The sequence below is a fragment of the Sturnus vulgaris genome, chromosome 14, assembly GCF_052056855.1.
Source record: "Sturnus vulgaris isolate bStuVul1 chromosome 14, bStuVul1.hap1, whole genome shotgun sequence".
NCBI classification, from domain to species: Eukaryota; Metazoa; Chordata; class Aves; order Passeriformes; family Sturnidae; genus Sturnus; species Sturnus vulgaris.
The window spans coordinates 17,584,534-17,872,891 of NC_142256.1; the positions used below are offsets into that span (position 1 = coordinate 17,584,534).

Consider the following 288,358-nt stretch of genomic DNA (forward strand, 5'->3'; position numbering starts at 1 on the left):
CCTTTTAGGGTAGGAGGCAGGAGGCAAGAATCCAGCACAATCTCTCTTTGAGACTCTTTCCTTTACGACAGCACTGTCTGTTCCCACCCCAAAGGCACACAGAGTGAAATATTGCCTAGAAGGGGGGGGGGGTAGCAAGCAGTAGATGTCCTATTTCTCTGTTTCCAGAAGGGCTCTGGGGAAGCGCTTTGCACGTATGTGCCAGTGTCTATGTACGTGTGTGCCAGTGTGTGTCTGCACATGCAGTGCCTGTATGTGTTGGTGTGCACAGCTTTGTGTGCACACAGAAGTGCTAAGGTGTGCATGTGTTGTGTGCAGTGCTATGTGCATGTGTTAAATTACCCCTTCTCAGGTATGAGTAAGTGTTTGTACAGTTCTCTGTTTGTGAGTGTGTACAGACTCAGCAAGTGTGAGCATGGCCCTGCGTAAGATATGCGTGTGGATGTGTATGACACTGCACATATTAGTGTGCACATGTTAATGTACGCAAGTCCCGTGCTTGTGGGTACGTGTGCATTGGTAGAGACTGCACATAAATCACTATGGCACACGTGTGCTAGCGTACACAGATTGAACGTGCACAGTTCCGTGTGTGTGTGTGCAGGTGTGTGCTGCTGAGAGGTACCACCGTACACCAGGGCTCTGTGTTGGTAGGCAAGTAACTGTGTGTGTGTACTGGCTCTGCACATATCCCTGGGTGCACACACGGGCTGAGCACTCCCAGAAACACAGCTCTGGATGCACAGCTTCATACATCCAACTGCTGTCCCACCCGAGAAAACAGATGAGTGTCTGTTTGTGTGTGTCTATGTGTGTGTGTCACTACTGAATTCTATTGGCTGGAGGGGCCCCTAGCTCTCTGTGTACACTCTGTTATGGTATGTAGAGTTCAACTTGGTTTATGACAGAGATACAAAGTTTGGCCTCTTGGCACTAGGATCAAGAATCGAAAGCATTCTTATGTCTCTACCACTGACTGCAAGGTAGGAGTACACGTACAACGCCCCAGAGAGCTCCAAAGAAGCAGAAATTCTAGAGGTTCTGTGAAACCCCAAAGACTGCGTGCACTGACACAGATCATGAAGAAGATGGATTGCTTCCACTGAACCATTCTGAGAGGAATGCCTGCAAACCAGCCCGTTCAGACTGCTGTTGTGTGGTGTTTCAGTGTGTCTATTTATATTCTTACCTTGTACCTTAATTTTGCTGTAGACTTGTTAGAACTTGCAAATGTGTGAATTCATTATTTTAGATTGATGGGCTAATTTTGTTCCCCTGTAGTGCCTTGTGAAAGACAGGTGAAGGCCTTACAGGGCTACTCCACATGCTTTAGATGACTGCTTAAGTAACATTTTGGACAGAGAATTTAAATTGCATTTGTCATTGATGTAATTGTCCTATTTTAAATGGATGGAGATTACCAGTGTCTGTTAAAGAAAAGAACAGTGAAAAGTTGAGGTGATTTGCTTGGGAACTGACTAGTACTCTGGGAGCTAGAGGGCAAGACCAGGTTGGCCCCTGTGCTCACCGCTGAGAAGATTATTACTCTGCGGCGGGCACCAACTCTGTAGGCATGGTAGGTGGGGGTAGAAGCCGTACTAGACCTCTATTACTCCCGTTTGTCTGCTCAGACCAATTCATGTCACAAACCTCACAAATCATTTTGCTTAGAGAAAACCCGAGGTTTCTTTTCCTTTTTCCACTGTCCTTACTCACAACAACAGATTCTATTCTGACTCATCCAAAAATCAAATTTTGTGACAGTGTATATTGCAGCTTTTCTAAAATACGCAATTTGAAAACCAGCCAGCATGTTAAGCAGGCAGGTACCTGCAGATGTATCATTGGCTGAGGAAATGAGTGACTGAAATCGTAACCAATTACCTGTGTATGCCCGGGAAAATTCAATCACCCTATTTAAGCGTGCTCACAAAGAATAAAGTGCTTAAGTCTTGTTACATGGATCATAGAGCGCCGTGTCTTTGTCTCGGACCCAGCACCCCCCTCCCCAGCCGCTCAAGCAATGAAACAATTGTCATAAGGGCGACCCTGACCGACCTGATTTGACTTGGCCAAAACGTGCGAAAAGCAGGAGAGACAAAATTCGTGCAGAAAGAGAGCGGGAAGGGAAATTCTGGACAAAAGTCAGGGTAAAATGGACGGAAAGAGAGTCAGGAAAAATTGGCCATGAGCCAGAGACGTCTGGAAAAAGAGATGGGAAGAAAATTGTCGTCCAGAAAAACAGACAAAGAAAACTTTAGCCGAGAGCTAGGAAAAACTTGGGAGGAAACATCTCCACAGAAAAACATCCAATCATCCAGATATGGATTGAATTTTTAAAAGAATGAGAGATAGATTATGAAGAAAAAGAGTTTTTTGATTTAATATCACGGATAAAACGCCAAGGGATAGAACTGTGAGAAACACGGTTCACTGTCTTGGTAAAATTTAAAAGGTTTAATAAAAATACAATAGGAGACAAACATAAAGGAAAGGGTTAAAATGGCAGGGTGCTTGGCATGCTGCCAAGAGCACTCGGCTGCTTCAGCGATGCCCCTTTAAATGCCTTTTACAATACATCAAATTATTGCATATTCATAGTCTTTCATGCATAGTCAAACTTTTTCTGGGAACCGTTTAGCATGGCCACTCCTTGAGTCCGTCTTTGTAGAGCATGCGTGTTTCTTGGCTTGTGGTTTTAATCTTTTTTTAATCGCCTTTTAATTTGGGTGGTGGTCCCGGCCTTTGCAGCCGGTGAGTGTTGATAATTGTTGTGTCAGCTGCAGGGTTCCCATCACACGTTCACGGGCTGTTATCTCAACTAAGCGGGTAGTTTTAGCATACTAGCTCAAAAAAACTTATGTCTAACTTTTGCTATTGGAAGAGAAAGAAGAAAGAAAAAAAAACCTATATTCGTAGAGAAAAGCTATTTTAACATTATACATACAGCATTTATCCCAATATTTGCAAAAAGCGAACAGCACGTCATGTACGTATAACAGAACTAACTAAAGAAACTGCATTTAATATAAATAATTGAACTAAAATTGGAGAACAAATATTAAATGCTGGTTTAAAATATGATAAAAATGCAATTAAAGATTTAAAACCTTGGAAACTTATCTTAAAATTGCTAAAAGATATAAAAGCCAATTTGTCTAGCAGCAGCATGGAAGAAAACATACCTTCTCCATGCAGAGAGACTCTACTGACCAGCAAACCCCCGGTAGCTGTCTCAAAGCCCCCTACTCCATCCCAAACTGCTCTGGGGGGCGGGGGGGGGGGGGGGGGGCGAGGAAAAAACCCGGAAAAACAAACAAAAATCCCAAGATTGCGGTGACCGCATGGCCAACGGCAGGAAAAAAGAAACTCAGCCTCCCTTGTGGGGCGTGGCTCTGCCCCTGGACCAGCCCTGGTGGGGCGTGACTCCGCCCGAAGCCCAGCCCTGGAAGATCGTCCTTCCCACTTCAGTCCAGCCTCCGAAGGGCGGGGTCTCAACCTCAGATCCAGACTTTGGAGGGTGTGTCTTCGCCCTGACAAGAAGGCGTGCCTCTGCCCTGAGTTGCCATCGAAACCCCCGCCGAGAAAGAGTGACCGTCAGTGGCGACACACCTAGAAGCCCACCGGAACGAGGAAGCAAAACCACCAAAGCCGTGATCTCAACTCCTGCTTCAAGCAACAGCTCCAATCCTGCTACAATCTCCAAAGCCAAGCCTGCAAACACGCATCCAAACCTTTCTACACCTCCAACCGAAAACTGTAAGTTTATAAGTTTAAGAGGGAGAAGATCTTCAAGTCCCCAATCCAGTAAAAATACAGCCCCATAACAAACAGCGTCAGTGGGAACAGAGAAATCTCTATCCGACAAATAATTACCTTTCAACTAACCTTCCATAAAACTGGGGGAAGGAAAACCACGTAAATATAGAAGGGGAATGTCTGCAACCATGTAGCATTCTAAAACAGCCTCGATCACACAAAAAGCCACTGTCTTGGATAGGGGGTGAGACCCAAAAAACATACACTAGCACCAAAATAAAAAAATCAAAGCGTGGGAAAAGCCTCTACAAAATACCCACGAAGCGAAAGGTAGTAAGAAAAGAATTACCAAAATAAAGCTTCATAGAGACAATAACAAACAAGCCAACCTGAAAAGATACCACCAGACACACAGAAAAGCTAGAACACAGCAACAGAAAACAAGCTATGTCTCGACAAAATCACCAAGATACTAGTTGCCGCCTGTTTTAGAACAGTGAAAATGCAAATTAGAGAACTTAACACCACCACCCAAAACGATACAAATAGCAAAATTCGTCTCCAACAGAGTTCAACAGCTGTTTCACCCATGTCTAATTTAACTTTGTGAAAGCCTGTATATTTTGCAAACTTTTCTAAGCTAGTATTAACTTTGTTAACCTGTTTTTTACAGCTGCAGTGAAAATACCATACCAATACTGCAAATATAGGTTGCAGTTTACTAAATATGTCCTAAGTTTGTAGTACAATATTTACTGTTGTTGTTCACAGGTACTGAAACTAAAATTTCAGAAATCAATTCTTTTAGTTGCTGAAAAGGGATTTTATCAATGTTGCAAATATAGTCTGCAGTTTTTTAAGTGTATGTTGAAGTTCACAGTAGAATGCTTGTTAACTTTATTCATATACATTTCACTCGCATCATACTCAATCAGCCATCCTTAAAAATGCGAAGATCTTGCTTATTCAAATATTATATGTCCAACAAAACAAATCCATGTAGATTAGTTTTAAAAAGACATTTAATTAAAAGATATTTAATTAACAAATTACAGTTGCACAGTTTTTAAAAATACCAACCTCTAATCACTTCTGTTTACAATGCTTTAAATTAATTAAAAGTTTGTTTTTAAAATATAATAGAAAATTTTGCCTAGTCTAAAGTCTCAACTCTGGCCACGTTGAGATTCTGACTAAGCAAAAGGAAATGTTTACTATCAAAGCCTTCTCAGTCTATTTCAGTTATGGCCAGATGGAAATTTGACTGACAAGGAGAAAAAATAAAATCCAGATATTTCTGAGCTAAAAATAAAAGCAAGTAATTTTGACTTGCTGATTTAGCCTTGCAAAAGCTAAAACCTTTTTCCTTTGAGATAAACATGAATAATCTTATCTGGAGAAGATTCTCCTAAGGTATCATATAAAGGAAAACTCCTCAACAGTATTAAACACTAAAATTGGTAAAACATATGAGCAATTATAATTATCACCACATTGAGGTAATTCAAAACTGCATGTGTTGTTCCTGTTATAATTTCTAAAACAAAGGAGGAGAAAGGAGAGATGGAAACGTGTGTTCTTAATTGAAAGTTTTAAGTTAGATGGTTTATTGTTTTTTAAATAAAACAAAGAAAAGGGAGTAAGGAAAATAGGAAATATGTATGTTCTTAATTGAAATGGTTTGAAGTAAGTTAAATACTTTATTGTTTTTTAAAATGTTAATGGTTTTGAACTAAATGATTTTTGTTTAATGTTGGATTGTATCGTTATAGTTTCTAAGCATTGAGCCTGTAACATGTTAAGTTAAAAAATTATAATGTCAACAGTTTTTCTAAATAAAAACACCACAATTTCAAAGATACATCAAGCACATCACTAACTGTGGAACACTAAGCTTATTAAATTCAATAACAAATTTAAATTTTTTAAGTTTAACTGAAAAAGGGTGAATTGTGGCAGTGTATATTGCAGTTTTTCTAAAAGATGCAATTTGAAACCCAGACAGCTTGTTAAGCAGGCGGGTACCTAAGTGAGAATCCTAGCTCATCTATTGGACCCTAAGTATGTATCATTGGCTGAGGAAACGAGGGACTGAAATTGTAACCAATTACCTGTGTGTGCCCGGAAAATCTCAATCACCCTATTTAAGGGCGCTGACAAAGAATAAAGTTGCTTAAGTCTTGTTACATGAATCAGGAGTGCTGGCGCCTTTGTCTTTGTGACAATTGATAAAAGATTCGTGTTAATCACAAAAGCATTAGGGTTTGTATAAACCAGAATACTAAGCTCTAAAGTGAAGCATGGACACTAGATAAAGGAAATTATATGATTAAATAATTCTGTTTAAAACCACCTTGTTATGTTATATTATGTTGTATTATGTTACATTATAATATGTTATGTTATGTTTTTCAAATAAGTTGTATCGGCTACCAGCTTGCAAAATCGGACTTCCCAAAAAGCCCTTCCTACCTTTGTCTAATCAATACCGCCTATCCCCAAAACCAGACTCCCAGAACTTCTCTGGTGGTTATCTACAAAGACCAGACCTCCAGAACTTCCCTGGTGGTCATCTACAAGGACCGGATGGCTATCTGTGACTGATTATCACCCAAAGGCTTTGTGAATTTGTGTACAACGAGAAACCACAGTGTAAGAAGAGGCTGCAAACCGAGGTTCGGTGGAGCGTGGAGTGGGCGGTGACCCCTCGCGTTCCCCAGCGCGCTGCTTGCTCTTTCTATATCAAATAAAGCAATCTAAATTTTGCTGAATATCGAGACTTTTGTCTCTCATTCATAACAATTTGGTGCCGAAACCCGGGACGTCCTTGGAGCCCTGAGAAGCACTGCGATTTCGGGGAGGCGCCCCACTGCTGTGGCTCCGGTTCGTCAGTGATTCTCGGGACCCATCGACGTCCCGCACCATATAGACTGAGCAAGGAAAATCTCCCTGGAAGACCGCGGCAATATCACCTGTAATTCTCGTGCACGAAGACCCAGACAGGAGCATCGGACTGTGAGTATCTGTGTGGTTTGGTGGGGATGACTGTGTGTTTGTCTGAATGAGAAGTGGCCTTTGCTGCGAAGCGAGAGCGGAGTCCTTCTATCCGCGTTTCCAGCATCCCGCGAGGGACCTGGCCGGTGACCGGACGAAGCGAGTGAGCACAAAGGGAGAGACTGATTTTCTTGTCCTAGCCCAGGTAGAGGCTGGGTCCTTCCCATCCTAGTCCAGGTAGAGGCTAGGTCCTTCCCATCCTAGTCCAGGCAAAGGCAGGACCCGGGAAGGGGTGGGGGGAAGGGGGAGGAAAAGAAAAGCAGATTGCAACACACCAGTCACGGAGGGAGAAGGGAAAAGCTGCTTTTCCCATCCCAGCCCAGGTAGAGGCGGGTTCCAGTCCATCCTGACCCAAGGAGAGGCAGGGGTTCTGGCGGAACACATCGGGGAGTACAAACACCTCAAGACAGTCCCTTGAGGTCAAAATGGAAGTAAGATTCTGAGTCCCAGGGACCCACAAAGAGGTTCAAGTTCATTTGGTCCACAAGGAGACTGGGAAAATAAAGACAAGACAAGTAGGTTGCCAGAAATACCAGCAGGCAGCCCTTTGGGAGTAATACTAAGATGTTGGGACACAGGGGCGGTATACAGAGGAAAAAGTAAAGAAAAATTTATTCAATATTGCATGGTGGAATGGACCAGAGAAATGATCCGTAAAGATAACCTATACTGGCCCATTTCGGATCATTTGAGGGTTGGATTTGTCGGGCATTAAACACATATGTGGCTCGTAAAGAACCATTGAACAAAGAGGAATGTGAGTATGCTGCCCTGTGGGCAGCATAGTCCAAGCCATCCTTGATATATACTTTAAAAGAAAAAGAGGATGAAGATAAAAGGTTACCTGGAAATCCCTCGATAATCTCCCACCTCTGTATAATACAGAAAATACAGGAGACCCCCTCCACGCACCCACTTCTCCTCCTGGCACTCCCATAGCTCTAAGAACTTGCACCAGTCAAAGAAATACCAGGAGAGATAGTATCACCAGAGAGGAGGGAAACCACGAAAACCCCCACCAAAACAAGGAAATGAAGCAGGAAATAATTCACCAAGGCGAACCTGCTTTTACTGTAACAAGAAAGGTCATATAAAGAAAAATTATAAAAAACAGATACGGGATGAAAAAATGTTCCAGGAGGATGAATAGGGGTGTCAGAGGCTGTATGTATTAGAGACCATACTATCCAAAGAGCCCTTGATAAAATTAAGGATTGGTCCCCACGGAAAAGAGGTGGAATTTTTAGTAAATACAGGAGCTGAAAAATCCACAATTAAACACCTACCAAAAGGGTGTAAACCTAGTAGAAAAAGAGCACTCGTGGTTGGAGCAAAAGGCGAACCATTTCGGGTCTCTATTATTAAAAATATGCAAATTGAGACCCAAACCAAAATTGAATTAAAAAATCTGCTGTTACTGCCAGAGGCAGAAAATAATTCATTGGGGAGGGATTTAATAATAGCATTGGATTTGAAAATTGAAGTATCCCAAGGGCAGCTTAAAATTTTACTTTAACCCAAAAGGACGAGGAGCAAATATGTCCTGAGGTGTGGTACACCCCTGGAGAAATAGAGAATTTAAAAATGAAACCTATCAAAGTGAAAATCACTGATCCCAATTTGCCTATCCAAGTTCATCAATATCCAATATCACTGTAAGGGAGACGGGGCCTTAAGCCTGTCATAGAAAACCTTTTGCAACAAGGGGCTTTAGAACCATGTATGTCCCCACATAATACTCCTACTCTGCCTGTCAAAAAGACAGATGGGAATTACAGATTGGTACAGGATTTGAGGGCTAAAAATCAACGAACTGTTACCAAATTTCCCGTAGTAGCAAACCCTTACACTCTCTTAAACCAGTTGTCCCCTGACTACACTTGGTATAGTGTAATAGATCTAAAAGATGCCTTCTGGGCATGCCCATTAGAGGAAAGTAGTAGAGATTACTTTGCCTTTGAATGGGAAGATCCTGATAAGGGCAGGAAACAACAACTGCGTTGGACAGTATTGCCTCAGGGCTTTACAGAATCCCCTAATCTCTTTGGACAAGCCCTAGAAGAATTAATGCAATCTTTTGAGTCACCAGACTGGGTGAAATTGTTACAATATGTAGATGATCTATTAATGGCAGGAAAAGACGAGAAATCTACTAGAAATGGGACTATAAAACTTTTAAACTTTTTGGGACAACAGGGATTGAAGGTATCCAAAGCCAAATTACAGTTCACAGAACCAGAAGTAAAATATTTAGGACATTGGCTAAGTAAAGGGAAAAAGAAATTGGATCCTAATAGAGTCTCTGGCATATTAAGCCTGGGACCTCCAAAAACCAAAAAAGAAGTGAGGAAAATTTTGGGATTGCTGGGATATTGTCGTCAATGGATAGAGGGATTTAGTGAGAAAGTAAAATTTTTATATGAAAAACTTACCACTAATCGCCTAAAATGTACAGAGGAGGATGATAAAAGTTTTGAAAATGTCAAACATGCTTTAATTCAAGCCCCTGTACTCAGTCTCCCAGATTTGGAGAGACCATTTCAGTTATTTGTAAACACCTCTGATCAAACAGCATATGGGTTACTCACCCAGGAATGGGCAGGCAGTCGAAAGCCAGTGGGATTTTATTCTAAACTGCTCGACCCTGTCAGTCGGGGTTGGCCCACATGCCTCCAGGCCCTAGTGGCCACAGCACTTTTAATTGAAAAAGCCTGAAAAATTACCTTGGGGGCACCCCTAGTGGTCCACACCCCTCATAACGTAAGGGGAATTCTGAATCAAAAAGCTGACAAATGGTTAACCGATGCCCGAATATTAAAATATGGAACTATTCTAATCACTTCCCCAGATTTGGAGCTAAAAGCAACAAATGCTCAAAGTCCTGCACAATTCCTATATGGGGAACCGGGAGAAAATTTAGAACATGATTGTGTAGACGTTATAGAATTACAAACAAAAATTAGGCCTGACTTGGGAGAAGTTGAACTTAAGGATGGAGTAAAATTGTTTATAGATGGATCTTCTCAAGTGGTGGAAGGAAAACGAAAATCGGGATATGCCATAGTGGGGGGAGAAGAATTGAAATTAGTAGAATCCAGACCCTTAAATGCAGCATGGTCCCCTCAGGCTTCTGAACTATTTGCTCTTCATAGGGCATTATCTTATTTAGAAGATAAAAAAGGAATGATATATACGGATTCTAAGTGTGACTGTGGCATAGTCCACACATTTGGTAAAATTGGGGAAGAAAGGGGGTTAATTAACACTCAAGGACGGGGGTTGATACATCAAGAATTAATTGTTAGAATACTAGAGGCTCTCAGGGGCCCCACTGAAATTGCTGTGGTCCATTGTCCTAGGGTACAATGCAAAAATGTGTATTCTATCACCATCTGTTGAAATGTGGGAGGGGTGGTGATCCTTATCTCTGTGGGAGATATCCTCTGCTGATGTGCCATCTGATAAAATCAGGGCGATGATCATCGTTATCTTTTCACAACCCATCCTTCCTCCAGAAGATATATTCTGTTAATGGGCCATTAAGTCCTATTGTGTGACTGATAAGATTACATCATCCCATTGGGAGATGCTCCAACCAGGGGGAGGAGCCAAGCCTTTCCTACTCAGATAAAAAACTGGGGTTTGGGACGCGAAGGCAGCCCTTTCCACTGGATCCCAGAGGAAAGTCGGACCTTTTCCACATCATCGCTGGATCTTCGGAGGAAAACTGCACCTTCTACAGGAGCACTGCTTCAACGGAACCCCATCTGTCATCCAGGAGGACTGCAGCCACCATTTATACGGACTGCTACCAACACCCTGACTGACAGGGTGTCAGGTTGTATTTCTGACTTTGTCGGCGGTTTTTCTTTTATATTATTGCATGTATTTTATTTTTTCTCTTTTCTCCTATTAAATTGTATTACTGACTTGGAGTCTCGCACTGGTTTTACTTTCAAACTAACACATCCATATAAGAGGGTACCAAAAAGGAACAAGCTACCATACAAGAGGGAATAATCTGGCTGACAAAGAAGCAAAAAAAGCAACACTGGAGCAAAAGCCAGTTTCTGTATTAAGTACTACAGTTAAAGATCTCAGCCCCAACCAGGAATTACAGAAGCTATTTACTCCTCAAGAAAAAGAAGCAATAAAAAAATTTAAAAGAGCAGTTGTTACAGTGGAATCAAATGGAAATATCGAGGGGAGTCAATAGACCTGAAGGGTGGGTTCTAAGTCATGAGGTAGTAGGAGAGGTATGTATAACACGTCAGGGAACTAATTTTACCCAATATGTGGGGGCACACCCCCTGTAAGACTATCCTGATTACAAATGCAAGCAATCAGTCTTGGTGGCCCAAAGCTCCAGAAGGATATTGGGGAAAGTTAAGTAAGGGTAATTGTATAAAGAACATTTTTACAGGACTATGCTGGTATAACAAAAATAGAGCCAACCCATATGAAGAAGTAAAAAGTGTAAGGAACTATTGGCAACAACCTGAATCAGTTAAACTAAGCTGGAAAGCCCCAGACGGAATATTTGGATCTGTGGGAAAAGAGCTTATAATACCCTACCAAAAAGATGGAGAGGGACATGCACTCTAGGGATTATCCAGCCTGCATTTTTTACATTACCAAAGGAAAAGGGTAATAGAGTGTTAGGAGTTCCCTTGTATGAAAATTTGTATCGAAATAAAAGAAGCCCAGTCATAGGGGGAACACAAATATGGAAGAATGATGAATGGCACCCAGAACGAATTATTAAATATTATGGACCAGCTACCTGGGCTCAAGATGGGAGCTGGGGCTATCGCACTCCAATTTATATGCTAAATAGAATTATCAGGCTACAAACCGTAGTAGAAATTACTTCCAACTGGAGAGCCCGAGCAATGGAATTGATAGCTAAACAACTTACCCAAACTAGAGCAGCAGTATATCAAAATTGACTGGCTCTGGACTATCTATTAGCTGAACAAGGGGGAGTGTGTGGGAAGTTTAATAATTTTGAATGCTGTGTAGAAATTGATGATAATGGTGAAGTAATTACTAAAATTGCAGAAGAAATAAAACGAATAGCCCATGTACCTGTACAAACCTGGAACTCTATGCTTAATGATAATTGGTGGAATAACCTGTTGCAGGGAGCTTGGTGGAAGAAGAAATTAGGGTTTATGTTAACATGTGCATTATTAGGACTACTGTTCATCCTTTGTCTTGTTCCATGCTTCATTCGACTAATCCAGTCGGTGGTTCGAGGAATGCAAGTTGCTACAATACCAGTAGACCCTGAGAAGGCAACAAAATTAATGGCAGTAAATGAATTAAATCTAGGACAAGAGGTACTGACAAAATTTGAAGCCAGAATACGAATCAATGGGATAAAAAAAAAAAGTGGGGAAATTGTGATAATTGATAAAAGATTCGTGTTAATCACAAAAGCATATCTGAATATCGAGACTTTTGTCTCTCATTTATAACATTGATATTCATCAAAATTTAGATTGCTTTATTTGATATAGACAGAGCAAGCAGCGCACTGGGGAACGTGAGGGGTCACTGCCCACACTATGCTCCACTGAACTTGGTTTGCAGCTCCTTTTTATAGTATGGTTTTCCTTGTAGTAATCAATAGTTGTTATTTTTTTGTTGTCATAATTCTGCTAAGGAAGCAGTGGTGGTCAAAGAAACATCCATGGGACCGCTCTCTGGACGGTTTGTCAAGTAACCATCTGGTCTTGGTAGATAAAGAACAGCAGAAGTGGGAAGTCTGGTCTTAGCAGATAGGTTGCAATTGATTACACAAAGGCAGGAAATCTGATATAGCAAAATCTTTCAAGCCGTGGAAAACCTTGTTTTACAAAATGGTATCAAATACAATTTATTTAGAAAACACTATTCATAACAGGTGGATTTAAACAGATTGGTTCTAATAATATATTTCCGTTTATCTAGGTCCATGTTTTTATCTAAGTACTCTGGTTTATACAAACTCCAAAACTTATATGATTAACACAAACCTTTTATCAATTATCACAAAATTTTAAAAGCAAGTGTAGTTACTCACGTTTCAACACACCAGCACAGAGGGTAGCCCTGCCTTTTTGCTCAAGATTAGACTGATGCCTTTCCTGTGCAGATGTAAATGGGGCTCCTCTACTGCAGGGGTGTAATGTTTGCGGTTTGGAGGAGATCAAAGAAAATCTACTGGCCTCAGCAATTAATTTTGGTTTCAAGAGAATATTGAAATAAAATTGCAGCATTCATGCTGTGTGAACTAAAAATTATGTAATACTCCCAAAGCAACTCTGCACTGGTTGTTCACCTGTTGCTTATACAGAGTAAAGCCAACATTTATTTATATAGCTATTTATTTATGTAATCGTGACATGGTTATTTGAGGGAAGTAATTTACAATTTCTAGCATAAGTCTTGAATGTGAAAGAAAAATTCTGCAGCATTAAATGGATCTGTGTTGCTGTAGAATGCATTGATTACAATGTGACATAATTGTGCACTGATTAAGAAAGTTTCCAAGTAGCCATAAATAAATTCCTCCATGCCCATATGTGGATATGGGTAATGCAAATAAGACTGATAGTTCTGCAGATTCAATCAGCATATGCAGCCTGATAATGAGGATGCCATGGCAAAAGCAAACAGAGCTCTGACTGCAAGAAGATTGAATCAAGTCTGGGTTACGGGAAATAAGATTCTACTAAGTCGAAGTATAAAGTTTGTCTATGTGATGGGTAACTAGATTATTGTAGCAAAATATTACATGCCTTCCTCTAAATGGTATATAAGCACATGTAGTGCTCAGTAAAAATCCGATTCTGATCACCATTCAGTGTCCCCCCTGTCTCTCTCATCATTGATACCGACAGAGGAGCTCTCTTTGCATCTGAATAGCATTTGATTAGGAATCCAGTGCCTGAGGGAACTGGAAAAGAGACAGACGTTCAAGGCCTTGAAACATGGAAATACAAAACAGGTATTTTCTAAGCAGTAGCATTTTACTGTTAAATACTTATCCAATTAACAAAGTTTGAATGTTACATAAGCAAGTAACACAGTCATAACATGTCCAGTGTATTGTGTTAGTCATCAAAAGGCAAGCTCTGGGTAGGAAATGCCAAGGGCATCTCTCCTTAAAATTAGCATCAGAATTAGAAGATCTGTGTTAGGTCCTTAATTTCCTGTATCCAGGGGCTTGTCTAATTGGGGAAAATTAAATGGTAAACACTCTCTCTGGGAATGCTCTTAGAGGAGCAGGATCCATGCAGGAACTACTCAATCAGTTCAGCTCATACATCCCCAGCAATATCTGTTACTCGTGACTTCAGGTGGGGGATTGAAGATGCTGCCTCTTCATCAGGGACTCTCAATGTTTGGTCTGTGTTAGTTACCACGTGCTGGCTAATGACTTTATTTTTCCTTTTTAGTAAAGGTAGACCACCAGAAATGTGTTGCTTCCTCTTCTGTTAAAAAAAACAAGTGAAAGAATTGTATTAGGTAAATTTATATTCAGTCCCCAAAGCACAGCTCTTCAATTCTACAGCTTTTATTGCTGTTGCAATGAGTGACTAAAAGAATAGGAAGAAAAGCCTTATGCCAGTGCAATTCACCCAGTTTTGAAGCTTCCAGTGAGTTAAATGTGATTGCACGCTTGGGTCAGCTTTCACACTGGTCCTTTGGGTAGGTGGTTGCTTATGCAGCTGAAAGTGGATGGGCATTGCCAATTTCTGTGACTGCTTGGCAAAACCTCACTGTGCCTGTGCTCACAAATAGAGCAGTGCTAGCAGCAGCATTTTTGGGAGTGAAGTACTATTGAAAAGCATGAAAGAAGGCAGGATAAAGAAAAGTGCTAAAGTTCCAATGTACAGTTAGTGCATAATGTGCATAATTTTTTTTAGAAAGAACTCAAAGTAGAGGCTGAGTTTAAACAACTGCCTGCTGAATGTTTTGTATGACACACAATCAATAAAGCATTATCCTTGAAAATCTTAGGAAGGTTAATTATGCTGGAAATAGAGTGCTAAGTGTGAAAAACAAAGTTCATAATTTAGAATTTTAAAAGTTTAATAAGGGATAAAACAAGGGAGAAAAAATAGCCAGCACTGGGATGTTTTTGGCGATTAGCGATAGAACACACAGTCAATGTAAAACGGGGTAGGGGGGTACTTGCATATTCTTGAGTTTATACATTATTCAAGCATTCCTTTGAGTTTTTGACATTCTAGGAACTCCCTTGTTTGGTTTTAACCTCTGACTTGTCTGCAGGACATTCTGTAGATTAGGTCAATATATTTTATTTCTTCCTGTGTTTCCATCTTGTTGTTTTACACTCCCTGATAGTGAGTAGTTGATAAATACCTCCTGGATGCTTAGGCTTTGGTTTCTGTCATTTTATCACTTGGAGAGTACACAGTACACAGATGTAAGAAAAGTAATTGTTTTACACCAGTCTCTAAATTGATTACAGAGATATTTTAGTCTCTATTTTAACATTTTGCTAAAGCCTACGATATATTTATCACACTACTATTCATATAAACTATACAGTGTATACATAGACTGATATTATACTCTACAAAAGCAGTTAAAAGTAAGTAAATTGTACTGTATTGTTATAAATGAGAGACAAAAGTCTCGATACTCAGCAGAATTTTGGATTGCTTTATTTGATATAGAAAGAACAAGCAGCGCGCTGGGGAACGCGAGGGGTCGCCGTCCACTCCACGCTCCACTGAACCCTGGTTTGCAGCCTCTTCTTATACTGTGGTTTCTCGTTGTAATCAATAATTTTTGGGTTTTTTGGCTGTCATAATTTTGCCAGGTAAGCAGTGGTGGTTGAATAAACATCCTTACCTAAATTCACAAATCCTTTGGGTGATAATCAGTCACAGATAGCCATCTGGTCCTTGTAGATAACCACTAAAGAAGTTCTGGAAGTCTGGTCCTTGAGATAGGCAGCATTGATCAGACAAAGGCAGGAAGGGCTATTGGGAAGTCTGATTTTGCAAGCTGGTAGCCGATACAACTTATTTGGAAAACATAACATAATGTAACATAATACAACATAACATAACAAGGTGATTTTAAACAGAATGAATTTATCATATAATTTCCTTTATCTAGTGTCCATGCTTCACTTCAGAGCTTAGTATTCTGGTTTATACAAATCCCAATGCTTTTGTGATTAACACGAATCTTTTATCAATTATCACAGTATCAAAATACTTGTGATGCAAAAAGCTAATCTATGAATGTGAAAGCCAATATTATGTTGTCGTCTGTAACATAGGAAAGTGCACAGAAGTTCCTGGGAAACAGCAAGACCTACTCACTCCATTTGTACTGAATGACAGATTGTGTTAGGGACAGGAGCGAATCTTGCACGGAGGTGGGAAAAGACAGTAACTCTGGGAAGTCCTCGGCACCAGAGACTGGAACAGAATAGGCAGTGGGGCGTCCAGCCCTCTGAAGCTTTGTTCGTGTTTTTTGTCAGTCTCTCTCTGCGCCCCCAAATCCCACCTGCAGTGCCAGGTCCAGCGCTGACTAGAAAACACACCCTGGGTGCCAAACACCGTCTTCAGTGACATTTGTCTGTCCTGTGGGCTGAAAATGGAGTCAGGTTTAGCTGGAACTGAAAAGGAGACTTGTGCGATGGGCAGAACGGCCACAGCACCTTCTGCCCCGCCTGGGGCAAGGAAGGTGCAGTGCTGTGTGCAGGAACGGCAGAAGAGCCGCTCCCCGGGGCACACGAAGCCGAGACTCGGAACTCCCGATTCCCGCGCCGGGGCACAGCTAAGCTGGGAATTCGGCACCCCACTCCCGGCCAGGCCGCCGGGCTTGCGGCCGCCACGCAGTCTGGGGCGCGCAGGGCCCGACGGGAGCTGTAGTCCTAGTATAGCAGCGCAGCGCGGCTTCTTGCGGCAAGGACTACAGCTCCCAGCATGCCTTGGGAGCCCCGCCCTCTCCTGCCTTGCACCGCAACTGCGAGAGCGGAGCGGGCACGGCGGTGGGAGTGCTGTGCTGTGAAGGGCCTCGCGATGTGGCTGAAACCCGAGGAAGTGCTGCTGAAAAATGCTCTGAAGCTGTGGGTACAGGAGCGCTCCAACCAGTACTTCGTGCTGCAGAGGCGGCGGGGCTATGGCGAGGAGGGCGGAGGCGGGTTGGCAGGTACTGCCCCCGTGGGGCCGGGGCTGGGCTGAAGCGGGAGGACGGAGGTCTGTTGGCCACGGAACCCCCAGCCAGAGGGGCAGGAGGGGACCTGCTCGAGTTTTAGAGCCCTGGGCCTTCCTGGGTTTCTCGTGGGGCTTTTCTTGTCTTCCTTTCCCTGGATAGCGCTGCCTTAGGGGCAGCAGAGTACGGCGGGGACGGGCACCCGGCAGGGTTGGGGGCGGCTGGATCCCCGGGTTATCGGAGAACTGTGGGCAGCACAGCCCAGCCTCGGCACGGGCTGAAGAGCCTCTGCTCCAGCGGAGTCCGGCAGAGCTCCACGGGCAGCTTGGTGGAAGTGGACGCATCTGGAGAAGGACTGATCTGTCTTCCTTTGACAAGATGCTAATTTCCAAATTCCTTTTTCTCCGTGCATCTGGGGCTGCTTGAGATAAACTCCTGCTCAGGCATTTCTGATTGCTTGTTTTAAAAGCAAGCATATGATTTGACGGAGCTTGTCAGCAGTGGTGAGTCAGGAAAGTGACCATTTCAAAAAAATTCAATGGAATAAACTTTATTCCATGAGAACTTCAAGGTATGGAGCTGAGTTTCTATTTATAATTCTTGCCTGTTTGTATCATCAGGCACTCCAGGGGCCCCAGCTACTCTTGAGACCTCTGTGATGGTGGCAGCTATGCTGACTAGAACTGATTCCTTTATAGGCTGGTGGTGTCTGTCATTGACCCTGTAAAGGAGAAATGCTACAGGGAATCAGCATAGTCATTCCTCAGTGGGATGTGGTTCTTGAGTGTTTTGCATTTTTGTAGGTTTTCTAGGCTCTCTCTAATTTGTGTCATCCTAAAGGAAGCTATGTTAAACATGAGGTATAATTGTCTTGTGGAAACATTTATTAATTTTACTGGACAAAACCACAAGGCTCAAACTGATGAATTTCAGCTATAGAAATGGCCCTTGCAGCTCTAGGTGGGACATTCTTCATTGGCATCTAAATGAACCCTGGCAGGGTACATGAAAAGTGTAAAACAAAGCATCCCAAAATCTCAGGATACTATGCATATCATAGTATTATAAGCAATAGGTAATGTCAGGCTTTGGCTTAGAACCAAAGGTGATATATTGCAAGCTTAGAAGTCTTGTGGGATCAGGCTTGATGGCCTGTTCTCTACCTTGATATATTTGAAATATAATTGATATATTTGGAAGCCAAGGGAACTAAGTTGCTATGTAGGTTGATTTTCTGCATGATAAAATGAAAAAAGGACTGTGATTAAAGTGGAACAATGAGAAGTGGAATAAGTTGTTCTTCTGGAAACCTCCTGATACGCTTACAGCAAGTGCCCTTTGGGTTTTGGTGAAGATAAGGCTTCTGTAACTGCTCTTCTATCCTTGGTAGCTGTTGACAGTGTGAGAAAAACACTTGGATGGGATAGTTGCTGTAGTATGCGTTTTTTGATGTGGCATTGCACATTTTATTTCTGTAACTTTTCTTGTAAATTCTTACAGATTTTTCTGTACAAGTTTTGTTTTTCCCCGGACAAAAACAAAAGGAGTGAGATGTTATTGAAATAAAATTGTGATTAAGAAAGATTAACAAGACAGTTGCATTAAAATGCAATTACATTTGTGTTTGCAGGTTTGGAAATATTCAAACCTCCTAGGTATAAGCCAACATGATTTGCTGTGCTCGGGCTTAATTTGATATTGCTGCATGTCACTTGAGAAAATTATCACTTCCTTTAGGAAAAAGCAAAGCACAGCTGTTGTGTTATGAAATCATCCCAAATGTCTCAGTACAATCTTGTTCTCCTGAAGAGCATTTTACAACTGGTGAGATGAGGTTGGAGGTGTCTGGCAGCACTGACGGCCTGGGAGTTAGGAGTGAAAGAGGGACAGGAGTGGAAACAAAAATGGGTGGTGCTGCAGGGTTTGAATAGCCCTAATGGAGACCTGACAAAGGATTCCCAAAAATACAGTACAGTTGGTAAGACAGGCTTTACGGAGGGAAGTTTTGAGGAAGCAGCTAGTACTTGCAGAAAGGTACAGACGAAGGAGCAAAAGATGGATGTCAACAGAGGTACTTACCTGAAGGAAGGCTGGGAATTCTGGTGCTGTCCTAGGAATAGAGTGAAATTTGCAGTTGGATTTGTTTGTATGATCCCTCTGGACTGACCGTGGCAGGACCAGTTTGTAGTCTATAGATGACACAGGGAAGTGTTATGGCTTGTTTGCACACACACACCAGACTTCTGAGTTTGGTTGTGTGGATAACTTGTAAGCAGGTCCAGAAATACCTTGTGCTGGATGTGCTCAGCCTTGCCTCCTTCCCTGCAGATGTCTACCTGCTTAGCTTTATACTTCATTCTCCTTGTTTTAGAGCTCCCCTAAGGACACAGATGCTGTAACCTGTCTGAGTGGTGCTCCACTGGGTAATTCATCATACAGTGGGCTGTCCTAAAGTATGTTGTCTGACAGTACAACCATGTGACCATGTCCTCTGGTTATTCTGTCTCCTGTAGAGCCACTCTGCGTGAGCTGGTCAGGTTTTCCAGAATGGATGGATAAGAATATAGTTATGAATACATGTGCTGTAACTAAAGTCTAGTGAGATTAAGCATGCTAGTCGCAGAGCTCTACCTTTGGTTCTAATTTAGGCAGGACCTTGATTAGGAGATAGGTATGCTGGGAGTAGTGATACAAATGAGTATTTGGTGTCATAATATACCAACCTTTCACTGAAATTTGAACAAACAGATTGTTTATTTTCTGCTTCTGCTGTTTCAATTTGCCTCTTTCTGCTTGAGAAAGGTAAGTAAAATGCAACTGTGAGAGGAGAAAAACATATCAGTGAAATAAATATATGGTTGTAACTAGTCTTCCCTGTGCCATGCTTGGAAAGGTGGGGAAAACCTGTGACTCTTCCAAGTCCTGGATCTCCTGTGGTAATTGTTGCCATCCCAAATCTGTCAAAGGCTCTTGCTGGTATTTCCCCTGTTTAAAAGCTGTGGCTTGTTGGGTGGGCCATTGCTGGTTTGCTTGCATGCATAGGGGGTTGGGAGAAGGGGATACCCAGCTGGGCAGGGACGTGGGCTGTGGGGAAATTTTCCTTCTCTGACATCTGACAGAAGGAACAATGTTCAAGTACTAGTTGTGGATGTCAATAGCAAGAACCGTGTCTCTTATAAAATTTCATGGTGGACCAGTTAAAAAAGTACTTGGTGATCTATGTATAAACTTAAAAGAAATTTATTTTGGTAGGAACTGCAGAATGAGAGGAACCTTGTGATCTAGCTTGACCCAGTCTGCAGCACAAAGGTGCCTGCTTTTCCAAACTTCCTGATCTGGGCAGAAATCATTTATCCATGCTGGTGTTTTAGCACACAGAGCTTTTGGTGTGGCTTCCTTGCTGTGGGTCCTCAGCCTTGAATCAAATAGGAAATTTGCTAATTAATGAAGTTCTGAAATTATGTCAGCTACATAGTTTTTTCAGCAGCTGTAGCAGAGATTATTTTGCAGTGCCTATATTGGTGAGACAAATAACATCCGTTAAGATGCATGTTTACATTTGGGGATGACTGGTGGAAAAAATTACCAGCATGTGCTTCCCAGTTCCTGTCAGACAGCTTTTTAGAAACAAAAACAAAGAGGAACTGTGATCTGCAGTACTTTTTTCTGTTCTTACCAAGTACACCAGTGCTTACTTTTTTCAGAGTTGCACTTGTAATTTTCCCTATTTCTAAGGATATCTTTCTTGCTGCATAGAGGCAAGATTAGACACACACCTTAGTTTAATGAGTTACTGTTTTCTTACCTGAGTCATAACCACTGACCATAATGCACTTGAAATACTGTAAATGGAAATTAAATCTTTCGGCTCTGAAGGCTTAAACTGATGTATTTTTTGTCTAAACTGTCTTAGAACATCCCCATCTCAGCCCATGCTCAGTTTTTCCTTAAGCTGGAATTTCTTAGTCGTGAAATCAAGTTCACTTACAAAATTAAATTTAGCCAGAAAATAGTTATGTGCTTAATTTGAGGATGTTGGAAAAGGAGTATTATTCACAAGTTTGCATTCCTGTATTTTAAATCAAATACACAGAGATGATGTCTTTTCATGGTTTATATCATTGAAATCTGGGGCTTCAGTCCTTTTTGTTTTTTAAAAACAGAACCAAAATGCGCTATAAAAGTAGTTGCTTATAGAAAGAAGCTTTATCCTGTCACTGTAAATAAATATTTGCTGTTATGTTTCTTCCCTGATACTGCATCCTGTACCAGAGAAGCCTTAGTGGAAGTTACAGAGCATCTGCTAAGTTTTGATTCCAATGGATCTGCGTTTCTGGGCTTTTGATGCATTTTTCCTCCCTCTGTCCCACTGGGGAGGGGGATGATAGAGCATCTTGGTGGGCACATGACATCCAGCCAGGGCCAACCCACTACAGCTCTCTATTGCAAACTTGACTGTTTTACATTGTTTTTTTCTCTTTGGTTCTGCTCTCATTAGGCTGTGAATTCTTTAGATTATGGAAGGGGAGCAGTTTTTGCTGGAATGAAACTGGGTGCAGAATGTCACTTTCTGTAGTTGTTGCCACTCATGCAGAGCTTTTACAGTATTTTCCAGAAACTATTTTTATGATGATGTAAATAAACTAAAGGTGAGAACTCAATTGTATACCAGCTTATCTGCTCTTCAAAATCCTTGCTGCAATAGGGTGCTCAGTGTGGTGCTAATAGAACATTTCTGTTTGTAAGGAACATTTACATTCTTAAATATTTTATGTTCCTTAACACCTTGAATGTAGCAAAACAGGCTGTTTGATCCAGTTTTTATATAATTAATTGTTGACCTCAAAGGCATTGTTCTGCATTAGAGGAGTGACCAGACCTGTGTGGACTTTGCTTCAGAAGAATAGTGCTCTTTGAAAAAGAAGACAGAAGCATGTTTTCTTTGCTTCTGATTTTTCATCAGTAAAAGGAAACTGATACTGTTTGCGTTACACTAGCACCACAAAGGATAGGAAGTTGTCAAATTGTTATAAATAAAGTAGATCCATAGAAATAAAAAAGCTGTAACTGATGCTATTCCAGGAGAAGAAAATAAAAATCTTTGAAATTGTGGTTTCAAAAGGACTGAAATAAAGCACCAATATTAGTATTCTCTTGGTGTACTTGGTCAAATAAATATAAGACAAAGTGGTGTTGACCCCAAATGGCAAAATGCTGTGCAGTTATTAACATGTACTGTCAATTGATACGTGCCCTATATTGGTACAACTGAGATCAAAATTCAAGGCTGATGTTTTGTGGTATTCTTTGAGCTAATGTTGGTATTTTCCTAACCAAGTCTTTTGGAGACATATTGGGAATTACATATCTGTATTTCAAAGCTATTATGGATCATTGCCATTTACTTTGGTTTCTAGAGTATTTTACCCTATTTACTGAAGCATCTAGGGTATTTCCCAGTAGCTGTTCTCAGGCAGCTATGAAACTGAAAATGTTTCCTAAAAGCAGAGCCTTTTTTTCGTATAAATGTGTATCACTTTCCATAGATATAGCTGAAATCATTCTGTGAGCAAAGCAAGAGGATGATTAGGTGGAATGCCCAGGAGAAACTTTAGTTTTAAGCAGAGATGAAAGTAGGAGACCCTCTGTAGTTGTCTCTTGGTTCCCATTGGGAAATAGCAATCCAAGGGAGTGCTTGGGGAGAAACACACAAGAACTTGAAGGTATAGCAACCCCGACCAGTAATGCAGTATTCCAAACATTGTCAGCTCCTGGAGGACTTTCAGGACTAGGATGCAAATATGAGTGAGCCTTTGCTGTAACTCACAGTTATGCCAGTGTCCATAGCCATGGAAGTAGTTTGTACTGTATTGACAGGCTATTTATTGCCTTAGGCTCAAACCTGTAGTCTAGATCCCATTCATGACTTCTGGCAATGCTGAGGTGATGGATACTTACCTGGTACAGTTAATTGTTTCTAAAATCTGATGACCTTATGTCTCGGTTTGAAAGACAGGTGCCTGCTAAGGAAGGCAGAAACCTCCCCTGGACTGGAGAATGTAAACTCCCTCCCTCCAATTATTATGATTTTGAAATTAAGGGGCTCTCAGGCAAACATATGAGGATAGGAATAACAGTTCTTTACTAGTATGTATAATAAGGCAAACAAAACAACAAAAACTATGGAATTAACAACAAACAGAACAGGCACCCAGTAACACTCCCCTTGGCTGCAGGTACTTTCCCTTTGGTACAGTTCCAGTCACAGCCAGCAGGGGCGCTGGTGGCTCCCGGTGGGCAGGGCAGGTGCCATGATCTCTGCGTGGCTGCAGGGGGCGCTGTGGTGCGAGCTTGGGGAGCATGCGTGTCTTAGTTTGCAATACAGGATGTGACCAAAAGTATGTATTCTATCACCATCTATTGAAAACGAGTGGGGCAGTAATCCTTATCTCTGTGGGAGATATTCTCTACTAATGGGCTCTCTGTTAAAATCTGGTGGGGCAATCATTCTTATCTTTTCCACAATGCATCCTTCCTCCAGGAAGATATCATCTGTTAATGGACTATTAAGTCCCATGAAATGATTGATAAAATTACATCATCCCATTAGGTCTCACTGTGTGACTGATAAAATTACATCATCCCATTAGGAAATGTTCCAGCCAGGGAAAGGAGCCAAGCCTTTCCTACTTAGATAAAAACTGAAATCTGGAACACCAAGACAGCCTTTTCCCACCAGATTCCAGAAAAAAACCTGAACCTTTCCACGTCATCACTGGACCTTCGGAAAAAAACTGCACCCTTCTACAGAACCACTGCTTCAACTGAACCACATCTGTCATCCAAGAGGACTGCAGCCACCATTTAATCAGGCTACTGCCAACACCCTGACTGACGGGGTGTCAGGTTGTATTCTGACTCTGTCAGTGTTTTTAGGTTTGTTCTTTGTAATACTGTATTTCTCTTTTCATTTTCCTAGTAAAGAACTGTTATTCCTATTCCCATATCTTCACCTGAGAGCCCCTTAATTTCAAAATTATAATAAGCTCCTGCCTTTCTTGGCAAACACCTGTCTTTGAAACCAAGACAATGCGGTAATGGCAGCATGGCCAAGACGGAAAGGGATGGAAGAGAGGCTTTGCTTCAGGAATCCTGGGGCAGTGTCAGTACCGGTGCTGCAGCAGGACTCTCACAAACAGCACACTAGCAGGGCAGGGGTGTGGGGTCCAGCAACAGAAGAAGAGGCAGCTCCCGACTGGGTTATGGCGGTGGAGTGGCACCTCCTCCTCCAAAGGCAAGAGCCAGCAGTAGAGCAGCTGACTCCCACTCTCCTTTTACCTGCTTCTAACCTCTAGGTGTCCCTCCCAGAGAAACGCCCAAAACCCAGAGGGTTTCCCTCTCCTCTGCCTCAAGTACCCAGCCATCAGTGCTTCTTTAACAACTCAATGGGAAAAATTCCACAGGTAACAAGTATTAGAAAACCCAGCCCTCAACACCTTCCAAGCATACAGGAGCTGTGATGGCGTTTTGAGGAGTGCTGCTTTCTAGTGCACTGTGGTAACCATTGGCTCAAGCTGAGATGCATTAGCCTTATAAATGGTGAATAATATCCTTTTAATGTATAATAGAAAATGTTATTTGGAGATTTGTGAACTAAATAATGCAATGTTTGCTGAAGCAAAGCCATCTTTGACATCAGCTCAGTGTCATGGCTCGTTCAGTAAACAAAAGCTGCTTAAAGGGACATAAATGTTACTTATTCAATGTCCATCTTCAGTCAGGAATTACAAAATAATCTTTCCAACAGCACCTTAGAAACTGTTAATTGCAGACAAGACCAGAGATGTAATGTACTGCTCTAGTTGTGTTTCCCGCCCCCCCCCCCACCCCCCCCCCGTTGTTGGTTTTGGGGGTTTTTTCATGCTTTTTCATAATTTCGAGGAGAAGCAAATACATTTGAAATTTGAATAGCCACAATGAGATAATCCCACAGGCTCTATGCTGAAAGTGTATCCTCAGGATGCTCTACAGATGAGTGTCTAGACTTAGCAATTCTGCCTTATTTTGTTTCCTTGTATTCTTTCACAATTTCTGTTTTTCAGAATTTGAGAGAGAGTTGATGGAAAAAGTAAAACCCAAAGTACCAAAGCAGCCAACCTGAAAATTCCAAAGTAACTTTTGAGGGATGCATTTGAAGTAGTGTAAATCTAGTACTTCTGCAGAATATTAAAAACCAAAATCAAAGGATCATTTTCCGTTAAAGCAGGAAGGGTATTTAAAGATACAAAGGTTCTGTAAGGGCTATGTTCGTTTGATTCCAGCTCTCTACTCTTAAAAGCATTTTTTGGGAATGCTTGGCATCCATGATCTCAACAAGTTTCTGGAACAGAAACTTTACAGCAGCTTTTTGAGTAATTGTGTAATGATTTTTTTGGGTAATCTTGTCTCTTGTTTTGCTTTTCTTCTGTAGGAGACTAAGAGCCTGATGTGATTGCTTTGGTAGCTTTGCTTCTGTTATAAATTACTCACCACAATCGGGCAGGTCAATCAATAAGGCAATTTATTAATTCGTTGATAAGGAACGGGCAAACAGCGCTGGGGACCCGGGGAGTTTGTGCTCCACCAACACGTCCATCCTATCCCTCGTCACTGCCCTTTTTATAGGCAGTTTCTGGTGGAGCTGTGTCATGCCTACTGTGCTGGGGTACAAGTCCGAGCAAGCCCGCACATGTTTCTATGACACGAATCACTATGTAACATCTCACACTTCAATTGACTTTTCTCTTTCTGTGGCCATGCTAGAAGGGTGCAAACATAGGAAATACAGGAAAGAAGCATATGATCCTGTTGATTGTATTTTTGTTTCTGTTGTAACACGAAAAAGTTTTATGGTGCATCAGGAAACAAAAGTTTCAATTGTTTCTTCAGTATTGATTTTTCTTCTTTTAGAGTTTCCTGACTTTTAGGTTTTAAAGGATCAATTAAGATATCTGGGCTAATATCTTTATTACTGCACAGTGAGAGAGAATTATTTTGAATCATTATAAAATACATCCTCATTTTCCCAGACAGTGTTTTTGTCCTGGTTCTGGAGGGATGAAATTTGGCTTTTTAGTGAAAGTAGTGTATTTTCATCTGAACTCTGTTTAACGGGAGGTAATTCATTACTTAGTGGCAGGGAGGTGACAGACAATTATGGTCTTCAAGGACTCTTTCCTTTGCTTGGAAAACAGAACAATAGTAGATGACTAATTAAGAGGTAGTTCAATTGCTCCTTGTGCTCATTCAAGGCTGGGACTGCCCTGTTACGTTTCTGTTGTGCTCTGGTTTCACATACCACATAGCTATCACTTCCACAGGGGTCATCTGAAGAAACTTCTTCACCCTCATTTGTGCCTCGTGGCTTTTAGTGGATCAAAATATTACATCCCAAAGACGTTCCTCTGGGAATACTTTGTGCTCTCCTCGATTGTGTTCCTATTTTCTCAGAGTTCATTAGTCCTTACCTGCAGCATTCCTGTTCCCCAAGAAACGAATCAGAGGGGATTGTGCATTTCAAAACTTGAGTTTCACTGTGCTCTCTATGTTTTCTTGGACACAACAGGTCTCCTTGTGGGAACATTAGATGCAGTGTTGGACTCAACGTCGAAGGTTGCTCCATTCCGCATTCTGCATCAGACCCCAGACTCCCAAGTCTACTGGTCCATTGCGTGTGGTACGTACTGTGCTCTGTGAATCAGCCAAGTCCAGAAGGTGGAAAAAGAAGGTGCGAAGTATGGGATCCATTTTTGGCTTAATCCTTTCATATCATTATTCATTCTTGTGATCTCTAAATGGTTTTAAAACATTTGCAAGTGTGAGCTTGACAGCAGAGTGTGGTTCCAGTTTTTCAGAATAGCTCTATGGACTTATTACACCTTCTCATTGCCTACTTTCCGCAAGAGTCCTTCAGGTACCAAAACCTTTGGGCACTGTTACAGTGACAGAGGCACAATCTTTCTTTTGTAAGATTCAAGGATAACTTGACACAGTTCAGGATGCACTCCCAGGGTCAGCTTATTCCAAAGTGCGCTGAGGTAGGAATAACAGTAGATGCTTATCCTAATATTTTTATTCACTTTGTCTTCGCATGTTAAAACATGGAGGTTCACAGTAATGGTCAGAGCTGAATTCTTCCTCATATCTGTTGTTCTTGTAATGTAAGTTCTATCTCTTTCTCGTGTTATTAATCAGCAGGGAATGGAAAAGTAAATACAGATTTGTTCTTGCAGCTTTAATTTAATGTAATTGCATATCACTTTGAAAGGGCAGCCTTAAAGAATTTGAACAGTTTGTGAATTGACTATAAATAACATTTCAGGCCCACTTCTGAAGAAGTCAGACCTGGTAACAGGCTATCAAAAAAGTATAATATATATCTTGGAAGTGTACTCTGGGGAGTTCTACTGCCATCAGGTCAGCCCTTGGGAAAATACAAAGGGTAATAATTTTAGGAGTGAATTTATATAGATTTTGTGCTGCATAGATATGCTTTACAATAGAAAGCTACTTAATGTAATTGTCCTAATTGTGTTAGATTGTTTCTTCTGTGAAGAAATGGAAGGATGACACTTCGCTCCTGCTAGTACATATTTAGGGTCTGAAACAGGGCTCCTAAACCATTTAAACACTTGCAAAAAAGTTTCATTATTCCTGGGTCACCTCTGGGCCTCTGATTCACATTGTGACTTAAATAATTGGTCTACATGTGTAGTCTGGAAAAGAAAAAGAGAGAAAAATAATTACTTTTGCAATGTAATTGCTATGTTAATTACTCTTCATATAATTTGTTAAGTGTTGTTGCAAATCCAGTGTAATGCAGTCTGAGTATTTAACTATATTTAGAGCCATTTCTGTTCATTCACAGGGCCACTTTAATTCTGTGGAGTCCATTGAAAGTTGGTTAATTACTCTTTACAAAGTAAGCTGAGGAAAAAGCAATTGTTCAAGACGTGTTCTTGCTTGAGGGTATCAATAGTATGTGATCACACTGACTGCTTTGATTGGTGAGCATTCTTGTGGAGGATGAAGCTGCCAATTAATTTATATTCTAGAATGCCTTTATTCAAACCTATGTAAGTTCTTTCACACTCCCTGTCCCCCGGCATTTGATGGGGAGTCATTGTCTTTAAAGTACAGACTCTGTATTGAATTTACTGAAAAACTGCAGTTTCACTCGTGGCATCTCAGTCCTTGCTTCCTCCCTGGTTCCAGTGGTGTTTGCTTTTACATCCTCACACGTGTTAGGGATTTTGCACAGCAGGCCCTAGTCTTGAAATTCTGCTCTGTAAACTGTTGTGGACTGGAGATCAAAGCTGAGGATATCAAAGGCACAGATTTAATTTCCTTCTGAGCTTCATGGGTTTGGTCTCACATTTCCCATTCTGGTCTATTAAACTGTGGGTGTTGCAATGGTGCTGTGCTGTCTGTGTTGGGGAGGTGCTGCTGAGAGGAACTGTCAGTCCAATTCAGGCTTCAGCACTGAGCCACATAATGTTGACAAAACTGAGACTCTTTTGTATTTAAAGGCCAGAAATAGACCAGCATAAAGGACCTAAAAGAGAAAAACACAGCAGTGCTCATATTTCGTGTACACTGAAACACGTTTTCAGTGTTCACAAGAGGTATTAAGAAATTTAAGACTTGTGATTTTCACTTGTGTATCTAAATTACTCTGTCACTCGGGAATTTGCTAAGTATTCTCATGATTAATAGTTCTGGTGAAATGATTGAATCTGTCCTAATTTAAAGTAATACGTTCTTTTTCAATAGGATCCAGCAGAGAAGAAATAACAGAACATTGGGAATGGTTAGAACACAATGTTATGAAGACTTTATCAGTATTTGATTCAAATGAAGACATTACGAGCTTTGTCCAGGGAAAGATAAGAGTGAGTAACAGGCATAATTGGAAAAGGCTATGTTTTTTTTTTCTTTGACTCTACACAAATTATATGTCCTCTGTAGAATATTCAAGGACAGCATTGAAATGCTGCCTATTCTGGTTAAGTAGTATGTGACTGTTAACTTTAATATGTGCCATTGTTCTTATTTCTCTGCCCCACAGCTAAGTAAGGTTGTTTGACATAAACTCCACTTGGTAAATGATACATCAAATGCCTTTAGATAGTGGTCTAAAACTCTTGATAAATTATTTCACAATAATTTTAACAGTGCCTGGGAAGCATATAGTCTATTTCTGTTCACTCTATACATAGTAAATATTTAGCCCAGGAACCCTTGGGATTAAGTGAGTAAAATATGTCTGTTTTAGAAGAGAAGACGCAGGAATGTGTGTCTTGCCTAAGCTGTGTGGGAGACTTGGTGGATGAGTCTGAAATAGCACATTTTATTTGTGACCTATGATTTGATCCTCAGACTCTTCTTCGTGTTCTAAAGCTTACTCTCCTGTTGGGAGAACGCTGTGCTGTATGCATGCAGGTGCATATATGACAACCACCCACATGGACACATGCATAAAGTAATGTGATTTTTTGATGTAGGGTTTGATTGCTGAAGAGGGAAAAGATTCTTTTGTAAAAGAAGATGATCCTGAGAAGTTTCGTGAAGGTCTTATGAAGTTTGAGAAGTGTTTTGGATTACCAGAGCAAGAGAAGTTGATTACCTACTACTCGTGCAGTTACTGGAAGGGCAGAGTCCCCTGTCAAGGATGGCTGTATCTTAGTACCAACTTCCTTAGCTTCTACTCATTTTTGCTTGGAGCAGAAAGTAAGTAAGCCTTGATGCTAAGCTGTGTCCCTTCATGCTTCACTGCTCATCTTTCAGAATAGGAGGAATTCTTCTTATGTGCTAAGGGAGCTATTTTGCACTGTGAGCAGATGTCAACAGATGAGCAGAAACTGCCAACATAATTTATGGAAAGGCATCTGTTTGTGTAACATACTACACAATATCCATTATTATGCTTCCTTAATTCAAGCTTCAGAGAGAAGGCAGACTTCCAGAAGTTGACTATAGCTAAAAGTTGTCCATCATCTTTAGTTCATGCTGTATTATTAACTCTACGAGGATTACAGTTATTTCTTCACACAGGCTTACTATTTCACATGGGTGCACTACACACTGGTGATAATTGCACGTAAGTCTTTTTTTCCCTGTGTAACATTAGTTTGAAATGCCCAAACAAGTGCCTCTAATAGTGTGTACTGTAACTGTATTTATGTGAAAAATGGAAAACATACAGAAAATAGGATCCTTTCAAAGCTGTTTTTGATCTGTATTGAGAAATGCCATAGCTAAAGGGCACGGTTCCTCTACATGACAATACATGATGGATTTAATTTAAGAAGTCCTATTGGTGAGCTGTTGAAAGGGGTTGGCTTGTATCATGGTGTTTGTTTACTGTTTGCAGTTTCACATAAGAGCAAGGAGAAGGTGGTGTAAACTTGTGTTGTCATACATAGTGTGTGTTTTAATGTTTTTCTATAAAATTCTTTCTAATGTAATAATTTTTTAGGAAATATGAAGAGAATGCATTTTGTGATTTTTAGTTTGTAGTCCTTTCCAAGTGTGTTATCATTTGACAATGTTTTTTAATTGTATTTTATTAGAGCTGCTACTACTGCATTTCTTTAATGCAGGCAGATATTGAGGACTGACTCACATGTCCTTACATTTTTATTTTCAGTAAAACTTATTATCTCCTGGGATGAAATATCAAAACTTGAGAAAACTTCCAATGTGATTCTGACAGAGAGCATTCATGTGTGCTCCCATGGGGAAGATCATTATTTTTCCATGTTTTTGCACATTAGTGAAACATTCCTTCTCATGGAGCAGCTGGCAAATTATGCAGTTAGAAGACTTTTTGACAAGGAGACATTTGAGAATGATCCAGTCCTTCATGACCCTCTGCAAATCACCAAGAGGTAATGCATTACTTATAGTTTATCTGTTCTGGGCCCAGTGTTTGTTTATGTAAAGAGGAAGAGACTCTTTGTCTCAAGGAGATATTAAATATCAGCAAAGCTGATATTTTCTTAACCAATTGTCTCATTAAAATGTTGGACTGAAGCCATGTGACGCGTTGTAATTTGTTGTTACTTGGCAGGATCCAAAGTCTGTAGGAAAGCAGGAGGTGATCAAATCTTCAGTGCTGGTCTTCCAACTAAAAGGTTTATATTAGTTTGAATTTTGAAAAGGTGTTCTTGCAGCATTTAGGATTAGAAAATTCAGATTAGAGCTACAGTGTCTCCAGAGATACTTGATGAGGAAGGATAAGGTGAGGAAGAAATAATTTAATAGACGTGTAAATGATAACTGCATGGCTTTCCTGAAAGCCCCTGGAGGTGAGTGATAAAACCAGTGAGTTGCAGATGGGTGCATGGCTTTCCTGATGTACAGTGTTATTTTGAGTGGTGGAAAGACATGAATATCAGTAACTTAATGGTTAAGGTCGTTCCTTTTCCTTTGATTCCTCAGTTTGGTAGCAATGCTGGAGAGGGATACTACTCTACAACCAAAATATTGTTTCTGGTTGTAGTTGTCTATGAAAAATTACCCCATGGCAGATGGTTATGACATGTGCTACATTTCTAGCTAATTAACTCTCCATCAAGCTAAAACTTGTTCTAGATTTAAATGGATTATTCTGATGTGTGGGGAAACAGAGCAATATTATGCTATTAGCACTACCTGTAGGCTCTGTAGTGCTCTACTGTGTAGGAACATTATTGAATCTGGTCTTGTTTAGTGACATATTTCAATATTTTTTTGAGTAGATGTACAGGTAGGTGTGATCCTGTCCTTTGTTGCCTCTTCAGGAAAAACATTGAACCCTCCAGATTGACTCCATAGATTTTGGGAGAGGAAAGCATGATGTATTACTGTCTTTTCCCAATATATTTTTTACTTTTGTATTGGTAAAGACATTTAAAACTTATTTAATTTTTTATTTTCTCTTTCCTACCAATGTGTTTTGTTTTTAATCCAGAGGTCTGGAGAGCCATGCCCACAGTGAGCAGTTTAGTGCATTCTTCAGGCTACCTAAAGAAGAGTCCTTGAAGGAAGTTCATGAATGCTTCTTATGGGTTCCTTTCAGTCATTTTAACACCCATGGGAAAATGTGCATTTCAGAAAACTATATCTGCTTTGCTAGCCAGGATGGCAGCCTGTGCAGTGTAATCATTCCATTGAGAGAGGTAATGCAAACTACAAATCAGAGTCAGTTATACCAGCAGTTTTGCACTTGTGTACTTCAATGCCAGTTTAGCAGATTTTAATTAGAATCTCCTTATTTTATGTGATGTCATGGATTTCCCCCTATCCTGGATACTACATGTAGGAATTCCATTTGTAGGTTTCTGGAGCTGCTTTCATTTTTCAGATTTGTTTCTCAATTTTCTTTCCCTTTTCTATTTACTCTTATTTCTGTAGCTCGGTACAGAATCCAAATTTTTTAATACTTCCTTTTATTAAATGAAAAATATTTTGCTTAGTACTTGTAGGTGAGTTAATGAGACATTCTCAAGTTAAGAAGTAAAGAATTGTAGTGGGTAGAGGATTTTGAAGATTAGTAATCACACTCCTGTGTTTTTTAGCTCAGTAGAGCAATTTTTTGCAGCAGTTGAGCAGTGCTGGCTGTTAAAAAGTCGGTAGGAAAATCCAATTGTCAAGTGAGCAAGTAGCAATGCCATTACAGTTGATAATCTCAACAGACTATAAGGATAAAATAAAGACCATATAGCAAAGGACACAGCTTTGGCATTTCTACGGAATACTATAGTAGACTGCAGAATAACTTCTGGGAAGAAACAGCCAGCTCTCTTATTTCCTGTCTTGACTTCACCTGATCTGGGACATTGACGCATTTCAGTCTTCCAGTGTTAAAAGCTTTTTATCAGACACATTTTACAATAGTCTACTAATAAACCAGATTCTATAACTGCTCTGTAATTGCTTTACGTGCTCTGTGTACACACTGCCTAACATAAGACGCCTGGCATAGGGGGTGAGTTGTACTAATTTCAGCAATGCACTTGGTGTTCCCCACCTACATAAAACAATTTATTTGATTATCTCTAAATAGTGCTGCAAGCAATAGAGACTTCCATTGCATAAGAGGCTGTGTTAAAGGATCTGGCTCCAAATTTATTCTTATGGACTGTCAATCCTCACTCTTCGTTCTACAGGACTGCAGTTACCTCATTTCAGTGGTCTTTCCTTCTTTACCTATAACAATGTACTTGGTGATTTTCCATTCTTTACCTTTAACAACATGAATACATCAGCAATGCCAATCAGTCTAAATTCTCATTATTGTCACACTTGAACTTGTGGGATTAAACTGTTTGAACTGCTCTAATCTGTATCATGGCATTTAAAGTCAGCTCTAGCTGTCATGTGTTATGACAGCTGTTTTGACAGGGTATTCTCAGTGGAAATTCAATCTTGTAAAACTTATTTCATTTGATTACTTACAAAAGTCATGTTTTCTCTGCTTTTGGATGGTAAGGAAAAAAAGCAGCTGCTTCAGCAGGTAGAAGGAGACAAGGTTTTCAAATAAGCTGAACACTCACAACTGGGAACACCTTTTTGAAGATTTCTGGTACTCCGTCAAAAATCCGTTGCATAATACTTAGTGCCTTTTGCTAAAATAGCTACAGGCAATTGAGCTTTCAACTTGTAACTTATGTTACCTAGTCTGCTTGTATGCTTCATATACTGTTTCATTTACACGTTTTCTTAACAGGTTTTCTCTTTTATAAGTAAGCAGGTAAATTCCTTGCTTAATTTATATGTCCTTGGTTCCATAGGTCACAGGGGTGGATAAAGCAGATCCAGCCAACAGAGGAGTCATCATTAGTACCAAAGGGAAAACAGCTTTTCGTTTCATAGAGGTGAGAGATTTTGGACTGCTTGTGGCAAAGCTCAGAATGAAATGCAATGCAGCTGCAAGTCCACAGCACATCGTAAGTACTGAGGTAACTGCTCTGGCAATTCTAATTTCTTAGTATTGGTTCATAGGAATAAGTCACGTACATCTTAAGGCTTTAAGGTTTGGAAAAATAAATAGAAAGAGAAATGAGTTGGACAGTGGTGCTACTGTGAATGCATTCTGGTTTGGGTTCTTTTACCTTGTTTTTCATCGGGTTTTGAAAAGCAACTCCAGCTGTAATGCTGGTTTTAAGAGCTCTCAGGTTTTCTATATAGTTCACTGTATGAATGGGGTTTTTTTGGTGGTGATGGATGGTCGGGCCTCCCTATCCTCATATTCTTAGTTCTCATTATGAATATTTGTCCTTTCATAATTTTGTTTTTTGAGAGATGGCTTTTTTTCCCAAGTGCAGCCTCCTGAAAGCCCAGCTGTGCAGAGCAGGAACTCCTTTTTATCATTTATTTTAGAAGTCTGTATCTGGTACCTGGTCTGGTATCAGTGCTACTTCTTGGAGGATTGTTTCCTATTTATGAGTACTGCTGTTAAATTTATTTCAAGGTTGCAACTGGTTCTGCCACTGACAGTCCAAAGGATTTTGGTGCAGGACAGTCAAAGATGGGCCAGAGAGATAACAGCAAAACTGTCAGTACAGAAGCACTGATGACTGTCTACCATCCTCAGGATGCTGAGAACCTTGACTCTAAAATGGTACGGGATAAAATGGTCAACACTTCTTGGAATTGCACTGGAAAGGGGTGAAGTATATCAAAATTAATTCCAGCCAGGCTGCTGATTTCCTCCGGGGTTTTGCCAGTCTTCTTTCATCTGCATTTTCTGTATTTGGAGTCCACAGAGTGCTTCTTCATAGCTCCATTCAATTTTCTGCTTATCTTGTTTGATAATGATATGCCTTATCTTCATGGAGTTCATTTCTCCTGCTCTTCCACCCCTCAGGGAAGAGTTGGCTGTTTGTTTTATGATAGTGAATATGTTGCATTTCTATCTGAATTTTCAAGATACAAAGTCACTACAAACACTCTGGGAGCCAGGAGAATGTTCTAAGAAATTGACTAAACTTCTTCCATGTTTCCTTCTTCTGCACCACTGTCTAACAAAGTTATGCTCTGGAGAATATTTATGTAGTTGTTTTTGCAGCAGAATATCCAATTTTTGCTTCTCCATACTATGTGCAAGAAGACAGGTTTTATTTCAAAATAAGTCTTTGAGCAGAACTGAGTAAATTAAGATATGAAATTTTTTATATTAGAAATACCCTAAAATAAATACTCTTAGGGCAGGACAAAAGGGAGTCCAGATTTTTAAATCCTGCTTTTTATAGTATGTTGAAGAAAAGTGAACAAAATCTACTTTTCCTTTCAGCACCTTTAACTGCTTTAACAGTGTTAAATCTTAGTGCTTCATGCACAGAAATTGTAGTAGTGACATTCACCCTGTCTCAGCCCTGGAGCCTCATGGAGCTGGAGTACCCGATCAACAATTGCTTTGCTTCAGGGAAATGTCTGTTTGACCTTCCTGTGCTGTGGTAGTTGTTGGTTTCTGTCAGATAGGATACTGGATTAGATCTACCTTCTGTCTCATCTTCTATAAACATAATTTAAAGAATAGTAGGTCATGTATAAGATGGCATTTCATGCTAAATTTGTGATCTACATAGGATTTTGCTCTGATCTGCTTCAGCACTCATTTCACACATCAATATGGATGCCAGTGCTGCAGTTTCCAGTATATATAACTGGGAGCAAAATTTACTTTTTTTCTCTGTAGCCTGAGGAGAATCTACCAGTATACTTAATGCTTGTTATCTTCTGCTTTTTGTAGTTGAAAGAAAAAATGAAGGAACAGTCGTGGAACATCCTGTTTGCAGAACGGGGCCGCGGGGTCAGTATGTTTCGAACAAAGAAGACTCGAGACCTAGTTGTAAGAGGCATCCCAGAGGCATTAAGAGGAGAACTCTGGCTGCTCTTCTCAGGTATTGCATAACAAGTGTAATTGGTTCATTTTAGGAGTCATCACTGGCAATTTTCATTGTTAGTGATTTCATTAATTTCGGTAGAATTACTCTGACCCATTACTTCAGTAATATCTGGAGAATCATAAGGTACTTCAGTAGTCATCAGAATTCTTATACAAATTGCAAACAATCAAATTACTGCTTTACTGTTGTCCTCTAATACCTTGCAATGCAATGTATTGGCAGGTGCTGTAAATGATATGGCATCTAACCCTGGTTATTACCCTGAGTTGGTGGAAAAGTCCTTAGGAACGTGCACTTTGGCTACTGATGAAATTGAACGAGATTTACGTCGCTCCTTACCTGAGCATCCTGCTTTTCAAAGTGACACAGGAATTTCTGCCCTCAGGAGAGTTCTTACAGCTTATGCATTCAGAAATCCACAAATTGGATATTGTCAGGTATAGCAGTTTTGAGAGTCTTAGTGTTGGTTGTTGAAATATTGGTTCATGGTGCCAGTGTGGTAGCACCTCATAAAATCTGTCACAAATGTGGAATAGTTTCTTGCGTAGTGGTTCACTTACTTTGCTTATTTCATGCCATTGTGTAAAATGAGTTTTTAAATTGTACTTGAATTAGTTTATAAATGCTGTCATGTCCATTTCATATATGCATTTGCATTCTAACAAGACATACAGCACTTAAAAATATTTTTAGGTACTTTAGATACTCTGTTCTGTATTTAAAACCACACAAGTAAAACTCTTGTCCTGGATATGGCTGTAGGTTATCCCAGCACTTTAAAAATGTGCTATAAAGTGCTTTCAGAAATATAAATTCTAAGAAATAATACTGGTTGTGTTTTCAGCATCTTTTCTCATAATGTTTCCTTTGCTTGTTTGCTTGTTTGAATGTTGCAGGCAATGAATATTCTGACATCAGTGCTTCTGCTGTATGCTAAAGAGGAGGAAGCATTCTGGCTTTTGGTTGCTGTGTGTGAAAGGATGCTCCCTGATTATTTCAATCGCCGAATCATTGGTAACATCCATCTGTTTTTTTATCCATCTTGAATGGAATGTCTACCTATATTGAATGTCAATGGTTGTTCATTCAGAACAAATGTAAGGAATGGGCTGAAGACTGTCCAGTGGAGAGAAACCATTGCATTTGTTTTGGTATTGTGGAGTGGAAAATGGAGGTTACAGAGAACATCCCATTACTCCTCCTTAAATAGGCATGGATATGATTCTCAGATATTGTCAGTATTCCAGGCATAACTACTCAGGAAACAAACAGACCATTGTACTGTTTTGGAATTATAACTGCAATTCATACTATTTATTTGAAACTTAGCCAGATTAGATAAAGGAAAAGGAGTCAGGTCCAGACTTGGCCTTTGATCTCATATGCAGTTCTTACAGTTGTTAGAAGAAAATGGGACGTGAAGTTTCTCTCTTGATGCAGAGGGAGTGTATTGGCTGTCAGGAGAGTCACTGGAGCCAGCCATGCGCTCACCAAAGTGCCACTATACTTCAAGCATGCCCAAGGCTCTGGCCCCATACGTGGAAAGCAATGGTTCCGTGCAGCTGGACGTGTGTGTGCTTGTACAGCAAAGCTGCACTAGGACAGGAATTTTGTTTCTGGCTGTTGCTCTGAGAAGTGTGCTTCTCTGTGTTAAGATTTGGGTGGTGGTTTTATTATCCTTTCCCTGCAGGTGCCTTGGTAGATCAGGCAGTGTTTGAGGAGCTCGTCAGGGTTCACCTGCCTCAGTTGACAGACCACATGACGAACATGACTTTTTTCTCCTCGGTCTCTCTCTCCTGGTTCCTTACCCTTTTTATCAGTGTGCTGCCAATTGAAAGTGCAGTCAATGTGGTGGACTGTTTCTTCTATGATGGAATAAAGGCAATATTGCAGCTGGGCCTTGCAGTGCTGGACTACAACATGGAGAAGCTGCTCACTTGTAAGGACGATGCAGAAGCAGTCACTGTTCTCAACAGGTATCAGTGTAACTGTTACTCTTTCAGGCTACATAGTGCTGCTATAATTGCATATAGATAAGTCATTCTGAGGTAGCTGAGAAGACATCTAGCCAAGACTTCCAAAGGCTTCAAAGGAATTAGTGTTCATCTGAGGCTGAAATTCTGGAAGAGGTAGCTGGAAAGTGGGCCTCGATCCTTTGAAAACCCCATTCTATATCAAGTTCTTCTAAAACCATAACTATTTTGTGAATTTGAAAGAAAAAGCAATGTGCTTTTTGCCTTGAATTTATATCATGTATAGAAGGCAGCTTGCCTTGGTGAGATGATCTACAGTACATTATGACTCTTCCAGACAGTTCAGGTATCAGCTTACAGGCAGCAAATTCTTCAGCTTAGTTCTTGTAGTCTAGGATGCTGAATCCTCTGCTGTTAATGGTTTAAAACAGAAATAAGACCAAAAAAATGTGATGAGTTCAATCATGATGAGATCCTTGTTTTATGTTAGCAAGATGAAGTGTGCTTTAAACTGACGTACTGCAAACAAAACTTGTACAGTTTTTTCTTCACTAACTAAATTCTCTTGTTGATGCTGTGGTTGTGTGTCATAGAGTATTAGAACAGCAAAACTACTGTGCTGTAGGAGTTAACAAGTTACGACTGTTAAGAACTGATAATCAGAATTTCTTTTTAGTGAGGCTTTTACATGTTGCATGTTTGAATGGGGTAGGAGCTACACAATTATTGAGGAAAATGTAATTTTTGTTATGAGACCATGCGGTCTGGTGTTTATTGTAAAATCTGGCCTCCGCACTGGATCTATTTAGGCTGGTTATGTAGGTGTGATATATAGATATATTACGTAGGTTATTGTGTAGGTGCAGATCAGGCATGTCTTTGTCTTATAGATCTGGGGGAATTAAGATTATCTTGTTCACAGTTCAGGACAAGCCTTTTTCTCTGTCTGTCTTGCTTTGAAAGACAGGTGTGGTCTAAGGAAAGGCAAGAGCCCCTTTCCTGCGATGCAGAGTGCAACCCCCTCCCTGTTAATTATTTTAGGTCCAAATCAGAGGCCTTCAGGCAGGAGATGTGGGGATAAGAATAACAGTTCTTTACTGATATCTAACAAGGCAGAAAACAACAACAGCTATAAAAATTGACAACAGAACAGAACAGTATAATTCAGTTCCAGTCCCTTTTGGCCGCAGGCCGTCTCCCTGCGCTCAGTTACCGGTGCTGTGGGCAGGGCAGGTCCCGCGCAGTTGAAGAGGGCTGGGTGATGGCGGCAGCGGCCCAGGGGTGAGAGGGATGGGGAAAGTGACTCCCCCCTCACGGTGTCGGTCGTGGTGCTCGGCAGAGTGTCTGGAGGTAGTAGAATGAGGTGGGAGAGCAGCAGAGCCATGTCCAACAGCAGGGAGCGTGGATCTCAGTGCTGGGATGGCAGGGGAGTTGCCAGATCCAAGCACGGGGCGTCCTCTCCCTCCACGAGCCAAACGAGAGAGTTTCCAGCCCGCTCCTGACCCCTGTCCCACCTTTCCTTTTTCCGGTTCCCCCCCCCCCCCCCCGCGAGAGAACATTACCTTAAGGTGTAGCCACTTAGCATAACAATAGGAGAAATTCCACAGAAAGAAAAGGGAAGCATTCAACCCCCAACACTGTCCCAGTTCATACAGCCTTGCCATATGGATTAGAAAACCACGGAAATGCCAAGTGGAAGGGACCTTAAAAAAAGTCTAATTTAACTTCCCACTCAAATGGGGATTACTGCTAGCACTATATCACATAAGCTGAGTCTTAAAAACTCCCAAGGCCAGAAGCTCTACAACCTTCTCTGGGTGGGCAGTTCACAAGTTTGAGTATCTTTGTTACTATTACAGCACATTTGTGCTACTGGCTCTGACATTCTTTGTTTTTTCCCATACTCTGCACACTTTTTGTTCGCTAGATGCTGATGTTATTGTTTTAGTGTGATAAACTGACTCCTGCTGATTTCTCATGTGTTTTCTTTGTGCAGATTTTTTGACAGTGTCACTAACAAAGACAGTCCTTTGCCTCCAGCTGTGCAGCAGGGCTCCAATCTCAGTGATACTAAGAGTGACCATCCAAAAGTGGACATCACTGATTTGATCCGAGAGTCAAATGAAGTATGTATTCTTGTGGGCATGTTTTTGCATCCCATGCAGTGTTAATGTTTCATGGGCTACCTTGAAACAGTGAAGTTGCATTGTACAAACTAGGGTAGAAATTCTGTCTAGATTGGTATTTGGCTCTGTATTTTTTTGGCTTTGTATTTTTTGTTGAACCTCACTGTAAACCTTATAGGTTATGAGATAGGTGTGCTTTTCTATTGTTTTGGGTTTTTAACTGCCGGGAAGGTGCTTTCTAGTCTGTGGGGAGTTCCCAAAATTCATCACAGGTCATGTATTACTATCTGTATTGGTTTGAAAGGAAAACCAGTGAGAGATTCTTAAGTCAGTAATACAATTTAATAGGAAAAAAGAGAAAAAATAAAATACATGCAATAATACAAAAGAAAAACCACCAACAGAGTCAGAATACAACCTGACACCCCGTCAGTCAGGGTGTTGGTAGTATAAATGGTGGCTGCAGTCCTCCTGGATGACAGATGTGGTTCAGTTGAAGCAGTGCTCCTGTAGAAGGTGCAGTTTTCCTCCCAAGGTCCAGCGAGGATGTAGAAAAAGTCCGACTTTCCTCTGGGATCCAGTGGAAAGGGCTGCCTTCGCGTTCCAAACCCCAGTTTTTTATCTGGGTAGGAAAGGCTTGGCTCCTGCCCCTGGCTGGGGCATCTCCCAATGGGATGATGTAATCTTATCAGTCACACAATAGGACTTAATGGCCCATTAACAGAATATATCTTCTGGAGGAAGGATGGGTTGTGAAAAGATAACGATGGTCATCGCCCTGATTTTATCAGATGGCACATCAGCAGAGGATATCTCCCACAGAGATAAGGATCACCACCCCTCCCACATTTCAACAAATGGTGATAGAATACACATTTTTGCATTGTACCCCAAGACACCATCCCTCATTCATATTATTAGTATGTTAACTAAATGACAAAATACAGCAGAAACAGCCTTTGTGTTACACTAATTTGAGACTGATTACTGCACATTGCAGATGCTGGTAACTTTTGACATAATATGGGAAACTGTGGAACTTGAATAGTTTATGGTATGGGTTAAATAGCATCTAGAGATGCGTTGGGTGAGGAAGACCAGCTATGGTCTTTTAGTACTTTCTTTCAATTTGCAAATTTACTTTCTGCAATGTTAAGCTTTGGAGCTCTGCATTGGGGAGGAAATCTAATTTCTCCTTTTTGTCCCCAGATTTCTATCAGACATTTTTTTCCCCTTGCCATGATGTGAATCAGAGTATTAATCTGTTTGTAGATAGGTTTCTGCTCAGCCCACGGGAAGTGAAAGGCAAGCTGAAAGAAAAGATATGTTCACATTTTGCTTTTTCTCTTAACTGGTTTCTTTTATCTGTGTGATACTTCTGTTTCAGTCATCTTTTTCGTAAAAAATCCACGGTATTTCTCTTTTGAAAAAATGTCCTGACCTTGACTCAGAAAAAATTAACTAACTGTAATTTCTACAATTTAGAAACTGTATTCTCCTTTTTTTTTTTTTTTTTTTTTTTTTTTTTTTTTTTTTTTTGTTTGGTTTGTTTTTTTTTTAAAGAGGGTGAAGCCTTTAATGTGGTGAACAATGTCAAGAATCAGAAACTCACTTTTCGCTTGGAACTGTCTCTATAGCACTGAGCTAATCATACAAAAGTCTGTTCTGCTATAGTATTATTTTACAAGAATGTTACACAGAATAATCATGTTTGGAAAATGCTGTAAGATTCTTGAAAAAACCTTGAGAGCTCAAAGTGAGGATTAATACTTGCAGAATAGAGACCACATATGGTAAATAATGTATATGGCATTCAGAAGTGTAAGTTGAAGCTTTCACAGAGATGGAATCATAACTGAAAAACAAAAACTCACTTTATTCTGCAGGAGACAGCACCAAATCAATAGTCTTTGATATGGCTTTTGAACACTGTTTTGGGCAGATCTTTGGAAGTGGATCTTGGAAGATCCATTTCCAAGCTGACAGCCCTGTTCTTAGGCCCATATCCCAGTTTATGTCTCACAGCCCCTAATGGAAATTATTGTCTTCAGTTGAAACTGAGTTTCTTCAGTGCTGGCAAGTGTCTCATATTTGAGAACAGCTCATACAGAGTAAGAGTCAATTTCCTGCTTAGTGAAGGGTTTTATTTTCATAACACTGTGGAAATAAAATACAACAAATTTTGAAATGGGAAGATTGCTGTAATAGAGAGTTGTCATTCTGCAAATAAGTTGCAAATTATGAAGAAGTGAACAGAGATACTCTCTGTGATACTGTTGTTTATACAAGTATTCACGAGAGAAATGAATTTAAGTGAAAAGGTATGGAGTTGAATTTTAAAATGTAGTTCAGTTTCATTCCTTTAACTCATGCCCAGATGCAGATTCTTTGGCAGTCTAATCAGGCGTGAAGAAGTCATGTTTACCTAGAAAATGGAAGACTATATAACATCACATTAAATTAATTCAGATTTTCATTATTCATTGTGTTTATATTCTTACTAAGGCCATTTCCCAATATCATTGCTCAGAAGCTAGACCAGTGAATGAGTTATGATTCAGAGATGCAATTTCTTCTCTCTGCTCCCTCTTCGTTTCAACCCAGAAGGATGCTGGTAACAGTCTCCACAGAAACATAGAAATACAGTTCTGGAAGAAAACTCAATAGCTTTTTCAGTTCAGCTTCCTGTCCAGCATCCACCCAGATCATCCTTTAAGAAGTCTAGTGCTGTTAAAACAGTTCCACAAAGGAAAATCTGCAAAAACTTCAATCCATCATAGGGTTTCTCTGCCCATGTGGGAAAATATGGAGTACAATTTCTCTTGGATGTTCATAAAGCACTATTGAGGAGAGTTGGCTGTGGTTTTCTCCATAGTTGCTTGTTGCTATTAGGTGGTTGCTCATCATTTATGCTTTCAAGTCTGGTCACATAATGAATTATAGCATAGTTTGGGTTGGCAGGGTCCTTTAAAGACCATCTAATGCAATCCCCTCTGCAGTGAGCAGGGACAGCTATATCAGGCTGCTCAGTCAGAGTCCAGCCTCATCATGAGTCTCATCTAAGTGAGAAGAATGAGTCTTAACAGATTGCTCTCCAAAAGGGAGTTGCCAGATCTATTATTTTTCTAGATTTAATACAACCAGTTCCTTTCATCAAAGTTAATGTGCTCAGACTCTTTTGTCTGTGTTGCAGTTTTTCGTATCTTGTTATAAGTGCACTGTAGAAAAGCTTCTGGAAGTCTTGCCTAATTTGGTTGTTTATCATTCATTTGTTCTCAAAGTTTGTTATTAGGAACAGTTTTGCCTATGTTGCCTGGTGGTCATGGTTAGGCCATGTCTTCTTGATTGCCTGTGCTGCTGAAAAGTGTTTAAAAACTTTATAGAAGAGAAGTTGAATCTACTGAATTTCCTCGTGAATGGAAATTTAATCGATTTGATGTGGTTTTGCTAAAGAATGTTGTCCTGTTTTGATCTCCTGGTTTCTGTTTAGTTTTTAATTGTTTAATAATTTGTTCCATGACTTCTCTGGTAATTTGTTTCTAGTTTTTTCCTCCTATCCCACTTTTCCTTAAAGATAAATGCATTTATTCACTCCAGTGCTCAGACACCTTTCATGTTCTTCAGAAATTACAGAGGTAGCCAGGAATGATTTAGAAACTACTTAGCTGATTTCTTAATTGCAGTAGAGTGGACTTCAGTCCCTGGCAACATGCACATCTTAGACTTTGCTGCCTTGCAGTAGTAGTCACCATGTGATAGCAGAGTTGGGTATAGAGACAACACACAGGAAAATCCCTTCATTTGTCTTCCCACACAGGGAACTACTCCAGTTTCTTCTTTCTCCACACACTTTTGAAAGTTACACTGGTTAAGGGGAGTGTTAGTGCTCTAATAAATTATTTTTTCCTCAGTTTCTGTGATCTTCCTTTGTGTCCATGCCTGTATTGTGTTTAGATGCAAGAAAGACAAAAATACTTGTTTAGATGTGTCTCCCAACAGCTGATTGCATGGAATAGTGCTTTTCTTCTTAGAGATACGGTGATATTTGCTATGAGGATGTTGAGAGCTTGCGCTGCAGGAACAGGCTTTATGTGATCCAGACCTTGGAAACTACGACCAAGCAGAATGTGGTGAGTGACTTGGAAGAGTTTCAGCCTTCTCCCTGATAAAATTAATTTGCTTTTGGAAGGTTCTGAGAAGACCTGCAGTTTCAAGGGCCAAATATATGATTTTTTACTGTCTGTTAAATGAGGCTTGGGCTGTGATATTTTCAGTCTGTGAAACACAGCATGACCTTCTAGTCGTGTCATAAGTAACACTGTTGCCAACCACTTCTAAAGGCTGGCACATCTCTCACACTTTGTGTGGATTGGAACAGGCTGACCTATATTTCTGTCTGCTGATGTTAATACTTTTCTCTTAGAGGCATAGAGCACCATACAGTAAAACAATTAAGCACCTGCATTTTTACTCTGGGAAGCAGTACTGAAGAGGTTATTATAGTGCATTCAACAGGTGTTGCTTTTTGTCTGTGAACGTCTGGTAATGTGGCAGTTCTCCATCTGCCTATCTCATCCTTTCAATTCAGACTGCTCAATGAAGGTGGAGGTTGTGAGGACTTCTTTTGTTTGCCTGTTTTCTTAAGTGTCTCATTTCCAATACCTGATGATAACACTAGTCTATTCACTACCCAGTGCTTCTTTCTGTAGTAAATGTGGCTTGTAGCAACAGAAACTAAATGCTGGTGGTTATGCTAAGATGGTATTGTTGTATTTCATTTTACAAAACATATATATATTGTGAAGTTGGACGCTGGTCTTATAGCAAACTTGTTTTTTTAAAAGCTGTGAACAATTTTTTTAAATTTAAAAAAAGGAGTATTCAGCTTCACTGTTGAGAGCAGAACATGCATTTGCCTATTTAAAGGAAGCTATATGTTATGTCATTATAAATAATTGAGTTTTATCTCCTGGGTTTCATAGTGTAGGTTCTGTGTATGTTAGTAACAGAATTAGGGTTAAGCTTTTCTTTTTTTCTGAGAAATTATTTATTTTAATCTATACTCTTCTGATTACTTTATAAAAGAGGTGCTATTCTTACTTCTAATTGTAACATGCCAAAACCTGGAATATGCAAACAGTGTCTCTTAATGTAATTTTAAGTCTCCCATAATTTTATTCTACAGGCTTACTCCAAAGAGGGAAGACACATTAATTAATTTTTTCTTAATTTTGTTTCAGCTACGTGTTGTGTCTCAAGAAGTAAAATTCAGTCCTAGTGATCTTGAAGAGCTTTATGAATTATTCAAGGTAATGTGCCATTTTCCTCACTTACTAAACAGCCATCTTAACGGTAGACTTTGAAATGGTTTTAGTAAATAAAGGTGGACTCATAAATGTTTTATGTGCCAGCTGTACTACTAATTACATAGTTAACTCCTCACATCTTTTCCCCAGAGAGACTTTTAGTTTCCTAAGCCCTAATGTTTTATCTTTGTTTTGCAGAAAGAGCATTTTCTTTCCTGTTACTGGAGTGTAAACAGTTCTGTCCTGCAACATCACGATGCCAGTCTGCCCTACCTTGACCAGTACCGGATTGATTGCCAACAGTTCAGGGTTCTCTGTCATCTCTTGAGCCCCTGGTCACACTGTGCAAACAGAGACTCTCTGGCCCTGTGGACATTCCGACTGATGGACGAGAACTCCAACTGCCTTATAAACTTCAAACAATTTGCCTGTGTTCTTGGTATGGCAACAAACATACATGAGCACGTTCACAAGGCTCCTGGGAGTAGTCCTCGCATGTATCACTTTCCATACACTATACAAACAGCTAAGAAGACTTAGTCTCTTAACACAGGGTCAAATAGTGGGATTTTTATTACAGACAGAATAATTCCCTCTTGGAGATTAAGTTAAAATATGTCTTGACCATTAAAATATCTGGAAATTAAGAATGGTCTGATCTCATTGCCCAGCCTGTTTGGTTTATGATAAATCTTCATACTATGTCATCTTATACACAGATTGTGCAGGATGACCAATGCCTTATACTTCTGGGGAAATTAAAATTTTCTTGGCTCACTGCTTTGTTCCTTTCATCTTGTTTTCAAAGTGGTATTGTTCAGCAAACAAAAATTTAAGGAAAATGCTGAGACATTAGTGCCATATTTCTTTGGTGTTCCGTGGTTTTATTTTAGTAAGTCATAGACATTATTAGTGTTCTTTCATCAGTTTAGGCTAACCCCAGGCTCAGCCACAGGTGATAGTGCTTTCCTTAAGCTTCATATCTAATTATATTCCCTGTAAGGTAGGGCACGTGTCCAGTTCCAACCTCCCTGGGTTGGATTGTTTAGGTAAAGAGGGTGTTTTAAAGTTTGGTCCAGTTGAATAGACTGTCCTTTCCCCTAACAGATACGATGTATAATGGAAGCTTCACTGACAAACTCAAGCTTCTTTTTAAGGTGCATATCCCTCCAGGTAAGTGAGAAACAGTGGCATTTGGGGAGAGCTGTCTCCTGGTTTTTGTCATCATTATCACTGCTTTGGTAATGCCTGGGCACAATGAACCCACTTTATTCAATCATTTATTGCAGCTTTTACTGAAGTAGAATCTCAAAGTCCTTCCAAAGGGAATGATCTTTCAAGAGAAGAACTGATCCACTTCAGCCAACTCAGTGGTAAGCTCCAGAGTGTCAGGTTTTGCCTGCAGAGTACTAGAAGGAATCTGTTAATTATCCTGTGAAAAATGGGGAACTTTCTTCTAAAAACTAGTAAATCCACTAAATCCAGGATATCCCTGTTAACAGAATCCCTTGTGAAGATCTTCTGTAGATAGTTACAATTTAATAAAGTTTTGCAGAATTTGTGGATAACTCATGTGATGGTTGAATTCAAAGGTCCCTGGGTATTTAGATGGAAATAGAGGAGTGTGTTTGGTTGGCATTTTCCAGCATTGTAGGCGGCCTGTTGCGGTGTTGAAGAGATGGCTGTTTCATTTTTGCATCCTGAGTATAAAGGAATGCTGTTTTCTGTCACAAGAATTAAAATACTGAATCCATACTTATTTTGAGGCACATAAATAAGTGTTTGAAAATTCTTTGCTTTTAGACCAAGTGAGCTGAATAAGGTTTAGTAAATTTATGGAGTTGATAAAATAATCTGTTTCAAAAACTCGTGAAAGCTGAGGGATTTTTATAGGGAAGACAGATCCCTTTTTGGTTTTTAAAATCTGCCCAAAGTAGGCAATATATAGGTACTGTTCCTGCTGCTCTTCAAGTCGTGAGCCATGAAGACTATAAAGATTATTTAACTGATAGCAGTTTCATTTGTGATCTTCTGCCCCATAATGCCTTCAGTTTTTATAGAAAGTATGCAGATTTCACCATGTAGTTTCTTATTGACCTAATCTGTGCTGAGAACACTGTGGGTCTTGCCCCTTAAGGAAGGAATTTTTGATAAGGGAAATGCAACATTTGTCCTCTTTTCTGAAATAAATAACTTTTTTTTCCCTAAATTATAGTTTCATCTGTTGGGGATAATCTTGAAAGTGATTCTTTGAAGAGCAGCCCAGAAAAAGGTAAAATAATCCTGGCGGCACATTTGGTAACTGTGTCTTTTGGCAAGTAGAGCTGGGAAAATGTCTGGTGACAGAGTATACTAAGTAACATCAACCTTAGTATGCTGCTAACATTCTATCCTCTTATAGAAGTGTAGTTATGGAAGCAAAAGGGCAAAAGTGAACTCTGGTCCTGTGTAGTCCTTGGCCCACCACTCTGTTGAGAAGGAATGACATTGGAGAAGTCAGTTCCTTTGCTTATCATCCCTGTATGGGAAGCTCTTAGTTCTTGTTTGTTTCCTCTTTAAATTTTATTTTATTTTTTTTTTTTTTTTCCCCCACTTCTTCCCCTTCAAAAAGGGAAGGGGAAGGTTGATATTCAGGCATATCTGAAACAATGGCAAGATGAACTTCTTAAAAAAGAAGAAAATGTCAAGGATTTGCCAAGAATGAATCAGGTAAACTGTCTGAGTCTTATTTAAATCCATTTTGTCATGAAAGTTTACCTTTTAAGACCTGTTACAATATTTATAAAGGATTTGTAGGATCTCTTTATTTTCAAATCTTCACATCAATCATTAGATTGTGGCTTTTTAAAGCTACTGTAATGTATCAAGAGAGGGACTTAGAAGCACACATAGGTTTCTCAGGGCTAGTCCATGCTGTCATTAGAGCAGCTGCACCAGGTGTCAGACAGCCACAGGCACTAGACTGAGAATACAACAGGTAGTGAGTGAAACAGGGCAGTTGTGTTGCTCTTCTCTGAACAGTCTTCTCTATATCTTTCCGTAGTCTCAGTTCATCCAGTTTTCAAAAACTCTCTACAATCTGTTCCATGGGGACCCTGAGGAGGAGCTGTTGTATCGGGCTATCGCAGTGGTGACCAGCCTCCTGCTGAAAATGGAAGAAGTTGGCAGAAAACTGCAGAGTCCCATGTCATCTGTCAGAAGTCCAGCTGCTGTTACAGAAATGGCTGCTGAAGTGCCCAGAGAGAGGCAGGAGGAAAGCAGCTTTGAGCAGACTGGAGACAGTAGAGCACAGAGTTTGGAAGCGAACCATGAGTGGTCTTTTGCCTTTGAACAGATTCTGGCATCCTTATTAAATGAGCCAGCCTTTGTGAGATTTTTTGAAAAACCTCATGACATAAAAGCTAAAATAGAGAGTGCTAAAAATTTACAACTTAAAGCAAGAACCAGAGTGTAATTTTCTTTACATTTGACTGAATTAATCACATGAAGTGCTTACAAATGAAGGCTGTAGCTTTGGAAATACAGTCTGGTGTTCAAATAGGGAATGAAGTTTGAAGAATTACCTTGAAGTATCAATTATTGGTCTGTAATGTAAATAAAACAGTTTGAAGCACAGTCACTTTCTTGCATTGTTCATAAGTTTCACTCCAGAAAAAGGGACTGAATAATGAACTGTCTTTACCATGTTATTAAAACATGCAGCATTGCTTGGAGATGCTGGATGTGTACCTGTTGCAAACCTGTGTGAGAGACTGTTAGAGTAGGTGTTCTTCAGGTTCTTTTCTATTACTGTGATAGAAGGAATGACTTTTTGCCATTTTCACTTTAAAGGAGTGTCAACAGCTTGGAGGTTGTCTTCCACATTATTAGTCATTAGTTATTAGCTATTTCCAAATTGATTGTGGACTGGGGTCAAAGCAGGCTGAAGACTTAAGAACAGAGGCTGTTGTAGCACAAGACCATGAGATTAGAAAAGGAAGTTGCCCTGCTCATAATTCCTCTGCTTTACTGTGTTACGCATGGGTCTGGACTCTAGTAGATTCCAGCTCCTCTGTCCCATTTTCATTTGTCCTTGTACAAATATAAGGTGAAAAAGATGGAAGCTTATTTGGTAATCCAGGCTGCACAAGGATGCAGAAACTAATACTGGTTGTTTAAAATGAAGGGAAAGCAGTGGCTAAATCTGTCTGACCACATGGTAGTTGTACTTTATCTGGCAAGAGGAGCCATTGTTGGCTTCTTAGGAGCATGTTGATGAAATGCAGTTTTGCTGGTGTTTGGAAAGTCCAAGCACAGGCCATCTGTAGCCTAGTGTTGACTATTGATCTGCTTAGGGACAGATTGCAGTTGCTTCTTTGCCTATACTGAGTTTATATCTCAACCCAGTAATTACTATTGCTTTTCTGTAACATTCTGGATTATTGCTGCTGTAATCTTTTCCAGCATTCAAGGCAACAAGAAAATCCCCTTGAATCTGACTTGAAATTTTAAAAAAGAAAATATGATTTAGTAGAGATCTTGTGGAGGAAAGCTCTGCCAGTGTAAAAGCTAAGAAACGTTGACCTTGAATCTTTGGTAGCTGGTGCTAGAAGGCATTTAGAGAAGAGTAAGAGCTTGTATTTTAACAATAATAGCAAAGTAAGGGGAGAGTCTGTGCTAAACTAGTTTAAAATGTCTGCTTCTAAAGCTTGTATGACAGTCTTTCTCTGCAGAGCAGCATTATTTTTATACTGTGCATATTGTCATAAGAAGCAGAATTGAGATGGTATCCTGAGGCTCTTCACTAGTGTGAATGAAGAATAAAATAAATTTCTGACTGTGTTACAGGCACTTCGTGAAATGCCATCACTGCAGTTGGTTTTAAATGTATGAATTGTTTTACACACTCCTCAATACTCTCAGGTATTAATGTAAAATAAAGTTTTACTGAAGAAGTCCAAAAGCTATATCATGCATGTGGAGAATGAGGAAGCTTTTTTCTGAAGCCTTCACAAAGTAATTGCAGTTGATACAATATAGTGCTGATTTGTATTTTTATATATAAAATATAAAACTAATTTATCCATTTATGTGGATATGGATAGGGCCACGCTATATGACTTTTAAAAAATGTTTTCACAAAGTTGTTTAGAAATACAAAGCAGATGATAATGTTTTTCTAGTCCAGGATGTACCCAGATAAGATTTGATCAGTGAGTAATTCTGCAAATATCCATGATGAAATTAACAGAGCCTCATGAGAATAGATACAGCTGCCCATACCAAAAGATTTTGTAGGTTTATGAGAGATACTGTTTATGTCCAAGTAGTCAAAGCTGTGAACTATTTACTAATCAAGGTAACAGAGATATGAATGTCTTAAAATTCAAGGACTTTTTTGATGGAGAGCCAAGATGTGAAGATCTAAGTGCAGAAGAAGGTAAAGGAACTTGCAAAGTACAACCTTCTGTTGTTACCTGGTTGTAAAAAGGTGCTCAGTTTGTACAATACCCTTTTCTATTACTGCCCACCCAAGAGACTGTAGAGCCTTTGCCAGTTGGGTAGTAGCTCTTGGTCAGATGTCATATCTATGTATAAAGAGCATATATACATATCAATATAGATTTAAGGCGAGAAGCTAGGATATATAGGGGAACACTAACTTTTATTAACTGCATGAATTTTTTTGTTCCATTTGTTTATATTTTTTTCCCAAAAGGAGTGGTGTCTTTAAATTGTTCCTGTAATGCACCTGCAGGCTGATCCAGGAAGACTAGTCACAGTGACCAGGCATCCATTCTCAGCAGGGTGGGGGGTAGAGTGAGGTCACTTCCAATAGGCTAGCAGCATTCAGGCAATGGCCCAACCTCTTTTGGAACCTCTGGATCATGGACTGATTGTTTGGGGAGATGTAGATATAGCAAGTGCCAGTGATTTCCAAGGAGTGCAACCCAGAATATGTTTGCTGAGCTACTACCTCAGTGTACCATTGCTTGTGACAGAGGAACTCTGGAGTTAGTGTCTAGCTTCTTCCCTTCCCTTCCCTTCCCTTCCCTTCCCTTCCCTTCCCTTCCCTTCCCTTCCCTTCCCTTCCCTTCCCTTCCCTTCCCTTCCCTTCCCTTCCCTTCCCTTCCCTTCCCTTCCCTTCCCTTCCCTTCCCTTCCCTTCCCTTCCCTTCCCTTCCCTTCCCTTCCCTTCCCTTCCCTTCCCTTCCCTTCCCTTCCCTAGCTCCTCCCATCCCTATTCCAGACAGGCTGGCTAACAAATAGATGCAGGTTTAGCTGGGACTGGTGAAGCTAGAGCAACAGCAGATTGTTCCCTTCCTTTACTCCTGAAGAGTGATGCCTTGACTTCAAAGCCCTGCACAGTCAGGGACAGAGATCCCTGTGGCTGCTGCTTCTTGGCCAGGTGAAGTTAGTGATACAGAGATGGCCCCAGACTCCCATCATATCACCTGAGGGCGCTCGGTGTGCACAGGAACACAAAGCAGCTTGGTTAAGTGAATTCTGTTCTGTCACTTCACCCACCTGTGTTACTTTTTTTCTGTAAGTTTCCATGAAGTTTTTTGCCTTTATTTTCAGGTTTAGTCATAGGAAATAAATGAAGGTGCACCATTTAGTACAAAATAGACAGCTGTAGGTAGGCTATAGATTGCTGCAACTACTGATGCTATTTGTCCAGTTTGACATTTGCAGTGCCGGCTGCAGTGTGACTTGGCAGGTGTGTCATGATTACCCCCACAACATTGACAGTGGCTGTGGAGGACACTGCACAGTCCTTCCTTGTGGCTGAGCCATTGTAGCTGTGTAAGATGGCTTTAGTCAGACATGGTCAGTAGCCTGGGCTCACAGCTAGCAAGAGCTATAATGTTCCAGGTCTTGCCATATGGAATGTGCTGCTTTGAAGGCTGACACTGCTCCCTGTGCTCTGAGGGACCATTGATAGCCCTGACCCCCATGAGGAACTGGCTGCTTGGCCTCTGTGCCCACCTCAGGGCTTGGGCATGTGAGGGGAGGGAATAGCTCAAATAATAAAAATACCAGCTCTTTCCACCATGGGGGACAACTGATGGTGATTAAACTGGTAGCATTTTCCAGGACATGGAAGTGGCTGCTGCCATGTGATACAAAAAAAACCATTTTCTGTTTCCATCCATTCCTAAAACAAGCCTAAAACAAACTTGTTCATCACTCTAATGGCTGAATAATAATGTAATTTTAGAAGAGTTTGCTACCATAGTGACTAAGAAATGGTTGCGTGTTGATTTTATCAGAAGTTTCTCATCCAATTGTATCATACAAGGTTCTTGATTGTGATGGCTATTATATCTGGACTAAACCAGAAGGAAATACTGTGATTTGTTTCCAGAAAAATAGGCTACTTGGTCTTCTTTGCTATAGCTTTGTCACTTTACCAAGATGTCAGCATATTTTGTGTTGACAGATTGGCTTTTATACAATATGTTGTATGCAGAGTTACTGTAAGACAAATGGAGTGTTAAATAAAATATCGTTTCCCTTAAGAAAAACCCTCTGTGTTTGAGGCACTCTTATTTCCTATGATTTCCTGCTGCGAAGTTCCTTCAAGAGTGTTGGTCATGTTAAAGCCACATTTAGTCAGTGCTTTGCAAAACAAAGAGCAAGGCCCTGCTGGGACAACAGCCTCCCAAAAGCAGAGAAAAAATGGAGACCTGGATTTTCAAGCCTGAGCTGGCTTCAGTGCTGAGCTGGTGAGTCCTGGCACTTGCTTTTTGCATCCAAGTTCAAACACAGTGTGCAGACCCTGATGCCTTTTTCTTTCTAATTTATGTGTTGCTCCTATTACCTCTGGCACTGGTCACGGAAATCCCAGTCCTAGTCCTGAGCCCCATCCCTTCAGCTGTCCATGCACATAGAGACAATGGCTGCTGCTCTTGTGTCTCCTGGAGAGTAGGGATCAGATCCTGATCCTTAACAGACCCACACCACTCAGGGAATAACAAGAGTACATAGTGTATAAGAGGTCCTACAAGTATTATTTTATTTCTTCTTTTTTTTTAAATACTACGTACAATCTGTTTAAAGCTTTTCAAAATGCATGGGCTCCTAGTCAGTGGAGCTCCTATTCAATAGATGCAAAACAAGAATAAAATCTTTACTGTTCATCTTCATAAGACACTTACTTCTTCCCATTACAAAATACTTTTAAGAATAGTAACACTTACAAATGGATTTATATTCAACATCATATAAAATAAACCAAGATTTATACTCAATTCTAGACTTTTTCTTATTTTCTTTTTTTTTCTTTCTTGCATGGACTATATACAGTATGTACAGTAACTTATTGTGTTTTTCAAATCAGCCTGATTATACACATCAGGCTTTAGCTTATATGTACAAATATGCTGAAAGTGCAAGACTTTATTATTTAAAGCTGCCTGTGTTTTCAGAGGTCTGGAATTGTATGTCCGATATATATTTATATATAGATATACATCTGCATACATATAAATGTATATTAAAATACGTATATATAGTTATAGTATATAGGTACTTGTGTAGTAGAAAACCTCAGAACATTCGTGACTGATAGGTCAACATCGACACTGTAGGCCAACCCTGCTGCCATCAGTTATGTTCCTGCTCTCTGCTTGTCACCAACAAGTCACACATACATTTTCTTGTAGGTGCCTGGAGGGGGAGTGAGCCAAACCCACCAGCAACCCTCAATTCCAAATGAGTCATAGAAACACAGGTCATAGCTAACACCGAGGTAAACAAATACAAATCAACCTGAATAAAGTGATTTTTATCCATCAGTTTCTTTGAGAGTGACAATATAAGGCAAAACCCCCCTGGACCTGACTCAGCCTTGCCCTTGTCTGGAGACTGAGCAAAGACCAAGCAAGCCCCAGAAAAGGTTGGTGGGATTTTGTCCTTTGGAGAATGTTGAGAAAACAAGGCCCTATCTGTGAGGCAGTGCCTTGGACTGTGCAGCCCCTACCCACTAGCACGGAGGCCAGCAGCTGGGGGGGCTCTGAGAATAAGAGGGGGCACGTTGATAAAGTGCGTTTTTAAGTCTCTGGTTTTAGCAAGGCTGATCTAACCTCCTCACCAACCTCCTATACTTCCCGCAGGGAGCTGTGAGCAGGGGTGGTGTGCCCCAGCCCTCTGTCCTTGCAGCCCAGGGCTACCACCAACAGCCCAGGGCACGGCCTTGTCTGGTGCACTCACCTCCCCTGGAACCCTTTCCCAAGCCTATTTCTTTTTGTACTCACTGTCAAAGCCACAGCAATGCCAGAAAGCTGCTCTGGCTCAGCTACCTCCCTACCAAGCCCCATTAAAAAAACAAACCCCTCAAGCCCCTGACCCCAGTCACCACCACCTCCGAGATCCCTTTTTTTGCCACCTGCCATGGCTGGGCTGTGTAGTGATGGGACACTGCAGACCAGCCATGGGGATGTGTTGGGGTGATGCAAGTGTAATGGGGAAGCCAGGGAAAGCACAGCCACCTTGAGCCACAAACTGCAAAGCTGGAGCCCTAACACAGATATATGTGTTTGCCTCCCCTCTAATGTTATGTGCCAAAGCTATGGTGGGAAAAAAATCCCACAGACAACTCCCAAAAATAAAACTCCCTCCTACTGCATCCTCATAAGCAACCCTGCTGCCTTAGAATGGGGAAAGGGAGACCGTAAAACTAATAGTGCTTTAAAAACAAAAGTTTCCTACCCTGAAGACTCTATGCTGGCCCTTACTGCAGAACAAACCTGCAGAGCAGGAAAACCCCACGTGTTATTTCAGCTCCAGATTGCCCCACAAAGGCAGGTGTTCCAAATCCCACTACCAGCAATGAGGTGTCCCTGCCCCATGGCTCTGCTGTAGCCACCATTTCTTGTCATGGTTTGAAATGGAGGGGCTAGCTCAGACTGTGTCCAAGAATCACTGCTTGACTGCCCAGCACGCAAGGGCTGCATGTGCTGTGTGGGCTGGGGCCCAGCCAGGGACTGTACTGAGAAGGCATGAGCCTCGATATTGGACACCAGGCTGTCGGGCATCTCACTGCCTCCATTTTGTGGCTCACTACATTCCCCAAAATGCTGCATGTGGCCAGCTCTGCAACCAATGATCCATCATGTCTGGTAGGCCTGGGAGCTGTGCATTCAATGTCCCAGTCAAAATTAACCTGTGCAGCTGCTTTTGCCCAAGGGAGGGGACCCATGAATAGCCAGGGGTTGGCACAGCTTTTGTTCACATATCCACCTCTGCACTGGCCAAAACACCAAAGCACCCTATGTCCTTGCATCAGTCCCTGAAAGCTCCTGGCTGACTCTAGCTCCAGCAGCCTATCCTCCCACTGCCACTCCCCCCAGGCAATGTGGCACAGCAAAACCCATCCCCTTTCCCAGAAGAACTGCTGGGAAACAGCCCCTGGTGTACCAGGGCTGAAGGAGCCCCGCTGTGCTCTTTTCTTGAAACACAGGACTACTCTCGGCTGTTTATGCCAAAAGCTGCTCCACCAGTAACATCAGGAACACCAGCTGCTGCAGTGCTGCAAGGGGCCCAGAAAGTGGCTTGTAGAAGGAAAATAAGGGAACAAAAAAAACCCCAAAACACCATACAAAAAAAAAAAAGGCAAAACCAAGCATTCTTTGCTTAGTTTCAACAGACATTAGAGACTAAACAAACTAAACATTAGGAACTAACTCCTCTCTAAACCTTGCTCTGTCTGCAAGGTGGAGTTTTACTGCTAGATGGATCTGGTCCTAACTAACCACTGCCTTGTAAGGTTTATAGTAATGGCCAAACTCAACTACATTTGGGTTCTAACAACGCCCAAAGTTAGTACTCAGCTACTAACACTTAAAAAATGTACTTTTTAACTTTTCCTTTGGAAAGACAAAAACAGTAGGGACACTGAACTATACACCCACTGAGGAATAAACTGGTTTTTCAATTCATAAATATAAACTTACAGTTAAAAAGTGACAATTTACAAAAATACAATTTATTGCTGACCCTACAGGCTTGTAACATTGTGTGTTGTGATTATACATTTTGGGTTTGCCAAATTGAAACATGACCTAGCAAAACCACAAAGTTTGCTGTCATATGCTGTTCTACACACGTTTGTTTGTTTTTATGAATAGAAACATATACAACTACCTCACTTGAAACAAACAAACAAAAAAAAAGTACAGATTCTTTGTCTGTAACTTGAAAAATATTTGGCTACAGGGAGTAAAAACCATACAAATTTATCTTCATTTGTTAACCAAAAATAAAACATGACAAATATTGTACTAGCTGCGATGTGAGCTGGTATAACAACAGTAAGAAATTCAGGCAAAAGTGGTGTTACATAAATTAGCAGCATTATCCAAACTCCTGGAAAAAAAAAACCTGTGGGACTGAGGTATAGTAAAAGGAAAAAGAATTCACAATGGACTTACTACAGCAAAACGAGTTGTGAACATGATAATCCAATGCTGTCCTGCAGACTGGTACAGTCTATGTGCTCCAAATGCTGGGCTTAAATTCACAGTGACTTTCACCATTGAAGTCCTGAATGGAAAAGGGTTTTTTTCCATTGCAAACCGAGTTTCATGACAACCTGATAACTCACCTCCCTGCAACAAGAAAGCCACCACTTCGAGTGGCACCATGGTGCTGGGTCAGGGCACACCCTGCTGCCGGAACAGCATCACGGACTGGCTGCATGGAAATCCCAACAAATTACATCCTTGCAGCCATGCACCCCTGTCAGAGATCATCCCTCCAGCCGCCACCTCCCCATGGAGCCCGACCCGTCTTGTGCCGTACTCTGATGGCGTCGTGCTCTCCTGCATGCGCCTGGGTGCAGCAGCTGCAGCCGTGTGGACCTTTGTCTCCAGAACCAACTTTCAGGGCAGCTGCATCTCAGGCAGGTCAGGCAGGTTGCAGGGCTGGCCCTGTGTGTGATGGCTCTGCTGCTGCGGGTGGAGGAAGTAGCTCAAGGGGTTCTGCTGTGGAGTGTGGGGCGGCTGGAAAATGCGCTGCGTCGGAGCCCCAGGCACCAGCTCAGGACCTTGCATCTGTTGGGAGACACAAATCCGAGCAGTCAGACCTGCCCCATCACCCAGCTGTCCCTCTCTTGCTGCAGGGCTGATGCTGAGACTCATGCTCAGGAGTGTGTGCACCAAGTCCTAAACTTGAGGGTGTGAGCTGTGCCCTTCAGGATGCTGCTGCTGTCAAGCAAAACCAACAATGCCTGGAGAGCACAGAAGGGAAGCAGGACCCATCTGTCCCAACAGGCTCATGGGGAGACCACCAGAAATAGAGATCTCTAAAATATACTTGGATGCAAGGTCCAATTGGCAGGATGTGCGACTTTCATTTTTCATGCGAAAGAACTTCAGACAACCAAGGAAGATGTCCTAGAGTAACCATGTACCCACTCATTGCTGGTACCTCAAAGACCTGGACTTGGTGTTTCACCCCCTGTTAAAGGCACTGTGTCATCAAACTCTGGTTTACTGCATCCCTGGAGCTATTTATGTGTTCCAGCATCGTCATTCTGCTGTCCACACTGCTAGTCCTCAGGATCGCAATGCAGCACACGAGGACACATATCCAAAGCAGGGACAGTTCATGCCCACATTTGCTGATAACAGCGATTCATTTCTCACTCTAAATCCAGTCCTGCTGTGTAGCTGCTTTCATCTGAACCTACTCCTCTTTCTTCTCTACTGTCCTTGCCTGGAGGACTGTAACTTAACCTCTGCCACTCAGTCTTGGAGAGCATGTTACTGAGGAATTATTAGTTTCAACAACCCCTCTCCTTGGCAGTGTCACTAGTTCAGCATGTACTGATGTAAATTGTGTTCTGAAAAACCAAAATCACCTTGTCCAGTGAAATACCCATTTATTAAAAGAAAGCTGTGACGACAGCTGATAAAAATCTTGCTCTAATGAGATGTAAGGAGGTATGTTTTCCAAAGAGCTTCTCTCTTATAATTTTTCATGACTACAACCAGCTTCCCAGCAGAGCTCCTCTGGATGAAATGCTGTGTTTGAAAAATTGGTATTTCTTCTGTACACTGTGTGATAACAGTTTCTTGGAAAATAAGGCCTTGAGCAGGTGCAGAGTCAGCCTGGAAACGCTGAGCACCTGGCTATATGGAGATACAATGGGAATGGAGATGTGCAACGACACTAATCAAGTCTGATCAGCTACATAAGCCCAATTTCTTCAAAAAACCCTAACCCATCTCTAAGCCATCCCTGTGCCTCCTCAGAAACTTGCTCCTGCTCCAATACCTGAAGGTAGAGGCAGTGCTGCTGAACCTGCTGCTGTGGCCACTGGTGCAGATGAACCGATGTGTTGGCCTGGTGGGATGTGAAGCTGCTGTGTGGGATCATTAGAGACGGGGAGAAGATGGGTGGCGGGGCTGGAGGTCGGACGGTGCTGCAGGTGACTGGCTGCACCTGTGCTGGGAGAGGCAGGGTCTGCTGCTCTGCAACAAACCTGCCACAAGGAGGAAAGCCAGGAGTGAGAACCCACACCCAGACCCACCCTTAGAATGGGCACAGGGGAGCCCTGCTGCTACAGGAACCAGCCTGGAGCAGGGCTGGACAAAGTATGCAGACCTTGCTGACAGGAGGCCCCTGACTCCCCTCTGCCAACAAAGCATGGATTGGAACTGCTGAAAATTAAGGTTTTTAAGGTTGTACATTTTCTCTATGTCTTGGACAAGCATTTTATGCTTTGCAAAAGCCAGAAAATTGTTAATTTTTTTCAATGCACTTTATTTATCATAGAGTTCTTTGTAATTAAAAAATATTCTCATTTTTCTCCTAACTGGCTGAACATTTGTTTCATTTCAGACTGAGACTGTTTGTGTTTGTGTGACCAGGAACAAGTTTATCCATGTCTTTTTCAGTGCCATAAAGTGCCCTGCTAAGACAGTGCAGGAAAATAAGGGTAAGCAGAGACTCACTTTCCTTGCTGCCTGCTGGCACTGTTCAGCACAGGCTGGCAACTGCTGTTGGTTGTGGGCATCATGGCTTGGATGGACTGATCCAACAGCATCCTGTGGTGGGAGGAAAAGAGAGGATGGTCAGGGAACGGAGAGGTCCAATGTCCAAGGTCCTGTCAGTCTCTAGAAACAAGTCCTTGAAAATCCTTCATAAAAACAGGTAAACCACTACCTTGAAAACAAGCTAATGAAATAGGATGCTTCCTATCACCTCACATCTCTCCTGTGAATATATGCTGAAAAGATTTGGATTGTTGAGACTGGAGAAGAGAAGGTTTTAGGGACATCTTATAGCACCTTTCAGTACCTAAAGGGGCTAAAAGAGAGCAGGAGAGGGACTTTTGGCAAGGGTATGAAGTGAGAGGACAAGGTGTAATGACTTTAAATTGACAGAGGGCAGGGAACTAATTTTTGGAAATACGGAGACAAGAGGATTTAAGGCCCGTGATGATACAGCATGATGTGCACAGCACCCTGCTTGCCTGCATACTGGGTTCATCCCTGCAGAGGGAACATCCTTACGCTGGCTGTGGCATCCCAAGCCCATCACCCCAAGCCCAGCCACGCCTGCCCTCTTTGCTGCCCAAGTACTGCTGTTTTCTGTCACTGCCCCCAGGACGGTCCCAGCAGGGCTGTGGGTACCTGAGGTTCCTGTCCTGGCTGTAGTCAGCTGGCGGTTGCCTCTCGCTGCCGTCAGTTGGCACCTGTGCAGCCACGGTGATGGGCTGTGTTTGGGAGAACACCATGGGGTTGTTGTAGAAGGGCACTGAAATGCTCGCCTGCCCTGGCACACACGTTTGCTGGCCTTGGCTTCCTCTCATCGGGTGCTGCTGCTTCTGCTGCTGTACCTGAAAGTACCACCTAAATTTTAAAGCCCCCTAATGGAGGATAAAATAACCACTTACAGTGGGCAGGTGAGAGAAGGAGAAGGAACAATAGGATATTGTCCCTGAACACAGCAGTAGGAACAGTAAATCTATTCAAGACCACTCACCCATTAGCATTTATTGTCCCTACGGGGCAGGTGTTGGCATTCCCAGACAGACTTTTGAGAAAGTAGAGTACAAGGGTGTGCTGGTTTGACCTGGGAAGAAGAAACTCAGAGAGAAGTTCTCTCTAAGGGGGCTTCCTCTGTGGGGGGTTGGGACAGCTTCAAGAGCCAATTGGAGAAAGTTAGTTCGCTCCGTGAACACTCATTTCGAAGGAGGTAATCCGGAACTGAGTCTCTTTGTCTTTCTGTTGGCAGTGCAGGTAACAGGGCCCAGGCTTGGCTCCACCGCAGGCCTGCGGGCCTGGCAGGGGGCAGGGCAGGACCCCCTGTCTGGGGACTGGCATGGCCTGGCAGAGATGAGGGGGTGGCCATGGACAATGGCCAGAAAAACTCAGGCTGATTTAAGATCCCAGTCGCTTTTCTTCCCACCCCCTGCCACCCTCCTTCCAGCGTGGCCGGTTTTGGAGATCCTGGTAAAGCTCCAGCATTGTAGCCTTGTTTTTTTTTCTTTTCCTTGGTCAAAATCTTTACTCTTTCAATGTTCAGATAAAACTTACAGACTTTTCAATCCTTCCCGGAGTGAAAGGGGAAAAGGAGATATTCTGAAGTCAGTGAAGCAAGAGCTAAGTTTTATAGATGGAAGGAGAGTGAGGAGATGCTGTGAAGATGGCTGAAAATCCTTTTGTAAGATTGTAGGGATGAACTGATGTACTGAATATTCCTATAAACCATGGAGAAAGACATGGGGGGTTGGAGATGTTCCATTTGATAGATCATTTGACCAAAAAGCACCTGTGTTGAGAATCTTTGCCCTGAGGAAAGAAGGGGATCTCGGTTTTCTGAGGATGAAGCATGAACACAAAGAAAAGAGATGAAGAGAACCTTTGCTGCAGAACATTTCGTTCTTAAAAGTAATACCCCATGAATCTGACATGGCCCACATGCGCAGCTCTGGGAAGGCTGTGGAGCTGGGAGGAATGCCATGATTTGCTGGTCCTGGGCAGATGCAAATCGTGAAAATGAAACCACAAGATGACTGTTTTCTTCCTTTTTTGTGGAAAAAATCCCTATAGCCTAACAAGAGGAGGCTTCTCTTTCCAAAAGTAAACTGAAAAAGGACTGTTTGAGTTGGGAACTGACTGAAGTAATTTTGTATGTTTGTTTTGTTGTTATGAAGGTTGGGAGAGGGAAGGAAGGACTGGTCTGAAAATCTTATTCTGAATGTTTTTTTTCCCTCTTTGTGTAGTTAATATATTTCTTTTTATACTCTCTTAAGTTTTAGGCCTGCCTTGCTTCTGCTCCTGGTTCTTTCTCACAACAGAAAATCAGTATATTTAAATTGGCAAATCAAAACCATGACATTATTTGGGGTGTTGGCCGGGAAAATGAAATTAAATCAAGACATTTTTTTGAGAAATTAAATTAAACCAAGACAAAGGGTAAGGGCACAAAAGGCTTGAGGAGGAAGAAAAAAGCTTAAGAGGGGAAGTGCAAATAAGAGGTCTACAAGGAAAGCATCTCATCTGTCCTTTAAAGCAGCAGTTTTGCCCTTTTTTGTTTATGAACGACTCAAGTATTTCCTATAATAGTGGATTTAGGCCTAGTGATGACAAAATTGTTTTTTCAAAGCTGCCTTCCAAGACTCCTCAGGCAAAGCAAAATTAATCTTTTAAAATGATACCCGCTCCTGTGTTATGAAACTACAACTCTCACTGGCCATGAATGAGCAACGTGCTGATGAGAGCCCAGACTGCCCATTCACTTCCTTCACAGTCACCAGGAGGGCTCCAGCAGTCTCTGGGGTTTAAATGCTTTTTGGCTATCTGGTTTTTATTTTTACAGTTCAGTGACATTGTTCACAACTGACTCCTGACACAAATTCCTAAATGCCAGGTATGCAGTAAAATCAGTACAGAGGGGATGCATGGGACCATGGGGAGGAGTGACATGGCAAACAAGTATTTAGAAGCTGGGAGAGGGGATGATGAAGACAGTGAAGCAGCTAGTTACCTGGGGGGCTGTGCCACAAGGGTCCCTGAGGAATGGGTGTGGTGACAGCAGGTGGGTGCTGCAGTAGTGCTTTGTCCCCATGAGGTCTGTCTGCTGTGACTTCTTGGTTGTGGTCTGCCTGGGTGTCCCCTGGGGTGGTGGCCTCTGGGGGCTCGGCTGCTGCACCGTGTTAAAGATGACAGGGATCGGCTGCTGCATCAGCATCTTTAAGTTAAAGAGGCACAGGAATTGTTGGTTGTACTGCCTGGCAGAAATAACACTGCAGCAGCAGTATCTCTAAATCTGGGGGCAAAATGAACCATGAATAACAGAAAATCAAATGTTAGTTTGTGTCAAATATTTATTCAGAGCCAGGACCATTGTGCCTGCTGTGTTTTGCCTGAGTGGCAGTGGGGATTCAATAGCCAGACACAGACCCACCAAGCTTTTTATGCATGGTAGACTTTGGATTAACTTGGAATTGCTTTTTTCTAATTCACGGAAATTACTTATTCAATACTCAGCCAGATATTGATGTCACCCATCTCCTGGGAAACACCACTCCCACATCTGAAACCAAGTTAACAACTTGTCAAGAGTTCATTCCCGAATGCTTTTGCCACAGACAACTTTGTTACAGCTCTGTGTGCTCAAAGGAAAAGCAAATGGCAGGTGAGTTTGGGAACACCAGGGCAGTAGGTACCTGCAAGTTGGAGTCCTGCACCAGCTGGAGCTGCTCCTTGATGACATGGAGCTCCTCCTGCTGCGTTTTGATGTCAGCTTGCAGTATGCGAGTCCTCGCCTCCAGCTGCTCTTTCAGCTGGTGCATCATCCCCAGTTGGGTGGGGAAATGGTACACTGCCTGCAGAGAATAGAGAAAAAGGACCACAGGGGAGGACCAGTCCTGCTACTCATATCCAGCAATGCTGGATTCAGAAACATGACTGCTTTTCAGCTTTTGCCATAAAAAAATATCATGCTGACAAAAACCAGTAATTGCATATTTAACCAAAGTTCCATTTGTAGTTCCAGCGCAGCAGCACATCTGGCTCACATGCCATACCTCCCTCCAGGTGTTGGTCTTTATAGTTTCTGCATGAAATTATAACAAATTAATTTCTAAATGCAGTGTCTATACATGGGACTCTCCTGTCCCCTCAGAATAACACCCTGCTGGTTTGGGCCCACTTGTGTTTTGTGGCAGACACTGCATTCAAACCTTTGCTCCACCTCCTGGCTGGGTTTTCCGTTGTGCTGCTAATGATATTAGGTGCCAGCCCAAATAAGGCTGCAATCCTACCTGAGGATCCATCCTTCACACCCACACTGGCCATTTTCAATCTCTGTTTTATAGTCTGAACATTTACTGCACTGACATCAAAGCCCTGTTAGGACAGACCTTATAATTATGGTTTATGACTCATTATGACTATGGTTTATTTTTCTTGGGTTTTTCGTTTTGTTTTCTTTTTCTGGCCTTACTCGAACCTTCCATGACATCCCCTTCCTCTACTAAAACTCTTCAGCATTGTATCAGCCTGTAGGTAGCTGCTAGAGATTCAGGGAGAAGCCTTCAGCAGCTCACAATGCTTTTGATAAGTATAAACCCTCTCCTATGCTATTTCTTTGGGTGTCCCACCTGCTCTCTCTGCTCGCTGAAATAAGTGGTTGCAATAAGGTTGTTGCAGGTAAATCTCAGCAACAGAAAGAGCACAGAAACTTTGTCCCCAGTCTGGGATGAGCCAGCAAGGACATGAGGGCAGTGAACCAAAGCCACCTAGGCTGTCCTGCTGACAGGACACACCAGTGCGCTTAAAAAAAAGAAACCCCATACCATCACAGGGTGCTGGCAGGGTACTGCCAGCTGAGCCACGGGATGCTGAGAGTGGTGTTCACTATGGGCTTGAGGAGTGGCTATGACCTAGAAATGAAAACTTTGCCTTACTGTAGGTCCACAGCACCTCTAGTGCAGAGCTGGTGCTTTTACCAGCCATACCAGCAATGAACAAGTGCAGGGAATTGGACAACTGAGATTGGAGATCTGAGGATAAGTCTGAAGGGAGAATTTAGGCTTCTGCATGTCCGTGGTAATTTAGAATCCTTGGTGTCAGCACCCATTTTGTACCATATGTACAAACCCATATGTACAAACCCCAAGAAAAGAGGGTTGGTGGTGTGAAAAGGCATTTGGCCTGGAGGAACAAACTGAATCCTGAAAGAAGGCAGAAGAGGAGCCTCTAGCATCTCTCCACTGGCTTTGCCAGCCAGTGGCACTCCCCAGGAAGTCCCAGCACACACAGAGCATGGGATACAGCATATCTGAGGGTGAGATCAATGCTTGTTTTTCTCATTTCACTACAGCCTCAGAAGGCTCTTGCTCCTCAGGACCACTGACCTGAGCACTCCCGACTGCTGCCAGTCGCAGGGCTGCCTTCTCCACTGGAGCCCCCGGCACCGATGGCCGGGTGGAAGTGCTGGTGTCTGTACGCCGCATGGATGACGTGGCTGGAAAAGAGACATTCACTGTGATACAGCAGACACATGCTTGGGTACCCTGGCTAAGCTTGGAATCCACATATGCACATGGGCAGTGACCCAACCAGTGCCAAAGCGGGTCCTCAAACTGCCCCTCTATGGGCAGTTTGGCTCTCTTCCCCTCTATGGTCTCTCTGGCTCCCCACCTGACTTGCTGGGTTCCCTCCTGATGCTCACCCCCAATTCAGCCTGCCCTCCATGGGTGTATCCAGATGAGATCCCCACTGTCTCCACAGCAAGTATCTCAAGAATTAAGTCCCCCGAGTGCCCTATCCATGGCCCACACGGGGCACTGCAGTCATCTTGCTGCCTCCCCAGAGTAAGGAGGGCACTGATGGGAGCTGAGATGAAGCTGCCAGCAAGGCAGGCATCCTCTGTTCCTTCCACAGGGATTTCACGAGAGACCCCATAATAAAATTATGCTATCCCAACACAAAACTTTTGTCAGTGAACTTGGCTCAATCAAGCTAGTAAGTCATCTCTTCTCCCAAAAACACAGCAAAAAGCCATGACCATCAGCTGGTGACAAGCCAGGGGAAATCTGGTCTCACACAGGTGGTGAGTTAAGAGTGAGGAGACAGCAGGTGGCCGTGGTTTTGTTGCTGCTCTCTGACTTGTCATGACACAGTATGTTAGTCCCACTGCTGAGCATTCCTCTCCCACCCCGACTTGGTCACTTCCAGCCGAACCCCAGCATTTTGGAGGCTGCTCTGCTCTCCAGCCCACTGCCTTGCACCCAAGCTGGGCTGCCCCGGCACCTACAGGTGGAGTCGGAGAGGGTGGTGTGTGAGGAGTGCCGGGAGCTGTGCGATGACAGCGACACTCCCTCCCGGCTGGCGTCCTGGCTGCTGCCGCACTGCCTCACATTCAGGTAACTGCTGTGGCTCTGTGGGAAGCAAAGCGCAAGTAGTGAGATCATCAGCAGGAGGAAATGGCTCTGAAAGGCATCTCCACCTCCTTGAGCCCTTGTTTGCAGACAAACCCAGCAGGCTGGGTGCACAGCACTGCGGCACCACACCACCAAACCCTGCTTGCTCTGCCCCTCTTCGTTCACGTGAAAGCCTCCAGGCACACAGGATCCTCACACTCATGCCCTGGGCACCCATCTGATGGCAGTGAGTAGCAGTGGAGGATTGCTCCTCCATGGGGATTGCTGCCCATGGCCTGCACTCTGGTGTGCCAACCTCCTTCTCCCCTGCCCACAGAGCTGTGGGCAACAGGAAATGAGCTTTTGTCATCAGCCTCTTTCTGCCTGATCTCTTCAGGGATGTCACTGCCAGTTGGCTGTGGTGCACTGGGGGGTGGTGGCAGGGGGAATAAATGAAGGTGGCAGGAGGTGGCTACCTGGGGAATAGTTTCATCCATGGAAGAGATGGAGAGAGATAACTGGGAAGGGACAGGGAGGAGTGGCATGGGGATATCAGCCCAAGAGGACCTACAATAAATGTCTCCTGAGGGGGACAGGTACCAGGCAGTATTGAGAGCTGCAATCCCACTCACTGCTTCCTGGGGAGTAGTGGCTCCAGCAGCCTGTTCTAGGCAGAACCTGGGCAGAAGTGGGGAACAGCCTGAGCTCCTATGAAATAATGTCTGAAAGGCAATGAGGCTGATGAAATGACAACTACACAACAATCCACTTGAAATTACTCTGATTGCTGGTCTTATTTGTAAACTATCAAGAGGAGAAAGTTAAAAGTACTGAAAATTACCCTGTTACTTGGGCTGATGTGTGGTGATGCCAGACTGACTCAAGCCATGGAAGTTATTGCTCATGGAAGTTACAGGTCACAATCCTACACTTGATGTGATCCAGCAACTGAGCTGAAATCTAGGTAAGTGTTTCCCTTGCCTTCCCATCTTCATCTGCGTATCAGTGATGAGCTGGCACAAGCAAAACAAGTACCCTGTGGTACTGCCCTATTCTTGGATCCTCTGTGCCTTACTAAGGGTGACAGTACAGCAATCTGGCCTCCAGCTCCAGCTCTACTTCTCTGTTTCTCAGCTGAGGTGGTTTAACCTGTTGTTTGCCTCACGGTCTCAGAAAGATAATAGGGACCAGAACAGAGCAATGCAACTGCTGAATTCACAGTTGTTGCAGAATCAGAGAATACTCAGTGTTAAAGATCATCTAGTTCCAATCCCCCTGCCACGGGCAGGGACATATTTCAGTAGATCAGGCGGTTCAAAGCTCATCCAGCCTGTCCTAAACCAACACGGACAATTTGGAGCCATGTACAAGAAAGCTTCTTAGGGCCTGCCTGAGTCATGACCCAGTTCGAGGCTTGGAATGAGATGGGAGTAAAGAAAATGGAGTAGAAAGAACAGATATTTCCCTAAGATTGGTAAGCTATGACTCAGTTTGGTTTAAACATCTCCTCATTTAACTGTGAAGGAACATGGTACCTTTAGAGAAGAGGATGCCAGTTCAATTGATGACTCTTCGAGACCAAGATCTCGCCTTCTCTCAGCCCGAACTTCTGCATAACTTAAAGAACCCAAAACAAAAAAAGCCAAAAAATTATTTTACAGCTTCTGCGCAGGTAAACTGCCACAAGCGAACAATCATTTTCTAACCTGATGATGATGTACAAGAATCCTTTTTTTTGCATGGTAATTCAGTGATCTCTATGCCAGTGCCTTGGGCAGGACGAGGTCAGATCCCTCCTTCTGAGGGTGCACAGAACTGTGCATGCATCAGGGTTAACATCCTGCATGCCAGTAGACGCTCCGAATAGAAACAGGCAGCTACACAGGTGCAATGTGAGATGCAAGAACCCCTATAAGGTGCCTCTGAAAGTGTATCTTTTCTTTCCTTACTTTTTTCCCTCTGAAATAATGAAATATTTACAATAACAAATGCCACATGATTCACCACTGGGATAAATTGAAGAGGATGTTTCAAAGACTCGCTGAGTGCTCATGGATCGTGAGCACTGAGAGGTGCCAGACTTCAGGGTGATGAAATATTAATGAGCTGCAACCTTCGTGGGAGGCAAGAGAAGTTGAGGAACTGATCTCACTTATATCATCGTGGCAATGAATTTTCCTGAAACAACGTTTTAACTTGTGTGCTTTAGTAACATATTTTAAGCCTTAACTATCTGAGACAGAATTAAACTTCAAAATCTATTTAGGACTACATAGTTCGGTTTAAGAGGCACTGGAAGCAGAAAGAACAAACAAGTTCATGCACAATAAATTCAGTCCTTAAAGTGAAGCTGAATTCCCTGCCGGATGGCAGAAGCAAGACAACTGAGAAGCAATCTCTCTGTGTAACATTTGCTTATGCTAACACTTCATATGTAGTATATACCATAGATCATAGAATCAGAATCAATAGAATTTGGGTTGAAAAGGGCCTTAAAATTTTTCTGGTTCCAAGCCCTCTACTGTGGCAGAACACCTTCCACTAGAAGAGGTTGTTCAGGGCCCCAGCCAACCTGGCCTTGAATACTTCCAGGGATGGGGCAGCCACAGCTTCTCTGGACTTCCAGCGCCTCACCACCCTCACAGGGAAGAATTTCTACCTAAGATCTAATCTAAACCTATCTCTGACAGTTTAAAGCCATTCCCCCTTGTTCTACAACTCCGTAACTCCTTCTCAGGTCTCTTGGAGTTCCCTCAGGCACTGGAAGAGGCTCTAAGGTCTCTCAGGAGCCTTCTCCAGGCTGAACAACCCCAGCTCTCTCTTGGTCTTCAAAGGAGAGATGCTCCAGACCTCTGAGCATCTTCATGGCCCTCCTCTGGCTCACTCCAACAGACCCATATATTTCACATTTACTAGTGTTCGCTCTTCCAGATGTTTGACAGAAAAAGAGGGGGACCAGAAAGAAATTGATTCCTGACAGTAAAAAAACACACAGTGAGCAATAAATTTACTCAAGTTAATAGAGCAAACCAAAAAACAAATAGTGTGTCACTATTTTTTCAAGCCCTTCAGAAAATACATTCTTACTTTTCACATAGGCTTTTTTGAGATAGCTGTTGTAATCCAGCAGGTTCCCCTCCAGAAGGTGCATTCACAGAGCATGCTACACATGCACTGCTTTCCAGCACAGGTTGCAACTCAGCACAAGTAGCTTCCGTCAAGGAGGGGATCTAGGGCTGGATTTGGGTGAGCAATAAGGCCAGCAGGCTAGCAACTAAACTGGCTGCTAAGCCAGCTCAAGTCATAAATATTTAAAGCTCTGGTCAAAAGGTTTTGTAGGAATTATATGATCTCATTCATGCCCAGAAAGATGTCTGATTCCAAACAGCTTTAATTCTTTCTATGGCCATATCATCACTAGGGACAAAAGGGGAATATAACACAATGATATATTTAGCCAAAGGTGGCTTCCAGGCTTCTGGCTCAGTTGCCCAAAAAAAAGAGAGACAGAAAAAAGTTAAGAGGTAAATAAAACACATATTCCATGTCAAAATAGTTTCATGGAATTACATATCATTTCAGTGTGTCAGTAGGCACAGCAAGTATTTAGTTAACATGAAACAGAACTAGAAAAAACAATGGCTGAACACTGAGACATAACACACTGTGAAGAGTTTGGTGCTTGCTCCTACCTAACTACCAGATGAGTGCAAACGATGAACTCGGGTTTGGAGTTCCACTGGTGGTAGGTGATGTAGTAGTGTGTCTGCAGCCATATCCACTGCTGCCCTTTGGTCAGGAACCGATAGTAACAGGACTTTCCTTTTCCAAACTGCATCACTGTTCAACAAAAAGAGAAAGCAATTTATAGCAAACAGGGATTTTATAGAGCAAAGGTAATTAGAAAAAACATTCAGTCCCAGACCCCTTGCACAGACTGGGGCAGTGCTAAAATGGTTCTTGAGCTTTTTTAACAAGACATGTTTACATGTACTCACAACCATGTACTCAGCTCTTGTTTGGGGTCATTCCTGCTGACTTTCAGGAGTGCCCTTTGCTATTTTGAGATTTCGTTTATAATTGATATAACTGTATAACTAGCTACATTCTTATAACTTATGGGTTCCCTGAAATAAGCATAAATAACATTAATTAAACAAATTATTTGCCTTTCATGGGTACATGAGAATGCATTTCAAAGACTGAAGATATGAAGTAAGAATCCTAATAATGGCAAAAAACAACAAGATAGTGGGATTTTAACTAAGAATTTTCTTCCAAAACCTGGCCTACTCCAACCCAGTATGTATTATCAGGCTATGTCCAGAAAAATCTCAGGTGCTATAATATAACTGCAAAATAATAAGGGGAACTATGTTAAATAGCCACAGTAATTGTTCCAGACTGCTGGGAGTACAAGATGAAACATGCTCACTTGAAATATGCACAATTAATGCAAAGCAAAATACAAACTTGGTTTAAACAAACCCATTTCACTTGACAGTAGGCAAGATGTCTGCCCAAAGTGTCAACATGACAAACAGGAATTTAGCAAGCCACACTAACCCAAGTTGTTTTTTACTCACCTGCACACCTCTATTTTGTTAAAATATCAGGAATGCCTTCTTTAGCGATCCCATTAACAGTGATGGGCTTTAGATGAAACAGAGATTTTCTGGCTAACATGACATGCTGTGGATCCCTCAATTCCTAGTCCCAGCAGACATGTCCTGAAGCAACTTCTCTAAGTCACTTTGCCAGCACTTTACTTTGTTTCCCTGTGCAGTAAAATGAAAAGATCCTTTCCTAAAGGTGTGTGGTGCAAATATTCTTCTAATAGGTAAGATGAATGCCTGGATGATAGAGATGTAGAATATAAACCATCAAATTGATTCTCTGCTGAATGGTCTGACCCACTCTCAATACAGTTTGTGTCTATACCAAACTGCACATGCATTACCAAAAGGCCACTGTCTGGTTAAATATCTCACTTGTATCTGAATCTTTTGATTGAGTCTTTTAAGCACTAAGCACTAAGAAGTACTGTACTTGAGAGCAGTGAAAATACTCTGTTAATATTCCCATCTACACTTTTGCTGAATTTGACACAACTTGTGTGTCCCCCTGTCACAGCTTCCTCTATGTGCTCCAGCCAGGCAACCCACTTTCCTGGCAGCTGCTGTACCAGTGCTTTGCCTGGACAGGGAAGAGAAGCAGCAGGGAAGTGGAGCAGGGAAACTTGACACACAGAGAAGTACTTTTCCCCATTCTCTTCCAGGTCCCTCAGCTCCTCATATATGTAAGTGGTAAAGGGTTTGTGGTAGAGATGAGGGTGGTTTGCAGCTCAGAGATGGGTTTTCTCCAGTGGGCTGTGGGGTTTCTTGTTGGTGTTTCTTAGTCCCAGCATCATGCTGCTCTGCATCTCAGGGCAATTACAGCATCCTGCTTGCTCCACGCTGGGGTGTCCTTTTTTCCTTTTGACAAAACACTCTCCTTTCAAGTGGAGATAGCAGAGAGACAGTGTCCCCATCCAGAAAACTGTAATATTTCTTAGCAAAATACCTGATTACCTAGATGCATTTTGCAAAGTATGTAGTTACTTTTCATTGTAGTGCTTGGTGATGCAAAACCACCAAAGGATGCACATAGCTCTGGCTCAATGTTTCAGTCTGAAATGCACCCAATAAAATGGAAAAATCTGTGTCTTGGGGATAAAGCATCTCACATCTGGTAGGAACTGCACACTGATTAAATGTAGCCATCTGCAAACACTTTCTGCCTTTCCTCACTTTAGCTCCAGCCCTCAGCAGGACATGGTTCTTCAGCATTGGGGTGCACTGCTGTGGAAATCTCCTTCAACCGCACACTACTTCTCCTTGCACAAAAATAAACTTCATGGACCTGTGGTGTTCACACATAAGCCTGAACTTGACTCTTCTGCTTTGTTGTTTTCCTTTCACATCAACCAAACATGAGCCATCTTCACCCACAGGGAAACTGTTCAGCACTTTTGTATGTAAAATAATTCTGAATCTCAGAAGCATTTTACTAATGAGGGATACAACACCTAATTGTACAGGCAGGTAAACCAAATGATGCTCTCAAAAGGTGTTTTGGTGAGCTGAGCCTCCTGGCTAACTCTGGAGCCCAGGGGATGGTAAGACCCCATGAATTGTGACAAATCAACAAAACTTGCAGGGCAGAGGGGGAATAGTTCTGACTCCCAATCTTTTAATCTCATTTCACTCTGAGACAACCTGTGCTCAAACAAAGTATCTCCCAATTTAGGAAAACTGCACAAACAGTTCCTGATCTGAGTAAATTCTGCAGATTTCAACCTCCCAGGTAAGTGTCAGCTGTGACAGTCTGTCATGGGGAGAGTTCCCGCATGCCCCTGAAAGAAGAAGCCTTTTGCAATGATAGTTAAAGGTTTTGCACAACTGACAAAGGAGATCAGAGACAGACACATTGCAGAGGCAGGGAAACTTACAGTGTTCATGGCACCTAGCAAGAAGCTCCAGGTCATCTGCATGGTAGTAATCATATCCCGACGTTCCCAGAACCTCAAATGGTAAATATCCTATAATAGGTGGAGCCCTAGAAAGGAAGCAAAGGGCAGGGAGTGAGCAGAAAACCTGCCACTTTGACATCCTGGCAGATAAGCTGTGATACCAGCAACAAACACCTTGTTTATTCACTTGGCAGGGAAATCTGGAGTAGATTTTCATATAGGCAATGGTGTATTTTCATATACAAACAAAAAGACAGTGAGGGAGAGGTAAAAATTGAGAAAATTAAAAGGTGTGTGTTTACTGTTTCACAGCCTATTCATTACGTGGGTGTAGAGAAAGGCATGTACACATGTGAGTGACTCAATTCATTAAGGATGCTTGAGACACAGCTTGAGAAATGCTATGCCTGATACTGCACATAACAACTTGGAGCTAGAATAAAATTATTCAGTAGATTGGATGTAAGTGTCGTTTCGGTAGTAACTGTAGAAGAGAGAATAAGTGGGAAGCTGCAGTGTGTGTCAGGACCAGCTTGGGAAAAAGTAATTGCACCGCTGGAAATGCTTGGGAAGCTATAGCCAACAAAACTTCTGTGCTGGTAGTACACTGAAAGTAGCAATAGGCATAGGGCTGATTTAGGGTTGTTTTTTGCTTTGGGTGGTAGAGAAGAAATTGATGAACACATTGCCATGACTTAACTCACTATTCCATTATCAATTTTGGGTACTCCTTTTTCTATGCAAAACATGAGATTTTTTTATAGCAAGTATCCTGACACAGCCTTCACTGGAGGCTGATAGCTTATGATTATAAAACAACACTGAAATGTGGGGAGAAAACCAGTGCTTTGTCTCTGCTCCCTGTATTAGCATGTCACTCTCCATCTCCCAGCACTCAGGTACACTCCTGTCTGCACCAACTCAAGCACTCAGAGAGGCAGGACCTGTGCTAATTTGGCTCCATCTGTTTGTTCTGGCTGCAAGATGTGCTGACAGTGCTCACCTGCCAAGTTCAATGTGGTTCTCAGGAACAGGGAAAAATGGTAAACAACTCAAAATGGGACAGGCTGAAGGCAATGGTGCCTATCAAACCTGCCTCTTCTGCTGCGCCTCTCCTGGTGAGTTGAGTGCTCTTAGGGAAGAAGGCCATGAAGTGGCAAAGGCTATGAGAAAAAAGTTATTTCAGTGTATTACATGTGGGTTTGGGTGGATCAGTCCTGAGTTTCTTGGTTATTACTGTGTGAAGCTCCACATTTGTACTCTAGAGAGACATGGTGGGCGTAAGTTATTCAGCCACAGAGAGCCCAGGCAAGTCTATAACCTCCCTCCTCCCTACAGCTGGGGGCAGTCTGGCACCAAATGGGCAATGGAAGAAGAAGGACGATCTAGGGATCTGCTCAACAGCAGTCCCAAGAGGACCAAGATGTGAGCAGGAGCTCCTGAGTCCCAGCACAAGGGGTTAGCTGGGAGATCCAGACCTCCACTTGACAGCAAATCCCTTGAAACAGAGTGCACTGAGCACAGAGTAGTCTCTGCCACAATACAGCTTTATTTATTCAAGCAACTTCACGGCACTCTGTTCCTTTTCTTCATGTGACCCAGATTTCTCTTAATGATGATACTATGTTTATTTATTAAAGTGTCTTTCCTTGCTGTCTCTTTGGCAGAATGCATCACTGTTTCTCCTATTTTTAATTACATGCTTATATTCAAGGCAATGTCTTTCCGATGCACATCAGATAAACATTTAAGATGATCAGGAAAGTATTATGTTTTTCTGAATATTACCAGAGCTCTTCATAAGAGAAAGCAACCACAAAATGCTCCTCATTTGTCATTTAACAAGGAGATGCCTTGCGGAGTAATTTTAAAGTGTCTTGTTAGCTTAAGCTTCAGTCCTGATATCTGCAACTTGCTGTGCAAATGCACAGTCTTCAGAGATCCTTTTTGGGTGCAGTCTTTTAATAAATTAAGGGAAAATAAGAACAGTACCACAGTCCAGAAGAGAAACAGATCATTATCAAAGCTGATGGGTTTTTCTTCCTCTACCCATACTTACATATAGACCCAGAATACAGATTTTTCCTATTTTTCTCATGTTCATCCAGATCTATGGAATGTTTTATTGCATCTATCTTTACTCTGATTTCAATTGTGATCATGACAGCAAAGGTCCTGATTCCAGCTCCTGTTGGGTACCCTCTGCTCCTGCTGATGGCACACCTCAGTGTCAGGCAGCCTGTGGTGATGCAAATCAGCAAGAAAATATTTCCCAGTGTCCTGCAGATTTGTACTGGAGAGAGCTTGGAATCAGTGATTAAATGAGACAACTCTCACGATCTGGGTCTGAGCTCACTGCTTGCTTCTGGGTTTGTAGCAAACTCTGCCTCAACATTTGCATCATCTTAATTTCCTCTCAGTAACAATGGCTTCCTTGCTGGGGATATCAGTGGGCCTGGAGTATCTCCAAGTGCCTAGCACAGAAATTCCTCTCTGAGTCATAGCCCAGATTCATCAAAAGACTCTTTGACAAGTTTCAAAGTCACTCCTACTCACCTTTTTCACAGGAGCTGCTGGGACACAGCCCTGTGGAAAAGCAGCTCACTTAATCAGTGAGGTGAGAGGCTTAGGGCTCTTTTACAAATCTTAACGTTAATCAGCTGATTCTAAAAATGTGCATTATCAGACAGGCCAATTAAAGTCTAACAAAGTCACTCCAGCAAGATCTCATCTGAATTAATAATTATCTGACTGTCCCAAACCAAGCATAATCAACTGTAGGGCTGTCGCAGGGTCAGTTCCTCCATGCTTCAAGGTATGATGTGAGGCACACACCTTGTGTTCTATAAAAATGAAAGTTATTATTCATTTTTATTTGCTCTCTCTCTTTCTTGCTCTAAATGTGCAGATGGTATTTAGATTTTTTCCTCACCAATATCTTTTTTCCTTAGAACCTTATTTACTAGTCTTCTGTTTTTAGTAATGACTACCTTTGCACAGCTCACAAGGGGAGCTTATGTGCTTATGCACATATGTCAAACACAGAGAAGTAAAAGAGTGAATAAAACCCTCCAGCTTCTTTTGAAGAAAATTAATCCTAAATAGCTTAATAAACTGGTTCCAGTATGTTTCATTGTCCTGGGGTACAATGCAAAAATGTGTATTCTATCACCATCTGTTAAAATGTGGGAGGGGTGGTGATCCTTATCTCTGTGGGAGATATCCTCTGCTGATGTGCCATCTGATAAGATGGGGGGATGACCATCGTTATCTTTTCACAACCCATCCCTCCTCCAGAAGATATATTCTGTTAATGGGCCATTAAGTCCTATTGTGTGACTGATAAGATTACATCATCCCATTGGGAGATGCCCCAACCAGGGGCAGGGGCCAAGCCTTCCCTACCTAGATAAAAAACTGGGGTTTGGGACCCGAGGGCAGACCTTTCTACTGGATCCCAGAGGAAAGTCGGACCTTTTTCCACATCATTGCTGGATCTTCGGAGGAAAACTGCACCTTCTACAGGAGCACTGCTTCAACTGAACCACATCTGTCATCCAGGAGGACTGCAGCCACCATTTATACGGACTGCTACCAACACCCTGACTGACAGGGTGTCAGGTTGTATTTCTGACTGTGTTGGTGGTTGTTTCTTTTATATTATTGCATGTATTTTATTTTTTTCTCTTTTCTCCTATTAAATTGTATTACTGACTTGGAGTCTCGCACTGGTTTTACTTTCAAACCAACACATTCATTCACAAAGCTGAATTCAAAGCCCACCATATTTCATTGTCAAAAATTAACCTACAATTAAATAATAAAATCCACCGTTTTTTATTTTATTTTGAGAAATTTTGTCATTTCTTAAGGTGAAAAGTCAAGAGTTTATTGACACAGAAAAAGATTTACAAGGATTCCTGGAAGCTGTAGCTGTAAAACAGAGGAGTTAAACCAATATGGGGAATGTATTGGGACCCACACTGCTCACTTTCAATGACTTATTATCCTGGTTAGGAGATTAGACATTTTTCTAGACATTTTCCATGGTTTCTTAGTAGCCTAAAATATGGAAAATAGTGAAACATTTACGGATGCCTAACAGCTAAGCTCAGAGTACTGCTACTTAATAAGTAGCATTTAATTAGAACTATTCAATTTGGAATCTCAGGCAACAGGTATACAGTTTTCTATTTTTAAACTACAGTTTATTTATTCTTCAGTGACTAAACCCAAATCTCTTACCTGTGGTCCAAAAATAAAAACTTCCATTCTAAACTATGCCTCGATGTAAATTCTTCACATGGCTCTTCAATGTTGCAGAGCTCCTGCAAAATAGTGGGCACGTTCAGACATTTAATTCTACGAAATGACAAAAGGAGCCTGCTATCAAAACCTAGGATGCATCTTGTTGATATAATAAACCATAGCAAAATACAGTGCTTTTAAAGTACTTGACTTATTTTCCTCTAAGGAATGTGTAAGACTTGTTTTACACATGCAGGAACTGATGAAAAATGGTTGAATAGTTTACCTTGAGCTGAATTTCAGAGCTAAGATAAATAGTCAGTCTCATCTTGCACTCTCTAGGAAAAATTCCCCAGCTTTTTGCAAATACTGGTATTTGAAGATGGATGACAGCTCCAGGTCCATACTCTAACTAAGCTGGCTAATGCCCTCTTGAGCAAGCAGCACCTAGGGCTGTTATCCCTGTCATCAGTGCACAGTGCCATGGGACATTTACAGACCAGCAGGAAGAGGCCATGACACATGTTTTCAATGTTTCAAGATACAGATGGCTTCCTTATACAAAGGAGTGGTGGATGCACGTCTTGAAGGCCGCAAATTCCCAAGTGGTGTAGCTGGTCCTGGAGCTTCCCAGGCTCCCCTTCTGAGACACCCCATCACAAAACCACCTCTTCTCAAAAGCAGCTCCCACTTTATACCTTAGCTTTCCAAAATACACACTTATGTTATCTCCCACTCCCAGCTACAGCCATGTCCTCTCTCCTCTACTAACCCTGTGCATAAGTAACCTGTGCTGCTGACCCTGCTCCTGGCAGTGCCACAACACCGGCAGCAGCTTCCGCACCCCAGGGCAGAAGTGGCTGCACAGAGCTCACCTTTAAGAACTGTGGCGTGACAAGACGAACAGTTGCTACCAAGCAAATCTGCTCCTCCGTGGCTGACCTGAAAGCTCGTGCAATAGCTGACTCAAAGCCATTACAGGAGGATGTAGGCACTAGAAACAATGAGACAATTTATTTAAGAAGAGGAGGAAGGAGCGCTTTGTTCTCATGTTAAGACAGGTACAGTGACTGATGAAACCCAAACAACAAACTCCTACCCACAGGGTGATGCCACACTGATCCACGCTGATGTTATTTAAAGCATGACCCTTTAGGCTCCAAGTTACACGGCTATAACCACCTACTCATGGCTTGCAGGGGAGCTTTGCAAGACAGCTCTGAGCAGCTCACAGTCTCCTTGTCAGCCTTTCTCCAGGCCAACATTTGCAAGATTCAGGATTTTACAGGCACCTCAAAGTACTTCATCTCTGTAAAGTGTCATTTCACTGCCACAAGTGAAACAGAACACTGTATTTTACTGGCTATTTGAATAAGTAGGCTGCTTTAAAACCGGCAGTGGGTCAAACAGGCACTTTCAGTCTGGTATCTGCTTTAGGCACAACATGCAGGAGAGCGCACTCTTCTGATCAACAAATTCCCCACCACTTTTGTACGAAAAATATATACAATGTATGCACAGTTCATTCCATCCCTGACAATTACAGGGCATTTTCAGCAGAAACAAAGCCTTTAAAATGCTACAGATCAAGACAATTTAAAGGAGAGAGGTGGAGAGATAAAAGATAGGCTGGAACAGTAACTTACCATGAGTAAAATATTTAAAATCCACTACAAATTTCACATATTCATACATCAGAGGTTCATTTGGATCTAAGCTGCCTCTTGCAAAATGGCAACAGAACTCTATTTGTTTTTCCACTGAAATGAGAGAAAGAGAGGGATACACAGACAATGTTATTCGAAGTCTGCAAAGCAGTTGCATGGTATTGCAGTACTCTACTCTGGCACTGCTCAGTGGAACCTTGACCCAAAAGGTCACTGAAAACACCCTAAGCTTTCCATTAACAGTGGAGGGCACTGTGCCTAGCTCTAATCCAGTTTTCTGCCCCAAATCTGAACTCTATGGATTAGACCACACGGCCTTCAGCCATAGGGAAACCATCTCCTGGGCACAGCATCATCAGACTGCTCAGAGCATCAGCAGGCTGCTCAGCCCCCACTCATGCATATGGGGCAGCAGGGAGGGGAGCTCAGTGCTGCTTTGTGGCCTTGCCAAATCCCCTGAGAAATGGGCAGGGGCTCAGCACAGGCTTAATAAAATACAGGTGTTAGGAAGATGCTGCTGCCTGCTCTGGTCCTGGGGACGTTTTCTGCAGGAAAGGGACATGGGACAGCAGCCAGCAGTACCGATCCAGATAGACTGTTCAGACAGAAAGCCTGTTGCTTAAGTTACATTAGGGCTTCTCTTGTGTCCTGAGACATGCAAGCTTCCTAAGGAATAATGGCTCTGCCAAAACCGTTTGGGATTTCTCTAATTTTTTTTTCCTTTGAGCTCTCACTCCTTTCTCAGGCTTAGTCTAGCATCCACCTGGGGGAAAGGATCTACCATCCAAGGCACAAAACAGATGGTAAAACAAAGACTGTCCTAATTGAAGAGCAAGTACTGGGACCACATAGGAACATTAGAGATGTGATGCACTAAAACCCACAAATGCAGCAAAACTGAAGTGGCAGGCAAGAGCATTAAATAGCTGTAGAGCTCTGTGCAGACTTCCCCAGGTGCTGTTTACCTTTGGCAAATTTCTCTGACCGACAGACAAGAGCAGAACTTACCATTTAGAAAATCAGCTGCAACAGGATCTGTCATGAGCACATGTGGAGAAAGGAGCTTGTACACCTCGCTCTGCTCCCCATCAGGCAGAAAGTTTAATATATTTTGGTCCACCAAATCTGACTGATACAAAAGAATGCTTTGTCATGTTCAGCAGTACAGCCTGACAAAATCACATGCCTTTTCACCCCTCAGCAGAGCACAGACGCAGCCAGTCTGGCCTTGGATGCCTACGACAAGGAAGCCCAGTCAATCCGCAGATGGATCTAGGGCAGAATATAACCCTTAGACTATTTTACCCCAGGATTACTATCTATTTGCAAAAGGCTGAATGAGTCCCAGAGGTTTCCCTTCAGTTCAAACAGATATAGGCTGGAGAAGAAACCCTAGTATCATGGGACTATAATACGATAAGAAGTTAAACTTTTTTTTTGAAAGCATGCCACGAAAGAGGGAGAGCTCCTCCCTACATCCTTTATTTGTCTTCTAAGCTGAACATCTGGCAAAATCAGCTTGACCTGCAAGTGATTCAGTGCTCATCAACCCACATATCCTGACTAAGGGGTTCTACCAAAATGTCAGCACAGATTTGTTCTTTGCATAAATGACATTCTGGTAACTGTGTGCTTGAATTTGCCAGCATCGTTGGTGCTTCATGCTTGGCACCAGATGAAGAGAAGAATGTTTTTGAGGGGCCAAGCTGAAATTTCTGCACATGACAACTAACTGGTTTCTAGAAGTTCTCCCAGAAAACTCTGAGGCCACGCATTTGTTACTAAATACTATGGGCTCAAAGTAGAAAAACCCAATGGCATTCGAAGAGCATAGATTGAGATCTGAAATAATATTTACATTATCTAAGAAGAGCTTCAGCACGGATTTCACAACCATAAGATTTTTCATTAGCCTAGTGGATCAAACACCTTCCAAACCTTTAGATGTATAGCCAAGTGATGAGCTATGAGTAGTACAGTGATTTTGCATTGTTGGGGTTTTTTTAAAATAACTCAGACCCTGGGAGAGAATCTGTTATTCACAGGAACTTGAGAAACTGCACAAGAGTTTATTGGTTGACCTCCCACCCACAGTCAGTTGCCTCTTTGGTTGGACAAAACCAATCCCCAGCCCTGTACTGACTGATTTACATTAAGGAGGGGAATGAGCCTTCAATGTATTTCATAGTCAGAACTTACCGGTAAGTGTCCTAGCAGAGACGAAACACTATCAGATACATAAATAATAATCCCATCAGTTGTAAGAGCAATGAGAAAGCCATCTAGTGCCTAATGATAACAGGCAGAAAAAAAAAAGAGAAAAAAAACAAAACAGAATTATGCAAGGGAAAAAAAAGTTAGACTAATTGATTCATTAGTGATGCTTCTAGCAGCTTAAACTTAGAAGAAATTAATCCAAGAAATGACAGTTCAATGTGGAAAAATAAAAATTACACATGCTGTCTAATTCAACATTCTTTTTATATTCTTATTTTCTCATTCTCATTATTACTAAATTGACTTGTATTTTTCACCCAGTGAGTATTTATTTAACATGAAGAGAGACAGTGATGCTTAGAATTTCAACACCCACATAATCCTGCTGACTTCAGTCACTTCATTATGTGTTCTGAATTACATAACAGTTGACAAACTCAATGTCTAAGGAGATGTCAGATATCATCATGGCAAACCCAGAAATGTGGATGGATAGATGAACGGATAAGCAGAGACAGAAAAATTACAGAATTATGTATTTTTAGCAGTTTGCTGGCAATATGAAGAAGATCTAAAGCCTTCTTTATTTTGCTTAAAGCACTGATTTGTAAGGCAAGTGACAAAATAATTTCAAGGCTTGTTTTTTTCCCCTTTCTCATTCACAGTGGTTTCCGTCCCTTTAACTCTGCCCCAGAGTTGAAGTTCTCCGTCCCTTTTAAATTACCGTCTGTGCTTTTCTCCTTTGGATGTTATGTTCTCCCTATTCTTCACAATATCGCCTTGTACCATTTATGCAGTGCCTGTCCTTATTCTTCTCTAACATCAAGATCTGGGAGGTTTAATAGTTGGTCAGCACTGTGCACAAAGCCAGCTCTTCTAAAGATACTGTTATGCTGCTCTGCAGCTTAGCTACAGGGAGCCAAAGATACAGTATTCACCATCTCCCCCACCTCACTGCCAGACTCTGCTCAAATTGAGTCCTCTCTGGAAAAAATCCACTGATTTTAAGCAAACTGTTCAATGGTCTACCAGAGTCCAGCAAGCCAGCAGTTATTATAGGGCTTGCTCTCCCCCACCACTTCCAGTCTAAGGGGAGAATTTGTTTTGATTCAGCTGAACAAGCTAGCTTGTTTGGCAAGAGAGATTCCCAAAAGAATGAACAGACTTTTCCAGAGAGGTGAGTCATGACATCCTGATGAAAAGCAATAACTAAGACACAGCAGCACCTCCTAGCTCATGCCCACCATACACCCTTTTTTTGGTGGGGCGAAGAGCAGTAGCTGCCCATGCAGGTTAAGAGATGCTCCCACTGGAGGAGCATGCAGCACAAACTCAGAGCCGCATCCTTAAGAGGGGAGAAATGTAGGCTTGGGGGATGTTTCTAGATCGGCAAAGCATTTTAGAGGTGGGAGTATAAGAGCTGTTTTCCTGAATGCACTTAAAGGCAATCAAGCAGAAGAGGCAGCACTCCCATCAAGAGGACAGCAGCGCACAGGCAGCTGCTACAGAGGCAGCACAGGTGGTGCTGCCTGGCTAATGAAATGTGGGAGGAAGAGAGCTGCTCTGCTTTTTTCAGGTCCTTTCAAGTTTTTCCTAAAACCGCCAGCTCTTGTGGCTCTTCTGAGAAAAGGAAATTCTCTTTTTCCTCTCTCACCAGGCCAAATCTGGGCCAAATCAGTCTTGATTCCCATACAAAAAGCCATTTATCTTTAAGAGGAAGCAATCTTATTTTTAATTCTGTGTCTGCAAAGCATTTAGTACAATATTGGTCTCTGTCAGATTTGTATTGAATGTGCCAGTAGAGATGAAACCATTAACATGGGACCTATAGGTGAAAAAGAACTATATCCCTGAACTAGTCCACTGACCTTATTATTTCTCACTAATCTATTTAATTTCTTCTTACCTCTAACATCAACTGGGTGAACTCCTCGTTGCTAAGAAATGAAGGTTTCCAGTCTTGTCTAATTTGACAGGCTTCTGTCTGTGCTGTGATTTCTTAAAAAGAAAATATCAAAAAAGCACCATGACTCAGACTACTTGGATTTTTTTTTCATTTTCAAGTAACATTAGATTTTTTCTAAGAGGCTGTTAGAGGAATCATCCTCATATCATTCTTCACACAGAGCCTTCTTGCATGCAACAGTCATTTTCCACGCCATCATGATACAAATGCATTAGAAATCAAGACAGGAAAAAGGAGACATTTTGGGTGGCCTGAAGATAACATTAAAAAAATTAAGATCAATAGGCTAATTTTAGAATAGTAGAGCATCCCTGTGAGCAAAGGGTGTCTGCAATTCTGAAGCTGTTTCACAGGCTGCTCTTGTGAGTGCCCAGGCAGTAGGACAGGCTTATCATCTCCTAATCCAAGAGACCTGGCAAGATGGCATAGAATCCCCTCTCCCCTGACTTTTGTAATGGGTGCTGTTCCTCAGCTTTTCCCTCCCCATATTCTGTTTGAGAGTGCACAAAGCAGGCCAGGGGATGTGGAGGCCAGTGAGGGTATCCACAGAAAAAAGCATAAACCACTGCATCTTTTAAAATCTATGTTTAACTGATCAGCAATGCATTCAGCTCTAGTCCATCTCCTGAGGCCAACTGCTGTGCCTTATTCTTCCCCTCACTTAGGCTCATGTCCTCCCTAGGTGGCTGAGATGCTTGGGAAAAACAGCTTGCATTTTCTGAGTGGAAACTGGCTGCTGGGCAGATGCAGAGCCAGCACACTCCTGTACCTTTCTGTTTCTGTAGGAAGTCAATGGTCCTTTGCAGTATTGTGGACTTATCCATCTTGAGAGGGTGGCCGTGGCCCTGCAGCATCGTGCAAAGCTCTTTAATGAGGACATTGAACTGGTCTCTCCTCTTTTTCTCAGATTTGTTGCGTGATGCCCTGGGCAACAAAAACATAAATGCCACTAAGCAGAATGAAGGACTTACAGCACAAACCAGGACAAGGTGATCTGCCCTGCCCCAGCAAAACACTTTAAAGACCATATCCTTACATACATTTCAGCAGTAGTTCCCACTGTTTCAAAAGCCCTGATAGTGAAGGTGTTATGGGAGAAATTCCTCCAGTAAGAGAAAAGTATGTTCACGCATGATCATGTTTTGCTCACTTAATTTTTATGCATTTCTGTTTTGCAGTTAGTACACACATATATAAACATCAAAATGTGAAGGATTTCTCTAATTTGTGCTTGCAAAAGGAGCTTATCAATAGTGCTTATCAAGAGCCAGCATTATGCAGAGGCAACTGAACTGCAGAACAAAATCTTGTATGTGGCCTTGAAAATCTACTGCTGTGATATATGAAACTGGGAATGTTAAGAGTCTGGCTGCAGAACTACAACTGTTTTCAGTTTTTAGTTCACAAATTAAGAATATTTATTAGGCTTTCCTCTTCCATAAAAAACAATAAAGGAGAAAGCAAATCCATTCAGTTTCTTCCAAAGTGTTCTTTCCAAAGCTTATATCTGAGATAACACTTCATACAACCTCTTCCAGTAGTAATTAATTTGCTTTACGAGTGTATTCATGATGATACATACTTCCTGTGATCTAGACTGAGGGTGGTATGCAGAAAGCATTTCCATTCATATTCAGGAGTGCATTTGGATGTTCTCAGATCCAGCGTTCATGTTCACAGCCATCTCTGCTTTGGCACTCATGTACAATGACTAAATAGAACTGAGCCAAGTGCTTCTCTGAGAGGAGACCAACTCAGACCTGTGCTAAAGCAGGACTGCTAAGGCAACTCTACCCCAGGTGGGCAGTACTGCTTGATGGCAATAAAATCACAGGTTAGGAATCCTGCTTCAAGATAATAAATAGCCATGGGATAGCACGAGATCCTAAAGGCACAGCAGTGTAATTTACGGACCACTCAGCCAGATAACTCATTGTAGGGGTGGCCAAACTCTGTGAGAAGCCTGAACAGTGACTTAAATTATGCTGCTTGTGGTCAGCTATACACAGCCTGTAAACTGTGTGGTAGCTTTGCCTCTGACATCAGTGGAGTCAAGTTCATTGTCAAGCACTGGACAACACAGCATTTACAATTCACCTCTAGGAGTACATACAGTCATACCTCTTTGCCCTGTCCTTCTCATCTTCATCCATCAGTTCGTTTACACAACACAGGGCTCTGCAAGAAGACAGAAATACATACTGAGACATATTCCCTGATCTTGCTAAGAATGTCAAAACATGGAGCATAGTGGTTTGTACTGAAAGACCTCCTGGATGTTTCAATCTTCCTTTTCCCAAATTCCACTCTTGGTATGTCTTTCCTTGCTTGTTCAGTCAGCTACTGAGGCATGAGAAGTGAGACTGCTCCTACATGCCCAAACATCCAGCTACAACAACAGGACTTCAAAAGGGAAAGATCTAAAAGCTAGCAGCCCCTCAGCCTGCCTTTGTCCTGCCCTTTGAGCCAGGATAGGGAATCCTGCTGAAGCACCCATCTCTGCACAGGAATCAGCATCTTCCTGGCAAATGGAAGAGAGAAATCTCACCTGGTGTCTGGACCAGGCAGCAGGACAGCTGGTCCTGTTCTAGGAAATCAGATAGGTTACTGGTTGATTTCAGTCACCACCTGCCCTGCTTGAAACATAGCTGAGATTTACAGTGGTAAGGCATGGGAGAAGGAGAGACAGACAGACAGACAGACAGACAGAAAGAAAGAAAGAAAGAAAGAAAGAAAGAAAGAAAGAAAGAAAGAAAGAAAGAAAGAAAGAAAGAAAGAAAGAAAGAAAGAAAGAAAGAGAAAGAAACTGTGCTAATCCCATAAAGGATTAGTATTAGGCAACAGCAGCATATTATCAGGATATCTAAAATATGATATGATAGACAGGTTCATCCAGAGCATTCTGCAGCCAATGACTGCTGCTTGCACTGGTGGACTTCTCACACATCATCTGAGCTGTGTCTTGGGATTCAATTTAAAACATCCAAGGCTTCAATTTAAAATATCCTCACCTAGCACTAACCAGGGAAGGAGAACAGGTGGCAACAACTCTCAGTAAGGACACAGTACTCTCAAGCCCCATTAAATGATGAGAAATTCAACACAAGGGTAATTTCTTCACTGGTGACTTGTTTTCTGTGACTCAGATGGGCTCAGTCTGAGGGACAGAGAGGCAGGGAGGTACAGGTTAGGCAGCTGCTGTCACTCCACATTGCCCAGGTTAGCTCTACTGGATTGCACACCCTCAGACACCTGATACCTCCAAAGAGGAAATTGTTCCTATCCCCACCATCAGAACCAAGCTGCCCCACATCTCCAGTGAGCACTTTCCCTGCAAAACACCCCATGCTACCCAGAACTCAAGGGGCATTTTTCAGTAGGTACATCCAAAAGATTTTCTCTGTTTAGAGACTACTTCAAACTCAAACAACTTGGTAGCTACAAAAACACAACAAAACAGAACCACCCACAACTCTCAGGAAGTCAAAGATGATGCTCACAGCAATAGCTACAAAATTTTATCCTTCCTTCCCTGCTCCAGGGCAATGATCTCCCTCCCTGCAGATGACCCAGGCAGAAGAAACTATGAATTATGTTGTTATCAATGTACTCCATAGAGAGGGAGTGGTTCTCACTGCCTGAGTCACCAAAAGCTACAAGCCAAATTAGACATTACCTGTTCTATTCCTCAGATTCATCAGTCCGGACTGACAGAGTGGGATTATCACTTCTTATCACCAAGTACATAGAGACGGAGAGAAATTAATCCTGGAAGGAAAAGAAAGTCCAGTTAAAACAGTTGCAGGCAACATTTAGCCTAGACAGCTGCAATCACTTCAAGCTGAGAAAAGTCTACTACCACAAATTAGAAACATTCTCAAGTATGACTGATGAAAGCTCAGCAAAGCCTCCAGCAATGGGAACTGGACCAAGTTCTCAGACTCCTGGCTCTGTAGGCACCACCTACTGCCACAAAAGCACCTGGGAAGGCCAATGTAACCTCTCATGTCCAGAAAGCTGTCTGACCCAGCAGGGTGGCAGAATGACCCTACTGGCTTAGAGCCACTGAGGATCAACTGGAGTTCTTCCAAAGTATGACAGATTACCTAGTGTGCTGTGAAAACCAGAAGTATGAGTGTACCTCATCTAGCAAATCTTGCAACCAAAACCTCCTTCAAGACAAACATGATCAGCAGAAGTCAGCACAAGCCACAACCACCCACCTGTGAATGGACTCAAGGCCTTCCCTTAATACTTGCTACTGATGGGACACACATATTCTAGGGAAAATATCATGTAACTCCTGACACCCTCAGCGAAGCTGCAACTGGGAACACCATCTGCACAGCAAACTTAAATTCAGTGGAATTCAGTGCTCTGTCTCTGTTCTCACATCAGTGGTATCCTGGTCAAGTGACACACTTTTATTCCAGTTCAAAAGGAGCGTGTGATCTTATTTGTTACCCTATTGAGCTAAGGCTCTTATCACTGCTGCTCATCCCTCAGCGTTGTTCTATCAAAATCACACAGTTGTTTCTTCTCTAGAAGAATGACCCCTACAGAAGATCTGGTGACTGGGGAAAAGTTCAGAGATATATATTGGTATAAAGAAATGTCTTTTTAAAGCAATAGGTTAAATTATAAAAAATGCCTGTGGATACACAGAAAGATCTATAAAAATTTTTCAGGGAATGTTCTTTGTATGCAGACTTGATGATGCAAAAATTCAGCCAAAGGAAAAGGATTTTTTCCAAGCCTGGAGTGGAAAGCATTATTTCAAAGAAAGTGTATTGTATGGAAACTTTGTTGACAGGTTGTCTAACAGCTGAAAGCTCCCAGGAAGACTGGTGGGTTTTCTGCCTCATTAGAATGGTTGGCCTCCTACTCAGGTGGAATAGCAGCAAGTTGAGGAAAGGTGTTTGGCCACCAAGAGCATCAACAGTCCAGCTAATGCTCACTGAGCCTAAACTGGGAAATGAAACCTGGATTCTCCAGTCTTCAGGAAGAGCTACCACTCTGCTGCAGTACAGCAGATGTGAGCTGCCAGGGGCAGAGGAAAGAGGCTTCCAAATGAATGTGAGCAATGCCCTCAGCCAACAGCAGACTTGGAGGAGCTCACAGAATAAATGGCCATTAAAGAATTCACAGGCCTAGCCACCCAGAGCAGCTTTTTGCATGAGGCAGCAGGATGGTGAGCTAGAAGAAGTCTTAGTAGAAGACACCTAAGGACAAAATAATCTTAACTGGATTAAGCACTTCAGGACTGCATTTAGCTAAGTGCTTTTTGTCTTGTTATAAGACAGAGATAAATATAGTAACCAGAATACTTAAGAATAGTTTCATAAAGGTTGTATACACTCCTCATCCACTTAAGGCACTTAGCACTACAGACAGCAGTATGTCTGCAGGTTAAGAGTATTTTAAAAAGATCCAGATAGAATCTCTTTGACCTTAACTGCATTAACCAGAGGGATCAAAATTTATTTATTACCTCCTGAAAATCCCCTTCTGTAACACTTTGAGAAAGGGATCTCTGAACTCTGTGGGCAAGTAAAGTGGAAACCTGTCAGTGCTGCTGGCATTGTTTCTCATCCCACCTACAACAGGAGAGGACCAGCTTTCTCACAAAGCAGTGCACATCTATCACTGCTTAATGCCCTCTATAAAGGAAAATTATTTTTTTCTTCCTTTGTACAGGGAATCTCAAAAGCCACTCATAGCATTTTAAGGGTACATTATACTTCAGACTTTTCAAATATCACAGTATTTGATGTTGTTTCCAGGGTTACAGAAAGGGTAATGCAGCCAAATGACAGCCTTAAGAAGACAAATGGACTTTGCAGACAACAACTAATAGTTAAAGCATGATTCCATGCTATCTGCTATATTTTGGCACATTTTTTACTGAAGAGAGAATGGCAGAAGGAATTTTCTGTTTTGCAGAACTATCTGACTTCAGGAGCTATCTAAAACTGCAAACCTGTGAGTAAAGAAAATGTTTATTTATTGACTCGCTGCAAACCATCAAAATATTAACATTACCTTAGGATAATTCTTAATGGAATGTCAGACTTGTGTCCTGAAACCAACAGTTCCTATAAACGTTTCATTAGAGGTCAGATTTTAGTTATTTGGTTATGTCACTTATGGCAAGGCAAAGATATTTCCATGAGAGATACTGCCCATTTCTTTGAGATCAGCAATGAATAAAGTTTTCATTCATCACCTAAAAGTGTCCCTGAACCCATATGATTTGATTGCTTTTCCCAGCTATAACAAATGGTCTAATGAAAAACATTGTCTATGCATAAGAACTTTGTTCTGTTTGTATTTAAGTTTTCATAGAATTTTGCATTAAAGTAACATATGGCAGTTAGGAAGTCTTCAAATCTAAACAGTATGAAACATTTTAATTATGGAATTGTGCTATGCTAATAATTTCCACAGACTTTTCATGCAATGAATTCACCAAAGAGCCCTCAATTACAAGATGCAGCACTTTGTAGCACGATGCAGTCACAAATAAGAGAGATGGCGCATTCTCCAGCAATATGATTTATATGTCAGTGTGTCAACGTTTCATTATTCTTGAGGCAACAGGAGGGTACGACTGTGCTTAGCAGAAAAACAGCTGATTTCCTTTTTAAAAGGCAGAATTTAACCTCTTCAGTAAAGTGGTACTGGTTCAACTATAAGACGCTTATGAAAATGGCATTTGAAAAACCAAAGAGGGGCTGAATCCCTGTTTGTTTAGCACAGGAAGGATCAGCATCTCTGCTGATGCCCAGCAGCCCTGAAGTCCTGGTCCCACTGCCGGTGCTGTGTCACTCATCACTGCTGGTGCCGTGCTCCTGGCCATCGTCCTGTCTCACAGAGGCAGATTTTTGCTCCAATATCACAGCGAATGGGCAAGAGCAGCAGCGATAGCTTGGCACAGCTGTGGCATTCCCATTTGCCACAGCATCCCACAGGGCACGGTCTCACCACTAATGTGTCAACAACCCAGCATGAAGGCATCACACAGAAACACAAAGACTAAACCAGGTGTGCAAAGGACCTGCATATCTGTGTTATCTGATCTGCTTGCTTATTTTTTTCTGCCTCTATTTCACCCTCTTCCTTTCCCTGCCATGTCTTGCCTTCTGTTGTCCTTCACTCTTTTCTGCCCTTCTCTCACTTATCCCTCATACTTAACATCCATTGGATCACAATGAGAGAATTGGATCTCTCTTGAACACGGTTTCTCTCCATCTTGTTGTTTCTTGTATCACCTGCCTTCATCTTTCCATTGCTTTTTCTTCTCCATGTTCTTTCCTCTTCTCAAAAGAGAAAACATGTACAACGAGCTCAGTTTTGACAATCACCCAGCCATTTCACTGTGGGAACTTGGCTTGCCCAGGTCTGAGGCACACATGACTAACAGGTTCTCTTCAGGGACACAGTGCCTGAGGAATCATGCTAGAGTTTTGGCTCCAATGGCACCTACGTCCAGCTCCAGGAGCACTGGGTCCTGTCCTGCCTGACAGCCCCCAATCCCAGTTTTAGACCCTCCCTGGAGGAACTGGGATCTCCCTCAGGTAAGTGGCAGAGCTGTGCAGCTCCAAGCTTCACAGAAACACCACTCTACATCCACAGGGTGGCTGAAGGAAGTGGTCCAGCAGAGTGCACCCATCCACAGCAGCAACACACTCTGGAACTCTTTGGGAGTACTATGACTGTACCTGTATTTTCACACAGCATCTTTATTTACCAGAACATGGGTGATGGTGGTCAGTGGGGGAGGGAACCAAATATTCTGAGTTTCCCCTTTGTTAATCTGCCAGAAGTGGACCTTTTTGTCCATCTGTTGCATCTCAATGCACTTACTTATCTACAGCATACTCTCCCCTAATTTATTGAGCTCTAAATTTAGCTTGTTACCTGCTGCAGATTTATGATTACATTCATTATAGCAGTAACAGCTTCAGACAGAAGCTAAAAAGTGTCCAAAGAAAATGGATTATACAAAACAATTACACCATAAAAAAGGCTGTAACAGAACACTATGATTCAGCACAAAAGTGAAATGAAAGAACAGTCGTGATATGTTGGGGATTTTTTGTGGTTTATTTTTTTCTTTTTTTGATTGTTATTTTTTTAAACTAACATATGGTGCTTCTGAAAAAAGAAAGGAGGAAAAGGATTAAAAACTGACAGATACTTGAAAAGATGATTACTGGAACATTTTATTCTCTAAAATTTTTGTCAGATCCTGGAGAAAATAGCTAGCCAAGTTTGCTCTGTTCTAGCAAATTGCTGATCCTTGCAGGGTAAAGATATGACACTGTAGAATATTATTCAAAATGCTTCTGGGGTTTCTGTAAAAAGAAGAGCATGCAACTTATTAATTCTACCAATTTGTCTAATGGCCCCTTAAAATTCCCAAAACATGGCAAAAAGCAGAATGTTAACTCACAACCCTAAGAAATACAAAACTCTACTTTTGGTACAAGCAGCGTAGGATAAGAACACATATGCAAATAACATTTCTTCTGCAGTCTTGGGTGAATACCTGTGTTCATTTATTGCCATTCAGTTACTACAGGAAAGGTATGTATGTTGTAGTATGAAATGATGATATCCAACCTATAAACAATTCTTTACCATACCTGACTCAGACAAAGAGCCAAATAATCCTCAAATAATAACATGGCTTTTGCTCATGTAGGATGAGAGCAAAGGTAGAAAGGTAGTTGTTCACAGTCAATCCCTCAGCAGCAGTTGACATTGTGTGTTTTCAGGGGACTACTTCCAGGAAAGGTACATAGAGCTAAAGAGAAGGCAGAAATATCGAAAAGGAATGGCCAAAATTCTTTTGAATAGAAGTTCTCCAAAACTTCCAGCTCTTTAAAGCTCAGGTTCTGTTCCTGGCTGATCCAAATGATGCAAATGCATGTGTGTGGGGGTGAGTGCATAAACACATATTTTACTTCAGAGCAATTTGCAAAAAAATACTGAGAGCAATTTCTACCCAGGAAAGCAGTGGTGACATTCAGAGTGACACCTGCATCACTCACCACCCGATGTTGGGAGTTAAGCAAGCATTGCTGCTGGATGCATGGGAAAGGAGGTGAGCAGATAGCCCTTACTCCTGCCTCAGGTCACTTCCTATCATATTCACTTCTCTGGCAAATCACAAAGGAGGGAGGGGTGTGGGAAGGTTAACCCAATGAATTTCAGCAATGAAAACAGTGACTTAACAAGCTAAAAAAATTCCACCTAATGCTATTGATTCTCCAGCTTAAAAAATTTGAACACCATCTGATCATAAACCTGGTGCTGAAATTCTGACTCATTTCAGGGCTTTATTCAGAAGAGTTTTGACACTATTAGAGCCAACCAGCAAAGGACAGTTTTAAAAGAAACCAGCACTCTGCTCTATGGGCAGTGTTATCTTCTGCAGAACTGCCTGCGAAGCTGCTGCTGGGCACCCTGACCCCTCCTGCTCTGTTTTCGGGAATCGCCAGCTGGAGCAGGAATCACCAGACTCCTTGAGAGGTGCCATGCATTACTCCCACCAACAGGACAGAACTCGCATAAACTGCATTGGTGCATTAAGTGAGGTCATTGGGTTCTCTTTCAGTTTTGGATTTTGTTTTGGCAACAGGGTAGATATGAGGACAAACATGTGAAAGCTGCCTGTTCGGATGCATCAACCTGAAATCTCCCGTGTAACTCCTCTATTTACTACAGGTGAAACTCATCCTAAGCAAAGAGCTACATAAAGTCTACATGTCATTAAACTGCCTACTTTTATGCCTTGAGCTCTCCCTGTGCACAGAATAAATGTAACCATTAGTCAGCAAAGAAAAACAGTGATCTAATTAAACTAAATACCTTCTCCTTTACTTTTCTGAATAAGAGAACACCTCCAGCAAGTACCAGCTCATTGAAAGAGACAATAGTAGCGTTCATGTCCTTACTGTTCTCTTTTTCTCCTCAAACAATACATTTTTTGCTTTGTTTTTACTTTGCCTTTCTCCATCTTGTATATAAAATGCATTTCATATGCTCAAGGATTGTACAGATAAGGAGATGGGCACTTGTGCTTTGTGTTTGCTTGTGCTGGAGGTTGAACTCACATTGCAAAAATAAAATGTGAGGGCCTGAGGGGCTGCTTGCTCCGTAGAGTAAAAGCAGGGGCCTTCAATGGGGTCAGAAGTGGGTCCTAGGCCGTTTCAGGACCACATGGCAGAAGTGCTCTGCTCCAGTGGGGCAAAAACACTGTGTATGACTTGGCTTCATGATGCATCTACTCCCAGCCTGCAGGACCAGAAGACGGTAGGAGCTATTTGTGGACTGGAGGATTTTCTTTCGAAAGTGTCTTCTGTCTACAAGCATTACTCCCTAGCCATCGCTCTATAAATGTCCTTAAGCTCATTTTAAAGCCTGATAGCAGCAACAGTCGACACTGGAGTCAGGATGCAGCCATGGAACTGATGTACTCACCACAAAGTACCAAAGCAGAAAGTCTAGCAGCTCCCAGCCCTATTCAGGAAAGGAGCTTTATACTACCAGGACTCTTCCACTATCTGAGCAGATGTTTAGCAGAACTGCTCCACACCTGCACAACAGGTCTGCCCCTTTCTGAAATGCTCAGACTGACTGCATGGGACACAAATCAGAGTCTGTTAGAAGCACACAGCTTGCTCCACGTGCATCACCCTGTGATCAGTCCTATGTCTCTGGAGCCCCCTTCCAAGAAAGGGCAATTCAGCTGCTCCTCTGCTGCTGTTGGGAACAGGTAGGAAGGCAGCTGGATGGGCTGGATGCTGCACAGTCAGTCTGCAGACAGCCAGCGACCTTTGGCCCTGTCATTTCCGCACTTCTTTAGATCTGCTTGGTCCTCTACATAGTCTGGGGAGCCCTTCAGCTGGTGAACTCTTGGAAGTTTGGTCCTTGTTCAGCATCCTTTGATTTCTACTGAACAATGCCTTCTTTTCTGACATTTTGCAAGCAGCTTGCTGCCATCCTTTCTCCTGTCTAATGCTTTTACCTCAGGAAGTCTCAGCACACTCTACAAACAATTATCCATCCTTGTTGTACAAATGAGGAAACAGGGGCACATATTTGACTTATGCTTCCTTTTTACAATTGTCCCAGTTTTGGGAAGCTGAATTTGAAACAGTGAATGCAGTTACAGCCTGATTTTCAGAAATGCTGAAATCCAGCATAAGTAACTACAAATACTGAACATTTTGGAAAAACTCAAATCATTGACCCAAAAGTCATGCAGCAGAGTTAAGAAATGAATCCAGATGACCTGATGATTAGCTCTGTCTATTAGCATTCAGTCAAATCCTCCCTCCTAAAATAAGCTTCCTGAAGCATCTAAGACTATGGTCTTAGAATTCCCTTAAACATGCAGCACTGGTAAGACCTGATTTTCAAATGAAAAAGGGGGGTAAAAAACCAGTTCATTGTTTTTTCCTCAAGTGATCACTGAACGACAGTGCAGCTCAGAGTCATTTGATGTCAAAGTTCTTCCTATAAATAAAAATGGAAGATTCTTCTCCCTTTTCAAAAAACATGAAGAAAAAATGTTCTGCCTCAGTAATTCTAGACCTGAGTAATTAAATCTCCTCTCTCTTGCAATCTGATTCCCATGTGTATTATCAATCTGGAATTTCTGGAACTCAATACATAAGGAAGCTATTAAATAAAAGGAAATACTATGACAAAAGGATTAGAGATAGCTCTGAACAAGACTGAAAGACTCCCTATACCAGAGAAGAATCCAGTTCCTTATTCAACTTTTCCATTTTGACCAGTACCAAACACTGCAAAAAACAATAGATCTCCCAGAGCCAGACCACTTCTCATCTCTGGTTCAGAGGCAGAAGAAAAGAGGGAACAAGTTGAGGAGACCTGTGTGGTATTGCAGCAGAAGTGGAACAGCACTACCTGTCTGTACAGTTTAACTGCTCAGCAGAATAGAATAAAACAGAATATTTCAGTTAGAAGGGACCTACAATGACCAGCTAGTCCATCTGCCTGACCACTTCGGGGCTGACCAAAAGGTAAATTGTGGTATTATGGGCATTGTCCAAACGCCTACTAAATGCCATCAGGCTTGGGGAATTGACCACCCTCTCCTTAAAGAAAGGCTTCCCAATACCCAGTTTATGTAAACGACCTGTGAGAAAATTACAAAGATCTTTAGTAAATTCAAAAATTCAAAGTCTTTCCTGCAAGCTCAGAGTTATATCTACTTATCCTTTAAATGAATATCAAAGGATTCACTGCAGCTGAGCTAAATGGCCTCATTTTACATCTTTGGCTTCATGCATTCAAGTTCAGCAATAAGAAACTTCCTTACCCTCTTGGTATGTCTAATTCTGGAGCATTCCAGGTATAATCTGCACTTAAGACAAACGGCCTTATATTTCAAAATTTGTCTTATCCTCGTTTGGCTCCCAGAATTTCAGCTGCTTTCCTTAAATTATCTGCTCACATTTGCTCTCCAGCTGAGCCGTGTTCATGTTCCACTGACCTGACCACTGCCATCTCTGTGATCTTACAGCTGAGAACAACCAGCAATACATTCAGTCCCTGTAAACGTCAAGAGCCTTTCAAGAAGGAGAAGGCAGAAAAGAGCCAGCCTTTATATAACACGGAAAAGTAGGATTTCAGAGAAAAAACACTGTTCAGCTGAGTAATGGGAGCTGCATGCCTGAAGTGGCCGGGTCCAATTCCCTTGGGCAATGCGGACTAGAGGTGTCAGCATTTTGCAGGATTATTCTCTGCAATGGCAGCTGGCAGATATTTTTCTAATAGAGAGCACAGCAATATCATTCACACTCATTTGATTGTATTTGCTGCTATTCCTATTCAAACTCAGCTAATCCGATCAAGTTATTTATTGGCCTGTGCCTTAAAGCTGAGTAAAGAAACACCTTTCATAAAGTCTGAACCCATTTGTTTCAAGTGCATGATTAAGGGCTAGACTTGAGCATTATTGTGAGAAAACCCACTACATTACTCGCAATTTCCAAAATTACTCACAGGTGTCTTGAAGTGGCACTTTTCCATCCAGAGTTTTACTCCTTGCATAATAAATATATAATACAGTCACAAAGGGGCACAAACACCAAATATCCATCTGTGTTTCAGCTGCTGTAGAGAACAGCTCTTTGAGGTAAGAATAGCTCATAATGGCACTAAGAGACTATAATGCAAAATATTTTCTGTGGCTACCAGACCTTCTCCACGGATGTCTCTTGTTTACTATGAAGAAGACAGATGAGCAGCAGTCAGCAAATGTATTTTGGATAAAGTTGTACTCATTTGTAGTATTTGCATTAAGTAACACTAGAAGACTTATGCAACAGAAAAGAGGTTGTCCCAACTGCAATTCTTTCTCTGGTACACCAAGGATGAACTATTGAGGCTTACATGTTTTTTTCAAGAATTGATACCACTTATGCTGGTATTACTAATAATATAGCTGATCTCGGTAATAGTATAACTGGGGCATTTTCTCCTTTTTTAAAAACACCCCCATACATTTCTCTTTCTCTTCTCTGAGGCATTTTTATCTTCACATACAATATTCTCTTTTGCACTATCTTGCCCGCATCACCTCTCAACTAGTTCCTCAAAAGATGGTTATTTGCTTTGAAAGCTTTGGGAATAAAGGAATATTTAAACAATTAACTGCAATCATATTCATCATACTGCATGGTACCATGGCTATGCACTAGAAATATAATGAGAAAGTAAAACTTTCCTTTAGGAAGAAGAAAAGAGAAGATAAATATCCACAGTTCTCTCTCTCATTACTTTCTTACTGCAAATATGTCAGCCACTGGAACACTTTCATACTAGGTCATTACTGTTACACATATTATGTACAAAGACCCAAGGCTTCATTCTGTCATAGATAAGCTATTCACACACATCCTTTTTTCCCCCTTACAGTTTGTTTGCATGGCTGGCTGCATAATCAGTCATAATAAGAAGATATGACTCAGCATGGCTGAATGTCCAATTCTCTTTGGGGATTTTCTTGAAGGTTTGTTTTTTTTTTTTTAACAATTGAAGACCAGAAAAGATGTGTCCCACCCAGATAATGTTAATGTAAAAAAAGTTTTGATTAAACACAGAGGTCAGAGGAAAGGGAATGGATCAAATAACAGCATTTCTACTGCCATGCCCTCAAAGAGGCTCGGGTCTCTTCAGCTCCTCTGATCAGTGCTTCAGGGTGCAGGATCTCTTGTCCCCAACTGCAGTGTGGACAGGGGAATTCCTCACAAAATCCCCTCCTCAGGGTGGCAGGAGGATGCAGGACAGAGAATTGGTCATGTCCCTCAAGGATGGGTATCCTTGATATTAAGGACATATGTGTTTTTCTGGACATCTAAATTCTTTAGATTATCACAATTGTGCAAGCACATAGAATATTTTAAAGTATTATTTATTTCACACATGCAATAGTCCAGTTCCAAGAATCTTCCTAGTATCAGTCAAAATCAACACTCCAGTATGACCACTAAATGAAGTATGTGGGTCCCTCTCTCTCAAAGGATAAATCTCCTCTACTTAAGTAAGTTAATGGCAGTAGCAGTGGACACTGACATCCTGCTGAGCAATCCTGGCTGTATGAATGTGACTGACAAAGATGGTGGAACTGAATGCTTGACACCTCTGCTCCCTGGTTTTCAAGTAAGAGACTAGCCCAGCTGAAAAGGCTGCAGTGTGAGAATATATTTCACCTGGGACAGAGCGAAAAGAGCATTTGGAGCTTGGACCTTCAATTCAGCCAGATCCATTGGCACATGTCTCTATTTTTGACCATCTATGTAATTCTTGGGTGAAAACAGCAGGATATATTTGTGTTTTCCAGAATTAGGGTAAACATGAGTTGTTTACCTAGGGCATTCCTGACCAAAGAACCTTAAATTGTATAACCATACACTAATAATGTCTGTTACTGCATGTAACAGAACAAAATTAGGTTGGCTGAGAAAATCTACATTAAAATCAGCTGATGAAAGGAATCACACTGTAATGTACATACATCAAAAACACATGGAGCTTATTTCTGCGATAATCTGACTATAGAATACCACCAAGGCCAGCAAGATTCCTGACAAACATTAACACAGGAGACTGAAGCCAGCAGCAGAAGTTAAAAATGCCCATGACTTTTAGCTGGCAGTCCCAGTTTCCTCAGAATTCCACACCACATTTGAGAGGAAAGCATCATCTGTACTCCCAGTCTCCTTCCTTAGTGCACTGCTTATGTGCACATCTGCTAAAAATCACAAGCAAGCTACACAGTATTTTAGCTGAAACTCAAACAAGGAAAATATTCAATTAGGCAGAGAGAAAAGCTAACTTCCTCCTTCCTTTCCTTCCTCTCATCACCCTTTCTGCAAGAGAGCAGTAGCAAAACTCCTACCTACTTTGAAACTGGCATTACACCCACCCTGATTTAGTGTCGAAGTTTCTTCCAATTTAATTCGGTTTTAACACATAAGAAGAACAAAACAAGAAATTAAAGCTATGTCATTAATTATTGCTTACATAGAGCAAATACTTCAAAGAGCCAGCAGAGATACCAGGTAGCCAATGCTCAAAGGGGCACAGAACACTTAATCCTGGCTCAGCCACCACACAAGGGCTGTGCTCACCACCACAGCTTGGCACAAACTAGGCAGTGCAAAGCTGAGGCAGCTAACGTGCTCAGGCTGTCATCTTCCTCTCAAAGCCAGAATTTACTCTGATGCCATGAACACCTCCTAGTGGCAGAACCTCCAGCTTTGCACTCGTCCCGAGGACAAGTGCTGCACACTGTAAACCAGGACTGAGCTGGCCATGTTTATCAGGGTTAGGGATGTTAAGAATTGTGCTTCTCCCCCTCTACTGTGCCCTCATGAGAGCCCACCTGGAGTTCTGCATCCAGCTCTGGGGTCTTCAGCACAAGAAAGACGTGGACGTGCTGCAGGAAGTCCAGAGAAGGGCCACAAAAATGATGGGAGGGCTGGGGCACCTCTGCTATGGAGACAGGTTGAGAGAGCTAGGGTTCTTCAGCCTGGAGAAGAGATGGCTCTGGGGAGACCTCATTGTGGCATTCAAAGACTACAGGGAGCTTATAAAAAAGAGGGAGAGATACTTTTTATATAGGTAGATATTTACAGGACAAGAGGGAATGGTTTTAAACTAAACGCGATTAGATTTACATTAGATGTTAGGAGGGAATCCTTCACTGTGAGGGTGGTGAAGCCCTGGCATAGCTTGCCCAGAGAGGCTGTGGATACCCATCCCTGAAAGTGTTCAAGGCGAGGTTGGGTGCGGCCCTGGGCAACCTGGTCAGGTAGAAGGTGTCCCTGTCCCTGGCAGAGGGGCTGGATTTAGATGATCTTTAAGGTCCCTTCCAACCCAAACCTTTCAATGATTCTCTGTCTGTCTTCAAAGTGAGTCCCTCATAACGATCAGTGCTGTCACAAAATGTAATCCAAAGTACCTAAACTTATTCCTTCTACACTGAAGTTAAAATGAATAAGAAATCAAGTACAGTGCCACAAAACACTTCTCTTCAGCCTCAGAAGCTTGTTTACCATTGCTGTAGTAGCTGAACTGCTGAATGAAATATTTACAACTATTCATGCAAACTCATTTTCCTTAGGAAATAACTGATTAGGTATCTCACAGCTGTTCCTGACAATGATTTAAGCCTCTGCTGATCCCTATGAAGACCTGACATGAATGTTAATGTTTTAGAAACCGTCATCCTCAATAAGAGGGTGATGATAGACTCTCTGAGTCTGGTGGTGGTTTACTGCAATGAGGAAGCTCTGCTGCATCTGCAGTTGAAGGATGACACAACCAGCCCACAGTTTTCTCTAACCTTGTAACCCGGGGCTTGGGAAGTCTAGCAAAAGATTGAAGCCAGAGTAGAGCTCGATGCAGAATTATCTTGAGAATTATCTTCTTATCCCTGTCAGAAGTTTTTAATATCTCCCAGATGCTTGCTTCCCTTATGCAGAGTAGCAATCCTGCTCCAGCACATTGCAGCATTGTATGTCATCATTTCACCAATGTTTCCCCATCAGGGCCCTTTGATGGAAAGTGATGTGAGAAACATCAGCTGATTGACATTATACCCTCAATAAAGCATAATGTTAATGTCAGGAAAAACAAAAAGTATTTCCAAGTTTTTTCTCAAATAAAAGCTGTTTCATGGATAAAGAGTCAATGCCAATGCACTACTAGAGAGAGAAATCTAATGTTTAGTTAATCTAATTCATCCAGAAATCCTCTATTCCACAGGAAATTTATCAAAATAATTTACCAAAAAAAGTAGGAAAAAGAGGTATTTATCTCACTATGCTCCTTATTTCTGCAAGAGCAAGGGAGAAATCTTCATCCCTCTCAGATCAACTGCAAAGCTCAACCACGTTGGGCCAAAGATTCCAATGACAAGAGTTGGTCTCTATTACTCTCTCTGGTAAGGGTGATAACTGGGCTTCTTAAGTTCTGACAAGAGCAATTAGGTCAGAAGAAAACTTTTGGCAAGACTCACCAAGTTTTACCTCAAGGTCAATGGACTAAAAAAACAAGTGAAATAAATTAACATTTGCCTGCAAAGACCTTGTAGAGCTATAGTTCAAACAGAAATGAAGTCTATGTAAGTGTCTGAAGAGTAATCTCTGAAACAGTCAGAAATGCTGCAAAAAAGTAGATTTCAAACACAATCCAAAGAAGATTAAACTGGAAATTAATCTCTCTTAGGACTTCTATACATCATAAATAGGCACTATGCCTTCTATTTAAAGCAGCTCATTATCTGATTTATTCACCAATACCTCTTCTTATTCAAACAATTCAAATCAGACTATATTAGAAAATCCCAGAAAAATTTCCTCAGCACTGCAACTTTTGAAATAAGCTGATGATTTATATTTACAAAATTTTACTTACTGCACGACTAAATTCATGTTTGTTAATATAAAACACTGTCTCTAAGGACAATTTTAAAGAAAGATGCTATCCCAGCTGGATAATTTATTAATATTCACATGCTTTCCTTCCAAAAAATCAAAACACAGAAGTTGTTCTTGTTGGCATTTGTCTTTTTTTCATCCCCCAAGTGAAAACAGAAATTCTGTTCTGGTTACAACAGCGTAGCACCAACAAACTCATCATTCTAACACTTCAGACTCCATTTGAACCCTCCTTGCTCTTTTAACTATGAATATATTCCATATAAGGAATTCAGCTCCAGATTCAAAACATATGCCCTGGATAAGACAAAGTTCTGATTCAGCCTCATTTCAGGTTTACAAATGGCTTAGTGGCAATTTAGTCCATTTTTTGGCAATTATTCTCCTCCTCTTTTAGGCAATGGATTTTTGCCCTTTCCACACAATATACCAGGACTATTGCAGAATCGTATACACTTTCCTTCTAACAACCTTCTTCTGGGAGCCTCTCCTTCCATACTCTGAATTATTTCCAGAAAGTCGAAAAACAGAATTGCAGACAATTTTCCCATGTAAAATATTTTTCAGCAAGGCTTCCTGAGTTGTACAAATTTCCCCAAAGAATGGATTTCAGCTCCAGTACCAGTGAGATATAGATCCCAGGAGGTCTTGCTGTTGAAAGGCCAAGTCCCATGAGATGCGAAGATGGGTCACATAAGAAAGTGCTTTCTCAGAAGTCCATGCTGCAGCAGAATGAGAAATATTAATTGTCTGTCCCAGAACTGGCACTCAAGGGCCAGCATAAGCTCCCTGTGCAATTACACATCTCCACATCACTGCTGCCCTGTGGGAGGTTAATCCCAGAGTTTATGATGGAAAGAAAATACAGTAACTCACTTTTCCTATGTTGACACATTGTCTCCACTAATGAGAAGACTAAGTCCTCTGCATAAGCAAAATTAAACAGAAAATGTAGGTGTTAAGATTAGTACAAACAGCTTGTTTTATTAATACTTCCTGCTGTGCCCTTTTCACAGAAAGCCTGCCCCAAAAGGAAGCCATTACAATTATTCAAGAGAAAAGGCAAACTATTAATACTCATTTTTAATATATACATCAGTAGCAGAGTCAACCCACGTCCCACACTTTTGTCTCATGTGACTCATTTAACACACACAATACATAACTTAATAAAATTTGATTGGAAGCAGTTTGATCAGAGTGAATGTTTTTAAGTTACTGTAAATTGAGCCAGTGTACACTGCACTCAGAGACAGGACAAACAGGTTTATGGTCCAACTTCCTCAGCAAGGGGTGTAACCCTCCCCAGCTATTAGAGTCTCCCTAATTGCTGCCTTTGCTGTGACAAGCCAACACACCAACATGTGTGGACCAAACACACAGCATCCTCCTCTATACATAAACACCTATTTGCAGGTTGTACAACAGAGCTTTGAACAGCCTAAATCCAAAGACTGACTCCCAGGAACATCCATTTTTCTCTTCAGCTGATACTTTGGGAGAGGTCCCCACAAAGAAGCTGGTGGAAGTTCATCCTATGTCTTCATCAGGGCCAGGGGTTTATCTCATCCCCTTCAGATAAGGCCTCTGCACTCGCTTGGAAATCTTCCCATAATGCTGCCAGGTCTATACAAAATACCTATGTGCAGTGGGAGCTCCTATCAGCTCACCTATTGCTCATTAATTACTCAAAAAAAAGGTTTACTTAGTATGTTGTTTATGATCAAAACTTTATTGTCCAGAAGCAATGCACTGCACTGTGCTGTGCATTAAACAAAGATTAAAGTAGGCTGAGCCCAGAAGAGAACCAACAAACGTTATTAATTTATTTTAAGCATGTGTATATGCATTTGTTTGTGGGCTGAACGGATGAAGCAAGAGAGGAGATTAGCATTTTTATGGGTATGATTCCTGCCATTGCTACATACTCAAAAATCTTGCCTAGGCTTGGGCAGTTTGTAAACAAGAATAAACACACTTACAAATATCTCTGCATTTATCTATTAGTCAATTAGTTAATCAATCTGCCTATAACCAACACTCAACAAAGCACCTCACATTTACTTATAGGTGAGGGGAAAAACTTTGATGATCCTTCCAACTCAGAATATTCCATAATCATGGGGAGACAGAGGCCCAGTGCAGGTCTGCTGAGCTGTGATGCTGCCGCTGGATAAAGAAGGGTGAAGTCTCTGCCCAGAGCCGGGACACAGAGAACAGTGCAGGGACAAATGCAGGTACCACACAGCAGCCAGACAAAATCTGGGAACTTAAGTGTAAAACTCTGAAAATACATTTTTATTTCACACAAGGCCCCTGCAGAATAGCCCTGAAGAACTGAGGTTCCAGAAGCTGATGGAAGGTGACCTGCAGGGTGGCAGAGCCCTCCATGCCACGGGAGAGTGGTGGTGCAGGAAAGACTAAATCCTTCGCTGTCCCTGCCTGCCTGGGACACCAGGTGACAGGGATCCAGCTGAAGGGTAGTACAGCTGTCCCAATCTGTCAGCTCGGCAAAAATCAGGTAGCAAAAGTGTTGAAGGCAGTTGTTAGCCATGGTCACATCTTTGATCGTACCTGAAACGTGTGTGGCCTGCAAATTGCCCAATGCTCACCTTCCACCACCTGCAACAGGAGCCCAATTCCAACTGCACAAGTGTGTGTATTTGTGTGTGTGTTTGTGTACGTGCATCAGTACTCCAAAGTCACAGCTCAAAGGTCTTGCTCTGCCTCTCTCCCTCTCTCCCAAAGAAAGATATTTTTTGCAGCATTCTCCGTGGTAATGTTTAGCGAGCCTCTCGGTTACCATAGAGTTATGCACTAAAGGAACGTCGACAAATTAATCAATTGTATAATTGTGTTTGCCTAAGAATACAAGTCAGTCAGGTGATTCAATGCATTTCAACAGCTCCATGGAATTTGGTTAACACACTTCCTCTTCTCACCATCTCAGTGTTCCCCTCATCGGTGCTGACGTTTTTCAATATTTCAATTTCCCTTTACAGGCAGATTGGCAGTTGGGCAATCTGCTGCAGGCTAAGTTGAGCTGTTTTCCGTCTTCCTTACCTGCTTAATTTCTGTCTTATCTACTTTCTTCTCTCTTTCTTGTAATAAGATGGACATCATACATTCAACTTTACACTAACCACATTATGTTTTTAAAGTTACTAATTCATTACTAATGGTCAGCAGTCACTTCTTTTATCCTTCATGACATTTTATTTTATCCTGCATGATTTAGAGAATTTTGCTCTGATCAGCACCAAAGCAGAGCTGATACTAAGTACAGGTTTCCAACTTATTTTATGAATATCAGGTTAAAAGGGAACACCAACCCAGCACTCCAGTCTTGGAAAACAATGCTGGAAAACAACATCTCTTCAACCTGCCAAGAAGCACCAGAAGCCCAAGAACACATCCTCACGTCACACAATAAACTTATGACACATCTAAGAAGCACGTAAGATTAAACTGTTCTGTGACACAGCAAAGGGCAGGTGAAGATCACTGCCAGCACTGGAAGTCCACAGAGCTATACAGAGTTCATTTACACCAGCAAGAGAAGCAATAGATACCAGAAAACACACCATGAAATATAATACAGATAATACAGTTACTGGCAACACAGTCTGAAGGAAAAATGTGTCTGGCTCAAAATCTGATGAACAGGTTGAACCAGGGAGCATGCTAGAAAAAATCTGCAGGCAACTGTGCCTGTCTAAATGGTACATGGAGTCTGTACTGTACATTTTCAATGTCTAGTGATTGAGAGGAACTCAGATGTGGAGAAAAAAGATTCAAACCTGCAGCAACAGAGAAAATTATTTCTGGCCTCATCTCCCAAGAAAACAGGAGAAGACTTGATACATGGGGTTAAAAGTGTAAAGAAACAAGATCCATTCTCCTTTCAAGCATACATTAAAAATATGACTACACTGCAGACCAAAGAACTAACTCTGCAAATGTAATTTCCTATCTCCCAGAACTCTCTAATTTAATTGTATAATCTCTTTCATAAGATTATCAAGATCTATCTCAAAACTACCCTAATTGAAAGACTCTTATGCAACTTCAGTCTTTGGGTAGCTACAAGGTTTCTTCTAATTCCCCACCCAAATTTATTCATGACCAATTTAGAAAATTTGACCTAGTGCAGATGCTATCTTTTAGCTTATTTTTTTCTGCCGTCTTGCTATATAGTGGCAATTGTGTGTATGCAATAAAGTATTGCAGTAAAATACTGCAATGTAGCCTGTCCCTTTCACTGGCTCACCTGGCTAGAGCTAGGCAAATGATGCTCTTTAACCTCACTTTGTACAACAGATGGTCTGTTTGTGTAACCACATCTCTAGCCCTCGTACCACTGTAACTTAATATTTTCTTGACGGGGTGTTTGGAACTATGCAAAACATCAGTAAACCACTCCAAAAGCAATGTGGAGCTCTTGTATTGAAACCCTATACGATGATTTGTACAATGACTGTCATCACACTTCCCTGAATTTCTCATATTATTTTCCTTTGGTATCCAAGGATGTCAGTGGTCCCCTTCCCAGCTGTATCTCAGCGCTTGCTCCCACGTATTTTCTGAGCAGCCACTGCATCCACATCTCTTCCCTCTGTCATGGACAACTGATGAGCTCCTATTTCACACTGGAAATTCTTGTTATTGGTCTCTATGCTTACAACTTTACTTGGCTTTGCACTTAGCACTATTAAATGTCATTTTATGTCTATCACTCCCAATCAACAAAGTAATCTAAATTCCTTTCATGTGATAATCTGATCCTCCTCTGTACTGACAATACCTCCCAAGTTTTTGTCATTCCACACCTGGGCACACACCCAGACCCTGCACACAGGTCAGAGCAGATCCATTCAACAGGCCCAAGCCTGGCCCAAGCAAGCAACACCACCAATCTCCCTCCATCCTGATGACTTTCTCTGAATACCTCTTTCCATTCAGACAACTTTATTTGCATGCAATGGTCGTATCTTTTCTTTGGCAAGGTTCTTTTCCACCTTTCAATTCTTGTCTTGAACCACCATCTTCATTTTAAGTCATAACATCCTGTGGGGCATGGTATCACATGCTTAGCTTTAGATAAATGACATTCCTATTCTACCCCACCTAAATAATATGTTACACTAAAAACATGTTAGTCTAATACAATCCATTTTTGATAAAATCTTGTTGTAATTTATCCTGCTTCCTCATTTTTCCATGTCTAATTAATCTTTCCTACAAAATACATTATGAGACACTGGGTACTGTACTGGGCTAACGTTTCCTGCACTGTTTTTTTATTTTCTGACTCTTTAAGGACTCCCTGTAAAGGACACAAATGCTTGCCCTCTTCTGCATCTGAAGAGACATGGGAGAGCCTTGCTGCAAACTATGCAAGCCTTGTGCCACTGCTTTCAGCATTCCAGGACAGGGATTATTGGCACCTCTTCATTTGTCTCACCAAGATATTTAAGTTTTGCCTATTTTCCCTGGGTTTTTTTGAAACGTTTGCTATTAATAGATTTCAATTGCCTGCAGATCTGTCAGTAATTACACTCTGTAATCTGTTCCAGATTCTACAGAAGGTTCTGCTTTCATGAGAAAGCTGTGTCATTATTTAGAGTTCCCCTTCCAGCTTGGTATGTCTAATTTCAGTTCTGTGTAAATTGACTAAGTGCAGGTTTTGGTTGAACCCAAATAAGCTCATTTGAACCAAAATAAGAATTCCCTTACACAAGGTCATATTAGGTTAATCAAATCACTTTAAAAACAGACAAACTAAATTGGTGTAATTTCCCCATGTACACAAGGCCAAAGACAATAAGGAATATGAAGTAGGTCAAAGTCAAAGTTAATTGCACACGCGTTTGTGGTTTGACTAAATCTGGTGATTCTGAGTCTAGGCAGATGTGCAGCCAGCGAGCCCAGCTGTGCACAGAGCTCTTGTTGGAGCCTGTCATCACCTCAGCCTCCCTTAAATATGGACTTAAGTGAGACTGAAGTAAGAATAAATAGCACCTTGCAGGACTTTTCCATAGGGACATTGCTCCTTCAGCTTCTGTGCCATGGGGCATATAGGCCATACACTTTTGGCCTTACCAAAGTAGCAGTGAAACAAGGCAAAAACCAGAATGGCCTCAGCCTGGGCTGAGGATGGGACAGAGCTGGTGGACCTACAGCCAGGTAAGCCCATCATGAGAGCCATACTGGTGGGCACAGAGCTGCTACTACAGCAGTACATGGCAACAGCTGAGCCAGGACTCACTTGGAAGAAGGGTGTCATCCAGGTCCTAACAAATAAATACAGTTATTGTACCTGCCTGACTTCCCTGACAGAGATTTGTCACTGAGGTGATAGAGAGGTCTATCATTTCAGTAATACCAGAAAACAGTGGTTCATACTGTTTTGGTTTTTCTAAGTTTTACTGTTCTGTTTAAAGCCATATTATTTCACTAGGATCTGTAACTGTTCCAGTACAAGCCTGAATTCAGTTTTCTGATAAAGGCACATAGCTTATTTTTCCAGTCTTGAAAGAATGATCTATGCTGACATTAAAACCTTTGTACCATTACATGTGAGTCTTGGGAGGTTGAGTAATTTAGGACAAAACAATGCAACTTCTGTGCACAAACAAGTCCTGGCTCCAAACTGTAAAGACATCCTACCAATATTTTGATACTACTAACTAGCAGAAGTTGGATTTGACATCTGCATCCTCAACGTAATGCCATTTCCTCCATCATGAGACTTTAATTATGAACTACTCATTTGCTAATTTTAATCTTTGAACTATTTTTGCGTACTTGACATATGTCTTAAATTAGAAAAATAATGTAATACAGATATAGTCTCAGTGGCTAAACCTCAGGAACCATCACATACCTTATTGAAGTTTGCAGTTTATAAAAAAAATTTCAAACCAATTAACCTCTAAATCAAGTAACTGTAATCCACAGCTTAGAATGATCAGGATAAGTGAGCAGCAAGCAACCATTCTTAGCCATTTTCATTTTTCCTATTACCTCTTCCAGAAAAATTCTAAAGATTTGGTAGTACACGTTTAGCCCAAGAGATAAAAATACCTCCCTTCCACACAGATTTCAACTTTTGGCTTTCTCTGGAGCTTCCTGTCCTCATTAGTGCCTGCTGTGTTTGTCAGGGCTCCATCAGCTGCAGAGTCCCAAGTGCTGTTGTTCTGGTTGTCCCTGGTGCAGCTGGCTTACTCTGATTAGCATATTAGAGGAGAATGATCTCCTTTTGTTTTGTTTTTAATACTGTTTCTAAAAAATTCAAGATCCAAATACATTTTTCTAACTGAATGACTATGGTGAGGGATTGCAGCCTAGGAAGTTTATAAAAATTACACAAAAACCCAACTAAAACACCACATTGTCAGACATTCGGTACCAGGGCTTCACACTGCGTACTCCTGAAAGTGTCTGCTGCTTTAAAGAGCATCCGTTAGATCTGTGAGGACTGTAAAGCCTACATATCAAACCCATTAAGAGCTAGCTGTCTCTTTAAGCCAAATTCGCATTTCCAGAGCTAGGGATTAGCCAGCAGTGATCCAGCAAAATAAGGACAGGGGAGCATCCGCATTCTGCTCAAAAATGAAGGAAGTGACTCCTCAGATTTTCTCATGTATACACCAGAACATCTCATCCCTCTAGTGAAATCAGCACCACAGCTTTCACTGCACACAGCAAAATAAACCTCAGCTAATAAATAACCCTACCCTCCTCAGGCAGATAAGGCATAGGGCATTTTAACAGCTTTGATTTCAGGGACATTATTTCCGGGGCCACTCCCCTGCTGAAGGAGACAACTTCATTCAGAGATCAGGGGTAGCTGGCACTTGGGTGCTAGTTTTGTCCCCGAAAAGGGACTGATGTGCTGGACTTCTCCAAAATCCACAGAGCAGGGGCCTGCCTCTTGCCTTCGGGGACTGTGGCACTTCACAAAGGACTACAGTTCTTCAAACCGCGTGTGATACCTCACTGATGAATCACAGAGGGCTCAGCTCCGACCTGTGCTTCCAGTGCGAGCTACCCAGAGCAATCACTTCACAATTTGTTCCACTAAGGACCAAAGCGTGGAGTTATTATTCACAAATCTAAGGCTGAAACGTGAGGGACTTTCAAAGCCTTTGTAATTCCCCACTTATAATGTAAACATTCTGTAAAATCAAATGACACAACAACTCTGGTTTGAAGAATGACTTTTCAACCTGGATTTTAGATGTTATTTTTAGGTGCAAGACTCATTTCGAAGGTTTTTCTCCACATTGTTTTCAGTCAAACACATTCCTTGAACGACGAACTTCAACACAGAACGATCAGACCCATTTCAGTCTCCTGAAAATCGGTTTCCGTCAATCCCAAATCACCGCAGCTCTCAGCTGCTCTCATCCCGTGGCTACTCCCGAGTAGCTCCATGCGCCGAGGTCCGTGGGCACTGAGGGACGGGGATGTTGGTGGCCGGCCTTGGGATGCACCGCACTCCTGCATCCCGGTCCCGGTGCCCCCTTCCCACCCGCCCTCTATAGCCGGAGCCCCCCGGACACCCTGCGCTGCGTCCTGTGCCCGTCTTGACAGTACACGGATTTTTAAAGGAAAAAAATCAGAAGACTTGAGGCTATCAGTTTTCATTTTCAGAACTTACCTGGGACTGTCCAGGCAGTGTCCGTCGAAAGTAGGGTGGAGCGCCGAGTACCGCGTACTGGCCCTGCAGCAGGGGCTTTTCCGGGGCTGCCCCCGCTCCCCGCGGGCTGCAAGTGCGGAGACCCTCCCTCCCGCACTCCTCACCCCAGTAGGGTTCGTGGCCCCCACGGCCGTACGTACCGTCTAGGAAGATGGGCGTCCCGGAGCTGCTCTCAGTGCCATGCCCAGCCCTGGCGCGGTGCCCCGCCGGCGACAGGGGTTACCGCTCGCGGCGGGGTCCCGCTGCTCGGCGGTAACATGGCATGAGCGCGGGCAGAGCAGGGGGCAGTGCTGGCAATGCGCGGCGCGGGGGTGGGCGCACGGGGGATGCGGGCTGCGGGCAGCCTCGGCGGGACTTGTGAAACTCGGCTGTGGCGGCTGGTTGTGTAACGCGCCGGGCTGGGCCCGGCCCCCCGGCACTGCACAGGCGCGCTGCTTTCCCGCCCCGCCGCCACCGGCACCCGCAGCCGACACCCGCGGGCAGAGTGCGGGCGTGGGGCGGAGTGGAGCGCAGGGGAGGAGCGCGCTGGGAGGAGCGCGCGGAGAGCAGCGCGCCTCCGCGGGCGCGGGGTCCGGACAGGGCCGGGCAGGTGACGCGGGAAGCGGAGGTGTCGTGCGCCGAGAGGAACCGGCGGAAAGTAGGTCACCGCCGCCGATCCGCGGGTACCGGCCTCGGGGTGGCCCCAGCCGCGGGGTCCTGCCGGGACCGGCACGTCTTCCCTCCGTGCGCGGCTCTCGCCGGGCGCCGCGGAGTGCGGCCCGGCTCCGGCTGCCCCGACGGACCCCGCGGCCCTTCTGCGCTCCGTGCCAGGCGTTCGGCACCGTTTCTCTGCGCAGCACGAGCTGTGCCCTGACGGGATTAGTCATCCCGTACCATGAGTCACCCATTTAATATTTGCCGCTTCCTTCCTCATAGGTTTTTTGGGTTTTTTTAAATTCCTTTTCTCCACTGTAACTATTTACCCTCCTCTCCAAGGACAGCGGGCAGCTCCTTTCCCCTGCCCGCGACTTTCCCCTGCCCGCGACTACAGCCGCGCGCAGCTGCGGGCGCGGAGCTGCAGCCGGCGGCAGGAGCAGTGGGTCCCGTTGGCGCGGCCACGGTATCGCCGGACAGTCGGGCTGGGGCCGCTGCTCAGTCGTGACATGTGGTCCTGCCCATCGCCAGGTTTGATTTATGCTCCTCTTGTATCTGGAAGCAGTAGGTACCACACCTGGGGCATTAAGCCTGTTCTGAAGTCCCTCTCTTCTCAAGGCGCTGCTGGGTGGGGACCAGCGCTGCGGCGGGAAGCCACTCGTTGACGCCGCAGTTGGGACGACTTGGGAGAACATCGCTGGGTCCCTGACTCCGGCCCCGGGCTGCTCCAAGCAGCTTCCAAAACTCCTTTACCAACAAGTTAATTTTTTAAGGTGCTTTTTTTTCCCCGCCCCACTTCAGGTCCTCTTGCAAAGCTGCTCCTTAACCTATGCAATGCTGGGAGAGCTGCTCCCTCTGGGAGCACATTACTGCTAGAAGCCCTTTCCCACAGCTGGCATCCTCACCGCTGGCTTTCTTTGCTGAGCTAAAATTCCTGTTCCTCTTCCAGCCCTCGTTCTGCTGGATAAAAGGGGCAGGCCATGCAAACAGCCTGCATGGCCCCATCCCCACAGGTGCCTGTGCCCCAAAGCACAGTACGGGGGACAAAAGCAGAACCACAAATGGGACAGTGGACAAAATACTTTGCTATGAGGTTTTTAATATGGACCTGATGCCAGTGAGGAAAGGGAAGTGACTTTGTTACAGCAATAACCCTGAGGAACATCAGCTGTTATTGATGAGGACATGTAAAAGGGCACCTTTGCATGAGGTTAATATTTCTTACTTACTTTCCTATAGGAGGCAAAGAAAATAGCTTGGTTGTGCTGCCTGCCACAAGTGGCAAATCTCTTTTTCTCACTTAGGGTGGGTTTTTGAGGTACACGGCCTTGTCATGCAAAACACAGCAACCCTTCCCTCATTCATGTGATAAAAACCCTTCCTGTTCACTTTCAGGTGAGATAAGAACAGGTATCAAATGCGGCATTTCTCTCCACTTTCACTTGGGTTAAGGTGTGTCTCTGCAGCCTGCAGTGCAGCCCTGTCACAGCAGTGACCATCACCAATGGGATGTCACTGCCGCCCTACATGGGCATGCAGATACACATTTGGGGAAGTAGATGAGGAATGATGAGGACATCGAACTCTGTGACTGCGGCACTTTAAGATTAACTACCCACAGACGGATGGGTGGGAAGTACAGGCAGGCAGGATGTGGCCCCGAAGAGGCTGTGGTAGGTTTCCCCTAAAGGTACAAGTGCCACAGCCACTGCCCTGAGTTGTGCTAGCAGCTGGCCAGGGGTGCTGGCACTGCTGGGACACTTCCATGATCACCCCCCATCCCACATACCTGACAGGCACAGGAAACAGCATCAACCCTGATGCCTTCAAATAGAGCAGATTGTTCAGAATTACCACTTTACTTCATAAAAAAAACAATATTTGCTGACCAGAAATCATGTTTTACTTGAAGTGTTTCAATAAACTCCCCTGCAGTCCCTGGCAGGTAGAGCTAGCAGACTGGGCAAATACAGGGGCCTCTCCTCCTGCAGCAATGGTGAAGGAGTTTTCATATCAATTACTTTAATTCTCTCATTTAGAATAACACACTTTCCTCCAAGATCTTTCAAAAAGTTAAGAAAGAACAGGGAAACAGACATATCTGCCACTGCAAAATTCACACATTGTTCAGCAAGTTGTGGCGTTGGGCAGCTTTGGCTGTGCTCAGCAATAGTTGGCATAGCCTCAAATTTGTTTATATTGTTAGTTTTTGACAGTGCTGCATTGCAGAGACATGCCAGCAGCAATAAAACCAAGAGAGAGCTGGTTTTGGCCAGAAAATAAGAACATCAGAGAAAAAAAATTATCTTTCGTGTTCTTATATATATTCTTGTGTATGTTTTTATATGTGTTTTTGTGTGTGAAGTGTGTATATATATATATATATTTATATACATGTACATACATGTATATATACATTATATATATATATAAAACCCAGCAGCCTGCCCCTGCTGCACTCGCCCAGTGGATTGGGAGATCCTGCAGCCTCACAGACACCACTAAGGAGCAACATAATTAAATGAAGAACTAGAAGGATACCTTGGCCTGTATTTTGGAAGCTCATACTCCCATTCGCTATCTATCATCCCGAGCGAAGGGTTGTCCAAACTAGCTTTTAAATTACACACTGCAAAAACTCCTACCCAGGAAATGCTTGCGTTGTTCAGTGCTAAGTCAACAACCAGTCCCGGATGAGGCACCTCAGCCTTGTCTCCCTCCAGAGTGTGCCCAGAAATTCAACGGGATGCTTTTCCCTTTTCACGCAGTAGTAAACGTGAGGCTTGGGATCAGGGAGATGAAAAGAGAAGAGAGGAACTGAGATGACAAAGAGGAAAAAGCACCCTTGCCTTGGTCCGAAGTGGCTGTTTCTGCGCAGGTTCCCCGGTGGCTATGGGATGCGGCAAAGAGCGGAGAGCTGGAGCGGCTGAGCCCAGCTAGCGCTCGCCATGGGAAGGTGCGGACGAGGGCCGCGGGAGCCCGTTCCCGGCTCTGCCCAAGGCAGGGACACAGAGTTAATTGTGTCAGTGCTATTGCACAACACTGTTGCCTTGACACTGTGTCATGTAAAGATTTTAAACTGCCTCTTTATTAGTCATCCTCTATTCATTTTAATTGTGCCTGATAAGCAGGACCATTTCACCTTTGTGTTCTCTGTATGCACTTATCGTGCATATTTATGTAGCCCAAGAGACTTTCAATCTCTTCCTGAAGCGTTGGTAGGTGCAGAGGAATGAGGAGGCATTGCCATCACAGCCTGCTGGGGTTCTCACTGTTTGCTTGCTACATTTTCAGAGCCCTGCTCTCCCAGTGTGGGCATCTCCACACGTCCTTGATCCTGGCACCAAAAATGCTCTGACTTAGATTAAATGCCTGGGAACCAGTAAGAAGGGATAGGCTGATTGCAACATGCACCTAATTTTTTTTTTCAGGATCAAGTGCTGTAGGTGTGTGCTTGACACCACGGGACTCACTTTGATCTTCTCCCAGGACAGAATTTTCTATGGATTAAATTCTTGCCTCTGAATTAGGGTATTGGTTATTTAACAAAATCAAAGCTGGGAGATGAATAACTAATTATTTGATATAATGCAAAGAATACAGTGAAAGTTTTTGAATATTTTAGTCTCACTTATTTGCAACATAAAAATATACTGCCTGAGAGTTTACCTGTGTGAACTCTGTCCCTGAAATTCCTTATCTAGCCTTATCTTTGTGAAGTCTGAAGTTTCACTGAAAGTTTCTGGAAATAGTGTGTTTTCCCTTCTATGGTATTATGACCTTCTCCTCACCTCAAACATCCCCTGTGTTTTCAGTGGGAGAAGGAAGGGCCCTTTGGCCAGGGACAATACTGCCTTTCCATAAGGGCAATGCAGCCAGGTGTCCCAGCTGCTTCCATAGTACCTGGAGCACTGCAGAGACTGTTTGCTTAGAGCGCACGTCTGCTTCAGGAAAGGTAACAGAGCCCTTCTCCATCTGGAAATGGATCTATTCTCTGGGTTTATTTCGTTTCACCTTAATTTTCCCCATTAAAAAAGGCTCAAAGCTCGAATTCAGGTTTGAACCAGAATCATGTGAGGAGATGGGTAAAATCCCATTCCCAATTAAGTTCAGAAAAAGGAATGGAAATGCCATTAAAAGCAGAACAAAAACCACATTTACTCCAGTATGAACAGGATTTCCCCCCAGCATAAGATCTTGCATTCCTGTGGGCTGAAATGAGCTTCTCACTGTCCTACCCAGCATCTTTGAGGGCCACTTTGAATATTTATCCAGCTGCTTAAAAGTATTATGAACATACATGGATCACCATTTAGGACAAAATTCCACCTAAGCTCTTGAGAACCAACAGGAATATTTTCATTTCCATCATCCAGGACCTTATTTTGTTAGAAAATTGTTTAAGATGGTTCTTATAGAGGCAACAGTAGTACCTAAATTTTGTGCATATTTAAGGCCCTGTGTTGGGCCACTCCCTTGTGCTGGAGTAATACCTTGTCCAGATAAATGAATGTATTAATTTGAAAATCTGAGAAGTGCCCAAGTCATATTTTTGGCCCAGAAAAAGATTAAAGAATACCTTACATGTGGTTGATCATACTTCCAAAAATAATTATTATTTTTATAAAGGAAAAAAAGTATTCTGTCTTAACTGCAGTAAAATATTCTCTGAGAAGTATTCTTGTGATCTGTTATTCTGCCTAACTCAAAGACAGGAAGAGGGAAACTTGCACAAACAAGAGCATGGTTGCCTTCTCCTGTCCATATCCTTACATGAGAGCACACAAGCTAAAGCTAAAGCTCTTTGACTACATTTTATCTTGATCCCACAGGATGATGTACCTTTGAATTAATTTTCTTTGATGCTTGGTTCATATCTTCTAGACTGTGCTGAAGACAAATTCAGACTACTGCATTTAAATATGGGTTAAGTCACCTCTGATTAGTATAATCAGCTACCAAGGAGCCTCTTGAACAGGGACATAAAATAGAAACTTAATAATAATTATGTTAAAGGCACAAATCCCCCTGAATTCAGTAAGCAAAGGACAAAGGAGCAGAGGGAGCACCAGGCAACAGTAGCAGCTGCAGTACTGCCCTTGGATGAAGCACAGAGGAAGAATAGACAAGTCAGTGCAGAATTACTGTCTATTATCTGCAAGTGCATCCTTCCTAATACATCATAGTGGTTACTACTTAGCACATTAAATCCACATTGATAAACATGGATATTTCCTATTAATACTTATGCTGAGCTTTATTCATACGAGGTGGTAACGCTTTAAAGCTTCTTTCTGGTACTTGTCCATTCTGTTACTTGATCCGATACACAGCATTTGGGAATAGTGCAGGTCAACTATTCCTCTTGCACTGAAGGTTTCCACTTTGCCTCTTGGGCCTTAGGGCACATGCAAAGGTAACATTATCATATCATAGTTTTCAACATATTGGATTAGAGCAGCAGCTTGTGCTCCAAGACAAAACCTAATGAGCTTCTGTCCAAACATACCAGATGGAAAGTTCGCCTTGTCACCTGGACTTCCTACTGCAACCCAGGGTCTGACCAGACACCGAGGTTGTACCTGTGGGTAACAAAGGACACACTTGTTGGGAAGGCTGTGCTGGTACAGGAGCTGCCTCCGTCCATACCTCCTCATCTTTCTCACAGCTACTGTCATTCTCCTCCTCTGTTCTGCCTGGACTGGGCTATGGCCAGGGGGCTCCCAGATATATCCTAATCTCCTCCCAAAACTGGGTGATTGGGTCAGAAAGTGGCATTAGGGTGGCTGTGACTTGCAGGCAGTTCCAGAAGCCCCACTTGCCCCCTGTGCAGCCTTGCTGGTGGGAAAACCTTTCCTCTGCAGAACTACCTGCAATAGGGTGCTGAGAGAAGCTACTGCTGATTTCACTTTGTAAGGAAAGCAAATTCTTTTCATGACCAAGTGACCTGTGTGGCCCTTTCCCAGCTCTGTACAAGAAGGCATTAAAATCAAGACTATTTAAGATGGATAAGGATGCAGCAGAAGGCAGGGCATTTGTGTGGAGAATACAGTGGGGTTGACACTTCTACCACACCCTGGTTGGCAAACACTGAAAAAACAATACAAGTATATCTGTGTATATCTGTGTATGTACCTAATACAGTGCAAACTCACTCACCTCAAACAATCACTATGGAAAGGCATAGTTTGACAGTCAAATTATAAATGTCAAGCAGTGGCTTTTTAGGCAAAAGCTGTGCCAGCCTCATGGTCCGAGGGACTGCTGACAACACAACCCAGACACTGTAAAAGACAGAAGCCTGAAAGCACAAGGCCCAGGGCAGGGCTCTCCAAACACCTCCCTTAATGTTCTTTTTAGGATACGTAGAAAAGAAAATGTATGTCCTTCATCCCTGCACCAAAGTCAACAGGGTTCTTGGGTAATGTCCACTGTTTTCCTTCTGCCTTTCTTTAGGAAAACACTGAAACCTTCTAAATAATTTCCTGAATGCATAAAACAGGTGGATTGATATTCAACAGAGATTTTGCCCAGGGAGCAGGATGGCCTGAAACCTTCACGAGTTGCTGAGGCTATGCCACTCTGCTCAGACCTAAACAAAAGCAAGCTAAATTGCAAGCCTATGAGATTTTATCACTGTTTTACCACAAAATGATACTGAAATGTGCAAAAAAATACTCAGAACTGTGTGGTATGTTACTGCACTCTCTACTCACAGAAAAGCTCATGCTTTTTCTGGGCACGGGAGAGGTGCTGAACACCATCAGTGGATTGCTTATGGTACTGGAAACTAGTATTATGTGACAGATTTTGTCTACAAACAGTGTTGCAAAAAGTCATCCCTAATAAGAGGAAATAAATCTCTAACTAACATGGAGAAATCAGGTTCATTATGCAGCTCTAAGTGATGGCATTTTTGTGTGTCTGTAGAAAATGAGTACATGAGACAGTTGGAATTTCCTCATCTAAATCGCAATATCAATATCAGTTTTGGTCAGGGCTTGTGAATGAGAGACTGGGATTGGAGAGCTATCTAGTGAGCATGTTTTCATGAAACTCAGGAAGTGTTTTGCAGAAGTAAGACCCGTGAAAAACAGATTGCATTTTTGGTCTTTGTACTTGGCTCTTTACTTGGCCCAGACATGGTGGTGATCATGACAGCAGTTATGTACTGCCACACTTCTTATCCTGATCCCAAACCTTCACTACATCTCTGACTGTCTTAGAAACAGTTTCTGGTTCTCTCCTCATTAAGAAACCACCTCTCACTTCTTATTCCAGGAGAACATCCATCTTGTCTGGCAAGCCAAACAGGACCTTCCCAGCACATTTGCAGGCAGCCAGATGAGCTTGATGAGGTTTTTTGTGTGGATTTGTTTTGGGGTTTCTTTTGGGGGGGTCTGGTTTTATGTTTGTTTTTTAATTTCTTGGGGGGGGGGGTTGTTTTGTTTTGTTTTTTGGGGTTTTTTTTTCAGTTTTTTTGGTCTTTTTTTTTGTTGGTTTTTTTTTTTTTTTTTTTTTGGCTGTTTGTTGGTTTATTGGGTTTTTTTGGAGTTTGGTTGTTTTTTGTTTTTTTTAATTTCACCACAGTATGCAAACAATATAGTTCTGCAAAACAGACCCTGAGGATTTTCAGAGCACTGGACACCACTTTTAGGAAAATGCTAGCTTACAACAAACTTTGTTTCAATAAAGCAAAAGGCTGTCCTTCTTTGGACCATCATTGCTCTCACAGTGACATCTAGTTTCCCTGAGTTTTCATCCTTCCCTTGTCCATTTAATGCATGCCCCTAATCCTGGTGGTGGTGCTAATTTGCAGAATAAGTCATTTCAGCTGAGGAAAAACACAAGCAAGAGACTCCAAAAATAAATTTTTAAAAGCACGTTGTTTCTTCTAGAGCTTCAGTCGTTCCAGTGGCAACACTTCAGGTGACCTGCATTAGACAGCACTTGCTCAGAGCACTACAAAAGCAGCACTCATGGGTTTGCTGCCCTGTCATCATCTCCTTCAGCGAATTCAGACACCATCAGTACCATATACCTAGCACAGCAACTGGTGGGTGAACCATAATGAAACTATGAACAGGAAAACTGTCACAAGTTGAAGGAAACACTTGCTTTTCAGTGGAGTGTTTCATCTCCATACGAGGGCTGAAGTTGATGAGAGAAAATTAACTTGTCCCCTGGTCATTAAATGTAGCTTTTCATGCAGTTATTTACTGCATAAAAAGTTGATAATTCTGTTGCCAAGGGAAATAGGAATACTTGCCATGACAACTGCAGCAGAATGTGGCACATAATCCACTTCACACAGAGCATCTTCCAAAGCAACCGCTCCCATTCATACATCCTACAAAACTCTGTGTCCTTGAGAGCAATTCAGTGTGTGTTTTTCTGAGACAGTGATTAATCTGCACTTTACCGCGGCATATTTCCTTGTGTCTAATGTTATTCTTAATGGTTCTTACACACCCCTTTCAGGAATACATCTGAAAGCACTTTGCAAAGGTAATCTCTACAACAAACTTCTCTGTTTATTTTACAGATGAGCAATTCAGGCAAAAAAAAAATCACGAATCCCTATAGAACAGCAGGATCAGGAATCATGTTTGCACTCACATCACTTGGGCCAGTAACAGGAACATGGCTCTCATTGCAAGAAGGTGAGATGAACTCTGCAGCCAAAATCTGCACCATCAGGGCAGAACAGCTGTTGGGAAAACTTTAGTGAGCCCAGTGCATCTGTATCTCTGCTCAAACAGAACAACATGCCACAGTGATCTCCTTGACCCCTGTTTTGGGGTGCACCTGAGTGGCTGCATGACTGCTGGACATCATAGGCAGTTTGGGCATGGATCCACTGCAGAGAAAGGATTGCGCTTCCTGTAGCATTTTGTTCCAGAAGATGCTTCTGAAAACATCTTTCCCCACTCACATAGAGGAGCTGTGCATGCTGCTACTGATCAGAGATCAGAGCTCTGCATGCTAAAATAAAGCAGACACTGTCTTTGCTGTGTTCATCCTGGTCAACCTGCAGCTCCAAGCACCCTGCAAACCTGCACTGCCCTTCGGCAGATGGACTTCCTCAGACCAAACCTCGTGCTGCTCCTTAACAGGCACAGCCAGTGGCAAAGGGTGAGTAAAGGCCACCAGTTTGGGTGGCCAGGTTGCACTTACTTTATCCTAAGAACAGAAGCCCTGCCATGCCTGGTCCACTAGTGGAGCATGGACTTTTTAAAAATATTTGCCTTAAAGTAATTTCCGGAGAGAAAAAAAACCAACAAATTGTGATCAAGAGTTGTGAGTAACCTGTAACACCAAGAATGTGCTTGGAGTAAATATGTGACTGAGAAAACCATTACCAACTCAGATGATAACTATTCTGGCTATTTACCTCTTAACCTTGCCAGACATTCTAAAGTGCGTAAGTGACATCTCTCCTTTATCACAAGATTTAGCCTAGAGGAAAACTCTCTCTCTCTTTGAGTTACTGATGTTAACGATGTTTCTTTTGGCTTTGCATCTATTTCCCTAATTTAAAAACCAGCATTGACAACTTTTTTCCACTGTTTAATTTGAGTAGTCACAGTAATTAAATATGAATCTTCAAATATTGCTGGACATGTTGTAGATTTATCATCAGTGAAACAGTCTTCTGCCCGTTTTCATAATTATTCTTGTTCAGATCAAAATGGTTATCCACTGAAAGTCTGACAATTTTCTCCTTTTAGTTAAGTTCTCAGTTGTTTTCCCTTTTGGTAGTGCTGCACAGAAGTTATGATTTGTAATTAAATTAATTTTCATTTGCATGTGGAGTCAATTATTTCCTTTCCAATTTTTTTTTTTTGCATTTTACTTTAAATTGTTTGTTAAGGTATGGACTCCAATACATACTGCAAGAATCAGTACATATTGTACATATCCTTGTACATTAAAGGATATATACATAAAGTACATATCCTTTAATGGCATCCTAGGAAGCACCGCTTATGTGCAGCCCTGAATGAGTAACAGGACCGTATAAATCACCTGGATATTAAGGTTGAATATAGTGGCCTTGATGGCCAAGAAAGTTTTGCCTGATTGGTGTCTTTAACTCTTCCTGCTTGTGTGGGTGGTAAATTTTGCAAAGAATTAACAGTAACTTCAAACTTTTGTTCAGATTGAAGGGTTGGGTTTTTTCCATCGCCATGCAGAGCTCTTTTACATAATGGCTGCCCACTAGCTCCATGTATTTTCTTCAACTTGTATTCCCTGGACAGACCAGCTTTACACTAAAGAGGAAAGAAGTACTTTTGGGCACCCATAAACCCTGGTAGGAGCAGCCTGTGTGATTTCCATGCCTCAGAAAGTGCTGGGTGAAGTGCTCTCCATCCCAACTCCCCAGGCAGGTGGCTGACTAAATGTTACCTGTCCATCAGTCATGCTGTTACACAAGCTGTTCTCAGAGTCTCTGCCTAACTGTTCATGCATTTGTATCTGCTTAGAAACTCTTCTGGCTGTCTTCTCGTCAGTATATAAATATGTAGCTTCTTGTGAACAAAGTCTTATTAGATTGAAGAAGCCTCTTAAGAATGGTTGAGGTATGAGAACTAGTACAAAAAAAGCTGCAGACAGGTTGAAATCCTTAAAGTAGTAAGAAGCCCAAATTATTTTTTTCACTAAAATCAGTACTTCATTCTAGGGGCCAGATAACACTTTCATCTGTAAAGGTGAGAAGGGCTGTTCCTGTTGCATGTGCCTTTCATAAACCCTTAGCAAGCACACTGTCTGTGTCTCACTATCCCACTGTCTCTGGATGCTCCCAGGTGGGGTGCTGCATGGGCACTGCAGTAGCTGCTCAATGCATCTGGTGATGGTGGTGAGAGCTCAGGGGTGTCAGTGATGGGACCAAAGGAGAAGAGAGATTAAAAACATGGGTTTTATGTTAGGAGGAAACAAGGAGTTTTTCTCAGCCATTATTAGGCCCAAACTTTTTACTTCCTGCCTGTGTATGCCTGGAACTCACTGCTTGTGCCTGGACTGGAGCAAAAGCTCTCCTGATGCATCTAGGCCTGCAGCTTCTGCCCTCCTGGTGGGAAGATGCAGCCCATGATCTCATGCAGCTCCTGCACTTCTCATCAAATGTCTCAGGGTTTCATCACAGCCCCAAAGAGCTAGAAGAGCATTTCTTCATTTCGCAGAAGTCAGATCAGTCCTTTTTGAAAAGGAGCTTTCATCATAGATTAGTAACTGTGAGACTACAGCTTTGGATTGTGATTTTTTTATCTTCCTACTTAGTACAGGTTAGAGTTACAGTTTCTCGTGAAGATGGGAAACCTCAACTTTTCAACAGGTTTCCTTTAAAAGAAGGACTTACAATTTGAGGTGCTGAACCAACTGATTTTGTAATTTCCTGCTAGTCACACGCAAAACCCATTGTCCATGTAAACCTCAGGTGCTTTGCTATCACTGATCAAAACATACAGGGGCCAGGGAGCAGAGAAATGATCTCTGAGGACCATCTCCTCCTCCCTCCATGACGACCTGGAGATCTCCCTGTGCATGGCCAGCATTCAGCTGCATGTTTCTATTTCAGGCCTTGGCTGTTGGAGCTGGCTGGAGCAGTTGATCAGCTTACCTACTGTCTTGCCAGGATCAGGGCTTGAGTGAGGGCAAGCTGGCTGTGACCCAACCCAGATAAGTCAAAGGTTGTGCTAACAGGTTGGGGAAGAGAAGAAGCTGGGAGAACTTCTGCTCTCTATGACAATAGCTTGCTTTTTATTGTTCAGCTTTCCAGACCCAGAGACCTTTGTATACTGGCTTCTGACCATCAATTAATAATAAGAAGAATGAAAGATGGTCTGTTTGCTTTTTGTTGGGCTGCTTTTCTGGACCAGAAGGTGGAGCCCATTCTTTTGAACATGGGTCTTTCCTATACCAAGTCATCTAGAGAGTGGACTTCAAAAACTGTCCCTTAATCAGGAGCAATGCAAGCTTTCCTCTGCCCAGGCCAAAGCAGGAGTTTGATGTGCAGCTTCCCCTGCCCACAGTGGTGGCAGTAAACAGAACTGCACAGTAAACAGAAATAAGATGCAAAAGCATTTGCATCCCGTGCAGTGGATGCTGGAAATGTGGGTATCCACAGGACAGGTTCTTCATCCTGAGGCTGGTTGGCAGAGCCTAGGCATCCCAGATAATGCTTATTTGTCATCCTTGGAAGAATAAGTTCCTCCTTTATGTAGCTTTTCTGCTGTTCACAGGTACAAAGGGATAGCCCTTTTAGCAGGGCCTGTTGTGATGAAACAAGGCATAACGGCTTTAAACTAAAAAAGTGTTGATTTATACTACAATTTTTATTACAAAAAAGGCAGTGAAACACTGACAGGTTTCCCAGAGAGGTAGTGAATGCCCTGTCCCCAAGAACATTCAAGGTCAGGTTGGACAGGGCTCTGAGCAAACTGATCTAGCTGGAGATGTCCCTACTCAGGACAAGGAGGTTGGATGAGATAACCTTTAAAAGTCTTCTCCAACACAAACTATTCCATGATTCAATGATCCTATGACTTAATGTCTCTGTATTGTGACCTTTCCTCATTCAGATGAGTGCAAGCAAATCAGCATTTTGCTTGACCTAACAAACAAGAGCCTAGATGCAAATGCTAGAAACAAATATGGAATTTTTCACAGAACAAAACTGCCTGGGTGGCAGTCAGCCTCGTCATGGTGGTTCATTTCAACATGACCTCTAAAGCTGAAAAGAGTTGCCTTGGATAGTGTTTTAGAATAATATGCACTGTGGCCCAGTAAAGATGAACTTTGCCTAAGTCTGACACTTGCAAATATAAGGCTGAACAACCAGGCAGGATTTTTTACTACAAGACTGGTATTGCTTACACTTCCCAGAGGTGAGGTGTCTCTTCTTTCATGAAGGCTGGGGGGGAGAGAACTTAATTGCATTTTCTTAAAATCCTCTCAGAATGGTGATAGAAGGGACCTTCGCTTCTGTGTCCTCATAAAACATACAATGGCCAAATTTTAAAGGAAAATAAGCATTTTTGAATATCAATTCTCTTCTGGCAGAGCTAACTGTGTGCTGTGAAGACTCTCTTAGGCTCCCCTGCATGTTGGAGCACTGGATTTTATTTTTTGGGCCTGAGTTGTATTTTAAGATTAGCTTGGAAGGTATAACCAAGGTTTTTAGCCAGGTATATGACTGCATTTTATGTGCAATTTAAAATGGAAGTCAGTAGAGCTATATCTACCGACTGAACAAAAAGACAACAGAAATCTTCAGGCAGAATTCTCTTCTTACATCTACCTATGCTGCACACAGTGAAGGCAAAGAGCAGCATCTTCTGTGCTGCTTGCAGGGAGAATATAACTTGAAAACAGATGCCCAAAGCACATATCTTAGATGAATATATTTAGCCTAGAAGTGTTTCAGACTGAGAAGTGATAATGCAAAATACATTTTCCTTGCCATTATTATTTTACTAAATAAGGAGGAATATTTTATCCTACCTACTATCATAGATTATCTGGTTAAAGTGGGGATGAAGGCACAGCTTTGAGTGTGCATTCATAGGAAGTACTGTGACATGTTGTGTACTCAAACTTTAAGATCTTAATTTCTGGTTTGATGGTTAATAAATCAAGCAGAGCTTTCAGTGTTAACACTTTTTGGGGAAAGGAACCGCTAAACTCCAGGAGTTTAAAACTTCTTCAGTTAGTTATCTGGTAGAATTTTCAGTGAAAATTATCAGGTGTTAATTTTCAGTGAAAATGATACATAAAACTTCAGAGGGTTGATTGATTCATTTGAAGGAAGTAGGCAAATGTGGGAAAAATTGAAATACAAGAAAGATCTCTGGAGATTTTAGAAGACCCATCCTAAGGAGGGAAGGGAGAGGCCCCCAAGGCTCATACCAGTAGAAACACTCATGCAGAGTGTTGCCATCAGTGCTGCCAGGACATTGGTGTGTGCCCACCAGCTCCTTACATAGCTTCCCATGTACCACACTATTGCTGCCTGCTGTTACCACCATGCCAAATGAAGGGTTTTTATTAAGAACACACTTCTAGGTGTTGCTACACCACAAATTTCCATAGTATGTAGATCATTGCTAATGCAGGAACATATTTCAGGCACCATCAAAATTAATCAATATCCTTCAATATGGGATACAACTGGCCTAGTTTGAGAAGTCAAACGTAGGCAGCCTTGAGCAGCCTATCCCTATCCTTCTCCAAAAGCACAAGCTGAGTCCTAAATTCATCTGATGAAAATGACAAAGCGCAGAGGATACAAGAACAGAGTAAATCACAGAATCATGGAATGGCTGGGGAGGAAGGGACCTTCGGAGATTATAGAGTCCAACTCCCCTGCTAAAGCAGGTTGACCCAGAGCAGTTTGCACAGGGTTGCATCCAGGAGGGTTTTGAATATCAGAGAAAGAGACTCCATAACCTCTCAGGGCAGCATAGCATATATTCAGAACAGATCACGTATTTTCTAGTTACTTGGTTGCTCCATTACAGAATAAAATTAATGGACCCAATACACAAATGCCATGGAGCAGGCAGTGCTATGGCAAATCAGAATTGTAGGATTGGGCACAGAATAAGCACCACTGAACACTTAAAAACTAAGCAAGTGAACATCCTTTCCTCTCATAACAGAGAATAGGGTGAGGCTTGGCCTGATAAAATGGGCTGGCTTGGTTTGGCTGGCTCTTTATCTAAATATATTATTATGCCCAAATGAGCTGGCAATTATATTTTCGTCACCCATTACATGCGTTGCTCAGAAGCTGCTCCCTTCAGTCACTGGGTACCATCCCAGAGGATACTTCACCAGACCCAGCTCAGGAACTTCTGCTGCTTAACATCCCTTCTCCAAAGCCACGAGCTCACCTCTTTTGCAAAACCAGGCCACTTTCACACCAGGAGGACTGGAGCTGTATTTCCTTTCCCTTTGCCAGGGCTCTGGGAGTCTCCATCTCCCTGTGTCTGATGAGTCAAACTTGCTCCCCAGTTCCACTGAGAAAAATTATTATGCTGCATGGGGAAATCCTGCCTCCCTGGACGTCCCTGCTCAGGCCCTGTTTCTGCCACAGGCAGATGTCCCTGCCCAGGGGTGGCACTTCCCTTGCTCCATCCCCTCAGCTGGTTCCCAAACCTGGCTCACTGCAGCTGCCACCTGAAGCCTGTGGCATAGCATCTGCTCTATGTGGAGTATCAGGGAAGGAAAGGGTTTGCTTCATGCCAGAAAGTCACTTGTTTTTGCAGGCATTTCAGGCATGGCATGCAGGTGGGGTTTACAGTGGTTTACCTGTGCCAAAAGTTAGTTGAAGAGTTTGTGTTTGGACATATCTATATCTGCACAGAAGACATCATGATGAAATAGCAGGATGAGGGACTGTGGACAAACCACCACAGGAGCCATGAGCCATAAGCAAGTGGCTGACAGCTTTACATATTACAATATATCACTTACTGACAGGTAAAACTTCCTTCCCAAGGACACTTATTTTCTAGGATAACCTCCTGTCCTCCATGAGGATTCTGCAAACACTTCCTGAGTGGGGAAGCAGACAGCAGGAAGACAACGATGACACAATATAATGAAAACAATTTAGGGATTGCTTAGCACAGAGTGAAGGACACAAGAACTCAGCAAGTTTGAAACACTACTGTAATAACAAGGAACACAAGTCAGAGGAGTCTTTTCCTTGTGGTATCACTGCAAAAAAGCTTCTCATCTCTCAGATGGCTCTGTTAGAGTCAGTTTTGCACTGGGAATAGCCACTGGCAGGATGAGAGCCTACACTTTGCTCCTTAATCTTATTGGCACATTTAGCTGGCCAGGGTTTAATTAATACTACATCTATTTGTAGCTGCAATCATGAAGGATGTGAAAGTTCTAAGAACGACTAACAAAGTCTAGATCCATGAGATTTTTCTCTCATTTTTTGCTGTCCAAAATTTCTTTTGAAGCCTTCAAATATCTCTGACCTCTTTGGGCTTAAATTTAGAGGTAGGATGGCTCAAAAAATGCATTGGGAAATAATACTTAGTAATGGACAAACCTGAATCATCTGCTCTCTCAGCTCCTTTGGGATGTGGGTTAGCCAGCAGAGCCGGAAGTTGTGCAATTCCTGGATTGCCTGGCTTCAACACTGCCCAAGTCTAGCATGCAGGGAGGTGGCTGTTTGTGCCTGTGCAACGGGGGCAAGTGTCCATTCTGAATCAAATTTAAAAACTCTTTCTCAGTACTCCTAGGACACACATGGTGATGACTGTGCCTGATGGCTTCAGCTTGGGAAGTGGGTGGGATAAGCCCAGGAAGCAACTGACCCACAAGAGGCCTTACACCATGTGTGGTGTAACACAACCCCTCTCTTCCCACCTGCTCCCCTGACTGTGCAGCTGCACAGCTGATGTAGCAGGTGTTTTTTCAGTAATAAAGCATATACAAATAGCCTGTTGAAGGTGGATGAGACTGATGGGGGCCCAAGTACACTAGTCCTATGCACAGAAAAAAACTGAAGCTGGGTCTACCAAGCAGCAGAGGTTACAGTGTGAATAATTCATTTAAGTACAGTGCAACTCTACCATGACATGGATTTCAAGCCAAAAGTAAGTAATGTTTTGAAGGGTCTTAATGACGGGGAAACTTGGGTTCTCTCTGTAAGTCACAAGGGGCTGCCTCCTTCAGGGGGCAGGGTTGTACACGTTTCCAAAAAAAGAAAATTGTTGCTTTTTGGAAATGTCACACGTTACTTTTGTCTTTTCAAGCATACTGAGATATAGCCAGAGAAAGTACTAGCTAGGAGGAAAATTATGACTCTGTTGAATAACTGTCTGGCCAATAGGATGTCCATAAACAGTTATTCAGATATCCCCTGTCCACACCAATCACCAACTAATTGCAATATGACTATAAGATCGCCAGGACTGTATTGACATGTGAGGAGATGATTATGAACACAAAGCTTCCTCAGAAGGAAGGACTGTCCCACTTTTCACAATGATGTTGGAGAACAGAAATCTCTCCAGAGCTCTAATGGGCTGCAGGGGTGAGCTGACAATAAGCACTCTTTAATTAAGCTCTTTGAGAAAGTCAGGCTCCCACTGGGCTTGTTGTGAGAGCAGCAAAGCTCCTGATTTATAGCAATTCAATGCCCAAGCTTCCTAATACTGATGTAGGACACCAAATCACCAAGACCTCTTGAGTGTAATTAAAGGCAGGATGTGCTCCTAGCTGGCATATCCTAGCTCTGGATAGGAATGCAGTCAGAGGTATTCCTGAAGTTTGTCCTGCAGTTTATATGGTCTATGCTCTACAACAGGTTGCGTTGGTGATGGCAAAGGCTCATTCAATTAGAAAGGGGAAAAAATAGTGATGGGGTGATAGTTCAGGATCTTCCAAGTTCTGACCACAAACTTGCTGCAAAGTTTTGAAAAGTCCAAAGTTTCTCTTTTCATCTTTTAAATTAAGTGGAAAAAAATAATTACCCTCAATGGCATGCAGGGGTTAATTAATTATGGCTTGATTTTCAGAAATGCTAAGGAAATTTCAACACATTCTTGGCACTCTTTATCTTTGAAAAATAAGGCCAAAGAGTGTTACATTTCTTGTAGTATTTCTTTATAAAGAGACTATTGCTCTTATAAGCTAAACCTATCTTGGCCATCTCATCAGGGCTCGAGGCATTGATGCAGCACATTCAATGTCTGCAGTAACACCTCTCTAGTGCTTGAGCACAGACAGAGCATTAGATACACTTGTGTGCCTCATGACTGCTGGCCACTCTACGTTGTCCTTATTTGGAGGTACCCGAGGAGGTACTGCCAGTGTCCCTGGCTGGAGCACATTTGAGCTGGTCACTAGCACATTAAAAAGTCTGTCTACACTTGGAACTGCCCTGCATGGGAGGATCTGAACTCTGATGAGTCACAATGATCTGTGCAAATTGAATTGATTTGAGAACTCCAGCTTCCAGATGCTCTTATAATGCCTTTATAAGGCTAAATAGGAGGACTCCCTACTCAGAAATGTTCCTTGTAGGCAATATTAGCACTTGCCAGACTGCAGTCAAAACAGGTCTAAGCCTTTTCTTTAGCAAGAGCAGCTGGTGGAAGTTGTGGACACTTTATCAACTTATTATATTTTCCAATCCTTTTGTCATTCTTGTTCCTCTGCAGACTTTCGTCATCCTTCTCAAATTAAAGGAAGGCTTGTATGAACAGAAGTAATATCACTTAATATCCCTGACTGTAGTCCTTCTAACAAATTGTGGTGGGTTTAGCGCTGGCCAAATCTCCGGTGCACTTACTAGAATGATTTACTCATTTCTTGCTGTGAGATAGGATTAGGAGGAAGGCAAAATAGGCTTAAACTTTTAAGGGTATAACGAAGAACTTCATTAACAGAAACTAAAAGGAAAAAAATAAGAATTAGAATAAAACTTTCAGAACACTTCTCCTCCATCAAGATCTCTCTTCTTTTACACTGACAAGATGCAGAAACAGTTAGTTTACCATCTCTAAAATAATCTCCAATTTACTTAGGGAGAGGAGTATCTCTCTTCAGTCTATGGAGACGTCTCCACAAGAAACAATTCTCTTGGGGCCTCAATGCCACAGTGATCAGCTGCCTGGGAGAATAGAAATATGATCACTATGTAAAAGTCCCTTCCTCACGTAACAGTTTTCTCAAAACTGTTATTGAGGACCATGTCAACTTATGTGGCACATACGTTTAAAATTAGCAATTTAAGCAAGGGCTCTCTTCATCTTTTGAAAACAGACATATGTTTTCTTCTCTGGGGGGCAACAGGCATCTTCATCTCGCCTCTCTGTTCAAATTTCTGAGGGGATCACAGCTGCTTTAACATCTGCTTACTTTAACACAAATGCCTTTGCTCATGGCCTCAATGTGAATGCTTCATCCACCTCAAAATGCATTTCTATGAGTTACAGGGAAACAAGAGTATCTGATTTATCTTCTCCACAGCTTAAAAGAGAAATTTCAGTCCACGACTCTTCTCCTTCCCTCATGTGGGACCTGACTCCTCCTTCTTGTCTGACTTCTGTGTCTCTATGCTGTTTTCTGTGTGAGTCCCCATCTCTGTCTTTTTCTTTCACTCAAGAGAGAACAAAGTCTCTGCAAGTCTCATCTGGGCAATGAAAGAGTTAATATCTTGTCTGGGCCTGCTGATGGTGATTCCTGCCAGGTTGCTTCCAGGAGCTGTTTATGATGGAGAAATCTTCAGCAGCCATGCTGGGGGAGACTAGGATCTTAGCAGAGGCCCAGCCAGAAACAGTGGTGTGTTGCTCTGGCTGCATTCCATTCCACAGGGAGCCCAGCCTAGCCCCCCTCCCCAAGGCTGCACAGTCAGTGACAGAAAAGATGGAGGGCACACCCAGCCACCCAGAGCTGCTCCTGGGGAATGTTAGCAGTGGCAGCATTCCTACCAAGCCACCTCGGGCCAGTCTGGCCATGCTGCGGGGAGGGAGAAGCAGCCAGGATCTCAGCAGCCAAAGGGCCTCCCCTCCCGGCCTGGCCTGGGCCCAGCCAGGCCCAGCCCGGGCTGCGTGGAGGGGCCGAGGCCGGTGTTACCTGGTTCAGACCAGAAAGGAAAGAGATCTCTCCTGGGCTTTGTTCATTTAAAAATGCTTATTCACAGAGGCATGTTCAGCCTTCTCAGTGGTTTAATAGGTTATCAATTCTAAAAATAAATCCCTAATTTGTTTTTGTCAGACATAGAGGAAACTTTCAGCAGCTTTGTTTAAAAAAAATTATTTCCATGGGCATCTCCTTCCCACCTCATTAAATGTCATATGTGCAAAACCAGAACACTAATGCACTGTGACTATTTACCTGTGACTCTTAAAGTCTCGCCCACAGTCACTACTTTCAATTCTGTGAGCCTGCCTTCCCATCTGTGTCTTTTGATGAATGATTCTCTATCAGCCCACACCCACGTGCTTGCCATAGGCAGCTATTCCCTATGTATTACCTTACAGGGCTAAATAAAAACAGGAAAAAAAACCTGCAAAATATGAATCACCATTATACTTGCTTTCTCATCAGAAAAAAATTGTCAACGTTGAAAAAAAAATTAATTAATTTTTCTGCTTTGCTGCTAAAATACCATAGGAAAGAAAAGGCCAACAAGAAAATCGAAGTACAATTACAACCCTCAAGGTGACAACAGTTCTGCGGCCAGTGGGACTCTTGTGGGTAAAGTTACTCCCTGTGCGGAGGTCAACCTGAGGCCTTTGTCACAAAAATTCTTCAAAAATAGGTTCTCAGCAGCAGCTAGGTTGCTTTTTTACTCAGGACTGAATTTCAGTCTCTGTGCATATCAGATGAGTAAGATTTGGTTCAATGAAAGAGTCTGAAGGGAAATTTTTTTTCAAGTTCTGTGATGTGCTAAAACACCCTACCCATCAAGAAGAAAGACATGAAAAAAACAATAGAGATACCAGAAGTATAAAGGAGGAATAAAGGCATCCTTTGGGATAAGGACATGCAGGTGGAAGAGCACACAGGAGGGATATGGAAAGTATTCAAAGAGAAATTACTGTATGCCAAATGGTTATGTGTGCCATTGAGCTATAAATACTTCAGGACTGGAGATAAGGGTAAAATTTATATAAGAAAGGGGCAAAAATCATCTGATGTAAGGTAAAACTCTCTAAAAGCATAGGGAAATTGAAAAATTTGAGGTGGAAAATGGGAAGAAAGACCAGTTAATGATGTGAAGAGAGCAGGACCAAAATCACATGTGGTTCTTACATGTATGGGTGTGTGTTTACTAAAACCTTACTGTTTGCAACCCTGCTGTCACTGTGAAAGAGTATATCAGAAGCAGCTGCATCACAAAAGCTCAGACACCCTTTAGAGCCATCCTGGCAACATCTCCTGGTCATTCTGCTCTTCTCCCATTGCTTGCTGGATCCACCACTGCCTCCAGTACCATCTAACACTCGACACTCCTGTGGGTCCTGCCTTCTGCTCTCTTCTGTGTTTGTTCAGCATCAGAAGAGCCCAGTGTCTCCATGGGCCTGAGATCAAGCAGAGCTACAGATCACACCCCCAGTGCCAAGGCTGGGTCTTAGAATCATCATTGCTGACTGCACACACTTCTATTTGCCCAGCAGCAAATACCTGTCTATTGACCTTTATTGGCAGGAATTTCATGTCCCCAGATGATGGATATGAGTATACAAACAAAATGTTGCAAGTCCTGTAACTATCACAACACACTGAGAGCCACATACAAGACCTATGCCCAGAGGTGAGAATAACTTCCAGCAAGGGTAATCATGCATTTCATCAAGGAATTCAGGCTCCTCAGGGCACGACTCATCTCAACCAAACTGAATTATTTAAGAACTCAGTGCTTACTCCCAGTTAATTGTGCTAACTTGTTTCTAGAAAAAGGTGGAGGGAGAAAGGCTCCTTCAAAGAATTTGACTCAGAGGCATGAACATTGCATGCAACTTCTGTTGCCATAGCAATTTTTTGGGCAAAATATGAGAGGCTGCCCGGTGACTTCAACCTCATTGCAGGAAATTCTGTTTTCTGGAAATGGCTGTGCTGTTGTAATATTTTGGGGAGGTGTGTGAAGAGCTGAGAAGTAATATTTTACAGAAGAGGTTGAAATGTACCTTCAAAACCCTTTGGACCTACTACAAGCAGCTGTACACTAAGGCCTTGTGAAAATTTGTCCAAAAAGAGACACTTTCCCATCACTGTTCCTTCACCTTGGGCAAGTACTCTCTGTTTAGCCATGAAGGCTCTCTGGGTAAGATCAGCCACCTTTTGTAGAAGGAACACCAGCCACACATGCAGTCGTGTCTTGCCCTAAGCAGCAGGCAGGCGAAAGCTGAGCTGCCTGCTCTCCTGTCCTACTTGCTTTGCTGTGATTACATAAGCAGCATTTGCCTTGCTCCTACTTTCTTGTTTCCTTTGCTTGTTTTGTGATTTTTAGGACACTCTTATGCTCAAGTTACACTGACCTCTTTTGTGAGAGAGGGTACAATATTTTCTGACTAAAGCCTCTTATCTTTAATAACCCAGCAATTTACCGTCCAAGTCAATGGTTAGACTTGGGAATTCTTTTAATTAGAAAAGCAAGGGACTGTAATCAATAGTGAAATCTGAAAGCCTCATGTAACAGAGAAGGAGCTGTGCAGAAATCTAGATCATCCAATCATCCACAAGCAAGACAGACACCTACTACAAACATCACATTCATTTCCTCCTTTTCATTTCACACAGTGGAAAATATGTGAACATACTGCAGGGTACCCAAACAACCCTAAACACAGTCATCTGTGAGAAGTTCTCCTTTAGTTATAGTGAAATAGAAAAATTACAGCATCATTAAAAAAACTGTGTACCAGTTAATAATTTCCACAATTCTCCCTCCACTCTGGCCACTGGGGTTAAGCCGTGCAGCTGTGGAAGACTGTCATCAGTACAGTGGCTTATCTGCCTTGATACAGGAGCTTATCAAACACAAGCTGAGGGTTTCCTTCTCAGATGTGTGGCACAGGTGGCAGCTGATACAATGGCACAGATAGCCAAACTCACAGCCCAGCCAGCTGGCATGGACATGGAGATGGATTTTCTCTTTAAATTATGACAGGTCCAGGTTAATAAAAATTAATTAAATTAATTAATTAAAAGCTATTTTATTCAGGATATTAAAAAAAAACTTGTGATGTGGGGACAGGGTAATGTGAACAAGGAGGCAGAAGACACATAGTGAGGGGACACAGGAGAGAAGTGGGTTAAACCAGAAGGTAACAAAATACACAAGGTCCAGGGGTCCCATCCTCACCCTGCACAGGGACATAGCACATGAGGGTACACAGGTTCCTCTGTGTGTATATACTAGGTACATGTTAGGATACCAGAGGATTGCTGTAAAATTTACTTGTCATAGGCTCCTATGGAAAAAAATCTGTTCCCCCAACCGTAAGCTAAGCAGCTGACAAACTCCTGTCTGGCAAGGCTGAACACCAACCCTGAGGATTTTGCTTGCAAGCCCTTACAGAGAATGACACTGGTTAGTGAGTGCTGAGACTCTTCTGCATCTAGCCCAGTATAATAGTGCTTCTCTGCTCAAACGGAATTGAAAATTAATCAGAGGTTAAAAATTACTATTCAAAGGATATTCTGTGACATAACTACCAAGACTGACAGTAGAACATTCAGCAACATATCCGAATCATCTTCCTCTTCAGGAGAGAAACAGAAACCACTTCTCAAACAAATGAGAAAAAGATTTTTGTTTTGCTGTGTTGCAAAGAAGAATCAACTGATGATAGCAGACATTAAAAAAACAATCTCATGCTTAATTATAATCTCTCTGGAGCAACCAGGATGGCTTCAGATTATTTTACATAACTGTGTTAAATCCCCCCTGAGATTTATTCACCTCCTACACTCCAGGGTGCCTGAGCTTAAAAGATGGCCAGTTATTTAACAGGCTTGTCAGTAGCTTAAAAAATGTACCAGCACTTGCTGCAGAACAACAATTGCAAGTGGGTTTATTTATCTTCAGAGACCCTCCACAATGGGCAGGAAATTGTTCTTTGATGTGCATTTTATTTTGAAATGTGTATTGCACTTGTATGTTTAAATGGTAATGGACATAAAACACATATACATATATATATATATATATATATATATATACACAGCCAAAGCTAGGAGTACCCTTTTTGAGCAGTAGCAGCCTTTCAAAACTTTACTAGCCAGCTTGTATAAAGGCAGCATGTTTTTCTTCTGTAATTTGGAAAAGGAAGAAACATATTGTTTTCCTGCATTGCCTTCCTAGAAAAAGAGAAGCCATCTGACTAATGAATAGCCTAGTATTTTGTTGGTGATTTAAAAATGCAACTGGGAAAGAGAAAAGGGACGTGATTCAGCCTCAGCTGAATGCTGTGATCTTTCCTTCTTGGGTTACATTTATTTGATTTTTGGTGTTTAAGATATGTTTTTAAACACAATTCCCTATGTTCACATAACATAAATTATGAAGTGAGGAAAATATAACATAAATAACAAAGTGATGAAAGAACTGAATTCCTGCTCATGAACTTTTAAGCCCAGTAATTTCAAAGGATTTTGCATGCAGACCTTTGTACCTCTTAAGTATTCACCAGAGGACAAGACTGTTGCTGGGCTTCAGCAGGCAGAAGGACAATTTGTGTCCCTCTTCTGGGCTGTCTTTTTGGAGTAGAGAAAGATCTTCAGGCAGGTAGGTAAAAGAATTAAGCATTGTGTGGGCTTCAGCATAGCCCAGGTATTCACTGTCATAGAGACAAGAAACGAGTACACTGGTAACACCTTAATTTTTGTTTCGCTCTGATGGTCAGGCAGCAAAGTATGTATTCCGTTAATCATATTCTCAGTGAGTTATACAGTGCATATTAGCTGCAACTATGAAAATGAAAGAAGTCTTAAGTGAGATTCAGCAGATTTTTCTCAGCTGCTGATAGTAACAACCAACCCAAATATCCCACGGATTGTAAATGGGAGCAGAAGTCATTCCTGAGCATCCCTATGCCACCTCCAGCACCCTTGGGACTGCACCTGTGAAGGCTATAGACTCTTTTTCTATTATTATTTTTTATGGTTAATCCATCTAAGGGCTGGATGAGTGGCATCATGCTGATGGCAGGCAGCTGGCCCCGACAGCAGCCTTTGGAGGGACACCCAACCTCTGCCAGCACTGACTTCAAGGTCAGAAGCCTTTTAATTATAACCATAATTCTGATGTCTTCCAGCAATGGGAGAGCTGTAAGGACTAAAGTAATATCACTGCTGGGTTCAGGGTTAAAACTCATGCTGGGAAATTCAGAGGAATGTCCCCCTGTGCCTCATGAATCCAGTCTGTTCTGCCAGCCACTTGCACCCAGTAAATCCTATCCTGCTCTTGCACAGATGTAGTGAGTCTAGTGCTGGCCAAATGCCAGTGCACCCACTAGAATTATTTACTCATTTTCTGCTGCGAGGTAAGAATTAGGAAGAGAGCAAAGCAGGATCAAACTTTAAAGGGTATAAAGAAAACTTTATTAACAGAATTAAAAGAAAAATAATAAGAAAATCAGAATAAACCTTCAGAACACTCCTCCTCCCCCCATACCCTCTTTTCTTTCCCACTGAGAACATAAAGAGGCAAAACCTGGGACTTCCAGTGAGTTTACCACCTCTAAAATAGTCTTTCTTCAGTTCTCTCAGGGAGAGGAGTTTCTCTTGCCATGATGGAGACTTCTCCAAAACAAACTGTTCTCTCATGGCTTTAATATAACAGCAAATCATCAGCTGCCTGGAAATTTGCAGTCGTGAAGTCCCTCCCACGTTTTGGTAGATTTTTCCCATAACTACTACCATGGGTCATTTCAGCTTACTGGGGTACAATTTTAAGGATGAGCTGTTCTAGTATAGAAACACAAGTTCTCTTATCTCTGGGAACAGAGGTTTTCTTCTTCTATCCCTGAGGCAAAGGTTCTCATCTCTCTGTTCAAGCTTCTCATTGGATCACAGCTACTGCAACATGTGCTTATTTAAACACTGGTGCTTCTGCTCTTGGCTGTAGTCAGAACACCACATTCCCCCAGTGCATTCCATGATTTACAGAGAAAAACAAAGTGTGATATATCAATTATATCTTCACCATAGCCAAGAGAATTTTAGCCCAAAACTAAGGTATCTCTCAATCTCTTCCCATCTAGAATTTGACTGCTTCACTGACCTCAGTGTCTCATGTTGTATCCTCTACATGATTTCACCCTTTCATTTTTCCTGATTAAGGAGAGAATTGGTGTTTGTAGGTTCATTTGTTCTCAAGCTTTATCAATTGAAAGAGTTTTTATAGAGTTCTGCAGCGCTCAAAGGTTGATCTCATCCAGGCTCAGCAATGGGGAAATAGCTCGCTGTGTCTCCCTGCTGGTCATGTGTCCGCCGACACTGGCTGCTGGTGCCACCTCGCACCTTCTCTTCATGCAGGGTGCAAAAAAAGAGAAAAGCTGCTGCCGCTGCTTTTGTCCTTCTGTCTGCAGCATAGCTGGCTAAAAGCAGCTAAGCAAACAAAGTTTATTGCAAGCCACGCCGAGATAGCCGCGGCTGCATGGTGCTGCCCCAGCTGTGCTGATTTCAGTCAAGCAGTCCCATCCACGTGGCAACTCCTGGCCTCAGGGCCACCTTCAGTGCCAGCTGCGGGGCCACGCCCAGCCCGGTCCCAGCCACATGGTTGTTCCTGGCGATAGAATGGCCCTCGGCAGCATGGCCCGGCAGTGCCACTGAAAAGAAAAAGAACCAGCAGTCTCCGCCAGGAAAGGGGCTTGGTCCCTCTGGGAAGGGGCCCCAGCTGCCCCACCAAGACAGAGCTTGGCGAGCTCCCTGGGAAGGGGCTTGGCTGTTGGGAAGAGGCCCCAGCTGCCCCGCTGGTACAGGACCTGGCGGGCTTCCCGGGAAGGGGCCAGTTCCACAGCAGAGCCCCGTCCGGCCCTGCCAGGCCATGCGGGGTCGGCCCGGCCAGCATCCAGTCACCTGTTCAAAAGCCAGAAGCAAGAGAGCTTTTCGCCGTCTTGCCTGTCCTTAAATATGTTTTCACATAGGCATATCCAGCTCTTTTAAGTGGTTGAACTGGGTGTCAATCTTCCAAACTAGCCAGCTGATTGGTTCTGCCAGGGCCCCACAGGGAACCATTTCTGTCTGTTGTGGACTTCCTCCCCAGGTAAGCTGAACTTATCCTCCGCAGCTAAAGCTGAACTTACATTAAACCATCACTACAGATTAGCTGGGACAGGTCAGGGAATGGGAGGAGGATGCATTTCGTGGATTCAGTGTTATCACATTCTCTGTGTCCTGGCACCACATTTTCTGTGTTCATGGCAGGGCAGAAGGGAAAATACAGCCCTGAGTCTGATGACTGTAATTCTTATAATCAGGGACTGATGTGAAACCTTCAGAACTCAAACCAAAACCAAACAAGAGGGTCCATAAGCTGGTCACTAAGTGAAAAAACAACCTCCTGCAAACTGCCAGAAGGGAGTGTAGATCTCTGACCAGTTACAAACCAGCTGAGAAGGACAGAAGTTCATCATATCCCAGGCAACCCTGGACTACACACAGTTGGCATCCCCCAGCAGCGGACAAACTCCAATGCTTAGCAAAAGGGTGAACTGAACAGGTGATGCAAACCCAACTGTATGGGAACCTGCAGGGTCATGTCTGCTGCCATGAGCCCCTCGGCACTGCGGCACTACAGAGCAACGCCGTGCCTTCCTCATGCTTGGTCGAAGCTGTTCAAGAGGATGTGCCAAAACATGGATCTCTAAGCTCAGAAGGGAAAAGGTACAAGCAGGGTTCAAGCTGACAGAGATTATGCTACAACAGCTGAGATAAGCACTAGGACGAATGGAAGATGGGATGGAGCCAGAGCAGCCCTGCAGTGGCCAGAGGAGCAGGCAGTGGCTAAAACACAGCTGGTTTCTCGTGAAACCTCTCTGCAGAGTTGGAGATGGTAGCAGTGGGCAGGACACTGTGCTGGCTTAGATGGATGGATGAGCAGCATGGAGGGATTGATCAAGCCAGCACTGGAACTTCCACTGTGATCTTGGACCATGCCAGCATCCAGTCCCCATATCTCTCTGCATCCTCACCATGTACTGTAGGCTGTATCTGACTCTGGGTCCCCACTTGCTCAGTCTCTTGGGGTTATGAGGTAGGAAAGAGGAACTCTCCTTCCCTCTCTCTCTTTTTCTGTATTTGTAAAAAATTTCTTCTGAAATAATGTAAATGACCTCATAAATGACCTCATCTAGAAACAAGAAACTCAAGTTTTCCAAGAACACTTAGGAGAGATTGATTTTGTGTTTCTGAGGGTATAAATTTGGGTTTTGTGACTTCAGCAAAACTATTTTGAATTTGCCCCATATATTGAAGCTGACGATTTTGAATACAAATAGAAAATACAACAATTGATATTAAATGCCTTCAATCCCATTTTAATGAGGTCTGTATTTCAGAGCTGGGATAAGTGCCCTCATTCTCTGCAGTTAGTATAAAAGCTACATGACTACCCACTATTTTATATGGCAAAACTGACATGAAAGTACAAAACTTCATCATAATTGGTGTAAAGAAAGTTGCAAGTACATAGCTGATGACCTCATCTTATTCAACCTCTGGTTTTGCCACTTATTCCATTCAGGGAATAAACATACACAATTTACACTTTTAAGTTCATTATGTCCTTACTTTCCCATAAGTCAGTCCCAGTAGGGAGCACTGAATATAGCACCTTCCAGTAGGCATACAAGAGAGCTGAACAGGAACTTTTGAAAAGGGCATGGAGTAACTGGGCAAGGGGGCTTTAAACTGAAAAGGAGTGGGGTACGTTGGATATTGGAAGAATTTCTTCCCTGTGAGGGTGGTAAGGAACTGGAACAAGTTGCCCAGAAAAGCTGTGGCTGCCCCATCCCTCAAGGTATGCAAGGCCAGGCTAGACAAGACCCCGAGCAACTTGGTCTAGTGGAAGGTGGCCCTACCCATGGCTGGGAGGTTGAAACAAGGTGATCTTTAAGGTGTCTCAGAACCCAAACCACTCTGTGATTCTATGAAAATATCGGTAAAACAACAGAGAAATAAAAAACTTCCCTGCTTGGGGTTGAACCTCATGGAAAGGTAAAAGGGACAAATCACCCACAGGCACTGTGGGGCCACAGGATGCTCAGAACAGCCCCTCGCTAGTGTGAAGTAGAAAGGTCCATGTGAATCACACCCATTCAGAGCTGATTCTCCTTGCATCATCCATGCATTTCTCCTTGTATTAACCATCCAAGGCAAGTCTCTATCCACCCTTGAAGAACCTCTCCTTATTCATGGGGCAAATAACAAAAGAACATTTTTATTTGAAAATTCAAGTTGAACTCTCTGAAACCTTTAGATTACATTTCTCACTGAAAAATAGTAAGTCCATTTGCAAATGGCACTGCTGCTCAGTTTAATTTGTCCCTTTTCCCAGGGGAGTTCTGACCTCAAAAATCCCTGAGGTTTTTGGAATCAAACAGGATCTGTATTTTCCAGAAGAATGCCTTATTTCAAAGCATCTGAAAAGCGGACTCTCGCCTAATCACAACAAAAGGCACCTTCTTTCCACCTTTTTGTCTCTCTGCTATTTTTTCTATCTCCCTGCCATTTCCTACACTTTCATGTGTATCCAAATTTTTCTCTCTGTCCCCTTCTCTGTGGTCAGTTCTTAGTTAAAGGATAAGTAAAAGACATGTATTTTTATGCTCCTTGTGAAAAGAACAGATCACAGGAAAGAAAGAACTGGGTGAGTGAGCCATGTACCCTCTCTCCATCACCAAGCATTTGAACAGGATGGCATCTCTGATCTCAAAGTACAGAAATACCAACAGCCCCTGTCTGGAAAAAGTGAATTTTCCTAAATGCCTGGGCAAACCAAAGGTTTGGCTCTGTTATTAATAGACTGGGATAGCTGGAAGAAAGCTCACTGTATGCACTAATGAAAATGTGTCTAAGTACTGTGGGGCTGTGAATTTCTGTTTTGAGAGGATGTGGGTAATTAAGTAACCCCTGCCTGCTTGTGTCAGAGCACGACTGGAAAGTGCCCTGCTTGCAAAGAGCCCCAAGCCACAGAGGAATTAAATAAAGTCCTAAAAGCAGAGCCTTTCATCTGAGGGTGACGCAGAGGGCCATTAAAATTCTGGGTGGGTGAACAACCACACATCACTAGAGTAAGCCCAACCAAGCCTAGAGCAAAAGGCAGCAGGTAAGTAGCTGAAGTGCAGGACACACTGACCTAGGGCAGGAGGTGCAGGAAAGCCCACTAAAACCACAGGGGACTCTACAGATGGGTATTGTGCAATTATTTCTATTGAGGTTCACACATGGAACTAGAATTAGTGCCCCTTGCTCAGCGATCAAATCCCACAGGCTGTGAGAGAGCCCTGAGCTGCTGCATGTCAACTCAGTTGCAGGTGACCCAGAGCTCAGCAGCCTCCCTTGGACATACACCCTGCAATGCCAGCCCCATTTCAAACCTTGTTATCAGGTAACACAATGTTGCAAGGGATATGAAAAAGGAGTAGAAAACAGAATTATGTATGTAATTTCAGGGGAAATATAGATAAAACCAATTTTTGTTGCCACACAGCCCAGGGAAGAGGCTGTTCAGGGCTCACTGTATTCACTTGTGCACTACTCCTTCACTGTGGTCTTTGGCAAATGTGGGGGCAAGGTGACTAAATGCTGCAACCATGCCTAAACTCTCCCTGAAAATGGCTTATTTTCCCAATTTCCAGGTAACCTACCTAACATGGTGCTTCATGGGAGACAATTCAATAGCCAGAAGCAACAGGCATGAAGATATGAAGATAGCCTGCTGTGAGCTCTTAAGACTTTTCTACCACCACTCTGTGGTGGCCAAAAAAAAAAAACAAAACAAAACAAAAAAAAACCCCACCCTACTCTAGAATTAATTTGCTTTGATCAGTTCCTATTCATAACAAAAAATAAAAACATGAACCCACCATATTTTGCTACAATTAAGAAAATGTGGCTAATGCTCAAGCTTGACTTTGTCCACTTAATTCACCTGGAGTAGCACCACTGAGCATCTGGGAAGTTGCTGAGAAGTGAGCATGCCAAGAGCTGATCTAAGGATTTTATCTGTATCACAGCCTTCTTCAACCTTCAAAAGAGCTGAACATTTTATTAAGGGCCTTCAAGAGGATGCTTGTGATCCTGCTGTGTACAGTACATGTACTTATCTTAATGGCATCTCTGTCCATCATCTGTTCAGACTGTTCAAAAAGGGGAAAACACAACAGTCTAAGAAGAGTCTGTATGGATGGGTGGATAGAAGACCCACAAAGGAAGAAAATTCAAATCTCTAGTTCATTCAAGTGGAGATTCTCCTTTTCCCCTCCTTTGGCAAGTTCCAAAATATGAAACAAAAATATTCAGTGAGGAATTCTGCCTGCAGATATATTAATCATATCCTGATGTAAATTCTGCAAACCACCTCCCACATCACAGACATTCCACCTCCCATGTCACACAGATATTCCAGGTGTTTGCTGACTTGCATTTCAAACACCAGAGAGGGAATGGACATGATGAGATGACTGACACCCCTAGGCGCTACGTAAAGAGGTCCATCAGCACCATTCCTGTCTCCAGGAGCATTGCTCAGCATCACCTCAGGTACCTCCAGGTTTGGGATTAGCCATGCCATGGTGATGGCATGATGATGAAGGCAACTAAACTGGTGTCTGCCTGGGATATTTGGATTGCATTCAACTTAGCTTCTTTAAAGAATTTAGCTACACCAAATGCAGGGTCCTGGGGAACAGACAGAGAGATGGAACAGGACCAGTGAGTGGACACAGTACAGAGATAAGGGAGGCAGTGGGCATAGAAGTAGCATAGATTTGATGTGGCCACCATTGAGCTTGATAAAGAAGGCTGGATCCAACCTTGATTTCTGCTAAAGTTTCCAAGTGAATCCATGATTCTTCTGAGAGTCTAATGTAGGGCAGGGTTTCTTCACATGAGGACAGCTCACGTAACTCCAGCAGTCACTGTGGTCTGCACCTGAGCTAATCTTTCCACCTGGATCTGGGAGCTCAGGCAGGTGCACCAGGTCAGAACTTACATAAAGAGATGACCTGAAGGAATTTGTTACGAACTGCCTTCTACAAACTTAGGGAGAGTGTACTACCAGCTTTCTCTTGGTATAACAGGGGTCCTCCTTACTAACACGAAAGAAAACACTTGCCAATTTTTGGACCATCACAATGTATTATAAATTCATGAGAAAGGGAGAAATCTCCAGTCCTCCTGCTTGGTTTTCATGAAACTAAGAGTTCTGGGCCAGAATTTTAGATCCTGGGATGACTAAAATGTAACACCTAAATAATTGTGGAGCTTACTGGACCACTGCAGGGACTGCTGTGATTTCAAATGATGTGAAGCACCAGCAGCAGACCAACAGCAATACACATCAGCCAGGAACCCAGCTCACTGAGTCTGTTTGCATTTCCTTCCCATGAGATAAAGGCTGTGCTGATGGATATGTTGGTGGTTGTCCAGGAAGGGTAAACTCTGAGGAAAGAATTCAAAGCTCTCAGAGATACTGAGAAAAGGGATGTGATAGATTCCTACCCCTGCTGTTCTGGTTGCCATTTGTCTGTCCTATCACTGCAATATTTCCCATTGGAGGGAATCTTCCAGGATTCAGATCTCCACCAAGAAAGACATGGCTCAAGAGAAGCTTGGAAGTGGCAGTCTTTGCTAAAATATTCCAGGCAATTAGGGTTCAGTTGTGTCCTCTCCTCTGCTTTCCATTTTCCTCCAAAACTGGTGATGTTTCACAAGAGCCTGAAGGTGAGGGGTTGGGCCCTTCCTCTGGAGCTGGTGGGGACCTCAGCAGTGGCTGGCTCCTGAGTGGCTGTGGTCTGGGGAGGTCAGTGCTGGGCTCTGGGAAGGGCAACCATGAATCCTTGGTGCTCCCAGCAGGATGAAGAGTGGCAGAGGAACCAACCAGTTTCACTTGGTCACACATGAGCACTAAGATGGGGCTGCCCAGCCGCTGAGAAGCCCCAGCTCCCAACACTTAGAGGGGACTGCTCAAATCCCAGCTGCAAGTCACAGACCTGAATTCAGCTCAGAAAGAATTTGAATTCTGTGCTTGGCCAGCCATTGTAACAAGGGTCTTTCCTGCTATAAAACTCTCAAACACAAACATCTGTGTATGAACATTAGCACGGCCTTGTTTTGAGGACAGAAAAAGAAAATACCTCCTTTCCCACAACACTTGTTACAATGAATAGTAACTATGGAATCTTTCACACTTGTCCTCAGTTTTCAGATGGAAAAAAAATCTTAGCAGGTATAAATAAATGGGAAAGATATAAATATATAATATGAAGTCTCACCATAAATTAATGGAATACAAGCATGTCTGTCTCTGAATGAAAATGCAGCAATAAGTAAAGGTTTTCATCTTTCTTTTCCATTTTTAAAATACTCTTGAAAATAAATATTTGGGGTATTTTTCATATAGACAGAAAAAGAGGAAGCCCATGAATATTACTTTATGAGCTATTATTTTTATATGCCTAAATAGCTGCTGTATTGAGATATCAAGACAAAGCAACTGTGTATTTGTCTATTAAAACAAACTCCGTATGAGTAGAGCCAGTGCTGGCTGGTCTCCCAAAGGTTTTGGTCTAATATACTTCAGTTTTGGTTTGGAAAACCATCTTTAGGGAGGGAAAACATCACAGCCCCATGTCTGCCTGGCTGCTTGCCTGCCTACAAACAGCTGCTCATGGTGCTAAAGAAGGCAGGGATGGGATTGAAAAAGACACTTTCTTCCCTTCCAAAGAAAAAAAGAAAAGAGAAAAAAATGCAACAATCTAAAACCTGAAGAGTTTATGTTGATGAGATTAGGCTCCTTTTGTACAGGTCACTGGGCAGATATCAGATATCAGATGGTGAGACCTTTTAATTGCTAATGGTCCGGTCTGGATTTCAACACATGACACAGAGATAAAGGACTCTGAATCCTATTATCAGTCCTCTGAGCAACTGTTGCATCTTATTAAGTGTAACTATAGATTAATAGAACAGAAACCCATACACGGAGAGTATTATGGAACCACAGAACAATTTGGGTTGGAAGGAACCTTAATGATCATCTAGTTCCATCAGCTCTTTGACTGGGAGCAGAGTATTATTAGGGCATTCCATTGCTGTAATAATGGTTTGTGAGTTCCAAAGCAGAAGCCCAATATAAGGCTTTATTTTTGCTTTAATGCTATAGCTGTTGAAGTGACAAAGTTGGGCTAGAAAGCTATTTGTGCAGCAAATAGCAGAGAATGAAGAACAGATTTCTGGTCTTTTTTTTCACTTTACACCCCCAAAAAAAGGATATGTAAAAGCATTCAGATAGTGCTGTCATCATTGTTTTCCAGAGAGAGAACTCAAGGCCAGGCACAGCTACCGGCTTTGCATAAGATCACACCCCAAAGTGGTGCAAGGGCAGAAGCAAAAGTGAGCACATGTGATGTGGCAGCTCTCTCTAACCAAGAGACCATCACTTCCTTTCCTTCTGCACCAGGAAGTGAAAGGCAAGATGGAGCTGTGCAGTGTCTGCAAAACCACCAGGGATAGCACACAAAAGAAAGTTGTGGATTTTCATACAGGTCAACTTCCAGGACAATTTAATATCAACACAATCCCCTAACAAACAAGGCCAATAAGGACTTAGTTTGCATTTTAAATGCATGCCTCTCCTTAAACCTTCAGCTTCTAAACAGACCCCTGGCCATATTCTCCAGCGTATATCAGCACAGCTCTGCTGAAGGAAACAGAGCCATGTCTACTTTTATCAGCTAAACATTTGATACAGCCTTCTAATAGGGGGCATGCAGGGGGTGAGATATTCCTCTTTTTCCTGCCTCTTGTAATGCTGCTTCCCACACCAAATGCTTGGCACCTCACAGGACTGGGGTCTTTGGGGTGAGGCTTAACATATATTCTCTGGTAGTGGCTGTACTGATTGCCAGCAGAGAGGGAACTGTAAGTCAGCAGTGATAATCAGGGCCCTGCTGAGCCATCACCAGTGGGGAAGCTTTGCAGCTCTGAGAGGTTGATAGTCTCGTAAATAACATCTTCTATGAGATACTGCAGTCTGACTGCATTTCATTAAAAAGTAAGGAGATGAGCTGATCCTTGCTTTAAAATACAGAGATCTGTGTGCTTATTAGCTGCCTTACCCACCTTGCCCGTCTTTGAGCAGCACTGTTTTCCTCCAGCTGTAGATATTTCAAGTCGTGGACAAGAAGCACAAAGAGGTATGTGCAAACCAGAGTGCTGAGGGTGACTTTTGCAAGCTGCAGAGACCATTTTCTGGGAGTGCTGCTAATGCGTAGTAATTAGATGCCATTTTAACTCAACAATGAGCATTAATCGATTCTGTTCTTTTTCTGCCCTGCTACATCTGGTCTGGCAGCAGAAAGCTCTCTGTGATTTAAGATAGAGATTTTGTGAGGTTCCGTCTCTCTTTGAATCCTGCTTTTTTTTTTTTTTTTTTTTTTTTTTAACTTAGATTTCTTCTAGGTGAGTTTTTGGAAGCACTGAAAGCTTGATGAATCACTTCACTGAATGGCCCACATAGTTTCCTCTTAAGTCAGCTCTGGCAGTGAGCCACTGAACACATCTTGAGGCTTTGCTTTGAGTAATATTTTCACTGGTGAGATTATTCAAATATTTGAAGCCAGGCCATCTATTCCTTGTGTATCCCACTCTGCACCTAATCAGGGGGAGGAGAGATGCAGTATCATGCTCTAGAAATCTGGGCACAAAGGCACGGAGCAAGAGGAAAACTTGCCTCCAATCCAAAGGAATTTCCCTTTGAATATAACATTTTATGTCCAGCTGCAAGGCTAGGGCAGTGCAGATGTGTGCAGCTGCTGTTAATCGCAGCTGGATGTGACCAAGACCAGCCTTGCAAAAGAAGGAACCACTGTTGCTGCCTTCATGCTCCACTCATGGAGTGATGGAGCCTATGGCAGCAGTGGGATGAGTGATCTCCTCCAGGCTGCCATCACCCAGCACAGGAGGGGCTCTGGGGTCCAATGCTTGGGACAGGTACACACCCACATGCAGCCTGAGTAAGCTTCACCTCTGCAGTCATAGAAGTACAAAATTATAGCAGTGTTTAGGATTCTGCTCCAGACCTTTAAGATCACTGAGCCCAACCATTATCCTCCTGCCCCGTGCTCTGTCTGGGAAGGAGGCTGCAGTTCTCTGTCAGGTTTCCCACCCTCAGCCTGGCGCTCCACTACCTTGCAGGGACTCAATCCTGCAGCTGCCCTCCATCCCCATGCCCTGCAGCAGTACTTGAGCTCTGGCTTTGTGGAGGCTTAAAAGGACAGAACATGGGGAGGTGAGGGAGGGAGTAACCAGTTTTGGACAAGACAGTGCAAACAGCCAGAGGTATTTCAAACTGATCACAACCGGAATCAAAACTCAGTTATCCCAAGATTCACTGTTGTGAGCTAGATTCAAATTTTCAGATGTCCCAAGATGCCCCCTGTCTAACACAATCCTGGATCTGGGAGTGAATCCTCCTAGTACTGAAGCTCACATCTCTTCAGTGAGTTTAGAAAGTTTTTGTCTTCAAGCTAATCATTTTAAAATGACTGTCTTTTTTCTAGCCACTGGATTCCAATTAGCTTTACTTTTCTTTTCAAAAACGGATCCCCCATACAACAAGCATCCTGCAGACTGATAATTGGATACAGGTACAGAAGGACAAATTCAATCAAACCCATCTCACTGGTCTAAAGCACTGCTCCTGTTCATTTTAGATTCATTTCAGAGAGGCAGGTCACAGCAGTATAAACATCACAGGGGAAAAAAAGGGCCAAGCTGTCAAACAGTCAGAACTTGCTGTTCCTGACCCAGTAACCTACTTTTTGGGCACCACAGAACATGAAAGCCACCCCTAGCTCAGACTGCGACATCACCTCTTACTTAACTTCTTAGAGGCAAATAATGGATCCATCTGGAAAGAGTTAGACAAGACGTGGTCATGATTTACTTCATGCTGACCAAAAAGATCTGTTTTGTTTAGACAGGAAGACACACAGTGAGTGGTTTCTAACCTCAAGTAATTCACAGCCGCCATATGAACACAGATGTTTCGTGGAGCAGAGTTTGGACCTTGGAGTCCCTCATGCTGGCATATGGAGCAACCTTAAATTTCGTCTACAGCACTAGTGCCACCGTCAGCTTCAGAGCCACTGGCAAAGAAACTGTCCAAGGGAACCCTTCATGAAGGACCCCTTGTTTTACCTCTGCAGTGCTCCTTTAGCTGTTTTCATTCCAACTCCCTCAGTCTGACTAATGTGGTATTCAGAGAGCACACAGCTTAGTTTTTAAAGGCAGAAAAGACATAAGGACCCCTGTGACTAGCCAAAACTGTTCTCTATACCTGTTCTTCCTTCAACAGGACAGCAGCCATCAATGCCCACCACCTCTGGAATGGAATCTGTATTCTCCTTCCACTCTTTGCTGTCCCAGATTTCTCTCCCATCAGTCTTACCTTCAATCAGCAAAGCTGACCCCACGCTCACATACTTTTTTACCTCTGATGGTGTTAATAAAAGATTTTGGGGAACTGCTAAATATGGCAGAAAAAAATATGTTCTCAATGATGAACCGCCTCCCTTTTCTCCAGGACAACTCATGGGCTACTAAGGATTTTCCCCTTGCAACTTACACATAGTTTATCTTCTTTCTTTTTTAGTGACAGGAGTGGCATCACTGGTTGAAATGCACCTGGACAGAGTGTTGCTAGCCCAAAGAGAAGAAATCTGTGGCATCCTCAGACAGTCCTTGCTTAAGAAACAGTTAAGCTTAAGAGTCAAGCTTAACAGTTGCTTAAGTTCAGCAAAACATCTATATCTTCAATGCATTTTGTTTGCGTTAAGCCATCTGGAGTTTTCCCATCAAAATACAAATGGAGATGGACTAGGAATAAAGTTTTCAGGCAGTTTTCTACTACAAAGAAAAAAACCACAGAAACAGAAATCATACTCATCCAGTGTTCTTTGCAACTCTGCCACTATGAAATCCTTAGAAATCAGTGTTTAACACTTGCCATTAAGAAGTAAAACATAAACTAAGACTAAACTCAGGCTTAACATTTGAAAGAATTAATATTTTACTGCACATATTATGATGGGGTCGTTGGTTGGAGACAGAGATGACACGAATTCACTGAGCATCCTCAACAAACAGCACTGAGTTTATTATGGCTGCCCCTTTTATAGGCGGTTTGAATCTGCCAGGCTTACACATGTGATTGGTAGAGGTCTTAACACAGCCCAGATCCCTGGCCAATGATACATCTGTGTTTAGGGCTGAATGAGATTGGCTGAGGGTCCCTGTGTAGGTTTGAATCCAACCTATCCTTGTTCACCCACGGACCTGTTTATCGAACTAGGCTAGCCAAATTGGGTTTCTTATTTATGGCTAAATTATTTGCTCAGCTACAGACTAGCGGTGCTGTGACACACATCAGGGAAAAGAAATAAGAGTGGTAAGACAGAGTGAGAGACATTACAAAGGGAGGCTCTTTAGGGAAATCATGGGAAATTATTCTTTATCAAAATATGCCCATTTTTGCAGGCAATTGCTTCCACTGTATCTCTCAGCTGAAACAAACATACACAAAATAAGAAGAGGTAGAAATGAAACTACTTTTGGTTGAATATTCCAAAAGAAGTGATTGAAATAATTAGAACCAAGTGTCTTGAAGTTATTCCACCTTCCAGCAGGCTCAAACTGACTATGATTTTATTTCTATTGACACTTGGACTTCACATTGCAGAGCAGGAGGGGACAGGGCACTGCAGTATCTTAAAAATTCTGGCTACATTTTCTTGCATCACCACAATCCATTTTCCCACCATCTCTTCTGCCAGCAGTTTTAACTTTACCTAAGATTAAAAACAGATGAAATATTTTAATCTGGCTCACATAAGCACAACACAAATGTAAATGTTCTAAGAGACATAAGAAGTAATTTTTCTTTCCTACAATGTCTAATTTAGATCTCTGAAACTGTAAAATTAAAATCTGTTTTAATCCATACTTACACAAAAAAGGCATTTCCAGCAAATTATAGTATCTCACTGCTTATTACACAAAAATCTCAGAATTACTGTCTTGTAAAAAAAAAATTGCCTAATTATGAAATCCTGATGTTAAAGACACCATTGCCATGAAAACATCTGTACTACGAGCCCCCCAGAATACATGAAATTTCAACAGACAGAACAAAATCGGAGGCAGGTGAAAGAAGAGTTTTAAAGAGATCCAGAGGAAAAAACTATCACCCACTGCAATTTATCTATCAAAATGCAGGGGATGGCTACAAACAAACCATCCTGTCAAACCTAGCCAAACCTAGTGGCAGAGCAATAAAGATGTATGGGGAGATGAGGGACAATTAACAAACACTGTGCCTATTATTGCACAACCTTGGAAAAATATGCTACTCTACTCTTCCACAATGTCAACCTGGAAAAATAGTCATTGCCTCAGGGTTTTAGAAACGTCTTTATCAATCTGATGCCTTAGTATAACAGAGTGGACAAATCTGAACAAAAGAGCAATCAATAGTGTTTCTATAGAATTTAACTTGTGTCGAAGATAATTTAAATGATATTTGAAGAACAAAATGGGAAGAGGAATAGGAATGAAGGAAGGGGAAAGGTCAGTTACACACTAACAGAAGTATTGAGAAAAGTAAGAGAAGTTTGACTGTTGCATTCAGTTCAGCCAAACAGGGCTGACCATGAAGAAGAAATGTGTTCCTTGTTGTCAAGGCTATCATAAATGTTATGTTAATAGTGAAGTTAGTGCCTATGCATATTTTAGCTGCTTATGAAATGATGAAAGTTGTCTTGGAAAAATGGGAGTTCAAAGACATCATTAACCCAGATATGAGGTGTTACATCAAAAGGACCAGGGGAAGCATGAGAACATCTCCAGTAGACTGGGGGATTGTCTTGGCTTGCAAAGCAGGATGTAACCAAAAGTGCGTATTCCGTCACCATCTGTTAAAACCACGTGGGGCAGTGATCCTTATCTATGGAGAGGGATATCTTCTGTTAATGGACAATCTGTTAAAACCACGTGGGGCATTGTTCTTTATCTTTTCTACAACCCATCCTTCCTCCAGGGGTGATATCTTCTGTTAGTGGGCCATTGAGTCCCACTGCATGACTGATAAAATTACATCATCCCATTGTGAGATGCTCCACCCAGGGGGAGGAGCCAAGCATTTCCTACCTAGATAAAATCTGATATTAGGAACATCAGAGCAGCCTTTTTCCACTGGATTCTAGAGGAAAACCAGACCTTTCCACATCATCACTGGATCTTTGGAGGAAAAGTACACCCTTCTACAGGACCACTGCTTCAACAGAACCACATCTGTCACTCCAGGAGTACTGCAGCCACCATTTAATGGGACTGCTACCAACGTCCTGACTGACAAGGTGTCAGGCTGTATTCTGACTCCATCAGTGTTTTGGGGGTTTTTTCCTTTCTTTTTTTTTTTTTCTTTTTTTTTCTTTTTTTTTTCTTTTTATTTTTTTATTACTGTGTTTTTATTTTCATTTTTCCTAGTAAAGAATTGTTATTCCTATTCCCATATCTTTGCTCTTTAATTTCAAATTATAATAATTTGGAGGGAGGGGGTTTACAATGTCCTCTTTCAAGAGAGGTTCCTGCCTTTCTTAACAAACACCTGTCTTTCAAACCAAGACAGGGATGCAGTCTAGTAAGAAGAGACCTCATCTGTGAGCCTAGGATATGATCATGTTGGAGAGACCTCCCCCAGGACAGGACTTTTCTCCTTTCCAGCTGAGCCCAAGTCCTGAAGACATGTACACCTATAACTGGCCCTAAGCATGCAGGCAGTTCCAGGGAGCATAATGAAGGTTCCTTGGTCAGATAGCTAAAAGTTCACAAGGCTGACAGCTCCAGTAAGGTGTGATTTCTTACCTCTTAACTGGAGCTCCCATTGCTGGCAATGACTTTTCACCACTGATCAGCCTGTACTTTGGGATAACCAATTGAAACCTCACATGTAAATAATCTGCAAGGCCCCAGAACCAGACAATGGATTAGACATCAGAGAATGATGTATCACTTATAGGATACGACACATTGGTTATGGGGGCGATTACAGGGCACACAGCATCAAAAACACAGTAAACTTCTCACATGGCTGCCGTCTGTGGTTCTCTGCTAAAGGTTATATCAGAACTCTATTGTAAAATGTTGATGGCTAGGATGTATATAATATAGGATGTATATAATTCAGTGGACAGCCAAGTTCTCACCCAAAAATCCTTCCAAATGAAAACAGCTCAGTTGTGGGGATTCTGCTCACATTGGATATTTTTGACCACTAAGATGATAAAACTCGCAAAGTAGTATCAGCCTGTGCATCTGATATGTTTTCCATAAACACCTCTGCACAACAGCCAATCCAATGGAGTTGATCATCTCCTTCAGTCTCAGGTCGCACTGCTTGTTTGCATGGTGTGCAAAGGCTCATTGTGAGAGCTGTACAGCACTTTAGTCTCCTCTAAGCCTGATATACAGGGGATTTAAGAAGTGTGTGCACTGAGGAATGGCCTGCATGGTACCAGTGAGCAGAGTTGCATGCACTAGGAAAAGCTTTCATATCTTTCTCTGAAGAAGCATTACTCTTCTGCCAAGTAAATGCACCTGTTATTTACTTTCCAGCACATATTGCAAAGCTCATGCTAATTAAACTTCTAAAACAGAATAAACAGACAACAGAATAAATCTTTACTGGCGTAATGCCAAGAAATTGTATACTAACTCTCCCCTGCTGTTTGCTTAGTAAGTATTTGCTTGGAATTAATAACTTGCACTATCCTAGACAAAGGATAAGCTAGTTAGGGCACTGGAGACAAGAGCATCCTTTCTGGTCTCCTGCACCCCAGAGCTGGAACACCAGGATCCTCTGAGTCAACTTGCAGAGTTGAAGCATCAGGCAAACACACCAGGAAGGAGACAGCTGGGATAAAATCCACAAGTCTGATGCCAGGCTCTATGGCATCAAGAGCTCTACGGCACCAAGGAATTTTGGTACAATGTCAAAGACCTCATGCTTTTCCCTGGGTTGTAGTATAGGGGTACATCAGCGGTTGAAAGGATGGTCCAAATACAAAACCATCTCCAAAACTCAATGTTTCATCACAACAAAAAAATCCTTTTTTCTTTGGAGATGCCAGCCCTTTAAAAGACTGCAGCTCTCAAAATCTGGACACTGGAAACCTAGGAATATTGAGTCTGTTACTCATTTATCTTTAGGTGAATTTCTAAAGTATTCCACAAATGGATAGATTTCTAAAATCTAGTTTCCAAACCCTAGTAACTCACAAAATAATGCACAAGGGACCCCAGTCAAACGTTGTTTGACATTTATGGAATGCCTTTAGATAACTCTAGTTTATAAAGGCAATTGCACTGTTAGACTATGCTGTGACAAAACACACTTGTTATTGGCAAAGCTGCCTCTGACTTCAGCAGACAGAGGTTCATACCTAAAATCCCGTGAAATGTCAATCTGTTAGTATACCTTTCATTATTAATATATATATATTTATCCTTAAAGCAGATGGACTGATTGCTGACAAGGCTGAAAGTTGTCCAGAAGAGAAGTGTGTTCCATTGGGGAGCAGCCTGTGAAGCACAAACACTCCCAAAATACGACTCATGCTGGCAGGCTGTTACAGCACTTTTCTGAATTTGAACCAACTCAATCTGAGACGCTTTTCTCACTGGCCAGTTCAGATATATTTCAAGAAAACTGCAACTATACTAGAAAAGCATCTTAACCTTCTCCCTCCTGAAGCACATGCAGAACGCATCAGGAAAAAAAAAAAAAAGGTAATCTTAAACTGACAGGTTATTCACACTCTCATAGCTGTCTTTCAAATACAGACTTGATAGCATTATCATCCTGGATTAGAAGCTTTGGGACTTCGTTAAAGTTTCCAAGTAAGGGTCATAGGGAGTTGCTTTTAGTTGGTTTCTTTTCTTCCGTGATCCACAGGAATAATGGACATGTAATGCTAGTTATCTATACTCCATACCTACATCTGAAAGACAGAGACATTACCATTGCTTCCTCTATAAGAATAAGATAAATGCCATTTATAAGAAGGCATATTTACATAAGTTTTGCTTACTCATGCAATAGATAAAGAAGACTTAATGCACATTTTTCTTCTCCTATACACTGCTGTGTGCTCAATGCTTTGTCTGGAGCCATTTCACAGAATAATGTCTTAATAGCTTTTTTTTTTTTTTCATACAAAAGCTGTTTCCAAAGACCAATGGTAGCTTCTGTTCCAACTGCACTGCCACCCAGTGCATTGTTACTGCAAAGCAGATCCATTGCAACCACCAAATTTCAGCTTTGGTAATGCAAAGTGAATTTTTCCTCTAGGCATTGCAGTGCAATGGGCTTGTGTGTTTGAAAAATATAGCCTTGAATTTCCTACAGAGCTGAAGGCAGTTCTGGCACCAGCTATTGCTTGATGTTATTAACTTAGACCCTTATTCAGCAAGTGCTGTAGTGAAACTAAGCTCATGCTTAGGTTAATCCCTGTTCAACAAAGTGCTGCTGCACAACTGAAAAATTCAATCACAGCTTTTGTGTTCCAGCAGTTATCCCTCATCAGAAGTAAGATTGCAAATAGTACCTGTGTTATTTCTAACAAGGCTCAGTTTCCTTGGCTAGCACCTTTAGGAAGAAGCCTTAACCCCAGTGTCCAGCTCAAAAAGATCAAACCTACCCCAGATCTCCTCCCAAAAACCAACCAAACAAAACTATCCCAAAATAAAATTAACAGCTTTAGCCTGACATAGAGGATGTCAAATTGTCAGAACTGCAGAAATACCCTCTGATAGAGCCCAATGAGAAATACAGATAAGCGAGTAAGACGAAGCCAGGCTGCAGAATCGTGCCCCATAATGTGCCAGTGGGAGCAATGCCTACCTTTCCACCTTCTAGGAAAAAATCCTGACTTGTGTAAAAACAGCCATGCCTATGAGAGCCAGCAGTAACTCACATGCAGAGTGAGATCCCTTCTAACAATGATAATGATCTAGACAGGGGAAATGTTATTTAAAACTAAATTCCTCAAAAAAACCCCCAACGCCCATGGCCAGATGAACTTGAGATAAACACTATTAAACTTCTGACAAGTGGCTCAGCATATACAAACTGAAATGCCTGAAAAGGGTCCAGTTTCCAAGAAATAACTTGTTTGGGGTGCTCTCCAGCATTTTTCATGGGTTCCCCAACAATGCCTTCAAAGTGGAGCCCCTGTCTGGTAGGTGGGCTAATTTGGGGAGTGTTTTTTCAGGCATAAATGCCTCATTGGATCTCTCCAGTGGCAGTACAGCATTCTCATCCTCATAGGCCTCATACAAAAGCATCATCTAAAGAGTCTTCAAAACCTGTCAAAGACTGTTCATCACCTCCTAAGTAATTGTTAAAACCATCTGAAACCCCTCCCTCAATTATATGATGGTGAAGACTGCAGAGAACACACAAACCAAATATATAACCTTACCAGAAAACATTTTTCTATCCTCTGAAAAAGTTACCTGTACTCATAGATACCATTCCAGGTAGAAACGTCTCCATCTTTCAGAACTAAAACTTAATTCCAACAAATATTTCCTCCTGAAGGTAAAATTAAAAAAAAAGTACTGTAATGGTAACAGAGCTGTGCTTTTCAACAGCCTCTGTATGACATCTGGTTAAGGCTACAGTGATGTGCTTTCCAAAAAGACACGACAAACTTTTTGACATTCAGTAGAATGATAATGCAGCTCCAGCTTTGCTATGTTTAGCAGTCAGTAACCAAAACACATCCCCAGGAAAGCACCAGAGGAGCCAGGCATGCGCTTTCCCAGGGCTCCACTCTGTGACCCCATTTCCCTGATGCTATCACTCTATCCTCATTATAACCCTTTAAGAGGGAACATAAATATCTTGTACATCAAAATGCTCTTGACTTTTACAAGCAACCCGATTCAGCAGCCCTCAGGGTGCAGTTTCATGACCAGCTCAAGCAAATCTCACCCTTGGAAAGGCACTTGTGCCACTCCCAACCTCCTCTGCATGAAAAATCAGGCTTGCGTGGTTGAAAGCTAATGCATGGAGAGACATTTTATAAAGATCAGCTTTCAACTACTTAGCCACCACTGTGCTAACGCAGCAGAGATTGCAGGGAACAGAAGACAGAACTGCCTTCTTTAGTCTTAAACCAGCTACTCGTGAACTTGTCTCAGTTTGAGACAAGTTAGGAGGAAACGTCCTGAAATGAACGTCTGTAAAAGAGGGCGGGTTTCGGCACTCCCTCCCGTCACCAAACAAAAGTAATTTATTGGAGGAAAGTGCAAAAACCTGTTTATTTAACACATAGAGTGCATGGAGGCACGGGAAAACGAATGAATAAAACCTTCTCGCTGCAGAGTAAGCTGGGGGATGTTAAAATCCTGCTCGGCTTCTCCCGAGGTCCAGAGCCGGTATGTGGCATCCCCCGCCAGGGCCCCCGGTGAAGGTCTGGTGTTTCGGGCCGGAGCTAAGCTGAACAGTTCCAGAAAGATGCCACAGAATTTACTGAAGAAGCTGTATGCAGTCCCAGGAAACTTCTTGCCTCAGCTAAGAAACAAGTAGCTAGCTAAAAGCTATACTCCCTTCCCACAGAGCCGGGTACAGGGGGAGGCGTGTGAAATCGAGCAGAAAGAATTCCTCCGGCTCCCTCCCTCCTTCCCCCGGGACTAGCTTAAAGTTACAGGACTCATGTCTAGGCATAAAACAGACAATAGGGGAATACAATGTCATACAGTCACCCCAAGACAATTGTTATCCTTGGTGGCACAACCTATTGCCTATGACGGCCATCAATGAGTCTCACATGCTCCCTGGTATCTGCAGGAAATGGAGGGACCTCAGCTCTGTATTTTAGAGGCTTGTGATTATTGTTAGCATTGGTGGGCTGACAGCCAGGAATTCTACACTGAACCTAGAGCCTGCCACTGAATGATTTTAATAAACCATTTAGTTTATCTCCCACCTCCTTTTTCTGATAGCATTTAAACCTACTTTCTTGTCTTGCTTTCCTAAACTGTAATTTCTTAAGCTGTAAATCAGGTAGGCATCTCTACCTCTGACTGTTGTGGATCCCCCAGTGGGGAGCCATAAAGTTGGGGATCTCCTGAAGCTTACTGCAAGCATATTTTGTACAGCCTCATCATTGCAAAATGCATATTGTAATTGACAGCCTTCAAATCCTATATATGATATACTGTCCCAGCTTAATACAGTATTCCAATCTCCTGTGGAACTTCTCATGCAACCACAGAAAAGACATTAATACCAGCAAACACCTTCTGCCTGTGGAGCACTGAATAGGTGCCAGGACAATTTTAGGGGAACAAAGATATTCATAAAAACTACTAAATGCCATGGAGGAACAGTTGTTAAAAGGAGATATAAAGGCCTGTGAAGAGGAAACAATTTCCAGTGTTCAGCACTGAGCTTTATTGCCCCATAAAATTCAGCCCTGTGCCCCATATGCTGCAGTGTTATCTGAAGAAACTGCATCTACAATTTAATGTTTGCATGTATAAATAGTTTTGTAGCACAAAGGTTGCCAAAGATCAAGGACCTGATTCAGCAACAGACTTAGTTTAATATTAAGCAGCACCTCCATCAACATTGTTATTTATCTACTCCAATTCAAGGAACTCCTAGGACTTTGGCCAAATGAGGCCAAAATGGGGTGCTGTTTCTGAAAAACATGTTGTGAACGGGTGAAGTCTCACTTGTAAAAAAAGAGAGAGAAACCTAGGAGAAATACACTGCTTTCCTACCACAGAAACATGAAGAGACAGTCAGGCCTAAAACAGCAATAGTGAAGAACAACCTAGGGCTGAACATCAGCAGGAGGTGGTGCAGGAAGGTGTCAGCAGAAGCTCACACCTCCTCGCCTTTCCAGACCCATCACAGAGCCATTGCAGAGCCCGTGGACTGCACTCACACTGCTGTAGATAAGGTCCCAGTGGGGTCTCTAGGTTAGGAGTTGGCATCTGGCTCCACTGGAAACAGAAAGAGATAACCAAGAGCCTCTTTGTCTGCTACTTCCACAGCTCTCACTCCCAAAAGCTTTGCTGAGAGTCCAGTAGTGCTGATCAGGTCTCATTCCCCTTTTCTGTATAAGAAAATGCTCAGATTTGCTTCCAAGTCTGTGCTGCATTTTTAAGCAATGTGCAAGGACATGTTTTCTGACAAATTCCATGTCAGTTCTGTTCCTCAGAAGTCCTATTTTATCATTGCTCAGGAATGAGGGTCTAGAAGACCTGGAGCAGACACAGATGAAATTTATTCAGCTAAATTGATGCCTGTTCAGGTTCTTAGCTTTCTCTGTGCTTCTGAGACAGTTTCTAAGGGATAACTGTTCTTGAGAAAAACAGACTCCAAATTTCACTTTGGGTGGAGCCCTAAGGTGGATTAGCCCATCTTTCTGCCCACCTTCACTGCATGTTGTAAGCAGATTACACGCAATATGACAGATCTAGCAAAAGTGACAGTTGCTCCCTGTCCAATATCATTAGCCTGCCTGCCACGAGAACTCAAACATGGTGCTCCAAAAGCAGCTTATTAATAACCAAACAGCCTGGCAAAGTATTTTCTGCTCAGCTGAAGCAGAGCTTTGAGCAGGGGAGCTCCCAATTAGCACATCTACAGTGATTCAAAATCAAATTCTAAATGAATTTAGAAACAGTCCTCAATGGACTGGCATGTCAGAGGGACTAGGATTGATAAGCATCTGTTCTTGCCTTTATTACTTGTCCTTCATTACCTTTATTACTCTGGTCCCTGTGAAGGGAATGGTAATCTAACAAAAAGGTTACCTGAGTCAATGAAAACAAAGCAATTCATTGGTCTGCCTTGGGCTCAGCTCCCCAAGGAATCAGTATCTCCTTTTCCCTGACAGGGCTCAGCACCTTCCCCAAGGTGCTCTGTGGCAGCAGGTAAGGGCCAGACTGCTCTTCCAGGTACACAGAGAAGGATGCAAACAGAGGAAGACCTCTGCTTCCTATGTACAAGTGTTTGTGTTACAATGTTAAAACAAGTTTGGAAGTAATTCTCTGTTGATTCCTCCAACGAAATACTTCAGCTAGCAAAAAAAAATTGGCAGAGTCCATAAGGTTGTTGCAAGCAATACTATTTGTAGTAAAGCCTCCCTTTTTATTCTAAAAAGTTAAAGAACAGAACCAATTTCATTGCTGAAAAAGAACACCTACAATTCCTCATTTAAAGCCAGGCAGGCAAGATCATGTTCTGAACCTCTGCCTCCCCTGCTATACAAACCATGGATCTGCATGGCTGAAGCACTTCCCACATAATGCAGCCCCAGTGAATGATTTCCCAAAGCTCTTCACAGTAATCCCAAGACCAGGTAATTCTGTAATAACTCCAAGTGAAATGTTTTTGTTTTAACATACATCTGTGGGAAAAGAACATCTCACTATTTTACAATGAGTTCTTAAAGGACATCCTGGAAAATTTTCCAAGAGCAACACTAAAATGGAAGAACATTTAGTTATTTACATTAGGGGCTTATTAGAATATTTGAAATAATTCTTGTCCTCTCCTCCCTACAGAATAAAAGCCTTTATTTTCCTTGTCAATTTGCTGCTGAAGTTTGCATGTGGAGACTGTCACTGGCTGCATCTTGGAGCTAGACTCTCAGGGCTCAGCCTGCACCAAAGGCATCAAGGAGACAGGACTGGGAGAGGGCAGGGATCCATCACCCAATCCCAAGGAACTTAGACTGCAGGCAGTGGCTGAGTTTCCAGTCAAACCCAGCTCTGGGCCAGCTCTGGGCCTGCTCCAAGCTAAAGCAGGAAACACAGTAGGGTTTAAGGCCATTTTAATATCCTGAAATGTTTATAAGTACCGGAGTCATTTTACTGCCAAGTTCATAAAATGGCTTTACATCGGTAAGGTGGGATTAGCACCCATTCTCAGAATAGGTACCAACATCAGGGAGTCAGTGCAGTCTTATTGACCCTTGTCTACACCAAAATAACTCTCCTTCAAGAAGGAAGTTTTACTCCTTGGGCAAAGCATGCCTAGCACTGCTCTTGCTGAGGCATCCAACTGGTAGGAGTTTTAACCAGGCAGAATTTCCACCACAGGAAAGAATTAGGAGAGGTGCTGACATGAACATATCCTGGCAAGTCAGTGACAAACAAAACAAGCTGTAGGAGCTGTGGGTCTGGATGGTCGGGACTGAGAGATCTCTAAAGCCAGGTGTTGGAACTTATGGTTTATTGCATAAGCGTGGGTGAAAGGGCCCTGCTTGGAGCTGCCAGCCACAGCTTGGAGCAGGCCTGTGAGAACAGGAGGGCAAGAGTAAAAGGAGTAAAGAGAGGGCAAGGGGTAGGAGGTAAGAGGGGTAAAGGTGGTAAGAGGTAGGAGCATAAGAGACGCAAGAGCAGTAAGAGTAAGAGCAGTAAGAGAAGTAAGAGCATAAGACAGAGAGGTTCCCGTTACAATACAGTAAATCTTCTGTGTTGAATATTCTAATTCTCACTAACCAATCTAATGCAAGATATAAATTTACATTTATAACATAAATTTATGCATTTACATACAGCCTATAAAGATCACTACATTACCATACTGTGTTATACTTTAAACCCTAAAAACTACTCTTTGGACCCTCTTTACCAAGCTAGTAGGGTCTTTTCTGACCCTTGGACCTGTCTGCAAGTAGAGGGGATTGTTCAGTCAAGAGGGGATTATTTTCAACTGGCCATACTATTGTTTTTTAGTTGTTTAGTAACTAAGGTTTGGTATCTCAAAGATGGCTTTCATTTCGATCTTGCTTATAGTTTCCATATTCTCAAAATCTTTTACCAGGCAATCATATTTAAAAGGTTTTCCATTTTCGTCTTCCCCAACAACTAGCCACATCAGCCTGCTCAGAGGGCTGCTGCTCATAGAGGACAACAACCGTCCAGTAGTAGAGTAGAGTTCACACAAACTTGGAATGGTTTTGCCATCAAGAACCTTGCAGTTAGACTGCAAATCCTAGCCCCATACCATGTTGTAATGACATTTTAGATTTTTTTGTTACCATTTCATAATGGTAATTAAACACAGGTGTGTGCACAGAGAAGTCTGCTTGATATATAGGGCAAAGCTTATCATCTGTAGGCAGCAACCGGGACCTTGCAGGCTCAGGTATGGGGCTGCAAAACTTACAAAGCCACCTCAGTGCTCATGTATGAAAACCTACACAGTTATGTGATATTTCTCTACCTATAGTCACTTATGGCAATCTACCTATCTTCACTGATGTACACAATGCTTGGGAGCTTGCAGCATTGGATGGCCTAACCCCATTGCTGTCTTTGCCGTGCTGGGGGAACCAGTGATCTTTTCCCAAGTGACAGGGTGTTTCTGCAGCACAGAGAAGCCACCTGCCCTGGTGCAAAGATGTATATACCACAAAGATGTATATACCACACTTGCCACCAAGATGAGATTTCATCAGCTCATTTTCCCTCCTGGGGTCCAGGTCTTGGACACTATGGCCCCAGCTGCTCATGCCACACCCCTCCCAGGTGCCTGGGTGGGGGTACAAAACATCGGGGAGCTACTCCCTGCAAAACTTTAGCAACACACCAGAAGCCCTAGAAATGAGTAGCTGCAAAAGAAGTAGCCACCACACATCTGACTACCCATAACCCCAGAGATCCAGTGTGGCAACCAGTCCTTGTGCAGATCCCTTGAGTCTGGAGTGAGAGACTGCCCTCAGGTTAAGCTCATATATTTATACCTGTCTCCTCATACAAAGGCCACACAACCAGTCAAGGATCAGCCAGATCTATGGGACCACTGGACTCAAGCACAGCAAGAGAAAGAGAAAAAGATTAAATAGGATATAGGATGTGGGCCCTGGCAGGCTGCTATTCTAGCTGAATATCACAAGAAACAAATGCAAAAGCAAAAGTGACAGGAATTGTGACATCAAGTTTTCTTTTAGAAAAAAAAAAAGTCTAAAAATTGAGTACAAGAGATTCTCAGTCCCGGGGGAATATAAGCCTGCATATAATACTAACAGGCTTTCTGTTGCACAGTTCATTTTAGGACAATGCTCACCCTCACAATGCCAATCCCATGGCCTGAGGCTGCTCTGGATTCAGACACCTGAGTGTTCAGGAACAAGCATTTCTGTTTGTGAATAATTCAGATCCCTTGTTTATTTAGGTTCATTTGGGCTGAGTTTCTTGCTGTTGGAATCTTTTGAGCTCACAGCTGCCTGTGCTGTGTATGCACAACCCCTCCCCACAGCCCTTCTATCTCTGTAAGGGAACCAGTTGCCCCAGTACCTCTCAGGTACTTGAAGCACAAACAGTACTTACAGTGCAAACACAGTTTCCACAATATAACCCTGAAAAGCTCAGGCATTCCTTTTATTCATCTTGTTGCAAGCTAAGATTATTTTCTGCTCTGAGACGCACATTTGACAGTAGCTCCATGAGAGTGCTAAGCATGTAACTCTTCCATGACAGTGGCAAGCACATCCAGACATGGATATCCAGCATTCATGGACAATCATCCGGCATGCACTTATCAGTCAACATGAACAGTTGTACTTGGACAAGCAAACACAGCAACTGTGCTGCAAACAGGTACAAGTCTGCAAGTGCAAGAAACAAAAGCGAGTGCAAAGAATAACAGCAAAGCCTCAGCAAGTTACATTCTGAATAGTATCAGCATCCTGGATCATTTGATATAAAGCATTTCGCTGCTTCAGCACAAAGTATTACTACCACTATTAAAGGAAAGCCATTATGGATAAGCACAGCTTATTTTTAATTGTGTTTGAGACATGTTAGAAAAAAACAGACAAAGAGCATAAATAAATTACGGAGCTGTTTCACAAAGTAGCAATACCCTAAAATGATCTATTTCAGGTAAAGTGCTGAGTGGCAGTGTTTGCTTGAGGTACTATTGCCTGCACCAATATCTCAGTCATTAATGCTGCAGCCCCTCTTCAGCACTGTACACACTGACACCTACCCGTACACCCCAACACACAGCCCCCACCGAGGAACATGTCCCTGACTTACCCTTCATCCAGCCAGCAGTCCCAAACCCTCTGAAAGCTCCCACAGAAGAGTTGAGAGTTTCACCTCGTTACCCAGCACGGGTGTTATATAACCAGCACCATTTCTGCAGGCAGTGAGGATGCACCCTGTGCACATCCCTCTCCTTCCCATTCCACATGGACACATCTCCTAATAACAGCCACACCACAGAGAGCTGGGGGGGCAAGGTGGGCTACAGGGTACTTATGGAAAGCAAAACTAACAGTTTCAAAGAAAGTTCAAAAGGTGTCTGACGTTTATTAAAGAAGCATTGTTACTATGAAAGGAAACGGTGCAATGGTATAATGTTCCTTAGCCCTCTGAAAGCAGCTTGGCCTAGATTTTCCTGTACCATTTGATGTGACCATTCATGCAAACAGGAGTAAAACTTTCTCTTAGCTTTTAATTAAGCAACAACCACATAACAACAACAACCAAAAAGAATGAAAAAGTGACACATACAAAAGACATTTTTGCTGTCATCTGGGTCTTCTGGGCTACTGTCAGATGGAGAATATGCAGGAATCAACTCCATTGATTAAACTATTATTAGCAGCAAACAAACAGATGTGTTCAGCCAAAGACAGGACAAACCCCATGCTCTGTACTTTGGGACCACATACAGAAAAAAATCTATGATTTTACCAAAGGCTTATTTGTTTTTTTAGCGAAGAATTCTCCAGCACAATGTGCAGAAGCAAAGTATACAGCATTTTAACATGCAGTAATTAATATAAAGAAGTATAACATTATTGCCTCTGCTCTCTTCCCACAGACTAAATCACATCAGCTTTCATAAGACTGGGACTAAATCCTGTATCTGTAATAATCCTAAACAAAATGTGTTCATAATCATTCAGGACATTCTGGTGTCCATGAATCACTGGCAGACACTCCATGCAGTGCACAAATGCATAGGAGCTGCAGCTTTAGGACAGACATGAAACTCTTATATAAGCCATAATCCTCTCACAGACTCCTTATCCAGTGATTTTAAGAATGGCACTGTAGAAGCCTGCTGGCATTTCAGTGGCTTTTAAGCAATTTGAAAGTGGGGAGACTCCCGTCCCTGACACCAGTGCTACTGTTGGTACCTAGACCTACCTTGCAGGGTTTGGGGGCATAGAGCATTTTTGCATACTAATATTTTGGTCCTCCACAGAGCTGCTGCTGTTCCTCTCTGTGCTGAGTGAATCACCAGGATTAATCTCCTGAAGAGTTCACTGAGGTTAATGATAATCAAGTTAAATTTACACTATATGATCAGTTTAATTAGGTACTGTTATACAAGTCCTATTAATTACAGCGGTAATACCCTTATGAAATGCAGATGAGAGGGTGGGGCTGTGGCCAGAGGGAGCTTGGCTTCAGATGAATTCAGGAAAAAGCCCCATTAAAATGCTCTGTGAGTACCTTCAGTTACCTGCTTGCCTCTGTCAGTGCTCAAGATGAAACAACAAGCTTAAAACACTTATAATCCTACAAAATGTAATAAATCTAGATGATTAAAGACCTCCTACATGATACGCTATCGCTTCCCATTTATACCAAGAAGCAAGAATTCAATTTTGCATCCCAATTATACTCAGTCATTATTAGCTTACTCTGCTCAAAATCCAATGCAGAGAAGTTCCAGGTCATAGAGGTCATCTATTTTGCATCGAGATAAAGATAGGCAGGTCTTCCTAATATTAAAAAAAAAGTAAGTTTCACTTTTCCTTCTCTAGTTTCCTCCTCTGGATTGACCTGTTGGGTTAAGGCAGATGCCAGCTCATGCTCGGCATTTGCTTTGCACCATCACAGCCTCCCCGGGATGCAGATGCAGCACATACGCCCAGGTGCCTCCTCTCCGTGCCCCTGCAGGACTTGCACGGCATCAGAAGGGTGTGGGGAGAGGCAGCTGATCTGAAGCCCTCTTGAGCTACATCACCTGGAAACTGGGAAGTCTCTGCCAACAAGGTGCAGCCAGGGAAATTCTGGATCTCAGCAGGCAGTAGTAGCTCCGTTAGGAGAACATTGCACAGCATGACATTCCAAGCCTCACAACAGATTTTTGCTTCTGCTAAGTCTTCTCTGAGGTAATCCATACAAAGAGCAAAGCTTGTGCCATGTGGCTTCCATTAGCATTTGCTACATATGCTATTGGATGGCTTTAGTGAAACCTGCCAGAGACTGAGTGCTGTTACTGCTACTCATGTGGAAACACCAAATCCTACATAGTCACACAGGTGAAGGTCTCTTTATTAAGTAAATAAGCAACACAGAACAAGGCTTGTTAGCCAGAACGGATACTGTTCTTTGTTGAGATCGAATGGCGTGGGATCTGAGACAGAAAATCCCACCCTCTATGTAATTTCTATGATCCATGTAGCAAAAGCCCTTTATTCAGGTCTGACCTCGCTTTATATACCCCTTTCAATGTTCCCGGGTAAACGTCTGTGACTGGCTCCCAGGTCAGGCTGCTCAGCCCGCTGACCAATAGCTCTCTGCAGCCAGGGCTGGAACTCATTGGGTTAAATCCTTGTCTGTCTCCAATTTTGTCCTATCTCTGTTCTTTGGGGGCCTGCCTTTTAAGCCAGCCTGCTTATCCAATCAGTGGCCAAATTCACTGCTCAGTACAAGCCAGCTTGCACTGTGACAATTCCCCGTTTCTTTTTTATTAATTTGAAGAAAAATTTTGAAACATGTGCAGCTTGTTCTCTGCAATCTTGCCTGCAAGGGCCCTTTTGCACACAAAATTACATTAACAGCATCTATTCAATTGGAATGGGTTTTTACTTAGCTCAATAAATTTGGCCTTTTGGATAGTGAAGAGTTCCACATATCAGAAGCTGCAGGGCTTTTGTTCAGGGGCAGTCAGGTGAATTTAGCACTTTCGGTTTCACATATAACAATTTAACTGTTTAACTTAGAAATATAATTCTATAACCATAAAACTTTAAACTTTTCTTTTGAAATTATAACTTAATATAACATTCAGTTTTAGAACTGTGCAAAATTCCAACTTGATAAAACGATTTGTAAACATTAAAACATTTTGTAAACAAACAACTCTGTTATTTCAGTGTCTCATAACTCTGTGAGGTAGGTGAGTTTTCCCATTTATCTTTCTGCATTTTGCTCCTCCACATCTGTCGAGGAGCTCTCGGGAGGGTGCTGTCCTTCTGCATCTGGCTCCCCCACATCCGTCGAGGAGCTCTTACGGGGACGTTGTCTGTGGTTCCGTGCAGGACGAACACATCTAGCAGGTACCCAATGTGTACCTGTGTCCGTGGTTACACATGCATACCCCCGTCCCCAGGTGATGAGATTCCACGGACCCCCCCACTTATTGGTGTCGAGGTCTCGCACCATCCCCTTGGGCTTAGGTAAAGGTTTATCACCAGATGATTGTAATGATAGGAAGTGATTTAGGATAACTGGATTCTGGGAATTTTCTATTACTCTCGAGTGATTTAGTGTGTATACAGCCTTTGCTATTCTGCTCTGTGGGGTTTCACCCACCTCTCTTTTGTTTTTAAGTGTAATTTTTAAGGTGCCCTGTGCTCTTTCCACGATGGCTTGTCCTGTTGATACGTGTGCAATGCCAGTGTGGTGTGACACTCCCCAGAGCTGTAAGAAATTTCTTGTTCTCTGTGAAATGTAGGCAGCACCATTATCAGTTTTGATGAGATGGGGGATTCCTAAGGCAGCAAATGCAGATCGCCAATGTGCAATAGCATCCCGACCCTTTTCTCCTGTGTGTACTGTAGCCCAGACTGCTGATGAAAATGTGTCAATTGAGACATGTACATACTTTAAATGGGCAAATTCGGCAATATGTGTCACGTCAGCCTGGCAGATTTGCAAAGCACGCAGTCCACGAGGGTTTACCCCATCTGCAGTGGTGCAGTGTGGCCTTGGCAGTCAGTGCAGGTGTTAACAATGTTACGAGCTTCTGTGTTTGACAGCTGAAACTGCCACTGCAAGGCTCGGACACCTTGGTGGAAGAAATCATGTGACATTCTTGCTTGTGTAAGCATATCTGGCTGTGGTGCTGTCCAGGCAGGGGCAGCTAACTTATCTGCTCGAGCATTGCTTTCTGTGATGAAACCTGGCAAATTTGTGTGGCTTCTGATGTGTAATACATAGTAAGGACAACTTCTAGCTTGTATGGCAAGGCACAGAGTTTTAAGTAGCTTAAACAGTTGTGCATTTTCAACTTCCTTTAACAGAGCTTGATCTAATCTTTGAGTGATATCAGCTACATATGCAGAGTCTGTTACCACATTTAGAGTAGTGTGAGGGAAATACTGAAAAGCCATAGCTACAGCTCGTAGCTCTACCATTTGAGATGATCTACTCTCGTATCCTTCTAGGGTTTGCCAATCACTCCCCTCTTTCCATGTTACAATGGCTTTCCCTGTTCTCCCAGAGCCATCTGTGAACACTGTGACACCTTTTAAAGGTATGCGGCTACTGAGAGGTTTGAGAGAGAGTTCAGTCTCCCCACTTAGCTTAAGCAGTCTATGGCTTGGCAAATGATTGGAAATCTGACCCGAGAAACCTTGCAAAGCACTTTGTAAAGCTGTGCTGTTTGCAAAACACCATTCGAACTGTTCCTGCTTCACAGGAATAATGATTTTCGAGGGATCCTTAGCACTTAACTGCAAACACTTGTGACAACACTTGATAATCAATTGTGCTATTAACTCAAAGATGGTGGGAGCTGTCTTTTTGGGCTAGTGAGGCAAGAACATCCATTCTAACACATGCAAAGGATCAGGCCAATGTGAGTTCCACTGCCCGATAATTCCTGTTGGATGAAACTTAACAATGATAATAAACACAGTAACACACACCTCTGGGCATATCCGGTGGACTTGTTTCTTTGTTATAGCCTGCTCTACTATTTCTAGAGCAGCCTTTGCTTTTGCATTCAGCTTGCTTGGTGAAGTCAGTTCTGGATTGCCCTTTAACAGGTCTAATAATGGTGCCAATTGTGAATCAGTTAATCTTAAATACTGTTTAACCCAGTTGATAGAACCCAAAAGTTTCTGTGCATCATTTAGTGTTTCAATTTTTGTTGAGAATTGAATAGTTTGTGGTTGTATGGTCTGATCTAAGATTTTTAGTGCCAAATATTTCCATGGTGCTTGCTGCTGCACCTTTTCAGGAGCTATTTGCAGCCCAAATGTTTTCAGTGCCTTTAATAAGCTTAGCTTAATTTCTGTAAGTTCTTCTTTTGTCTGGGTTGCTACCAAAATATCATCCATATAATGGTAGCAATATGCCCCTGGAAATTGCTCTCTCACTGATGAGACTGTTTGAGCCACGTACTCCTGACAGATCACTGGACTATTTCGCATGCCCTGCGGAAGCACTCGCCATTGATAATGTTGCCCTGGTGCAGCATTGTTAATAGAAGGCACTGTAAAAGCAAATTTTGGGGCATCATCTGGGTGTAATGGAATAGTAAAGAAACAGTCTTTCAAGTCCACAATCAGGATATCCCAAGAGACAGGTATCATTGTAGGGGATGGCATACCTGGCTGTAAGGCACCCATGCTTTCCATAACAGCATTAATTTTTCTTAAGTCATGGAGTAATCCCACTTTCCAGATTTCTTTTTTATAACGAATATTGGGCTATTCCACGGACTTGTGGATAGTTCTATGTGCCCTTGAATCAATTGTTCTTGAACCAGGATTTTGATGGCCTCTAATTTCTCTTTTAGGGGCCATTGTGGAACCCACACTGGCTGATTAGTGAGCCACTTCAAAGCAAATGCGGGACGGTGTTCGCCCTCTATCACAACGGCCCCTTTTAAAAATCTGTCCCCACCCAGACCCCCCATGCTGACAACACATCCCTCCCCCACACACCTATATAATCTGCTAGCACGTATGGCCTCACTGTGGCTGTCTGCCCTTTATCACTTTTAATCAGCACAGGATTATCACTAAGATAACTTTGTGTAGTCCCTCCAATACCAGCAATAGCGGTTCCTGAGAGTGTAGTGGGCCGAGAGAGGCCATTTGTAAGCAGCAATGATAGTAACATCAGATCTAGTGTCAACCAAACCCTTAATCTCTATCTGTGAGGGCTTGGCTTTTGGCATAGTAACAATGCATTTTATGATAGGTCTGTCTTTACCTACGATTTGAGTCCAAAATACCTCTGGTTGTCCTGTTGATCCGAAGCCTTGGTCTCCTCGCTCCTTTGTATCTGCATTGGGGACACAAGACTTAAAAAGGACAAGTTTAGCAATCCTAGTTTTTTCAGGAATAGTTACAGGTGGAGAGGGAGTGGATACCATGGCATATATCTGCCCTGTGAAGTCAGCATCTATCACACCAGGATGCACAAAGATACCTTGTAATGTAGCACTGGATCTTCCCAAAAGAAGGACACTTAGTCCTTTCCCTATGGGCCCTTGAGCCTCAGGGGGGACTCTGTGCACTTCTAGTGAGTTTATAGTTACTGTGGCTGAGGTGTAAACATCCAGGCCGGCTGATCCCCTTGTTCTGGCTGTAAGCTGATCACAAAGGCTTGGGCAGGAGGTTGAGGAAACATTTCTGTCTGGGCGCATTCCCTCATTGCGCTGGTTTTCATGTTTCCCTGTTCCTTAAGAAGCTGAAGTATGATATTTGGATCTGCATACCTTGGTTTCATGTCCAAGTTTTCCACATCGCTTACAGAGGAACTTGCCATTGCCCTGTCCCTGAGCCTTCTTCTGTGAGGCTGGTTTCGTGGGGCAGCTCATTTTCACGTGGCCTGGTTGTCCACAATTGAAACAATTCACTTTCATCCTTACTGCAGCTGCAAAAGAGTTAGCTAACATATCCATATTGTGTGACGCTGTCCTGACCTTAGCACATGCATTAATCATTTCTTCCAGGGATGGATTTTCTTTGGGCAATGCACTTATAATTCTTCTACAATCCTCATTGGCATTATCTCAGGCCAATTGTAACAATACCTGATTCCTTGCATCTTCATTAGCTATTTGTTTTTCCAAATATTGTAATTATTCTATCTTGTAATTATTCTATGAAGTGCATGTACAACTCACTAGGATTTTGTTTTATATTTGTATATCTCTGGGTTGGTACAGACATGTTTGTAACTTTATTTAGTGCTCTCATCCCCAGTTCTTTTGCCTGGTTTTATATTGCAGAGTTTAAGTGTGCTTGAGTCTGAGAATCCTCCATGGGATGCACTCCCATGAGGTGGGGAACCCCTGCCCCAAAGCACGGGTCTTGCTGTGATAGCCTCGAGTTTTTTAACTCTTGCTCCTCTGCATATGTTCTCCAGGCCAATTCAAACATCATATACTGCACTGGAGCACAGATTAATTTCACAATCTGCTTTATATCATAGGGTGTTAGTTCATTAGCAGTCACAAATCTAAGCATATTTATCACTGCAGGGGATCCCAACCCATGCTTAGGAGCTAACTGGCGTAATTCTGCAAGAATTTGCCAATTAAAGGGTACATATTTATCTGGAGTAGTTCCATTTCCCCTTATTATTGGGAATGCCATTATCGTATCTCCCCCACCCTGCCAGTCCTCTTCTATTGGTGAAGACACTGCACTGATGAAGGCACTGCAATCAGTTCAGCCACTTCTAAATCACCAGATTCTAGAGCCTTTTGCTTTACCGTCATCCAGAGGAGAGCTGGGTCCCAGGAAGAGACGACTTCTAATTTAAACATTAGCAGGGCTGGAGTTGCTTTTTGAAGGTTGGCTGCTGAGATGCAGCTTGTGTCTTTTCCCTGGGTGTGTTGGCTGTTCCTCTGTGCAGAGACCTCTTGGAGCTGTTCCGTGCTCGGCTCCTGGTGTGGAGAAAATGTGGGTACTATATCTCCAGCAGGATCGGGGCTGATTCTTGGTTCTGGAGTCATTTTCGGGGCTTTGGTGCTGGCATTTTCCAGTCTTGATGCACTTCCGGGTTTTTCCTGTGTCACTCCTGACGTGACGTCATCACGGCTCGCCTGCTCTCTGGGCTCGGTGGGGGTTTCCATGGCGACTTGGGGCAGTGCCACGCCCTCTTGCCGGGGTGGAGACACGCCCTCTGGAGGCTGGGCTGGGGCCAAACCCCCTGGAGGCAGGGCTACTTGGGGCCAATGCATGCCTGCTCAGGGCTAGCCTTGGGTCGGGACTCGGACTTCCTGAGGTTGGACTGAGACCGCGGGAACCTCCCACCAAGGCATGGTTGGAGCTGGAGGCACGTCCCACCGGGGCTGGGCTTGGGGCAAAGGCATGTCCCCCCAGGGCTGGGCTTGTGGTGGAAGTACCTCCCATGAGGGAGGCTGTGTTTCCTTTCTCCCTCCCCTGGCCATGCGGCCACTGCCATTTTGGTATTGTCCCTGGACCTCTGTCCTGGCCAGGCGGCCGCCGCCATTTTGAGATTGTTCTCAGATGTCTCCCGCAGCAGTTTGGGGTGTTTTTAGAGTCTCTGGGCTGGCAAATGAGGAATTACCCGCCAGTAAAGTCTCTCTGCATGGAGTAAGTACTTTTTCTTCCATGCTTTTGCTGGATAAATCAGCTTTTATCTCTTTTATCAGCTTTAAGATAGTTTTCCAAGGCTTTAAAGCTCTAATTGCATTTTTATCATTTTTTAAGGCAGCATTTAGTATTTCTTCTCCAATTTTAGTCCAATAGTCTATATTTTAATGTAGTTTCTACAGTCGGTTCCACCTTCTTTTCTTTTGTTCATAGTATTAAATCAAAAAGCAATTCGTTTTCATATTCAATTTCCCACTCCTCCAAAAACTCTGTCCATACCTCTATCACTGGATGCGTGTTTGTAGAAAAGAAGCTCCCCATGGTTTTCTTGTAGCTTTTTGGCTGAAGTTTTCCTTCGTCTCTAGGATGCTCTGGCTCTGGTCAGTTCCTGTCGCCTCTCTTTTTTGGGCGTCTTTCTCGTCTCTTGGACGTATTCCTGAATCTGGCCAGTGTTTTCCCTGCCTCTTGGGCAGCACCCGTCTCTATTGGACGGCTCTGGCTTTTTGCCAGCCCTTCTCTGCCTCTTGGGCAGTTCCCTGGCTCTAGGCCAGAATTCCCCTGGCTCTCGGCCAGAATTCACCGTCTCAAGGACGGCCGGTCTCCCCCACTCGCAGCGGTATGGCTATGCCAGATCACGTCAGGGCTCACCAGATGTTGAGTTCGAACGGCGTGGAATCTGAGACAGAAAATCCCACACTCTATGATCCATGTAGCAAAAGCCTTTATTCAGTTCTGACCTCGCTTTATATACCCCTTTCAGTGTTCCCGGGTAAACGTCTGTGATTGGCCCCCAGGTCAGGCTGCTCAGCCCGCTGACCAATAGCTCTCTGCAGCCAGGGCTGGAACTCATTGGATTAAATCCTTGTCTGTCTCCAATCCTGTCCTATCTCTGTTCTTTGGGGGCTGGCCTTTTAAGCCAGGCTGTTTATCCAATCAGTGGCCAAATTCACTGCTCAGTACAAGCCAGCTTGCACTGTGACATTCTTGAACACAGACACCTGTATAAGCCTCCTGTGCCCAGGTTCCCTCTCTGTAAAGTGCTTGCTCAGTCGCAGGAGAAGCTCTGGCACTTTGCCATTTCTGCCACTGCAACTTAATTAAAACCCCAAAAGATGGGAAGCACATTTCCTTCTTCCTGTAGGATTTGTCATCCTCTCCCCATCAGACAGCAGCAAATGAGCATGCCTCAGCACTCCCACTTTGCACAAAACACATGTAAAAACAGCAGTATGTTACAGTAGGTTGTACTAGACATTAATTACCAATCCCTGCCAGCTATAATTATCTTGTTAAGTTTTGGCTATAGACACTATCTTGGCCTTTACAAAAAAGCCTGGAGGATACAGCCACACAATATCCAGGAGGAGAGTCCTTTTCCTGAGTGTACTCTAGGTCCCACCCCACCACTGCAGACAGCCAAACTGTACCTGAAGTTATTTTGACAAAATGGCAATTTCAAAGCAGCCTGCATGGCCCTGTGTGCATATTCAAATCCCACTCTCTGTCCCTTGATAGACAGCTCTTCTAGGGATACACAGGAACTGAGGTAGGAGATGGAGATGATGATTTCTTGACAGTTCCTTGCTCTGAAGGCAGACTGAGATTAGGCTTCTGGCCCATACATTTCCCTAACAGTCCAGATATGTATCCTTTAGAAGATCCTTAGTCTTTCCCACACCTCGGAGTTTGGCAAAGACTATGAAAGGACCTCTGGAAAGACAGGGCTGGCAGAACCCCTGAGATCCCTTGCTGGGATTTTTGCTTGATTTAGGCACAAAGGTCTTACTGCTCCCCCTCATTCCTTGTGCATTCCTAGCTACAAAGTATAGCTGGGACCAGGACATCCTCCTAAAAGGATACCTTGAGGACCTCCACATCCTCATTTCAGCATAGCAGTGCTCTGAGGAGATGGGCACTAGGATTTGGCCAAAGCCTTCAGCCATTTTTTTTAGAGTTGCGACACTTTTTGGTCCCTCACTGCTGAGAATGGCACTTGTGACACACTAACAAGAGCTCAGCAGTGCTCCTGCAGCAAGGGTTTGATTTAGGAAGCAGAGCTGCTCAGCCCACTCTGCTCTTGCTGATGTAGTGACCTGGTTTTGTCAAGACTGTTTTTCTCCGTTTGTCTTTGATGTCATTTTGGAAGGCAAGTCATGAGAATTTCATGGAAGCATTGACTCAAAAGTTGGACTAAAACAAAGCCTATCACAATACCATTATAAATGAATGAGGTGCAATTTCCCCTTAGAGGATTATTACATTGTTTAGGGTTCTAACACATTTATTCCCACAGTTTAGTAATCACTTTCATGCTTCTTATCAGAATATAATCCGTTTATATTTTAATGTAACAAGTTACAAGGATTATCAGCTCATAATAAATATACTCATCCCCTAAAGCATTTAAACCGCCCCGACACTTTGTAAAGATCTTACTTAATGAGCAGACACCTACAAGTGAACAAGGAAACTAATACTGTGTTGTATGGAACACCATCAAACTGCAAAACACATGCTGCTTAAATTTTTTTTCTGTGAAATTAAATATTTTTCAGCATACAGATTTTTACTTTGAAATTACTTTTATGAGGTTTTGGAAGTCTCTGAGATTGCCTTTTGCATTGGGAATTTGTTTACTTTGCAGTCTTCAATTTACATTCAGCTCATGCATAGGACTATTTCAAATCACCACATCACTCATGAAAATCAAATTAAGGAAAGCTGTCAATAACAGCCAAGAGAAATCCACCCAAAAGAAAACCCTGCCTGATTTGCACTTAGGTCAGTCCTAGTGCTGAAGTGCCCATGAAACCATGTCCACTGAAGCCAACTGAAATCCACTGTCAGAGAAATGTAAAAATCTCTCCTGTCTTACTGGCCTGCAGTGAATCACAATATTTTTCTCTTGCAGTTGTCTGGAGATGGGATGGGAGAAAGTAAGTATTACCTGTCAAACTAAAGGCATTCCTTGCCTATTCATAGGACTGCCCAACATATTTCTGGCAGAATTCACATGGAAGCTTCTGGTGCTCACTGCACTTGCAACCATAATTCTGACTGAGTTAAGAGGCAGCAGCAAGAATTACCCTCTGGAGCCTTCAATCTCTGAGCTTCAACACATAGTTCAACTTCCCAACTCTGCCAGTGGTGGCATTTTTCTTCTTCCTTCCACATGCTGTATCTGCTCAAAGTATTTTTCTCCATAAGAAAATGTGAAATTAATGGTCTAGGTTGCTTTCATCTTTCAGTTTTGTTCTCTTAACTCTGCTGATCAGAGTCACTTGCACTTCTGCATGTTCACCTATCAAGAAGTCCATTCACAGAAGCACACTTGCTTTAGAGAATTCCAGGAAAACAGGAATGCTGAAAAATCTCAAAAATCCTTTTAACAGGAATCCATAGATAATCTGGCCTTAGACTTATACAGAAAGAGGCTTTTGGCTCTGGCTGTCAAAGAGAATAGACCTGTCTATTGTGCAGCCTCTGCAAATACAGGCCCTCCTTAGGGAAAGGTGAAGGGAGGAGATGATAATGTGTGAAGTTTTTGTTGTTCCTAGAAAATCAATCTCATGAGTCTTTTCTTAGTTAAGTACCAGTTATCCAAACATCTGCAAGGCAGTGTTTTGTGAGCAGTGTCCAAACAGGAACAAGTTGATGTACAGGATACAAATTTCTTTCTGGAAAGCTTCTTTTGCAATCCTCTCCTCTTTTTAGTTCACCAAAAATTAAGTACTTGGATGCACAGAAGACTTTGCTCAGTTAAAAAAGCCCAATGCAAAATCCATTGCTTTGCAGAGAAATTGAGTATTTTTCATGCAGTGAAATGTACTGATAAGGGTCTATTTCCTCCCAGCTAAATCCCATGGTCCATCCACACAGTGGAGTTGCAAGTCTATACTTCATTTTAGCTTTAAAGAATCTTCTCTGCATTAATGTGGAGTCAGCTCCAGCTAAGAGTGTCTCCTCACCACATACGGCTTCAGCAGTGTCCTGGGGTACAATGCAAAAATGTGTATTCTATCACCATCTGTTAAAATGTAGGAGGGGTGGTGATCCTTATCTCTGTGGGAGATATCTTCTGCTGATGTGCCATCTGATAAGATCAGGGGGATGATCATCGTTATCTTTTCACAACCCATCCTTCCTCCAGAAGATATATTCTGTTAATGGGCCATTAAGTCCTATTGTGTGACTGATAAGATTACATCATCCCATTGGGAGATGCTCCAGCCAGGGGCAGGAGCCAAGCCTTTCCTACCTAGATAAAAAACTGGGGTTTGGGACGCGAAGGCAGACCTTTCCACTGGATCCTAGAGGAAAGTCGGACCTTTTCCACATCATCGCTGGATCTTTGGAGGAAAACTGCACCTTCTACAGGAGCACTGCTTCAACGGAACCACATCTGTCATCCAGGAGGACTGCAGCCACCATTTAGATGAACTGCTACCAACACCCTGACTGACAGGGTGTCAGGTTGTATTTCTGACTTTGTCAGTGGTTTTTCTTTTATATTATTACATGTATTTTATTTTTTCTCTTTTTTCCTATTAAATTGTATTACTGACTTGGAGTCTCGCACTGGTTTTACTTTCAAACCAACACATTTATTGGCGCCCAACGTGGGGCACGAAGGGTACTGAGAAAAGTCAGTATTACAATTTTGTATTCACCATGATTCTCAACATGCTTACATGGGTTTTATATCTTGCTCTCTATATTTTTCCACACATGGGGAACTATCTGCCAGCTGTAATGCTCCTGTGTAGACCAGGATATGGTATAAAAATTGCTTTATTGGCCTATTATGTCTACTGCATGATAACCTCTGAGGCAATGAACATAATTCGGAATATATACTCGACTTTGTTTGCTTGTCCTAGTCTAGGCTGCTACATCCGGGGTTTTACCAATCACACCCAGCCCTTGGGGGGAGGGGTAAAGGATGATTTTTTCCAATCTTTCCGGCCTGATACAGTAGTTTTTGGAAATGTTGAATTCCTGCTGGATGCTAAGGACAGCATAATATTGTTGTTAGTTCTGCTTTGTCTCCTCTGCACAGCCTACAACATGCTTAGAAACAAAACACTACATGGTGTACTGCAGCGTATTCTTGAGGAAGAGGAAAAAAAGAAACAAATCAACTTCGTCCATGTCTTCACAGAATGTCACAAAGAGGAGAAGAACCAAACAAAAAGCAACAGTGTCCGTGTCTATGCAGACTGCCACAGAGGAGGAAAAAGCCAAAAGCAAAGCAACAGTGTCAGTGTCTATGCAGACTGCCACAGAGGAGGAAAAAGCCAAAAGCAAAGCAACAGTGTCCGTGTCTATGCAGTCTGCCACAGAGGAGGAAAAAGCCAGAAGCGCCATCAGCATCTCCACACAAACCATCACTGAACCAGAACAGCCTAGACCAGTAGCAGTTGCCCCCGTTCAGAAGAAGAAATCAAAGAGCAAATCAGTCCGCATAGTGACTGACGAGGATGTGGCAGGACCTTCACACCCAGCGGAAGTGACAGAGCCAGAAATCATCACTCACTCTCTATCCCTGGGTGAGCTGCGTGACCTGCGGTGGGAATTCACCTGCCAGACAAATGAGTCCATCTTGACCTGGCTGCTCCGCATCTGGGATGCTGCAGCCAATGACACCATTCTGGATGGAAGTGAGGCCAGGCAACTGGGATCTCTGTCCCAGGATGTGGCCATTGACCAGGGGATTGGGAGAACCCAAGAAACTCTCAGCCTCTGGCGGCGACTGCTGACAAGTGTGAAGGACAAATACCTTTGTAAAGAAGATCTTCAGGTGCACCAAGGAAAATGGAGCACAATAGAACAAGGTATCCGATGCCTGAGGGAATTGGCCGTACTGGAGATCATTTTCTCAGAAGATGAGAGATTTCCTAAGAGCCCAGACTGTGTCCGGTGCACGTCACAGATGTGGTTGAGATTTGCACGGCTCAGACCAGAGATGTATTCCCGTTACCTGGCAACGCTGCAGTGGAGGGAAGGTGAGGACATGGTAGGCGTCTTGGCCAATAAACTAAGAATTTATGAGGACACTGTCACAGCCCCATTTCGTACTCATGTCTCATCCGTGGAAACAAGGCTGGTGGAGCAAGTCCGAAGCTTGATTGAAGAGGGCCATCAGAAACTAAAAAAAGAACTTAAGGAAAACAACTACCAGATCTCTCCCGAACCAACAAGAGTTTCTGCCATTAGGAGCCGGCGTTCCTCAGGCAGGGAGAGAGGACACACTCCACGAGGTAACCTCTGGTTTTTCCTTCAGGAGCATGGAGAAGACATGAGGAAGTGGGATGGAAAACCCACCTCCTCCTTAGCAGCCCGGGTACGTGAGCTGAAAAGAGGGACACCTACCACAAGAAGTTCATCTAGAGTCAATGCTGCTCCAGTCTCTCGTGTACAAAACTCCAGACAGTATCAGAATGATGATATGACTGATCCTCTTGAAGGAACCTCAAGAACCTATTTACAGGGAGAGAGCAATGTGTACCAAGATCAGGAATAGAGGAGCCCTGCCTCTAGCCAGGTATAGGAGAGGGATAATCAGATCTATTGGACTGTGTGGATCCGATGGCCTGGCACATCCGACCCACAAAAACATAAGGCTTTGGTTGACACCGGCGCCCAGTGTACTCTGATGCCATCAAAGTATGTAGGAGAAGAATCCATCTCTATTTCTGGGGTAACAGGAGGATCCCAGCAGCTGACTGTAGTGGAGGCTGAAGTGAGTTTAAGTAGGAACAGGTGGCAGAAACACCCCATCGTGACTGGCCCAGAGGGCCCATGCATCCTTGGCATAAACTGTCTTAGAAATGGATATTTCAAAGACCCAAAAGGATATCGCTGGGCTTTCGGGATAGCTGCTGTAGAGACAGACGACATTAGAAAACTGAACACCTTGCCTGGTCTTGCAGATGACCCCTATGCTGTGGGACTACTGAAAGTTGAAGAGCAACAGGTACCAATCGCCAGAACAACAGTACACCGTTGGCAATACCGTACTGACAGAGACTCAGTGATTCCCATCCATGAAATGATCCGTAAACTAGAGAGCCAAGGGGTGGTCAGCAAAACCCACTCACCCTTCAACAGCCCCATCTGGCCTGTGTGTAAATCTGAAAGAGAATGGAGATTGACCGTAGACTATCGTGCATTGAATTAGGTGACTCCACAGCTGAGCGCTGCTGTGCCAGACATGCTGGAACTGCAGTACGAGCTGGAGTCCAAGGCAGCAAAGTGGTACGCCACTATTGATATTGCCAATGCATTTTTTTCCATTCCTCTGGCAGCAGAATGCAGGCCTCAGTTTGCTTTTACCTGGAGGGGCGTGCAGCATACCTGGAATCGTCTGCCCCAGGGGTGGAAGCACAGTCCCACCATCTGTCATGGACTGATCCAGGCTGCACTGGAAAAGCGTGAAGCCCCCGAACATCTACAGTATATCGATGACATCATTGTATGGGGCAGCACAGCAGGGGAAATCTTTGAGAAAGGAGAGAAGATTATCCAGATTCTGCTGAAAGCTGGTTTTGCCATTAAGCAAAGTAAAGTTAAAGGACCAGCTCAGGAAATTCAGTTTCTAGGAGTCAAATGGCAAGATGGACGTTGTCAGATCCCAGCAGAGGTAATTAATAAGATCACCACTATGTCTCCACCTACCAACAAGAAGGAAACACAAGCTTTCCTGGGTGCCATAGGCTTTTGGAGAATGCACATTCCTGAGTACAGTCAGATTGTGAGCCCTCTCTACCTGGTCACCTGCAAGAAGAATGATTTCCACTGAGGCTCTGAGCAGTAGCAAGCCTTCGCCCAGATCAAGCAAGAGATTGCTCATGCAGTAGCCCTTGGCCCAGTCAGGACGGGACCAGATGTGAAGAACGTGCTCTACTCTGCAGCCGGGAACCATGGTCTGTCCTGGAGCCTGTGGCAGAAGGTGCCTGGTGAGACTCAGGGTCGACCACTGTGATTCTGGAGCAGAAGCTACAAAGGATCTGAAGCCAACTACCACAGAGAAGGAGATGTTGGCCGCCTATGAAGGAGTTCAAGCTGCCTCAGAGGTGATTGGCACAGAAACACAACTCCTCCTGGCACCCTGACTACCAGTGCTGGGCTGGATGTTCAAGGGAAAGGTGTCTTCCACACATCATACCACTGACACCACATGGAGCAAATGGATTGCCCTCATCACTCAGCGCGCCCGTATTGGGAATCCAAATTGCCCTGGGATTCTGGAAATAATTACAAACTGGCCTGAAGGTGAGACTTTTGGATTGTCTTCTGAAGAAGAAGAGGAGTAAGTGGCACCTGCTGAGGAAGCCCCACCATATAATGAGCTACCGGAGACTGAAAGACGATATGCCCTCTTCACTGATGGTTCCTGCCGAACTGTAGGCACTAACTGGAAATGGAAAGCTGCAGTATGGAGCCCCACACGACAAGTTGCACAAGCTACCGAGGGACAAGGTGGATCAAGTCAGGTCGCAGAACTAAAAGCCGTCCAGTTGGCTTTGGATATTGCTGAACGAGAGAAGTGGCCAAGGCTCTATCTCTACACTGACTCATGGATAGTAGCTAATGCTCTGTGGGGATGGCTGGATCGCTGGAAAAAGGCCAACTGGCAGCGCAGAGGGAAACCCATATGGGCAGCTGAGATTTGGCAGGACATTGCTGCCCGAGTAGAGAAATTGACCATAAAGGTTCGACACGTGGATGCACATGTACCCAAAAGCCGGGCTAATGAAGAACATCACAACAATGAGCAGATGGACCGAGCTGCCAAAGTGAAAGTATCACAGGTGGATCTAGACTGGCAGCACAAGGGAGAATCATCCCTAGCTCGTTGGGCCCATGATGCCTCTGGTCATCAGGGGAGAGATGCAACGTACCGATGGGCCCGTGACCGAGGGGTGGACCTTACCATGGACAGCATCTCACAGGTCATCCACGACTGCGAGACCTGTGCTGCAATCAAACAGGCCAAGCGGGTGAAGCCTCTGTGGTACGGTGGACGATGGTCAAAGTACAGGTATGGGGAAGCCTGGCAAATTGACTACATCACCCTTCCCCAAACCCGCCAGGGCAAGCGCTACGTACTGACCATGGTGGAAGCAACTACAGGATGGTTAGAGACCTACCCTGTGCCTCATGCCACTGCCCGGAACACCATCTTGGGCCTAGAAAAACAAGTCCTTTGGAGACATGGTACCCCTGAAAGAATTGAATCAGACAACGGAACCCATTTCAAGAATGGCCTTATCGACACCTGGGCCAAAGAACATGGCATTGAATGGATATATCATATCCCTTACCACACGCCAGTTGCCGGGAAAGTTGAACGGTGTAATGGACTCCTTAAGACTACTTTGAAAGCACTTGGTGGTGGAACCTTCAGAAATTGGGAAATTAACTTGGCCAAAGCCACCTGGATGGTTAACACCCGAGGGTCCATCAATCGAGCCGGTCCTGCCCACTCTGAACCCCTGCACACAGTGGATGGGGACAAGGTCCCTGTGGTACACATGAAAGGTATTTTAGGAAAGACTGGATTAATCCCACCACAGGCAAAGGCAAACCAATCCATCGGATTATTTTTGCTCAATGACCTGGTAGCACTTGGTAATGCAGAAAGATGGGGAAACCCGTTGTGTACCACAAGGAGACCTAACTTTTAGTGAGAACTGTATGTAAGGTTTCATTTTGTATTATATATCTGTAAGAGGGTATTGGTTTGGGTATGTTGTTGTTGGAGGTTGAATTGTTCCCTTTTCTTTCAGCGGAATTTTCTCCCATTGTTATGCTAAGTAATTGTGGCTACACCTTAAAACGACAGATAATGTTCTCTCATAGGGGGGTGGCTGGAAGGGGAGGGGGGGGAACCAGAAAAGGAAAGGTGGGATGGGGGTCTGGAGCGGGGGACTCTCTCTCGCTTGGCTCGTGGAGTGGGAAGACAGCCTGGGCTCCGGTCTGGCATCTCCCCCTGCCATCCAAGCACTGAGATCCATGCTCCCTGCCGTTGGAAATCGCTCTGCTGCTCTCCCACCTCACCCTACTATCTCCGGACACTCTGCTGAGCACCACGACCGACACGGTGAGGGGGGAGTCACTTTCCCCATCCCTCTCACCCCTGGGCCGCGGCCACCATCACCCAGCCCTCTTCAACTGCGCGGGACCTGCCCTGCCCACAGTACCGGTAACTGAGCGCAGGGAGACGGCCTGCGGCCAAAAGGGACTGGAGCGGAGCTAGACTGTTCTGTTGCCAATTTTTATACCGGTTGTTGTTTTTTTGTTTCTCTGCCTTGTTGGATATCAGTAAAGAACTGTTACCCTTATCCCCAAACCTCCTGCCTGAAGGCTTCTGATTTGGACCTAAAATAATTAACAGGGAGGGGGTTGCATTCCGCATCTCAGGAAAGGGGCTCTTGCCTTTCCTTAGCAGATACCTGTCTTTCAAGCCAAGATAGATGTAGATGGCAATAGAATAAGGGGTGGATTATGTCCTGGGGTACAATGCAAAAATGTGTATTCTATCACCATCTGTTAAAATGTAGGAGGGGTGGTGATCCTTATCTCTGTGGAAGATATCCTCTGCTGATGTGCCATCTGATAAAATCAGGGGGATGATCATCGTTATCTTTTCACAACCCATCCTTCCTCCAGAAGATATATTCCGTTAATGGGCCATTAAGTCCTATTGTGTGATTGATAAGATTACATCATCCCATTGGGAGATGCTCCAGCCAGGGGCAGGAGCCAAGCCTTTCCTACCCAGATAAAAAACTGGGGTTTGGGACGCGAAGGCAGACCTTTCCACTGGATCCCAGAGGAAAGTCGGACCATTTCCACATCATCGCTGGATCTTTGGAGGAAAACTGCACCTTCTACAGGAGCACTGCTTCAACGGAACCACATCTGTCATCCAGGAGGACTGCAGCCACCATTTAGATGAACTGCTACCAACACCCTGACTGACAGGGTGTCAGGTTGTATTTCTGACTGTGTCGGTGGTTGTTTCTTTTATATTATTGCATGTATTTTATTTTTTCTCTTTTTTCCTATTAAATTGTATTACTGACTTGGAGTCTCGCACTGGTTTTACTTTCAAACCAACACAAGCAGGTACACTGACTACAAATACCGGCACCCATCCTTCACACTCCCTTCTTAGTTAGACCACCATTGTAACAACAATGGCAAGTAATGACAGGCAAAGCACTTTAAAGTTTCAGCAGCAAAAAGCCCCACTTTAATGTTACAGCCTATTTTTATACAATTTTCCAAGTTATAGTGTTTCGTTCTAATTGGTCAGGAACTTTCTTGACGATCAATTCATTGGTTAGAAGGTGCTTGTGTGTGTATGCGCAAAGACTCTCTCTTTACACATATGTTTTACATATTTTCTTCACAGATTCTCATGGGATAGATTTTTTATTTCTCACAGGTACAACCTGTTGTTTTCACAATAATAGATTGTTATGCAAACTGATTTTCATTCTTAGAATTCTTTCTCATGGGAACTTACCAGGCTAGCTGTTAATTCAGCTGAGCCTGATTTTTTAAGGCCTTTATTTTATAAGGTTTTACCTGTATGCAACATAGCACAACCATTTGCAGGACTGTTTCAGAAGGAAAATAGAGGGTGTTTTTATCCTAGATCAGTGTAGAATCTTATACATCCTGATGCTCTCCATCTGCAGGATTAACAGGCCCAACAACAAAGCATTACAGGTCTCTGCCTTCTGCAGTCTCTTTACAAACTTTCTGGCATCATGATGAAATACATACCAGACTAGGATCGCTGTAAGTGTGAGCAATGAATTAAATCTAATGCTGTTTTCTTCACTTAAGGAACAAACTTTGCAAAGCTCCTTAATGCTCAATGAAGCAGCTTTACTGTGGAATTTTCCTCTGTGAACTCCATGTTCAGACAATCTCCCTGGTGAGGTACACACAGCCTGTCATTTAATACAAATGCAAAACTCACATTTAACTTATTAGTTGGGGGAGGAATACAGATGAGGGTAGGATGAATCTCATGAGTCATTGTTTCTGTAGGATAAAAAGCAAGCTTGTCTTAAAAAAAAATCAATTTGTTTCTACTGTGTATTGCAGATAGAAGTGCTTAAATAATAGAAAGATAAACAGAAATAGTTCAGTCAATTGTTCTAGAAAAATGAAAAACAGCTTTTGCATTATGAAATAATATTCTTTAAATATGGAGAAATACAGCATTTCAAATGAAACAATGTTTTGGGAAAGGGAAACAAACGCAGATTAGTCATACTTGAATGTACTTTCCCAAACAATGCACTGCTTAGAGCTAAGACTAAGACATGCATATACCCCAAGACATACATGATAAAATAGGGACTGTATATTAGCTTAATTCCTTTATAATTTTCTCACTGTTGTATCTTTCCCATCTCATGCCAAACCTTACCCTGGATAGCACCATATGCATAATCTGCATTCTGACCACTGAACTCATTCCTAGCTGAACCTCCTGGCCAAATGAAGGAATGTGCATTTGAAGTGTGAAACAGGACAAAAGCCCAGAACTAATACCATTGAAAAGAAAATAGAATGGCAACATTCAAGTGCAGTACCATCTTCCAGTTGTGTGCAAATTTCAACGAGCCTTTATTACTTTATGTTTTTAGATGTGGCAGGAAATAAAGAGGCAGAGTAAAGGTATACCTGAAAGAAACCCCAAAAAAAGTCTAAAGCCAGCTGAACAATGGGGAAAAAGTGCTGAAATGGGGATTTAATGGAATTAAATTTTTGTATTGCACTAAAGTAGGTTCATGAATGCTCTCTTGCACTAAATGGTTTGTTCTGTACTCCCCCAAGCTACGGTGATGTGGTTTTGTCCTCCCATCGCCCCTCCCCTTCGGTCATACCCCATTGGTCAGAGTCCTTTTCCTCCCCTCCCCTTTCCCTGGATTTAGAACCTCCTGCCATTTTCTGTTTGGTCTCTCTTTTTGTCCTTCTCCCACCTGGAAGCTACAATAAACAGTGGGACAATTTCCCATGGGAGAAAGTGCCTCCTTTGGTCTTTTGCCTTTGTCCTTGTCGGCATTTCTCCATCCCCTGCAGTCCAGAGCTAGTCTGGAGGACCCGGGGAGAAAGGAAAACCGAAAACTGGCATCCAAGCATGTGGCTCTTGCGAGGTCAGAGACTCATGCAATGGCTGGGATCTACGTGTGGATTATACGAGCCCTTGGACTATCAGTTACCTTGGAGGCAACAGGCTGCTTTTTGTGCAGCAACGCCTACAAGGACAAGACCAGTAGCCTGTCTTTAGGCCAAAGGCGGATCACCCTGGACAAAGGAGTTTCCTTGCAGCAGTTCCAGCCAGCCAAGGAGGGGGTTGAGTACCCCTCATGAGTGTTAGCGAGGACCCCGAGTAGCTCCTGGTTGCAATGGGGATGGGTTTCTGTACGGTGACAGACGGCGGTGTCGGCATGCGGGCCACAGCACAGCCCAGGTGGCGTGGGGCCACGTGGCATGGGTGGCCCAAGCAGTGCATGCAGAATGGTGGCATGGGTGGCCCAAGCAGTGCGCGCAGAGCAGTGGCGCGAGTTGCTGAGCAGCAGCGGTGTGTGGGTAAGCTGGCGTGCTGGCAGCATGCGGAGATGGCGCGTGGAGGTGGTGCACAAAGTGGCGTGGGTGGCCTGGCTTTTGGCTCGGGTTGTGGGCAGCAGGGTGCAGGGCGATGCTGTGGGCGCAGTGGTTCGGTGCCAGGAGCAGTGCGAGCAGCGGTGCAGGTGACATGAGCCGCCAGTATCGCGAGTTGCAGGCAGCGGCACACTTTCGGTGTGGTGGCAAGCAGTGCGAACGGCATGAAGTGCCAGCACCACGAGCCACAGCAGCTGCATGGAGGCATGGCACTGGCAGAGTGGCATTGCCAATGGCAGTTTAAAAGCCATGTGGTGTGTTGGCATGCACTCCTCCTACCCCAGCGTCATGCAGGGAGGAGAAGACACCAGACCCATCCCCAGGATGGTTGTAGACAATTTTTAACGCTTTCAGTTTCTGTCTGACTGCAAAGAAAGGTAGATTTAATTGTGCAGATTGCTTTTAACATCAGGATGGGGTCTCAACATTCTGTGCAACAAAGGCACATACACTCCCAAGTTTAGAATATCTTAAGTAGTGGGAATGTTGCAATTTCTAAGAAACAGTTAAAGCTGTTTGTGTGCTGGTTGTCTCTTCATTTCCTTCAGTTTACCCTGCAAAATGTAAATTCTGTCTCTTCCTGGGACAAAACTGGAGACCTATTAACTCTCAAAGTGGAGCAGGGAGACAAAACAGTATCCAAATTTCTTCCACTGTTCCTTTTAATTTGCAAAGAATTGAATAAAAGGGAAGTGAAGGGATAGCCACAACAAACTCCTCTGGTTTCCCCTAACCTTTTTCCCAGCCCCTAGACCCCTGAGCTGGATGAGACACACAGGACATCCTGAGAAACACAGGGAACCTGGAACAGCCATTGTTTCCCTGGCCCCCCCAGCTCCCACCCAACACCCTGACTCTGGCAGTTGTGTGCAGACTGACAGAGTACCTTCCCTATACCCCTCTACCCCAGTTCAGTGTTCTGTTAGTTTTAAAGATGTCCCCTTCCATCCACATGGCAGTGACCGCATGGCAGGGATCCAAGACAGTGCCGGCCACATGGCAAGCCCTCCATCTTACCTTTCTTCCTCCCACAATCCCTTTTACCCACATGTCCCTGCCTCCAACCCTTTCCCATCCCACAACCCCTTCCTCCCCTCAGACACTCCTCCCCATTCCTCCATGTCCCTGCCCTGCATGACATCATCCTGCAAGTCTGCCTACAGATGTTGCCATCCTAGTTCCCATGGTTGCTCCTCCTTCCCGGGCAACTCCATCCCCTCTCCTGTTACTGTTTCCCACAGTCCCCCCTCCTGTCTCCCTCGAGGTGGTCTCCCTCCCGTTTCCCATGGTGTGGGGGTGGGACCACCTCCCATTACCCATGATGGTGGGGGTGGAGGGAGGAACCCCAAGTGGGGGAACCCTGGGGGAAGAGACCCTGGAGATCAGGACCAGGAAGAGGAAGCCATACCCTCAGCTGCCTCTGTCATATATTCTGATAGGAGAAATTAAATTAGAAACTATCAGCCTTTCTCCTACCAAAACAAAAAGGAAATCTGTAAAACCCAAAAGCAGTTTGGCTGAGGCAGTGGGATCTTTAAGGGAATGATGAAAGCTACTTTAATATCAACTGAATTAATTCCAGCCAACCTCCAAGATCTCTTCTGGTGTCTCCTAACCCCCTCAGAGTTCAACCTGTGGGAAAACACCTGGAAGAGATCTCTGAAGGGACTCCTAATGGAACTTAAGCAAAGCACCCAGGGCGCAACAGATGCAGATGGAAAGGAGATCACCTATGAACATCTGTGCGGCAAGGAGGAGTGGGCTAACCCCAAGGACCAAGCTTGGGTGTTATCCAGATTCATTCTAGACAAAATCTGTGAAGTTGCAGAAAAGGTTTTTAACCAATTACCAACAGTTGAAGCTAAGGGTAGTTATGTTAATATTAAACAATATGCCACAGAAAACATTTTGCAGTTTCTCGACTGCTTTTGTGCAGAAGTGGAGAGATCAGTAGATGACTCAGTGGCACAGGCAGAATTAATTACGGAGATGGCTCAGAAGAATGCCAACGAAGCCTGCCACAGGGAAATCTTAGGACTGCCTATTGATCCTCTGCCTACACTAGTACCGATGATAGAAGCATGTGCCAAGAAAGCAGAGCTCTTCAGTGCACCAGAGGAAAGGCTAGGACTGGCAAACCCAAAGACTGCAGCAGCTGTAACACCAGAAGAGGCAACTGAGGTCACCAAAACAGCTTCAACATGTCATCTGCTTCCAGTGCAAGAAGCCAGGACACTTCGCCAGAGACTGTCCTCAAAGCCAGTAACAGAAGAAGAAAAATAAAAAAAGAGAAGTGACCAGCAAACAAAAAAACTAAAACTAGAACATGGACCCGCCCCGTGCCATGATATAAATGGAGTGGGCTCCACAGTGGGGAAAGCCTATCTCTTAACAAAAAAGGGGGAGGAAGGGAAGTGGGGTACAGGTCAGCAGAAAAATAAAAATGGAAAATGTAGTAACAAAGTTTGGCAGCCTCACGGGCATTTCAGGCTTGTGACTACCAAAGCCTTTCTTTTCAGGTCTACCCATTGGACAATAATTGGAGTGGACCTGCCAGACGACTTACAAGAATTGACAACAAATCACACAGGACTGGACAGTGAGTATTTTGTTACTGGGGACATCACACACACAGCCATGGAGATTGAGGTGGCTCCCATGACCATCAAGGCGCTGCTCTCAGCCATCCTTCTATTTGGCCAAAGGGTAAATCATCGCACAGGCCATTCCTGTTCCAGTGGAGGTCCCAGTAGATGAAAAAGCACCTGGCATCTACTGGGCAGAAGTGGTTGGTAAGGACAAACCCATTGTGGGATGCAGCCTAACCCGTGGAACAGACCATCTCCACATGGAAGGATTGCTTGTTATGGGGGTAGATGTGACGATCATACCTGAAAGGATGTGGCCGTCACAATGGGAACTGCAACCAGTGGCTGGAAAAATCCAAGGTGTAGGAGGGGTCAAACTGGCGAAAATCTCGAAAAGCATCATACAAATTGAGGGGCCGGATGGGAAATTGGTCAGTATTCGTCCATTTGTCACCGACTACAAGTGCCCCCTGTGAGGGAGAGCACCATGTCCCAGTGGGAGGGTCAAATTAGTTATCCCTGAGACTTCCCAGGATTTTTAGAAGCAGCCACCGTGAAGCGCTCTACCCACAAGTTAAGATGGCTGGATGACACTCCAGTTTGGGTAAAGAAATGGCCACTAAGTAAAGAAAAGCTTGAGGCGCTCGAGGAGCTCTTGGAGGAGCAATTAGCCAAAAGCCACATAGAAAAGACAACCAGCCTGTGGAATTCCCCTCTTTATAGTAAAGAAGCCAGGGAAGGATAAGTGGCGGCTCCTCCATGACCTCTGGGAAATAAAAGTAATTGAGGACATGGGGTCACTGCAACCTGGGATGCCTTCCCCAGTGATGCTTTCCCAAAATTGACAATTGGCTGTCCTGGACATCAAGGACTGTTTCTTCCAAATTCCCCTACACCAAGAAGACGCCCCAAGATTTGCCTTCTCAATTCCTACCACCAATTGAGAAGCCTTAATGAAGCGCTACCACTGGAAAGTGCTGCCACGAGGCATGAAGGGCAGTCCTTCCATCTGCCAATGGTACGTGGCTTCATTGCTGTCTCCAGTGCGCACCCAAAAAAGGGAGGCAGTCATCCTCCACTACATGGATGACGTGCTTGTGCACACCCCCAATGACTCTAACTCTATACTCCAACACACACTTGACCTAGTGGTTAAAGTTTTAACCTCTGCTAGATTCCAACTGCAGGAAGACAAAGTCCAAAATGTGCCACCTTGGAAGTACCTGGGCTTGGAGATCACTGCATGGACCGCTGTTCTGCAAAAATTGGAAATCGTTAGTGATCCCAAAACCCTAGCAGATCTCCATCCCCTGTGTGGGTTTTTGAACTGGGTCAGGCCCTGGTTAGGCCTCACCAGTGAGGACCTAAACCCCCTCCTCAATTTATTGAAAGGGGAGAGAGAGCTGGTTTCTCCCAGAGAACTGATCGCAGAGGCAAAAGCCGCAGTCAAAAAAAGCACACAAGGCTTTGGCCAAGAGGCAGGCTTATTGTTATCAGCCTAAGCTGCCTTTCAAATTCATTGTACTGGAAAGCTGCCACACCTGCATGGTTTGATATTCCAATGGATTGAAGGGCAGAAAGATTCACTCTTAATCATAGAGTGGGTTTTTTTCTCCCACCAACGATCCAAGACCATCACTAAGCCACAAGAGCTGATGGCTCAGCTGATCCGGAAAGCCAGGATAAGACTGTGTGAACTGGCTGGTTGTGACTTTGTGTGTATTCACCTCCCAGTCAAACTTTCTGAGGAGGGAAAGAACTCTCCCAAGAGGTTGACCAAAGAGATGTTCAAGCACCTGCTCCGAACAATGCCAACCTCCAATTATGTCTGGCCAGCTACGTGGACAAATATCAGTCCATGCCCCGTCACACAAATTGTTTCATGAGGAATTCCACCTCATTCCTCTTGAGAAAAGGAGCCGTAGGCCACTCAAAGCTCTCACAGTGTTCACTGACATATCCGGGGTGTTCCATGAGTCGGTGATGACCTGGAGAAATCCCCAGACTCAGCATTTGGAAGCTGATGTTGAATTTGTGGAGGGGTCACTGAAATGGCCACAGTCGTGAGAACCTCTGAGAAGTTCTCAGAGCCAATTAATTTGGTAACTGACTCAGCCTACGTGACAGGGGTAGTGTCCAGGGCAGAGCAGGCAGTTCTCAAAGACATTGAGAACGAGCATCTCTTCAGGTTGCTCTCAAAAGTAATCTATTTAGTTTCACATTGAGAGCATCCATTCTATGTTATGCATGTGAGGTCACATGCCAGGCGAAATCACAGAAGAGAATCGTAAAGCAGACTTCCTGGCCGTCCCGGCTGAAAGGTTGCACCTCCCAGACATCTTCCAACATGCAAAGCTGAGCCACCAGCAATACCATCAGAATGTGCTAGGTCTGATCCATCAGTTCCAACTAACTCAGAGTCAGGCTTGAGCCATTGTCCCAGTTGCCAGCTCCAGGCCATGCCACTGCTGGGTATTGCGGTTAACCCCTGAGGCCTTGGGAGCTGCAAAGTGTGGCAGACAGACATTACACACATTCTCAGTTTCGGTCGCCTTAAGTATGTACACGTAAGCATTGACACATATTCATGTGCAGTTTATGCCTCTGCCCACACAGGAGAAAGGGCTGTGCATGCCAAAGAACACCTAGTGCCTTTTCAGTGCTAGGGATCCCTAGGGAAATTAAGACTGACAATGGCGCAGAGTATGCATCCAAGGATTTCCTAGAGTTTGTCCAGCAGTAGAGAGTGGAACATAAAACCAGCATCCCCCACTCCCCCACAGGTCAAGCTGGGATTGAGCATGCCCACCAGACGCTCAAGCAAGTCCTGGCTAGACAGAGTGGTTCAACAGGTGTGGATGTTGCCACAACAAAGGCTCTGCAAAGCCATGTTTACAATTACTTTTCTAAATTGTTCTTTTGAAAATATGAGTCCTCTGGTGGTATGTCACTTTAACAGCAGTGATCAAATTTAAGTTGTCTCAGGGTTCACCAGTCCTAATTAAGGACCCAGAAACTTGGGAGACCAAGGGCCCTTATGAACTTGTTACCTGAGGGCGTGCCTTTGTGTGCGTTTCCACCCCCACAGGCCCATGCTGGATACCCCAAAAGTGGGTAAAGCCTTTCATCCCGAAAAATCCAGCTCCAGAAGAAGGGGATAAAAAGCAAGTAGCTGTTGCTTCAAAAAGAAGGCACTGCTGGAAAGAGGAGAGAAAACCTTCCTGAGACTTGGTTGCATTCTGACAGACACATTGACTTTTAATACGACTTAAAATGTTTGCTTTTCTTTTTAGGAAAAAAACCTACCTCCCCTCCAACCTCGCGATGAGCCCTATCCAAGTTGTCATCCATTTCATGCTGAGCAGTCTGACAGCTGCGTGGATCATCCCTCAGCCACACCAAAACATCTGGGTGACCTCGGCACAGACACTCTTGCAAGAGAATATATGTCTGTCCACTGCAGTAGCAAGAGACCCTATGTCTACCTGCCTGGTAGGGATTCCATTGCTAGCTGGAGAACATCCAGCCAGCTTTGACACACCTATGCCTAACCCTGGTCCCAAGTCATACAACATCCGACAATGTGAAAAGCGTCATCGGTGGGCTGTAATGATTAAGAAGCCCGTAGAGGAGTGGTTACCAAATTTGCCCTAAGTAGCTAAGGAACCCCAAAAATTAGAGCTATTGAGCTCCTCTTCAGCACCATACTGCATTCACTTTACCTTCAGCCCATTATATAACACTAAAGCCTTTCACTCCATAGTGCAGTATTGAGAGGAATTCACCACCAAAAAGTGGTGTAATATTCTGAGCCATGTTACAGCAGACAATCCCTACCATTCACATCCCAAAAATCTCCCTAGAGCTCTGTTCCTAATTTGTGGAGATCAAGCATGGGCAGGAGTCCCTTCTCGGCTTTTAGGAGGGCCATGTACCATCAGCTGGTTGTCCCTGTTAGCACCCAACCAAACCTTGATTGGCGAATAGATTCATAAAAACAATTTGGCCAACAAAATTCAAAAGCAAAGTGCTGACAAATTAGATCGAAATTGTGATTCCAAAATTTTTCATTGGGCCAAGTCAAAAAGAATTGCTGCTTCAATATTCCTTCCATGGGTTGCAGCAGCCAAAGCCCTAGGTGAATTGGGCCACCTAGAGTGCTGGGTGGTCAAGCAGGCAAACTTAACATCCACTGCCATCAGCTCCCTCCTGCAAGATGAGGAAATTATCAGGCAGGCCACCCACCAAATTTTTGCTGCCACGGACTTCCTCCTGCTGCTTCATGGACACAAGTGCCAGGAATTTGAAGAACTTTGTTGCCTGAACATAACCTCAAAAGCTCCCAACATCCATGCAGCCCTCCGAGAAATGACAAGCTTGATTGGACAAGTAAAGCAAGAATCCGAAGACTGGTTCAGTGGACTGTTCAAGGGCTGGGGACTCACGGGCTGGTGGACTTCAATAGTTAAAACAATTCTGTCGTTTCTTGTTGTTCTTCTTCTAAGCGTTGGCATTCAGAGTTCTACGTTGCTTGATTTTTAAAGCCATTAACAGTTTAATCCCTACTACCTCAGAAGTCAACCACATGGAGTTAGTGGAGCAAAGGCAATCTAATTGGCCTGCAAATCATAAGTGGTGGACAAATTCATATTCTGAATCAGAGTAAGCCTGCTGCCTTTCTTTTAACTTTATTTAACAAAAGAAGGGGAGGTGTTGTATTGCACTAAAGTAGTTTGGTTCGTGAATGTTCTATTGCACTAAATGGTCTGTTCTGTACTCCCCCAAGCTACGGTGATGTGGTTTTGTCCTCCCATCACCCCTCCCCTTCGGTTATACCCCATTGGTCAGAGTCCTGTTCCTCCCCTCCCCTTTCCCTGAGTTTAAAACCTCTCGCCATTTTCTGTTTGGCCTCACTTTTTCTCCTTCTCCCATCTGGAAGCTACAATAAACAGTGGGACCATTTCCCACAGGAGAAAGGGCCTCCTTTGGTCTTTTGCCTTTGTCCTTGTCGGCATGTCTCCAATCCCGCATGGTCCAGAGCCAGCCTGGAGGACCCGGGGAGAAAGGAAAACTGACATGCAAGGCAAGTGGTATGTGGATACTGTACAATGCTGCCACATACAGTATTCTGTGAAATTCACCCTTGTTTCTAGCACAAAAGGAATATGCAATGCATTCTGGAGAGGAAAATCTGTCAACAACAAAACCAGTTTTATCCGAAAGCTTTTTTTTTGGCTAAAGAAGCTTAAATTTGTATCAAGTCTCAAAAGCCCAAATTTTTTCCTGAGGAAATATTACAGACAGATTGTGTTTTTCAAAGACTGCTAAGAGTAAATGATGGCTTTATTTCCCAGTGCTAAGAATGCAAATGAGAAAAAGAAGAGCCAGTTGACATACTGTTACTAAGTCTTCTTACCCATCCAAACCACAGCAGTCCTGGCACAGTTACCTCCAATACCTCATTTTCTGAATTTCAATTATCATCTGATTCAGGACCAGTCCTTGTTAATTCTCCAAAAGTCAAGATTGCAGGCAAGGAGACTTCCCTTACAATGCAAAGCCTCACCTGCTTTTCACAGGAATCTGGAGCAAATCAGCTTCTCCAAACACACCAACTCATCTTACTCCTCCTCCTCAATCACACTCTACAGGAATGTCTGAGATGAGCAAACTGCCAAGTTTGAACTGAAGGAAAACTCTCTTGATGTAATTCAAGGAGACAACACAAAATAAATTACTCTTGTCTGCTTTACTGATCAATCAGTTCATGTATTATATCCACACAAAGATATGATCACCTGAACTCATGCTTATGTAATCAGACACATTACTCCATCTGTAACTGAATAGAACTGTAGCAAATTAGTTCTGGTGCTCTGCAGAATTACCTGCTGAGATGAATTAGCTGTTGACTTTTTGAACAAAGTTCATAAAAAGCACACAAAAATAATTTAACCCATCAAACAGCAATTTGGACCATGCAGTAAGAGCACAGCTGACCTCAGATAGAAAGTTCACAAGCCACTCAGCTCTCTTTTCAAATTAACCCCTTGCATAAGCTTGATATAAAGCAAACACAGCATTTTGGCATGGGCAGGCATCTTGAAGAGCTGTGCCCATCACATATTCCTGAGGGAGTCTCTAAGATTTCCTTACCGAAAGGCTCCATGTATTTTTCTTTTAGGGCTGGAGAAATAAAAGCAGCTTGGATCCCACTGCCAATGCTACTCAATGTTCTTGAGTCCTGTAATATGCTAAAATAAAACTACATTTAACCACAGAGTTTGACTGTTCTGAACCTAGTAAGTATCTGACAACATAGAAACATGCTGTTATCTTGGTGTTGTTAATTACTCCTCCCAAAGGCCCATGGCAAATAGATAACTGATACAAGTGTTGTCTATAAAACTGGAACATTTTTCCTCTGAAATCACTGTTTTTATGTCTTAAGGATCAGAGCTGATAGAACAAACAATTCTGAAAATACATGGGTATGGAAAGCAAAATAACCACCAAGTGTTATAAAAGCCTCATCTCACCCTACAAATTTCAACATAATCTTAACTAGAGATCACAAGAGATATCACACTACAGGGAATATTTGCCTCTATGGAAAGCACTTAATAAGGAAAAGTAAGGAAGAAGTACTAAAAGGAGTAAGTGACTTGCTGCTGTTTGCAGAACTGTAGCAGGTTAGAAATAAATGCTAGACAGGAATAAAAGAACTGGCTTAATGGTCAGTCATTATTATATACAAAGAGGCCATTATAATTCAAATATAAAACCCAAAGTCTACTTTTCACTAAGTAAAACTAGGAGCTGGGTTGAAGTCCCTAAGCGTTAAGGCCAGCAGAGGAATCTGTATTAAACACAGGATTTGGTGTCTACCTAAGTCTCAGGGATACTGGGCAAAACCTGCAGATGATGAGCTACAGCCACTCCACATTTAAACAGGTAGCTGCACCTAACACAGACAGCTATCAAAACAGTTCTAACACCCAGATCACCAGAATCACCTGTGGTTTAAATTTTTGGTGAGGGCATACTTTACTCTAAAGAAAAAAGTTGTATTTCAGACCTAACAAACTTTTAAAGGAAACTCTATGCTCTATCATAATGCTTCACAGTAAGGATCACCCAATACTTGCTAATTCTGTAGGAATTATTCTAGGAAAGGCCTCAACGTGTGGTTTGAGAGCAAAATGGGTTCTTCTGTGTTCTCTGTCAGACACAAAACTACCTATGTATCAAAGACTCGTTCCCCTGAAATGGGCAGCATTCCAGTTGTGAAGCCATTTGATCTCTGACATTAGCAGAACTGCATTAATAACTCAAGCATGCCAAGAAAAACTGCATCTTAATGATGAAGAACTGCAAAGGTAAAATGTCTCCTCCACAGTGCCTGCAGCATGGGCCCACACCCACAGCAGTATTTGTTCTTAATCTCTGACTACTATTACTCTCACTCATAAATCATTCTTCAATTACAAACAGTTTTAATTAGTAACATACCTCCTGTGCCTATGCCCTGGGCCATTTCCACTAAAACTATTAAACTACAGTGTCTCATGTGCAAACTAAAAGGACCAACAGCTTTTTTTGCAGGCCTGTGAGCAATTTGTACTGTTTTAAGAGCACAGCTGCAGGTAAGCACCTGATCACCCCTCCAAACAGTGGGCCCACAGGGGAATCATCTCAGCAAGAACATCCCATTCAAAGCTGGTAGGACAAAAAGGTTGTGAAGCATGACAGCAAACTAGCAGTAAAAAGTCCCAGGCATTCAGCCGGCCAGTCACCAAATTAACTCAACTTTCCTAGCTCTTTACCATGGGTATCCCTCCCCACAAAGCTTCCCAGTCTGTATCCCTGCCTTTTGAAAAAGAATCTCGATTGGCTCTCTGGTTTCAAAACTGGGAGACCAGCACCTAAAAAAGCTGCTTTCTACAGGAATCCACATGCATATTCTGAATCCCCTTTCTTACTGCCTTAGTTTCAAACAGAGCTCAAGTCCCAAGAGTTTTACCTCTCTTACAACTACAGCTCAACATTGTTACACATCACTGTGTTTCTCCTAACTAAACAGAATCAAGCTCTATGCTAACAGCTCAGAAATATAAGAAAATGACTGTGAGGGTCCTGAATCAACACAGCAATTTCTTCTTGCAAGACCCATTCAAGCACCCAAGGGCCTCCTCTTGCAGGGACACAAGCTCTGCTCTCTGTCACCTTCAAACAAGCAGCTTCTGTATAACTCTTAAACTGACAGTTGATTTGAGCTAATGAAACATTAGAGTGGCAGTTGCTCTTTGGTATTTTTAAAGAAATATTTACACTCCAAAGGCTTAACCATCTTGAGATGACTCAGAGCCAGTAAGAATCTTGGTGTATACAAGACAAAGTGAATAAATGTGTCCCAGATCTCACACAGCTAAGCTGTCAACAGATGAATAACTTTAGTTGGAAAGTTAAAATGGAATTAGCTTACTGTTTTGTATTATTTACATTCAGTATTTCAGACCAATGGTTTTGCATAATCCCTTGAGAAACAGTGGAATAAACACTTCCAAACAAAACATATGGTGCTTCTGCCATCATGTATCAAGCCATGATAGCACATTCCAGCCCTCATCCCACCTTCCCAAGTCACTCCTTTGCTTCACAGGACCTCTTGTCCTATGGGATGCACCCTACTTACATTTGTCATAAGCAAAATATGTATTCTGTAATACATGTGTGGTTCAGTTGGTTATTTAAGGGCCCTTTGCTATCCCATCTCTTACTCACCTGAACTAGTACCAACCATACCCCTGCCTAATGCTCTCAGTACACCCTGTCCAGCTGCAAGGGCTGTCAGAAACCTAAGCACACTTTGTTCAACTACAGTTGTCACAGCAGGCTAAAACCCACCAAAATTGAAGTAACATCAAACATTTTATTGTTCACCAATGCACCAGGTGAGCACATAGTTTCTGTGAGCACCACACTTTCCCCTGGCCCATCAGAGTAATCAGCACAGTCTGCCCTCTAGTTTGTCATGCTGCTCTAGCAGCATAGCAAAACCACAGTCTCCTGCCCAGAATCAGACTGAGAATGAAAATAACACAGGAGCATGGGCCTTCTGGAGGGTAGGGTTGCTGTTTTTGTGTTTGACTGTTTTCTTGGGGTTTTGTTTTGTTTTTTTAATGTTGAATGTTATTACTAGGCCCTTTCTTACAATGCAAGAAACAGGTAGGCAGTGTTTTATTTTGTTTCAAATGTATTATAAAGACTGTTTCAAGTTCATACACCTTAATGAATGATAATTCTTGTTAACGGCATGATCACCACCATCACCATTTGCTCTGGAGACTCCTTACTCAGTGCTGGCAGTTAATAATGAACTTATTCAGGCATCCCTAAGCACAAACTAAAGTTGCTCACTCACCTGCACACTCTCACAGGCTGGGTACCCACCATCACAGTGTCCTGAAGGCATTTGAAAAAAACAAGAGATGTTAAGTATAGAAGACAAAAACTAATGAAAGGTCACTTGTTTCCCACTTCCCAATTTCCGAACTGTCTATTCACTCTTGCAAAATATTCTGGAAAATTTCTGCTACTATCTGTCTCAAGGTATTTGCTCATTCTAAGATACAATTGCTTGCTTTAGCTAAACTAATTGTCACCCTATGCAAACACATGATAAACCGTTAAATGAGAGGCAACAGAAGGATTTAGGCAGACAGTTTTCCCAGTCGTCTTAATTTTTAGGAGTTGTCTCAAATCCATTCCTAGTAGTAAAATTAACAGGCTTACAGTACCACTTTAGAATACCACACTGTTAAAAATTTTACATCACCATTCTATAGAAAATAAAAAAACCAAACCAACAAGAATTCTCTCCACAACTTTTATCAGTTTAAATGTGGTCGGTTTCACCTTGGCTGGATACCAAATGCCCATCAAAATGCTAAAACTCCCCTTACCAGCTGGACAGGGAGGGAAAATGTAACAAAAGGCTCCTGGGTTGAGACAAGCACAGGGAGATCATTCACTAATTATCATGGGAAAAACAGACCCCGTTTGGGGAAATTAATTTATTACCCATCAAATCAGAGTAGGGTGATGTGAAATAAAACACCTTCCCTGCAACACTCCCTTCTTCCCAGGCTGAACTTTATTCCCAAGCTCTCTAACTCCCCCACACTGGCACAGGGAGACAGAGGGAATGGGTGTTGTGTTCAGTTCTTCACACATTGTTCCTGCCCTGCTTCCACCCCAGAAGAGTCCCTCACAAACTGCTCTAGTGTGGGTACCTTCCACAGAGTGTAGTGCTTCAGGAAGAGACTGTTCCAGTGTGGCTCCCCCTGCTGGCCAGGAGGAGGGAAGAGAATGCTCCTCTTCGACCTCCCTGGGCTGCAGGGGGACAACCCTTCACAGGCTGTTTCCATTGCACCCTTTACTTGAGTGATTATTCCCACTCAGAAGCACAAGCAATATCAAACAAGCACCTGGCTCTGGCTGTGCAGACTCAGTAGTGCCTCTTTTATCACTGTGAATGTTGTTGTGGATCAAAGCATTACCTTCAAAGATCTTCCAATAGATGGATTAATGCTCAGCTCATTACCCCCAACTGATGAGACATTACAGTGCCTGCACATACAGCAGAGGCCAAACTTGACAGATTTTTAAAACAAAACAGTTATAATAAGGAATTATTTTCATGTTATTTCTTGGAAATGAACTTTGTGTTTAGGGATTCTGCTACATGAAAAATAAAATAGACATAGCACAGGATCCAGCTAACAGAACATATCAAGTGTGTTCCCCTTGAAGTCCACATCATAGACTTCTGTAACATTAATTTTTTCTGCTGCTCACTTCTAGTACCAAATAAACTTCAACTTCTTTATTTCATAAGTATAACTCATCATTTATTCTCCACTATGAATAAAAAAAACAAGCTGAAATATTCAGCAGTCTATGCAGTTGCTTTAAGCTGTACTCTACATGTGGAATATTAAAGACATTATTCAAAAACTGTTCAGCACACGTTGTTTCCTGGATCTTGTATTGCAGGGTAGGTCTTTATTAAAAGGCAGTATTTGTTCCACAATGTACACTTCATATACTGGAGAACAGGAAGCCAGTATGCCCATGTACAAACTAACATTGCACTTCAAATACTCCGAGAAGATTCTCCAGTTCGCCAGCAGCAACCTGATAACAGGGCTCTGGATGAGAAAAGGTAACACAGCAGGAATGAAGTGCATCAGTGTGCCATGGTGCATATGCTTGTGCACACCTGGGACTGGGGTGGACAAGACAGGAATGAGGCTTGGGAACATAATTCTCAACTGGGTAATGATAACCAATTTTTCCCTCATTTATACATAAGTTTTACCAAAGACACGTGCAGCACCAAAACCATGCCAAGCAAAACACTTACAAGAAAGGCTAAACTAATACAAGAAACTGGAAAATTCAGATTAGCAGAATGACCTCAAGCACAACAGCTTAACAGCCATCATCAGGGTTAAGAAAGTTTACCTTACTGGAACTTTAAGAAAAATGCTCCAGCCAGAGATTAAAAAGCTTGCCAACAACAGCACAGCAATGGAATGAAATTCATGTTCTCTTACAACACAAAAATCTCACTAAGGTTTGACTACAGGAACTATGCGCAACCAAGGAAAAAAGAAAACAATCAACATATTGTATAATTTCAAAGTATACAAGTAAGTAGTTATGAAGAGAAGCCAATTTTCCATGTGGTCATTTTTGTGTCCTCTGCTTCATAAAGGACATCTCTGCAGACAAGTGCAGCTTGTTTTCTCTTGCTCCTTCCCCCACCAGCCATTACAGCAGCTTATGTTACTGACACTGCTTTACCATAGGAAATCCAACTGCACGCTTTAGCAAATATCAAGGAGATACAAACGTGTCTAAAGAAATACAAAAATATTCTATGCACTTTCCTTTGCATTATCAGGACAAACTGTAAAGAGGAGAAAGATAAGCAGTGCGTAATACCACAGTCCTGCCAAAAGGAAATTATAGACTGAATTTTACACTGCAATAAAAAAACATATTTGAAAAAAAAAATTACATTTACATCTTACACATTAGAAAGACATCACCTGAGTTTCTAAACAATTCTGGTTTTGAAATTACTTCTAAACACAGAAATAGATCATTTACGCCTATCCCACTGTGTTGGTTTGGGTAGGGATAGAGGTAGTTTTCTTCAAAATAGCTACCATGGGACTGTGGTTTGAATTTGTAGTGAAAACCAACACACTTATGCATGCAGCTTTTGCTTTACATATTAAGGTGTCTTTGTCTTGACCCATGAGTTTTCTCACTTTGCTTTCCTGATTCCCCCCTCTCATCCCACTGAGGGGTCACACTGAGTGAGCAGCTGCATGATGCTTAATTGCTGGCTAGGGTTACACCACAACACATATAAATCAGGAAACTATTCACAGCAAAGTGAAATTCCTTATTTTCCACTGTAGCTGGATAGTAAGTAATGTACCTTTTTTAAGCAGCAATTTAATTCCTTGAAAATGTAATGCTTGCTTCATGCCAATACTATTTTCAGAGCAACCCAGAAAAATACTAGGCATGGCAAAACTCCTACAGGAGTTTTCAAAAGTACATAATCATTCCATTTTAATGGAAGTGAAGGCCTCCTCAGCTCAACACAGTAGAAGCTGGCTAAAGAACAACTTCCATCACCATTACAGAAAACACCAGTACACAGTCAAGATGAGCACAAGTCTTATTTTAACCACAACTGAGGCATCAGCCTCCTCTTTGTGCATGTGTATTACACATTTGGAAGAATGCTTTTCCTTTAGCTCACAAAAAATCTGATTTACGGTCTATGGACATCAGACACTGATGATCTTCATTTTAGTCCTGTTTGCCTTCGCGCCACTGCCGTGAACCCTCATTCCAGGCTACATAAACAAAGAGAGCAAGTACCACGTGGACAGTGACTACAGCAACTATGGCAGCATAAAAATAGCTGTCTCTGTCAGACATTCCCAAGGAACCTGAGAAAACAAAGAAAGTAAAGAATATTAGTTATGAGCTGGGAACTCTAACATGGCAAGTCACAGTTCTCCTAAAGACTAAAGACCAAAGTTACATTTACTCCTCAGATCAAAAATCTGAGCTCAAAACGATTCACAGTAAAGAATTCACCGTGATAGTTAAAGGCCTTGAAACTATTTCTGGAATAAAGCAACACTGCAGTATTCAATATTTATGATAAAATATCCCAGATTTGATGTCAATAGCCTAGAGTTCTACAACATTCACTTTTTCTGTACCTTCCAGCACAAAACAAACCTCAACATTCTTTTTTCCTAAATGTAACTCTCTTTGTGGGGCAATAAAATGAGGGAGGGAGATGGGAGGAAGAAGGGGGAGAATTCTGTAATAATTTGCCACTAAAACAGGAGAAAATAGTAGAACAAAAATTAAATTTAGAAGACTATTACCTTCTGTATTTAGACTGTAAAACAATAATGCCCCACCAGTTAAGATACATGAATGCATCTCATACAAAATAAGCCTTCAAATATCAAGACCAAACACTGAAATACTGTTTCCCTTAATTTATAAACCCAACAGTCTCCCCCAAAGCAAACAAAACCTACACATTACAGCACTCCAAAACCACAATGCTGCAAAGATAATCCTTTCCGTGCTGACAGATCTTGCCACTAACTGACACAGCGAAGTTGAAGCTCAGCTTGCTACACCTCAAATTAAAAAAAAAAAGCTAAAAAGGATCTTGAAAGTTGCTTAAAAAGCTTTGAGCCTTTTATGTACTATAATACAGCAGTACACACCAAAGGAGAATCATCTCAGAACAACTCAGTTACATGCTCATAAACCGCACTTAAAAGTGGCTGTTTTCTCCCTTCCTCCTCCCCACTTCTGAAGGAGATAACGTCCTAGAACCACAGAAGGTAAGTATTAAAGCCTTGCAGAATCAGGACTACAACATGGTTGCTTGTTCAAACAAACAGCCATAATCGTTCTTTTTTTTTTTTAATAAAAGAAAGCGCCACAAGCAACCACATTTAGTATCTGACATTGCATATAATTTGTTTAAACGCACATATGTTTCAAAAAGCAAAATATAAACCTCATAAACAATGTTATTCTGTTCTGAACACATGATTAGTTTGCAATACCTGCAGGAAGCATATCTCTGATGATTCAGACAAAAGTCTCCTGCAGGGTGGTGTTAAATACCCCTTAGGTAAGGGAAACAATGCACCTATATACAATATAAACCTGTATTATTAACAGCAAATTTTGGATTGCAGACCACAGTGCAGGGAAGGATACATTGATCATCTAAATAATTTTCTGTTCTAATTACATTACAGGACCTTTTGTCTATATATGGCAACAAGTATTCAAAACAGGAAGAACAAATGTTTTTAGAGGATTGTACTTTTCCTCTATTTTTTAATAATAATGCTAATTGGCAGAAACAAAATTACCTTCAAATACATAAGCCTTTGATGAAAAATATAGCCCAACAGGTAATGTAATCATTAGAGCTGAGAAGAACAGAAGCATTCTTAAAGTTGATGTTAATGAACCCTCATTTCTGAAATAAATAAGAAAGGTTACACACAAAGTCACAATATATATGCCTGAAACAGGACAAGAACTCGTTCCAAACAGAATCCGATGACTTTTCAAACGCTGAGTAAGTGTATTGTTGAGAAGCAATAAAGACTTGAAGTATGCATTTGTAGGCTGCAATAAAAATGAGAGGATCCAAAACAAGGTAATGATTCGGCCAGTCTAAGCTCACAAACAAAATTAAAAACAATCTTTAGATTTTTCCCATTACGGTTTGCAAGCGTTATAACTTGGGTGTTATGTTAATATGTTTATCAGTGCATTACTGCATAAGTATTAAATATCTAATATTAGTTACACATGCACATGTCATATGACAGTACCCTGCATTAAAACTAACCAAGTTCCCTTTTTTAAGTAACTACAAGACCAGGAAAATGACAAATCCTACAGGCTGGGAAAGAAAGGGAAGTACACAGATCGAATTTAACAGCTTACTCTCCAAGCTCCTTTTTATTAGGTATTCTTCCTCTGTTTAAAAATAATTTCTCAGTTTTTAACTGAGAAAGTTGGAATAAGTGTAGTTACAGTCAGAACACAGAGCCACTACACCAAAACTTTGCCTTCACAGACCTAAACTTAGAAGATCTTGAACAAGAGATGGCATATGAAGGTTTATGCACTTGGGAGGGTCTCCCTGAACTTGACCTGCTAGAACAAGTGTTGTGTTTACAAAACACCGCATACAGCTTGGCTCCGTTTGTGCTTCTACCAGTTCTCCCTCACTCTGCCTGGCTGACTATATTATTTTATGCTGAAGTAAACATGTAAGCCGGCCCTCTTGACTTTCAAAGATTGCCTGATTCAAAGACATAAGTCCTTAGGGTACTGAAATACAAATATGTGTATTTTTCTTTGGAAAAAAAGTGGAAATGGGGAAAAAAATGATCTCATCTCTGATAGTTATGTGCAGCCATGCACAGCTTCTACACTGCAGCCAACAGCACTTCTGGCTGCTCGTGTACTGCCATACATTTAGGCAGCATATTATGTAGCTTAAAAAAAGAAAAGCATCCGAATTCTTTTCCTTTACTAGCGCTTGCCTGAAGGACTATCAGGGTAAAGGACATAACTGCATTCAAAATTTCGCTACGGAAATTAGAAACCATTCTATCAACACTTAGCCACAGAAGAGTAGGATGACCTCCAGCTTAATACCAAAGTTAAAAACTCCACTGCTGACAAATATTTTTCTTACACTGACATACTCTCATCGTTTCCCTACGCAGTAAAAACAAATATTCGTGTATAAGCTCAGCCTAGCTCGGCACGTTTCCCCGACGGCCGGCAGCCTCCACGCTCGGGATTCAGGGTGGCCCAGGGTTACGCAGCGCGACCAAGTCAAACAGGGGACCTCCTCCTCAACCCGCTCCGGCTCTTCTTCGTCTGAGCTGCCGCTCCCCTCCCGCTCTTCCCCGGGTGTCCCGCGGCTGCAGCCCCATCGCGTGCTCATGGTGCCAGGCGCGCTCCCAGCGCGCCGCGGCCCAGCGCGCAACCTTCCCCGCACCCCATCGCCGAGCCCTCCCGCCCCCGGGCCCTTCTCCTGCACGCCCTGAGACTCACGGCCTGAACTCGGCTACAGGCACGGCGCTCACAGACCCCGGCCCAAACCGCTCCATAGTGACGCCACAGCCGCCCCAGACCCGCCGGAAGCCGCAGCAATGGCCGCGCATGCGCGGGGAGCAGCACAGCCGTCGCCATAGCAACCCTGGTGCTGGCGCGGCCTAACGGTGGGCACTAAGAACTGCAGCGGGCTCGCCCCGCCCGGCTGAGGGACGGGGATGGAGGCGGGGAGGGGGGGAGAGATGATGGGACAAAGGGATGGAGGGGAAAAAGGGACAAGACGGATGGAAGAATAGAGGGAAGGAGAGATGGAAAGACTGAGGGATGGAGGGAATGAGGAATGAAGGGACAAGAAGGATGGAGGGAAGGAGAGATGGAGAGACTGAGGGATGGAGGAAATGAGGAATGAAGGGACAGAGGAAAGGAAGGACGCAGGGATGCAGGGACAGAGGGATGTATGAGTGGGAAGATGGAGGGCTGAAGGGACTGAGGGCTGAAGGGACAGAGGGATGTGGGGATGGAGGGCAGCCTGAGACCTGGACCACAGCAGCAGCTTCAGCTGGGCTTGAGCAAAGTCGTCATCTCTACAGGTAAAACTACCCTGAGCAGGTTCACTGCCAGCTCGGAACAGTGGTGCTATTGGTGCTTCTTACAGGTGCCTTTCTTGAGGGATATAGAGAGTGTTTGTGTATGGCAAAACTGCTGTCAAATGTCTTGGATGAAGGCTGAGGCTTTCCAGGAAATGACTGTGGTCTCAGAGCCAATAAAACCTATGGTATTGAGATGTTTTATTAAGTACAAAACACTACAAATTAAATAACACAGGGCCAAGGCATTCTCTGAAAGGGAGATTGCAAATTGTCTCTACGTCATCCTCTTGGGAGGGAGGCTTGTTCACTTAAAGATTTTCTGCTCCCCTGCCACTAAATTGAAATTCCTTCTCCAGCCAAAGAAAAAAATTCTGGTCAAAATCTGAAAGAAACCATCCCCATCATAACTGATAGGTGCTGCAAATGAGAGTCCAAGGACTCCTGCAGAGTTCACTCTCCTCCAGCCTGATGAGCACTAAGCATTTCCAACGTTAATGCTATGTTAAAGCTATTAATTTACATTCCCAATGAAGCTACTATGCTTAAATACTCACTAAAGGATGGAAATGTACCCAGCTTTTCAACAGAAGCCCAGTGTTACAGTCTCTGCTGTGCAATCCGTCTCATTTGCAGGGGAACTAATTGTTGATACTCAATGAACAGCTTTTGCAGGAAAAAAAACCTTGCAAGCTTCCAAAGAAAAGCTCTGGAAGCTGTTTAATTGATGTTGCCATTTAATTGAATCTCATATACCACTGTAATAACATATTTGCCCCTTTTATGGTAAAATCATGTTGTTATCTTGCCACTCAGCCATGCCAAACCTTAATTGTGTGAGTCACTATCTCCACACGGCTCCTTTCTCATCTTTTCCTGCGATGTGCAGCCATCCAGCAGTCCTGCAACCTCTGCCCTGCTCCTTGCTGGAGTCCCATATAGCACACGGCATGGCACAATGGCTTCTTCTTTCCCTCCTGAGCCACCATGGCATTCTGCTACCCTGGAAGAGAAGAAATATGAGATGGTTGCTTTCCTTGAAATCAGTAAGATGAGGAACACAAACACTTTCTACCTTAGCCAAAAGGGTCACAAAGGGGAGATTATTTTCTAGTTAACAGCAGAAATTTTGTAAGAAAAAAATATTCAACAAATACAGAACCTTTGGACTGCTCTAAGAGCTCAGGAAAACCATGAAAACCTGGAGATGCTTGTACTTTTACATGCAAACACAGAAACACTAAACTGTTCATCTAGGGTTATATGATGTTTTCTTCATTTATTCTTTGTATAGTGTTTATCTTCCTTATCTGACTCTCTAAGGGTAATCTACCTGAACCTATATTAGAAAACCAATTAGGGCTGAGGCACAGGCATGAGCTCTACCTGCCACCATTCCTATCACCCTTTTTCTGGCTTGTTCCTGGAGTGAATATGTCATGTGGTAGCCAGTGCTCTGCAGGCTCTGAGCGGGGACAGCTGGGCAGCACCAGGTCCCAGGAGGTGACAGAGAAAAAAACCTGTTCTGTTTCTGAGTTCACAGACACCCCTGGAAGAAGAGAGTGGCTAGAGCAAATGCAACTAGGCAATAACTTGTATCAGCAGACCAGGTTTTGGGGTTGGCACATTAACCTCTAGACCAGGGCTCAGTGCACTGGGAGTAGTAGGGGAAGAGTGATCCCTTAGTCACAATAGCAGGGGATTGTGCAACAAACATTGAATGTGTTCCTCAACTCCACCCATACATATAAACTGGAAAAACTGTTGTTCCCTGGACAGATCTAAAGACACATTTGACAGAGTACAGAAACATCCATTAATTTTATGGCTTGAATTCTGTCTGCTCATAAAAAGGGTGTTGTTTAATGCAATCAGAAATGTAATACTTTATGCCTAGTAGCCCTTTTCCTTCAAAAGATTCCCTCAGCAGCAGAATTGCCCTCAGCTGTTCTTTGCTTGCTGGTGAGAAGAAGCATGAAGAAACTTGTGTCTCCAGTATGTTCTTCAGTAGGGGCTGATGTAAAGCATTCCCCTGTTCTTTAGAAGGGGCTGGTGTGAAGCATTCCCCTTTGTCTTTCAGATCAGTCTTAGTGGAGAATAAGAGGGAAAGGGTCCTTTGCAGGGGCAGGGTCATAGCCATGCCCATGTGGCTTCCCTTCTGTTGTAGAAGACATTCCTGGCCGTCAGGTTGACCAAGTGGTTATATTACCACCTTCCTCAGCAGTTCAGGTCAGACAAAAACAGGGTGATGCTGTTTGCAGACAAAAAGCAGAAAGTTTTGGTTTAGAAAGGAGATTAATAGATATGAACAAATACATACACATGTGCTTTAAACTAGTACTTTAAACTAAAAAAGACAGTGCTTGGCTGTCACCAAATGATACAGAAGGAAAGGCACTCACACTAGTGACTCCGAAGAACCAAGCAGGAAAAGAGGCCCCTTTACTTACATTTCATGTCTATTTATAGAATTCCAACAGTGACCATGGATTGGACAGTGAGGATCTTACCTCCTGACCCCATAGGTCCCATCAACAGTCCATCAATTCTCTCTTCTTCCAAAGAGAAATGCAAAACATTCATTGTTTACAAGAACAGAGTGTGAGAAACTGCAAGAAATTATCTGTCAGCAATCAGAAGGCTGAACAAAAGGGCAACACTTGGGAGCAAATAATACTATAATACAACAATTAGTGATACTATATGTGATACTATAGTGATATTATATTATATGACTGCATTGTTTGGGAGGATTTAAAAACCTGTCATTTCATTGTTGAAACAGTCCTAAAAGTAAAGAATTGCTGATGAGCTTCACAACTTCAGTTACATGAATATTGCTTCCCTTTCTCACAGTTCCTGAAAATCTCTGTTTTATTTTCATTGCAGCTGACACAAAAAATCGTCCCTGTTCATCCTGTGTCCTGGAAAGCATTGCAGAGATCCAGCACACTGGGTCATCCACACAACAAAATTTATAAACTTTTATAAAATTACCAGCTTTCCCACCAACCTGTTACATACGAAGCCATCCATCAGTATTATAGTGATGTTATTTTCATTCTCCAGTAAAATGAATGGTAATACGCTTATAGCCATACCGGATACCAGTAGCTTAGGATGTAAGCCAGACTTAATTAATAGAATAGCCAAATTTTAACTGACACTGTGGCTTCAGTCCTGTCCTTTGCATTTGTCATCTTAACTAACTAATAAAATTCTCCAAGGTCAGCTACAGTGACAGAAGTTATTTGTTTGGATCCAGTACTCACCCAAAAGACATTTAATCCACCCAGAAGCCTTAGTTTTCAGGTGAATGAACACTGCTCAAAGGACACCATGAATATATAGATATAATTTACTGAGTAGCATGCTTTATATTTCCTCCACCAAGAAGGATGGAGAGCTGCAAGTCAGGCTTTTCCCTTTGCCCAGCCTTCCCACTAGGCATAAGGAGGAGAAAGTTACCAAAAGATGCTGCAGAGTGAATCAACAGGGTGTCCTCACTCAGGGAAGGCTCTCAGTGAGGTGCTTTGCTGTATCCAAAGCATCCATTACAGCTTTGCTTGGGAAAAAGGGGAGTGCAGCATGTGTCACTGAGCAGCAGTTGCTGTACAACTATCTATGAGGATGGTTCATATCTACACTTTAAAAATGCAAATGGACATCTGTTTTGTCTTTAACCACAGGAAGGATATGGAATATGAAAATCTGGGGCTTTGGAGATTTTCATATTTGGATATCAAAAAGATAGGAGAAAGTCACCAGTTCCTCTACACACCAGAACTAGTGATGTTCTTCTTAGGCATGTGGAAACCCTGCCTGAAGCTCCTCTGAGACCTCACCCGGAACACAAGTTACAGCCTTTAAAACTCACAGCTGAAGCTTTTGAAGGTTTTCAGGACTTTGGCTTTTTTTTTTTTTCTGTTTTTTACATAAACTAACAACAAAGAGACAAAAACTCAAGCCTGCTACTGAAGACCTCTTGGTGAACATGGGGACAGATAGGATTGTTAGAGTGGCTCTCTAGCAGGCAGTGAAGGACACTACTTCACAGACCTTGGCTGGATGGGATGCAGTCACAGGGAGACATGAAGGGGTCAAAGCACCCTGTGAACTGCAGAGACCGGTGTTTCTCAGCCTTTTCTTTTGACAGGATGGCCTCTCAGATGAAGACTTCTTATTACCCCTAGTCTTTTCAGTGCACAGCCAAATACATCACTGCTCCTCTAATTGGTCTGCATGTAGCCACTTGTATATTTTGAGAAACTGCTGAAGAACAGAGAGCCTTGGAGGACCTGAAGGTGCAGAAGTCTGGGCAGGATTCTATTTGCTTTCCACTGTTATAACTTTCCATTGACTCACCTCTCTGTCCATGAGTACCCTCCCCACACATGCACACATTCCTGTTTCTCTGTGTGAAAATGAGAAAACAGCACTTTCCCTCTGTCAGGCCTTTCATCATTACACCAGAGGATTGCAGCCTCTTCTTCTCTCTCATCCAGAACTGAACTGGCAGCTTCAGTAGTAGTGGCAGGTCCACAGTAGTTATTCATTTGGTGCTGTGTGAAAGGTCTCTGCTCTATTATCCCCTCATGGCAAAATTTACAGACAATTACTAAAGTTGCTAATTAGGCATGTTGGAAAATATAAAACACTAAAAGCTCTGCTTCAAGGCTGCAGCACTGATTACATAGAGGACAGGACATGGGCATGGGAGCATTAGCTCCAGGCCAGGTGACAGATGTTCCTGTTTTACTGTCATCCACCTATAGTATGGCAATCACTCTTTAAATAAATAATATTCACATTTCATTGAATCTTGCTGCATCTTTCTTGCTAGAAGATGGTTTCTTTGCTGGTCTTTCCTTTGCTTGTTACTGTTACTGCTGATGTTAGTAGGAATTTGGCATTTAATGAAACGTCATGTTAAGACATGTTGACTCTTGCATACAGAGCAGGAAAGGTCTCTTTTTGTGGCCAATTCTTCTTCAGCTTAGAAGGACCCCCTCAAAATTATTCAGATATATTGGAAAATGGCAAAGTATGATTTAACTGTGATTACCTGTAAACTCAATGATTAGGGTGTTCTTTTCACTGCTATGGCAAAACTGTGATCTTTCCCGTGGGATCATTAACTAGAAAATACTTAGGAGCCTTGACTTTATGTGCTGACTCTCTCTACTGATGTGCTTCTGAATATGCATCAGACAGAGCCAGCAGGTTCCCTGTCAGCTAGCCTGGAACTGGTTTTCCTCTTATTTGAAGGCAATTAGTCTTTGATCATATATTACCACTCATCAGCTCTCCAGCAAGCCTGGAGCAGAGCACTTTCACTCACAGTTCCCCAGCCCTTTCCCTATGTTAGGCATTCAGAATCTGCATGCTTTTAGGTTTACCTCTTCTATAAAGGATAATGCACAATGCCACAGGGTCTGCCTTTTTTTACTCCCTTCATGCCACATGTGAAGGCTGCAATGCCCCACTCCTTCCCAGAGCACAACATCGTTCATGTGTTTTCCTCCCACCTGAGAGGCTTCATGGGACATGAGCAATGCAAAGCCTCCCTGAAGAGCTGGAAAACAAGATCCTCCTCAGAGACCCTCACTAAAGTCCTTTCGATGTAGTTCAACAAAGAAAACCATACGAGAAACTTGCCCTGTCAGCGTCTCAAGCCTTACTCTGATTAACTGTAGGTCACTACTGCCTGCAAAAGAAGTGCCCCTGAAGACAACAAAGCTTCACCTCAGCCGGAGCTCAGAGAGGCACAGGGGTGCCTGGCTGCTGTGTTCCCCGAGCCCAGCTGCCGCTGTTCCGTTCCTCCCTGTAAGCAATACCTCCACTGAGGGGGAGCTGCAGGTGCCCTTGAGCCTGCTTCCCAGCCAGGATTTCACAGCACATTTCACCACAGGGATGAGGATCAGGAAACCAGAGTGAATCGCATCAAATGAGGCTTAACTCGAGGTAAACCTGAGTTAATTTAGAATTGCAGAATCATTAAGGTTGAAAAACCCCTCTAAGATCAGCAAGTCCAACCATTAGCCCAACACTACCAGGTCCTTGAGTAAACCATGTCCCCAAGCACCACATCTGCACATTTTTTTTAACATTTTCAGGCGTGGTCATTCCATCACGTTCCTGGGCAGCCTCTTCCAATGTTTGACCACCCTTTCACTGAAGAAATTTAATCAGGTTAAGCTCGAGAAGAGACCTGACGAAAAGTGGATGCTTCTAAGAGCCTCGTGTCCAGTGCCATTGCAAAGAGTAGTCACCTCTGCTTGCCGAAAACACCGAATCCTTTTTGTGCTTCCCAGGCTCAACCCCTGCTAGTGCCAAGACTGCCGCACCATCAGATGACAAAGTCCTTCTCTCCCCGCCGCTCCCGAGCAGGGCTGCGGGCAGCTCCGGAGACGGCACAGTCTTGGGCTCCTGCAGCCACAGGATCTCCCTGCTAGGAGCAGCCAATTTTCCGGAATCCTGCCTTGGAGATGCTGCGCTCCGGCTGCTCCCGAGCAGGCAGCAGCCCCTAGATGGAGCTGCGCAGCAGGGAATGAGCATCCGCTGCCAGGAGCCCACCTGGCACCATCCCATTCACCCACACCTGTTCGCAATCCCCGTCTGTGGGCTCCCGTGTTCAGCATTACTGTGCTGAACCCCCGGATCTGGCTTGGGGTGCCGGGAAAGCTCCGCCTATCCGGCAGCCCTGAAAGGATGTCTGGGTCTGGAGGTTTATTTAACTCTGCTTCATTAAATCCCGTGCTTTAAGCCTTTTCTAGAAGCTGGCTACACTTTTCTGAAATTATTTCAGTATAGAAGGAATCACAGCTGAGCCATCATCAAAGAAATTTCTTTCTGGTTGTTAAAGGGGGCTGTTAGTTTAACTGCATAATATTTTATAACCTAGCATCTATTTTTCCTTTCCAGACTGCAGCTTTGTAGTCCTTACTTGCTCTCCTCATCAGTGAGCTACCTGAACAGAGGCCCATACCACACCAGCTCCTGTGAGGACCCAGCACCAGCAGAGTCCCCAGCACATGTCCTTGCATTGGGGCTGTCCTTGCACTTGGACAAATGGTGCACATCACAGCCTTTCTGCAGCAGACTGGGGGACGGCCCAGGGGTGCAACGAAAGGCTGGAATGAGTTCAGAAAGAGAAGGACCTGGTAATGCTCACACCAATACAGACTTCATTACAGGTAATTACCCTGTATTTAAATAATTAATTTTATTATGTGTTTTGCTGAGATACAAATACTTTTCTTTTTGTATTAAGTTAATACTATATAGCAGAAATCAGACTGAGCTCTGAAGAATCTACATTAGTACTTTTCGTCGGGCCAGAGAGTGACTTAAAGGCTACAAAAATAGAGAAAACTGCTATTGCCTTGGGTGAACACTGGCAGGTTGCTACAACTACACTGCAGGGGAAAATTGTGCTTTGCATTAGCTGTGTGAGAGCAGCCAGCCTGAAGGTGACAATTTCCCAAGACAGAATATCTCACCTACCCAGAGACTAGGTCAGGTGTAAAAACCCTTCTCCTTTGATACACAAAAGAGTAATTACAGTTCCTGGAACTGCCCTGGGAAGAACACTGATAACTTTCCCCTGTTAAGAAAATGAAACTCACAGGAATGCCTTTTTCTTCTCCCTTTTGTCCATAAAATGATGGCCAGGAACTCCCTCAGATATGTATTATCTCACTCAGCAGATGCCACTTCTGATCAGTTAGGCTAGATCCATCCACAAAAGATGCTGAACAGCTGGTGTTTAGCCCACACAAAATCCCATCCATATCCACTAAACAAGGTTTTCCTTTACTTTTCTCACCAATAGGACTTGATTCAGCTGATATTTTCAGAGCATACAGAAGCCAGAGAAACAACTATTGTCCTCAGCTCATTTACTCAGTTTCAGTGGTTGTGTGGTCATCCCAGACTGAGGAGAAATGGGCTTTACTTCTGGGATACACCTTTAAAGTTTAATTCAAGTGTGCCTCCCAGGGGACTGACCCCAACTATCCAGCAACAGATGAGTCTGGGATGGCTACTTTTTAGTCTGTTGACTTTATATAACAAAAAGTCCTTATTTCTTTCAAACTTCTAGTGTTTCATAGAACCCCCAAACAAATCTCCACCGCACCCAAAGATTTTTCAGAGAAATAAGATTCATCGTACTAGTGTGAAAGTCTAAACATCACTCGGAATGCAGTAACGTCTTCCCAGCTCTTTTGGGAGTCACAGGCACCCCAGCCCACTGTAGCTAGCTCCAAGATGAGAGCAGAGCAAGGAGTTGTAGGGACTGATTGCACATCTGGATGGAACACAGTGGAAACTACTCCCGAAAATACAAAAAGCAGGATGTATAATCTAGGCAGAGCAGAGAGGGAAATGAACCCTTACTTCTGTCCCCCACTATATGGTGGTTATGAAATTTTCATAATCACAAGTAAAAAAGATGTTGTTATGTCTCACTCAACACACCATGCCCCAAAATACCTCAGCTCCCTCCTTTCACAACAGGCTAAAAACCACCGTGTCCTGCAACTTGGGTTTTAATTTTGCAGCCTCATATCCCTGTACAAGCCTGGGCTAGTTTTATGAATTCTGATGATGTGTTGCAGCCTAATGTGGCAGACTGATAGATGCAGACTGAAGGAAGGGAGATTTAATAACCCTAGCCTGGGCACTGAGCTGGTAATGAAGAAGGGTTGTTATTAGTAATTTGCATAACATGAAAGGAGATCCAGATCTAGGCTTAATAAACTCTTTTTCGTATAGAATAACACAGTTATAGCCATTTCTATAAAAATGTCAAAGCTTTTATGTGAAGTAAGTGTTCCTTCAGAGCATAAAATACAGTCCTACAACACAATAAAAAAATCACTTGTGTCACTACACTGATTTCTTTGAAATGTCACTAAAAAGGGCAGGGTTATGAACTGAAGCATATGAACTTTTGTTCTCACCTGGGATGTGAGACAGCACAATGATAAGAAGAGCTTAAATTAGGGTGCAAGAACTAAAATGGGGATGCTGAGGAGCAAGCATAGAGAAGCAATGCCATGGGTGTGCATCTACTTTAAAGTCAAACTGCCTTTTCTGTTTAGATGATGTTTTGGCCCCTGAGAAACTCTAGGTCATCACACAAAATCAGGAGATAACAATTGGCTCAGAGGTGGGTCAAACCCCCAGGCAATGGGAGGTAGATGGATTGGGCGACTGAGCAGAAAACAGGAACCCAGCACTGTGCTGTTTGTTTCGGTACCAGGCACAGCTTGCAGAAGGCACATTCAGGTTCTCAAAGACAACAGGTGATGCTCCATGTGGAAAAAATGACCACAGCAGTGGGGAAGGCGCACTTGTAAGCAGCCTGACTGTGGGGAGATGGAGGTGGTGTTTAAGGAGCCTCAGCCACTTGTTCTATGTATTTTCCTGGCATTGTCTCCTTGGAGAGCTGCACATGCCCCATGCCTGCCAGCATGAGGCCTGACCAGGCCTGGGTCAGTGCCTGTCTGAGTTGGTACACAGTGCTCTGAACCCTCCAAGCACTGCAATATGGAGCATCGCTGGTGGATGTGTAGAGACATGCAGTAAAATATACATTTACTGTTCTACATAGTCCTGAGTGTAAAACAAGCGTTTCATCCTTACAGTGTAGCCACCCCTCAAAGCACTGATCCTTGCCACAGAGAAGTTCTTTAGGGCTGTTTGCTTGAAAGCCCTAAACTAGGACTGGTCTAAGAGAGACAGGCTTATTGAAAAGCAGTGGGCTAGTAAAGTCCTTTCACAAGCTGTGTGTGTTAAATTCGTGTTCCAAGTAGCTTTAAAAACATCTGGGAACCTTCATTTTAAAAATTAAATTGTGACAACTCACACCAAGCAAAGGAGCTTTTCAGGGCTCACACTGACCATGCTGCACTTCTACAGCCTGGAAGCACTCTGAACTCAACATGTCTGGAGAGAAACATTTGAGGTATCTACTTTGCACCCTTTGCTCTTCCAGTCAGCATTTTCCCCTGAGGGCATCTTCTAAAACCCATGGAGCTTCTGAGCAATAAGCATCCATAGTCATTAAATCAATTTTATTAACTTTGTTGGAAAAAACTTTTACCAAGGGTAAAAATAGACCACCTGTAATTTTAAAAGTCATTTTCTCTAGCCCCATTAGTTATTCTCAGAGGTAATAACACTCCAATAGCAACAAGGTTCTCCTGCACTACTACAGAGCTTTTCTTCCCCAAGTGCTTTTAAACCTACTTCACCCTACTCTGTCCCCCAGAATTTCAGCAGAGTTTCAGGCCACACAAGGGGAACATAGTTCTCTCATCCAACCCACAGCCAAGACCCACGGCTGGGATGTGACCAACTGGAAAGCAAGTCATGATTTTGTTTGGAAAGGGTCAGACTGAGACCAGCTGTCTGCCATGCACAGAGACCTGTTACTACATTCACAAATATTGAGACATCATGGGGGATTTGAGTTGTAGTTCTGCAAGATGTGAGAAATTTGTCTTTCGGTTCAGAGCACTCGATCAAAAACATCACAGTCACACAACACAGCCCAGCAGTCAGGTACTAACCCAACCAACCAGCTCAGATCTGGTCAAGACTTTCCAAGGACTGACTTTGGGGCAGAAATTTCCACCCCGGATGGAACACCAGATGTTCTGCTGTAGCCAGCATAAAGCACACAAGCTAGCATACTCTAGCATGGCTATGCTTGTGTGCAGACATTCGACCACGGAAAATATTCAGGCAGATGGAATCACATGGATCCAATACTTAAGCAACTGAAATTGTCCAACATTTTCAGTTCTGCTCCCCTGTATGACACAGAGTATCATGCATTGCTGTCTGTTCATTTGGTTGAGTTTAGGCAACCTGAGGAGTAACAGTCTTCAGGTTGACACAAATAATTTCACTCTACAAAATGCTGAGTCAATGTGAAGATTTTCAGGCTGTCCCAAAGCTTGGAAAACTTCTTAGGCAAATTGCATGGCTCCACTGAGGTACACACTCCTGATTTGACTGAAGGATGGTGAACCAGTTATCCTCTCTCTTGCTTTTTTAGAAAGAGTATACTTAAAACCACACACATATGTATGTAACATACAGCTGTGATTAACACCACGGTGATTAGGAGATATTCTTTGCAAGAAAAGAGCAGAATACAGCCAGTTACATACACACCTACTTCCACATGAATATAAGACATTCTCCTTGAAGGGGAAATTATGGTACATTGGGTAAATAAATCATTCTGGGCATATTTGGGGATGTCTCACACTCCCTCACCACTCTCTCAGAAAACAGAAGCGGAGAAGCTAAAATAAATTGTAGAGATGAGCAGTAATTTATTTTCCCATCTGGAAAAGATAATTTAACTACTCAATTAAACATTGCCTAAAGCCATACTATTAGAGTTGCCTATCCCATCTGTAATACAGATGGATTTTGTTCTCCTATTACTGGTCTTCATGCTGTCTGGTACTTAAAAATTCTAGTTTAATTAGATGACACTTTCCACAAATGTTGAGCTATTGGCACATAATTCAAGCCGTATCTAGGAATTTTTGCAATCCAAGAAACCTTCTGTAGAAATCTTATGTTCTCATATCTCTGGCACAAAGAGCATGTTGCAAGCACTACTGAACGAACTGATGACATATTATTTCTTACTTTGTGTTATTTTGAAGCACAGGGCTTCAGTCTGGGCTCTTTTCTTTCATTTTTCAGTAGCTGTCACCCAAGACCATCCACAAATCAAATGGTTTTACAATCTGTTTTTCATTGATTTTTCTTAAATGTTGATTCAACATTGAAATAGATAATTTTAATACTGAATTAAGAGGTAACTCCCCATTATCAGGAGATTTCATTCACTGCTTCCCTCTGGGCACTCCTACAAGTGCAGCATTTCAGGAGCCTGGAAGTACCTCCAATCTCTTTGTCACTTCCTCACCCCATCTAAGCCCACAGGCAATTCCCTGCAGCAAATGCAAAACCTGCAAATTTAAGGGACCCAAACACACAAAGGTGCTCAGTGGTTCCACCTGAGAGGTGGAAAAAACAATGATCCACAGACTTGTGCGTGGGGAACTGAGGGACATGATTTACCGGCGAGCAAGGCAGTGCTGGGTTATCAGCTAAACTTGGCCATCTTAGGGCTCTTTTTCAGCCTAAATGATTCTGTGATTCTATGACTTCTGACTTAAAAGTTCAGGGGAACTTACATATGATTGAGAATTTTGCTCCACAAGTTCAACTGAATGAGCTGGAATGTTTTGTTTTCTCATGAAGAGCTCTCTTTCTCTGTCCAGATACACCCTGTGTCTCAGATCCCTATGGCATCTAGCTCAGTGGGGAACTAGACAAATATCACTTCATTACCCAATGTGGTATTTTCCCTAATCCTAATCCTTTTTGTCCAACAACTTTTTCCAGGATGGGAGATTCCATCATGCTGGGTGCAGTATGAACACAACACAAAATCAGTGTTTCATGAACTCCTTCTTGATGAAGACACTAACTTTGGAGAAAACAGAAGAATTTTCATATATGATGAACAGATCTCCTACAGTCACTACTCCTGGGTGTCTTGGATTAACTAGTCAGCAGGGTTATCAATGACATCTTTAAGCATGAGAAGCAATAGCCTTGGTTCCATTTCATCTGAACTATGAATACAGATTTTTTTGTCCATCTTATTTTTGTAACTATATTAAATTCTTTACCTTAACAATGTCACTATTGGAAACACAGTACATTCTGATTTCTTTATATTCTGTTACTTTCATGAGTCATAGGAATCAGCCGAGGCAAAAAGGATGATGGAAGATGAAAAAATATCTGTTTAAGTTGTTTGAATGATTTTAGTTTGAATCTACTTCATTCCTCTGCTGCTTGCTTGGTTAGCAAAGGTTAATGGAGGAGTTTGGGACAACTCGCTCTGCCTTCAGACATCCTTGGGGATGGCAGGAGTATTGGTAACTCTTAGACAAACAACTGTACCTTCTATGTTCACTGGACTCTGCAAGTTCCATCAAAACCCATGAAGATGAAGCCAGGAGGCTGACTTCCTTCAAAGAGCCTTAGAGGTAGTTTAAAAAAATGAATTAAAAAAAATTCCAAAAGATAATTCCTTCACTGTTAGATTTATAACAGCAGCTCATCACATATGTCAGATCCCTGGGTACATATGCAGATGTTTCAGCCATATGCAACAGCATATGGCACATTTTTCTCAATAACTAGTCTTTTTTTTCCTGCTTAAGGCTATAAAAACAAACATGAAGTGTCTCAGCCAGCTCAAGACAGAGGATATACCTCTGATGGCTTCATCTCCTCCTGTCAGGCCAACTTCCCTCCAGCCAGACACTGGTTCAATTTCATCTTGCTCTCCAGTCCACTCTCCAGTTATCCTGGTAAAAGTCAAACTCTGCAGGACACCCCCAATCTGTACTGGTGGGTGGGGTTATTTCTCCCCAGGCACAGGACCTGCATTTCCCTTTGTCGAACTTTGGATGTTCGTTGCTCATCTCTCCAGTCTGTTAAGGTCCCTCTGAAGGGCTGCGCAACCCTCTGGGGTATTGGCCACTCCTCCCAGCTTTGTGTTGTCAGCAAAGCTGCTGAGGAGGCATCTACCCTTCATCCAATGTTTATCCATTGATGAACAAGTCAAACAACACCAAGGACAGTACTCAGATTTAGGAGACACTACTAGTGACAGGTCCTCAACTGGATCCTGTGCCACTGATTACAACCCTCTGGGATCTGCCATTCAGCCAGTTCTTATTCCATCTCACTGTCCACTCATCCTGAAAACTAAGGGATTCTCCTTTGCCTTCTTCCCACATTGTATGGAGTGGGTTTCGCCACCACAACAAGCTCAGCCATGTTGCTAGCAAAGGAAATTAGAAGTAGGCACCTTTTATCTTGGTCCAATAGCCTGGTGTTGGATCACGGTATCTGTTGCCTCTGGTGAAAGATTAATAGCAGCAAATTAAGTGCTGCTTAAGCTCTACTGATCAATCATCTCCCTGCCCTAGATGTTCCAGCAGCAGCAGAGGTTGGTTGCAAATACCATCTCACCTCCTTCCCTGCTGCCCTTTAACCGAAGTGCACATGTTGAGAGCCGCCAGCTTAACAAGTCTCTCCAAATGCCAGACATTTCTCCTGCCTGATTAGCACTGAACTTTTGATTTGTGAAAGTTATTAGTAGGTGTCCTGGGGTACAATGCAAAAATGTATATTCTATCACCATCTGTTAAAATGTGGGAGGGGTGGTGATCCTTATCTCTGTGGGAGATATCCTCTGCTGATGTGCCATCTGATAAGATCAGGGGGATGATCATCATTATCTTTTCACAACCCATCCTTCCTCCAGAAGATATATTCTGTTAATGGGTCATTAAGACCTATTGTGTGATTGATAAGATTACATCATCCCACTGGGAGATGCTCCAGCCAGGGGCAGGAGCCAAGCCTTTCCTACCCAGATAAAAAACTGGGGTTTGGGACGCGAAGGCAGACCTTTCCACTGGATCCTAGAGGAAAGTTGGACCATTTCCACATCATCGCTGGATCTTTGGAGGAAAACTGCACCTTCTACAGGAGCACTGCTTCACCCGAACCCCATCTGTCATCCAGGAGGACTGCAGCCACCATTTAGATGAACTGCTACCAACACCCTGACTGACAGGGTGTCAGGTTGTATTTCTGACTTTGTCAGTGGTTTTTCTTTTATATTATTACATGTATTTTTTTTCTTTTTTCTCCTATTAAATTGTATTACTGACTTGGAGTCTCGCACTGGTTTTACTTTCAAACCAACACAGTAGGGCAAAGAGGGAGGCGGTTTGGGTGCTGGAGGAAAAATTGCTAACTCAAATGGAATTCATTACAAGCACTTGAGATGGAAAAGGCCATGGCTGTTAGAGTGAACAAAATTTATTTCTTCTTGGTTATAACAGCCACAAACAGGGAAGGAGAAGCTTGGCAGCTCCAGCCTGACTTGCAATGGAATAAAAACACCCACCTGCAGGACATATTAAGCTAATAAGCAAAAAAACACATCAGTGTGCTTGATGATATAGGATTACAGAGAAATGCTTCAAATAGTTACAAAATCACCAAAACAGGGAAATTCAGAGCAGCTGCTGGGATAGGGAAGGGCTTCATTCATAATGTAAACATAATGTAAATGGTGCACACATCCCATGTATCAGAGAGGATGGAGGACCTTATAGCCAAAAGCCTCTGTCAGGGAGGTTCCTCCTTACTACAACAAAAACCCTGTGGTGACTTCAGGAAGCTGCAGTTGAAGGGTCTGGAACACAAGCCTGACAAGGAACAGCTAAGGGAGATGGGGGGCTCAGAGGGACCTAATTTCTCTATGCAGCTACCTGAAAGGAGATTGTAGCCAGGTGATGGTTGGTCTCTTCTCCCGAGTAACAAGCAATAGGACAAGAGGAAATGGCCTCTGGTTGTGCCATGGGAGGTTTAGTGTTGTGGTTGGGGTTCTTGTTGAGGTGAAACAGGTGAAGAAACAGGAATGGCCTTTGCGAGGGTTTCACAGACACGTATTTTTCAGCCACACATGTGCACAGTCCCGGAGTTCAGAGGCAAAGGCAATGGTCTGGGGTTTTGGGTTAAGTACATGGGGATTTTACAAGGGTGGTGTTAGGGTGTAGGGGCCAACAGGGAACCAGGGTGGGAGTGACCAAAAGGTTGACAGACAGAGAAGGGGCAGGGGGATGTCCTAAGGAACAGAACAAGGGTTGTCTTGACCTGATAGAACAAGATTCGTTATCAAAAAGAGATAACTGAGAGGCTTCTCCTGTCTTTCTAACTGGGAGTGCCTTTCAAGGTCCCCACAGTTTAGACTGGACATTAGGAAAAATTTCTTCACTAAAAGGGTTGGAGAGCATTGGAACAGGCTGACCAGGGCAGTGGTGGAGTCACTGTCCTTGGAGGGATTTAAAAGATATGTAGATGTCTTGGGGTGACTGTATGATGCCTGTATCCTCAAATCGTCTATTCGGTTGGTGTTGAATATTGAATTCTGCAGCTTTAAGACTGGTTCCAAAAGTGAAGGGGGAGGAAGACGAAGTGCAGAATTTGTTATCAGAAACTGCACTGGCTCTCCTGCATTCCTGCTCACAAGCTTTGTTGTGTGTAGTAGACAGAGGGAGAAAGCTCTTGCTTGTTGGTGAGTTTTTCTAAGCAATAGAAGAAAAAAAATTCCCTGGACTGTGTTTTTACTCCTTTTTCTTAAAATTGGTCGAACTTGCTCTGGACTGAAAACCCAGGGGAACACAAAAGTCCACACCTGTGGCCCACCAGGCCTCGCCTGGGCTGCAGCATTTCCCAGCGCCAGAGAAACTAAGAACAACTGAGTAAGCTGGGCTGCAACCTACAGAAGGGACACTTCTGAATCTGTCATCTCTTCAAAACAGCAAGACCTTTTGCTGTTTAGTATTGTTCATTTTTGTGCTGAAAAGTGTCGGCTTTTTCTCGGCCCCAAAATAGGGTCTTTCACCCTTCCTCCGGTCTAGCTCAGGTGTTAGGGTGAAATTCCCCTGGGCCCTAGCCACAGGGACGTAGTTAAGATATCAAAAGAGGCTCTTTCCCCTAATAAAGTTACAGGTTTATTTCTCGTGGGTAGTGAGTGAAAAGGGGAAGGGAAAAGAGCGGGGGAAGAGGGAAAAGTGCGGGGTAAGAGAGCAGGGGAAGAGAGCAGGGTAAGAGAGAAAGAGAGGGAAAAGCAGGGTAAGAGCATGGGGGAAAAGAGAACGGGGGAAGAGCTGGGTAAGAGAGTGGGGGAAAAAAGGAGCGGGGGCAAGAGAACGAGGCCAGCGGGTACTGACCTTTTCTAGGGTGTGGAAAGGGGGGGCGGGGAGAAATTGGATCCCAGCCAGCTCTGTGTGGCCAGCAGGGGAGAGGGACCAAGATACAGGGCACAGCAGGGCCACGGGATGTACCATTTACAATGTATCTAGGAAACACAACAAAAAGTGTTTTGCCTGTTAAATAAATAGTTTTTTACCCACTTCTCTCTGAAGAAATGTTTTTCCCGGAGCCAATTAAGAGAAATACTACTTAAATCTGTTTCCCAGAAAAAACTCATTCAAAAGTTTCCTCCCAAATTTGCCTTAAACCAGAACAGTAGATGTGGCACTTGGGAATATAGGTTAGTGGTGGGCTTGGCAGTGCTGGATCAGTGGTTGGACTCAACAATTTTAAAGGTCTTTTCTGACCTAAATGATTCTAAGATTCTAAGCATGTGGCTTCAGTCAGGTAATAGTGTGTGGCTTTGATTGATATGCCAGTAAAAAAGTGGATTCCTTTGAAACTAGAACCTTTCTGGATCGTTTGCTAAAAGGATCTTTTTATTATTTAAACTATTTATTTTGTTTATGAGAAACCCCAATACCTCTGGGTGACAATCTCAAACTACAAGAACTCTGTGGTCCATCTATCTCTTTGCAGCTGAATTCACTGCAGATGAACACAAACCAGAAAGGCAGATAACCAGGAAGGCTTTACGGGACTTGTGCCCCTGCCTCCCACTACAGAGAGAAAGGGCCAAGTTGTGCCCCCATTCTCACAGGCAGGGTGCATGTGAAAGCCCACAGAGCCTGCATGGGCCCTGGAGCAGATACACCCTCTTCCATCACTACAGCAGCACATCCACAGAAATCAGCCAGGCTGCCCTGTGACAGAGCAAGGAAAGTGAAGCTAAAAAGCAACCAACTGCTAAGGCCATCTCCATCTGAGTGAAGCTAATTTAACAAGGAGCAATGGGGAATTGGCTGGGTTCCAATTCGGCTAATTTGGGTAGTGGTGTGAGTCATGGAGGCAGTGAGAAAGAGGCTGGCAAGTTGGAGTCATTTGGGGACCTATCAGAAGTTAACACCAACGTTGCAATTGAGCATTTGCTTGAATATCTGTGTGTCTCACGAGTTATCTGTCTTTCCCACAGGGATTTGGGCTACCCAGTAAACCCAGCCCTTCCTCTAAGAATACAGCACACCTCTTACCATGCCTCTGGCAATATGTACTTACTTGATCTTGCAGTGTCTTTCTATTGAGCAATGCCTCTTCAGTATTGTTTCCACAATGGGTTTTCACTGAGAACTGTTCATCCAATCATCCTTTTATCAGTGAGAAAACTTCATGTGCTCTTGCACTGTCAAGTGTGGAACCCAACTTTCACACACTCTGTCACAGCGTGAGTGCAGGTCACTGCAAGCCATGGATCTAGCTCAGCATGCACAAATCCATGCCCAGATTCCCACCTTTCTGTTTCCTATACTGCCATGCATCTCATCTCCTGTCAGAGCTCCAGCCTGGCATGGTCTCCACTGAAAACTGCTGAAATTGCAGATGATAACTCTCCCATGGAACAACTATCAGCCCCAAAATCTGCACTTCTAGTCTGTCATCTGCTCATGTTGCCTGACCTGGAGTTCACAGATGTTCAGTGTAATGGTACACATTTAGCATAGTATAACGTTTGCTGGGGTCGTTGCTGGAGACAGACACAGCACAACCCTCTGTGATCCATGTGACAAAAAGCCTCTTTTGTTGTTCTGCATTCTCTTTAAAGAGAGTATCTGAATTTTCCGGGTATACACGTGATTGGTTGCGGTCCCAGTCACTCATTTCCTTGGCCAATGATCCATCTGCACTTAGGGTTCAACAGATTTCCTTGGATTGTCTGTATTTGTTCAAATCCATCCTATCATCACTCATTCAGGGACCTGCCTACTTACAGGCTGGTTAAGTTTCAGGCTGCAGCTTTTAGACCAGCTGCAATATGCAATGTGACAGTATAGATATATAGTTATCTTCATTTTTTTTTCACAGTTATAGAATAACTAGAAAATAATCAAAATATGCTATATTACAGGTAAAAGCCAACAGTTATTAATATAAACAGGTATCATATGCTTTTCAAGACTAAGCTGACCTTAATTTTTTTTTCTAAATCTGAAAAATTACTTCATTTTTTCAGGATCTGTGTGAAAACCAATGTGAAGTAGTCCTTTCTATTTATGTTCCTTGATTTAGCCTATACTATTACATATTAATGTAGGTTGCTACTTAGCCAGGGCCAAGATTTAAGGTGTTATTTTGCTCTCCTCAGAATGCTAATTCTTCCCTGAGTGCTCTTGCTGAGTACTGCACAAATCAGATGGTTAATCACACCTCAGTTAATGGGTCTCAGAACTCCTAAGGATATACCCACTTTTTTGTTGTTGTCATTCCTGTCTCTTTTTTTATGGTTTAATGTAACATAGCAGAGTTGGAATGTGAGTTACTGCAGGGATAAACTAGGCAATTCACTGTTGGACATGCAGCTGGAGGTAGAACTATTGAAAACCAACATAATTAACCAGTGGTAATCCCTGACATAAGATCTGCGACCGATAGCCAGTGCAGGATTTCAGAGGAGGAAGTAGTATTTCTCTGACTAATGGCCACAACATTGGTCTGGGCTCTGAAAACATTTGAAGCCCTGTAAGCTTTATGCTACAAAAGAAGTATCTGCTTCCAAGTTCTGGAGTGGAAGGGGCCAAAAGGTGAATCTGTCTTTCTGATGAGCTGTGCTGGCAGGGACAGGCCATGGGGCAGAGGAGGTCTCCAGGCACCACTGGTGGCCAGCAGCTCTCTGACCCTAGCACCATATTTTGTAGTCAGAACATCAGTGACATCAGTATTTTCCTGCTACCCTTAGATAGATAAATAAAACTGCACCTTGCATTCTTTTGCTTTGGTTTTTTTTTTTGTCATCTCTTAGCTCAATTTTTTGGTTGCTGTACAGTGAAATTTTCTACTTTCAGTTATCTTAAAATTTAATTATTTAAATCAGGGAAATGTTTATATTTCTCTATTAAATAATCAGCTTTCTTTGAACTGTGAGGCAATGCATGAATGTCCTGTGGGAAACAGCAAGAGAGGATACATCAGATGAATGCAAAGGGGTGTAGTTTTGGGAATTTTTTTGGGGGGGGATTTGCCCAATGTCCTTATCTAGGAGATAAGGCCACTGGAGGGACCATAACACCAGTGTCATGTGAGATTGACGGACCTTAATCTCACTATCCCTGGAAGTGTTCAAAAAACATTAGGATTTGGGACTTTAGGACATGGTTTAGTCATGAACATGGTGGTGGTGCTCGGTTGATGGTTGGACTTGATGAATTTAATGATATTTTCCAACTTTAATGTATCTATGATTCTGTAACTAGAAATGAGATTCACTTGCTCTTCTTGCAGTACCTGCTGTAAATGTCTTTGTTTTATTATGGGCTCCAGTTAACTGCTTTGGTTTTACCAATTGCATTGTTGGTGATGAGTGAAACAAATGTGTGATTATCATGTTCAAATAAACTGCCAGCAATTTAGCCCTGATTAAAAAATGCCTATGTTACAAAACCAGGCTATCACTGAGGCAGTATCTCCTTTAGCTCTCAAAATCAGAACCAGAAAGTATCCAAACATAACTGCCCACAGTGAGCACCTTACCAATACAGTAAGGATGAGCATCACCCTCTTGCCCTACACCCAGGCATTTAAGAAGTTACTGAACTGCAAATAAAATCCATAATGGCTTTTAAAATGTTGCTCCAATTAGTGCTCAATTATATGCCCTCCGCTGGGAGATCAGATTTCATGTTTATTTAATTCCTTTGAATGCAAGTCTTTGAATGGGCTGGCAGTCTGAGGTTAGTGGGAATTTTGATTTGAGAAAGGGAAAGAGCTGGAAGTACAAGCAGGCACCAGGGGTCCCTGGAAAGGGGTGTCCCTCTATGGCCACCAATCCCCTGGAGGGACTTGGTCTCCTAGCTTGGTGAAGCCCTGGCCAGGTCTGTCAGGTAAGTGGTTCAGCCCTGGCTGCCACATCCAGGCACCATAGGAAGGGCTGGGGAGAGGGCAAACTTCCTCTTGCCTTTGCATCCATGAGCTGCCTTTTCTGAGAGCTATGCAGAGCATAGTCGGCCATGTCCCCTTCCTGAGGGCGTGGAAAGAGGGTCCTCATGCTTTGCACTTATCCACTTGCTATTCTCACACCTCTGTGATCTTCAGCCAGACTCTTCCCCTCCTGGCACAGCTGCGGCTGCTGTGATTCACATTAAAAGACATCAGCTCATCTCTTGGGGTGTCAGCAGAGCAGTGCATGACTGGGGGACATTCCTTTTGAAGAATGCTCTTGGATTCAACAGAAGTGAAGGAGCTGAAATGCTGTATTAAGCTTCTTGTGTCTACCCATCAATTCACATTAGATGTAGTCAAGTTATTGACTTATAACTTTAATTCCCCTCTTACAAAAGAATGAAGCTGGAATTGAAAGAGGAAAAGAAATCTGCGTTTTCATGAGTCAGTGCCTGTGATTTTTCAGTGTGCAGATGAAAATTGAGAGGAATGTAGTGCAATAAACCAGGAGAGGAAACAGTCCAGTTAAGCTGTCATCAGGAAAACCTCAGGCAAAAGTTGTAAGCCTCTACAAATCTGCTGTTGCCTCTCCAATGAGAAGCAATGAAAAACAACCCATGAAAAGACACCAAGGTGATGGCACAGAATTAAAAACGTGTCTGAAAGACTGCACTAGCTGAGGAAAGAGACCTCGTTTGTTCTTGCTGACAGTGTGTGGCTAGGACCCTGTTCTCGGCAGGGAGTCTGCCTGCTCTTTGCCTGGTCTGGGTCTGTTGGGATCTTCAGAGCTCTGAGATGATGAAGTTTCCATGGAAGCCTGTAACTGAATCCTCATTGCTCTTCTTTCTAGAATGTGGGTGGGAAGTTTTAGTAGCTGTGACACCATCAGGGGTATTAAGCTTTGGGAAATTATCACCCTGTAGCATTTGCAAACTCCACCTGAGATACCCATTCACTTCAATAGATTACTCCTTTAAAAACCCTTTAACCTGTGTTCCTGTTCTATGTTACACCTCTATTGATATATCTAAAATGTCTGCAGAATAACTGCTATCATTGTTCCACATACTGGTTATAGAACTTTATATTTGTTTAATATAAAACTAAAAAAGGTTCCAAGAAACCTAAATGGAGATGTGTCTCCTAGCAAACTGAGGCTTGACTAAGATTTATTCAAATTGTATGAAGAAATGAAGTCAAGAAAGTAATCAAAAGCATATTTAGTGGAGTCTCAGATGATTAACCAACATGTTCACAGAGCCAAACCTCTGTATCTGTCTTTTTTACTAGTTCATAAATTTCTCTTGGCATGAACTAATTTACAAAGATATAGCTGATCTTGACATTTGAGAAAAGTGAATTCTGATAACTCCTTTATTTATATCAGGAAAAACTTATTTGTCAGGAAGTAGTTTGAAACAGGGATTCAAATATTGTTGCTTTCTTCCACCCCTGAACTGGAACTACAGAATAAAAGCATTGCTGTCCTCTTACAGCACATACTGTACCAAAAAAATTAAATTGCTGTGAATTAAAGAAACATTTAATGCAAGGGATTCAGATGGATTTATTTTATTTACTTGCAATGACTTGTTAATCCAGAATTACTTCATTATGAAACAGTGAGACACAGCACAGAGTAAGGAACTCAGAAAGTGCATGAGTAACTACTGTACACTTACAAGCAGGCCCAGCACTTCTCACCTGTATTAATAAAAATGTTGATTCTACCCTGCGTTTGTAACTTACTGAAGTGGTATTATATTTGTTCTTTTCCTTGGCTGAATGACACTGCTGTTACAACTAGATCCACTACTTGAGCTTTCTTTTCCCCCACAGTGGTGTAAAAAGAAATTATAAACTTGAATTAAACCAATTTTACCCAGCCTTGCTCACCCCATTCTTTACATACATCATCTGCAAACACTCAGCAGATGAGGCTTCATGAAATGAATCCAAGCAAAAATTGTGCTTGAATCTATCCCATATTCAATTGTGCCCTAGATTAAATCCCACTTCACAGAAAACAGGATATTGGGTAGCCTTGAGCAATGCTTAGTAACATTCTTCAAACCTAGGAATTAATGCAGGATAACCCCCCTACCAACAAAAGTGAGTTTTAAAGTGTTTTGCAAAATTAGGACCTAAATCCTACAGCTGTTCAGTTTCTGCTCACATCAGTTCACGGACCTATTTGATCATTATTCTTTAAATAATCTTGAATTAGTTATATTACTTTGATAATATAAAATTATCTTCTATTAGTTTCTCATAAATATAAATTGCATTAAAAAGCCAACCACTTCATTTCACATAGGCTTCCCCTGCAATAGCATTACGCTTCCCTATCTCATAATTTACAAAAAGTCCAGACACTTATGAGCAAGAAAATTAATAATTAAGGACATAATAAATCATACATGCCAACTTAATAAAAATATTAAAAACTAGAAAGCACATTTCATCTCAGTGTAAGAACCCAATTAAAATTTCAAGGGCAGTCTATGGTTGGAGGTGGCATTATTTCTACTTCAATGTCTGAGTTACCCATGGCTGGGCAGCTGCATAGCCCCATCCCTCCTGGAGACTTTTTTCCCCCTTGCCTCAAGGGGATGTAGAGAAAATGTAGGTGATGTGCAGGTAGTGAGAGCAAAGAGTGGGGCATGATGCCTTTCCTGATGACAGCATCTCCCTCAAGGCCCCGTGGCAGTGTCCTCAGCTGCCATAGCCCTGAGCTGGTTGTAGGCGAGCCTTGGAGTAGATTTGAGCACACAGGGCCAGCCAAGGATGGAGCAAAGCAGGCTGGTTTAGGGCACAGGACTCGTTTCCCCTTTCAGAGAGACACAGCAGCTCTCCCAAGCAGTGACTGATAAAAGGCCGCCTGGCAAGCATACAAAGAGCCTTGGGCATTGTGAATAGAAGTGTCTCGGTTTTGAGACAAATTAGGAGGAAACTTCCCAAAAGGCTGCCTCCTCTAAAGAAAGGTGGGTTTCAGCAGCCCTTTCCTCACAGTTTTGAAAGGAATTTCTTGGAGGAAAGTGAAAAAAACCCTGTTTATTTAACAGAGTGCACACAGGCGCGGGAAAAAGAAAAAGAAAGATAATAAACCTTCTCGTTGTGGAGAAAACTGTTGGATTTTTAGAGTCATGCTTGGCTTCTCCCGAGGTCCAGAGCCAGGATAGAATGCGGCGTCCCTGCAGCTTTCCTCTGCTGGGCCATGGTATGGGGCTCCCGGTGATGTTCTAGTTTTCTGGAACAAAGCTGAACAGCTCCAGAAGAAGAAGCCACAGTCCTGGGAGAAACTTTTTACCTCAGAGCAAGAAGCTACCTAAAAGCAAAGATGTACTCCCTCTGTCCGTTCTAGACAACACAGCTCAGAGAGAACCAGGGGAGCCTGCCTGAACTGAACACAAATTTCGCTCCGAGGTATTCCCCCGGGTCCCTCCTATTTGAGCTTAAAGTTTCAGGACCCATGTCTGGGCATAAAGCAGAGGATAAGGGATACAGTATCATAAAGTCACTCCAAGACAAGAAGGAATATTGCATTAGAAAGGCTACCAGAAACTGTTTTGAATGTACTGCAGTCCCTCATAAAGCTCATTACTATTTTTGGATAAAAAATATGTTTCACACTCTTAGAAGAAAAAACAGTGGCTAAAGAAGCTCCATTTTTTATTTGAGCTATTCCTAGAAGTGCAAAATATATAAACTTACCCAGACAAAGCTTTAAGAAATATCATTGACTAACACTTTTTGGGTTTAGCTGAGTTTAATTAAGTCAGATGACTGATTCTCTGAGAGCAGCGAAGCAGGAACACACAGAAGACCCCTCTGAGACACTCTATGAGTTACATGATTGCAACAACACACTCACCCCACAGGCAAACGGAAACACCACTTCATACTGTGACACCAACTCTGCTAGCTGCAAAGGTCCCTCCCACTTACCTGGAAGAGATTTGCACTTTAACAAGGTGCTCGGGACAGAAAGGCTCTCTCAGGCCAATTTTGAATCCCTGACTGGGATTTATCCTTACTGGTGAGCACTCATGGACACTGTCAGAGGCAACTGCAATAAATATGGGTAAAAATAAGCAGGCCTTTTTTTCTCTCTGAGCCAAAAACATAGCTCCTGTTGGTCCCTATGGGATCTGGTGGACACAGCCAATATCTCTGCCAGTCTAATGTTCAGCAAGACAGAAGAGAACAGAGGCTGTAGGAAATCTCTGCAGGCTCCAAAAGTTAGATGCATGCAACAGACTTCTTTTCACTACCATAATAAATTACAGACTACATTCTCTTTGCACTGATGAAGAGGATTTAAAAAAAAATATTATTTTTGGACATTTTTATTTTGCTGTAAAAAATCACTCCAAGACGGGCATAGTAAGGATGATCTGCTAGGCAATTTCTGCCTTTCACAGGACTGCTTGGGACAGGTTTGAACAAGAGTTCCCAGTTTAGCATGATCAAACATTCAGATCAAATTTAAAGATTAATTGTTTTGATATCACACTTAAGCCTTTTGAAGAAAGCTTGCTATAAAAAGATTGACTGATGTGATCACACCTAGGCAGCACCACTGTGTTCCCACTTAGCAGTACATGTACAGTTCCAGTAGACACAAGAAGGGATAGAAAATTTCATTTATGGGATAAACTTTGCTTTGCTTACCGTGAAAACCCTCCTGGCCTCCAACCCAAGCCCCCTTTGGAAAGGAACCTGGGTCATACATATGTGCCAGGGTCTATTCCCCATTTCAGAAACATTATTTTGGAAAACTCAACCAAAAAAGCCCAAAGAAAGCCAGATGGGACACCCGCCTGATTGTACAGGACAGCCATCCTCAACAGAATCTCCTCTTACACATTCATCTCTCATAAGCCCTTTGCATAAGCAGATATAAAATGAGAAAGATAGTCAAGTGTGGCTTTGACAGTGCAAGAGCTTATTAGAAATCATGGGAAGGTTACAAAGAAAACCACCTCATTTAAAAGTAAGGACAAGTCCTTTGGGGAGCCTGGCGCTGCTCCTAATTCATCAGCACATTTCCTATTCCTAAAACAAAGCTACACCAGCACTCCTCAATGAGACACAGTGAGCAGCAATGGCAAAGGTCTGCTGGATTCATTGCCTGAAGGTGGGGAATGAATACCCCATCCTGAGGCTGGCACTGGATGGGCGATTAGATGAATGAATCTCTGAGTAAACTGAGGCCTGACCTAGAAAACACCTGCTCCAGGAACTACAACAGCAGCAAATAGGTAACAGGATGGATGGGAAGATCACCAAGCCCTGTCCTCACCATATGTGGTTGGAGAAGCACCGAATCCAACCCCTCACACAGGTGCTGCAGCCCTAGCAGCAGAAATAGAAGCATAAATAGCATCATGGCAGGCTGGAGGAAAAGTGCATAAACTGTTTGATAGTTTGCCACAGACAAGCTATCACCAGCTTGGATTACTAACATGATCTCCAGAACATTTTTGAAATGAGTCAAAGTAACCTTACATCTGGGCAGGGTGAGAAAGAGAAATCTTCCTCAGTACCCAAGGCCAAGCCTGCCTATGCCTGGCTGCTGATCCCTACCTCCTACTATCTTTCCATGCCTGGGATGCCTATACTGCTGATGGCAATCCTCAGACTTTCTAAAATGAGAACCAGCCAAGCATATTTCCACTGCCTGGCCACCAGTGAGGGCTCATTCTTTAGCCTTCATGGTGCCAAAATCCAACAATCCTGCCAAGCAATTTGTCACTGCCCAGAAATTCCAAAGCACTTTAATTAAATTGTGCAAAAAAATTGCCTTGGAATTCCCTTGTTGTATTCCTGAACAGGATCAGTTTTAAAAGGCTGCTAATTTATCTCCTGTTGGGAAGGATGAGAATTTAACTGAGGAGTTTGCAGATATACAGAAGGTTCTATAGGAATGAAAACAAGTTTTGATATAGAAGAAAAGAATTGCTGAGCCAGTTTTACTGGGTAACTAGAAGAAAAAGAGCAAGTGAGATGGAAGGTGCTTTTATGGCTTAGAGCAAAGGATAAATCCACCTCAAACAAAAGATGTTTTTACCAAACAAAAGGATTTTCACAGGCAAACAAGAAAGCCAATGTTGCAAGTAGAGAAAAGATCTCAGAAATTTCCTCTGCAGAACAAGTCCCAAAGTCTAACATGTAACTACTAACTCCAATGGTTGGCTAGTCACTAACATAATATGGTAATTTTAGCAGTTTTGATAGGTTATATGTAAATGTAAACGGTATTGTGTATGATGTTGATTGGTAGTCATGTGTTAAGATGCTCTGTAATGAAGAGTATGTAATGCTTTGTAACCAGAACCAGAAGGGCTTCAGGACACACAGTTTGCCTATAGCCAGCAGCTATAGGCTCACCCACGACCCTCAACTGCTGTAATCTCATCTATGCAATAAATAGCCTTTAAGAGCTGGCTGAAGCCTCTGTCTCTCTGTCAGGCTCTTGCAATCTCCTCTTTTGCCTGCAGTTTTGCTAGCCTGAGCTGGACACCTTCATTCCATATCTGCTCCCAGCCAAGGTCACGCAGCCCAACGATTTAGCAGGGCTCTTGATTACTGCTGCTGTAACACCTCAACCATTTAATCAACTGCTTTTCAATAACTTTTATCTTTTCCTTCTAAGTCTACACTGGGTTTTATTATGTCTTTCTAGTCTCATAAGCTGCCACAGACTAAGTACCTTCCACTCTGAATCAGGCTGTAGATCACACAGCAGAGCTACCCGCAGTTATCAGATAATGCACTTGATCAGCTGAATGCTGCTCTAACATATGCTTTCTGACAGATTAGCCATCATAAATTTTAATCACTCAGAATTACAATCAGGTGAAGCTGGCCTTGAGCTCTGGCTGTGCCACATTTCAGGAAGGCCTTTTGGAAACACGGGAATTATAGCCTTTATTTAAACTCAAAGATGCAATTTCCCAGATAGGAAGGGGAGGGGCAGAGAGAGGATTTGCTTTATAAAATGCAGATAGAAAGCATGTGATGCAAGCAAGCTCAGCACAAAGTCCTGTGGTGCCAAGTGGTACACACCATCAAAGGGATTGAGAGATTAGTCCCACCCAGCCACAAGATTCAGGCCTGTTCTAAAACCAGTTCATAGCTTTTAATCAAATGAAGAAGCCCCATTTCATTCAGTCCTTGCCTCAACCATTGAAGTAATTTAACACATTGGGTTTTTCAAAAAAACTAATCATACATTCCAATTAGAGGGTACTTAGGATTGTTCCAGGGACTTCTGTTGGGTGTTGCTCAGGTGAGGAATCTCTGTCAACACCAGAATAACATTGATCCTTGAAGCCCCAGAACCCAGTCGAGTCTCTGCCCAGGTACCAGGACCTGACCTTTCCATAGAATTGCTGCCAACAGGATCCTGAGAAGATCCATAGGTGTAGGGTATGCAAATATTTCTAGCCCTTGTGCAGCTTTCAGAAGCAGCATTACTCACCCTCTGGTTAAATTATAATATTGTTTCACCTCACAATACTGTTTGAGAGCTGACAGGAACCTTTGACAGATGGCCACTTTGCATTTCTTCAGTGTCCTAAACATAAAATCGATCTGTTTGCTCTTGCTTCAGGCATAATCTCAGCAGTTTTAATCTCTGTTCCTCTCTCCAGCATTTACATAAACACACTTCCAAAAAACATCAGCGTTTAGTCTCAGGACATTATATTTAGTGCTTTCAACTCAGTAGGAAGAACTATAGCTTCAAGAATATAGAGACCAGTAAACCTCCAAGCAGCCTATATGACATTATTAACTGCTACATAAGCCTTACCTTGCTCTCAAGTTACCTGAAAGCTTCTTAGAACCTGGTCCCCTCTATGAAGTGTGCTCTATCTTTTACTAACTGTGCCACAGCCAACTGGATTACTGGGCCTTTCCCAGCCCTCTGCCAGGGAAAACCTCCTGTCAAGGGAAAGCAAAGCAATGGGATGTTTGCTAGGACAGCAGGAGATGTCCAGGAGCAGTCCTGGGACAAGTGGGTTCCCATCACTCTCCTGGGACACCTTGAACTCAGCTCCTCAGATTAAGAGGTTAATCTTTCAGACATCCTTTGAGCTGCAGAGAGGTAAGTTTCCAGACTAGAGAGAAACTGTAGGTGAGTCATTAGTCAAGTCCACAAAATGTGTGAATGCCCCAAATATTCTTCAACAACAAAGTGCAGAAGTAAGCCTATTTATGCAGAACAGTTGTGCATGATTTTTATCTCACTTCTCCTCGCATGTACTTAGCCCAAGAGAAAAGGTTCCCTATGTGGCAATCCAACCACAGTATTTCTTGGTTTAGGATGTATAACAGATTTCTAGTGCAGAAGGGGCTTAAAGAAGATTCAAGGAGTCATAAGAAAAATATGCTCACAAGGCAGGGAAAGGCGGAAAGATGAGCAGACCACCAAGGGAGACTGTGCTCATGTCCTGCAACATCTGGATGAGAGGGCTCACCAGGAAGGGCTCTTGGCCTGGTGCCATGGTGGTTCCCATGGTTGTGCCTATGTGGGCACTGACAGGACTCCAGCTGTGCCAGGGGGATCCTGGACAAAATACAATAGAGGTCCCTAAAGTTTATACCAGTTTATGTGAACTTTTCCTGGGGTGGAAGTTCAATTTCAGAGAGTATGTTCTGGGTTTGTTGAAGCATTCCCTGCAATGTAGTAGAGATGTTCATCTCTTCTGCTGACCCTCTGCAGATGCTGTATAACCTGCTGAGCAGTGACTGCTTGTGAACACACTGTGTCAGTCATAGATCTATGGACCCTTCTGCATTGCTGGTAAGAGGGTGCTGTGGCAGAGGAATGACAGGATACTTGCTTTTTGCATTATTTCAGTTCAGTTCTGGTATTAGGCACCAAACCAAGGTGGCTCCAGCCCTGTAACCATGCTGGGAATGACTACCAGCTGCACAGGTGGATTTACAGTAACTAGAAAAATGTGGCCCCATATATATGACAGGCTACTTTCCATATTTAGCTTTTATTAGGAAAACAGGATGAGGCAAAACAGGGGCTTGCCAGAAGTAAACCTGTGGCTTTCTACATCCTGGCCTGCTCTTCTGATTCCTGCTATGGCCCTGCCTTAGTCAGCTCCTGATGGGGCTTGTTCTCAGCCTGTCCCTGTACCAGTTTGAAAGACAGGTGTCTGCTAGGGAAAGCAGAGCCTTCCCCTGAAATGGAGAAAGCAAATCCTCTCTCTCTGAATTAGTATATTTTTGAAATTAAGGGGGTCGCAGGCAAAGATATGGGGATAGGAATAACAGTTCTTTACTAGTATATATAACAAGGCAATCAAAACAACAACAACTATGAAATTAACAACAAACATAACAGGAATCCAGTTCCAGTCCTCTGGGCTGTGGGCACTTTCCCCTTTGGTGCAGTTACCGTCACAGCTGGCAGTGAATGCTGGCAGGTTCCCAGTGGACAGGGCAGATGTGACGATCCCGCACAGCTGCAGGGGTGCTGGGGTGATGGCGGCTGTGTTCTGGATGGGAAGGGACGGAGGAGAGGCTTTGTTCACGGACTCTGGGCAGTGTCGGTCCCAATGCTCCAACAGGATGCTTGGAAACAGAAAGCTGAAGCAGGAGGGCATCTTATCAGGGCAGGGGTGCAGGGTCCAACAGCAGAAAAGAAAGCAGCTCCCGCCATCGTGGTAGCAGTGACCCTCCTCCAAAGCCAAGAGCGAGCAAGAGCCAGCAACTGCCCCTCACCTTCTTTTCACCTGCTTCTAATCTCATGGTGTCCCCCTCCCCACTCTGAGAGAAACTCCCAAAAAAACAGGGAGGTTCCCCCTGCCTCCCGTCTCAAGGATCTAGTCATCTGTGCTTCTTAGCATGCCAGTGGGAAAAAATTCCACAGGCAAAGAGGAAAGGAAAAACCAACCCCCAACATTATCCACCCTGGGCTTTTTCCCATACCAACATTTTACATCAAATTTAAACCTTTAAATTATATACATACATGCAGTACCTTAATTAATACATATGTACATGCAGATACAGATACAGACACAGTGTCATGGGTGGTTCACCCTAAAACAAGGTCTTCTTGAGGTACGTGTCGGGTCTCTCCATCCTTTTGCATCACCTACCAGGTGCAACCTGGGATTGTCTTGGCTGGAGGCAACATTCATCCCAACAGTTTTTCCTAGCATACCTCTCATGTGTACCACTGGAACCTTATCTCCATCTAGTGTTCCCAAGAGCTCAGACAGGGCCTGCTCGGTTAGTGGAACCTCAGGTGTTCACTAACCATGTGGCCTTTGGTAAATTAATCTCCCAGTTCTTGAAAGTCCTCTCACCCCAGTGCCTTCAAGGTGGTTTTAAGCAGGCCATTGCACTGTTCAACTTTCCCAGACGCTGATGCATGGTAGGGGATATGGTACACCCACTCAATGCTGTATTCTCTAGCCCAGGTGTTTATAAGGCTGTTCTTGAAATGAGTCCCGTTGTCTGACTCAATTCTCTCAGGGGTGCTGTGTCCACAGAACTCACTTTTCCAGGCCCAGGATGGTGCTCTGAGTGGTAGCATGAGGCACAGAGTGAGTTTCCAACCATTCAGCGGTGGCTTCCACCATGGTCAGCACATAGCACTTGCCTTGGTGGGTTTGAGGCAGTGTGATGTAGTCAATCTGCCAGGCCTCTCCATACTTATATTTGGACCATGGCCCACTGTATAGAGGTTTCACCCACTTTGGCCAGCTTGATGGCAGCACACATCTCACAGTGTCACAGATAACCTAAGAAATACTGTCCATGGTTAGATCCACCCCTTGGTCTCGTGCCCACTTATAAGTAATGTCTCTGCCTGGGTGACCTGAGGCTTCATAGGCCCATCGAACTAGGAACAACTCTCCCTTGTGTTGTCAATCTATCTGTGACACCTCTATCTTTGCAGCCTGACCTACCTGCTCATTGTGTTGGTGCTCCTCATTAGCCCGACTCTTGGGGACATGGGCATCTACGTGATGGACTTTCACAGGTAGTTTCTTTACCTGATTGGCAATGTCTTTCCATTCATTGGCAGCCCAGATTGGTTTTCCCCTATGTTGCCAGTTAGCCTTTTTTCACCTTCCCAGCCAACCCCACAGAGCATTGGCTACCATCCACAAATCAGTATAGAAGTAGAGTTTGGCCACTTCTCTCTTTCAGCAATGTCCAGGGCCAGCTGAACAGCTTTGAGTTCAGCAAGTTGACTCGATCCACCTTCTCCTTCGGTAGCTTGTGCAATCTGTCATGTGGGGCTCCATACGGCTGCTTTCCACTTCTGATTCATCCCCATGATGCGACAGGAACTTTTGGTGAAAAGAGCATAGCGTGTTTCATCTGCTGGCAGTTGGTTGTATGGTGGGGGTTCTTCAGCCCGGGTCACTTGTTCCTGTTCCTCTTCATCAGTGAGACCAAAGTTTTCACCTTCTGGCCAGTTTATAATTATTTCCAAAATCCCAGGGCAATTAGGGTTTCCAATATGGGTGTGCTGTGTGATGAGGGCAATTCACTTACTCCATGTGGTGTTGGTGGCATGGTGGGTAGAGGGAACTTTTGCTTTGAACATCCACCCCAGCACTGGTAGTCGGGGTGCCAGGAGGAGTTGTGTTTCTGTGCCAATCACCTCTGAGGCAGCTTGAACTCCTTCATAGGAGGCCAAGATTTCCTTCTCTGTTGGAATGTAGTTGGCTTCAGACCCTCTCTAACTTCGGCTCCAGAATCCCAGTGGTCAGTCTCAAGTCTTCTCAGGCACCTTCTGCCAAAGGTTCCAGGACAAGCCATGGCTCCTGGCTGCAGGGTAAAGTACATTCCTCATCTCTGGTCCCATCCTGACTGGGCCAAAGGCTACCGCATGAGCGATCTCCTGCTTGATCTGGGCAAAGGCTTGCTGCTGCTCAGGGCCCCAGTGGAAATTGTTCTTCTTGCAGGTGACCAGGTAGAGAGGGCTCACAATCTGGCTGTACTCAGGAATGTGCATTCTCCAAAAACCTATGGGGCCACGGAAAGCTTGTGTTTCCTCCTTGCTGGTTGGTGGAGACATTGCGGTGATCTTATTGATGACATCAGTGGGAATCTGACGCTGTCCATCTTGCCACTTTACTCCCAGGAGCTGGATCTCTCGGGCAGGTCCTTTGACTTTGCTCTTCTTAATGACGAAGTTGGCTCACAGCAGAATATGGATGATTTTCTCTCCTTTCTCAAATACCTCCATTGCCATTTCCCCCCACACAATGATGTCATCCATGTATTGCAGATGTTCTGGAACTTCATCCTTTTCCAGTGCAGCCTGTATTAGTCCATGGCAGATGGTGGAGCTGTGTTTCCACCTCTGGGGCAGTTGGTTCCAGGTGTACTGCATGCCCCTCTAGGTGAAAGCAAACTGAGGCCTGCACTCTGCTGCCAGAGGAATGGAGAAAAACGCATTGGCGATGTCAATGATGGCGTACCACTTTGCTGCCTTGGCCTCCAGCTTGTACTGCAGTTCCAGCATGTCCAGCACGGCAGTGCTCAGCAGTGGAGTCACTTCATTCAAGCCACGATAGTCCAGTTAATCTCCATTTTCCATCAGACTTGCACACAGGTCAAATGGGGCTTTGAAGGGTGAGTGGGCCTTACTGGCCACTCCTTGGCTCTCCAGCTCATCGATCATCTTGTGGATGGGGATCACGGCATCTTGATTTGTCCAATACTGCTGGTGGTGCACTGTTGAGGTGGCAATTAGTACTTGCTGCTCTTCCACCTTCAGGAGTCCCACTGCAGATGGGTTTTCTGATAGTCCAGGCAAGATGTTCAATTTCTCAATGCCCTCTGCCTCTACAGCAGCTATTCCAAAAGCCCACCTGAGTCCCTTTGGGTCTTCATAATAGCTGTTACAGAGAAAGCCTATGCCTAGAATATATGGAGCCTCTGGGCTGGTCACAATTGGATGTTTCTGGCACTGTCTCCCAATCAGGCTCACCTCAGCCTCCAGTAGTCAATTCCCACAATCCCTCCATCACCTCAGCAATGGAAACAGGTTCTGCCCCCACACGTCCTGATGCTATTAGGGTACACTGTGAACCAGTATCAACTAACACCTCATATTTTTGTGGCTCTGATGTGCCAGGTCATTGGATCCACCCCATCCAAAAGATCTGGTTTTCCCGTGCCTCTCCCTGGCTAGAGGCAGGGCTCCTCTAGCCCTGCTTATTATTTCCTTCTGGGCATACATACTAGAGGTTCCTTCAAGGGAATCCGACAGATCATCCTTCTTTCTGTAATACCTGGCAGCTCAGTCATGGGAGGCTGAGGCTACCTTCACTTTAGTGGAACTCCCTCAGTTAGTGCTTCCCTCCCTGAGTTGACACACCCATGCTGCCAGAACAGAAGTGGGTTTCCCATCCCATTTTCCCATGTCTTCCCCATGGTTGCACAAAAAGAACCACGGGTCAGCTCATGGGGTGTACCCTCCCTCTGTAGCTGGGGGACATTGGGGTCTGACTTTGGGGCCTGTGACTCACACTGGTGCTGAATTCATCTTCCTCATCTCCTCCCTCATCCCCCTCATCTCCTCTTTAAACTCCTCTTTGAGTTCCTTAACCATGGCAGAGACATGAGCTTACATTGGGCCATTGATCATACTCTTATAATTTCTAAGCTTGTTAGCAACAGAACCACTGTCTCTCAGTTGTTATTGGCATTAATCGTTTCAATGAAGGCAGTATTGAGATGGCCCTAGGTTTGCCAGATTCCACAACATCTGCCCTGTGCACTTGACCTTAGCAGGGTCATTGTCATGCTGTCCGCCCCTCCCAAAGAGCACCTCCAATACTGACACTTGTCTCAGCTTTTGGATCCCTTCCTTAAGGGTATTCCAGCACATCCTATGATAGTACTCCTGCATTCTCTCTCTGTGGACAAACCTCTCTCTTACACTCATTAAAAGCCGCTACCTTATGAATACCTGATCCACACCTGAGTCCTGGGTCAAGGATCCCAAATTCCTTGCCTCAGTACCATCCAGTTGCATGTACCCATAAAGTCCCAGACCCAAAGTAAATAAGTTGTAAAAGCCTCATGGCACCAACGTACAACATAATTTCGCAGATTTCAGAGACTTTCATGCGACAGGGACTCAGTGATGATCTCAGCCTCTGGCTCCCCTATGGGTTGTGAGGGCCCTCCTTTCTTATCCTTATTAACTAGGTGCTTTGATTTCGTCTTAGACTTCTTTGTTTCCACAGGGGTGACGGCTGCTGGCTGTGACTGCCCTTGTGGTTCAGCTGGAACCTGGACAGTTATAACATCTGTGGGTCCCACTGCTGCACCATCAGAGTCTCCCTCTTTAAGGCAGAGGGACGGTTTCTCACCAGCTGGGGTAATGTACTCCTTCAGCATCTGGCCCATCTCCTTCACCAGAACTCCTACCTGTAGGTGCTGTGTTGCACCCACACAGGAGAGGGACAGACACACCCCACACCAGGTTAGATGAACAGGAAAAGACTACTTTATTTACATCAGGTGTCTATTTAAAGACATCTTACAATGATCATGGATTGGACAATGCTGGAAGAATCTCTGACTCCAATTGGCTTGTTCCAGTGTCCATCCATTCTTTCTTCCTCCAAGAGGAATGCAAACACTCTCTGTTTATCAGAAGAGTGTGTGAGAAAGTACAAAGGAATGTTTAAACATCAGAAGGCAAAGCTCAGAGGCAACATCCACCCAATCCAGGTGGTTCATTTCTGAGGTGGGCTGTGGGGCAGGGTCAAGCTGTAGGGCAGCATCCCTAGTCTCTAGGGCAGGATGAAGCTCCTCAGCAGCATCCCTATTCTCTGAGGTCGATAAAGGGTGGATATCCAAGCCAATCTCCCCTTATCTATGAATGTTAAATGGAATAGGTTTAACAGGCTTACCAGCAACACCAGCCACTGTATGATATCATTAGCATTTAGAGAGGATTTGAACCCTTTGAAAACTGGTAGGTAGACCCAAAGAGCTGAGTGAGGGGTTGGGAGAAAATTTCCCCTGGTGTCATTCCCTCACAGTAGGCACCATTATTAAAGTAACCCCAAAAATATACAGCTAGTGTATGATAGCCCTGAGTCCTAATAGTCCTTCCAGAGGAAGTTAAAGATCCATTAATTTCGCACCTTATGAACCTATAAAGCAAACTGCATAACAGCCACAGTAGCCTTAGTTATAGGGCCCACGTTTAGATAAGGGCCTGCAAATGGGAGAAATACAGCCACGACGAGGTGCCATCTGAACCAGGGTAAGCTAGACTACATGGTGCCACCTAATGAGGTTTCTATATCCAGCACACAAAAATTAGGTTACTCAAGAACTGTTATTCCTTTTTCACTCAATGCCCTCATGTCTCATGTTGGGCACCAAAATCTTTCCTGATTTGAAAGACAGGTGTTTGTTAAGAAAGGCAGGAGCCTCTCTTGAGAATGGACAATGTAAACCCCCTCCCTCCAAATTATTACAATGTTGAAATTAAGGAGCTCTTAGGCAAAGATATAGGAATAACAGTTCTTTACTATGAAAATTAAAATAAAAATACAGTAATACAAAACAACAACAAAAAAAACCCTGGTGAGTCAGAATACACCTGACACCCTGCCAGTAAGTATGCTGATAGCAGTCTGACTAAATAGTGGCTGCAGTCCTTCTGGAATGACAGATGTGGTTCTGTTGAAGCAGTGGTCCTGTAGAAGGGTGTACTTTTCCTCCAAAGGTCCAATGATGATGTGGAAAGGTCTGGTTTTCCTCTGGAATCCAGTGGAAAAAGGCTTCTCTGATGTTCCTGGAGGAAGGATGGGTTATGGAAAAGATAAAGAACGCTGTCCCACCTAGTTTTAACAGATGGTCCATTAACAGAAGATATCCCCCTCTGGAGATAAAGATCACTGTCCCACCTGGTTTCAACAGATGGTGATAGAGTACATACTTTTGGTTACATCCTACTTTGCAAGCCAAGACGCAAACATATAAGGATTAATTTAGTAAAAGAGTGTCTCATTAACAAATTTCAGAGTTTTCTAAATACTTATCTCTTATCACTTCTGTTTACAATGTCCAAAATTAATTTTCATGCTGGAAATCACGAACAACTAACTTCCATATTTCTACATAACTAAAACATTAATGCCAACTGCTGTTAAATTTAACAGCAAGTTTCTAAATATAGCAAGCTTATCACTACTAACACTAAGGTACTATTTTGCATGTTTTCTTGTTCTGAATCAAAATATCAACATAGCTTTAAATATTAAGTTTTGCAACAAAATATGCAGGTGCAATATTCACAAAACTGAGGTCATTTGAGATCCTAAAAGAGTTGAAATTATACATAAAAGAGTAATAACAGAAACCTCAAAATTAACAAAATAGCTTGCCTTACAGCCTTGAGGTCATATACCTATACCTCTCCTGAAGAAAACATATTATTTAAAGATGCATAATCATCCCAAAACCACATTTAAAGCAATTAAAATTGTTGTCAATTTCAAAACTCTTAACAAAAGGAAAAAGAAAAAGGTTAATTTACACCATAACCGTTACCAATGTTTTTAAATATACTAATGTTAATACAATAACTGTATAAGGGTAAATTCCTTCCAACCTTGAGAAATAACTTTATAGTGTACTTATATATCAAAATTATTCACTTTTGTTATCTCTGTTCCATAATGCTAACACAAAGACCTGTCATTTTAATTATATACCAGGATGTAACTTAATTATATACCAGGATGTAAAACCTAAGAAATAGAGATGTTTCCTTTGATAGTTTTGACTTGTTTTAGTTATAACAAAAGGGTAAATTATATTTTTTTAAAAATTATTTGTTTATAACTTCTTAACAATAGCATTAATTAAAGGTTTGTTTAGATATATAATAGGGAACCCTGTCCAGTTTAGGTTTCAACTCAGGCCAAGGTGTAGCCTTAACTAGGCAGCAAAGGCTATTATAAAAGGCTTCTCACTTCAAAAGCCTCAGCCCTGGCTAGGCTGTGACTTTAACTGACAAGGAAAAAGTACTAAACCCAGTACCTAAAGATGTGCTAAAGATGAAAACAAGTAATTTTGACCAGCTTATTCAGCCTTGCAAAAGCTGAACCCCTTTCCTTTGAGATAAACATGGAGAATCTTATCCAGAGAAGACTCTTTTGAAAGGGAAGCTCCTCAGCAATGACAGACACTGGATGATGGTAAAGCATACAGGAAATTATAAGTTTCACCATATCAATTTCATTCAAAAGTGCATATTTTGTTCCTGTTATAGTTCTTAAAGAAAGGGGGAGAAATAGAAATATGTTTTTAATTGAAATGGTTTGAGTTAAATGGTTTCTTGTTTTTAGTGTTGGATTGTAACTTTATAACTTCTAAGCATTGAGCCTGTGACATGTTAAGCTGAAAAATTGTCATGTTAACAGTTTTTGCCTAACAGTTTCTAAATGTGAACCCCACAACTCTAATGATACATCAAGCACATCACTGGCTGTAGAACATTAAGCTTATTGAGTTCAATGAAAAATAAAGTTTTATTTTTTTTTTTAATCTAACCAAAATTGTGAGATGTCACGTTGCAGCTAGCCTAAAAGCTGTGGCCTTGATAGGATGGATTTGAACAAACACAGAGGATCCCAGCTAATCCACTGAACCCTAAGCAGAGATGTATCATTGGCCAAGGAAATGAGTGACTTAAGACCGCAACCAATTGCATGTGTATACCCGTTAAATTCAAACTCCCTATTTAAGGAGGGTTCAGAACAATAAAGAAAGCATTTGTCACCTGAACCACCAAGAGAGGTGTGTCTCTGTCTCCAACCTTGACCCCATTCAACGTTACATCACTGAGTCTCCTGCTCTTCCCTCCAGCCTTCCATTATTTGGTTTGGAGAAAACTATTTTCTAAGAGAAAGAATATGGAGATGCCAGTTTAGCAGAGCTCCTGTGGTCTGGCAGGGAGCCTGTATCTTCACCCCCTTTCTGGGAAGTTTACCAGGGCTGAGTGGAAAAGAATTTTCCAATCATATTGCATTTGAGACTTTGAAAATGTTCTATATTCCAGCGCCAAAGACAGTCAAAAACTTCTGTGAACTGAAATATCAAGAATCCTCTTGCTGCTTGGAACTGGTTCATTCAAACTGGAGCCCTAAAAAATTATTGAACATATTGACTTTGACCTTGAAAGTATTCTTTTTTTTTTACTTCAAAAGTCAAAACATTATTATTACCATTATTTCAGAGCAATTATTTTTAATTTAAAGAGCTTCCATTTCCCCCACACATTGTCCCAACATTTGAATGAAAGAAATTTAGGAAATGCCAATAATCCCAATAGCTTACAAGATTTATTTTTAGTTCACGGAGATTAAACATCCTTCACATTAATGAATGTTCTATGTTTTACTTCAGTTCACATATTTTCCTCTCTTAGTGAATAAAACACCTCTCAGAAATCAACATATCTTGTTAGGAAAAGACAAAATGGCTATTAAATTATCAAGTGCATGTCTCATCAGAGTGCAGCCATTATTCTCTGGAAAGAAGCACTATAGCTTACTTGGCTTTCTATAAAAAGCAGTGTTTAGGCAGTTGATATTGAAAATCATCTGAGTGACATTCTTTAAATTGCCTTGTTTAAGTGGTGGGGACAGTTGGGAAACAGGAGAAGGCAAGAGTGGGCACTGCAGCTTGGTACATACATCCCCCTCCGGCCACTGTGGGAGAGACATTTGCACCACACGCAGATGGCCCTGGCAAAGCCCCCTAAAAGCAGCTGGCTGGAGGTCACTAGTTTGGTCAATGAGTGTCACAGAGGCTTTGTGTCTGGGCTCAAGTGCCCACAGTGTGGCACACAGCTGGGCAAAGAGCAGAGATTGCTGGCTGTGATGCAGGGGCAGCCAGGTCTTTGCTTAAAAATTGTTAGTGAACTTTTCCAGGAAAAGAAAATCCTGATAAAAAGATAATTCCATTCAGCTATGAAATAACAAAACAAAACAAAAGAAAAAACTATGAAAATAGATTCCAATGGGTCAAGGCAGTATGGAGCTGACAGGCTGTAGCTGAGCCAGATGAGCACCCCTGGGCACCTGCATGTCCAGCTCAGCACAGGACACTCAGAAGTTTGGATGTTAGTGCAGGGACAAAGTGTCCCATTGAGGATCTTGAGTGTCCCTCTGTCACCATGCAGAAATAGGCTGAAGCATTTCCCAGCAAAGGACAACCTCTTTACTGCTAGTGCATCTCAAAACTGAAGATGCTGCAGAGATAAATTAAGCTTCAAAGCAGTAGAGTTAAAATAGAAATCCTAATACTGAACTTTTCAAGGCCCAGTCCTAAAGTGAATATCTATACTCTGCTCATGTAGCTGCTGGGTTAAGTATTTAACCTTTTAGATGTGGTGGGAATAAGACACACAGCTACATGGTCCCTCTCATGGTAGGAAAAAGACGACTGTATTGAAAGTACGATTCGTACTTATAGGATTTTCTGCAGAGCTAAGACAAGACAGTAGCTCATTGGATAATTGAGAGAAACGCCTGTGGGACAGTTACTTCAGGAAGAGTTCCATGGCTGGTACTAGGTGTTGATCTTTATTATGAATTCCATTCTGTTTTGACCAGATTATCATCCTGGGAGAAATTCTCCCTAACTGAAGCTGAACATGCTATCAGCCTGGGAACGAAGCTGAGAGAGCAGGAGAAGCTCCGGCCTGAGAATGACTTTCCAGGCTGTAATTTTCCTAGCTCTCTAACAGTATGTCCACATGCTCATTAACAGGCTTCTGTAAAGCCCATTTGCTTCAATTCTTCTGAATTTCATTCTCATTATTTTGGTTCTGCATTCAAATTATATATTAAGTAGAAATAAAAATAAATCCTGAACAGTTTTAGGCTTGTGACCTTTGGTGAAATGCTGATATTGGTGATCATCTCCAGAACTTTTTTCTATCATTAAAAAAATGGAAAATGTTCATTCAAATTACAAATCTATAAAGAAGCTTTTCAGAGCAGGAAAGATTCCTACCTATAAATTATTTAGACTTAGTCTTGCTGGGAAATTGAGCAGTAGAATTAATGGCAAGCACAGAAGAACAAGAATATTTTAGGATCATGGGCTATCCTGCCCTTTTCCTGCCATGTTTCACTGCTGAAGCTGTCAAGAAAGCCTGTCAAACAGCTAAGCAAATTGCTTAGGACTATCTCCCTGCAAAACAGAGAGGAAATCCTGTAAATGGGATTTTAAGAGCAGTTGGAGTCAGATTGTAGATGCTAAAACATTTTTCTGGCAACATGACAGCTTCAGTGAGCATCAGGAGATGCACCCAGCCAGCACAGGAGCTTAAGCTGGGAGCTGGTAATGGAGGCTTGGCTACTGGCACAAGACAACTGGTTGCTCGTCTGGTCCCCAAGAGCTTTTATGATGTGCCAAACAAAGGTTTTAGAGCTGCTCAGGGAGCAAAATGGAAAGGAACCTGGAAATTGTTTCAACAATCTTTGTTCCAATGCAATCCACAGCAGCTCTGGCTACTCTAAGACAAGTCTGCTCAGATAAAAGCCACACATGCCTTTGCAGTACAAAAGCTCAGCCTACCTGGTTTGCAAGTTAAGGGCCCAGGACAGATTATTTCAGGATAGATATGCCTGTCAGGAAAATTAATCCACAAACACCAGAGGTTTATGTCCAAAAAGGAGACAGAGGAGCCCTTTTTGCTTTATTCGAATAAGGGGAGAGGCCATGGGACATTCCCCTGGGATCTCTCAAATTTTTGGAGGGTGCAGCCTCCTTTTTATCCTATTTTCCCGGCCGTATTTCCCTCTCTCTTTCCCCATTGGCTGAGGTACTTGAGAGGTACAGACTTCCCGGAACGCCTGATACCTGAAATTCCTCTCTAATGTATAACCCTCCCTTTTAATTTTTAATTCTTATAGGATTCATAGTTTTCCCCCCGTTGCTTCTTTCATCTTTCGATATCCAATTTCATTTATCAGCAGCCCTACAGTTTGTTTGTAAAGGCAAATATCTTTTTCCATTCATCAATCAGTGGAATCCATCCCATTGTTTCTTTTATCTCTCATTGCTAGCCTTATCTACAAGGAGCTCCACAGCTCATTTGTAAAGACAAATTCAACATTCCTCTCATGCCTTAAGTATTAATATCTGGGAAAACCCAGCTCATTGCAGCCAAGTTTTGTAGATGCCAAGGTGGAGGAATAGCAGGGGCAACACAAGGCTGCCCTTGCTGGGACAGCAACCAGCTGGGTCCTACTGGGTTTTGCTGGGATGAAGTGAACAGGACTGGTGCCACATGTTATGAACAAGCTCTTGTTTGTTCTGTTAATGTTCTGTTAACTGTGGAAAACACCCTGTTTTTATGTTAATTGTTGCTGTTGTTCTGTTCTGATTCCCAGTCCCTGGAATTGTCTTGCCATTGTGCCCTTTCCCTCCCTATGGGTAACGCTTTTGCTGCTCCCAAAATTATGCCTAGCAAATGAGAAGACTGCAAGTACTTATGGGACACAACTCAGTAATAAAAAACTCCTAAAAACAACGAGCCAATATAACATCGAAAACCAAGAATGGTACTCCCAAGCAAGAAAAGCAGTGAAGAAGATGAAATCACCAACCAGGACCCTCCTGCCTTGTCACCATCACCTGAACAGCACCAGATGGACATGACACCCCTGGACTATGAGCTAACCAGGGTCTTCTGTGGGACTCCTGTGAGGACAGAAAGCTGTGAGGACTCTGCTGCATAGCAAAGCTGGATTCCTCCTCCCAGAGCTGATTTCTCAATAAAGGCATTAAAACGGGAGCTGGTCTCCTTGCCATTATTCAATTTCAACACACACCCTGCCCTGCAGGTGGAGAGTACACCATGTTCAGGAAGCAGTGCAGAAGCTTCCACCATTCAAAAAGCCTACCTCATTCTGTAAATCTGCTGGGCTGTGGTGAAAGATCAGAGCTGTTAAAGAGAAGTACAGAAGGTTCATGACACTTTCCTCTTAAGCTTGCTTTGCCATGACTACTGCGGGTGCTTGTAGTGATTGTGTCAGTGATCATGTGCTCTTGGATGGAAATTGCAAGGACATGACAACCAGGCTGCTTTCCTCATCCCAACACGAAGCAGATAACACTTGCTAAACAGGGCTTTCCTCAAACAGGAGCTCTCCCCACCTGTGACATCAGTTAACAAAACACAGGAGAAGCACCATCTGTTCATCTAATGTGTACTAATGATATTGTAATATATGATATAAAGTAATTCATGTAAAGTTGTTAATTAATGTGGAATAAACAATGTTTGTATGAATAAAATAGTAAAGAAAACTCAAAAACCAAAAAGAGACCCACAGACGAAAAGGACACAGATTGCTTCATTGCAGCATTGTAACAGTCAACAAAAGCAGGACAGCCCAGATTAACAAGTAAATAGATGTGGCCTCAATGGAGATGGCTCTCTCAGAAGCCGTCCAGGGAACACCCAAACTATGAGCTCCTGACAAGCACCCACGATTAAGATAACCAGAGCCATCAGAAAAATACATCTCAATACCAGTTTCCTGTAAACCAAGACCTGCCTTCATCAGAATTCATTGTCTCCCAGAATATGGTTTTGTCCAGCCCAAGGAAGAGAAAAAAAACCACATGAATGTGCAAAACGACGAAAGGAGACAAAGACCTCTGCTCAGGGCTAGGAAAAACTGTATTTAAACTGAACTGACCAAAGTGGTTTTGTAAACATTGGGGGATCCAGAGTGGTAGAGCTCGAATCATAGTGTGTTCACCTGGCGCCGATCCCGGGCTCGGCGTTGTTCTTTGTGATTGTGGCTGTCGTGGACAGTATCCCAGCCACAAAAGAAATTATCACTTATTTTTGATTATACTTAATTCGGCTGAATCTCCTTATTATCTATAACTATATCAATCCTCACCACAGCATTTACTGACTTTAATAAACACATAGAAATAATTTTTTTCTAAATTTGGGAAATTGGCCTAACCACAGAATATCTATTCCAGCGGGGTTTGTTGTTATTTATATTGCACTAACAGCCTGCCTTTGTAACAAAAATCCCAGGCTGTTACCACTGTGTTGAGTCCTTCAACAAATCCTTTGTGCCCAGATGCCCATTCCTTGCTCTGTGTCCAATGAAAGTGAGATGTGGTGGAGGTGGCTCCTGCCCCAGGCATCCCTGGCAGCAACCTGGAGAGGAGACAGCGCTCTCCAGGACCTTTCCCCCTATGAGAGAACCTTTTCCCCTATGGCTTTACAGGCACAGGCTAGGCCTCACATGCACCTTGTATATCTTTGGCCCTGAGTGCTCTGCCTTCCGTGGAGGCCCAAGGGCCAGTGACTAAAGTCATCCCTTGACCTTGGAAAGATTCATAATAATATACCCCGAGGTTATGAAGAGAACAGCCTCTTTTCCACAAATCTTCACACCCATATGTTAATTCCCCTTCAGTTTCAAAGGCCCATTGGCCCATTGGCCCTGACCACCCGGGTTCAGCCCCTATCTCCCATTTATGTACATCCCCCTAGAATGTTCTCCCTTCCCTGGATGTCTGTTGATTCTGTTCTGTTGTATTGCCCCACCCTGTCAATCCCCATTGGCTTTCTCTATCCCTAACCCCTCCTATGCAGTACCTTGCCCAGTCCCCATTGGACCCTAATCCCTGAACCACCCCCTCTTGCCCCATATCTAATCCTGTACCCTCAGCCCATCCCTGCTACTGTCCTTGGACTTGTATTCTAAGCTGTGTGTCAATAAACCAGCCTTCGGATTTCCAAAGAAGATCCTGTCCCTTCATTACTCGTCAACCTCCCAGCAGCTGCTACCCCTGCCCTGACTGCACAGGCTCTTTTCAAGGCCCAGTCGTAGCGTGTTGCTACAGCCTTCTCCAGCACCACCTCCTTCCTTTGACCCCAGCACTCCCATCACAGAGAATCTGGTCTGTCTTCTAGTTTTACAATTGTCACAAGTGCCCTATGGACTGTAGCTATTTTGAAGTAGAGAAAAATACAGTCCCATCCTAAGCTGAGAAGGATGCTCTCAGCATCCAGTCTCACTGGCCAGCCAGGAAGCAGAATAAGGTCTGTCCTGTGGTCTTATTGCTCTCTGGAGTTTCTACTCACTGATTTTTGACTCCCTAGAGCGGGCAGTAAGACAAGCACTGTTTTAATGGAGTTTTCCTGGCAATAGTGATTTGTCCTAAGCAGAGATGTGGGATTAACAGCCTTGCCTTGCTTCCTGAAAGGAAGAAAAAACACACAATGGAGGTGGACTTGGGTGACATGAAGAGCATCAGGCAGGTTGAGAATATTACCTTCAAACACTCCATAGTTTGGAGCAAGTGTAGAACAGTACTGAAAGGAAATTTGGGTCCCAGCCCCCAAAGCTAGGAGCCATGGAACCAGCTGTGCCTTCAGATACTTCTATTTTCCTTGTTTTGCTAACAGATGATACCTTAGACTCTTAAAATAAATAACATTTTGTTGCCTAAGCTACGAATGCTGGTATGAATTTTCAGTTAAGAAGAAAATATCCATGTATAGGGCTGTGTTATGAGGATGCTTTTAAAGATGCTGGAATTACCAAGGAAGGGAAAGGCTCTAAGTGTTACCATTCCATTGACAGTAGCGGGGTGTCCAGCACAGCCAGTCTGTAGCTGGACAGATAAATCTGGCCATAACATAAATCCAATTCAGCTAGCCTGGTTCATTCTAGAAAAGAAATAAACATGTCCCTAGGTAAGCAATGACAGGATGAATTTGAACTCAAACAAGGGACCTCAGCCAATCCTGATCAATCCTGAATGCAGATCTATCACTAGCTGGGGAGCTGGGCGGTGCTGAGACCCTGACCAGTCAGTTGTCCAGGGGTGGGAGTTTTGAACCCCCTATAAAAGAGGGTTAGGAACAATAAACCAAGTTGTTTGTCCCATGATCTCTTGAGTTGTGTGTCTGTCTCCAACCTACGACCATAAATGTAATAACAGAGATTGCTGAATTGGGCTCTCTCATCTGACAAATGCTGAGCAGGGCTCCAGGAGCACATGGGGCTGTACCAACTAGCCTACTCACTAATGACAAACCCAGCAGATCAGTGTGTGGGCACTGCTTCATTGCCGTTTTAGTCAATAGACCCCACTGGATGAAATTACCAGCAGGTTTATTACAAATAATATTTGACAGGATGAAATTTGCACGTAGTTGCACTTATGTTGTTTAATTAGGTCTGAAATCTAATCCTATAAATCATCAACAACTGCCAGCTGGTGACAGAGAGATGAAAAGTAGAGAGGGTGGTTATAACACATCCACATCACTACGGTGACAAGGGTTTAAAATAGCAGCATACCTTTATGCAGGACAACACTGATTAGGAAACATTCGGGTTTGTACCTGGGTTGCAGGATTTCCCTTTCAAGCAGTCATCATGCTGGGGAGCTGGGGTGCAGTTTAAGGCTGCTGAAACAATTGAACCTTCCACTACATCTAGGCGCAACTTGATGGATCCTTCAGTCAGCTGTTGGATGAGAAAGACCTGATCATGTTGTCCCTCCAACAAAGAAGAAGTTGCAGCTGCTATGATAGAACAGGCTACATTTGAGTTTACAGATCAAATGGAAAGAAAAGTGCCTGTGTGCTTTCTAACCCTGGCTGGTACCAGTGAAAATAAAGGCAAATCATGGCCAGTCTGAAGCTGCTGAACATTTATAATAAATGCATGCTCTAATTTGCGGTATGTAGCATCCAAGAGAATCCTTCATTCTCACGACTTAGGAAGCAATCAGGGTTTCTAAATGTACATCTGTTCTTATTCAAGGTCTATAGTAAACACAACAAGAGTGGGTAAATTCCTTTATTACTCCAATTTACATTCACTGTCCAGCATTTTTTATTTAGGAAGCAAATCTACTTGAAAAGCCACCACAAGTAGAAGGAGAACAGGAAGCAGTGTGTGTGAGGATTCAAAACCACTCTCCCCCTCCCGTGCACAGCTGAATCACAGCTGCAAGCACAACTCTGTATGCAATTTTCTTTATTTACGGGCACACACATCTCCTGCTTTAGTGCCTAGTTCACAACATATTCAGTATTGGGAACAAATTTCAGGACTCTACATATTTGTTTATAACCTCCTGTCATTACCTGGGGTTGTATCTGACAGCCCCTTCCCACCTGCCCCTCCTAAAAAGCATTGCAATCTTTGCATGTAAATAAGCACATCCTAAGCTGTTCTATGGCTTCGACAAGCACTTTCTGGAAAAGCAGAATATTCTTGCCTGTAGGCTAGATTCTGGGAGAGAAGTATATTGTAAACATTTAATACATGACTAAATGCTGTGCAAAAATTATAGCCCTAAATTTTTACTCAATGCTGCTTGCCCTGTGCTTTAGAACATCCATACATGTTTAAGCTTTCTCCTATTTTGTAACCCACTACAGTCTGCTGCATTGCTGGGAGTTTCACTTTAATTTTAACTGTGCTCATTTGGTTTTCCCACCCATGCAAATGTGCAGCTAACACTGCACCTCACCCCTGTCGTTACGGTGTTTAATAGCATCCTACCTAAAACAGTGTAAGATTTGTTGTGGAGAGGGAGATGGAGGTGTTTTTCCTGGAGGAAAGGAGGCTTGGGGGGGACCTTTCTGCTGTCCACAACTTTCCAAAAGGATAGTGTAACAAGGGGGTCAGTCTCTTCCCACAAGTAGCAAAGAATAGGGCAACAGGAAATAACCTCAAGTTGTGTCAGGGAAAGTTTGGATTGGATATTATGAAGAAATTCTTCACAGAAAGGGTTATCAAGCACTGGAACAGGCTGCTCAGGGCAGGGGTGGGGTCACCATCCCTGGAGGGGTTTAAAGCACATTTCAATGTTGTGCTTGGGGAGATGGTTTAGTGGTGGCCTTGGCAGTGCTGGGTTAATGTTTCCATTTGATGATCATTTCCAGTCTGAGTCTATGAGTTTTGACAATAACAACTAGAATATTTACATATTTCTTATATTTTCCTCAGTTCTTTGGTATTTCAAGTCATGTCAGCCTCCCATTGGGGATCAGACCCTCTAGGCCAGATGCTGCAAATATTTCCCTTAGAATCAAACTGAAAATGTGTGCAGAATATGCATGAATTACTCATATTCACCAAGGAAATAACTGTGCTCTGAAAATTTGGGATGAAGAATTATCCCATCTAATAAACAATATTCATTTCTGCAAAAAAAGAATAGTTCACTAATGCATTGCATTATTTTATCATAAGGTTACAAATGCTGTCCCCATTTTACGAGAAAGAAACATCATTTTGGACAAGAACCAGCACATTACAGTGACACCTGTGAATATTCCTCCTACTCAGTGAACTGGGAATTAGCTCAGAAAGAAACCAAACTTCACTGCATGTGTAAGAGACTTTTCCTGTAGTCTGGGTATTTTTTCTAGCATGCTTTCTTTGCACACTGCTCACTGGAAAGCAGTGTGGACTATTTCCCAGGGGAAAAGGAGGTTCATGGAATGCCAGTATGAAAACCTGGAAATAGTCAATGACAACATGAGAGGCAAAGCAGGAAGCTCCCTTATTTGGCATTAATAGGTATAAAGAAACTTATTTAGCACCAGCAGTTACAGTAATCCTCAGAGACTTTGATCCTGGAGCTGATCTTAACTGTACAACTACTTATCACACACGAAAAAGCAGGGACAAGCTGTTCAGGCTTCTCACGTGAACTACCACAGAGGAACAAGAAACCCAAGAAAAAACCAAAAATATGTGGCACATGTAAAGCCACTGCTAAGGTGCAGAGGCTGAAGGGGGCCAAGCTACAGGAGACCTCAGCAGGTCAGTCTCAGCTGGTGTAACCCTGTGTTTGGTAAGCCCCTGGGAAAGAATTGCTGTGGGAAAGGTTTGACAGAGAAAGTGTGTGTTTTGACAGGTTCATTTTGAGAAAACATGGCTCTCAGGGATTTGAGACATAGGCAGGATCTAACTTAGGATGCCAGGAGAGGCCTGGAGTCCTTGTGGTAAATGAACTGCCAGCAGTAACAGGAAACAACTTTGAAAAAGCTGAGCACTATTCCAAGTATGAGGCACAAAGGATGATCTGGCTGCATGTCTTTTACGTTTCAATATCAAACTGCCTTCCAACCCACAAACAACAATAGATTTTGCTCAGTTGCTTACTCTGCTGATACTACCTTATCACTCTCAACACATAAAGTGCAGTGATGGCTTTGCTGCTGCAGTCACTATCTTTTACAGCCATACTTATATGCTATAAGATTAATCTGCAAACATTCATTGTGAGTCTCTTAATGCAAATAACCCATTTTTGGTAGTCATTCCATGAGAAAGATTTCATTTGCAAAAGCGTACAGGGCTTTAAAACGTTGTCACATCTTGCAGTCTAGGAATGCAATGCATTTCTAAGTCCACCTTGTCATAGGAAGGAGACACATCATTCAAAAAAACAACAGCCTGCCTTTCTTAGTTTTAGAGGTAACAAAATGAGAACTTTTCTTGATGTAAGACTGGGGAGAACAATTCTGCTCAAATCACTGCTACTGTGCACACAGTAAGGCTAATGAATGGCAACTGCAATCCTAATAAAGGTGCACCCTGACTTAATAAACAGAGGCCTGCAGTGATCATCCTGCTGACACAGACAGGATCCTTGCTTTGCATGTGGAATGTAGGAGAGACTCACTTCCCACCCTGCAAAGACAGTCCCTGGGATCTGGAAGGCACAGCCTCAATTTTCACGCCTGAGACGCCACTACTACAACAGGCACTGTGGCTGCCAGTGATCCCCTATCTCTCATAGGGACACCTCTCAGTGTTTGGGAGGTGCTCTGACATCCCTGGTCCATACAGAAGTCTAGGATTCAATTCCTCCTTCTGGCCTTTCAGTGGGTTCCATCCCCCAGAACTGACCACTGCTGTTTTGCAAAAGCCACACCTTTAAGTATTTGATCACCTACACTCAAAAGGGCCTCAGGACCTCAGCAATTCTCAAAGCTGCAATGACTGCCTCTGCTAGCAGTGAAAAAGCAATTACTCAAATCAACTGATAAAAGAATATTCAAGCTGAATATTTTAGGAGTTTCAGAAGCTTATCAGGGTTCTCAATTTTGTGATCTGTTTTCTAATTTTCTCTGTAAGACGTGTCAAAAAAAGAATGCAAATAAACAATGAAAAATATATTGAAAATATTATATCAGTCAGCAGTAAAATGAAAGAATGCAATGGAAGATTATTTTCCCCTCTGTGCATGCTGAGTGATGACTAATTTCAACAGATGCAAAAGGCATTCTGCCCTAAAAGATCATGATTACGAGCTTAATGGGTTGTTTAACTTGATAAAGTGCCAGTTTCTAAATAAAAACTGTGCTTTAAATATTTAATCAAATTTTGAACAGTCATCCATTTTTTTTCCTTGGCTAAAAACAGACACCAAAAAATTGCATTTTTCTTTTAAGCATCCAAAAAATATTGGTACAGAAATTAAGCAAGAGAAGTAAGATTTAGGTAAATTTGTACCTATTTAGGTTCCTTCTAATCAAAGCAGTGAAGCTTCAGTGCAGATCCCAGCCCCTTGCCAAACACATCACTCAGCAGAAATTTGCCTGTGCCTTTCAACTCTCCAGTAGTTTACAGACCTACAAGTGGACACAAGGAGGGAGGATTCTCTTTCCCTTGCCTCCCCATGGCTCCAGTGCCTCACACCAAGCATCAGTGTGGTATTACTGCCATAGTCTGGAATCCTCTCACCACACTTGCCCAGAGAATTGAGAGCCTTGGCTTGAGGCTGATAATAGAATGACATGTTAAACACACTGTGCATTAACCTAACCAGCAGGGACCCTTTGCCTCTCATCAAGCCTTTTGCATTGCTGCCCTCTCCCACCTGCTTTAGTCTCCATCAATATTTTAGTCACTTCACACTGGCAGCCCCTAAGCAGTTCAGGACATCCTCTGGTCGTCTTCCCTTCTGCCACGTGAACTTGAAAAACCTATATATTTCCACCAAAAGATACAGCAAACATTTAAAATAACTAGAAATGGGATGTCAAACAGTCCTGTTGGAACCCAGGCCAAGGCCATTGTCTGCTATTTTGCCACCTTGAATATGACAAGGCAAAAGAGGGATGAAAATAGGTTCTGAGAGCTCCTCTGAGCCAGAGGGATCTCCAACCTGCCCCTAAAGGACCAGGTGCCCAGACGCTATGGGAGCCCAGAAATCCTGGTGGCTTTAACTTTGCATCCACAAGGGCTTGGATCACCCACATCAAACTGCCCACACTCACAATGTCACTGTTGTCCCCTGGCAGGCTCTGGCCAAGGACCAGAGCACATGACAGTAGCCCAGCTCCAAAAAACCCAAGACGTTTTCCTTTCCAAACACTCCCATGCGTCCTCTCCAGTTGTTGCCTCTCATGAAAGAGAAAAGTTGCTGTCTCATTTTTTGCCAGGGTCACAGCACTGGTTTTGAAAGAAGGAAATGTCTTTGTAGCCAGAGGTTTTATATTCCAATGACAAATTGCTCCCTGAGTGCAGCAAGACAGTGTCATGTGGCTCCAACCCCAGCCCGGGGAGCAGGGATGGGAACAACCCCTCTGGCAGGCACAGGGCTCAGCTTCCTGCAGAAATAGGTCTTAGGCAGCTGGGAACAAATTAACATTCAGGTGAGTCTGTTTGGATAACAGAAAAAGCAAAAAACTCTGCATAGTAAGTGATCCCTTTTAGAGCAGCATTACAAGCCTGGCAGTTGTCCAACTGGCACAGTAGCCCTGAAACAGTGAGCACACACCACTTAGCTCTTGATGTGTAAAGAGCACCCCTTAACCATTTCTGTCTTGAAAACTGTCTTGTGAAATTTTGGAACTTGGATAGTATTAGTACATCACCCAAATCAGTTGTGTATCATTCAGCACAGCTATTAGTTCCAGGCTTTAAATAATTCTGGCATCTGTGTCACTCACCAGCAATAACAATTTTTTTCAATTTGGCTGTTTTCCCTTATTTTTTGGCACAGATGGCTGGGTGATGAAGTCATGGATACTTCCTAAAGTGACTGGGTTTGTACCCTTTATTGTTTTAGCTATTAAAAGCTCTCTGTGTTTAGAACTACAAAACCCACTGCACACCCCCAGTTTAAAGTTCCCTAAAAACTCCCTTTTCCCATCCCTTTTCACTAATGCCCTCACTGGATCAAACTTCACAATCAGCTGTTCAAGGTGTGCTGCTCCTTTGTTTTATCACAGAATATTTTAGCCCAGTCTGACTTTTGTAGAAGGGACCTGTTTGGATCATGTCTCTTCTCCACTGAGTACCATGGGCACAAAGGGAGTGAATCCAGATGGAAGTATCCTCCAAAGCAGCTGCCTGGAACCTATGTCTGCTTTCTCAGGTGCCACAACACTGGCCATGCTCCTCGTGAAGAGAGTAAACATTCATGCTGATGCAAGCCCACAGGAGCACCCTGCCATTTACAGAGGAATGAGAAAGAACTGATAGGCATAGGCAGGGATATCACTCACCCACACAGGCATAAGTATAACACAATCACAGGGAGTAGCTCTGGAGACTTTCAACACATGATATACTGACAGAGGGAACCACCATATTCAGAAAGGCTTCTGTAAACCAAGGAAGTCCAAACAATGAAAGTAGAAGCATGGTCTCTAGATCAGCTTATACCCACCATACTCACTCTATTGATACCACCGAGGTTTCCTGCAGGATAAATTCCTGATTAGCAGTGAGGTAGAAAAAATAAAATCTGTCCTTCACGGGGTTTTTGCCATTGTTTGTCTTGCTGGGATTTTTTACTTCTGATCTCATTATTTCTAATCTGGAACTCATTACTTTCACTTGGTCTGCAGCTATACTGACAACAGTCAATTTACAAGATTAAAAATTTAATATTAAAAAAACCCCTCAAAATTAAAAACTAGCAATATGAACAAAATAGGTCTAATTAAGTACTATATGCAAACAAGCGGATTGCATAGATAGCAGACATGGAGAGAGAATAATTAGAAAAGAAGCAGTAATAGGAAAACCTGCTTTGGTAACTTAGGTAGGAAAATGGAAAACTTTTTGCCTGATATGTATTTAGAGGCCAATTGGACAGGACAGGTTTTGGAACATGAGGATTTTACCCCCGGCATGAGTGAGGCCCATAAGAAAAACACATTTCAAGATCTGATTTTGTGAACACAATTTCTGCAGCAAATCCTCAATGTTTCTTGCCTAGTCTAAGTCACCAAGAGCCAGGTAATGGGAGGGATGAGGCTACCCCAGGCATTGCATGGAAGGGCATCCAGTCAGCCTGGGACACACACCCTCCCTTCAGCCTTGCAGCCCATTGGGATGTTTTTGATGCCTCCTCCTGCCCAAAGTGTTTTTGAAATGTTTGATGCTTCCCAAAGCCACCAGCAGGGACTGGCTGAACACAGCTCAGCTCAAGACTGACTTATAGATGGTTTTCCCTTGAGACCAGATTTATGTTTGAATTTCATTAAAAACTTGCAGTTCTGCACAGCCCTTTGTCGGATCAATGCCTCAATCCATTCTGGTCATCTCTGAGATGGTTGAGCCCACCAGGGTTGTGGCCGTTCATGCCATATTATTGCTGCATGCTACATTCACCCTAAAAAGCAGCTGGGTTTGCAGAGTTCATACACCATCCCCCCCCCCCCCCCACCCACCCTCCCCAGGACACAGGCTCAGGTAATGCTGCAGCTTCTTCTGAAGACCACTTTCCCCAGACTGACAGACAGCAGCTGCTCAGCTCCTTTCAGAGGGACCCCACTAACCTTTGGCTTCTTCTTTCTGCAATATTATTGCAGCAGTCTAGGTTTCCTTCCCAGATCCAAATGAACTGAGCACATTCCAGTCTATCAGCAGGTGAATGTCTCACTTGCAGGATTCCATTTCTTTTACTCAGAAGATGAAACATCAAAACTGCCTTATGGTGCTGACCTGACCAAGGCTCATGAGTGCATATTGGAGCAGCCAGGATCACTTGTATTTGTAGCCACTCAAGCTGTGGGGGAAAGTCTATTGCAAGAGCTATTTAGTCTATTACAAGAGCTGATTTAGAGCACAGGGGAGAGAGGACACCTAGGGTGGTGGCAGCAAGGGGACACACAGATTCGTTGGTACACACAACCAATGCAGAAGCCACTCTGCTGGGCTAGGGAAAACTGGGCTCCCCAGGAGGGCTGCCTGCACAGCCTGATCCCACGCTGCACCACCTCCCAGAGCTGAATTTTCTCCTGGGAGCATACATATTTGAGCTTATTTAGCATCAAAAGTAAAAAATAATGGACAAAAACATCAAGAAATGCAAGACAAAATTAGGTAGGATAAAACCTCTGTGATGGATGGCAATATAAATGCCTAGGAATAATCACAGCCCACCCAAGACTATTTTCAAAGGAAAGTAGCTCAGCTTTGATGCCTTTGGAGTCCAAGGACTTTGGCTTTTTGCTTAAACTCCTTGCATTATGTTTCATGTTTTCTCAGGGGAAAACACAAGCATCAGAAAAACAACCTTAAGTAGGCAGCAGCTGAAGAAATGGCTTCATCTATTGTGAAGAGATAAGAAGTGCTTCAATTTTCAAGAGGTTAAAGTAAACAAAAATCAGCAATCAAGGGAATCAAAGTGCCCAAAGAGTATTTGCTCACTGCTTGTCAGTGCTGAATAAATTCTATTAGAACCAGAAAACCAAACCAAGCCACAACCCCAAAATCACAGCAGATGTTCAGGCACTCAGGCTTCCCTGTCTGGCTACAAGAGGAAGAAGTGACATAGAAAGAAGAGATGCTGAAGTGTACTTTCCTCCAGGAAAACAAAAATAAAAGCTCTGTGAGACAAACATTCAAGACCTGCACCCTTTGAAGCACAGCTGATGTTTTCCTCCATCCCCATGCAGCCCTGCTCCATCTGCCTCTTGCAGCACCCCTGTGAGCTGTGACCATTGCTCAACCCTTCTGTCCTTCTCTCCAGGTGGTAGTGGAGTTTTGCTACCAGGCTTCCAGTGTCATTGCGCTTTCCCACACACTCTGATCATACCCACAGCCCAGCCAGGGGCATGGCTGAGCCAACAGTGCCACAGATATCACCCTGCCCATAGAAGGCCCCATGGAGCACTTGGACAATTCCCTGCAGCCCTCCCATGAACTACTGGAATTAGGCTGGAGGCCATGCTCATGAGGGGACAGAGTGATGGCACTCAAAAGGCTGATTGGCAGCACCCAAACACTCAAGCAAGGAGCAGATGGTGTCTCAGAAAGCACCACATATACCTGGCCAGAAGCCAGAATCACACTGGCCACCACACCAACTTAGCAGCAGCAGGCAACTCTGAAAACAGCCTGCAGACAAGTTCTGCGTAAATCAAAGAGCCTCAGACAAGGCGAGGAACCTCATCCACAAAGTACAGGGCAATGAAAAGCAGTTTCTTAGGCAAGGCAGGGATGCTGACAGCAGCAGAAGGCAGTGGGTACAGCACAGTCCCAGGAACAGCACGGCAGGAGGAGGCATCTCAGAGGCTTGCCACCATCTGCTCCTGGCACATATGGACTCCATTTGCTGAAGTCCAACATTCATGTTTTAGCTTTGTATTTTCGTTAGGCTGGTCATATTTTATTGCCTGCATGAAAACACAGCTCCAAGGTTTGTCTCATATACCCACAGTGCTTCCACATCCCTAACAACTTCATATTACCCATGCAACCCTTAGCCACTGCTGCAGACTGCGAGTCATTGTGCCCAAATGGTCCTGGAAAACAGGAAATGGGTAAAAATCCTCAATGATGTAGCAGAAAGGTTACACAATAGGGCAAGCCCTACTCTATTGCCCACCACAGTATATACCTCCCCATCTACAGACAATGTGGATTTCAGGTTTCTGCAATAGTCAGATGGACTTTGACGCTTTTTATTATCTAATGCATGTGTCAAACAGGGCCCTTCTAGATAAAGTGATTTCAATGAAAAGGCTGTTTCTAGTCCTGTAAATGATGGCATTATTTTAAATAGGAAAGTCGTTAGCAAACCATTGCCAATCAGCATTTAATGAACTAGAATACAAGAAAACTACTACCATAATTATCTGCTGTGGTAATTTTACATTTTCTTCTATTAAGTGAATGAAAAATAAAGTGACCACAATTATCTGAGATTCTAAGTGAAGTCTCCCAGGCCTCCCACAGTTACTTGACTATGTGACACTACAGCTTTTCCTCTGACTGCACAGATGATAAGAGGAGGCCACCCTGGGGTGCAGCACCATTGCATTGTACAGGCAAACACAAAAGAGAGACAGTTTTACCTAGCACAGGATGTTGATACAGCTATTTTGTAGGCAATTACCAGATCTTGTCTTCACCAACATCAATGAGCTACAGTGAAGTGACATCAGGCCTAACCTAGTGTCAGCCAAAAGAAAAAGACCAGGTTCATTAGTAACATGTGGCCAGTGCCAGTCCCCTGGGTGGCACTGGGTGGCTCAGAAACACTGGAAAGCCCCCAAAATACCCAGAGGAACAAGGACATCCCCTTCCAGCATCATGCCACTCTGCTAAGCTGAGAGGGGGTCAGCAAAGGAAATCGCCTGTTGGCATATGGTACCTGTGCTATGACAGAAATTAAAGGTGACTATACTGCTGCCTCCCAGGAGTGTCACCATGGCTATCAAGGTTGTGCTGCTGCTGCCAGGAGGGCACTGAAATACTTCAGACTTCTGCTCTGCAGTGAAGTCTGTAAACCCAGTGACCTGCCACTGCTTGACAGACAGAGGAGAAGACATCCAGCATATTAAGGCTGTTAGCAAGAGCCAGGGAACAATAAACAGTTGTGCTATAAAATTAAATTGAAATGCAATAAAAGTTTCACATGGGAAAACATGCAGATCAACATGAACTTTGTCACTTTGCTGAATTCCAGCACTTTTGGTGACAGGGATTGTTCTTCAACTAGAAAGTAACAGATTTTTCTCTCTGATGTTGCTGAAATCTGGACATAAAAAGCAGTTTTCTTAGGAAGTGACAGTAGAAATACAATAGAACTTCTAGAGGATGTTGCTTCCTTTCATTCAAAGGGATACCGGTTTTAAGGAGATTTGAAGTTTTAATCAAAGATCTTTCTTATATTTGTCAAAAGCAGAGAAAAGTGGCAACTTCTTGTTGGCTGTTGACTCATGCTGAGCCAACCTTTTGAATATTATTCCAGTTGATTAAATTTGCATTGCTAATAGGGGAGAAGCCATATGCCTTGCACACCTGTAGAATATAGCTCTGGGTTTTGAAAGGTTATTAATGCACCATTGTGTTCTGGTGAGGAAGGATTTTATCAGAGCAGGATAAGGAGCTGCTAGGGGTGTAGAGAGTCCCCTGTCATGGCTCCCCTTCCATTCTGTGCATGTGCTCCCTACACAGCTCACCCCAGTGCTGGCTACACAAGTGTAGCAGCAGGGGAGGGGAGAAACCTGCCTCTTCCTAGGCAAAAACCCTTCAGCTTTATCAGGGAAGTATCTATCAGGGCAGCATGAAGTCTCACGTAGAAAAAAAAAAAAAAGAGAAAAAGCATGCAAGAGATTTAAATCTTATAGAATGGCTTATAAAGGTAATACAATTGGTGCTCTCTGTATGCCTTCAACTGAACTTTAAATGTCTTGGGTAAAACTGAGGGGTTTCTTTTTCCTGTTGTCCAGTTAAGAACTTTGTCATCACTAGAGATTGCTAAAATTATTACTTTTTCCTTCAGGTTATATTCAAAAATTTAAACAGACTACTCTTACTCCCCTTAAGACTTTGTAGAGGGGTTTTATCCTGATTAAAGCATTAAAAATTAATGCCACTCAGAACAAGTCCCTTTGGATCCTGCAGATTGCAGCTATTGCCCATCTCCTCCAGGTATTTCAGTTGACATTATCTGTAATTAACATTACGTGTCTTAGCCAGTGGCTTTTTGTCAGAGAATTTTCAGCAGTGTAAATGGGAGTCAACTCTGCCTACTGTGAAAACCTGCCTAAAATGCCAGGCAGATCCAGTCTTGTCCTCTTTCTGGCATGCAGCTTTACTAGCAGTGAAACAAACACTATATTGAGAGAATTTAGTGTGCATTTAACTTTCCAGGCTAAGGATCTTCCCGTTTCTCAACACTCACTCCCACCTCTGCCACATTCAGGCTCAGATGCCATTTGCTTTTTCCACTTAAAAGCTGTTGTCTGGGGCGAGGACAATGCATTCCAAGAAACTCAGCTAAGCTCGCTCCGTGTTTGATACAGGTGGGAAAGTGTTTGGACTCAGGATGAAAAATGACTGCCATGAACTCCCATCCACCACCAAAAGAGCCTTGTGCAAGCATTACTTTCACTAGTTACCAACCCTATCAACCCAGCCTCAGTATCTGGGAATTACAAGTTTCACTCCCCCCGAATTTCCAAAACTTTATTGGACTAATTGAGAACCCTTGAAGGACAATCAGACAGAAGTCCTTCACAGCAGCGGTGCAGAAAGTGTGATAAAGGGACAGAAACATGGGCTGCTTTTTGTTCATAAGCACATATGTGCATTCTCCTTCCTCCATAGGTATCTTCGGACAGACAGAAGGAAACAGAAGCGTGAGTGCACTTTTTCCTAAAGCACGCTGATGATCCTGAACCAGAACAGAGGAACCAGCTGGACGAACACTGCTTTTTGTGCAAAAACATACAGGAAATGCCTGTTGCAACAAGCTCAGGGATGTGTCCAGGCAGCAGAATCCAGAGCACAGCCAAGCAATGCTGGAGAATGAGAGTCAGTGGCTCCCTCCACACTGACTGGGAAGGAGTACTGCAAGGTAAAGGGGAGGCAGCTGCAGTGGCTGCAGGGGACACCTCTGACCCAGCATTTGTGAAAATCAATGCTTTCTTGCAAATACCTAAGGAAAAAATTGGCACTTGAGACCTTTAAAGACAAGAACTCCCTGTCTGTTTGCTATATTAATTGCTTTGGTCCCCCCTGCACTGGCTGGAGAGAGGCAGCATTGGCTGCATCTTCTTCTGATGCACAGTGCTTGTCCCTTTCCACCTGCATCCCTTTCTTGGTTTTAAAAATACATCTGCATCCAGATGCTCCTTCCTATTATGATGCCTAGAATCACAGGTTGTCTTAAATAAAGGATTTTTGCAGAGCTAGCAAGAATATTACTGTGGTCTGACAAACTTTTGTTTGGGTTCATTAGCAATTTGCAATTTGCTTTTTTTAATTGCAAAGTCATTTAGATTTGATAAAACTTGTCTGTTTCCCAGAAATGCCTGAGGTGATAATTGCCATTTAAAAAATATTCTTCAGAAAAACTTTCATTTAAACTTATTTGTCAAATTATAAGACGTTTTTAAAACCAACAGCAGTTTTTTACATTTCCAAACAAAAAAACGACAGGATGAAGGAGGCAGTGGTGGTATGAAATGGCGTCAAAAATTTCATATTGTTGACCTTACACAAGGCAGAAATGTCAAACTCTCAAACCTGGGTTTGACAAGAAATCAAACACCCAAAGGAACCTATACTGATGCCTTAATGCTATGCAGGGTTCACTGTAACATCAACCATGGTCAAGATGTTCTTGTTGGAAGCCTGCTTTACCTAAAGTTCCAATGACTGCCACTCCAGCACAAACAAGATGCCTTCTCCCGTGATAGCCCACCCCAGCAGCCAGCATGGATGCACAAGAGCTGTAAAAGTGCCATGTGGTTGGAAAAGGGCAGCTCTGCTCAGTTTAAGAATGGCACAGAACACAGAATCCTATGGCAGGCTTTTTCTAAGCTTCCAGTGTTTACTCCTTCCCAGACAAGAGAACGACAACCAAGGAAAGCAACAATTGCCACATAATTGTGTTATGAATGGTTTTCTATTTTTCCAATTAAACAAACAACAAAGATTAAAAGTAACAACAAATTTTTAATAGTAACAATTATAAATGAATACAATCAAAAGTATTAAAGAGATTACAAAAATTATTGAAACTGAATACAATCCAAGTAAAGTATTACAGTTGTATAATTTGGGATGGATAAAATTTGAGAGTAAGTGTTTTAGTATAAACGAGGTTCATATAAAGCATAAGCAAAACCGACCGGGGGTACGGGGAGGGGCCTGCCCTTCCTCTCGTACCAAAGCATCCAGGCTAACAATCCCACTTATATACTGTAGGCTACAGAAGTTTCTAGAAAACTCCTCCTAGTTTCTATTTCTAAAATCTATGTAACTATACTGCACGGTGCATGCTCTAGTAATGGGTTAGGGGGTCTCTCATCCTTTTGAGGGTCTTATTTCTGATGAAGGCTCGTCGTCTTCCTCAATGACCGAGGTGTGACCTGCAGGTAGCGCAGGCGCCCTGTGTGACTGAGCAGATGTTTTCCATAACATGACTCTAATTAAGTCCCATGCTTGGAATCATACCATTTTTGCCCATTGCAAGGTTGAAGCTCTATTTCTAGATGCTGCTTATCAGACCTACGTCCTTCTACTATTCTTATTTGACTTTCTTCCAACCTTCTTCTTCAACTCCCAACATCTGGAAGATGTCCTTTGTCCTGTCTCACCCATCTCCCCCCCTTTCACTCGGTAACAATGGTCTTCTATTGATCTAAATACAATTTTGCTAATATAGTTACAATTTAATTAGCACTAATCACATTTATCACAATTGCAATATTCTGAAAATAATCCTTTGATAAAGGAGCATGTTACGAACAAATGTACAGGGATAAGATTGAAATTAAGCTGCTAGGTAATGAAAAATGTGCAAGGACTCAAAACAATTCCCAGCAGAACAACAGAGCCTCTTCCAGGCTCAGCAGTGACATCCCACATCTGGGACAGCTCATTAAAAACATCCATGGTAGACAGCAGAGCCTGAGCTAGGGACAGGAGCAAAAGCTCAGTGGAAGAGAAGAGGTCAAAGCCCTCTCCAAGGTGAGCCAAGGCAACTTATGTGGCATGAGCTAGAGAAGCCATGGGCACAGTCAGCCTTAAAAGACAGCTAACAGGGCACAAACACATCCTTTTAGGAACAAAGACAACCCCTCCTCAGATTCCATGCAGACTAAGCTCAACCTGGTGTGTCAGCACACTCTCCAACTTGGAAAGAGCCTTGAATACTCTGTTTAAATTTAATTTAACCCAAAATTTCTTAAAAGAGCTCATCAATAAATTCGCATCACATTTTGCTGCCTTGTCAAGGATTAGTAGTTTTAATCCATTTCAAGTTTGACTTGGGAACTAGAAAATAGTACTGAGATATTAATAACAGGTAGTTCACTGTGTGCCCTTAATTTGCCTAAATTTAAAAGAGCTGTGCGGAGGCCAAAAGCCCAGCACAGTCAGAGCCCGCCTCTCCGCCATGCAGGAAATGCCCTTACGCACTCCCTCCTCTTAATGGTTATGATAAGGTTTCCCCTGGCATGCCTCCCTGTTTCACGTAAACTGTATCCTATTGGTCCTTCTCCCTTTGTACCGCCCTTTCGCCCTCAGATGATTTGTTAGCTACTCTACCCCATCCCCTAGCTATCCTATATCGACCCTGCTCCCTCAGTCCCGGGGAGCCATTTCGCTCCTGGACCTCTTCGAGCGGCTGTAAGCTTCGGCTTGGGATCACCACGCGTGACTCCTGTCCATTCCTCCAGTGTCGGCCGAAGCAGGGCTCTCGCAAAAGAGCTAATCGCTCTCCGCCTGGGAGCAAGAACGTGCCTGTTACCACCAGGACGTCTTTCTAAAGATGTTTCTCTGGAAGGTCGCGGCACCAGCTCACCCTGTGCCCACGATAGGGCTGGTAGGAATTTTTATGCAGCGGAGATAGAGCTGAGTAGATAGAATAAAAATGTCTTAATAGCACAACATACCTAGAGCTTTGGGGCTAAAGCTCTGCTTTTCTGTTGCTTTCTACACCAGATGTTTGCTGAGGTCTGACTGCCTGAGGTCTTCTGCTAAATCCTTCTGTCACTGACAGTTGCTGTCTCCAGCCATTCACCTCCTCTTTCCATCAGCAACTGGGAAGACAACTGAAGATGTGCTTGAATAACCAGAAGTTGCCTATTAGAGCCTGTAGTTCAGAGTGTCAGAGTCAGCCCATGCTCACACTAGAGCCCCCAGCCAAAGTGCTGCTCTTCCAAAAGCAGAACAGATGGGAATAAAGAAGGTAGGATACACCAAAGGGCTTTCTAACTGATTGTCAGGACCTCAGGGATAAAATTTACCTCCCCCAAGGTGTTTGGAGAACACCCACAAAGCCTACTCTCCAGCACAACCCCATAAATCTTCAATTTAATGGGTTTTGATTGGCTGGTGCCTTCAAAGGTTTTCAGTCAGTGCAGATGCTTTTTCTTTAACAAACTACTTTGATCAGTTTTGCTACTAGTTACTTTTAGTTCAGAAAATGTCATATTAATTGTTTGAAATGTGCTGTACAACAGGTATGGCTGATCCCTAAACTCCTGCAAAACATCAAAAGTTTGGTCCAGGCACGTAAGAAGGAAATGCAATTAATATAAATTGAGCTGTAAGCTAAGGTTCTGTTTCTCTTCCCAGATAGCAGTAGATGCCTACACAACTTAAGTTTTGCAAAGAAGTTGAGACAAGACTGTGATATTATGGTCATAAATCACAGTGTCTTGACATAACCTCATTTACAAAATGCACCTCGTTCTCATGGCCCTTGCCATTACACAGGAAAACAGAGGTGCTCCAAAACCAAGAAGAGATTGCACAACTAAAGTGAAGAGAGCAGACCATGCTCATCAATAGTTGTATTCCAGTAGCAAAAAACAGTCCTCAGGCAGAATGACCACAGCAGAAATCTCACGTCACACAGTCACACACAGTCACATCTCTAATCTTGTCTGTCCAAAGTTTTTCAACAGCTCAGCACATTTTGCCTTTCAAAAGAACTGCTGTAGTTTATCTGGACTATAACAAGGACCGTGACAAAAAAAACCCAAAAAAACAACCAACAAAGCTAAACCCAACAGCTGTGGATCAACCAAAACTACTGGCACTGGCTGACACATCAACTCCATGCAAAGGGGGACAGATGACTGGCTCAGGTGCTCCATCAGTAGCACTGAATGCTGGCCAAGAGACGAGGTCCCACTGTGGGATGTGCAGGATTGCTGACTGGTTCCAGATGTTTTGCAGATACTAAACTGTTCCTAAGTAAAATTTTCCTGATAATGTAAGAATTTTTTTTCTGATAAAATTTAAGCTATTTAGTAGTATTTCCTATCAACCACCCATACCTTTTGCTAGGACCTCCTAGGCTAAGATGAAGGAAATCACAAAAACATTAAGAAACATGGAAAGAAAATGGCTAAGATGGTATTTGTCCTCAGTTTGACTTTATTTAGGAATAGGCCATAACAAAATGAAAGTAAATCTTTCAAAATAGAGGTACAGGTTTAAATTGCTCCTAGTTAAAAAATAGCTGTAAACAATCTATTTAAATGGAACAGCTTGAATAAAACAGGCCAAATCAGCTTACTGCACTTCCAAGTTGTTAACATTATTCCGGAAGTAATCATGTTGCTGTCTAGCCAGGGAAGATTGATGCCTATCTGTGCTGACATACATGCTGATGCCTCTTCTTAGGTTTCCAAGATTATGGTTTGACAGTCAATTAAAAAGTTCTCTCTTCCCTGACAAACTGTTGGGCTCCACTGACTTCCTCCTGCCCCTTCCCTACTGATAAAACACCTTCACATTGTCCCCTTGACCACAAGGATTTTATGAGCACCCTCTTTCAGCAGCCTGTTTTGGGATGATTTTCTTCAAGCTCTTCTGTACCATGGAGGAGCACTACAGCACCCACAACTGGACCCCACTCACGTTTCTTGCTAAGGTGACAGAGGGACACAAACATCACAGCTACTCTCACTTACACAAGAGTCTCAGCCACATACCACAGAATTGCTGGTTCCTTGCTGCCACTACCAACCCTGTCAGAGAAGGATGGGTGGAGAGTCTGTCCCCAGAGCACTGCCTTTGCCTTTCCCTGCATGGCAGAGCTGATTGCCACCGTAGCAGGATCCAAGAACGCAAACCTGGACAGCACAGGAGATGCCAAAGCTGCATATTCCCAGTTTCATTCTTCTACCTATAGATGGCATGGATATACCTTGCTATCTCGTGCAGCTCTCCACTCCTGCTCGCTTGCTTAGTAGGCAGCATTCTAGAGATCAGCACTTTTAAACATGAAGTACTATATAGTGGACGAAATTACCTCCGACCAGACTATTCAGGACACCCATATAAAGTGTCTGCATGGAACATCAATGCTTTTAAGGGCATTGAAAGTATTACTCAAGTGAGAAACAACTGTAGGAACTACTGCACTTAGCTTTGCAGTAACATCTTTATGCAGTGATTTCCCACGGCGCATGGTGCTGTCTGCAGAGTGAAAAAGAAAACCTGACACACTTTCAAAGAAACAAAAAACCAGGAGAAAGCCATCTGAGCAGAATCCAAGCTACACAAAATGTAGGACTATGCGACAGTGAACTTCATCCACCGAGACATCCCTCAGCAAATACTACTGCTGAGACAAGCTGTAGGAGGCTGTTCTCAGAAGAAGCCATGTATCTGACTAAATTTCTTGCTGTGTAGCTTTGGGCTGTTTATGCAAAAAGTATTTCAGTCCCCCAAGGGTCACAGCAGTGCTTAGTAAGAATGATAGGAAAAAGTAAAAAATCCTAGCAAGTGTGACTGCCAGGAAAACGAGGTACCCTTGCATTTCTGAACTCTCACCTTCCCTCTCTCCCTAATTTAACCAGTTAAGCACCTTTGTAAATCAAACCCACAGCATCTTCCTTTAGGCACTCCTGAAAAGTTTATTCTTAACTCAAAAAACCTCAGTTTTTTCCCCAAAACTTTTAAACATTTTTGGCATTTGATTAAAACAAGGGATATACTCCATGCAGAAAGCAAATCTCAAACAGAACTTAATACCTTCAGATGAGAACGCCCACAAAAGTGATTCTGTGTCTGCAAAGAGCTGGAGGTTATCTGCAAAAACCTGCTTGCTGCAATGCCTCTCCTCTACAGAAAAATAATAATGATATTAATTTGGGGCATTTTGTTTAGCTGCAGTGTTCAGAAGCCATTCCTGTGAAGGCTTCTGACATGGGGCCATTAGCACCTACTTGAAATGCACCACTTTTAAGTGTGGAGAAGTGAAGCCAAATTAATTTGTATATGCAGCTACCTAGGACACTGCTTAAAAGACACAACAGAAATCATGCACATAACTTAGTAGTTCTCACAGTCATTTCATTATGACTCCAAAATTTTCTCCTGTACTAAGAGCACCAAGCAGTTTCAGGTCCCCTTAGCTCCTGACTTGGGCAACTAAACTCGCCTTAGAGCAACAGCTGTCTGCTGAGAGTGTAATCTTATTTTACCTCTCCCCATACCTGAGCCTAGCTCTGCTAGTCATTGCAGAACATATAAATCACACACCCTTTTGGAAATGAAAAAGCATTTGAAATCTGGACTGACTTCACACTCTGGACATGCCAAAAGTTAGAAGAATTAAGTTGGCATAAGAAACAATAAACATAAAATCATGTCTGTGTGAGGGACAAGGATTCACTCTGAAAGAACTACTGCTCTGTTATTTTATTTTCTCATTATTTTTAGAGTTGAGGAAGGGGTAGAATGATAGATTAAAAAGAATTACATAGAGGACAATATTTTAATTGCAGCTTTTAAATTTTGAGCTTTGAAAACATGCCCATAATCTTCAATGGGTTTGAGAAATGCTAACCTTCATTCTAAAGTGACTAAGATATCTTGTTCACTTTCATAAGAATCCTGATTCACTCTGTAGCATGAACCACAATGGACTCTGTTTATTCTTTAAAAAGATCAAATAAAGCAACTGGCAATGCAATAACTTTCTTTTTAATGCATAAGAAAATATAGTCAATTTCCCTGAGTGTGCAGTGATACCACACATATTTAGCACTCTGCACTGAAATTTAATCTTGTTTAAAATAGAAAGCCACATGGAGAAATGGGACTGGAGCACAAAACTCTGTAACAGGCCTGTGAAATATTCAGGGCTGTTTTTTCAGCCAGCGTGTTTCAATTCAAATCAGAACACTAAAGGACAGTGCCAGAAGCAAAGTTTCATCTTTTGTACCTAGACTTCATATCAATTTAATCAAAATAAATTGGCATTGCCTTGTAATTTACTATATCTGAGGGTTCCATAAACAGCTCTAGTTTGTGTTGTGCTATGCAAATTATTAAATGAATATAGAAATTAAGACAAACCTCTAGAAGATGTTCTAAGTGCTGAAAAAATAATTACATTTCATCTTAGCTCTGTATTTTGGTGTTTGATTTCTTAACTTTTAATATCAAAGTAATCCTCCCCTCCATATTTATAAATCACACTCATTCTCCAGTTCTGTCCCTCCTGGAGATAAGTAATTGCACAGTCTGTCCTCTGCATTCATTTAGCTGAGACCATATTCATTCCCTCATTCTGAGGGAACTTCCAGAGGGAGCGACTAAGCTACTATCCGTCATATTTGAGAAGTTGTGGCACTCCACTGAAGCTGCCACTCATTATAAAAGGGGAAACAAAACCCCCATTTTTAAAAAGGTTAAAAAAAGGCACAGGGAGCTACTGGAACAGTCAGTGTCATCTTGGTGTGCCTCAAGATCATGGAGCAGATGCTCCTTTCTATGCTTAGGCACATGGAAAATTAAGGAGGTGGTTGGTGACAGCCAATACAGCATCACTAATGGCAAATCATGCCTGACAAATTTGGTGGCCTTCTAGGATGGGGTAACAGCACTAGTGGACAAAGGAAGAGCAGCTGACATCTACCTGGACTTGTGAAAAGTGTTTGACACTGTCCTGCGCAACATCCTTGTTTCTAAATTGGAGAAATACAGATTTGATGGGTGTGATTGGTCTGGTGGAAGGTGTCCCTGCCCATGGCAAGGAGTGTGGAACTATATGATTTTTAAGGTCCCTTCAAACACAAGCCATTCTGTGATTCTATGATTATTTATGCCAAGTGTTCATTTGGATTCACTGCAACCAGAAACAATATGCCTTCTATCCTCCAGCACCATCCCAAAGCCCACATTTTTAAATATATTTGGTCAGGTTGTCCTATGATTCTCCTAACAAAACTGCAAAAATACAGAGATTTTGAATAGCTCATTAGCTATTTCTAGTAATGTACAGGGAGTCCTTTGGGTTCAGCCATTCCCCATTGCTGCACATTCTCTACCCTCAATGCAGTTATATCAAAACAACACAAGTTGTTGTGCTAACGGCACAGAAGGTCTAGAGTACTTGGGGTGAGCCAAGCAATAACTTATTTGCCTCTTAGGCACACTCAGTTATTTTGTTGTTTACAGCTATATACACAGGGCCAGCCTGGGATTCCTGAAGAGCTTGCCTAGTATGGCCAAGGCAGCTGTATCTTTTACCAGGGGCCTGCACAAGGGAAGCAGTTCATTCTTGACCTATTAACACCTAGTTATAGTCAAACGTATGCCAGTATCTCAGCCTAAATAAATCTGTGGGCAACCAAATGACAGTGAATGTCTCCTCAACTACCACACCCGAGTCAAAGTCTTTCCTAAAAGTAATGATCTAAAAGGTCTCCTACACTCAGCTACAGGCTGCTGTGAACAAATAACATTCATCCATGGAAAATTAAGTGTCAAACTTGGAACACAAGCACCCTTATGAAATTGATATGCTAAAGTTGCCAGAAAAATAAAAGCTTAAAAAAACTTCCTTGAGAAAGTTGACATTGGCATTGATCACTAATGCCCCAAATCATGAGAGAGCTGTGAAGTCCATGAGCCTCTGAAGATCTCTCTTTGCACAAGGGTCTGTAAAATAAGACTTTGCAAACAGCACTTTTTACTGCACCTGGTCATTTCTGGATCACACAGCAGAATAATGTGGCTGGAGAGAGAAATCACCAGGCAACAGGTTTTATTCCATTTTCCCTGCATCATTCACTGTTGACTTCTGACAAATGGGATGCTATCAGTGTTCCAGAGGACTAGAAGAAAATAGATGGCCAAAATAAGCAGATGGACATGAAACCATAATCTTGCATGAACGCAAGCAAAATCACAGATAGGCTAATATGCCATGCAAACATGAAAGAATTAAGATTATAACATAACTGAATGTCCCATCAAGATAACTCTGAAATTCTCAGCTCTGGCTGATAGAGATGACTCTGTTGGTTCAACATTCTTCTGTATGGTTTTTTACTCAAGTGAGTGACTTTATGCCTGCTGGTGTTAGACTTATGGTCTAAAGTCAGCACTATGGATACATCAATGTAGATCAAAGTTAATTGAAAGACCATTAACAGATAAACCACAAGAAGCAGTTGTAACATTATAAACCCACTCACACTGTGAGTTCAGGCAAGTCACTCTTGATTTCCCAGCAATAAGGAGATACACAGAGAGACACCAACAGCTGGCAGGTAGCTGTAGCCTCATTAGGTCTGTGTACTCCAGGCCAAAGAACTACATTAGATCTGAAATTAAGACAACATGTTTACAAAGCCTGATACTTGATCCAATCCTTCTGCAGAAAAAGGATATTCATCTGTGTCTACAAGCTGTGTTACCAGTGCAGGAACCTCTGTAGAGTGTTACCTGACTGGTTTCTCTTCCTAGAGGCATGTTGGACAAAGAGCTGTGTGGATTCTCTCCTTACCAAGCCTGCTTGAATAGCTCCTTTTCTTTTACCTGAAAATACAAGGGCCCACTGGGATCAGTCACCCTTCTAATTGGTCATAACATGGCACTTTATTCACTTTCTCATAGTCAAACTGTGCCTGAATCCTGCAAACTCAGGATAAACTTAATGCATAGACTTTTCTCTACCTTCACCTAACCAACATTGTCATCTGGGTGGTTGTTTCATGTCTGTATCACTAACACTGACTTCCTTCCAGCTTGCAAAACATGATCTTGCCCTGTATGCTTCTGCAGAATATGGTCTGACATTTTTAATTTCTACACATATTCCTACTACAGTCTCATTTCCAGGTTTATAAACTAGGAAAAAAAAAAGAGGTAAAAAATTTCCCAGCCATATCCAAATGTCTGAACTGCAACTTTCACAGTAATTTCTTGATCCACTAGGATTGTATTTGCTATCCATGTGAGTGTTAATACAGCAGGAATAATAAGCCTGTCCTAATCAACACTGCTCCTTCTCATTTGCAGAAGGGCTGATGGACAGAACTGAACATGCCTCCAGATTGCCAGAGCTGCATGACACACCATCCTTTCAGCTTTCAGGAAAAAAAAAACCACATTAATGATTTATTCATTCAGCAGAAGTTGTGACAAATCAGCATTCTCCAATCCTGGGACATCAACACCATGTATTTTATTGGCTCTCATGTTCCAGCTAAGTGCATCTCTCCTGAAGTCATGGGCATTCTTACCCCTGGTACTCCAGGGATTAGGTGCAGGTTCAAATTCTTGTGCAAAAATGCATGACTCAATGGTTCTCAAAGTTGGTAATTTACTGGAAGACTCCTCAGCTTCTCAGTTTGACTGAAGGAAGATATTTGGGGTCAGTAAAGGCTTTGCTGATCCTCGTTTACTCACATAAGCCTGGCCTACATTAAAATCCCACTGAGAGCAAATTCAAAGTAGCCCTCAAGGAAGAACCAGTTTTACCAAAAGAAGAAGGTGGCCGGTTAAATCTAGTTAAAGTTTTTAAAAAGTAGCCATTCTTGGCCTGAAGCAATTTCATGCCTAGCCTGGAGACTCATGTCCTTAATCACAGAAGGACAGCACAATGGTAGTTTTTTTATAAAACACAGGGAAACATGTAATCCTGCCTCACCAAGAAACAAAGATGAGCCATGTAAATACAATCTCTTGGACACCAAATGATGTTCCACACATACCTGTCCATACATGACCTGGCACCTTGCTTATGGCAGCATCCCCTTGTCCCCACCTTCCCCAAACAACCTTTTCCAAAAAGTCCTGATGACTTTGCAGCTGCAGACCTGCACTACACCTTCAAATCTGGAAGATGACATTTTCTGTATGCATATTCCTATTTTAGGAATAAAAACACATTTTATTTACCAACAGGAACCCATGAGGCGGGATTCAGACTTACTACCGTGAAAGAAAGCAAATTCAGCACACAATTTCAATTACTTGGGTTAGACAACTGATTTCCATTATTGCTAATGGGATTTATGCATCCATTCAACTGAGCATGGTACTGAAAATCTGCTCCTCATTCTGATCCCAGAAGTTTTTCTTTCCCATAAAGCTTTAAAAGAATAGAATAAAATGCAAATAAAATTAATGCTGTGTTAATCACTGCCTTAGATTTGGGCCATTAGCAACACCTCTGCCTCTCTGGAGTGGCTTTTATTTTATTTTCAATAGTCATCTCTCCCCACTCCAGTGATGAAGCCATTGTCCCAGGTAGTCTGTCTGCCCTGGGTTTATATGCTGCCTGTACTGGCAAGTTCCGTTTTCATTCCTCTTCCTAGAGGTATGAAAGCTCAACTGCTTTAAGATCCTTGGCTTTCTCAGATGTCTTCTAGAACTTCATCTTTCACTCCTGTTGAATTAACACTGCATGGGGAATCTTTTCCTTCATGTGTTTCCTACATGGAAGGCACAGGTCTGGAGGAGCACTCACCCCCAGAAGTGCTCAGATGGAAAGTCTGCTTTATAACACTGCGCTTTGACTAATGCTCAAAAAGCACACAATCATATTTTTTCAGTGATAAGAAACAGTTAAAACTTGAATCGCAGCAATGAAAATCAACACCTCTTTGTCTCTTGGAGGATTTCCAGACTAGCTCTGTTTATTTAATAAGAAACCATGACATGGCCACCTGTTTAACAAAGTCTCTGCACGCCTCTTGCTAACCTTTGCATTTAATTTTTATTAAATGTTTATAGACATGGGAGGGCTCCGTCCCACCCAGAGTCTAGGGGATTCCAGGTAGTTTTAATAAAAAGGTCAAAGTGAGAATGGAGTGATTGTGTGCTGAAGAAGGAGATAAAGCTTGCAAGAGCTACATCCTGCACAGGATGAAGCATGGAGGGATGATGTCAAGGAAATTCTAGAGATTTTATTCTTGTTGCTCAGTTTGGTTGTGTTTCCATACCAAGGAGTCTGTGAAGCAGGTACTCCAGTAACAGAGTAAAAGGGGATGTTAGGACTTATGTGTTGGACAAAATGGTTACAAGTGAAATTGCATGGAATAAAAGATCTCTACAAGAATCTCCTATGGGGCTGGCCTCTCACATCTCTGCTGCTGACAGGAAAAAACATCGCTCTCCCTTAATACTTTGACATGTCCTTCTCAGACGCAGCCTTTCTCCCCTCTCTAGATAGTTTGGTCACTCCAAGAGCATTCTGATACCTTCAATTTCTTAAAAGCAGTAGACTGTCTTAATTTAAAAGTTACATAAATGTCGTGTAGCCGTGAAATGGGGTTTTAACCCTTTAAGTGCAGTGGAAATAAGATGCACAGCTACATGGTCGTCTTTCATGACAGGAAGAAAGAGACAAGTTTATTCAGAAATACACTTGGTTTTATAGCATGACTCGCAATTCCAAGAGTAGAGAAAAGGTGATTGGTTCAGAGAGAAGACACCCCATTCCCAGGACCTGGGCACACACCACAACAGGTGTTCTATCTTTGTTATTAATTCCTTTTTATTTTGACCAAATTATCACCCTGGGAGAAGTTCTCCCTAGCCTTGAGCTGGACCAGCTTATCGGCTGGGAACAGAGCTGAAAAGCTCCAGCCTGGAATATTTTTCAGGCTGTAATTTTCTTACTTTCTCAATATGTGTCCCACAGGTCCCCCTTCCGAAATATATTAAAAAAGGAAGAGAGAAGTGTTTGTGCTCCCCAGCGGAGCCAGGAAAAACAAACACAACCCAAAGACCTCAGGATATTTGAGTGCCAAGGGTTTGGTGTCTTTTCTCTGCCCAAATCCCATCACTAAGTGAAATACAACAATGGACAATTCACCACTAAGTGATTATACTAATACAATTGTGAAAACTGCGACTATTTCACCCAAACACATATCAACAGCTCAATGAACAGATGAATGTCCATTCCCCACATGTAGAGGGATCATCCCGTTGGTGTTTGGTTTGTTGTGCAGCATGGAAACTGAATAGCGACCACATTCTGCTTTTGCTGGCACAGGACAGAGTGAGCATTTCTTGCAGGTCACAGTAGAAACCCAGATGTGTCTCATCCAAAGCCTGTAAGGAGGCAAAGGTGATTCAGAAGAACAGGATTATTTTGATTTCTTTTTTCTTTTTTTCCCAATTTCTCTGTCCTGCCTTGGAGACAGCAACGGAATTTTGCTGTTCTGCATTTGAGACAGCAACAGCTATAGGAAAAACCTGTGCTTTTCCCATTTGACTGTCATCCATGCAAATTGTCAGGAATTCTCCTGCAGAAATTGACTCAAGCACAGAAACGTCTGCCTGAGAATTCCCTTTCCCCATGCCCACCCCAAGAATGGACCGAGACCCAGCCCCTACTCCTTTCGAAACGAGAACAGGGTTGTTGCTGCAGTCAGCACAGGGCTGGAGCGATGCGGCACGGTGGATCGGTGGGAGGAGTCCTTCTGAGACCGGACAGACACAGGTCTCTTCTGGTCGATGAGATCGGCGCTGGGGTCAGCAAATCCGAGGAAAAGGTCATCTCTTCTTGGCGAATGAATGATGAGGCTGAGGGGGAAAGAGAAAACAGCCCCTTCTCTGCCGGGGCAGAGAAAGAAGGCAGAGACCCAGGCCCCACGAAGGAGCCAGGCTCTGACACCAGGGAGAAGGGAGGAGCCGGCACCATCCCCGGTCCGGGAAGGGTGCCCGCCTCCCCCTCTCAGCAGCAAGCGGGTCGCGTTCCGACGTCATCGTGAAAGGGCGGGCCAGCACCACGGCTCTCTCTGAGAGCGAGGGTGTCAGCCCGGCAGGGGAGGGGGGAGTTGCCACCGCCCCTTGGGCTGGGGGGGGCGGCATGTCAGACGTCACAGCCCCGCCGATAGCCAGGGCGGGCTGCTGTGGCTGCACCTCCAGAGGCGGACCAGGCTGCGGCATCACCGAGGAGGCGGCGGGCAGCACCGCCTCCACCTCTGCAGCCGGCGCCACCTGCACCGCCCCCGCGGGCGGGCCCGTAGGCGACAGGGGAGCCGCCTCTGAGCAGCCCAGGGGGGAGGGGGGGCCGTGCCGGGGGTCGCCGCCGCGCCGGGGGGGGCTTGCAGCCGCACCACCCACAGGCGCAGCCATCTCCGGACGCCCCCGGCCCCGCGCCCGCACTACCCTGCGGTATTTCGGGCGCTGCCACCGCCGCGCCCGCCTGAGTGGCCATAAACCTTTCTAGTGTTACATGCACTGTCTGCATCACTTGTTCTGTGATCCGGGCTGTGATCTGGCTCAGCAGATCTGTCGAAATTTTTATAAATGAGACACAAAAGTCTCGATACTCAGCAGAATTTTGGATTGCTTTATTTGATATAGAAAGAACAAGCAGCGCGCTGGGGAACGCGAGGGGTCACCGCCCACTCCACACTCCACCGAACCCTGGTTTGCAGCCTCTTCTTATACTGTGGTTTCTCGTTGTAATCAATAATTTTGGGGGTTTTTTGCTGTTATAATTTTGCCAGGTAAGCAGTGGTGGTCGAATAAACATTCTTACACAAATTTACAAAGCCTCCGGGCGATAATCAGTCACAGATAGCCATCTGGTCCTTGTACATAACCACCAGAGAAGTTCTGGAAGTCTGGTCCTTGAGATAAGCAGTATTGATCAGACAAAGGCAGGAAGGGCTTTTTGGGAAGTTTGATTTCGCAAGCTGGTAGCCGAAACAACTTATTTGAAAAACATAACATAATGTAATGTAACATAATACAACATAATATAACATAACAAGGTGATTTTAAACAGAATTATTTAATCATATAATTTCCTTTATCTAGTGTCCATGCTTCACTTCAGAGCTTAGTATTCTGGTTTATGCAAACCCCAATGCTTTTGTGATTAACACGAATCTTTTATCAATTGTCACAAAATGGTCGACAAACATGCTGGTCCAGCCGGCAAGGGGGCCGTGGGACGGTCAGACAGCTGGCTGAGTGCCGACTGTCCGGACCCCATGTGTTGCGAAAAGGGGGGGGTTGAGGGCTGTGAACCCGACGGAAACGAACGATCAGCCCCGCTCCCTATTTCAGATCCCAATCTCCCCAAAAATGCGAGGGAGGAGTATTTCGGCTGGATATAGTCATTTGGGGAGGGATACACCGGCAGAGGGAAACTTCTTGTCGATGGGTAGTTTGGCAGGGGGGCAAAATTTTCGTGGGGAATACCTGCCCGCGGAACATCCAGGCAGGGAGCGTGGGGAGGGGATTTTCCATCTCCTGGTCCTCGGACATTTCGTTTCCCATTTCCCGCACATTCCCCATCATGACTCGATTAATGAGTCCCCAGGTGGTTAGCAAAGGGGATACTGAAGTATCTGTGGCTAGAAGGGCATCCCATAAACGCTCCCCTAGCTGCCTCCATGATTTTGAGGAAAAGGCTTCTTTGGGATCATCAGAAAACCCATGTCGTTTTGCCCATGCCAGTACGCCGATCAAATTTCTGTGTGGAATCGGGGCTTCCAAATTCTCTAGGACCCCTTTCCAAATGGAGAGGACAGATTCCTCTTGCTTAGTTAAGCGGTTCCCCATTATCTAACTGCTTTCCCAACTAATCGCTTAGCCGGGGACGGGGAACCAGAGAGTACCTCAGCCGTCCGGATTTCCGGTTCGCCGATGGGTCCGCGCGGTCTCTCAGGGGGCGCTCCGCTGACCCCTCAGTGCTGGGTGCCGGGCGCTGTGTGCCGCATGGCTCCGCAGCGCTCCGCAACACTCCGCGATGCCTTCGCTGTCCCATGCCTGGCAGCTCAGCTCCGCGGAGCCCCGCACTGCTCCGCGGTTCGTGCCGGGCTGCCCCAATCCGGCCCGCGGCTTCCGACGCTCCACTCCCGGAGCCGGTCGCAATGCCCTGCGGCCCGGTCCTCCCAGGAGTAATCCTGGGGTTTCCGCCGCCTAAAGCGAGCTAAACAATAGTTCTGGGGCAAAAGTGCTCCCGTTACCTCTGTGATGGAGGCACTGCCGACGAATTCCGTCAGAACGCGACCCGCTTGCTGCTGAGAGGGGGAGGCGGGCACCCTTCCCGGCCCGGGGATGGTGCCGGCTCCTCCCTTCTCCCTGGTGTCAGAGCCTGGCTCCTTCGTGGGGCCTGGGTCTCTGCCTTCTTTCTCTGCCCCGGCAGAGAAGGGGCTGTTTTCTCTTTCCCCCTCAGCCTCATCATTCATTCGCCAAGAAGAGATGACCTTTTCCTCGGATTTGCTGACCCCAGCGCCGATCTCATCGACCAGAAGAGACCTGTGTATCTGTCCGGTCTCAGAAGGACTCCTCCCACCGATCCACCGTGCCGCATCGCTCCAGCCCTGTGCTGACTGCAGCAACAACCCTGTTCTCGTTTCGAAAGGAGTAGGGGCTGGGTCTCGGTCCATTCTTGGGGTGGGCATGGGGAAAGGGAATTCTCAGGCAGACGTTTCTGTGCTTGAGTCAATTTCTGCAGGAGAATTCCTGACAATTTGCATGGATGACAGTCAAATGGGAAAAGCACAGGTTTTTCCTATAGCTGTTGCTGTCTCAAATGCAGAACAGCAAAATTCTGTTGCTGTCTCCAAGGCAGGACAGAGAAATTGGGAAAAAAAGAAAAAAGAAATCAAAATAATCCTGTTCTTCTGAATCACCTTTGCCTCCTTACAGGCTTTGGATGAGACACATCTGGGTTTCTACTGTGACCTGCAAGAAATGCTCACTCTGTCCTGTGCCAGCAAAAGCAGAATGTGGTCGCTATTCAGTTTCCATGCTGCACAACAAACCAAACACCAACGGGATGATCCCTCTACATGTGGGGAATGGACATTCATCTGTTCATTGAGCTGTTGATATGTGTTTGGGTGAAATAGTCGCAGTTTTCACAATTGTATTAGTATAATCACTTAGTGGTGAATTGTCCATTGTTGTATTTCACTTAGTGATGGGATTTGGGCAGAGAAAAGACACCAAACCCTTGGCACTCAAATATCCTGAGGTCTTTGGGTTGTGTTTGTTTTTCCTGGCTCCGCTGGGGAGCACAAACACTTCTCTCTTCCTTTTTTAATATATTTCGGAAGGGGGACCTGTGGGACACATATTGAGAAAGTAAGAAAATTACAGCCTGAAAAATATTCCAGGCTGGAGCTTTTCAGCTCTGTTCCCAGCTGATAAGCTGGTCCAGCTCAAGGCTAGGGAGAACTTCTCCCAGGGTGATAATTTGGTTAAAATAAAAAGGAATTAATAACAAAGATAGAATACCTGTTGTGGTGTGTGCCCAGGTCCTGGGAATGGGGTGTCTTCTCTCTGAACCAATCACCTTTTCTCTACTCTTGGAATTGCGAGTCATGCTATAAAACCAAGTGCATTTCTGAATAAACTTGTCTCTTTCTTCCTGTCATGAAAGACGACCATGTAGCTGTGCATCTTATTTCTGCCGCACTTAAAGGGTTAAAACCCCATTTCACGGCTACAATGTCGTCTGAATTAAATTTAGATTTATGTTTTACCACAGTGTACTATGTCCACTGTTGATGGAAACTGCCCCCAGTGACACATATCTTATGTAGATGGTCCTCCTGACCCCACTAAGCTAGGACATCTCTTCAGTCTTGACCATCCTACCATCTCCTCGTGGGATCTGCCAGAGGGCATAGAGAGACTTTCCCAGTTTCTTTCAAATAATAAACTAGTGTAACCCGGCCTTAGTGCAACAATCACAGCAGGTCAATACTTAATACAACATTTTAAGGTGGCTGAAAGTCACGTCCCAGATCTAATGAACCCGAAATAGCTATAGGCAAAGCTTAACAGCTTAAATGCCAGTTTAAAAAGTGTGGAGATATAAAATACTTCCTTTGCAAACTTGTACTTCAGGTAAAATTATATGTCTAGGGCAGCCAAAAAGCCAGAAACCACGTCTTTGGACATGGCATTAAGAGGAGAGGTTCTTTGCCCATATCCCAAATATAAATGGGGTCTGGGCTCCTTGGAGAACCAACTCAGCAGCAAGCACTGCAGGGCCTAAAGAAACGCCTTCACATCCAGGCTGAGTAGCTGATCTCCCTCTGTGAAACATGGGGAATTATTTAAGCCCAAAGCTGGACAAGGAGCCACCATAGGTGGTGGCTGAAGCAGAGGCTGAGAAGGTTCTGTCTCAAATCCTGCTCTGCTTTGGATACTTCCAGCCTAGCGGTTTTGCTGTAGCAGTGCAGAGTCCTCCACACACCAACAATAAGACAGCTGATGTGAGCCTTGCTTTGCTCAATTACCTTCTGTTCATCCATGCAGAAACAGTCTGTGGCTCTTGGTAGATTTGTGACCAGGTAATTAAATAAATAAATAATAACTGTAATTAAAAATTTAAAAATAGTAGCTGGAAGGCTGAAAGGCTGAAGGACATGACTGAAACCAGGCTGGGGAGCGTACCTAATGTAGAGTTTGGTTTGGGAATGGCAGACACAACCATGAGAGCAAGGTATAACAGGCAGAGATCAAAAGAGAATAGACAAGCACAGCAAGTACAGGAATCAGATCATAATTCAAGCTCAGTTTCGGGTTTCGGGGATGTAAAGGACTATTGTTATTAGTTTCATGCAGGTGTCAGAGACACCTTCTGCACTCCAAAACAGATTCTGTACCAAGGGCCTTAAAAGTCCTTAGTCCTCCTCACATTTATGTCCTTTAGGTCACAGAAATCACTTTAAAGTCAGCACGGAAAAAACATCCTGCTGTCTTCCAACAACTAAATAGGGCATACCATAATGCTGTCAGCAAGACTGAATGTAGCCTCTGTGCTCTGAGAGACCATAAATCCCTTTATTGGCACAGATTACCAACCTGATTGCTTGCATACGGATTACTGCAGCAACATGAGTCCTCTGGGTGACTGCTGAGCAGGGAAAGCAGGACGGGGGAATTTATTTGCTTGGAAGCTTGTGATATCTATCTATCAATCACCAAGGAAAAAACATTTCATGAATTTAATTCCAAAAATATCCTTGTATACAGAGAACAGAGAGCTGAGAAAATTACCCAGATAAAAGAGGGAAGGAAACAGCTCTGTAATTGCATACATGAAAACCTAAAATTGTGCCAGCTGCCCAGGGTCCACATGCTGTGACACCACACCTGTGACCACTCCTGAGGCCTCCCCTCCAGCTCTGGGATTTCCTAACCTACCTCATTCCAGCAGTAAGTAGCAATAAAAGGAAGAACATGGCTGAAAGAGGAGACCTAACACATGATACAGTCATTCATCTTCTTGAGAGCCTCAGCAAATTCTTTCCATTTCCATTTGTAATTCACAACTAAATACAGTGAATTGAAGAGACGTTGTGAAACCTTTCTCATAGCAGGGAAGATGAAGGGGCAGCCCCTTCACAATTTGAATTAAGAATGATGACAATAGATAGTTTATCACTTCTATTTCATGCTCTTAGACAGTTCCTGTCTTGCTGATGCAAGCAGCCATAGGTGGCACTGTGTAAGTCCCTCAGCCCGGGGGGGGGGGGGGGGGGGGTCTATCCTCCTCAGCCCCCTGCCCCCCAAACCCCAGAGATGCTGCTGCCTCTACTGACAGACCACTTGGGCACAGCTGTTTTACTGCTGAGGGGAGCTAGGTCCCAGTCTGTGACACACTGCACGTGTAACAAAGGGCCACCACCAAAATGGTTCCAGCTACTTCAGAGACCCCACAGAGAGCCAAGCCAGGAGTTCAAGCTTTTTCTTCTTCTTCGAGAGGCTTCCAGGAGCTAGGGACCTACTGCTCAACCAGCCCATCCAATTTAAAGACCTTTCTGATTAGTGAAGTATTGCTGATACTCAAAAGCAGGTTTGTGCTTGGCTGGCATCCAAGTCAATTTGGGGTCCCAGACCTGACCTGCCTAATGCCAACATGTTCTTGGCAGATGGATGTACTAGCTTGGCACTCCTGTGAAACAGTCCTCACATGTGAAAACTGGCCTCAGACACTGAAAATGTCATTTAAACATACAGGCACACAAACTGTGTTAAACTAAGACAGCAGCATTTTAACTTTTTTTTTTTAATTTTCCTGAGCTTGGCTCTCCCTGAAATTTTTTACTAATGAAATTACTTGAGCAAATTTCTCAGGAGACAATAAACATTACAGACTCAAAAAGGGAAATTCTTCTAAACTGAATTGACTCTCATACATAAAAATTGAGATCTGCTGCTAAATGCTTTGTCTCCCTCCAAAGAGCAGAGTATAAAGCCAATAATAAACATGATTATATATTTACCAAAGAACTGGAGGGGAAAAAAATTAAAATTACCTGTTCCTAAGTAAATTTCAGTGTTGGGAAAACAGTCTGGTTCCATTTCTGAAGTAAATACTGCCACTTGCACCACCTGTGTTTTACCCAGTTCAGTGTGGATCACAGAATCAGAAAGATTTTTGCTGGAATGGCACTTTGAAGCTCCCAGTCCAACACCCCTGCAATGAGCAGGGACATCTTCAACTAGAACACCTCAGAGCCTGATCCTGACCTTCAATATTTCCAGTATAACTCACTGTTGCAGCTTTCTAAACACAACGGGAGCAATAACTACAACAGCAACAAAAAAATCCCAGTCATCAGCAAAAAAATATTCCAGCCATCACTTGGTTGTTTTTTGCTAATTATACTTTGGTCTACAGACAATATTTATTTTCTGACTTGCTACAGTTATTCCGTGTGGGCCATAACTATACTTGGGAGAAAAGAAAATATTATCTCTGGGAAGTGTTGTTGCAAAAAAAATCTTCCAAAGTAACTTCAAAATATTCGTGTTCAGGCAACAGGCCACCATTTTTAAGTAATTTGATTTAAAGAGAAAAAATGACAACATCATAACAGCACTATCTTGATATAATTCAGTAAAGTGGACTTAATTCAGGACTTGGATGCAAAATTGGGTGGAAAACTTGGAAGGAAAAGTAAGTTTTGAATTGCAGTATTTGCAATTACTTTTTAAGTTTTCAGAAGTTACATGCTGAGGATTGGTTAGCACAACCTAATGGGGATGCACCTGTCCCCCACACTGATTTGCAACATCCTTCTGAGAGCATCCAGGTGTCCACACTGGTCCCTACAAGAGAAACATATCAGGAGGTTGATATAAAACGAAAATAAGAGGAAAATAAAGTAGGAGAAGTAACAGGACTATCACTGAGCATTTGGGCAAATTCAATGGACCCTCCTTGTCCCTATTTTCCCTCCTCTCCCAGGAGGGCAGGGGAATCAATAGCATGTCAGAATGGCATCAGCTCCTCTGGCCCTGCTTAGCTCAAGGAAATGAGCTGCTGAGGGCAGGGTTAAGAAGGCAAATCAGAGTTCATCTGGAAGTCAAATGCAGCCTGTGCCATCAGTCAAGCTTTGTTCATGGCTTGCACAACTCTCAGGATGCCCTTTCCCAAGAGCTGACACTTGGTTCTGGTTTGACAGGGAGAGCCAGATCTCTGCTAAGGATGGCCAGGGAGAGGAGAAGGGAGGAAGAGGGTGAAAGCCACAGGTACACAGCAAGCCTCTTCCAAGCCAGGGACAAAACTTCTGCCAGCCTGAATCTGAGGGATAAGAATTAAAAGGCAATTAAATAATAAAGTGTTTTAAAGGAAAAGTGGAGTGTAAAGCTGCTTCTGCCCTGCAGTCCATGCTGAATGCTGCTGCCAGGAGGTTGCATGGGCCTTCTGGAGCTACAGCACAAGACCAGGATGACAAAAGGAAAGAATCTTTTTAAGGACTTGCGTGGACCTGCCATGCTTCCGAACACTGACGCCTGTGCACAGTCAGGTCCTATGCTTTTATGGAAGCAGAACAGCTCTTTGATTTCCCAGAAAGTAACATGTTGTTCCACACTAAGAGCAAACACAGCCTAATGCAGTATTTGTGCAACACAGCAAAGCCTGCAGAGGGTGGGAAGAGTCCTCTCATGGAAGGATGATAACCATGACCTTTGCTTTTATGATCTATACTCTGAGCATACTCCCCAAACCATGCATGGATAACCCAAGTAAACAGAAGCCGGGATGTGCTAAAAGCAAAGCAGGTTCCCTGGAAGTTTTATCAAATTCAAGGGATTTAACCTTTTCTTTCACTTGCTCTAAATTGTTCATAAAATAAAACCATGACTCCTAGAAATGTGTGTACCCATTTTAACATGTAAGGGTGTCATGAAAAGCTATGTTCATTTTTGATATAACTAGAGAGATGCATTTCCTCTTCTTTTTTTTCTGTTTTCAGCCATAAACATCATTTGACGACAGCTCTCCCTGGTCCTACTCTGCAGTTACAGGCCAGCCCTCAAGCCCTGCAGCTTGAGGACTTAACGTGCTGCGGTATGCCCATGTCACAAGTGGGGCACTTGGAGACTTCACACGCAGCAAGTGAATCTATTAATGCTGGACCAAAGGTTACATTTCCAGCCCATGCCCACACTGGAGCACTAGCAGCACACCTACAAAGACTGCCACAGGCCTCCCTAATCCTCTCAAAGATGACATTTCTTGCACATTTCCTTGGTCCCTGTCCTCTGCTGGCAGCCTGAAGGGCAGCTCCCATCACAGCCATGAGCATTTGCCTACACTGTAGTTTCTTGAGTGGCCTAAGCTGACATAAAGCAGCACTTAAAGGAAAAAGTTGGCTCCTCTCTACTCCTGCCCTTCCCTCCTGCACTCTGAGAAAAGCAGTGCTGAAGTGTTGCTTTAGATCAAAACTGTTTTTTACTGCAGGCTGGTTTTCATAAGACTCTTAGCACAGCCTCCCAGCATCTCTGCCAGTACCAGGGGAGCCTGACGGTCACAGGGCAGGAATGAGCAGCATGGGCAATGAAGAACAGACTTGGCAGGCTTCCCACTTTGAGCTTTGACATTGGTTTCAGCTGACCTTGACTGCCCTAACTGCTGGAACAGGAACCCCAGTGACTTACCCCTCATATCCCCGCCTATGCTTCCATCATTGTGTTCATGCCAACACCAGACTGCCTGAAAAACAAACTTAGGAATAAAATGATTTTCATTCCTTTACCTTTTGTCAACCAAGTCACAAGTGTTACCCTCAACTAAAGTGGTAACTAAAACACAGCACTAGGCTCAAAATTCAAACACTTCATTTCAAGTGCAAGTCTGGAGGCTCAAAGCCCCATAGGACACAGGTCCAACACCAAGTTTGTCTTCTGGCACCAAACCTGAGTGAGCACAATACACTATTGGGGTGGAGCATCCTTCAGCACTCCGTGTTCACAGCTTGCTAGGTTCTCCCATTTAGCTGCTTTGCTTCATCTGAAAATAAACACATTAATGCATCCTTGGTTTCATTTGTTCTGCAAGGGAGTAGGCTCAGATCTTGGGTCTGAAACAAGCCACATCTCAGGGAAGGGGTCAATGAAAGCAAAGCAAGTGTTGTCCTTACCAGAGCTCACAGCTCAGGATCTTTCAGCATCAAATGGGTCTTATCTGAGGTCTCAGAGAAAAAAATGTGCTAGTCTTGGCCAGCAACTTTGCTGAAGAGCATTGATAAAATCTTACAAAAGGAGCCTTCTAATTCATGCTAGTTTGATGAATACCACAATGTTATCAGCAGAGCCGCCCTCCAGGCACACTGCCAGCAGATGGACTTGGTATGGGGAAGGGCTGAGGGCACACACCCGAAGGCTGGGCGCAACCATCACATTCTTGACAGTCAGGGGAGCCCAGAGACCAAAGAACAACAGCAAACAAAGAGCAGTCTCGACATAACCTCTTCAGAAAAGCGCCAAGACAGACATGGTTAAGCAGCCAAAGGGTAAGCAAATTGATTAAGAAAACCAAAGTAAGTACCACCAAACTGTAGACAGCTCACACATTACAGCTAACACCACCAGGGATAGGAGAATGGGAAAAAGCTGTTGTTTGGCTTTGTTCCCTACATGAGGTAATTCACTAAATAGTTCAAAACATCCTCCCTCCATTGGTTGCATAGCAAAAATGATGTGGAGGGAGCTGATGTGTGCAAACACCTGCGTAATTGTCTGTACTGGCTCACAGATTTCATAGGATCAAAGCAACACTCTTACATGGGAAAGTGAGCTCAGATATGCAAGTGGAGGGAGAGTGTCACAGTATAAGCTGGCTTGTACTGGACAGCGAATTTAGCCACTGATAGGAGAAGTGGCCTGGCCTAATAGGCAGGCCCCCAGAGAACAGAGATAGGACAGAATTGGAGATAGACAAGGATGTGATCCAGTGAGTCCCAGCCTAAGCTGCAGAGGCTATTGGTCAGAGAGCTGAGCAGCCTGAACTTTGAACCAATCACAGATGCTTACCCGGGAATATTAAGAAAGGTATTTAAGGTGAAATCAGAATAATAAAGAGGCTTTTTGTCACAAGGACCATAGAGTGCTGTGTTTTCTGTCTCAAGCACAGCGCCAGTCGGCATTACAGCTGGTGAATCCCGACATAGTCTGGAAAAGCCACAGTGCCAGCAAGCGAGGCCATCTGAGAGACGGTAAATTCTGGCCCAGAGCCAGGTAGTCCGAAAGACAGGAAGACGCCTGAAAAGAGAGATGGGAAATTCTGTCCAAGAGTCAGGTTGGTCCGAGAGACGGGAAAAAAGTTTAGCCATGAGCTGAAAAAACATGGGACGAATCTTCTCTGCACACACCCGGCTATACAGGTATGGACACAGTTTTTGGAGGAATGGGAAATTGAATATTAAGAGAAATCACTTTTTGATTTAATACTATGGACAAAAGAAAAGGGGTTAGAACTGGGGAAACTGCACTAGATATGGACTACTGCAATAAAATTGGAGAAGAAATCATAAATAGAGCGTTGAAAAACGATCCACAAGCAGTTAAGGTGGTAAAACCTTGGAGGATCATTCAAAACTTAATAAAACAGATAAAATCCGCAGTGCAGACCGTCAAGGAGGGTGGAAACCAAACGGGGATAAGGGGAAACATGGAGAAATGCAGCCGATCCTCTACGGGCAGCAGCACAGAGAATGAATTACCTTCTCAGTGTGAAGCGACTCCACAGACCAGTAAACCCACTGCAGCCAGAAATAAGAGGCTGGCAGAGCGCTCTGCACCATCGCAGGGAAAATCAGGGGGGAGCAAAGAGAATGAAAAAAGCCCGAAAGATAGCGGTGACCACATGGTCACGGGCGGGAGAAAGGAAACACAACTTCCCCCATGGGCCGTGATTCCGCCCCAAAACCAGCCCTGGTGGGGGAGCCTCCTCCGCCAACCACACCTGGCTGGGCGGTACCTCCAGCCTCGGTCCGGCCTCCAGGAGGCAGGGTCCTGAGCCCAGTCCAGCCTCCAGAGGGCCTGTCTTCTCCCCAAGTCGTCATGGAAACCCCTGCCGATCTCCGAGAAGGGGACGCCGTGATGTCACACCAGGAGTGACACACGACAAACCCGGAAGTGCATTGGGATCGAGCGATACCGGCACCAAAGCCCCGAGAACCACTCCAGAACCAAGCTCAGCTCCGATCCTGCGGCACCCACAGCCTCTTCACATCGGAAGCCGAGGATGGGACAGCCCCAGGAAACCGCTGTGCACCCAGGAAAAGAACACAAGCTGCGCCCCGGCTACCACCCTCGAAACAGCAGCTCCAGCCCCACTGATGTTCCGAACAGAAGCCATCCCCATTAAAGACCTGGTAACCTTCTGGTTAGAGGTAAAACAAAGGGCGATAGGATGTGAGAATATAGAGACAGCTGCATTGATTTCTGTGCCAAGGTATTCACCATCAGCAGGAAACTGGCAACAGGGGCAGGGAACAATTGCAGCTTTCCCAGTTAGTAATGGGACAACACCCAACCAATACGTACCCTTTAATTGGCAAATCCTTTTAGAGCTACGCCAAATGGCTACTAAACATGGGTTGGGATCCCCGGCTGTTGCAAAATTGCTTCAATTTGTAACTTCTAGTGAATTAGCCCCTTATGATATAAAGCAAATTGCAAAATTACTCTGTACTCCACTACAATACATGATGTTTGAATCAACCTGGAGAATATATGCAGAGGAGCAAGAGTTACAAAACTCGAGATTATCATAGCAGGATCCGTGCTTTGGGGTGGGGGTTCCCCAACTAATGGGAATACGTCCCATGGAAGATCCTCAAACC

General features: G+C 43.1%; 5 protein-coding genes and 4 long non-coding RNA genes across 28 annotated transcripts; 4 read left to right on the forward strand and 5 right to left on the reverse strand.

The window, feature by feature from the left end:
- Window positions 1-2,356: 2,356 nt before the first annotated feature.
- LOC148222181 (uncharacterized) lies at window positions 2,357-3,287 on the reverse strand. Its single transcript, XR_015806911.1, has 2 exons — window positions 3,186-3,287; window positions 2,357-2,874 (listed from the first exon to the last, which is right to left on the reverse strand). It is a non-coding gene; the product is annotated as an uncharacterized LOC148222181 (long non-coding RNA).
- A 57-nt stretch (window positions 3,288-3,344) lies between these two features.
- On the forward strand, window positions 3,345-6,530 carry LOC148222182 (uncharacterized). Of its 3 annotated transcripts, none has more exons than XM_088173440.1 (2): window positions 3,345-3,759; window positions 6,180-6,530. In XM_088173440.1, exons 1-2 carry the CDS (start codon window positions 3,345-3,347, stop codon window positions 6,239-6,241), a joined length of 477 nt encoding a protein of 158 aa, XP_088029566.1. In that variant the 3' UTR covers window positions 6,242-6,530. The 3 variants fall into 3 exon arrangements, with proteins under 3 accessions (XP_088029566.1, XP_088029564.1, XP_088029565.1); XM_088173438.1 differs by having other exon boundaries at window positions 6,196-6,530; XM_088173439.1 differs by having other exon boundaries at window positions 6,268-6,530.
- Window positions 6,531-12,301: 5,771 nt separating this feature from the next.
- On the reverse strand, window positions 12,302-16,725 carry LOC148222183 (uncharacterized). Its single transcript, XR_015806912.1, has 2 exons — window positions 15,685-16,725; window positions 12,302-14,294 (listed from the first exon to the last, which is right to left on the reverse strand). It is a non-coding gene; the product is annotated as an uncharacterized LOC148222183 (long non-coding RNA).
- Window positions 16,726-16,777: 52 nt separating this feature from the next.
- On the forward strand, window positions 16,778-48,953 carry TBC1D8B (TBC1 domain family member 8B). Of its 5 annotated transcripts, none has more exons than XM_088173427.1 (21): window positions 16,778-16,998; window positions 26,606-26,716; window positions 28,813-28,931; window positions 29,544-29,769; window positions 30,689-30,929; window positions 31,994-32,201; window positions 33,816-33,983; window positions 34,496-34,645; window positions 35,777-35,927; window positions 36,156-36,370; window positions 36,830-36,947; window positions 37,624-37,909; window positions 39,903-40,032; window positions 44,064-44,162; window positions 45,273-45,341; window positions 45,537-45,777; window positions 46,446-46,511; window positions 46,628-46,711; window positions 47,554-47,610; window positions 47,950-48,047; window positions 48,382-48,953. In XM_088173427.1, exons 1-21 carry the CDS (start codon window positions 16,869-16,871, stop codon window positions 48,790-48,792), a joined length of 3,378 nt encoding a protein of 1,125 aa, XP_088029553.1. In that variant the 5' UTR covers window positions 16,778-16,868; the 3' UTR covers window positions 48,793-48,953. The 5 variants fall into 5 exon arrangements, with proteins under 5 accessions (XP_088029553.1, XP_014737016.2, XP_088029554.1 ...); XM_014881530.2 differs by having other exon boundaries at window positions 33,816-33,971; XM_088173428.1 differs by lacking the exon at window positions 47,554-47,610.
- Window positions 48,954-53,312: 4,359 nt separating this feature from the next.
- On the reverse strand, window positions 53,313-168,472 carry PASD1 (PAS domain containing repressor 1). 6 transcript variants are annotated; one of them, XM_088173436.1, is made up of 22 exons: window positions 161,467-168,472; window positions 85,985-86,076; window positions 84,430-84,486; window positions 83,078-83,232; window positions 82,249-82,340; window positions 80,325-80,414; window positions 79,134-79,254; window positions 78,105-78,218; window positions 77,334-77,452; window positions 76,456-76,538; window positions 72,190-72,296; window positions 69,392-69,539; window positions 67,235-67,316; window positions 65,594-65,717; window positions 64,692-64,801; window positions 64,131-64,217; window positions 63,000-63,158; window positions 62,318-62,521; window positions 59,959-60,164; window positions 59,278-59,370; window positions 58,598-58,805; window positions 53,313-57,372 (listed from the first exon to the last, which is right to left on the reverse strand). In XM_088173436.1, exons 3-22 carry the CDS (start codon window positions 84,459-84,461, stop codon window positions 57,202-57,204), a joined length of 2,505 nt encoding a protein of 834 aa, XP_088029562.1. In that variant the 5' UTR covers window positions 84,462-84,486; window positions 85,985-86,076; window positions 161,467-168,472; the 3' UTR covers window positions 53,313-57,201. The 6 variants fall into 6 exon arrangements, with proteins under 6 accessions (XP_088029562.1, XP_088029558.1, XP_014737020.2 ...); XM_088173432.1 differs by lacking the exon at window positions 64,131-64,217 and having other exon boundaries at window positions 161,467-168,471; XM_014881534.2 differs by lacking the exons at window positions 64,131-64,217; window positions 161,467-168,472 and adding an exon at window positions 109,140-109,353.
- On the forward strand, window positions 109,381-192,538 carry LOC148222184 (uncharacterized). Of its 9 annotated transcripts, none has more exons than XR_015806905.1 (4): window positions 109,381-109,636; window positions 116,914-116,990; window positions 117,531-117,688; window positions 118,178-119,715. XR_015806905.1 is itself a non-coding variant. In XM_088173441.1 (4 exons), the coding sequence occupies exons 2-4, from the start codon at window positions 118,708-118,710 to the stop codon at window positions 189,908-189,910; spliced, it is 501 nt and encodes a 166-aa protein (XP_088029567.1). In that variant the 5' UTR covers window positions 109,463-109,636; window positions 118,178-118,707; the 3' UTR covers window positions 189,911-192,538. The 9 variants fall into 9 exon arrangements, 1 of the variants encoding a protein (XP_088029567.1); XR_015806908.1 differs by lacking the exons at window positions 116,914-116,990; window positions 117,531-117,688 and adding exons at window positions 139,974-140,877; window positions 186,188-186,268 and having other exon boundaries at window positions 109,463-109,636; window positions 118,178-118,767; XR_015806909.1 differs by lacking the exons at window positions 116,914-116,990; window positions 117,531-117,688 and adding exons at window positions 139,974-140,877; window positions 146,993-151,070 and having other exon boundaries at window positions 109,463-109,636; window positions 118,178-118,767.
- Window positions 192,539-197,292: 4,754 nt separating this feature from the next.
- On the reverse strand, window positions 197,293-202,618 carry VMA21 (vacuolar ATPase assembly factor VMA21). The gene is made up of 3 exons (XM_014881572.2): window positions 202,475-202,618; window positions 200,764-200,873; window positions 197,293-199,296 (listed from the first exon to the last, which is right to left on the reverse strand). Exons 1-3 carry the CDS (start codon window positions 202,582-202,584, stop codon window positions 199,154-199,156), a joined length of 363 nt encoding a protein of 120 aa, XP_014737058.1. The 5' UTR covers window positions 202,585-202,618; the 3' UTR covers window positions 197,293-199,153.
- A 71,993-nt stretch (window positions 202,619-274,611) lies between these two features.
- LOC148222185 (uncharacterized) lies at window positions 274,612-276,166 on the reverse strand. Its single transcript, XR_015806913.1, has 2 exons — window positions 275,637-276,166; window positions 274,612-275,351 (listed from the first exon to the last, which is right to left on the reverse strand). It is a non-coding gene; the product is annotated as an uncharacterized LOC148222185 (long non-coding RNA).
- Window positions 276,167-277,913: 1,747 nt separating this feature from the next.
- Window positions 277,914-279,647, forward strand: LOC148222186 (uncharacterized). The gene is made up of 2 exons (XR_015806914.1): window positions 277,914-278,627; window positions 278,913-279,647. It is a non-coding gene; the product is annotated as an uncharacterized LOC148222186 (long non-coding RNA).
- The last annotated feature ends 8,711 nt before the right edge of the window (window positions 279,648-288,358 follow it).

Excerpts from the sequence above, each read along its gene's own strand:
- VMA21 (XM_014881572.2), bottom strand. The coding sequence starts at position 202,584 with ATGCGCGGCCATTGCTGCGGCTTCCGGCGGGTCTGGGGCGGCTGTGGC. Across the intron at positions 200,874-202,474 it reads CCTGTAGCCGAGTTCAGGCC|AAATGAGGGTTCATTAACAT; the intron begins GTGAGTCTCAGG and ends TATTTATTTCAG. Across the intron at positions 199,297-200,763 it reads AAAGGCTTATGTATTTGAAG|GTTCCTTGGGAATGTCTGAC; the intron begins GTAATTTTGTTT and ends TTGTTTTCTCAG.
- LOC148222184 (XM_088173441.1), top strand. The coding sequence starts at position 118,708 with ATGGACTTCCTCAGACCAAACCTCGTGCTGCTCCTTAACAGGCACAGC. Across the intron at positions 118,768-186,187 it reads GGCACAGCCAGTGGCAAAGG|GTCTACCCATTGGACAATAA; the intron begins GTGAGTAAAGGC and ends CTTTCTTTTCAG. Across the intron at positions 186,268-189,549 it reads AAATCACACAGGACTGGACA|GAAAAAAACCTACCTCCCCT; the intron begins GTGAGTATTTTG and ends TTTTCTTTTTAG.
- LOC148222182 (XM_088173438.1), top strand. The coding sequence starts at position 3,345 with ATGGCCAACGGCAGGAAAAAAGAAACTCAGCCTCCCTTGTGGGGCGTG. Across the intron at positions 3,760-6,195 it reads TACACCTCCAACCGAAAACT|CTTGCAAAATCGGACTTCCC; the intron begins GTAAGTTTATAA and ends ATCGGCTACCAG.
- TBC1D8B (XM_088173427.1), top strand. The coding sequence starts at position 16,869 with ATGTGGCTGAAACCCGAGGAAGTGCTGCTGAAAAATGCTCTGAAGCTG. Across the intron at positions 36,948-37,623 it reads TTTCAATCGCCGAATCATTG|GTGCCTTGGTAGATCAGGCA; the intron begins GTAACATCCATC and ends CTTTCCCTGCAG. Across the intron at positions 44,163-45,272 it reads CTACGACCAAGCAGAATGTG|CTACGTGTTGTGTCTCAAGA; the intron begins GTGAGTGACTTG and ends ATTTTGTTTCAG.
- PASD1 (XM_088173436.1), bottom strand. The coding sequence starts at position 84,461 with ATGGATGAAGATGAGAAGGACAGGGCAAAGAG. Across the intron at positions 80,415-82,248 it reads TCACCCAGTTGATGTTAGAG|GCACTAGATGGCTTTCTCAT; the intron begins GTAAGAAGAAAT and ends TGTTATCATTAG. Across the intron at positions 77,453-78,104 it reads TTTTAAATATTTTACTCATG|TGCCTACATCCTCCTGTAAT; the intron begins GTAAGTTACTGT and ends CATTGTTTCTAG.